Source organism: Talpa europaea (assembly GCF_964194135.1).
Source record: "Talpa europaea genome assembly, chromosome: 11".
Lineage (NCBI taxonomy): Eukaryota > Metazoa > Chordata > Mammalia > Eulipotyphla > Talpidae > Talpa > Talpa europaea.
Window position 1 is genome coordinate 100,358,317 of NC_140078.1, and position 277,723 is coordinate 100,636,039.

Consider the following 277,723-nt stretch of genomic DNA (forward strand, 5'->3'; position numbering starts at 1 on the left):
CAGCCACCTTCCCTTTGGTGGTGATGGGATTTGGAGTGGGGGTGGAGTCCACAAAGCCTGTATGGAAATAGCTTTAGGACATCCTTTTCCCCCTAACAACCTGACCTGCTCTCCCCATTTCAGGGCTTGACTCTCCGCCTGCAGGGAGTCGTCCCTCACAGAATTTCAATAAAGCCCACTTCTGGTCTGATAATCTTGGCCTCCTTTCTTTTCTAACACCCCTCCTTTCAAGGTTTGTTTACCCAGCTGCCTCTTACTGAAGTTCTCTACCTAATATTCAAGATCCTTCATCATCTAGCCCCATTCTACCTCTTTTTTTAAAAAAGATTTATCTTTATTTCTGCATACAAGAACTAGGGTATAGGGCCTCCCCTGTGGCGCAGCGGTTGAACACTGGGCTGCCAAGCTGCCCACAGCCTCTGCAGCGCCAGTTCGATCTCCGGCCACAGGCAAGGGTCCCACATGGTGCACAGACCTCTCCTACCCCACCTGCTACTCCCCTCAGCAGTGTACTTCATCAGTCCACCTGTTCTGCTCCCCGCTCTGGCTCTGGTGAATTCTCTCACCCTCCCGCGCTTCTGACTGTACCCAGTGCTTGTATAAATAAATAAATCTTTAAAAAAAAAAAAAAAAAGAACTAGGGTATAGGCCAGAGGTGGGGGGAGGGGTGGGGGGTGGTGATGATTCACCAGAGACAGAGTGAGGAGAACAGGCAGTCTACTGAAATACACTGCTGAGGGGAGCAGCAGGTGAAACAGGATCCAGGCAGGTGATAACTTGATAGTGCCGAGGCTTTAACTCCTGCGCCACTAGGGAGGTCACCATTCTCTCTTTTTTAACTCAATGATTCAATCCTATATAATGGGGACTGTGCTAGTGCTGCGGTTATAAATGTGAACAACACAGGCATGATCCTTGCCTCAGGCAGTTTATGTAATTCTTTACAGGTGTATAAAGGAAAACACAGGGTGCAATGAAGGCTTAGAAAGAAATTTAGTGTAAATGGGAATGGGGGTGATAAAGAAAATCAGGGACAATTTTTCAGGGATAGGCTCCTGAGAAAGTGGTTTTTAAGCTGGGGCCTGAGGGTTGAAACAGGAGTCGGCAGAAGAGGTAAGGGAAGAGTAGTCCAGGCCGATGCTGAAACAGGAAGCCACTTGCAGAATTAGTAATGAGACCGCAGAGGCAGGTGAAAGCCTCACTACAGGTGCCTTCTATTGTTTTGTAAACCAGAACATTCCTGGTGTCCCAGCCTTTGCTTAAGGTTTTCTTTTCACCCAAGATTATCTCCTCTGCCTAGAAACTCCTGGACATCCTTAAGTACTGGGCCCAGTGTTATCTTCCTTGAAAAATGCTCCTCCAGGGCCTCCCCTGTGGCGCAGGGGGTTGAGGGGGGTTGAGGGTTGAGAGCAGCATGCTGAGCGGGTCCCCCGCTGGCTGTGGAGATACTCACTGAAAGCTCTATGCAGGGGCCAGGAATAAGAAAGCCCACATAGAAAAAGACAAGATGGCCCTGACACCAGGACCACTGATACCATCAAACCCATACTGAAGCCATAAACAGGAGAAAAATAACTTGGCTCCATGAAAAACAACCGCCTAAACCTGTTTTCCCCGCCCCCTGCCAACCCAGTTTTCCTGCCTAACCTCTCCTCACCCTATAAAAGGGGCATCTCTCCCTACAACAGGCCCGGCTTCAAGGACCCCCACCTTGGATCCCTGAGGTCCACCTGGGCCACAGTAAATTTTCCCTTCCTTTGAGAAATTTAGCCTGGCTCTCCTTTTCTTTACCATGCCAAACCTTTCACCCACATGGCACAGCTGACCTCTCCTGTCTCACCCGCTGCTCCCCTCAGCAGTGGATTTCTTCAGTCTGCCTGTTCTGCTCCCTGCTCTGTCTCTGGTTAAGCCTCTCACCCTCCTGCGCATTTGGCCTGTACCCCAGTTCTTGTATGCATGAATAAATTAATCTTTAAAAAAAAAAAATGCTCCTCCAGTCCCTAAGGGAGTTTGCGACTCTGGCTTCCCCCTCCTAGCCCAGCAGCTCTTAGACTAGACTATGCAGTTCCGTGACAGCAGAAACCCAGACTCATTTATCTCGGTATCCCTATGGCCTCCACCGTACCTGGGCACATCGGGAAAGAAATCTGAGACTATTCACTACAAGAGAATAGGTGGCAGGCAGGTAACCACTATTTAAATAACTATATTAAGTGCTTCGTCCATAATTTATTCCCCACAAAGAGCCCTGAGGTGGGTACCAGTATTATTCTCTAATTCTGGGGCAGAGCTGGGATGCTAACTCGGGCGTCCGGCGCCTGCATCTCTTGGACTCCCACCTAGACCTACTCTTGATTATTATAATGGTTTCCCCAACAGCTACGCAGGACTTTGCACCGGGTCCCGTGCTCAGCTTTTTCTGCACCCGCTGCCTCGTGGCTTAAGAGAAAAAGGCAAAAATGACAATGGCCAGCACGTCTACCCATCTCCATGGGACACCCGGCGGGGACAGAGAAACCCGCGGCCTCGAGGCGTCATTCTGCAGAGGGAGAGACCCAGGCGGCGCCGCTAGCAGGCAAGCCGCAACTCTGGGGGGCTGGCTGGGCCCTCCGGACCCGGCCGCCGGGGAGGTTCGGGGGTAAAGCCCAAACAAACTGGGCTCTCCGCAGCGCTCGAGGAGGTACCTGAGGGAATTACCCCACGAAAGGACGAAAGACGAGGCTTGGGGCGCCGAGGCGAAGGCCGGGTGCGGGGGACCCTCGGGAGCAGGCGGAGGGGCCGCGGAGCCTCTGGGGGGGACTCGACTACCCCACACAGCCGGGAAGCCCCGCCCCTCGTGTTTGGCTTTCCCGCCCGGCGCGACGCTTACTGACGCTACCGGCGCGCCCCCCGTGACGTCAAGCGTCCGCGCCGGAAGTGGACGGCCTGCGGCCGGGCTGGGAGCCGTGTGCCGGAGCCCGAGGAGCAGGAGGGGCTCGGGCCAGCCAGGCTGAGGGGCGCCAGAAGGCCCGGAAGCGAACTCGAGGCCGAGCCCCCGCACCCCGGGGGACAGAAACCCCACTACACCCGGCCGGGAGCCGGCGCTGTGTGACGATGGCGGGGCCCGAGCTGCTGCTCGACTCCAACATCCGCCTCTGGGTGGTCCTGCCCATCGTTATCATCACCTTCTTCGTGGGCATGATCCGCCACTACGTGTCCATCCTGCTGCAAAGCGACAAGAAGCTCACCCAGGAACAAGTCTCCGACAGGTCAGCACCATCCCCGCCTCCGGCAGCCCCACTCCATGACCTTGGGCAAGAAGGTGCCGGACTTACATGTCAGTTTGCGTGGGTTCGAGTCGTGCCCACGGTAGCTGGGTGACCTTGGCCGAATTATGTGTTGTTTCTGTTTCGCCAACTGTAAAATGAGGTTGGTGACAGGATTTTTTCCCAGAGCAGGCGTAAGGATTACATTTTAGATAATCTCTGCAAAGGTTTTAGGACGGGGTGGGGGGAAGCGGGGGATCTCCCTGGTGCCGCAAAGGGTTACCTCTCAGCACTGTAAAGCTGTCGGCAGCCTTTGGAGTTCGATCCCCAGCCAGGGAGCTGACTCACTTGGCGCAGCACACCTCTCCTGTCTCGCCTGCTGCTCCCCACTCTGTCTCTGGTGAATCCTCTCACCCTCCTCTGGCCTACACCCCAACTCGTATATGCATAAAGTTAAAAAAAATAAATCTAACTATTTAAAAAAAAAAGCTTTAGGACAGGATTTGGGGCTATCCAGTGCTCCAAATAGTGTTGCGGTTATTAGTCTAGTCACCACCCCTCTGTGGATTTATGTAGCTATGAACTATCCTGTCCTACCTGTTTCTTGGGGAGAATTCCAAGCACTTTGCATTGTTGGCTTTTAGTCTTTGTAACATCCGATCAAATAGGTGTAATTATACTCACCTCATTCAGCACCTGTTTTATGCCGGATGCTATGCTAAGGACTTCTATCCATTAACTTATTTGAATTTCAGTGTAACTCTGAAGTAGATGCTCTTGTCTCATAAAAACTGAAACTTAAAGAGGCTCCATGGTTCCACATCGTGTCATTCAGGACTTAAGCCAAGACTTCTAGCTCCACTATACCACAGCAGTCACTCAATTATTTTTCTGGAGCATCAGTTTCAGAACTAATTTCCTGAGGATAATATTTAAAAGTCAGGTTACTGCAAAAAGAAGGCTACAGCAAGAGGCAGGAAGAGCTCAGACATTGAGCACTGATTGATTGCTGCCAATCAGTTGTTCTCATTTCATCCACACAATTACACTGAAATAGATCATCCTAAACCCATTTTTACACTTGAAGAAAAGGAAGCCCAGAGAAGTTAAGTAGCCTTTCCAACACAACCAATATAGTAAAATGCTGTGCCAATAATTGAGCCTAGACCATGTTTCTCTTGTGTCAGGACTGCAGGCATATCGGGCGTACTGGCCATATGCTTAATTGGTTCAGGGGCTATGCAGAGTATCCCGTGTCTTAAACACATAGAAATGTATGTGGTTGCATACAGCTGGGAATCTGGTATTTGCTAAGGCTGTCCAGCCATAAAATGTTACCACTTACAGAGACACCTTCAAGTGTAGAACTTCCTAATAGATGAATTTTAACTTGAGAGTCTGACTCTGAGGCCTCCCTGGTAGCGCAAGGGTTAAGTCTCAGCACTATCAAGCTATTGCCAGACACTGTGACATGAGTTTGATCCCCTGCCAGGGAGCTGACCCACATGGCACAGCAGACCTCTCCTGTCATGCCCGCTGCTCAGCAGTGTATTTCAGTAGATCCACCTGTTCTGTTTCCCACTCTGTTTCTGGTGAATCCTCTCACCCCCTGTACCTCTGGCTTACACCCAAGTCTTGTATGCATAAATAAATAAAAATAAATCTTTTTTTTTAAAAAAAAAAAAGAGTCTGACTCTGAAGTTAAATTCTCTCAACCACGATTCCTGCTATTATAGATTTTTTTGCCACAGTTTTCTGCCACTGGCTCATTGTGATTTTTCAAAGCAATAGTTCTGAATAGTGGGTCCAAAGTTCCTTTTTCTAACCCAAAATGAAATTCATAATGGATGTAGTTACATTCAAGAATGTTTTAAAAGAAGTTTTATTGCAACAATCAGGAAAAATAAAAGGAAAATACATTTACATTTCATAAATGCTTTGTACAGCTGTCCTAGAAAGTATAAAGCAGAAGTCAGGAAAATGCACCTGGCTATAAGATCACCATAATTGGTGGGCCTCCCCTTGGCGCAGTGGTTGAGCGCTGGGTTGCGAGGCTGCCCGCAGCCTCTGCAGCACCAGTTTGATCCCCGGCCACCAGAGAGGGTCCCACCAAAAAAAAAAAAAAAAGATCACCATAATTGGGACAGGTTCAATCTGTGTGAACTACTTAGATATTACAGAGAGCAATGTTGTCTTGGATGTGATTTTCCTAAATGGTAAACTGCTCTTGATAAAGTTCAAAACAAAGTGCAGTTTTCTCTATACAGTAGACTCCCCCCACCACTTTACAATAATAATCTGTTCCACAGATGCAGTTATATAATGAAAAAATTGTAATGTGAACCCAACAATACATGGATATTTCATTATTTGTTCTAAGACAATTTTCAGCACATAGCTAAGCTTACATAATACTGTGATTTATACAGTAGAACAACAGAAATATTAAGAATTTCATTTTCATGGACATTAAAAAATGAAATTAGAACTATGTAAATTAACTTAAATTAGAAAAGGTTATATTACAATTACTTAGAGTTTGCTAATGTGGTTGGTGGAAAAACCAAACTGTCATACCAATCACTAACTTACACTACCATCCTGCTTTTTTTTATCATTTTTCATTTCAGATTTAATTGAAATTTTCTTTGTAATACACTCTTTGGGATCCATGGCTACAATTTAGCACAATATTTTTAGGCAATTCAACAACCACTTGTGGTAAAGGATACATACAGTCAGAAGCAAACATTTCAATACTGAAAAAAAAGTGGATCCATGCAACAAAAGTTCCTTAAACTAACAATAGGCTGTGATTGACTCACATGCTTACAGTTATTCAGATGCCCCACCCACATCATTTGTTGGCAGCAATCATAATGTAAATATTAAACCATAAAGTGATTTATATTTTAACAGTACGGACTCATCGTAAAGTGATTTGACTGTATAGTCAGCCAATTATAAAGTGGGAGTCGACTGTATTTACTTAGTGGTTGTGTACCTGTAAATGTAGTGCATATAGACATCATTCCCTCCCCCCCCAAAAAAAGTGGAAGTAGGTTTGATGGCAGACAACTAATAACAATTCCGTGAGATATTCATAAGTAGTGTGAGACATGAACAGTTCTGGGTATTACACAACTGCCCCGGCATTGAGGGACACTTAGCATCCCTTGTTAACCCTGACAGTTGACACTGATTCTCACTTTTTTACCCCACCCCATCCTTGGACAACCCCAAAAGTTCCACAGATGTCCCTAAGGCCCACTAGAGGGCAGTGCCACGTGGAGAACCACCAGGTCGTCATTTGAATGTGGGTAGAATGCTGAGCAGCTGGTTCTGAACTGGGCTAAGTCCAAGGCAAAAGATGTTTTTTAGTTGTAAAACTTTCCTCTGAATGTGGTGTAAGTTTCTATTAACCTGGGTGGTAGCGAGACATTATGTAAATTATTAAGCTTTTACTACCTCAAAATTTAGTATTTTTAAAATGTATACAAAAATGAAAAATGCATTAATATACACATATTTGTGGGTAGAATGTGTGTAAAAGATGTTCCTAAGTTTGAAGGGGGAAAAAAGCAAACAAACTATATAGGACTCTAGTTTGAGAAATACTTTAGAAATCAAAGTTTTACTTGAAGAAAATTTTTTTAATTGCAAATTACCACTGCAAAAGAGAAGCTTTAAATTTATATATAGTACAAGGTGGGTTGGTTGGTTTTGTTTAAGCTATTAGTGGAAATGAAAATGCAAAATTAGAAACTGGGAGAATTTGCAAACCCCAGTACATGTATGGTTCTCAGCGTAATAAGCCCCATGTTCAGAATACACAGGGTAATGTTAAGCTTGTCGTCATTCAGGAGGCTAAGCTGCCTCGAGGTCACTCTTCTCAGCACCAGTTCTACAGAAGTGCTCAGCGGTGTAAATATAGACCTACCTGAATTTCCGTTCATCACAGTGTATGTAGAAGTCTTGACTTATCCACAGTGAACAAGTTTTTACTGCTGACCTTGCATGTTTCCCGCCCTGTGCTGTGTACTACCAGGCACAAAATAAGCCAAGTCTGGATCCTATTCTCAGTCAGTTTCAGTCCAAGAGATAAATGCAAAAGAAAAACCATTAATCTAGTGCTTAGGATTTGCCAAGTACAGCGGTAACCGCTTAGAATGAAGCAGTATATGAATATCCATTAAAATTATGGGGCCTCCCTGGTGGCACAAGGGTTTAAGAAGCAACCTATGAAGCTATCCGCAGCCACTGCAGTACGAGTTCGATCCCCGGCCAAGGAGCAACCCACATGGCACAGCGGACCTCTCCTGTCTTGCCCGCTGCTCCCCTCAGCAGTGTATTTCAGTCAGTCTGTCTGTTCTGTCCCCCACTCTGTCTCTGGTGAATCCCTTCACACGCGCGCGCACACACACACACACACACACACACACACACCCGCACCTCTGGCCTGTACCCCATTTCTTGTATGCATAAATAAATAAATCTTAAATAAATAAATAAAATCATTTAGTACATCCCTTTTGCCCTTTTTTAAAAAGTGTAGTAAAAAAATAAATATACCATCTTAACTATTGTAACATGTACAGTTTAATGGCATTAACTATATTCCTATTGTACAACTGTCTACTTCCAGAATATTTTCATCATCCCAAACAGAAACTCTAACCCATTAAATATAACGCCTTCTCCCCACCTTGAGGCAAGCACCATTTCTTCTGTTTCTATATGAGTTAGGCTTGTTTTTCAGAATGCACATTTACATATAATTAGTGTTTATCTTTCTCTGACTCCTAATTTCACTGAGTATAATGTCCTCTACACTCGTCAGCGGCAGGATTTCCTTTGTTCCCGTGGCGAATAACACCCCATTGTACGCGTCCCACATCATTGTCACCCATTCACCCATGGTGTGGCACTCGGGCTGCTTCCCTGTCCTGGCTGCTGAGCATAATGCTGCAGTGAGCATGGGGATTCCAAAAGTGGGGTTGCTGGGTCATACGCTAGTTCCCTTGTTAACTGTTGGAGGAGCCTCCACATCATTTTCCGTAACAACTACATCTATTCATATTCCTAGTAACAGAGGTCTCCTTTCCTCCCCTTGACTCTTTTTTAAGATTTATTTTTATTTATCTATATAAAAACTGGGGTGTAGGCCAGGGGTGCAATGGGTGAGAGGATTCACCAGAGACAGAGTGGGGAGCAGAATAGGTGGATCTACTGACATACACTGCTGAGGGGAGCAGCGGGGAGACAGGAGAGGTCTGCTGCGCCATGTGAGTCAGCTCCCTGGCCAGGAATCGAACTTGTGCTGCAGTGGCTGGTGACAGCTTGGTAGTGTTGAGACTTTAACACCCTGTGCCACCAGGGAGGCCCTCCGCTCCATCACTCTTAAGATAAAGATTACAATACAGTGGGACTCTTAAAAAGGGAAGGAAATATTACGAGCTATAACATCAGCGAATCTTACGGACATTATGCTACGTGAAGTAAAGTGGACACAAAAGACAAATTAACTAAGATTCCATCTTTGTGAGCCAAAATCATAGAAACCAGAAGTAGACTGCTGCTTAGCAAGGGCTGCGGGGAGCAGGGGAAAAGAAGAGGTGTTGTTCAGTGGGTACGGTTTCAGACTTGTAAGCTTAAAAAGTTCTGGAGCTCTGTTTCACAGCAATGGGAATGCATTTGCCACTGCTGAGCTGTGCTTAGATATGGTAAAGAAGGAATGTTTTTTTACCACAATTAAAAAAATACAGTGGGGGGTCTCCCTGGTGATGCAGCAGTTGAGCTGCCTGCAGCCTCTGCTGCCCCGGTTCGATCCCCAGGTGCTCCCCGGCCACCAGGCGAGAGTCCCACATGGCACAACAGACCTCTCCTGCCGCCCGCTGCGACCCTCAGCAGTGTCCTTCGGTCCTTCTGCCTGCTCTGCTCCCCGCTCTGGCTCTGGTGAATCCTCTCACCCTCCCGCGCTTCTGACTGTACCCAGTGCTTGTATAAATAAATAAATGCATCTTAAAAAAAAAAAAATACAGTGGGACTTGCATAGCCTAGTGTAGTCTGGCTCTTGCCCATCTTCCAAGACTCACTTTCCCCAAGTTTCCCGTAGTTCCTTTTCTTCCCGCTTATGGGTTTTTCTCCCCGCTTATGGGTTTTTCTCGTTCTGAGAGACCTGTACTCAGTCCTGCCACAGGACTTTTGCCTGTACTCTTCTCTCCAGCACTTGGCCAAGGTAGTCTCTACTCTCGCTTAAGATGGATGCCAACTTACTCACACATCCTCAGCAAGCTTTGCGAGACCTTGGCTTCCCAGGCTGTCAGGCCCCCGGCGTACGCTCCCATTTATACCATCCGGCTGAATTTCACGTGTAGTCCTGCGGTTCTTATGTCTCGCTTCCCCACTGGACTTGAACCTTCGAGATATTTGCTTTCTAATCGCTGTTCTTATCACCTAACATAACACATGGCACTCACGAGCACAAGAAATATTTGTTTGCTAAGAATCAGTCTGTTAATTGTACAGAATATGAATGAAGGCGAAGGAAATTCAAATCCTTTGCCTAGCATAGCTCACCAATGGCTGAGTCAGGATTTAAAACCATCTCTCTGATACCAGAGCTTAAATTTTTACCCGCTGTTCTCTACTCAGGGCTGCTGAAACTGTTGGTGGTGAAGGACAGATTTTTTGTTTGTATTTTCTACTCTATGTCAGGCTCACACTTTGATCCCATATTTGGATGCTGTGACAGTGTCACCATAAAAGCCTCTGAACCCCTATTCTCAGTGTCTCAGGCCTTGGAGTGGCTTTAGATTCGCTCCCAGGAAGCAACGCACTGTCTGTTATCTCTGTGTGCCCCTGTGTGGAGCAATCAATTGTACAGTTAACACAGTCACGGGCAAGAGGAGGAAGACCCAAGAGAATTCCACTGGGACATTGGGCAGAGTTTCATGGAGAGAGTAAGGCTTGAAGAAAGTGTTGATCCGGGTAGGGTACGAGTGTATTCCCAGCCTCTGTAGAAACTGAAATCTGCATGTAGTTCAGGAACTGCAGGTGCTTTGTATTAAAGAGTAGCGAGTGAGAACAGCAAGCAGTTTGTGTTAATTTCTGTCAAGGATTTCTATTAATTCCCGGAGGGCTTTTTTTTCCTCATTAAAACGCTTTTGAAAACCTAAACTAAATCTGTACTTTCATCTCTGCTCTATTTGGTATGTGTGTCTCGGTATCACCCACTTGTATTGCACTCTGTGATCAGTCAGGTTCAAATGTCACCAATACTGTCATGTGGTAGCTCAGTAAATGTTTATTGACAGCTCGGCCAGCAGCCTGGATCCTCAGTGAAACTTCTCTTTGCTGCCAGATAACAACCGTCTCAAGCCCTGGAGCCATTCTTTGTGGGTTTGAAAAGTTCCTTTCATCCTCACCTCCCTCCACTTGCCCCCACCTCTCTTCAAATTTTTACCCTTTTCACTCAGAAGGTTCCTGCTTGGCTCATTATAAAGTAACAAAAAGCAATGTCTGAAAAGTGCCATCCTGAGAAATCTTTGTTCAGAAACACAGTCACTTTTGAAAGATGGCTTTTTTGAGAACCCAGTTGCTAGGTTAAATACGTTATGTTGGTCTTAAGGGTGTTTGTATTTTGAGATGTTTCTCGCAGGACTGTCGCCAAAGAGGCCCTCTCTTTTGTTTAAATAGGCCTTCTACTTTACCCTCTCATTTTCTTCTAGTGTTTCGCTTTTTAAAAATCTCATTGTCTTGGTTGTATTTTTCAGTCAAGTCCTCATTCGAAGCAGAGTCCTCAGGGAAAATGGAAAATACATTCCCAAACAGGTACTCATTTATATTTTATTAAAAGCTCCATGATTCGCTGTTGAGGGCAGTAGATATCTGAATGTTTTATAAGGGGACCCTTTGGGGAGAGCTGAAGGCTGGCAAGTCTGGGATGAGGCTGTAGCCAGCGGTGCCTGCTGTCATTGTGACCTCACCCTCCTTAGGAAATTGTTTTTAAATGTGACTCAGCTAAAGTGTCAGGTTGACTGCCAAGTAGGTTGCCAGCTCTGAGTGTAACAGCATATTCAAGGGCCTTCTGACTAAACCTTGGGGGGAAGTTTGACAGTTTGCTATGTCATCCTTTTGAAACTTAAAGGGCTCTTTTTTCTACTAGTCCTTCTTGACACGAAAATATTACTTCAACAACCCAGAGGATGGATTTTTCAAAAAAACGAAAAGGAAGGTAGTGCCTCCTTCTCCTATGACTGGTATGTTTATTCCCTTCCCGTCTTTAAGGAAGATTTTTAACTTCAGGTACTGTTTGGAGGGGTGGGGGGTGTTTTGTTTTAAATGTTAAGTTGTCGAATGTAGTATCCTAAGGAAGCATAGAGATCATCAAGTACAGGGCTCTTTGGAAGGAGGTAGAGTTCTCTTTTTCAAGTGAATCTGGGAAACTAGCATTGAAAGTAGGTTAAAAAAAAAAAAAGCAAAACAAAAGCCGTGGGCTGAGAGGGCAGGAAAGCCGGAGCCACCGGCCCTCGTCTCGGCTGTGCCGTCCCTCAGGACAGAGGGCCCCGTGGGGCACCTAGAAGAAGTGCCTGCCCCTGCTCCCAGCTGGCCATTGCTTCTTCCTGAATGAGGAGATGCTTGCACTGCTCCCCACACCAGCCATCCACTTGTCAGACAGGACTGCAGGGCCCCCTACGACTTGTTGCTTTACAGATTTATTCCAGTGATCCCAGGATGCGACAAATATAGCATTTTTGACCAGATGCAAAAGAATGTTTTATTCTGTGTTGACTGACCCTCATTTGAGCACCTATTTCTTTAGGAGCAACAACCAGAATTTCAATCCAGACAGGAGGTACTAGCATTTAGTTTAGTAATCCTTTTAAAAAAAACTTACGGGCCTCCCCAGTGGTGCAGTGGTTGAGCGCTGGGTTGCGAAGCTGCCCGCAGCCTCTGCAGTGCCGGTTCGATCCCTGGCTGCTCCCCGGCCACCGGAGGAGGGTCCCTCAGGGCGCGCAGACCTCTCCTGCCGCCCACTGCCTTCCTCGGTCCCTCTGCCTGCTCTGCTCCCCACTCTGGCTCTAGTGAATTCTCTCACCCTCCCGCGCTTCTGACTGTACCCAGTGCTTGTATAAATAAATAAAAATAAATCTTTAAAAAATATATATATAAGAAGCCATTTAAAAAAAACAAACAAACAAACTTACAAGAACCAAAAGACCAATAAATAGATGAAGAGATACTTGACCTCACTAAAATCTGTGGAGCAAATTAAAATAATTTGCCCATTAAATAAATAGCCAAAAAAAAAATAAATAGATAGATAGATAGATAGATACTTAAATTGGCAAAGATTGAAAAACTGGACCAAAACTGCTGCTGTGAAGATCATGGGAATTAGACCCTTTCACGGTCATTGAAGGACAGTGTGACTTGGCAGCATTGTTTATTAGAGGAAAAAAACTGGAAATAATGTATTGATTCCCCCCAAAGTGATAGGCGTGCCACACAGCAGACTCCTGTGCAAACACTAAAATGGAGAATGACACCACTTGGAGATACTGTTCACAATATAGTAATTTTTTAAAAATTTAAGCAGCGTCTGGGGGAGGGGAAGCCTCCCTGGTGGCACAAGAGGTTAAGTCTCGGCACTACAAAGCTATCTGCAGCACAAGTTGGATCCCTGGCCAGGGCGCTGAACCACATGGTGCAGCAGACCTCTCCTGTCTCCCCACTGCTCCCCTCAGCAGTGTATATCAGTAGATCTGCCTGTTCTGTTCCCTACTCTGTCTCTGGTGGATCCTCTCACACCCACGCACCTCTGGCCTGTATCCCAGTTCTTGTATGCATAAATAAATCTATTTTTTTTAAAGATTTATTTATTTTTATAAAAGAGCTGGTATATAGGCCAGAGGCGTGGGAGGGTGAGAGGCTTCACCAGAGACAGAGTGGGGAACAGAACAGGCAGATGGACCGAAATACACTGCTGAGGGGAGCAGTGGGCGAGACAGGAGAGGTCTACTGTGCCATGTGGGAATCTCCCTGGCCGGCCGGGAATTGAACCTGCACTGCAGAGGCTGCGGACAGCCCACAGCGCTGCACTCAACCCACTGGGCCACCGGGAAGGCCCAAAATAAGTCTTTTTAAAAAAAAAAAAAAAAATTTAAGCAGTGCAGTAAGTGTAATTTCCCTTTATCAGATGTGTTATGAAACTGTGTGGTGCATGTGCGTTATAGACAGAGGACAAGCTGTGCAGCACACTGCTGCCAGTGTTCACAGAGTAGGCCCAGGAACTATCTGTATCCTGTGTTTCTATATCATTTGAATTTTTTACAGTAAACTTATATTACTTTAATTATCAAATAAATTTAGAATGTTAGAAAGTCAGGAGGAAGTCCTGGCCGACAGCGGGGTGACGTCGGGCCGCTTGTGCTTTTGCCTCAGATCCCACGATGCTGACAGACATGATGAAAGGCAACGTGACCAACGTCCTCCCGATGATCCTGATCGGCGGGTGGATCAACATGACGTTTTCGGGCTTTGTCACAAGTAAGTCACCGCCCCAGAAGGCAAGGTGTTCGCCTCATCCGTGTTCCTCTCCCACGTCCCTGGCCTGAGGAAGCCACGTGCTGTTGAGCCGCCAATGCCGCGGGGCCCTGTGTCCTCGGGGCCCTGTGTCCTCGGGTGGAAACCGACAACATCCTTGCAGCAAAACTGTCAATGTTGTGTGGTTTATGGCCCTTTCCCCAGACTGACTGTGAGTTCGTGATGTGGGTGCTTTTTTCCCAGTCAGGACTCAAACAACTGACTTGCTGGTTTGATTCCAGAACTAATTTGGTGTTCGTTTGAGTAGATGGGTGGAGCCTGTGCTATTTCGACTTCACTTTGTCCATTAATCAGTTGTTTTGAGTTTATTCAAGCCACTGGGGTTTCTTAGCCGTGCGGTTCTGTGTGTGTACATTCCACTCGGGTTTAAGGGGTTCGTGCGGGTTCCCGTCAGCTTTTCTGTCATGGCGCAGTTCAAGCCCCTGCTTCGTGAGCAGTAAGGAGGCTGGCGCTCAGCCATGGCACGGTGACATTTGCCTGTTATTTCTTCAGAAATTGACACAGATTTCCTCTTGGAGATCGTTTCCAACAAACTCTGTGCATTTCAGAGCTCCCGGCGCCTCAGGCGCCGAGCACATGCAATTGCACGGAGTGTGCTGGGGTGACGGACGAGTGACAGGAGCTTTTTCTGTCTTCCTGCAGCCAAGGTCCCGTTTCCCCTGACCCTCCGCTTCAAGCCCATGCTGCAGCAAGGAATCGAACTGCTCACATTAGATGCATCCTGGTAAGAACTTGCTTTTAGTAAATAAAAGCACAAACCAATACTAAAACCGGTGTCTCTTAAGGAAGATTTGCAATTTCCATGCCTCACTGGACTAGGATTCTAGAGTTTTTTTCCCATCAGAATGCCACTCAGCGTGCCGTGGGTGGAGACGGCACAGCTTATGTGGGTCCCACAGAAGGAGAAGATGCGTCATCCTCTTCTCTGGGTCTTGGGACTGAGAGCACAAGGCAGATGTGTCCACTCCCTGAAGGTTAACAGATGAAGCCCAGATCTCAGGCCAGGCAGACTTTTAACAATATCCTGGAGTTTATGGGAGTGGGTGTTTGTTATTTTTTCCACAATAGGTGCTGCTAATAACATTAACTCTGCATTGGCGCCAGTCACTGTGCTAGGTATTTTCCGCATATTTTATTTTATCCTCATTCCAACCAGTGAAGTGAGTGGAGGGATTGAGATTGGACTACAGAGTCGGCCACACCCAGCACTCGTGTCTTCTGTGTCACTGTTTATTCTAACAGTAATAAAACCTCAAATCCGAAAAGCCCTTAGAACACCGCTGTAGCATCTGGAACCCTGTAGTGCTACTTCCTCTCCAGATGGTTCTGTCTGTGGCTTCCCAGAGACTGACATAACAGGTAGCGAGGCAAGAGTGGCCTGGGCAATCTTGACTTACCTCCCAGTACCTCTGGCTGCAGGGAGGGCAGGCCAGGCCCTGCACAGAGAAAGTCTTGGTTTGCACAACTCCATAGAGAGGAAGTCTGTGCTTAATAGGAGTGGCTTGACCTTGGCCTTCCAGGCCCACTGGGCGAAACAAAAGCTTCTTGGGCTGCAGAAAAGTTTGTTCTGCTCTTGTCAACATCCAGGCAGGTACATGACTGACCCGCGTGCTGGAAAAGGGAAAGCTGGAACCTGGATATACAGTTGGCTTTCTGTTGGCTGCAGATCAGCGACATTTCCTGAGCAGTGAGCGTTTACTTCCCTGCAGCCTGTGCAGTAGCCAGAGGAGACTCCTGCTGTTGAGGGCCACAGGGATTGGAAGGAAGTGCAGATTCTTCCCCTCCGTGTGCCGTTTATCATGCTTATCTTAGCTTTTATTACATGCGTGTGTATTTAATGGAGGCATGTGGGACCTAAGCTAAGGGAAGCGTCATGGAAAAGTTCAGGACTTGGAGTGGCCTTCCCGGCAGCTGCAGTCTCAGCACTGTGATGTTTCCTAAAAGTCGCTCTAGCCCTTTTTAGAACGGACCCTGCCATCACTTGTGCCTTCCATGAGGGGATGGGGTCTGGTCAGGAGCCTCTTTCTGTTTTTATTAAGTATTCCTGTATTGTTTGCATTTATTATAGATAACAGGTATGTGTTGTCGTAATTAAAAATAATAAATGGTTTCAAGAGACATGGTGTAGAAAGGAACATAAACAAACCTCACAGTCCCTGATGGGTGAAGCACCCAGCTGTGAGCTCAGTCCTTGCTCCTAAAGGCGGAAGAGTCGCCCGCAGGGGGCTGTGACTGCCTGCACGACCTGCTTTCTGCCGCGGATCTGCCTGCATGAGTGGAACCCACCCAGCTGATGTCTCTCTGTATGCTGAACAACCTTGGGGTGGAAACTAAACTCCGTGAGTTTCTGAGGTAATGGCCTACATTGTTTCCCATTTACTTTGCAGGGTGAGTTCCGCATCCTGGTACTTCCTCAACGTCTTTGGGCTTCGGAGCATTTACTCCCTGATTCTGGGTCAGGATAACGGTAAGAGGCCCAGCAGGTCCCATAAGCAAACACTTTGATCGAAGTATCTCCCTTGCCAGCACCAGAAAAAGCAAATATGTCGTGCAGTTTTTAGGACTATCCTGTGCTTCATTCCTTAAATTCGTTGCTAAGTTTCTCAAAGATATTCTCAGAGTCTTCAGAATTTCAGTGTCGGAGTGAAGGTGGAATCCTCCCTGGCAGTCGTGGGACAATGTTTAGTTCCCCAAGTTAGATGCCCTCGTTGAGGGGTCTGGCGCCAGCAGCCTGAGCCTGGAAGGAGGCCCAGGTCAGTGGACGACTTCACTGACGAGGGCTCCTGCCAGTCCTGGTCCTGGCTCTCCTTCCTAATGCCTGGGGCTTTGGTCAAGTCACTGAACTATCCCCATGTGCTGTTCGTTTGTCTGTAAAACAGGAACCTTCCTGGCTAACCTGTGGGGTGGTGGCTAGGGTGGGTGAGGCCGAGTGTGTAAAGTCCGCCAGTGACACACCTGGAAGAAAAGTGACTAGTGGTAATTACCTTTAATTTGAAGTGAAGGTTAGTGCTTCCTCTAGTTACCTTCTCCTGCTGCCATTGTGTCCCCTTTTCAGGAGAGGTAATAGCTGGTGCCTGGTGAATCTATGGTATGGTTGTTAACCTCCGCCCGAGCATCTCCAGGTGTTGTAAGAGGAGGGTGTCGGGTGCTCTCTGAGCACTGTTCTCACCCTTGTGTCTTCTGCTGCAGCCGCCGACCAGTCACGAATGATGCAGGAGCAGATGACAGGCGCCGCCATGGCCATGCCCGCGGACACCAACAAGGCCTTCAAGGTACACACTCCTCCCACCTTCAGTTACCTGAGTCTTTACAACTGGGCTCCCGGAAGGGAATGGAGTACGTTAGTTTATGCGTCTCTTGTTCCTAAGACAGAATCGTCTGTAACGTAAATTCAAGATTCTGAGGAATACACACACACACACACACACACACACACACACACACACGACTATTAGAGCTAACAAACTAGGTTTTTTTTTTTTTTTTTTTTAATAGAGGCATGCTTTTATTTATTTGTTTGCTGGCTTGTTTGTTTGTTTTGTTTATACATGCACTGGGTACAGTCAGAAGCGCGGGAGGGTGAGAGAATTCACCAGAGCCAGAGCGGGGAGCAGAGCAGGCAGAAGGACCGAAGTACACTGCTGAGGGGAGCAGCGGGCGGCAGGAGAGTTCTGCACGCCATGTGGGACCCTCCTCTGGTGGCCGGGGAGCAGCCAGGGATCGAACCGGCGCCGCAGAGGCCGCGGGCAGCTTCGCAACCCAGCGCTCAACCGCTGCGCCACCGGGGAGGCCCCAAACTAGGTTTTAGGCTACAAGTCCAATATACAAGGATCAACTGTACATTGATAATAAAGTGTGAAATGATATTTAAAAATAATTCCATTTACAGTAGTATCAAAAAGAATACTTAGAAATAAATTCAACAAGAAACGAAGACATGTTGAACATTACAGAACATTGCTGAGAGAAATTAAAGAAGCCCTACCCCTGTGGGAAGACCTCCATGTTCATGTCCAGAGGATTGGGGATTGTCGAGATGGCCATGTCCTCCAAATTAATCCTCCAGTGTGACCCCCACCGAGAGTCCACCTAGCTAATCTTTTGCAGAAGTTAACAAGCTGATCTCGAAGTCCATCCAGAAATGCAGGCAATGCAGAGCAGCCCAAAAACTGCTGAATGTGAACTAAGTGGGAGGCTCACACTCTGATTGGAAAAACTACTTCGGGGCTGCAGTGATAAGGCCGTGTGGGCCCAGTGATTGGCACGGTGGAGTAGAACTGGGAGCTCAGAAGTAAATTCTTGCTTCTAAGATCAAGTGACTTTTGACAAGATCATTCAAGGCGGGAAAGAGGCTTCCTGCTCACTCAGTTCAGAGTTTGCTGTTCCGGGGAATGAAGGATTTTAGAAATATTTTATAGTAGCAATGGCCACACAGTGTGGTGAGTGTTACCAGTGCCGCTGGGCTGTAGACTTAGAATGATTAAAAGTGGAAAGTTTTATGTATTTTTGCCACAATAGAAAAAAGCCTCTTTATAAATAATATTTTTAAATGGACCAAAGCCCTGAATATGAGCTAAAAGTATAAAATTCTTAGAAAAATACGTGGATGTACATATGAGCTTGCATTGGGCAATGTCTTCTTTTTTTTTTTTTTTTTTTAAAGATTTACTTATTTATGCACACAAGAACTGGGGTACAGGCCAGCGGTGCGGGGGGTGAGAGGATTCACCAGAGCCAGAGCAGGGAACAGAACAGGTGGCTTGACTGAAACACACTGTTGAGGGGAGCAGCAGGCAAGACAGGAACGGTCTGCTGCACCATGTGGGTTGCTCCCCAGCAGGCTGGGGATCGAACTCGTGCTGTAGAGGCTGCGGACAGCTTCATAGTGCTATGCTTAACCCCTTGCGCCACCAGGGAGGCCCCAGGCAATGTCTTCTTAAATATGACAGTGACAGTACAGTTACCGAAAGGACAGATAGATGGGACTTTGTCAAGATGAAGACTTTCGTGCTTCAGAGGACACTGTCAGGAAAGTGAAGAAAATCCACAAAATGGGAGAAAATGTTTGCAAAGGGCCTGATACTCAGAACAAGAACTCTAAGAATTCAACAAGAACTAGAGAACCCTGTGAAAAATGAGCAAAGATTTTGAATAAACATGTTTCTAGAGGAAGTAAATAAATCCCCAAGAAGGTCATGACAAGATGCTCAGCATCAGAGGCCACCAGGGAAATGCGAGTGGAAGCCGCATCCCCGTGGTTGCGTGATTCAGCCACGCTGGGAATGGTGTGGCCACTTTGGAAACAATTTTGGCCATTCCTCAAAAAGTTAAACATAATTACCGTATTACCCAGCAACTTCACTTTGAGGTAAATACTGAAGAATTGAAAATGTATTTCCACACACAAGCATCTAGGAGAATGTTGGGCGCACTATTCCTAGTAGTCTAAAAAGAAGAACAACCCACAGGCCCATCAGCTGATGAGCATAAACAAAAGGGACCTCAGTGACCTCCAACAATTATGTGATCTTTCTCAGCCTTCGTCTCCTTATCTGTAAATTGGGGGTGGAGCTGAATGGGGAGACAGTGGCACCCGCCTGCTGGGTGGAGGGACCTCACATATGCGCAGCGCCTCCCCAGTGCCTGGCCGGGAGCAGGCCAGTAACAGCCTGCTCTCCCTGCCCGCCCTTCTCTTCCTTGCAGACAGAGTGGGAAGCTTTGGAGCTGACCGACCACCAGTGGGCACTGGATGATGTGGAAGAAGAGCTCATGGCAAAAGACCTCCACTTTGAGGGCATGTTCAAGAAGGAATTACAGACGTCTATTTTTTGAAGCGCCAGCGGGGATGAGCTGTGTCGGGAGCTCAGAGCAGCACTTGTAACTTGCGTGTGAGCCAGAGCCTCTGGGAATAAAAAGGAAGGTGTGAGAGCCAGGGGCCTGGGCGAGGAGGCATCTGTCTGAGCCAGATTCACCTTTCTCTTTGAGACTGGAGAAAATCTGAGGCATGTATAGGGCGACTTAGAGGAAACAGCTATTTTTTACATTTTAAATTTTCCTTCGGGTGACTCCAGTAATGAAAGTCAGAGAAAGGGGGAGACTCGAACTAGTGATGATCTATAAAACTTAGCGACAGTGCAGCCTGCGGACAAGCGTTGTCAGTTACACCACTTCCCACGTGCAGTGAGCCTGACTTCTAATCACAGCAAATTCCTATTTTCCTGGGATCCAGACATCCCGCAATTTACCTTTAATTTTTGTGACATTTTTATAACTTTCTTTACACAAAAACACATTTTCGCTACTGAAAATTTCAGAGCTATGGGTGAGGGGAGTGAAGCGTTTTGTGTGCTTTCTGAGCCTACAGAAGGACGTGTCAAAACCTTGCTCAGATAAACTTCAGAGTGAATACCCAGGGCCTGGACAAACTCTGCAAACCTTCTAGATCTCTTCCTACTGTCCAGTGGAAATCAGTGACCCTAAGACACTGCCAGATTCTCAAGTGCCTTTGGGATCATCAAAGACAGGTTCAACAATGCGCGGTCTCGATCTGGGGTCAGAATAGATCAGATGCAGTGAGGCATCAGTGGTGCTGCACCATACATGGTGGCCAGCTGAACAAAGACCTCGTTTCCCAGTTACTCTGGATAGAGGGGCGCTTACACATCTCTGAGAAGGCAGGGAGGGCAACTACTGGCAGATGCGTAGGCACAGGCTGCCCGGGAATCATTCTGTCTGGCTGTCCCCGGGAAGTGGCAGGGTGCCGTTTCTGTACCAAGGGGCGAGTATAATTTGCATGTTGAACACTGTAATCAAGAACAAATGACTCTTGACTCTATAAATTAAACCATCCTGTTTTCTCTTCTTGGCCTGTAAAAATGTTGCCTCTGGGTCACTAACCACTTTCTGCCCCAGTGCTAAGTGTCTGGTGACCAGTGCTAGAGACTCCAACATGAAAAAACGATCCTGAGGGATGGCCAGGAACGCACCAGAGGCACAAAAGGAAATTGGGGGTTTTTGCTTTTCTTAGGATCACAGAACCTCTGTGAGAATCTGCTAGAAGCTCTCACCCTGCTCTCCACAGGAAAGCACATGGGCACAGACAGATTTTCCGGGTGACGTGGGGGATTGGTAAACCCTCCAGAGCCTTGTCACATTGAAAGGGTGACCCCTTCTGGAAAACAGCGTGGCATTTCCTCAAAAAGCTAAATATAAGCCTTCCATATGATCTGGCAGTTCCACTGCTAGGTAGGCAGATACCCAAGAAAAATTAGAACACATGACCACACAGAAACTTGTACACCCATGCACACAGCAGCATTATTCACAATAACCACAAAGTGGCACGACCCAGTGTCCCATCAGCAGATGAGTGGGCGACCAGGTGGCACACCCGCACCATGGAATGTTACTCAGTGGCAGAGAAGGTGACGGGACTGACAGGTCCTGTAAAACAGCAACCCTGATGCGTTACACTTGATGAGATGAGAGAAGCCAGTCACTGAACACACACAATCCTCTTGTTTATGAACTGTCCAAAATCAGCCAAATTCAGAGAGACAAGAGGCAAGTCAGTGGTGGTCAGGGCCGGCGGGAGCAGAGTGGGGGGTGATTGCTGATCTCTATGGGAACAAGATCTTTCCAGGCAGTGAAAACGTTGCGGCAGCTCCCCTGGGCCTCCACTAAGCCTCTCCTTTTAAAATGTAAAAAAACAAAAAATAAAGTTCCCAAACTGAATGTGGGACAGTTGCACCACAGCTGAACAGCACACCTGCAATAACAGTCTTAGGTGCGTGCATTTAATCTTGTAAGCTGTCAGGGGAGAAAGATCCTAAGCCCTTGGCAGCTGAGACCCGCAGGATCATGGGGAGGAGGCTCTTGTAGGCACACAGGCTGCAGGTGGGGGCATGGGGGGGCACATGCGACTGCTACTGGGGGCAGAGGGGTCTCTCCACAGCCAGCATGTCCCTGAGCCTCCCAAGTGCCTTCACCCCGGCCCTGTCACACTTCCTCCCAACCCTGCTCTGGCCCCAGTTCCCTTCCCTTCCCCTGCTCGGCCCTGCCTCACTGGAGACGCCTGGGAAGATGAGCAGGGCTCAGAAACCTCCACCCTCCAGAGCCTCCAGAGCCAAAAAATATTTCTACAGTCAGCTCACAAAACGCACAGCCAGCCCTGTGAAACCTTCTCCTTTCTCCCTTTTCTTTGCAAATCTCTCTCAGTTTTTGATTATGGAAAATGTCAAACATACACAAGAGGGCAGAATACAGCACCGCACCATCCCCCGCCTCAGGAAACACCAACTTCCTGCCATTCTCCTTCCACGAATCTCCAAACCCACTTTTTCCCCTGGAATATTTTAAAGTAAATCCCAGAAACTATCCTTTCACACAAATCTTGCAGTAAGTATCTCTAGCACATGGGAATTTCTTAAAACCACATACCATCATCACCATCATCGCACCTAATTATCCTTCATCCCCAGTTGTCTTAAAATGTCTTCTCTGGTGGTTTCCTGAAAGACCACCTGCGTGGCCTCTGACTATGGTCTTAGGTCTGTTGTAACATGGCTTCCTCCCCCTTGCGAGCCATTTTACTGACAAAACCATGTGTTCTATGGCCTTCTGAGTGTTCTGTGTCCTTGACAGCACGCTTACCTGGCTGAGTGGGCTGAGTCTTCAGGTTGTTTCTCCTGCAAGGAAAGATAAAGGGGACAGTGTGAATGATGGGTGGAGAGAAACTAAGCAAATAAACAAAAAAAAAAGCAATATTCACCCCAGGAAAAACAATGTCTAGGAAAGGAGTTATAATCATACTCCTTGAAATGGTTTGAATAACTGTTTCGCGGTTCTAGCATAGTGAATGCCAAACAGTGACAAGCTGAAGCAGTACAGGACAACAGCAATGGAAGAGTTTCGTATTCCTCAGTCGCTGTCAGCACATGAAAATTTAAAACAAGAAGAAAACAACATTAACAGGGTACGTCTGATGTTTAGAAAATAGGTATAGGTGGGCCTCCCCTGGTGGCGCTGGCGGTAGAGCGCCACCCTGTGAAACTGTCTGCAGCCTCTGCAGCGCCAGTTCGATCCCAGCCAGCCGGCGAGGGTCCCACATGGCACAGCAGACCTGTCCTGTCTCGCCCGCTGCTCCCCTTGGCAGTGTATTTCGTCAGTCTGCCTGTTCTGTTCCCCACTCTGTCTCTAGTGAATCCTCTCACCCTCCCGTACATCTGGCCTATACCCCGGTTCTTGTATAAATAAATAAATAAATCTTGAAAAAAGAAAAAAGAAACTCATTAAAGAAAATAGGTGTAGGTCCTCCCGGGTGGCACAAGGGGTTAAGACGCAACCTATGAAGCTATCTGTAGCCTCTGCAGCACAAGTTCTATCCCCAGCCAGGGAGCTACCCACATGGTGCAGCAGACCTCTCCCGTCGTGCCCACTGCTCCCCTCAGCAGTGTATTCCAGTCAGTCTGCCTGTTCTGCTCCCGCTCTGTCTCTGGTGAATCCTTTCACCCCCAGCACCTCTGGCTTGTCCCCCAGTTCTTGTATGCATAAATAAATAAATCTTTAACAAAAAAAAGAAAGAAAATAGGTGTAAATGCTGGAAAAGATAATCAGAACACCAGAGAGAGTTGGATGGAAATGGAAGTGAGAACATACAAGGAGGGAAATGGTTTTTTTAAGTGTGTACCAAACGATCAGACTTATTCACAAAAAAAATCTTAAAGAAAGAAACAGGTTCATCTAGCTAGTATCATGAAATGAGTTAAGACTCCAGGAACCGGGCCTCCCCTGGTGGCGCAGCGGTTGAGCGCTGGGTTGCGAAGCTGCCCGCAGCCTCTGCAGCACTGGTTTGATCCCTGGCCGTCGGCGAGGGTCCCACATGGCGCGCAGACCTCTCCTGCCACCCGCTGCTCCCCTCAGCAGTGTATTTCATCAGTCTGCCTGTTCTATTCCCCGCTCTGTCTCTGGTGAATTCTCTCACCCTCCCCGGCTTCTGATTGTACCCAGTGCTTGTATAAATAAATAAATCTTAAAAAAAAAAAAAAAGACTCCAGGAACCTGCGACTTAATGGGGCCGGGGTGAGAGGCCAAGCTGCACCCAGAGTCCAGGCCAGCAGGCACCGCACAGAGAAGGCCGACCAGGCTGTACCATCTCCCACCTCTTTGGCCTTTTCTTTGTCCATGTCTGCCAGAGCCACCAAGTGCAAAAATGCCAGCCAAGTGCTGGGCGTTGCCTAAACAGGGCGTCATCACTGCCAACCACATCACCTTTGCCGTTTCCCTGTCTCCCTCGGCAGCTTCCAAGGCACTTCCAGGTGGGAGCTCCCAGCCCCTCCCAGCCCCTCCCAGCCTGTCATCTACTAAGGCACTGACTGTAAAGTCAGACTTGTGTGGGGGCCTGTGATTTGCTGTGTGATCTTGAGCAAGTTACTTAACCTCTCTGAGCTTCAGTTTGTCAGCTGTATGATGGAGAGCATAGTAATGGGGTTGCTGCCAGAACTTGAAAAACAAAGCACGTCAGTTGTATAGCAAAGCTCCTGACAGACTTAGTATGTAAGAAGCAGCCACTGACCAACCCCTATAAAGTTGAAATTTTATCCCATGCATCCCTGCCATCCCAGATCTTCAGGATGATGCTGGGGGCTCCTTTTGGAGCCAGGATACCCCCCCACACACTTATACCTGTCCTCCTCCACTTAGAGTCACCTCCACCCTCAGTCAGTTGCCTCTTTCCACAGGATCTGCTTTCATCTTGGCCTCTGGCCAAAGGGATCATAATCTCTCTTCCTTTGTCTGGAATCTCAGAACCCCAACCCATGTGCAGTTTGGAAACAAGAGGATTGGGACACCTGGCTCCAAAGGGGCAGCCTGGGAGCAGCTGGATAATTCTGCAGGGAACTGGGGGGTGGGAACTGTCAAGTCAATGAGACTTTGCAGGGACACAAATGGGGACTCTTGGCCACTTGTCCTTGGGGAAAAGAGAGGAAGGGAACCAGGCCAGCTCTGAGCCTGCTGAGAATCGCAACACCTCCAGAGGAGGTTCACCAGAGTTCCCAGGAGGCAATGAGAGGACAGGTCTGGAGGCTTCAGCTTCTGTAGTGTGCCCCTGGAACTGCCCTCGACCAAGACTGCCCATGGGTGGGTGGGGACAGGAAGAGAAATGATCTTGGACAATGCCCCCCAAAAGCAAATTATCTATTACATATAGATCCAGATAACTTCCCACAAGATTAGAACTGGCTAGATCAAACAGGATTAAAAAAACAACAAAAAACTATAGACCCTTACACGAGGGCCAGAAGCCAACAGCACAAAAAGAGAGGGGGAAGACCCAGTGGATCAATACTGGGCAACAAAGTAATGTGGCTCCAGAAACAATTCATTGTGAGGCCATGTTAATGGAGGAGTACAATCCAGGAAAAGGGAGGTGAAAGTTCGGCTTTATTCCTAACTGTTCAGTTCCAAGGGGCATCCTGCAAGGGAGACCGTGTTGACTTGGTAACACACGGGAGATGTGTCACAATCTGTCACTCAAGGAAAGGCTGAAAGAACTGAGTGTTTGACCTGAAGGGAGAAGATTCTAGAGAAACGAGAGATTTTTTTACAGTTCTGTAGGGGTGCCCACAAAGGAAACAGTATAGCTGGTTAAATGGTGGGATGAAACCGGAAAAGCCTAAAACCTCCCCCAAAGTCAGAAAAGCTTGGATGCAGGCACCGCCACTTACCAGCTGCTAGGCGCTGAATGCTGTTCACACTCAACATGTCAGACACAAGTGATGGCCAAGTTCTGCTTTCCTTGAGAACCCTGGGAGGGAGGTTTCTGTTCAAGTCTAGGAAAAATTTTCTTTCTTTTTAAAATCATTTTTACCTTTCCTATCTCTGATCACAAAATAAACATGCAATGGTATAGAATACTGGTCAACAGAAGAGCGAAGTCAAACAAAAATCATATCAACCACTACTTACCTCCTGATTTTTAGTGACAGGAGAGATAGGAAGATAGCTAGGTAGACAGATATTTACAAAAATGGGACCATAGAAGAAATTGAGAGAACAGAGCATCTGCATGGAAAGATGTACACATCAGTGTATAAGAATGCTTATCGCAGTATTGTTTCTAGAAGGGAAAAAAAAGGCTATAAAAACCCAGACCCATCAGTAGGGGAATATTTCTAAAGTTAAGTAAATGACAGTGCACGAAGCACTGGGCAGCTCGTTGAAAGAAAAGGGTGGAGGCCTCCCTGGTGGCGCAGGGGTTAAGTCTCAGCACTATGAAGCTATCCGCAGTCCCAGCGGGGGAGCTGACCCAGATGGCACCAGCCGACCTCTGCTGTCTCCCGCTGCTCCCCTCAGCAGTGTATTTTGATCCGTCTGCCTGTTCTGTTCCCCACTCTGTCTCTGGTGAAGCCTCTCACCCACCACACCCCTGGCCTGTACCCCAGCTCTTGTATGCATAAATAAATTTTAAAAATGCTTCCTACACATTGCTTAAGGCAACACCAAGTGGCAGATCAGCATGCACTGTATGAGCCCAGAAAGAAATGAAGGCACATATTTACTTGTATAGGCAAAGGAGGGAGCGTGATATTGACAGTGGGCACATCTAGGGGGCAGAGTTGGAGAGGCCACGGGTAAGACAATGTGTTCTTTGAACATTTCTGTTACTTGAATTGGGACAAATAGCACCTATGAGCTTTAGCATTCAAAAGACTGAAACTTTAGTAAACAACCATCTACCCTGGGAGTTTCTCCAGTCACTAGGAACTCTACAGCATTTTTAAGGACCAGCTCTATTCTTTGTGCGAATTTCTCTTAATGTATTCAACCCAATAGTGGACACTGAGGATGTCACGAGTGTCCAAGGTGGGACCGTGACATTTTGGCAGTGTCTCTGCAGACCCAGCCATCTAAGCATGCCCTGGAGGGAGTGACGGACAGACAGGCAGTGCCAGCGCTGGGAGGCGTCTGCAGAACAGTCCCTGCTGGCAAGAGGGTAGAAACCACCCTATGCCCAACCTCAGGACCTGGGTAAATAAGAATCACAAGCTGACCACATGCCGCCATTCTCAACAGTGCAAGCCAGAAACGAGACGGGTCTGTCGCTTTGCACATGGAAGAAGTGGAGGCTGACATATCTGGCAAAGTGAGGCGAGTCAGGAACAATGTGCACAGCATGATCTCATTTCTATTTAAAATGTGTGACTGTGCATCCGAGCAGATCTTAAGGATAGACGTCAAACTGTAGGTAGGAGTGACCTATAGGGAGGCAGGGGGAGGGACGGATGGAGGAATCCCTAAAAGGAAGTAGGTGTAGAGGTGTCAGGGAGTGAGCTCCCCGTCTCACACGGTGTGCAAACAGAATGCCCCCCTATTCCGGGCTGCTGCGGCGGGGGCTCCACCCCGCTCGGGGGTCACCCCGGCCCGCCCCTCCCGGGCCCGAGGACCTCTGAGGCGGGAGGTCGGGACCGGGCCCTGGGGAAAGGGTTAAGCGGCGGCGGGCGCTGCTGTGGGCGGGCTCGGCGATCGGCAGCGCCGGGCTCGGTTGGCCGAGCCTGAGCATCTCGGAGGATGCGGCGCGGCAGCGGCTGCAGGACGCGCGCAAGGTGAACGCGGGGCTGCGGCGCGTGCCCAGGTGAGGAGCAGGCCCGAGGGGCGACGGCGGGCCGGGCCGGGCCGGGCGGGGCGCGTGGCCCGCAGCCCCCAGCCCCCAGCCCGGGCGCGCGCGGCGGGGCCTGCACCGGCGCCCACCCCGCCGGGCCGCTGCGGGAAGGCGCGGAGCCAGGGAGAGCTGGAGGGAGCGAGGTAACCCGAGAGGGACCCGCTCCGGAGGCTGCCCTGCCCCCAGGCCGCCGTTCCCGAGCTCCTGCGGCAGGCGGCTGTCTCCCCCACACCCCAATAACAACCTCCGGCATCGGGAACCCCGGGCTGGGCAGCTCCCTCCTGGCCCGCAGATGCCCGCAGATGCCCGCAGCTCGTGGCCGGGGGTGGCGAGCAGATGGCAGGCTTGGCATCCCGAGCCCCACTCAGCCGCCTCCTCTGCAAAGCTGTGTGGACCCCTCAGCAAGATGGGCTGCTCTGGGTTTCTTAACCCTCGTGCGGCCATTGCCTGCTGTGTGACCTTGGGCCAGTTGCTCAGCCTCTCTGAACCCAGGTTTCCTGGCCGCGATGAGCGCACCCGCACCTGCTTGTCCTGGGAGGGCTGGATGGGATCGGCGCATGCAGCTAAGCTTAGCACAAGAGCCTGCCTGCCTGGGTCAGAGCTGAGCACAGGAGCACCCTGGAATCACAGTACCTGCTGGGCCTCCAGTCCCCCTCCCCAGCCCACCCCCATGGCCAGCTCTGGATCTCAGACCTTTCTTTGCACCCCAGCACCTCCTCCGCTGGGCCAGGAGCACAGCCGGGGTCTCCCTGAGTAACGGACAGGAACAAACAAGGCTTCCAGGCAGAGTCTAAACCCAGCCTTGGCGAGCCCCCTGAAATTGTCCGCAACCTCCGGCGGGCAGGAGCATTCCCGGGGAGAGCGCCGGAGCTTAAACCGGGGGTTAGCCGCCCCGAGGAGCTCTGGGAAACGAGCAGGACCCCTGCCCTGAAACCCAGCCTCGGCTGCCGGCTGCCGCAGCCCCTGTCCAGTCTCCCTTCCTGCCTCCCTGGCTCAGCTCGGGACCCTCAAGAACAGGGACTTTCAGGGACTGTCCCCCTAGGGCCACTGTCCCCCTAGGGCTGGAGATATAAGGGATGCAGAGGCCCCGAGGAGCCCCAGGCCACCGGGGAAGGGGACTGCTCCGTGTGACAGGGTGACCGCGGGGGCAGGGGCGGAGACTTCCTGGAGGAGGAAGGTCTAAGCTGAAACCTTCACATCGTCCCTGGATCCCCACACTGGCTTCTCGTCCTTGGCCCCCGGGGACCTCGCCCCACCCTCCTGACCCCGGCTCCCTCTGCCGCTTGGTCGTCATCTGTGTGGCTCCGGCCACGCTGGCCGCCTTATTTCGCGAACACACCGAGCCCCTTCCTGCTTCAGGGCCTTCGCCCTTTCTCTTCTCAAATGTTCTCCACCGCGAGGGCTCCTGGCACCCCTGTGTAAAGTGGCCCCCGTCCCTCTGTCTCATACCCCTGTTTTACTTTGTCCAGAGCTCAGCTTCTTGAAAAGTCTCCACTGTCCGCCTCTTCCCTAGAAGGTCGGCTCCGCGAGGGACGCAGTCTCGCCAGGCTCGCTCGCTGCCCGTCCCCGGGGCCGCGCTTAGCATGTGCTCACGTCATGTGTTGGACTCACTAGGGGCTGGTGGGAAAGGCAGACTCCGGACTCCGGACTCCGGGGACGCCCCCCGGGCGCGAGTGCCCATGAAGCTGCTGCTCTGAGCTGGCCTAGAATGCGTTTCCTGTAAGTTTCCCGGGGCCCACCCGAGGTAGGCGCGCTCTGTCCCCACCTCGGCGCCGGGTTCGTTAGCCAGGCTGGCCCAGGAAGGGGCGCCTGGGATGCAAGCACTAGCCGCTCCCCAAGGACAGCCGCGTGCTCCCCTCCCCCTCCCCTCTCTGATATTTGATCTGTGCCTTCAGGAACGGGATTTCAGCCAGTCACGAGAAGGGGGAGGGCAGTCCAGGCTGAGGGGGCTGCCGGAGCAGAAATAGGGGGCATCGGACAGCCCAGGGCTGAAGGATAGGGGAGCAGCCAGGTAGGGCCTTGGGAGACCAGGGAAGGAGCTTAGTCTCCCCAGGTCGATGGGGAGCCACCGACGGTTTCTGGTTTCGCAGCAGGGCGAGCAGCATGACTGGAGACTCTGGGGAGTGAGGAGATGGAGGGCATGGGAGTGTGGAGAAGCTGCTGCCTCGGATCCTTTTCTTTCTCTCCCACCAGCCCCCCTGGGGCAGCACAGGCGCCCCCAACCCTCACATGTCATCTCCCCTCTTTTGTAGACTCATCTAGTGAGGAGTGGAAGTTGAGGGCTCTGGGCCCGGGCTTCAGAGAGGACCATGGCCCCCTGCCCACGGGCACACACGTGTGGCCTCCTGCTGCTGCTGCTGCCATCACTGGGGGCCGGCCCTGCCCTGGCCCAGCTCCCCAGGCGCCTTGAGGACTCGGAACCACACCTGATCCCAGGAGCCCACCCCCAAAGTGCTCCTGGCGCTGAGGCCCAAGCCTTGGACTTCCTCTGGGAGAAGCCCAGAGATGGGAGCCCCTGGCACTCAGATGGCCCCCAGGTCTCTGCTGAAGGGGTGCCTGAGAGGCCCGCAGATGCTCCCCTGGGCCCAGCCCTGCATGGACCTAAAGCTGCGCATGGGGCTCAGAGAGAAGGACTCCCAGGGACCGATGACCTCCAGATGGCCCGAGGGCCGAGTTCTCAGGGCTGGACGGGACCTCCTGATTCACAGGAGCCTTTGGAACAGGAAGCACCAGCCCCTCACCCAGTGGGGGCCCCCCACCTCACTTTCATTCCAACTCCCCAACTCCAGCTCCAGGGAGCCACGGTTCCTCCCTCCCCACAGGGGTCCGCAGGACGAGAGGGCCAGCAGCCACCTACAGAGGAGGAGCCACTGGCTGAGGCTGAGGCTGGGGTCCTGGAGACATCGCTCTTAGGCCGCCAGGGCCCAACCCACACTGGTGTGCCGCCCCCAGGCGCTTCCCGGAGGCCCGTGCCGGACGCTGGGGGTGTCGGCGAGGAGTTCTTCCAGGAGGCTGCCCAAGGTCCGGTCTTCACCCAGCAGGACCCGGCAGCCCCTGGTGTTCGCGCGGTACCCCCGGTTGAGGCAGAGTCCTCTCAGGCGCCTGAGGCCCAGCCAGACCCGACAGTGACCAGAAGCCTTCCCCCCGCTGACGAGCTGCCAGCAGAGTCTCCCGAGAAGGCTGGAGCTGGGGAGACCCGGGAAGACGGTTTTCCACGCCCCTCGCCCACGCAGGCTGACCTCCCTGAGGTCAAGGGCTCGCCGGGACCCCAGGCGACAGGTCCCCCTGCCTCAGAGACTCCTGACGGGCAGCCTCAGCCTGGTAGGTGTCACGGGGAGATGCTGCGCGGGCTGGCAGGGCTGCGTTCCCGGGCGGCCGGATGCCCCAGTTTCCGTGTGACCTCTGCTCCCTCTGGGTCCCATTTTCCTCATTCTCACAAATGAGGGTGATTGTGCCCGCCCCCCCCCCCCCGGGATTAGACTTTGGAGACAGCTGGAGGGTCAGGCAAGGCAGTGACAACTTTTGTCATTTCAGAGATAGCAGCAATAAATGGAGCAGACCCCGTGTCCCCCCAGCGGGTGAGAGGGGCAGTGGAGAACCCAGGTACCCCCAAGTCCCTCATCCCTGACCTGTTGGACTTTCGCCCAGCGACAAACCGAACAGAGAGCCCTGTGGGGGCCCTGCAGCCAGGTGAGGGCCATGGCGGGGGTTTGGGGAGACGGGATATTGTAACAACCGCGTGAGACGCCTATGGGGAGAGTGGAGACACCCCCCCCCCCAACAACTGACCAGGACCTCCTTTAAACAAAATAGGCTGATAAGTAAATACTCACCTGTTACTCGGGGAGAAAGCATTTGCCCTTCAGGGACTGGAATGTTCTTGTGCATAACGAGGGTGTATTAGGGCAGCGATGGCCCAGCTTGCACCATCACTAGAGGGGCTTTTCAGAAGCTCCAGTGCCAGGCCCCACCCCCAAGAAATCCTGCTTCACTTGGTCTCCAGGTGACTCAAATAGGCAGCCCGGCTTGGAATTGCTGATGTTTCCTTAATCAGAGAGAGCGCGCACATCATTTAGCACTTACTCGATGAACTTTTCATCCTCGCAAGCCAAGGAGGTACCTGCTGCCACCACCCTCACTTGACAGATGTGCCCGGAAGACTTGAATAACTTGCCCCCCAGAGTCAGAGCACAGAGGCAAATCAAAAGCGCTTTCCCAAGGGATGTTCTAATACTGTTATTATTGCAGATGAAGCTGAGGAGTGGCCTGGTCGCCCCCAAAGCCATCCCCCAGCACCTCCAGTCCAGGCCCCCTCAACGTCCCGCCGGGGCCTCATTCGGGTCACCACGCAGCGCGCCCTGGGCCAGCCGCCCCCTCCGGAGCCCTCAGCCAGCTCCATGGTTTCAGTGGCAGCCTCCAGCCCCCCAGCCAACGCCACGGCGCCGCCCCTGCGCTGGGGCCCCCTGCGGAGGGTGCTGAGCTTTTCCTGGGAGCTGCACGTCTACGGGGTGGGGGTGCTCTTCCTGCTGCCCGCCTTGCTGGCCCTGGCCACCCTGGCAGCCGCCCCCACGGGCCCCCGGCTGGTCCTGGCGGCCGCGCTGCTGGTCCTCCTGGCGTCCGTGCTGCGTTCGGCCTACATGCTCGCCGACCCCTACGGCTCGCAGGCGAGGCTGGGCCTCCGCGCCGGCCTGGTGCTCTACAACCTGCCCTTCCCCCTGCTGCTCACCGCGCTGGGCGCCCTGACCCTGCTTGGCCTGGGCGCGGGGCTGCCCCCGCCACTGCAGAACCCGCTCCTGCTGGGGGTGCTGGCGTCGGCGCACGGCGCGGGGCTGCTGGCCACGGACCTGCTGTCCCGGAGGCCTGCGCTCAATCTCCTGGCCCAGGGCGTGTCCTGCGCCTGGGGCGCGGCCGTGGCTCTGGGCACGCTCTGCCTGTGCCGGCGCCGCCTGCTGGACGGGCCGCGGGGCTGGGGGGCCAGCCCGGGCCCGAGGCTGCTGGCCGTGGCCGGCGCGCTGGGGCTGCTGGCCAGCGGCCTGCAGCTGGCCGCCGCGCTCTGGCTGTACCCGGGCCCGGGCCGCGTGGGCCGCTTCTCGTGGGCCTGGTGGGGCGTGCACTTCTGGCTGCGCCTGCTGGAGCTCAGCTGGGCGCTGGCCCTGGCGCTGGCCGGCGTGGCCGCCGCGAGGCCCCGGCCGCCCACGGAGCACGCCTGCTGGGCTAAGCTGCTGCGCCTGGCGTGCCCCGCGCCCGCGGGCAAGAGCGAGGTGCCGGAGCGCCCCAACAACTGCTTCGCGGGGCCCAGCGGCGGCATGGGCGCGGGCGGCCTGGACATCAGCAAGAGCCTCATCCGCAACCCCGCGGAGGGGGCGCCGCCGGCCGCGCCGGGCCCGGGCGCCTGGGGCTCGGCGGCGTCGCTGGGGCGCGGCCCGGGGCTGTCGCGCGGCAGCGAGGGGCCGGCGCCGGGCGAGAGCGAGCTGGACCTGCGGCCGCCGTCGCCCATCAACCTGAGCCGCAGCATCGACGCCGCGCTCTTCCGCGAGCACCTGGTGCGCGACAGCGTGTTCCGGCGCTGCGGCCTGGCCTCCTCGCCGCCGGGGGGCGCGCTGCGGCCGCGGCGGGGCAGCCACCCCGACGCCGAGCTGGACGGCGCGGGCCCCGCGCGGCTCCGCGGGCGCTGCCGGTCGCTGAGCGACGTGCGCGGGCGCGGGCCGGTGCCGCCGCGCCCGGAGGAGCCCCGCGCGGCGGCCTCGGGCAGCTCCCTGGACAGCTTCTCGCGGGGCTCCCTCAAGATCAGCTGGAACCCCTGGCGCCACGGGCTGTCGTCGGGGGACAGCCTGCCCCTGGACGAGCCGCCCAGCACCGTGCAGCTCCTGCCCGCGCCCGCCGCGCCCCGGCCCGCCGCGCCCCCGCGCGAAGGCGTCCAGCCGCCCGGCCGGCCCGGGGACTCCCGCAGCGCCTCCAGCGACACCATCGAGCTCTGAGGGCGCGGGCCCGGCGCCCCCGCTCTCCACGGCCTCGTGGCGCGGCCGCCGGGACTCGAGCCCTTGCAAAACTGTTTCTCCCGGGCCCGCCCGGCTGCCGCGCGAGCCCCCCGCCCTTTGTTTTTTTTAAATATCTCTATTTTTTCCAGCGGGTATTTTGCACAGAGGCCGTGACTTCGTGGAATACAGGGTGGGCACGCATGGCCTGGGTACGGGGAAGGGGGCTCGGGTGGCCCAGACCCCCTCATCCCTTCCAGGCTGCCCCGTGTGGAGAGATGAGGCGCCCTTGTCCAGACTGTCCTCTTTGTGCCAAAGAAATAAACCCTTCGGACACGACGTGCCTGCCTCCGCCACTCCAGGGCGCTGCCAGGACGGACGCGCAGCCCCGCAGCCAGCTGCAAGGTGGCGCCTGCGGGGGAGGGGAGGGCTGCCAGCCACAGCCGCTTCCCAAGGAAGTGCTGGGGCGTTTTACTCCACACCTGCCGCTCCAGCTCTTCACGCCTGTCACCTCACTCTCCCGTTGCACCTGAGAGGAAAAGCGTTCTGCCCGGTTTTTTAGAAAAGTGAAATTTCCCCCAGGGTCCTTCGGCAAAACGATAGCTGGAACAGAACCCACGGAGTTCTGCACAGCTCCTCCATCCCCCCTCTAGCACCTCAGAGCCACACGTCCCCTGTGTCCTTCGTCCACTCCTCCACAGGACAGCTCTCCATCCCCCAGGTTTTTTAAGAGTCCCAGAGGTGGAAATGTTTCCCAGTAGCTTAGGTGGACGCAGGGGCCAGGTAGTTAACACTGACGCAGCTCCACTTTACAAGACCTTTATTTCCTGAGATGAATAAATAAGTCAGTGGCTGAGGGGCACGGGGTGAGCACAGCATGGGAGCTGGCGGCATGCAGCTGGCAGAGGGGGCTGTGATGGGCCCACCCCTGCAGGGACCCCCCCCTCGTCCTGGGCAGGGGTCAAAGCATCCATCGCGAGGAGACCTATCTTTTGGAAAATTCACACACTGACACCTGCCCAGTCCCCTCAGGCCAAGATCTCATGGCATCCACCTTTAAAAAGGCTTCTTTTTCACCAGAGGGGCCTCACCTCACCTGCCCAGGTCTGGGTGCCTGGACTCTGCTCCCTAAGGTGGGTAGAGGGTGCTTACCCCTCTCGAAAACAAAGCCAGCTGCCCCGTGTGTCCAGGCAGGAGCGAGGCCTGACTTGTGGGCAGCTGTGGCAGGAGAGGCTGCGGGCACGGCGGGGATTATCTGCCCTTGATGAAGCCCTCCAGCACACGGTCACTGCGCTCGGACAACCAGTAGCCCGTCATGGCCGCCACAGCCCCAATGAAGATGGCGGTGAAGACCAAGTCGCCCTTGGCGGCCAGCGTGGCCAGGGCACAGATGACGACGCCGAAGAACATCTGCTGCAGCACCACCAGCTCGTCCTCTGTCATCTCCGAGAAGAAGCCCGCCGGCTCTGAGGGCGCGAGGGGCTCGGTCACTCGCTTACTCTACCCGCGCCCATGGGCGTGCAGGGCTCCCCAGGCCACCCATGCCTGGCCAGCACGCTGGCCACACCCTCATTCACTGGGAGGGCCGCAGTCACCCCTCCTCACCAAATGGGAAACGGAGGCGCAGAGAGGGAAGGGGATTTGCTCAGCACCACACGGTGGGCGAGTCAGGGCAGGCACATATCACATGTCCCAGCCCGGCTCAGAGCCAGGTGCCCAGATTCGACTCCTGGCTCTGCACTCGCTGCCAAGTGGCGCTGGGCAAGCGGCTTCTCTCTGCATCTGGGCAATCGTGACATAGTAGTGTGCGAACACGCAGGGCATCTGATTGTCTTAAGGGTGAAATAATGTGCAACATGATCAGGGCTGTGTGTGACCCAGTGAGGGCTGTGGGAAAAGTGACTGTCCCCGTCGTTATGGGGTCAGGGGGCCAGGGTGGGGGCTGGTGCCACCAGACAGGAGGGGACACGGACTTGGTGAGACAGCCTATTTGATGCCAAGTCCAGGTTCTTTGTCCAGGGAGAGCGAGACCACCAAGGGCTAGCCTAGAGAGCAGATGCAGGGTTCAGGTCTCACATGGACTCCTGGGGGTTGGATGTGGGGGAGGGCCAAGAGAGGGCCAACAGCTGCCTGAAGGGGCTCCCCTCCCCAGTTCTGGGGGCCAGGTGGGGCTCACCTGGGATCTGCTCCTTGACGCAGATGCCCTCGATCTGCTTGTAGCCCTCGGCACAGACGCAGCGGTAACTGCCCTCCGTGTTCTCGCACTGCTCGTTGTCCCCAGGACACACCTCTGTGGCACATTCATCCACATCTGGAGGGGGAGCAAGGCAGGGTCACAGATGCCAGGGCCGGTGCAGCACCCGTGACCCTCTCGCTCACATCCTGACAGCCCCCCATCCTTGCCCAGGTGCCCTGCCACCTTCCCTTCCCCTTCCACCTGCCCTGACCTGTGCCAGCCCCTCCCAGTTCTGGAGGTGCCCATGCCTCAGTAGCCAGGGACTCACCGAGACACTTGGAGCCCACCTGCTGGTAGCCGGGGCTGCACCTCTTACAGCGGCCCGGGCCAGCCCCCATGCAGCCCAGGCAGGCCTTGGAACAGTCTGGAAAGGGAGGGAGAGAAGGGTGAGTGCTGGCTTGGGCCAGGACAGCCGTGCTCCAGAAGGGGGAGGGGGGAGGTTCTGGCGCCTGAGAGGGGCAGTCTTGGGGGCACAGGCATGGAACCTCCTCCTATCCTCCCACCCAGCCCTGCCCAGGAGTGGACACGCACCACGGCACTCATACGCGCCCTCCGTGTTCACACAGAACTGGTCGGCTCCACATTCGGCTCTCTCAGTGCCACACTCGTCGATGTCTGCGGAGACCAATAGGGTGGGAACTTCAACCCCAAGTTCACTAGCAGAGTCGCTGAAGCGTGGGGGTGATGGACTGGCCTGGGCGCCAGCAGTGTGGCCCAGACTGCACCGAGGCAGAGGTGCGGCAGCCCTCAGCCGCCCGCCCCGCCCCTCAGCGGGCCCCGGGTGGCGTCCTGGCCGGCAGGGTGTGAGCAGGAGTGGTGTGCTCCGCTGTGAGCTGCACCTTAAGACAACTTGAACTGGGAGACCTGCGTGCATTTCCTGTTTCTCGCTTCCTTAGCACCGGGTATGAGCAGGAGGCGTCGGCGCCCCAGCCTCAACCACGAGGACAAACCAAGGGGGGACTGCACAGTCAGCCCCGGGACTCCGTGATCTTGAATGCCAGGGGCAGGACTTCCTTGCCAGCCTGGTCTGCTTGCTTCCAGGCTGATCTGAGGTACAAATACGCCTCTCTATTCTCGCAGCCACGGCCGTCGAGGAATCTTTTTGTAACGTCATCTAGAGAAGTGGCAGGGCAGGGACCAAACCAAGTTTCAAACCCAGGTTTCCTGACCCCAAGTTCAGGGTCCTCATTCTCCTGGCCAAAGCTTCCTCGACTGTCAAGACTTCGCTAAGTGATACCGCCTCCAAGAAGCCCTTCCTGACTGCTCACCAGCTCTGAGCCGGACCAGGCACCTCACTGTACACAGACCAGTCTGTACCGCAAGCGCCCGGTTCCTTCTCCACCTTCGCCGCCAGCTGGAGTCGCCAAGAAGACGGAGACTGACGTTCTCCCCGAGGAGATGCGTGCTGAGGGGATGCGGGAGCCAGCCCGGACCCCTTGCCCGCCCCCCAGGCCCAGGGCAGGGCCCCACTCACCCACACACTTGAGGTGATGCAGCGCCCAGCCCTTCTTGCACTGTAAACAGTTGGACTCCTCGGGTCCCGAGCAGCGGGCGCAGGGACCAAAGCAGGCTGGCAGAAGGCGGGAAGCATGAGGATGGGCAGGCAGGCACCCCGCCTGGCCCTGCCCCGCGCCGCACCTTCCGGCTACCTACCCGAACATACCAGATGGCTGGCGTTGCGCTCCGCCTCGAAGTAGCCGAGGCCGCACTGGCCACAGGCCTCACCCCCGTAGCCGGCTTGGCAGTCACAGCGCCCACTGCCCCCTCGAGTCCCTTCCCCTTCACACCGCCCGTAGCCACCACAAGGCTTCTCCGCGCCCCCTGGGCAGGCTGTGGGCAGACACCAAACCAGGGAGGGAGAGAGAAACAGTCTTGGATACGCAGAGTATTTTCCCCAGGTCACTGGCCATTTTAGGGGAGGAAACTTTAATTTCACGGCAACACAAATATTTTGTCATAAAATGATATTTATTTAACCGAGACCCTATTCTGCAACATTTAGACTGTGCAACGATTAGATTAATTACCGATCTTTTCTAAAGGCTGAAGGAACCATTCTTGTTGCTGACTCTATGTGCAGCATCCAGAGAGATTTTTCTAAAAGGGGCTGAAGTTCAGCTGCTGCTGGAAAGGGGGCAACCACGGGGGTTTTGGAGCAGCACCAGCCCCTCCATAGGGAGGTGGCTTAACAGCGGGGGACACAGCCAGCACTGTGGGCTGGAAGTTACTGAGCAGGGCCAGGACAGGACCCCCAGCCTCAGCTGCGCCCCCACCCCCAAGGAGGAACTTGAAACACTCACGTAAACAGGAGGGCCCAAAGGTGCCTGAGGGGCAGCAGAGCTTCAGGGAATCTGAGCAGAGCCACTGGAAGAGGTCCGGGGCTTCCTGCTGCCTGCGGGGGGCAGGAGATCTGAGACCCCATCAGAGGTGCGGCCTTCTGCCCCTATAACCACAGAACCACCCGTCCTGGGCCAAAGACCCACGGAATCACCTGACCTTTCCCCATGGGGCAGAGGGGGCAACTAGAGTTGGGGTGAGAGCTCGGGTCCCTACCAGGCCGGAGCAGCTCTGGGTTGTGAAGCCTTAGTCCTAGCGCCAAAGCCCCAGCAGGTCCCTGCCCGGGAAGGCCCACACCACTCACTTGTGAAACCACCAGCTCTCCAGCAGCTCCTCACTCAGCTCCAGCAGGCGGTGGCACTCGAAGTCCGACTTGCTGCACACGCTCTCCAGCACCTCCACCAGGCGCGTCTCACTGACCCATCAGAGGGGTGGCAGGAATGTGACCCACTCTGCCCCCACCCTCCCAGAGGCCTCCTCGCCCACCCTCCTTGTGCAACGGCCATATGAAAGGAAGTGGACTGGTCTGGGGGGCTGGAGGGATGACGGTCTGAGTCGAGCTGTGTGGTCTAGGGCAAGCGACTGAACCGATCTTGAGTGTCTGCTCTCACCTGTGAAAGGGGCAATACCTCCCCTGCAGGCATGCCGTAAGCTACCTCAGCGCCTCCACTGCACAGGGGATCTAATACCCTCACTGGTTAGATATGATTAAAAACATGGCAAGAAGGGCCTCCCTCGTAGCGCAAGGGGTTAAGTCTCAGCACTAACAAGCTATCCGCAGCCTCTGCAACACAAATTTGATCCCTGGCCAGGAAGCTGCCCACATGGCGCAGCAGACCTCTCCTGTCTCACCCGCTGTTCCCCTCAGCAGTGTATTTCAGTCAGTCCGCCTGTTCTGTTCCCCACTCTGTCTCTGGTGAATCCTCTCACCCCCCCACCTCTGGCCTGTACCCCAGTTCTAGTATGCACAAATAAATCTTTAAAAAAAATAAATTTTAAAAAAATATGACAAGTGTTGAAGAGGTGGAAAAACTGGAACTCCCCGCCCGCCCCCGCAGCACGCGCACACACCGCTGGTAGGAACGTAAAATGCAGCAGCCACTGTGGAAGAGTTTGGCAGTTCCTCAAAAATGTAGATATAGAATCACCACACTAGCAGTAATTCCACATCTAGGTGTATGCCCAAGAGCAGAAATCAGGCATTCAAACCAAACCTTGTACACAAAAGCTCATGGGAACACTATTCACGGCTGTCAAAAGGTGGAAGCCACCCCAGTGCCTATCAGCCGGGGAATGTGCAGACAAACCTCCTGCGCAAGGAATACTACTCCGCCTTAAAAAGGAACAAACTACCAACACAGGCGACAGCGTGGACGCGCCCTGAAAACCTAGGCAAAGTGACAAGAGCCAGACACGACAGGCCACGAACTGCACGATTCTAGGGAATCAGCAAATCCACAGAAAGCAGCTTTGGCTGTCAGGGGAGGCGAAGGAGGGGGGCTGACTGCTTAATGGGCGTGGCCTTTCCTTTTGGGGTGATGACAAATGTCCCGGAACTAGATGGCAGGAGCAGCAGCTGTGAGTTCCCCACTGTGAGTGAACTAAGTGGGGAATCTGGTGTTACACGTATTCTGCCACCACAATAAAAGTTAAAGTATAAAATCGCCGTGGCTATTATTCTCCTGCGTTTAGAGTCTGGCACAGCGCCTGGCTATAAGGGAAGGTGATTCCAAACAAAACCGTTATCATCAAGCTGGAAGTGCCCTTAGGGTTTACCTGGCCAGTGCCCTCATTCCCCAATGAGGAAACCGAGGCCCACTGAGGGAGAGGAAGATGGCCCACACCACATAATAACAAGACCCTTCGTTGCTAAGGGGCATCACAGTTTAATCCTTGCTGAGTGGGTGCAGAGCAGGTATTAATATCCCCATTTTATTTTTTTTTAATTTTTAAAAAGATTTATTTATACATACATACAATAGCTGGGGTACAGGCCAGAGATGCGGGGGGTGAGAGGATTCACCAGAGACAGTGGGGAGCCCAACAGGCGGACTGACTGAAATACACTGCTGAGGGGAGCAGCGGGTGAGTCAGGAGAGGTCTGCTGCACCATATGGGTTTCTCCCTGGCCGGCCGGGGATCAAACTCATGCTGCAGAGGCTGTGGACTGCTTCATAGCATAGTGCTTAACCCCTTGCGCCACCAGGGAGGCCCCAATATCCCCATTTTAACAGAGTGGAAACTGAGGTTCTGAGAGGTTATGTGGCCTTCCGGAGGGCACACAGGGGCAGGACTCACAACCAGCGCTGTCTGCCTCCAAGTCTTTGTTAATTGCTTCTCCCTGACTTGACTTTGACAAGCTAGAGGACCTAGGGCTCAGGCCCATCCTCTCTCCAACCTCTCCCTCTAATCTCGCCTCTTCCAAAACGAATGCAGATACAAGCCCACCTGCGGGCGACTCCCAAATTCATGTCACCTTTTCCTACAGCTCAGGTCCCTAACCTAGTAAGCGCCTGTTACTCTATTTTCTCTCCCTTGGCCCATGTGGATCCACCAAGTGCTATCGGTCTGCCTGCTAGCGAGACTGTGCAAGACTTCACTTGACCTTGCCCCCCAGGTGCCTCACTAGCCTCACTTCTTGCACAGTCTCCACACCAGCCTCCCACCTGTTCCCCCTGCTTCCTCCCTCCTGGCCACCTACGGTCTGCTGACTAGCTAGTAGTGTGAGCGATATCTGAAAGGTAGGATAAGACCACATCACTTCTCTGCTCAAAACCCGCCCAGTAGCTTCCCACCACTCAGAAGGAAACCCAAACTCCTGCCTGTGACCTTCAGAGCCTGGTCCTCTTCCCTTCACCTCCTACCACTCTCCTGTTCATGGCCCTCTCCCCGCTTCTCCATCACACAGAGCTCGGCCTCCTCTTTGCCCAAATTCCTTTCCCAAAGGTCACAGGGCTTGCTTCACTTCAGATCTCTGTTCCAACGTTACACTTTGAACACCACACCCCCATTATTACTGCTCTTGACTCGACATCTGCTGGATGCGTATGTGATCCCCAAGAGTTTCCAGGCCCCTGCCCTACAGCAGAGGTTGGGAGCTGCGGTAGGCACACCGCCCCAGGCCCTTACCTGTCTTTGTATTTGGACAACTTCTCTTCCTCCCAGGCGGTATTTCCACCGCCAAAGTTGTCGCGGATCGTTCTCTCCAGGCCCTGGAGGTGGAAAAGAGTGTAACTGCTAAGGTTTCCGGCACATTCCAGCGCTTCAGTATTTCATCGACCGGCAGACCGAGGCACACAGCCAGCCGGCCCGGTGCCTCACAATCAATCAGTAGACTTTCACCCGGGGCGCCCCGCTCGCCACGGCCGGGAGAGTCTTGGGGGGCCCTCCCATGGGCCTGCCGGAGCACCCACCTTGTTGAAGCTGTCCACCAGTCCGCGGCATGTGTGACACGGGTGGGGCTCGGCCGGGGGAGCAGAGTGGGGCAGCGGCGAGGGCTGGAGCCACACGGGGCCTGGGAGACTGAGGAAGAGGCTCAGGCCGCAGAGCAGGGCCAGAGGCAGGCCCCCGGGGGCCCGCAGGGCCATTTTCCCAGGCTGGCAACCTGTGCGCGGGGCGAGGGGAAGGCTCGCTGCGGGAGCCGGCGAGGAAGAAGTGGGTCGGCCCTGGGGGCGGGCGCCCGGACCCAGGTTATTCTAAGCAGCAGCGGCGCGGCCGGGGCGGGCCCGGGCGGGGGCCGTGGGTACGGAGCCTTCTCCGCAGTGCCGGGGCGGGCGGCCGTCCTCGCGCCGGGCGCTGGCGAGGGGCCGGGGGCAGCCCGCTGCTTCAGGGTCTGGCGCGGGCGAGCCGGGCCGGGCCGGGCCGGGTCGGCACCACCCAGGACCAGCGGGCCGGGCCCGGGGGCGGGAGGCCGGGAGGCCGGATGGGCGGGCCGGGGGGAGGAGTCCGGAGCCCGCCGGCGGGGCGGAGCCCGGGTCCGGACGTGGAGGGCGGGGTCGGGGCCGGGTCTGGGCCCCCGACTCGGGGCAGGGCCTGGAGTCGCGGGGCGCGGGAGGAAGGGACGACCCACCGGCCCGGCGCCCGGCTCAGGCTCCGCGACGCCGCCGCTGGCGTCAGACGTGCCCCGGCGGCGCCGCAGCCCGGGGGGCGGGGCCGGGCCGCAGCCAATGGCGGCGGGCCGTGTGCCTTGACGTCACCCCGCGCCGGCCAACCGGAGGCGGCGCCGGGCTGCACCTGTCGGGGTCAAAGGGCCCGGCGCGGACACACGTGCGGGAGGCGGGGTGGGAGACAGCGTCTGCTTTATTCACGCCCGGGGGCCGCCGCGCCCCCCCGCCCCGGCGCCGCCCGCCCCGGCGCCCCCAGGCAGCCGTCCAGCGCGGGCTGCAGCGCCCGGGCCACGCGCTCCGCCCGCGCCCGCAGCCGCCCGGGCCCGGGGGCGCCGCGCCCCAGCAGGGCGCCCAGGAAGGCGGGCAGCTGCGCGGGCAGGACGAAGAGCGGCGCGGCGCGGAAGGGCGCGGGCACGGCGGCCGCGGGCAGCAGGCGGTCGAAGCAGGCGCCCACGTAGCGCCCGGGCGCGCGGCCGCGCAGCAGGTCGGGCAGCACCCCGCCCAGCGAGGCGGCGAAGGCGTCGTGCGGGCCGCGCGCCCCGGGCGCCGGCGCCCCGTCGGGCAGCCACTCGCGGCACAGCGCCGCGGCCGCGGGCGAGAAGAGCAGCACCACCACGCCGCCCTCCTGCAGGGTCCGGCGCCGCTGCGCGTGCGCCCAGGCCACGGGCCCCAGCGCGCTCAGCTCCCGGCGGCTCCACAGGTCCACGGCCACGCGCAGCGGCAGCCGGCTCAGCGCCGACGCCAGGGCGCCCACCAGGCGCTGGAAGCCCGCGTCGTCGGCCGCGTGCAGCAGCAGGACCGCGCGGCCCCTGGCGGCCGCTGCCGGAGAGAACACAGGGGAGGGCGAGACGTGAGAGGCCCGAGGCCCGGCCCCGGGCGCCCCGCCGCCCGGCGCGCACTCACCCCCCGCGCCGGCGTCCGCCTGCAGGAGCCTCAGCCACCCTGTTGGGCGAGAGGGGCGGGGGGGGGGGCGGGTGAGCCTGGCCGCTGCCCCCCCCCCCGCGGGGCCGACTCCCCCCCGTCCCGCCCCGGGGAGTGCGGCCGCAGTCGCTCACCTTTCACGCGGCCCTTTTTGAGGAGGAAGAGAAGGAAAAGCACCGCGGCAAGGAGTAGGCAGGCCAGCCACACCAGGGCCCAGCGCCGGTGGACATCTGGAAGGCCCAGGAGAAGATGGGCGGGTCAGGGGCCTCACCAAAGAGGAGAAACCCAGGCCCCCAGAAACAAGCGATGTGCCGAAACCCAGAGCAGCCTCAGACAGGGTGTGAACACGGGCCCATCTGCTTGGGTGACCTGGATGCCTGACTTCAACGTCCGCCTCAGTTTTCCACTCTGTGAACTTAGGGTAATCATAGCGCCCGGAAATCTGAGTGCAGGGAAAGCATTTAACACAAGGCCGGGCCAGTGAGTGGTCCAGGGACGGCCGGTACTGTACCCCGAGCTAGGGCTGGGGCCCTTGACCTCCCTCTCCAGGACACTGCAACAGCTTCATAATTGGTACCCCCCGACCTTTTTTCTTTTGCCTCCAATCCACTCACCAGCTGGCAGCCCCAAAGATCTTTTAGAAATAGAAATTGGATGACAGTCACCCCAATACCTTCCATGACCCCCAGTGGATGCCTGAAGCCACAGAGAGGACTGACCCCTGTACACTTTCCTACACACACCTGTGGTGAGTATGAGGCACGGTAAGGGGTTAACGGCAATAATAAAATAGAACAATGAGAACGATACACTGCGATAAAAGTTATGTGAATGTGGTCTCGCTCTCAAAATACTGTACGTGATAGTCTCGGACTGTGGTTGAATGCAGGTAACTAGAATCGCAGAAGGTGAAACCACTGATTAGGGAGGCCCATCATTGTAGTCCTTTGGGAAGCTCCTGCTGTCTGACTGCCTTGGAGTCCTTCCAACAAGCACCCAAGGTCTCCACAAAAATGTACCTCTACCCCGCCCACCTAGCTTGGCCCTCAGAGTGAAGCTCAGGCCTTGAACTCCTCCCCTCGCCTAGGTCAGGTCCCTGTTCTGTCAACAGCTTTGCTAGTTTACATTACAGCGAGTGCCTCAAGAGCCCTCACTAAATGTGAGTGGTTGTTTACCAAATGCCTTTCTAAACTGTGGCTGTGATGCAGGCAGGAGTTGTATCTTTTTGGTGAAGTGGGGACCCCCTGCAAACTCATCACAGCTTCTGAATGAATGAAAGGATGATCCTCTGATCTGACTCATCTGAGCCAGAGAAAGCCAAGGCCCTGGCCTGTTCTGCCCCGAGACTGATCGGGATACCAGCTCCTGGTACGGCAAGGAAGGACAGCTGGAATACTTACACTTGTCCATGGGGCAGGCCCATAGTGCACCCAGCTCGTCCTCCCACAGCTGTAAGACACAGACAGAACCAAGTCCAGAGCCCCCAGTTTGGTGTTCAATCCCCACCCCTTCTGCCAGCCCCATCTTCAGATTCCCAACTTCAACTATATCCTCCCTGTGGGGTCACGACAGCAGGTTCCCGCAGGCTGCTCTGCCTTTGCTTACGCTTTGCCTACTGCCTGGACTGTGCCACCCTCCAGATCCAGCCCCCAGCAAGACAACCTTCTCTGCAGCTTCCTGGAGCCCAGGATTAGCACATGGTTATTATCTGTTTACAGGTTTCTAGCCAGCAGTGAGCTACCAGGGACAGAAAGTCCGCTTCTTCCACTCTTAACATGCCCAGGGTTGGGCACAAAATAGGCATAAGCAGAGGGTGAGTGGGTGCTCGAGGGACAGTGAGGAGGCCCCTGCCTAGGAAGCGCGAGTTTCTAAGGAAGAGGAGGAAGAGGACATTGGGCCTGCTGCCCTGGGGTGCTGGGGCCGCCCACCTGCCACCTACTCACCTGCAGGCACTGGCCTGACTGCAGATCCTCCAGTAACTGCTCTCCAAGGCGAGCTGCCCTCTGCCGAGCCAAGAGGTGGGGGCTGTCACCTAGGTCACCGCAATAGGTGACTACTAGGCTCTATCTGGGTGTAACGGTGGGTTTGGGGGGCCCGGGAGGCTTTTGAGAGGCAACTGAGAACAGAGCCCAGGTCTGAGTCACCCCCACATTCCCAGAGACCAGCACAGAGTAAGACACAGAGGAGGGGATGCGGAAGAGTGAAATTTTGAGATGGAGGGGGATCCCCTGCCCTCACCGTGGAAGCCCTGCCCAGCAGTGGGGTGCAGCCACTGGGCTCCAAGGCACAGAGTGATTTGTTGTCCTGGGGGCCTCGTGTCTCCAGCAGCAGCATATCATCCTTGGGGGGCCCCAGGGATTCTGGAAGGAGAACCCCCTCTGAGTGGGACTGCCACTGGCAACCCCCATGACCTTTCAGCTCCAGGAGCTGGCACTTTCAGGGTTCACCCTTGAGGGAACAGCCCTGTCCCAGCCCCCCCAGTCTCACTCACCAGCCCACAAGCACTCTTGCAGCTGCAGCTTCTCCCCGTCGCTCACCTGCTCGGAAGAGGCCATGGTTAAGGGCACGAAGAAAAGCAAGACAGACCAGACAAGAAGGGGCAGGCTAGAGGAGCCCTGTTGGGTGAGGCAGAGCTCTGGACCTGACCTTCGGCACGTCTGGGTTCAAGGCTGGGTGATTGGGAGTCACCCCCCTTTCTCAGCCTTAGCCTTGTGAGGTCATCATGACCCCAAATTAGACCCTGCTGTGAGCCTATGTCCTCTTTCTTTACCAGCCTATCCACCTCACGCACCTGAAACATGCCCGGCGCAGATGCCCTGTGAAGCTTTACTGAGTGTTTTAATAATCACCCTCGGCCGCCGTAGAGAAACCAACGCCAGAGGCAGGGAACTAGTATAATGACAGCACCGACAAAGGCAGCTGCCGTCATAGAGCATTTCCTTCATGCCGGTCCCCCGGCCAAGCACTTATTTAATCTTCATCACACTCTGGCAGCGGCTGCAGTCGGAGCCTGTCACGCAGACAGGCGGGGAGCTTGCCCAAGGCTCAGGCGCGGTGCAGTCAGCACAGGAACCGCTCGAGAGAGCCCCAGCCTGTGCTCCAGGCCCCAGCGGACTTGTCTGGGGGTCCTCCTGGGGAGTGCCCCCAGTCCAGCGCTCTGGCACCCCCCTTACCTGGACACAGAGGTTAGCATGGCCCTTCAGGACCGGGAACTCAAGGGGCTTCTGTGGAAAGAACAGGCAGGGTCAGGAGACGTAGCCCCCGGCCCTCCTTCCTTCCCCACCGGGCACGCCGCGGCTCCTGGCTTACATTCACAGTCACGTTCTCGCGGGGCAGCGGCGGGGCCAGCGGCTGGCAGGGGCCTCCACCCGGAACCTGCCAGCACAGCGCGGCCTCGGCGGGCAGCGCGCAGGGCGCATCCAGTCGCCAGCTCCGCGGGGGCAGGAGGCGCAACCGGGCCGCCCGCCAGAGGTTCTGGTGTGCACCAGGGTCTGTGGGGGAAGAGGGGGTCACCACAAGCCCTGCATGCACCCTCCAAGTCCCTGTGCCAACCCTGTCTCCGCTGTCCACTCACCGTCCCTGAAGGGGCACATGCTTGTCCTGACGGCATCAGGCTCCAGGGGCCACACCTGGAAAGGAAGCCAGGCTGCAGGTCAGTTCCACCCGCCACCCCCCGCGAGCACGCCCGGGTCCTCGGCTGGGCTCGGGCCTCGTCGTGCCGCGCATCTTCCACACTCGTTCCATAGCCAGGGATGCACTTCCTCTCCCTCCCCGCTAACCCTATGCCAACCTCTTAATCAGCTCTCCGTAAATACCTACTGCGTGTCTTAGCACCATGGTAGGCACGCGGGACACTCCGCAATTGAATTCCACAGTCACCTTGTGAGAGGCTACTAGGTGCCGGGCATGTGCTCCGTGTTAAAGACACGTCCATCCAAGTATTCTTTCCATGGATTTTTTTTTTAAGATTTATTTATTCATACATACGAGAACAGGGGCACAGGCCAGAGGTGCTAAGCACCAGAGATAATATCCTCGCTGTTATGAAGCGCACCCACTATGTGGTAGTAACATGCTTGGTTTGAGGACATTTACAGAACAGTGAGCATTTCGTGAACATCTGTTATGTCTCCAGTGTAAACTAGTGCTGTGCTGGGCAGTAGGGTTTCCCTTATTCAATCAACGCACCTAATTAGCACCCACTACATTCAGGCACTGTGCAAGGCTCTGGAGGAGCTACTACACTTTCACCGGCTATTTCCTTGCTTTCAAGATTCATAACTGTAGCGAGGATAAAACACATCTACACATTGGATTACTCACTCATTGAGCATCTGTCGTGTGCAAGAAGAAATGAGACAGGTGCCCCAATAAGAGGAAAAAGGACTTGGACTGGGGAGGACAGAGTGTGAGGGGATTTGGAGATGTGGGGAAGCCAGGGAGGGAGGGAACATTTTTTGGGGAAAGAGATGACACTGAGCAGGAAGAACCCCACTGTATGGAAAAGAAGTGAGGGCATATCAGGGTGTGGGAACTGCCTTGAGGTTGGTGGTGAGGTGGGTGTGGCTTGATGAGTAGCTCCATTTAGACCTGACAAAGTCCTGTGAAAGGGAATCATGGGCCTTCCCAGTGGCGCAGCGGTTGAGCGCTGGGTTGCGAAGCTGCCCGCAGCCTCTGCAGCGCCAGTTCGATCCCCGGCTGCTCCCCGGCCACCGGAGGGAGGGTCCCACATGGTGCGCAGACCCCTCCTGCCGCCCGCTGCTCCCCTCAGCAGTGTCCTTCGGTCCTTCTGCCTGCTCTGCTCCCCGCTCTGGCTCTGGGGAATTCTCTCACCCTCCCGCGCTTCTGACTGTACCCAGTGCTTGTATACATAAATAAATTAATTTAAAAAAAAAGGGAATCATGGGAAAGATGCAGTGGAAAAGGGTCCCCTGGGGGCCAGAATGCCAGGGCAGCTGTGGGGAAGGGGTGAAGTTGCTGAAACAGTCTAGAGGAGACAAGCTAGGAGCCCAGACTGAGACAGAGGAGAGGGAGGGAGAGTCAGTCACCTTCATGTCGGAGGTAAAATGGATGGGCCTGATGGCCAATAAGTGTGAGACCAGAGGGAGATGAGAGAGGCTCTTGGGCCCAGATGCGGCTTGTCCCCTCAGAACCGCTCTGTGAGGCTGACACCGTTTTACAAACAGAAAACTGGCTCGGCGAGGGGACGTGACTTATCCAGGGTCACACATGGCACATGGCAAGAGTCAGGATTCAAACCGGTCTGAGTTCACAACACATGCTCTGCTCTCCAGGGGGACAGAGAAGGAACTGGGGGAGCAGGGAGAGGCTTCAAGGAAGAGGGGACATCTCCACAGGGTCGTGAAGCAAAAGCAGGAGTCCTAGGGCTAGAGGATCAGGACAGCACCAGGGGCAAGCCGCGGGCAGGAGGCACAGCAGCCGAGGTCAAGGAGGGCAGTGACCCGGGAGCCACGGTTTCCATCACAAAGAGGGGTACGGAGTCTGGCGAGGCCAGAAAGCACACCGCGCCACCAAGCACTAACCACCCCCCTCTCCCACCACCCCCCTGGACTCTGCTCCTACCTGAATACAGAGGCAGGGAAACAGATCTGTGTGGTTCAAGGCAATGGTCTGTGGCCCAGTCTGTGGGACAAGCGGAAAGGGGGGAGCTGGAGGAGACGAGGAAGAGGAGGCCGGCCAGCTGCTGGCAAAGTGCAGGAAGCAGGTGGCCCCGCTTTGGGCATGAGTCACCGTGTCCTCCCTCCTCCAGGGTCTCCTTTGACATCACACTGGCAAGCTGCCCATGGCACTGGCTGAGAGTGGGGTGAGTCTGGGGAGGAGGGGCCTCACCAGGTTGCTGTGCCCTCGGGGTTTCGGAGGGCCCTGGAGCTGGTGCCAGTACAGGGAGAGGCAGAAGCGCTGCTCCTTGGGGACGTCCAGCAGCAGGTGCACCTGGTCGCCATCTGCAGACACGCTGAGCCAGGGCAGGGCTGGGGGGAGGCAAAGACAGACTGCCCTCACCTCACCTGCACCTCCAGACCGGGCCAGCCCACCGGCGGGGCCTTGGGTGTCACCTTTAAACCCTGGAGGGCATGGCCTTTGTCTAAATCTAGGGGACTCTGTCCCTGGCAGCCAGGCCCAGGCTGAACCCAGGTAGGTCCCCGTATGTGTCCTGAGTTAACTCTCCTTGAGACTCTCTGTGTAGCCAGAAGGATCCTAGAACCATCTAAAATATAAGTCATTCTCCGCGCAGGAGCTCTGATGCCCTCTGTCTTACTTCCAAAGGAAGAGCCAGGGTCTTCACTGGCCTCCTTACTAGCATGTGAATGCACCAGACACACTCCTGCCTCAGGCCCTTGGCACTGGCTGTGCCCTAAGCAGGAGCCCTCTTCCTTCAGACACCCACATGGCGCCGCCCTCACATCCTTCAGCGACCCGCCCACCAGAGAGCTTCCCTGCCCACTGCCGTCCCTCCCCCTGCCTCTTCTCCTCAGCACTGATGGAGGTCCGCCTCTGCACATTTCTCACCTCCAGGTGTTAACTGTGTCCTCGCCTGCCCGCCCCCCCCAACCATGCAGCCTGACCGTGTTAAGAGGTCAGGGGATGGGGATTTTGGTCAGTGTTGCTGGTGGATGTAGCGCCAGAGTCTAACTGTCGTGAGGTTTGCCATGTCACAACCAAAAGAAAATACAACACACAACATGAACAAAGCAAAATCTGAACAGTGCATTGGAGAAACCATAACTGTGACTTATTTATTTATTTATTTATTTATTTATTATAAAGGGCTTTTTTTTTAATGATTATTTATTTATACAAGCACTGGGTACAGTCAGAAGAGCGGGAGGGTGAGAGAATTCACCAGAACCAAAGGGGAGAGCAGAGCAGGCAGACTGACGAAGTACACTGCTGAGGGGAGCAACAGGCACGGCAGGAGAGGTCTGTGCGCCATGTGGGACCCTCGCCCATAGGCCGGGGATCGAACCGGCGCTGCAGAGGCTGCGGGCAGCTTCGCAACCCAGCGCTCAACCGCTGCGCCACAGGGGAGGCCCAACTGTGACTTTTTTAAAACCTTATTTTAGGGCCTCCCCCGTGGTGCAGCGGTTGAGCGCTGGGTTGCAAAGCTGCCCTCAGCCTCGGCTGCACCGGTTCAATCCCCGGCTGCTCCCCGGCCACCGGAGGAGGGTCCCACATGGCGTGCAGACCTCTCCTGCCGCCCGCTGCTCCCCTCAGCAGTGTGCTTCGGTCCTTCTGCCTGCTCTGCTCCCCGCTCTGGCTCTGGTGAATTCTCTCACCCTCCCGTGCTTCTGACTGTACCCAGTGCATGTATAAATAAATAAATGAATGAATAAATAAATAAATTAATTAAAAATAAATCTTAAAAAAACCCTTATTTTAGGGTTTAATATTTTAATATTATTTTGATATATTGGGGGGCACCATAATATTGACAATGCTGTGAGCCTCTAGATGTCCCCATACTAATAAATGTTTGTTTTAAGGACTGATTGATTCTTCTTTATATTCCCAGAGTCTGGCATAAAGGAGGGAGGATGGATGGATGGATGGACAGACGGATGGATGGACGGATGGACGTATGATAGATAGATGGATGGTGGAGGTTGCATGGACAGATGGATGGTGGATGGATGGATGGTGGATGGATGCATGGAGGATGGATGAACAGATGGATGGAGGATGGATAGATGGATGGTGGATGGATGCATGGAGGATGGATGAACAGATGGATGGAGGATGGATAGATGGATGGTGGATGGATGAACGGATGGAGGATGGATGGATAAATGGAGGATGGATGAACAGATGGAGGATGGATGGATGGATGGAAGGTGGATGGGCAGATAGACAGAAGATGGATGGATGCATGTGCTCTGCAAGTTTCTAGGACTTAGCAGCATAGACCTGGAGGCAACAGCAAGGTTCCCTCGCGCACCTCCCTCCCACAGCCCCTGGCCCTAGCCCCTGCCCCTCCCTCCCGCAGCCCCTGGCCCTAGCCCCTACCCCTGCAGCTCTGGATGCTGTCCCGGACTTCGAGCCCCCTGCAGTCTGGGGAGAGATCACAGAAAAGCCTCTAGTGGGGCTAGGGGCTGAGAAAAGAAGGGGGACAATCCAACCCATGGGGAACGTTGGGGTGGGCTCCCAGGCCCTTACATACCACCCACATCCACCCAGTGCCCAGAGCACCTTCCCCAGGGAAGTTGCGTCACCTGGGGAGAGGAGGCTCTGGGGCTCACACCCTTGCCTGGGAGTGGGTGGGATTAGGAATGGGGTAAGAGCAGGAAGGAAGTAGCTGAGGGCAGAGAGACCAGGGGGGTCAAAGAGGAGGGGGCTCTGGGGCCACTTACCAGGCAGCTGCTGCGTGAGGTTGACTTCCTGCTGGTACCTGGGCTGAGTGGAGGACCAGATTCGTACCTCAGCCCCCAGAGCAGCCTCGAAGCAGTCAAATACTACAGAGCCCTGTGAGAAGAGGGGTGTGGAAGGCCGGTGGTACAGGGCTCAGGATCCAGGCCAAGAGCTTGGGGGTCCTCTGCAAGCACCTCCCACCCCTCCCCTGTCACCCAGCCAATGACTGTGTTTACACCGTAGAGGCTGAAGTTCTGCCGTGAGACTTGCCTTCAAGGGCCCCAGTGCTAAAGCACAGCCCCTCGGTCATGGTGTCCACAGGGCCGGGACTTACTGTTTGAGTCCCTGACCTGGATCCTGTGGTCAAAACTAGAGTGATCAGACTCCCCAACACAGATGTGGGATGGCCCTCCCCCCCAGAAGTGGTTCTCAGGCCCAGAGCCTCCAGGGTCCTCCCCAATGAGCGGAGCAGCAGATGCAGAGTTTTCCGGAATGCAGGATGTTGGCAGGGGCTGGCGGGACAGCAGTTGGGCCCAGAGGCGTTATCCCTCCCAACCCTGTGTGACTTTCTGGGCGGGGAGAAGCCCCAACACCCCCCACCACACAGACTTGGGGTGTGGGAGGCCAGGGCAGTGGTGGCCCCCACAATCCCCCTCCCAAGCCTCAGCTCCTTGATTTGGAAATTGAGGGCACTAACGGCGCGTGTTCATGGGATAGTCTGAGGATCACAGAGAAGGGAAAAGACGAGCCTGCTGAGACCCTTCAGTGCGGCCCAGCACCCCCGCCCCGGCGCGCGGCACGCGTCCACGCGGCGAATTCTCACTACTGTCCTTGTCCCCACTTTCTAGACAGGAAAACGGAGGCGTCCACGGCTGAGAGGGCTTGCCCAGTGCCCTGGTCGCAAGCAGCACTTAAAGAGGCCACGCAGGGGAAGGTTTTGCCAGGAGGCGGCGGCGGTGCCAGCGGGAGTGATGCACATACCACAGACTGATTGGGCTGCACCAGGGCAGCGGGCGCCTGCACCTCCAGCAGGACGCAGCGTGAGATGGGGATGGTCTGGAAGGACAGGACGACTTGGGCCTGCAGAGAGCCTGGGAGGACAGGACAGAGGGGCGGTCAGGCTGTGGCTGCCAAGGCCCTGGGCGGCAGGGCGGCTGGGCCAGCGCGTCTCCTCACCGTTCCTGGGGTCCTCGGGCGCTGGGTCGGCGGCCGTCTCTCCCTCGTCTTCCGGCCCTTCCCAGTGCCCTGGAAGGAGCCCAGAGCAAGGCCTGTTCAGACCCTCTGCCCAGGCAGCCTCTGAGTTTACCTGCCCTCCAGAAAGCCCAGTGCTGGGCAGCAGGGGCCAGGCCTGGAGCCTGGCGGGAGGGGGAGGCTGGCCAGCGTCCTCGGGGAGGACCTCACAGGCACCCCAGACACACTTGTGGTGTGTGCCCAGCCGGGATGTGCTCACCGTGCACAGCCAGGTGGACGATCACGCGCACGCACAGGTCACAGTCGGACTCCTGGTGGCACTTCTGCACCAGCTCTGTCTGCAGGCGCGCGGGCGCCAGCACGGGGCCCGGGGCCGGCTGGAGGCTCCCAGGCAGGCACAGCAGGTCGCCATCTGTGTGTGAAGGGCGGGGCTGGAGCGCTCTGAACCCAGAGTGTGGCTGCACCTGACACCCCGGAAGGGCCAAAGAGCTCTGGGCCAAGGGTGGGCTGTGAACCGGGCCTGGGCAGCTCCCCTCCTTCCCACCCCTCTGTGAAGTCCTTTTCTCTCTAAGGTGGGAGTACTCACCCCAGAGGTGGCAGGACAGGCCCTGGGAAGGAAAAGGAGAGCCCCGTTTATGCCTCAAAGCCAATAGTCTTCATCTCTCCCTGCTGGAGAAGATCCCGCCCATGCCCACCTCTTTCTGGGACTCCCTAGTCTAGGCCCCGCCCAGAAGAAGGAAGACCCAGCTTTTGCCCCCTCCCCGTGGGCCTTGCACTGCTCCAGCAGCACCAGACAGACCAGCCCGGGCGGTTCTGATAGTGGTGGCAGTGACAGGAGCCAAGTTAGGGACCTGACAGGCCCGCAGACTCAACCCTGAGCCATTCCCCTCACCCAGGCCCCCGACTCACCGGAGAGCAGCGGGCAGTGTCCTCGAGCCCCACCAGCCTCTCCAGAGAGAGGACCACTGGGCTCCGGCCTAGTGCCAAGGACAGCAGGAACCAGGGCACCGGCATCTTCCAGGTGCTAGGTGGCACCCAGGCCTGAGGCCCTGCCTGCCCCCCCAAGGGGGGGGCAGACACCCCACGGCTGCTGCCACTCAGCCCCGTGCCTGTGGGTTGGAGAGGCCAGAATCCCTCCCCAGCCTCAGGTCCCCAGGCCTGGGGCAGGACAGCCGCTCACTCCCGGGCCTGGGAGTCTCCACTCCTTCCCAGTCCCAGCCGAGTGCTTTCGTTTTGGCTCCTGGCAGGCAGCCGGCAACTCCCGCCCCGCCCTGTCCCTCCCACCGACTCCAGGCCTGGGAGCCTGCAGCCTAGGACTGGGGTGGTGGCCTCGCCTCCTCCCTCTTTCCAGTCTCCTCCTCTTCTGCCGGGCGAGAGCGGCGCCTGGGGAGGGTGGTGGCATCAAGGTTGAAGGAGGGAGCTCTGGCTCACCAGGGGATCCCAAAGGAGGAGGGCTCTGAGGATGCACGCAGCGCCTGGGCAATCCTGGGCCATTTCCGTTTTCCGTGCCAGTCCAGGGTCTTGGTGCCCACTGGGTCCCTTCCTGGGCACCCCAGTTCCCATCACATACTCCCTGGGCTTCACCGACGCTTTGGGGGACAGGAGCTCTAAAAGCAGGGATAAGGGACTTCTCAGCACTTCCAGGCCCTGCTCCAGTGGGGTGTAGGACCAGACCTGGCCCAGCCAGGTAGACTGGGGTTCAGGGGTGCTGACACACTCCTTTCTGAGGCGGTGGCCTCTTTTCCTGCAGTGAGGATCATGGGGAGTCCCGGGCCTTGCCTGCCTTTCTGGAGCACTGCTTGTGAGAATGCGTGGGTGAGGACACAGAGATTTGCACAACAACCCCCCTCTTCGGGACCCCCCAGCCCCTGGGGAAGCACATGTGTTTCTTACTTTCTTCATCATTTTTGCCTTTATTCACCTTTCTCCGCCTCTCTACTGTCTCACCTTTGCCCTGGGCAGCCCGGACAAACAAAATGTCTTCCTCCGGGTCCAGAGTCTCCTCTCCCACCCCCTTGGGTAGGGTCAGGGAAAAAGGGGGGGGCTCTGATCCCAGGGGGCTTCTCCCACCCTCTACCCCCCTCGCTGGGGACTGTCGGAGCCCAGCTCCCTCACCACCACTACGGCAGCCTCACGCGCCAGACCTGGAGCAAGTGCGGCTGTCCCTGGAATTTTGGGGGCGAGGCGAGCGGCCTCCCTCCTCCCTCAGGACGGGCTGGGGGCGCTCTCCTGGGGGTGCCTCTCCCTGAGACCCCCAGAGCCGGGTCAGCATGAGGGTGCGGAGGTGCTGCTCGGGCTGGGGACAGCGAAAAGCCTTCGGGGTGGCCGTCCTCGAGGTCCTCCAAGGACCGCAGGACAGGCGGCTCCCCCTGGCTCCAGCCGGGTCCCCGAGCGGGCGCCGGCACCTGACAGCTCGGCGGGGGGGGGGGGGGGGGGGGGGGGCAAGTCCCGCGGCCTCCAGCTCCAGCCGGCGCCCGGCTCCAGGCGGCCCCAGCGCGGCCCGGGGCGCGCAGGGCGTGGGGCGTGGGGCGTGTGTCGGGGAGCGGGGTGGGGCCGCCGCCGCCCCACAGCAGCAGCACCGCCCGCTCCCGCGCCCCGCGCGCCCTCCCACAGGCCCACGATCCCCGCGCGCCCCGCCAGCGCCCCGCGCCTCCGAGTCCGCGGCGCCGGCCTGGAGCGGGAGCACCAGGAAACCAGGCAGATCGCGTAGATAAACCCCCCCCAGATGGGGAGCACCGGGGTCCACGCAGCCCCTTCCTGCCCGGGTTCAGGGCGCACCCTCCCTACCAAGGTCCTTATCAGCGCCCTAGCACGGCTTGGGTACCCAAGCACTCTCGGCCTGTGGGGCGCCTTCGGGCTAATTAGATAAAGGCAGCCGAGAGGCGAGGGCAGGTGCAAAGCCGCCTGGATTTCCGCCCCACTTAGCCTCTCACCTGGCGACAGCGGTGAGCCACCTGCACTGCGTGACCACCGCCCTGTCCTCACCGTTGCCTCCCAGCAGACGCCCGAGGTTGGGCGGGCCAGCTTGGCAGGGAAGGGGGCCTGGGCGGTCACCCCAGGTTGGCTCAGGTCACCTTACCCGACAGTGGGCGCTGGCAGGCGAGGGCCAACACAGTGCCCAACAGGCCGGTGAGGCCAGCGGTGCCACATCCACAGTCCCAGGCGTCTGTGAGAGACTCGGCCCTTCAGGGTGAGGCTGGCTGGGCTCGTCAGCACCTCACCTCCCTCTTGCCGACTCCCACTGTCCCCAGAACTCCCCATCCAGAGGCGCTTCCAGGCAAACGGGACATCTGACCTTCACACCTGAGGGTACAGAGCCCCCCCAATGCCTGTGCGCCTGTCTCCCTCCTCCCAGGGGAGTTGAATGAGGCTGGGGGTGCAGGGAGGGGAGAAGCCACTGGGTGGGAATCCCTCCAGCACAGGGTGGGCATCTGGCCCCGCTCCAGGCCAGGCTCGGAACAAGGCAGGCCCAGCCCACTCAGCAAGTGAACTCAAAGATGTTGGGGTGTGGGTGAGGCCTGGCGGAAGGAACGAGACACTGCTGGGCTCCAGCCATTGTCACGGGCCTGAAGGTGGACAGAGCGCAGGCTGTGTCCGCTCCAGTAGCTCACCCCTCATGGACGAGAGACCTCTCTTCCTGTGCCCTCCCTTTCGTGCCCCCGGGTGGCAAGGCCTGCTCTAGCTAGTCCAAGGCAGTTGCAGCCTACACCTCAGGCTTATAATGAGGGAGCCGCCAAGGAGGCCAGTCAGGACTATTAGGCTCACATGGACCCCAGCAGTGACCACAGCTTCCACCATGACGCCCTTGAACACACAGTGAAGGCCGCTGCCGCTTCCGCCTCTGTGGGCTGCGCTGGAGGCCAGTCTGCACTGAGGGAAGCTGGATTTGGGTGGGGCTGAGCTTGGGATGCCCAGTGCTCAGCAGCCCCTTCCACCTCTGCGCCCGCGGGCAGCACAGCCACGCCGGCACCAGGCGCCCAAGCACCTTGTAACTCCCACTGCTTTGAAAACCAGATGTGCTGGACGTGTGCTTGACCGCCTGTGGCATCCGGGGGACCTCGGAGTGGAACCCCAGTCAGCCCACAGCTCCCCGCTCACCTCTGCGCACAGACAGGGCAGGAGGAACTCGTAAGGCAGGTCCACAGCCCGCGCCCCCCCAACCCCAATGATCTTCTGGTGACCAAGCAGCTGGGGAGAGCAAAGCCTGAGAACAGCACTGGCTCCTGGACAGGGGCAGGCGGCAGCTGGGACCGGCCACCACCCTCTCTTCCCTCTTGCAGGAGACTTGTCTCCCACGCCCTGGCAGCGGGCATCTGCGCTAGAGTCTGCCCGTTTGTTCTAGGTGTCTCAACACATGGGGTGGGGGAAGGAATACACCATTTATTGAGCTCCCATTGTGTGCCAGGTGGGCGCTAGGTGCTGGCAGCAGGAAGTCAATTAATTAAAATGCTGGCATCCCAGTGACCTTGGGAGGGGCATCTCCAGCTTGTACCTGAAGCCAGCTGGGGCCCCAAGGGCCGTGGTGGCAAGGGAGGTGGAGGCAGGGCGTCAGGCGGGGCGGCGAGCATGGGATGGGGGCCCAGCCACATTGTTATCTTCTCAGGGGGAGCAACTCCTTGGGGGGAACGGAAAAGGCTTTTCAATACTACTGAATCACTGGGGGGCCTGGCTTTGGAGGTGGCCACCGCACGCCTTTTTCTGCTTGGGACTCCTGGCGCCCCAGGTCTCGTTCCACCCCTTCCGCCCTCCTCCCAGGCGACAAGGCTCCCTTGTTTCTGTCTAGTCTGAAGAGCGGGACCTGGTGCCAGATCCCTTCCCGCTGGGCTCTTCAGACTTGTGAGGCGTCTTGAACGACCATCTTCCTTCCCTGACCCTCAGTCTCCCCATCCGTTCAGGGGGTAGGTCCTTTGGGCGCCAGCTCCTGTAGAGGAGTGGACATTCCATACCTGGACATCGAAGGGACTGCTCAGCTCTTCACACTGGTGACAAAGACGCACACTGGCCTCGGGGCCTGGCTGCCCCGCCCCTCCAACAGCCCGGGCCTCGGGCAGCAGGTGTAAGGGGAACTCAGGCCCAGGGGAGAAGGGGACTTAGTGGCCTCATCTTTCGGCCTCGGCGCAGGCACCACTACTCGGCTGGGCCCATCTCTGCTCACCCCCCACGCCTACTCCACGCCTTTGGGAGCCGGGTAGGGAGAGACTTTCCACTGCTTCTGGACTGGAAAGCTGGGTCCTGCTGGAGCACAGCCCCTTGTGGGAGAGGTCTGCAGAGGGGAGGGAGATGTGATGGCCCTTCCCAGATGTGCAACAGCTCCCCAGCAGCTTCCTCTGGAGGCAGAGAACAAGCTTGGCCTGAGGCTGGGAATCAGGATCTCCGCTGCTTCTCCTGCCTCTGGAACCTGGGGTGCCACAGGCAAGTTGCTCAACCCTTCCATTTCCTTAATTGCATAATAGAGGGGGCTGATCTATCTCAGCTCCACACTTTCACTGTCTCCCACCAAAGAGGGGCCAGAAAGGGAAGGGCTGTGGGCGCAGGGGTGGGCCGGTGGGCAGGAAGCCACCTGAGCAGACCCTGCATCTTGCATCTCCCACAGAACAGGAACCTGTAAGACTTTGGGGATTTCTGTGCCAGGAGACAGAAGCGGCCCCGCTGGAGGCCTGTGTGGGGAGCACACACCATGCAGCTAGTCATTGCCCCTCCTCTGCCTGGAGATGTGGCCCAAGGTTGGACAATGAGTCATTACAGACAGAGGAGAGTGATTAATGGTAACAGGTTCATGGTCTGGAAGGTGGACACAATGATAAAGAGGCAATTGTTTAAACAGAGAAAAGCTCTATGTGCATACAAAGGTGTCCATGGGAGCAGAGTATCAGGGTGCAGTACGCACCAAGCAACAAGCACCACAGGAACAGAGTTGGATAAAGAAGGACTCACTCTGCAAACAGCAGGTAATAATAGTAGATTCATAGAACTAAATGAGGTTAAGTCTCAGGGCTCCATGGCCTGGGTTCGGTGGCGGCCAGGGAGCTACCCACATGGCGCAGCAGACCTCCCCTCAGCAGCGTATTTCAGTCAGTCCACCTGTTCTGCCCCCCACTCTATCTCTGGTGAATCCTCTCACCCCCTGCACCTCTGGCCTACACCCCAGTTCTACGCAAAAATAAAGACAATCTTTTAAAAATAAGTAAATAAAATAAAATAAAACTTAATGTTCCAAATCCTTACCAGCTGAAAAAGAGAAACACCTTCAGAAAGTGGTACAACTTTGCTCACAAACAACCAACTGCCAGCCTGGGGGTGGGGCGTGCTGCACAGCCATGCAGGGTGTGTGGCACAAACACCTCCAGAATCCAGGCTTGTCCTGGTTCTGCATGCTGAGCTTTCTCCTCCCTCCCAGGTTGGTAACCATGGTTAGAATGCAGGTGGCTGGGGGTCTGGAACCGATGGTATGTGGGAAGAGGCGTGGGGAGGGGAAAGATGCACCGGGGGACTGTCATCCTGGAGGCCCAGGGCCTAGTGGGGAAGAGAGAAGTATTATTAGGTGCGTTTTGCAAAAGGTGGGAACTCCCAGCCCTTGGCCTCAGGTCACCTACTGCTGGGACCCAGAAGCGCATCCACTCTGGCTGGTTTCTTCCCAGCATCACCCTCCCCAGGCGCAGAGCAGCAGGCCCTGGCTACCCCTCTGAGCCGGTGAGAGGACAGGGGCACAGGCAGAGGCATGGGGAACTTTACCAGCCTGTGCCAAGCAGGTGTGCACGCCCGACGGCGGCACTTTACCATGTGGGAGGCAGCAGATGGCAGAGGCAGAGGCAGAGGGGACAATGAGCAGCAGGAGAGAGGCAGCAGTCAGGTTGCCAATCTGGGGCTCCCCATGGACCTCTGTGGGGTCAAGGCACCCAGAACATGGCTGCGCAGCCTGAAGGTAGGAGCAGGGCCTGGTGGGGCCTGGTGGGACCTGGCGGCAGCAGCAGGGAGCACAGAGAGGCAGAGAGCAGTAGTAGCAGCTTCAGCCTGGCCACCCTGCCCTGCCCCAGAGCGCCTCCTAGATCCCAACCAGCTCACCGGGCCACATTCCTTCTTCAAGTGGCGGGATGGAAGGATGTCTGCACCCCAGAACAACCTATTGTCCCCACGTGGAGGGCAAGGGACTCCCGCTCTGGTAGAGAAATAACAGAGCACTTCTTAAACCCTCCTACTCCTGAGAGGCTGAGACCTGACTGGCTCAGTAACATGCCAGGGACGTGGGTTTGGACCCCTCACCACATGCTTCGTGCCTGCACTTAGAGAACTGAGATTTAACCCTGCCTGGCACTGGTACTGGAGACAAGTGACGGGCAGAAATGTGCCTCACATGCCCCCAGATGCATCCGGGTCCGGACCTGGCTGACTCACTGCAGAGGCCCGCTAGCTCCTTCCACCCACTGGCCAGTTCCAGCTCTCTGGGCAAAGAGCTCTCTCCCAAAGGGGCTTTGGGGGATCCAGTGATCAGGACTGCTTGCTCAGGAACCCCAGATCTCAAAGCTGAACCCTGGAGCCAAAGGAGCAGGCCCAGTGCCCTGAGCTGGTTTCCTGTGGTCTCTGATGCTGCCGAGGCTCCCTTCCTATCATCCCACAGGTTCCTCCAGCTCATGGGGCATTTGTGCAGCCTCAGCCCTCGCCTTGGCATCACACACAGTAGAAAACTGGGGGTACAGTTGCCGGGTTAGGGCATCATGAGATGGTTGTCCATTGGCATCTTTCAGTAGTCTAGCGGTGACCTTCCAGAGGCCGTGTCTAATTCCTGCCGTGTCTAATTCCTGCTGGTTCCAAGCTGCTTCCACCCACTATCGTAAATGTCCTTCCTTAATCTCTTCTCTGCTGCCCAGCAGAGGCTGTCAGGGCACATCATGAAATAGGTGCTTTGCAGCTGAATGGGTGTCAACTACGAGACATTTCATCTAAGTGACAGCTTATCTGTTTCCTATTTCATGAATCACTTTCCTAATCGGTCCTTTAACCACCTTGCAGGACAGGTGAGAGTGACAGTTTTCATTTTAGCAATAAATGAGGACAGACAGGAATGGCCTCTAGCCCGGGGAACCCCTTTTGCCGTTCAGCATTTTCTGCCACCTTTACGGCCTCTCCGCCCTCCACCCCCCGTCTCTCTGCTCCTAGGAACACGCAGGGCCTGCCTGACAACACACAGCTGCCTGTGGGCCTTAGAGCCTGTCACTGCAAACCAATCAATAAGACATGAGAGGAGGAGAAGGTTAGGGTGTCTTCCCCCACAAATTCTTACCTAACCCACATTGGTTTGGATCCACATAAGAACGCCTTTCTCTGCTGGGGCAGGAGCGAGACACTTGCTTCCAACCTGGAGCCTCCTTCTCGGCCCTTATGTCTTCAGATGTGACTCGCAGTGAAAATATTGCGTTCATGTTCCCCGGTCCTGGCTCCTTAAGGGGTGGCAGGAGAAGCAGAAAAGGAGCAAATGGACACATGCACACGAGGGGCGGGGGGAGAACAGAAAGGAGGATAAGTGGCGCACAGACTAGGAATAAACATGAAAGAAGAGGTGAGAAGAAAGGTCTGCGTCATGTATTTCATGCGGGCTCACTTACTGCGGCGCCTGCTCCAGGAGGACTGAAGTGGAGACCTCGACGGTGACTCCCGCGCACCCTGGGGAAGGAGAGGATCAGATCTGGTTTGCCCAACACCTGCTCTCAGACTCTGGGCCTTGGTTTTTTTTTTTTTTTTTTTTTTAAAAGATTTATTTATTTATTTATACAAGCACTGGGTATAGTCAGAAGCAGTGGGAGGGTGAGAGAATTCACCAGAGCCAGAGCGGGGAGCAGAGCAGGCAGAAGGACCGAGGTACACTGCTGAGGGGAGCAGCGGGCGGCAGGAGAGGTCTGTCGCGCCATGTGGGACCCTCCTCCGGTGGCCGGGGAGCAGCCGGGGATCGAACTGGCAGCAGAGGCTGCGGGCAGCTTCGTAACCCAGCGCTCAACCGTTGCGCCACAGGGGAGGCCCTGGGCCTTGGGTTTTGCCCACATTATCACAGCTTATTAGTACTGCAGCTCTTGAGGTCTTAGTCAACCGTTTGCAGAATAGAAAACACTTAGAAAGACTAGGGAACTTGTCCAAATGCAAAAATGGAGAGCTGGGGCTCACCACCTTGACTTTCTGGCTCTTTCTGCCAGAACACACTGCTTGGGGAGATCTGTGGAAGTGAGAGGGTTTCTGGACCCTGCGGCTCGCAGAAGGCACTAGATGGATCTGTGTGATGTAGCTGGTGGGGTTGATGACCAAAGGAGATGGGAACAGCCAGAACGCAGGGGGAAGCCGGCTCACAATAGTGGGTTCTCAGCTGTCACAGTGCTGGGGGGTAGGGATTCCTGGCAGGTACCGCCAGGGGAGGAGAGACCCTGTGGCTGGCACAGGTGGCGTCCAACTGGAGTGAAGGTGACAGATGCCTGGGAGGCTTCCCTCTGCGCAAGGCCCTGTCCTCTTGGCGGTGGCACGGTGGAAGCACCAACCACAGGTGGTTTCACCTGTGGCTGGTGTCTGAAGGCTCTAAGCTTGGGAACCAAGCCAGGATCTCAGGTCTTGGGAGGCCCCTGCATGTGCTCAGCAGCAGAACATGTGGGGGCCTGGGAACCTGTTAATTTTGCCATTGCCTTAGCCCTGCATGGACTCTGGTTTGACCCTCTGAGGCTCTTCCTATCATGGTCAGTTCCCAAACTCTGTGGGGACATCTGGGCCTATGTTAGGGCGTGCCGGGCTGGAAGGCCCAACCAATTAGACCAGTGTAAACCAGGAGTGGCCAAGAGCTCTTCACTTCTGCTCTTTTGGAAGGGATCAACCACCAGGATTTGTGAGACAAGAGTGTGCCACAGAGGGGAGGCAGGGGAGACTATGAAGGGAAATAACACTGCTCATCAAGGGAAGGGATCTTGATGCTGACTAAGCTCCTCCAGTGAAGTCAGGCTAACATCAGAAGCTGTGTTCGTTCCTCTGCATCACACTCTTTCTCCAGGACTAGATGCTAAGGGTTCCTTGGTCACCCACACCCTCCTGCTCTATAAACACCAGGGAGTAACCATCCCTCACATTTATATACTGCTGCATTGTTTGCAAAGCACCTGCACCATACTTCACCTTATTTGACCTTGAACCACCTATGAAAGGGGCAGGATTTGATCTTAACTTTAATAAGCAGGTGTGTCAGTACATGAACTTGTTTTCTGATCCAAATACAGTGCTCTTCCCTTCAAATCAAGATCCTTTCAAAGGAGGTCTCGTCTGCTCCCAGGAACACTACAAACATGAGACAGGAAAAGAGACTGGAAAAGCCCAGAAAAGCAGAATCTCAACAAGGAGAAAGCTACAGTAAGTCAAATTGGTGTTTTTCTTTTTGCTGTTGATGGTCATTTTCATAACGTAGCTTCGAAATCACACGAAAACCATGAACCTAATGATCAAAGAAAATTAAAAATAAGCTTTTGTACTAATTCTTTGCATGCTAATTCTTTGAAATCCAGTAATCTGTGCCTGGTGCACAGGGCACAATTCCCCACACGTTTCCATCTGCCGCTCTCTGCTATCCGAATTCTACCCTTGCTTCGGTCTTCGCTCTTCCCCATACGAAATACATCCTGACTTTAGTCTACACTTACTTCGGTTGGCAAGTTCAGGGCGCATGCTACGTGTTCGGTGCTGAGCAAGGAGTGAGGGAGACATGGAAGCCAATACGTCATCATGGCAAAATGACAAGGCCATGGGAGTTCAAAGCAAGAACTCTTTACTTGAATTTCAGGAGTCCGAAGGCTCCAAAATGACCATATGAAATCAGTCTTGAAGGGTAAGTTATAAAGAACTAGAAAAGGGAAATTTTAAGCAAAGGAAACTGGATAAACATAATCAATATGGGGGTTCACAAGCAGTTCTGCTGCAGCACAGCGTGGGTGAGAGTACTGCAGACACCCCACCGCGCTGGGGTCACATGGCGGGAGCCCGGGGAGGAATTCTGGTTGGTCAATAACGGCACATAGGAGGGACCTAATGATGACAGGGCTGTGCTCTCGGTGTGCCAGCTTGTACATGGGACACAGACGAGGAATGGGTCTGAGGTAGAAGGCAGAGAATTAAGTTGGGGCACTCGGAGCCTGAGTGGCTCCTCAGGACAACTAGAGGAAGTAGCTGAGAGCGAGCAGCACGGCCAGCGCCCGCGCATCCGCTGTTGAGAGAACAAATGAACGCAGCTCTCGAGAGGGCAGCGATCTGGGCATCATCCAGAGACAAAGCGGCTGAGCCAAAGGCACACACCTTCCACGTAGTAACTACTTACCTTTACCGTGTCAGACTCTCAGGTGTGCAAGGGCCTGTCGTTCACAGACCTCCTTCCCAGTTCTATTTTTTTTTTTTTAATTTTTTTTTAATAGAGGCATGTTTTTCATTTATTTATTTATTTTGTTTGTTTGTTTTGTTTATACATGCACTGGGTACAGTCAGAAGCGCGGGAGGGTGAGAGAATTCACCAGAGCCAGAGCGGGGAGCAGAGCAGGCAGAAGGACCGAAGTACACTGCTGAGGGGAGCAGCGGGCGGCAGGAGAGGTCTGCGCGCCATGCGGGACCCTCCTCCGGTGGCCGGGGAGCAGCCGGGGATCGAACCGGCGCTGCAGCCGCGGGCAGCTTCGCAAGCCAGCGCTCAACCGCTGCGCCACCTGGGAGGCCCCCAGTTCTATTTTTAACTTCGATGGCCCACACTATCAGATGCTGTGCTCATTCCGTGTCCATGTTATCATGTTTCACCAAGGGCAAGCTCCTTAGACACAGGGATGCTTTAAAACTCTTTTGTTCACAACACACACCTGCTGTGACTGATAAACACGGACAGCCAACCCGAAGAGCCCATGACCCAAGCTGGGTCTGTGAGAATGAGCCACTGTACAGGTGGAGAGAGTCAATGTATGACCCATGGGATTTTCTGCCCATAAACCACAGGGTTGCAACTGACTTCGGTTCCCTATGCCCAGTTCTTTTCTGTGGCCACTGCCAGGTCACTCCAGGAGCTTCTACCCATCTCCTAGTATCTAAGGTCACTCGAGCAACACACTTTCACACTTCAGTAAATTGCAAACACAAGGCACTGGGTAGAGAGGGTGGTTGTAACTTTATTTGAAGTTCTCTTTAATTAAAATGCTTTGCAGTAGAGACCACAGCCTGCAGGGGGCGCAGCCTCCCTAATACTTCCTGCACCACAGCCTAGAGATGGAAGGAGAATCTGACACTTTCCCTATCTCCTTCAGTGTCGGTGGCTAAGGTGGGACAGGTGGGAGTGGGGAGAAGACTGAGGAGAGGCAAGGGTGAGGCTATCTTAAAGAAACACCCCAAAAGGCCTCAACTTCAAGCAGCTGAAGTCTGTTTTACAGCTGCTGTTCTATCAGTTCCAGCCAATCAGGAATAAATAAAATATAGTTTTGCCACCTTAGCTGATGGCACCAGGAGGGGTTTTCCAGCAGTTGGGCCTAGAATGCACAAGTTGCCAACATCACGGCTGCCAAAAATCACCAAAGGAGATTTGAGAACAGCTCCTCTCCCCGCTCCCTCAGCTCAGTGGCAGGCCCAGGCTTCACCCCACAGAGCAGTTCATCAGACAGGCTTCATTTACGCTTCTTCTCCTGCGTACTGGTGAACCAAGAGTCCAGGAGCTTCTTGCTGTAGTATAACTGCCAGGCGTGCACTTGGACCGCCAGTACCAGCACCAAGTACATGACGGAGACAGCGGAAAAACCAAAGAGGAAGCGGTAGGCCTTGCCATGGCGGTAGAGCTGCTGTGCAGCCGGGAACATCTCCATGCTGCCGTAAATGAGGGGCGCAATGGAAAAGAGCCCCATGCTGATCATGGAGAGCACCAGGTAGCTGATGTTGTTGCGGGGGAAGGAGAGGAGGCCCAAGATAGAGGGCACAATGCTCAGCAAGTACGGGTACTCCCACTGATAGGGCATGGCCACCTGATCGTGTGACAAGAGCCTCAGGTGTCCCACGCTCATCTTGGCAACCAGCAGTAGCCATATGACCAGATGCACGTAGATCAGCTTCTTGATTTCATACTTGAGGGTCACACTGTGGGCAGAGCAGAGGGAGAAGTACCTTTCATTCAAAATTTTATGACCAACTCTAGGCCAGGCAACTATCGTGGGCACTGGGATACATGCTTGAACAAGAGAGAGTCCCTGCCTAGAGGCCAGGCACAAGGAACAGAGGACAAAAAAAAAAAAAAAAACCAAAACGATCAGACCATGAACCGGAAAAGCTCTATGTTGCAGGAGTGGGATCCCAGGAAGGAGGCATCATCACAGCCTGGGACAAAATGGCTCAGCGAGGGTGCTGTCTAGGCTGGGCTCCCAGGGGTGGGTGGAGGCATGCATTTGGAGCAGTCAAAAAGTCACAATTTGTGTTCCAGGAAAGCAAGGGGTTGGGTGTAGCAGGAATACATTTTAGGAGGGGGGAGAAGGGGGATTTGCAGTTGCAAAGGAGATGAAGGAGTCATTTTGAAAGCAGAGTAACTCAGCTGTGTTTAGAAACATGACTTTGCACCACAGGATACAGTCTGGAGGAAAGGCAGTATTGGCAAGGAAGCACAAATCTCTCTGGCTAGAGTGGATATTTTTTTCCCCCTCTAGGAAGCACATATTTCTCTTATTATTCTAATTCTCTCAAGTTTTAAATGTATCCTCCTCATACCTCCAGGGACAGAGTTTCTGCTCTAGCCAGCTGCGAAAACACCTGCCTAAATTGTGGTGTTCCCTTAGGGTAAGAATGAAGGGCGTGTCCAAAGAGCTTGGCATAAATAAAAACTGCAAAGACATGAACATTCTCAGAGAGATCAATGCATTTAAAGCAAGGAAAAAAAAACATAAAAAAATAATCATTATAGGAAATGGGGAAAGTGTGTGTGTGTGTGTGTGTGTAGGGGGGTCAGCTCCTTCTAGACTTCAAGCTCCATGAACACAAGGACCAGCTTTTTTTTTTTTTTTTTTAATATCTAAAGGGCTGGCTTATTAGGAAAAGGGACAGAAAAGTAAAGTACACTTGCATAGACACAAACGGACAGGAACAGCTGCCCCAGAAGGGACAGGTTTGCAAAGAGAAGCCTGCATGGTTGCGGGCAGGTGGCCCAGACAGGTCACAGGCAGGCAGGGAGGCTGCTGCCCTGCAGAGGGAGAGAGTTGGTGAAAAGAGGCACCTGCATAGGCACAGGTGGGCAGAGGCAGTGCTGCAAGGACCAGTTTTGCCTGTTGTTGTTGTAACACATTTTTTGGTGCAGGTGCAACATGCATCTGAAGACCAGGTCTGCTTCTGCGCCCTCTGACCTGTGTCCACCACAGCGCCCAACGGGCAGCTCGGGAAAGACTTGTGACTGCAGAAGCCCATGGAGAAATGCCCCAGGGGCCGTGGGGTGCAGCTCACTCCTGCAGGGGCCCGGCTGGCCTTCGCTGCCCACGAGCCCCCAAAGGACCCAAACAAAACAGCTACTGGGCAGAGGCCGACGGCTATTGTGTTCCTCTCCCCGGGGTGCTCCACACGCGGTACCCCCCGGCTCACGCTCCTGCACCCGAACTTCGAGGGGAGGATTTTTTGTCTCTGCAGGACACCGAGGCTCGGTCAGAAATCAGGTGCCCGCGGTCCCACGGGGGCGGCGCCGCGCGCGGGCGGGACCCTCCAGCCTCAGCGCCGAAGGAGGCGCAGCCCGGGGGCCTGGCGGGCGGGCCGGGCCCTCTCCCGGCGCCGAACCGGGTCGCTGCCCGGCGCTGCGGCTGCGGCGGGCCGGGCCCCGCGCTCCCGGCCGCTCCATACCTCATCTGGTAGTGCATGGCGACGCGCTCCCGGTGCTGGAAGTCGCTGCCGTCCGTGCCGGCCGCTCGCGGGCCCGCCCGAGACGCCATTGCCCCCGCCCAGGCCGCGGGAGCCCCTCACGCCGGCCGCCGCCTGCAGCCCGCCGCCCCGACAGCCGCGCTGCGCCGGGAGGGCGACTTCCGGCCGCGCTGTCTCGCGAGAGCCGACTCGGTGGTTCCCCCCTGGCGCGCACGCGCGCCCCTCGACCACGCCCCCTCTTGACCACGCCCTCCACGCCCCGCCCCTGCCCCGCCAGGCCCCGCCCCCGCGGAAGGCGCGGAAGGCACAGGAAGAGTCCTGTGCGGAGCTCGCTAACTTCACAGCCGGTTTTTTTTTTTTATGACTCATAAGAAATATATATATATATATATATACACATATGTTTTAATTATTTTATTTTATTTTTATTTGATTTTTTTTATATTCCCCATATAAGTGCACCCCCCTTATTTTGACCCCAATCCCTCCTCTCCCCGGCCCCCCCCCAGTATAAATGCTCAAGAAAATGCTTGTTGAGTAAATAAATTCCAGCAGAACCAACTCACCCTCTTCTAACAAGCACTGTCAGGAATTTATACCGTGCCAGCCCTGGGGGGTGTTGGGGACACAGAGGACTCAGGTTGTATCTACCTGTGAACACCTGTGTATGGGTTTTTGTGTAGGTGCATGTTTTCTCTTCTCTGGAAGGTGTGTAAGTGTGTGTGAGTGTTTGTGTGTGAGTGTAGAATTGCTGCATCACAGATCAATCCATTACACATTTCAGCCAGTCCCCGTCTCTGCTGTTACTAAATCATTATATTGGGCTTCCCTGGTGGCGCAAGGGGTTAAGACTCAACCTATGAAGATGTTCGCAGCCTCTGCAGCGCAAGTTCCATCCCGGCCAGCCAGGGAGCTACGCACATGGTGCAGCAGACCTCTCCCAACTTGCCCGCTGCTTCCCTCAGCAGTGCACCTCAGTCAATCTGCCTGTTCTGCTCCCCACTCTGTCTCTGGTGAATCCTCTCACCCCCCAGACCTCTGGCCTGTACTCCATTTCTTGTCTGCATAAATAAATAAATCTTTTAAAAAATCATTATGTTGTCAATAACACAAACATTCTATCCGTGAAGTGTCTGCTGCAACGCCCTTTACTTTTATTTTCACGAATCGTCACCTGAACCCTTGATCGCCTGTTATGCAGGTGAGAGACCAGCGCTCCCAGAGGTGGGGCGGCTTGTCTGTGCTCACACGGCTAGGCCAGGGGCTGGGACCACCACCCACTTCTGTCCTGTCCGTGCCCTCTGTTCCTGAAGGCCTGTCTGGCCACCGCCTGTCCCAAAGCTGTCGAAACCTGCCTCCTCCCTCCTTCCAGGCCTTTTCTGGAAGTTAGGCTGCCTTGAAATCCCACGGGTCAGGGCTGCTCTCCTCCCCTGCTCTTTTCCCCAGTTGGGGTTGAAGCCGGGGTGGGGCTTCCCTGGGAGCTGGGAATAAAATGGAGCGAGGGCTGGGCTGAGGGGGCCAGTTTTGTAAGGAGGTTAGGAGGCGGTGAGGGGGAGGTAAGGAGTCTGTCCTTTGGGTTTTTGTTTTGCTTGGCTTTGGCTCCTGGAGAGCAGGTGAGGTGGGACTCGGTGGAGCTTTGCTACAGATGGGGAAATAAGCAAGACTTGCATAGCGTCGAATGGGGAGAGCGAGCTCCCCGACAGGGCTGGCCTGGGAGACCCCGAGTTGGAAGGAAAGCGTGATTTCACCCAAAATGCAAGGGGCTTTTAATCATGAGCTGCTTGCTTTGTGCCAGGCCCAGGCTGTGCTGGGGGCTAAGAGTGGACAGAACATCTCAGGGTGAAGCCCAGAGGTTGGGGTGCTAAGGCAGAAACAGATATTGAGCTCACCTGGCTAGAAAGTAGAAAGAGCAAGAAGAAGGGGTGATTCAACAAGCCTTCTAACAAGGCTTTCCAAGGAGCGGGGGGCGGGGGGTGCTGGGAAACCTGGGCTTGGAGGCTGCAACAGTCTAGGCCGGGGCCAGAGGTCGAAGACGGTGCAGGGAACTGCATGTGCAAAGGTTTGGAGGGAAGCAAGCACCGGAGCATGGGGGCTTGGGAGGGAGGGCGGGGGCAGGAGAGCCAGGGCTGTCAGCTAGACCCGGCAGCCCACGTGGGTGCCCGCAGCCACCAGCCACAGCGGCTGCTGCTTACATTTAAACCAGTTCACGAAACTAGCAACCCAACTCGCCGTGGGGCCAGCCACACTTCAAGCGCTCGGAGGGAGGACGGTAGAGACCACCTCCATCGTCGCGGTCCCTTTGGCCAGCAGGAGGCCTCCGGAGGGGTAGGAATTGCTCGACCACCCCAGGAGAGAGAGGAGAGAGGCTCGGCCTGCTGCCTGTCCTCGAGGACCTGGCCTGAGCGGGCCAGCTCTGTCAGGAGGTTAGGCGGACACAAGTGAGGGAATGGTCCCGGCAGGGCGAGGCGTGTGAGTCACCTCCTGCCAGCAGAGGAGCGGACTCTGCCCCCAGGGATGGGCACTGACCAAGCGGGACTTCTTGGGCCTGACTCGTGATCCTAGATCATTGTGCCCGGAGCCGCAGTGGGAGAAACATGGAGTGCGTGGCGGCCGGCGGGGTGGGGATGACAGCCGGGTGGGGCCGGCCTGGGCGCCGCGGGGTCTCCAGCTTGGTCCTAGTGGACCTGCAGGGTGGGGGACGGCAGAAGGGCAGGGTGGAGGGTGGGGGGCGTGTGCGGTCAGGAGGGGCCCGGACCGGAGACTTGCTGGCCATCGTATCTGAGGAGGAGAGTCGGGGCCCTCCCGTCCCACCCCAAGGAGCTGTCTTTGCTTCCTTCCCAGGTCCCACGTGATCCAGCTGACGAGGATGGACTATGCCATGAAGTCCCTGAGCCTCCTCTACCCCAAGTCCCTCTCCAGGTGAGGACGGGCAACAGGCCAGGGCAGGGGGCCGAGGGGAAGGGCGCCCTGGAGGTTACAGGGCGGAGGCCTCAGACTTTGGCGCCCCTTGGTCCCCCGGGCGTCCTGCCGGCCTGCAGATGCGCTGCGGCGGGCCTGGAGCGGGACCGAGAGTCTGTCCTTCACTAAGACTCCCCGCCCAGCGTTACTGCTGCTGCCCCCCGCACCCCCACGTGAGTAGAAAGAGGCGGACGCCGGGCTGCGTGCTTTCGGGCTTGATCTCATTTAAACTCGCCCAGCTGTGAGAAGTGGGGGTTCTTATATCACATGTATAGACACTGAGGCCCAGAGGGTGCTGCCAATCACCTCGCAGATGGCAGTGGAGGCGGGACTTAAACTTGGATCTGCCTTGATTCCAAAACTCAGGTCCCCTCCGTCCTCTGGCTCGACACTGACTCTGTCAGATGGCGAAACGCAGGCCCGCGCCGGCCTCAGCTAGGCCAACTCCTCTCCCTCTACGGGTGAGAAGAGCTGAGGGAATTGGTGATGGGGGGGCGCAGGGGCATCTTCTCTCCCCTGCCAACTCCCCTTGGTCTGAGAACCGGCAGCGTGACCGCGGGGACTCACTAGACCCACGAGTCTCCGACCCACCCAGACCCACTGAATCAGAATTTTAACAAGCTCTCAGAGGGCCGATGTGCCCCTGAAAGTCAGAGTTGCGCAGCCTTAGCAGGGTTTTGAGTAAGTCCTGGTGAGGCGGCTTGGGGTGGCAGGGGAGGACTCTAATGAGGTGGTTCGGGAGGCGGGGAAGTGGGCGACCCAGCAGGAGCTCCCTCTAAGACCCCAACCCCTCAGGTACGTGGCTGTGAGCACCTCCGTGGTGACCCAGCAGCTGGTGCCGGAGCCCAGCCCGGAGGCCCCCCGGGCCCGGCCCTGCAAGGTGAGCAGCGCAGACCGCAGCGTGCGGAAGGGAGTCATGGCGTGCAGCCTCGCCGACCTCCTGCTCAAGGTGAGGGGCGGGCCTGCCTTCTGCACAGCCAACCCTGGGCCCAGGACCTGGAGCTGGCCCTGCCAGTGCCACACGCCTCGGGGTCACGGGCTGGGAGTTCAGCAGGGATGGAGTTCATGGCTCAGACGGTGAAAAGATTTCCCTTGGGAGGCAGCCCCAGTGGGCGGGAGAGCCAGCCTGCGGCGCTGCCCAGTCCATGCCCAGTCCATGCCCAGTCGGGCACAGGGGAGGGCTGTGGGTTGTCTTCCTGCTTGAATGATTCATCCGTGGCTTTTTCAGAGCACACTTTCACACCCGCAAGACCCTTGGGTTCCTTTCCTGCAGTTCTTTAAACGTGACGACCGCATGGGTTGGGGGGAGAGCAAGGTGTAGGCAGTTTCCTTCCCCACCTCTTCCCTCTGGCGCCACGTTCTTCTGGCCGTGTCTCCTCTCTGGCCCTTCCGTGGAAGACTCTGTGGAAGGTTGTGGAAGACTTTTCAAACTATCGATCAGGTGTGCTTGTAGAGGATGGAACCAAGCAGCTCCTGGGGGAGTCAAATCCACGAGGCTGCCCCCCTTCCCTGTTCCCTGCCCCCTCTGTGCTGGGCTGGGGGTGGCTTCTCCACTGGCCCACCTGTAGCCTCCTCCATCATGTGGCTGTGGCTTCCCTGCCTCATTGGCTCACCAGCTCCATGGGGGGAGACCCCTGCTCATTTGCAAGCCCAGGTGCCGGGCACAGATCAAATGTTTGGATTAATCAGAGCTGACCTCACGCTCTATTCTGCGTTCCCTCCGCCATCCCTCTGAATTAGGTCCATTCTTCCCTCCCCTGCTCTTGGAGGCTTCCGGCGTCCCAGACTGCATTTCTTAGCCTGCACTCAAAACTGCTCTTTCACCCTTGAGTCTGTTCTCAGAATGATTTTCACTGAGGTCTGGTGACCACCTCCTACATCAAATGGCCTGTTGCATATGGCTTCCCAGACCCTCCCTTTCACCCCACCCTCACCCCGTGAAGCCCAGGAAAATTGTCTTTTCTAGCAAGTTCTTCAGGACTATCCAAAAAACCTGAAGTTTGGGAACCCTACACAGGGTCTTAACTCCAGAGGATGCAGAGAAGAATAAAAGTTGGGGGTCGGGGTGGGGGTGTCCATCTTTCCAAGATGGAACACAGGCCAGAAGTGAATCTTACCGACTGAACAGGAGGACATCAGCCTCTCCTTCCCAAGCTTGGGACAGAAAGAAAGGAGCAGAGGGCCTCCCCAGGTGGCACAGCGGTTGAGCGCTGGGTTGCGAGGCTACCCACAGCCTCTGCAGCGCCAGTTCGATCCCTGGCCACCGGCGAGGGTTCCACAAAAAAAAATAATAATAATAATAATAAAAAAAGAAAGGAGCAGGAACAGTGAAGGGAGGGTGTATGGCGATATGATGGTGAGGGCCTCTAAAGCAGGAGAGCTTTTATTGACCAGGGTGAGGAAAAGTTGGGTTTCATTTTAAAAGATAATAAGACCTTGGACGCTTTTGAAATAAAACTAATTTTGAAAAAAAGTCTCAAACTAACAACAGTTGAGGCTAAATTACTGACTTAATACCTATTATTCTGTACCTCCAAGGGTGTTTTCTACGATGTTTCAAAGATTCTCAGTTGGTTGTTTGGATTATTGACCCTGTTTGAATTGTCTATTGGTCAGTTCTTGTTTATCTGGCCGGAATATGTCAAAAATAGATTGTCATGCTGATTGTTGATTTATCACATAGCTGTTTCTCTTTGATTATCTGAATAAGGAGGTACAGTCCGTCTTCTCTGTGTAAAGTCATTATCTTATCTAAATGTTAATTCTTTCCTAGGGAGATAATTTGCACTAAGTAAACATCTCATTCTATACCTTTCAGTGTAGCCTTTACTTATATCAAAAGGGGCATCAGTATCCCCACTTGAATGGACCCTAAGGCTAACAGGTTATTTAATGATGCTCAGATCCTCCCACACTCTGCCAATAAGATGCCATTCAACCTGACTTCTGTGCGCTTTTGCCATGTCCCCATTATTCTTTTGAGCGCTTTCTGATTTTCGGGCACAGTGGGGTACTGCAGGCTCCCTTGCATTTCCCCTGCGCTAGCTCCTGAAATGCCTTTTCTAAGGAGATCTGCTTCATTTTGGTGGGGCCTCCCTGGTGGCGCAAGGGGGTTAATCGTCAGCACTATGAAGCTGTCCACAGCCACTGCAGCACTAGTTCGATCCCCAGCCAGGGAGGTGACCCACATGGCGCAGCACACCTCTCCTGCCTTGCCCGCTGCCTCCCCTCAGCAGTGTATTTCAGTCAGTCCTGCTCTGTTCCCCGCTCTGTCTCTGGTGAATCCTCTCACCCCCCACACCTCTGGCCTGCACCCCAGCTCTTGTATGCATAAATAATTTTTTTTTTTAAAAGAGAATGGGATTCAGAACCCAGACCTGGGAGTGAGGTGGTGTGTTGCTTGTCCCAGGCCCTGATTGAAGAATTTTAAATAGAAAGAGAACTTCTCTACTGAATCCAAGCAAGAAAATTAAAGTGAGAAATCTACCATTTCTGAAATTAGGTGGTGCTTCTACAAGTTTGTAAATATATTAAAAAAAAACCCACCTGTATATTTTAATAGGGTGAATTTTAAAAAGGTGAATTTTATGATGGGTAAATTGTCTCAATAAAAAAATTATGTAATCAACCAGCAGATTAACCACGAAGCTAGTTACCACGGGCTCCATAATAGAGTCTTTGGACAGTGATCCCACAGCAAGAGCCTGAGATCCAGGCTGGGTCCTTGGGCCCCTGACCCTCTCCTGGCAGCGTGGTGTTTTGAGGTGCTCTCCCTGTACCAGCTCTGGGACTGCATGGGGGAGGCAGGAGCGTCACCCACCTAATTCCTCAGGTCCAGGATACACTGATGCTGGCAGACAAGCCCTTCTTCCTGGTGCTGGAGGAAGATGGCACCACTGTGGAGACAGAAGAGTATTTTCAAGCCCTGGCAGATGACACCGTGTTCATGGTTCTCCAGAAGGGGCAGAAATGGCAACCCCTCTCCGAGCAGGTGAGGTCCACCTGTGCGTGGAGAACACTGGAAGCCTGGGGGGAGGCCTTGAGGGGTGCCAACCACATGCTTTCTCAATGCAGGGGACTAGGTACCCACTGTCCCTCTCCCACAAACCTGCCAAGAAGATTGACGTGGCCCGCGTCACTTTCGACCTGTACAAGATGAACCCGCAGGACCTCTTCGGCTGCCTGAACGTGAAGGCCACGCTCTACGGCACCTACTCCCTCTCGTACAACCTGAACTGCTGTGGGGCCAAGCGCATTGTGAAGTGAGTAGCTGGGACTGGCTGGGGCAGGGCGGGAACACTGCCCCTCTGCTCACACGGGCCTCGGCTTGGGGGCCTGGGAGCGGGGCCCAGGAAGCATCTGTCAAGAACTTCCAGCCTGAACTGTGCCTTAGAGGACGCGAGCGCATGTGAGGACCACACCTCCTGCTCCTGGTGGAGCCGGATACATTTTGCTCATGTAATACCATAATGACAACTTGTTTTTTCACCAAAAGTAGTCAGTTTTCCAAAAGAGCCTCTTCATCAACCTTTAATTAATTAATTAATTATTATTTTTTTTTTTTGTGGGACCCTCGCTGGCAGCCAGGAAATGAACCGGCGCTGCAGAGGCTGTGGGCAGCCTCGCAGCCCAGCGCTCAACTGCTGCACCACCAGGGGAGGCCCTATTTTTTAAAATTTATTAATGCATACAAGAGCTGGGGTGTAGGCCAGAGGTGCAGGGGGCGGGGGGGGGCGGGGTGAGAGGATTCACCAGAGACAGAGTAGGGAAAAGAGCAGGTGGATTGACTGAAATACACTGCTGAGGGGAGCAGCGGGGAGACAGGAGAGGTCTGCCGCGCCATGAAGGTAGCTCCCTGGCCGGGGATGGAACTCATGCTGTAGTGGCTGTGGACAGCTTCACAGTGCTATGACTTAACCTCTTGTGCCATCGGGGAGGCCCCCTCATCGGCTTTTTAGAAATGAACACATGTCAAAGATTTTATTGAGCTCTACGAATGAGAGAAGTGGCGAGAAGTTATAATCAGTTCAAAGGATAATTCAAAACTACTCCTGTACAGGTCTGTCAAGAATGCTGAGATGCATCTATAGATGCAGGGAAAAAAAAAATAAACCTATAGGGGCCTCCCCGGTGGCGCAGCGGTTGAGCGCTGGGTTGCGAAGCTGCCCGCGGCCTCTGCTGGTTCGATCCCCGGCTGCTCCCCGGCCACCGGAGGAGGGTCCCACATGGCGCGACAGACCTCTCCTGCCGCCCGCTGCTCCCCTCAGCAGTGTACTTCGATCCTTCTGCCTGCTCTGCTCCCCGCTCTGGCTCTGGTGAGTTCTCTCACCCTCCCGCGCTTCTGACTGTACCCAGTGCATGTATAAACAAAAAAACCCAAACAAATAAAGAAAGAAAACATGCCTCTATAAAAATAAATAAATAAATAAATAAACCTATAGATACAAAATTGGATATGTCCATAAGCCAACTTATTTGCATGTTGCTCATTAAGAGTCATCTGTATGAACTAATGAAATTGTTCCCCCTTGATTTCTGAGTCTAATCAAGGCTCGCATATGTTAAACTTTTTTTTTTAAAGATTTATTTTTATTTATTTATACAAGCACTGGGTACAGTCAGAAGCGTGAGAGGTTGAGAGGATTCACCAGAGCCAGAGTGGGGAGCAGTACAGGCAGACTGACTGACGAAATACACTGCTGAGGGGAGCAGCGGACGTGGCAGGAGAGGTCTGTCATGCCACGTGGGACCCTCGTAGGCAGCCAGGGATTGAACCCACGCTGCAGAGGCTGCGGGCAGCTTTGCAGCCCAGCGCTCAACCACTGCGCCACCAGGGGAGGCCCAAATATGTTAAACTTTAAGACAGGTGCTCCTCTGGCAGTGCTTCCCAAGTTCAGCTGCACCAGTGTTGCTCCAGATGTTCTCACTCCATTAAATGGAGGCAGCCACTGAGGCAGAGGAGATCCAATCAGCATAAAGCCAGAAAGCAAGGGAAGAGCAGAGCATGGCTCTTGCCGGGTGCTTCTGGCAGATTCTACTCCTCCCCTGCCGCTTCACCTGTATGTCCTGGGTCCTCACCATGAGCCTGAGCCTGTTTCGTGAGCTGGAGACACAGAACTGGCCAAGATGTCAGCCCAGCCTCCAAGAGAGCAGGCACTCTGTTGCCCTCAGTACTTTGATGAGGGCAGCATCAAAGAATTGCAGACACAACCATAACCAAAAATAAGATAAGTAAAAAACAGGGGCCTCCCTGGTGGCGCAGCAGTTGAGCGCTGGGTTGTGAAGCTGCCCGCAGCCTCTGCAGCTCCAGTTCGATCCCCGGCTGCTCCCCGGCCACCGGAGGAGGGTCCCGCATGGCGCGCAGACCTCTCCTGCCGCCCGCTGCTCCCCTCAGCAGTGTGCTTCGGTCCTTCTGCCTGTTCTGCTCCCCGCTCTGGCTCTGGTGAATTCTCTCACCCTCCCGCGCTTCTGACTGTACCCAGTGCTTGTATAAATAAATAAATAAATCTTTAAAAAAAAAAAAAAAAAAGTAAAAAACAAACGCTAATGATAGAATGGATGAAGACACATATGAAACCCTGTTCTGCAGGCTCCGGCTCAGGACCCCAAGGGTTCTGCTAGAACATAGGGGGGACCCAATTACACCTTCGGGGTTTTCTTAGTTAATCTGCATACCCAGTGGGCAGGTGAGAGGCCTGAGGCTGTGTGTCCTGGCACCGAGGCTTTGGCCTAGTTCTTTGGCTGCAGTTCCATTTTCCCTTGATCTGGGCCTGCTGCCCATAGTTTACAGATTTCAAAATTTAGAGCAAGAAGTTTCAGCCTTTCAGTTCAGTCCATTTAGGGGAAATTGGACTCTTGGGCCTAAACACAGTAGACACTGGTATCGAAAAAACAACACAGCTGGAGTCAGCATGGTGCCTTAGCAGTGTTGGCTATTTGGGGGGTTTTGTTTTATTTGTACTACGACACACAGACCATAAAATCTGCCATTTCAGTCAGCTGCAATCCAGTGGCATAAAATATAGTCACAATGTTATGTAACCAGCACCAGGATTCACTTCCAGAATTTTTTCATATCCCAAACTGAAACTCTGTACCTATTAAACACTGACTCCGCAGCACCCTCTCCCCTGGTCCCTGGTAACCTCTGTTCTATTTTCTGTCTCTGTTTATTTGCCTTCTGGGATCAAAAATGGTGTGATTCCATTTTGTAGATGAGCGAGCAGAAGCAGTTGGCCAAGCTGATGAGGCTGCACTAGACTTCAGGCCTATGTGATTTAAGTTTTTCTCAGCACACTGCCACACCTGGCGAGTTCAGTACTCTGGAAATGAGTCAGTCTGCGAATGACTGGGAAGGCTTCAGGATCCAGAACAGATTGTGTTCTGGATAATAATCTGGTTGGTTCAAAATAGCATTACAAAAATAAAAGGCCCTATTAAAGGAGCTTGAAATTTGCATGAGAGAGCAGGGGTTTCTGGACATTCCAGTTACTGGTCATTGCAGAAAGTGCCCACTGAGCTCCTCCCATTGCTGGGGAGGGCAGCCTCTGCCCTGTTTGGGAGCGTGGAGGATGGGGCATCTGGGGGATGCTGGCAGGGACGTGTTTTGACTCTGGTGTCTTCTCATTCCACGCAGGGAAACTCTCCGCTGGGCCCTCATGAGCATGCAGGCCACAGGCCACTTGCTGCTTGGCACCTCCTGTTACATGCAGCAGCTCCTGGACGCCACAGAGGGAGGGCAGCCCCCCAAGGGCAAGACCCCATCCCTCATCCCAACCTTTCTGAAGTTACTGCAATGAAGGCCCAAGTTCTTGGAGACCTTCCCCAGGCCAGGCCTAGACTGTGGGGACCCCTGGCTCGGCTAAGCTAGAGAGCTTCTTACCTTGACACCCTCCTCCAACCCCCAGGACCAGGAATTAGGAAGCGGGGGAAGGGCTGGGAACCTGGTGGGCCTCCAAAGGAGAACTGAGGGTTCTTAGCCTCACGGGAAACCTCCCTCCCTCCCCCAGCTCGATTAGTTGACTGAGTGCTCACCAGCAGCCAGGGACACCAAGGCTGGCCTCAGCAACCTGCCTGTGCGGGGACCTCTTCACCCCCTCCTTTCCCCCAGCCCCCTTATCCCCAGCCACCACCCTCCCCGCCCAGCGAATTGTCAAGCACACTAGTGTATGATACTAGACTTCGCAATAAATTATTTATGCCAACACATTTCGTTGCCTGTGTCCTTTGAGGGTGAAGGTATGGTTCCGTCTGGAAGGCTGGAAAGATCTAAGAGAAGAGAGGAACCTCCTCTCAAACCATTCTCCAAAATGTGGGGGTTATGGGAAACAACTTCTTTTTTACCAAAAACCAAAAAAAATTGCAGATGATTCTGGAAGTAATACTTGCTTCATCTGAGACTCGAATAAACACACAATCAACATAAATGACAGGCACGTGATCCTAACAAGGGGCAATTCCCAAAACAAATTTGCCCATCAGGCAGGCTTTGAGCGGCTTAGCCTCATGACAAAGGTTCCAGGCCTGGGGTGGGGGTGGGGAGCAGCTCCCCTCCAGCTGTCATGCGCCCCTGCAGCCATGCCATCCCTGCTCACCAGACGGCTCCACTTTCCCATAACACCAGGGTGTCAAAGGGACTGTCACAAAGTTTTAGTGCCTCAGTAGCGTGACCCTTGTTTTTCCAGTTGGGCAACTCAAACAAACTAGTACGAAAGACTCAAGGGTACCTCTTGGATTCAAAAATGTGTCATTTCTGCCGCTTGTTACAAAGCCTATTTGACGGATTAGATACTAAGAGAAAGGCTGCCTTACGGAACCCACGATCCAAAGAGTTCCTGCTGGCAGCTGACCCAGCACTGCAGCCATGTGTGGGGGAAGCTGCCAGGCTCCAGGCCTTACTGTTCCTGCACTTGAGGCCTGGGCCTGGGGCGTGGAGGCCTGATGTTTACATCACCACAGGCGCTGTTCCCCAGTTGGGTGGGAGGAAAGGGGCATGCGAGGAAACTTGGACCAAGTCCCACATCCATGACTCCTGAGATTCGAAGTTGCCCAAGCACCGGAAATTGCACAGTGGTCTCTGGACACTGAGCCCTTCAGCCCAAGGAAAACAGGTTCTGCCTTTTCTTCCAGGAACTCACTGGCCAGTGGCTTGCCCCTAGCTGTGGGCAGTGAACAGGAGAGCGCAGCCTTTGATGAGGCTGGAGGGAAAATTCAGAAGAGCAGGGGAGCTCCGGATGGAGGAGGGCCAGGGTCAGTCCCAGTGGGGAAGGGCCTGTCCAGGGGTCACGCAGTGCTGGTGGGTGAGGAGGGAGGAGAGGTCTGCTGCAAGTAAAGTGGCTGGGGACCAGTCCCTCGGCCTTGTCTTCTGTCTTGGCTAAAGCTCACGAATGCGTGGACTTTCACAAGAGGGATTCAAAAACACTGGGGGCTTGGGAGGTGGTGGGGACTTACACCAAAGCACAGTAACAGCCCAGCCCAAACAAGACATAACCCCTTGCAGTCTACATTGCTAGCCAGTCCTGTCCATATTTGTGCAGGTCCACAAATTTAAATTGATTATTTAAATCTGAATTTTTAAAAAATTAAGTTTCTTGAGGTGGTAATTTTTATGCACTAAAAAGTACCCTTTTCGATTATGCTCAGTGAAATAAGTCAGAAGGGAAAAGAAAAATATTGGATGATTTCACTTACAGGAGGAATACAGGGGAACCAAACAAAGGATCACAGGAAAAAATAATAACAATAAAAACTAAACCAAAACAAAACAAACCAAAAATAAACAGATAACTATAAATCAGAGACATGCTGCAAAGGAAGAGGAGGGAGAGGGATCAAAACAAGGGAGTGAAGAGCACAAGGGACTGTGGGATGGTGCCTGGGTGAACTGGTGGTGGGAATTCTGTGGGGACTACACCTGAGAAAAGAAAGCAAACACTGTACAAAAATGAACGATGATGTAAAATATATATAAATAAATAATTTAAAAAAGAGAGAAAATAAAAACACTCACTTAAAAAATTATTTCAGCATTGCTGTATGCTTAAAATTTTCCATAGTAAGTGTATAAAAATCACATACAAACACATCTATGCCTAGTTTAGTCATATTGTCTTTTGCTTTACTTTTTTGATCTAATATATTTTGGAGATTGCGTCCCATCAACATTTATAGACCAACACACTCATTAGTTAATGATTGCAAGGAGGGAAGGTGCTGTAACTGAGGTAGCCTCTCCAATTTGCAGTCTGCAAACAATGAATTGAAAGTTACAGGATTTTTAGAATATAAACAAAACAAAACACAGGTTGCATATAACTTTTCTATAGTTGTTATTAGAGGCTAGAACCCATTTTGTTCTTTACTTTCTTTTCACTTAACACCTCACTTCTGCTGCTCCCTTCCCCTGGCTCCCCTCCTTCCCAGCTTTTCCACTGGGTGAATTTCTATCACAGCCCAAGCTGGGATGCTTCCTCTGATTTCACCCTGCTCCCCATTTCTATCAGCATCTCCACATCCTTTAGCAAGGAAGGTTGGGGTGCTGTGACCCCAACTGCCAACTCGGGGAACTTCTCGTGAATAGGGCTTGAGTCTATTTGATCTGAGCTTCATGTTAGCAGACACCAGGGCCTGCACGGTGAGCATTCAGAAAGGCTGAGTGGGTGATGTATTAGATTCAGTTTCCTAGGAGCTCTAATCCCAGGATAATTGATGTTTCCAGCTCTGAGATGTGCTTTGCTTTTTGCTTTGCTAAATCATGCCCCAGGGAAATCCTTCCAGCCTCTGTCTTTTCTCTCCTTTTGGATTATGCACCAGGCTTTTCTTCAAAGCAAGTTTACTGGGCGGCCTCCCTGGTGCAATCGGCAGCTGCCGCAGCATGAGTTCGATCCCTAGCCAGGGAGATACCCACATGGCGCAGCAGACCTCTCCTGCCTCGCCCGCTGCTCCCCTCAGTGCACTTCGGTCAGTCTGCCTGTTCTGTTCCCCACTCTGTCTCTGGTGACTCCTCTCACCCCACCCCCCCACATCTCTGGCTTATCCCCCACTCGTGTATGCATAAATAACTAAATCTTAAAAAAAAAAAAAAAAAGCAGGTTTACTGGAACAACGGGTGTGCTTATGTTTCCCCCAATTTTCCTTGCAAAAGTGTGTCCGCTGGTGACTTATGAACTGGAATGCTAAGCAGGAAACAACCCTTTGCCCCGCAAATTTCTTCCCAGTTCCGAGTCTCAGTTTCCCCAAGTCCCAGGCACGGGCCCAGACTCCGCCCCCGGCACCGCCCAAGCCCCGCCCCTCCCCTCCCCTCCCGCGCTGCGCCCCTGCTTGCTATTCGGATTGACAGTCTAGCTGACCAATCAGCGTGCTGCGAGCGCCCTGGGCGGGGCTTCCCGTCCGGCGCGTGCGCGCGGCCCTCGCCTGTGAGATGGGGGCCGGCCGCGGGGTCCCCCGAGTCTGCGCTGGCTGGTGGCCCCGGGCCGGGGTCCGCGGCGCGCCCAGGGCCGCGGGCGTGGGCGGCGAGGCCGGGTGATGACCCCTCCTCCGTGCGGGGGGGCGGGCCGGGGCCTGCAGTTAGGCGGGTGTGACCCCAACCTGCCGTGTGACCCCAAACCCCTCTGCGCTCGGCCCCTCCTGGGGAAGGGGGGCCCATCGGGCCGAGTGCTCGCGAGGCCCCCGTAGGCGCCGCGGCCCCGGGAAGTGTGTGGGAATAGCGGCTGGGGGGAGTGACCCTGCTGGGGGGAGTGACCCTTCGCTCACCCCAACTTTTCCAGGCCTCAGCTGCGGGCGCGCGGCTTCAGCGAGCGGCGGGGGCCCCTGGGGTGCCCGCCCGTCCCGGGGCTGCTGCGGCCGCAGGACCTCAGCCGGGAGGCGCTGCTCGACGTGCTGAGGGCGGCCGTCCTGGACCGGACAGGTGAGGGGCCGGGGCGCCCGGGCCCGCGGGGGGGGCTGCGGGCCTGGCTGGGGCCTTTGGGGTCCACTTGCTCTGCCCCCCTGGCGGCCCGAGCCCAGGGCCAGCCCCGGGGCTTCGAGCCCCCGCAGGCGTTTCCCAGGGACGGACCCGGGCTGTGCAGGCGCCTCCAGACGCGTCAGCCTGCCTGGCTCGAGGAGAGTAACTTCTTGGAAGCTTCGCTGGTGGAGGATTTATTAACTGGCTTCGCTGCTGCGCGGGCCTGTGCCGCCCCCGGCAGCGCTGGGAGGGCGCCGGGGGACACGCTGGACGCTGGCGCCGGGAGCCCGCATTTTCATGAGTTAAAGGACTGGCTAGAAAACAGGTGGACAAGCTACTTAGTCGGGTCCAGGGCTGCGAACAGACCGAAGCAGGGCCTCGTGATGGTGGGGACGGTAGGGGGCACCCCTTGATTGGGGTTCAGGTCTGTCTGCTGCCCTGACGACAGGAAGGAGCCAGAGGTGAACATGTGACATGTGGGGCGGGAAAGAGCACGTGGGGGAGATGGGTGTGTGAGGGGGAGAAGGAAGCTGGGTGTAGGGCGAGGCTGGGAGCACTTGTCGGAGAGTCGTGGCCGCGAGTCGAGATGAATGGACAGTGCTTGGCTTGCTTTCACGGTGTTTGTGTCATGCTTGTGTCATGTTTCAGGACCTCTGGTGACACTGAACAAGCCCCAGGGCCTACCTGTGGCAGGTACGGTCCGGGGAAGGGGATGTTTTGAAAGAAGGAGGTGGTGTCTGTGAGGGAGGGTGCTGGGAAGAGAATGGTGGGAGGAAGCTTTGGCTTGGAGCTGGGAACATCTTGTACTTTTCTTTGTTCCCAGGGAAACCAGGGGAACTGACTTTGCTCTCGGTACTGCCCGAGCTGAGCCGGTCCCTGGGACTCGGTGAGCAGGAGCTCCAGGTTGTCCGAGCATCTGGGAGGTAAGTAGTGGGGTGCTAGGAAGGTAGGAGGGCATCTTGTTGGGATGGGAGATCAGCTGCTTGGGAATAAGCTGTTGACTGCGTGTTGGCGTGGGAGCACACAGGTGGGACACTAGGAAGAGGAGGAGGAGGAAGCAGGTAGATCCGTACTAACCTTCATGCACAGCCTGCCTGACCTCAGGCAAAGTGTGAAACCTCCCTGAGCCTGTTCCCTCAATCATAGAGTTACTAACACACATGCCCAGGCCGCAGTCACCTGGCAAAGCCGTACTCATACAGGTGTCACTGGTAGACCTGTGAGTCTTGCCATCGGTTCGAGATGGTACTTGGGATGAACAGTTCTCCAGTTCCACACATCCAGGGGCTTGTTTGGAAATTTAATTATTTAAATTCCCTACTGTAGTTTCTGGCACATGGTGGACACTCGCCAGTTGGTGGTAATTATTCCAACGTTTGGCGCTGAGCCCCCTGGGAGCCAGGGCAAAATGAGAAACCCATTGAGGCTACACAGTCTTATTCTCAACATGAGGAATCCTTGTTTGCCAGGAGGTCTGGGTTATAACCCTAGTATCACTCTTTCTTCTACAGCCAGGGGTCTCCTTTCCTAGGATTCTCCTTTTTTGGTGGAGGACCCTATGGGACTTTAACGTCTGTGATTTGTCCCCTTCCTCCAGGGAGACCTCTGGGCTTGTCCTCCTCTCTAGTTGTCCCCAGACGACAAGCCGCCTCCAGAAGTTCTTCATCCACTCACGGAGATCCCAGAAACCCACAGCCACCTATTGGTGAGAGGTGCTGGGAGGCTCCCAGGGAAGGGAGGACCCAGCAAGCCACGCTGTGACCACCTCCGTCCTCTTTGGCAGTGCTGTCACCGATGGGATCCCAGCTACTTCTGAGGGGAAGATCCGGGCAGCTCTGAAACTGGAGCACATGAATGGGGTCGATCTTGTAAGTCAGGGTCTCGGTGGGAAAGAGGGTGAGACCGTCCAGACATATCACCCCAACAGAGAAATCAGGGGTATAGATGTGGAGTGGCTGGTTCTCCTGACCCCCGCCTGTACGGGGGCCTCACCCTGAGTCTGCTAGGAGCAGGGAGAGTCAAGCACATGTCAGACTGACTTCTTCCTGTGGCTGACACCACAGGCAGTTCCCGTGAAGTCTGCGTCCCGAAAGGACATCCTGGAAGGTGTCAAGAGGACTCTGAGCCACTTCCGAGTGGTGGCGGCAGGCTCCGGCTGTGCCCTGGTCCAGCTGCAGCCGTTGACAGGTGGGTCTGGGACCCCAGCCAGCCTTGTGGGAGGAAGGCGATGGTGTGGCTGGCAGCCACGGAGCATTTGATGGGCCCCATGGGTGGATGCGCCCAGGCCAGGTACCTCCGGGAGCCTGATGGTCATTCCTTTGCAGCTCACCTGTTTCTCTTACCACTTATTGATCCCCAGGTCGTCTCTGTCTTCTGTGCACTGTGGTTTCACTAGGATGAATCTGGGCATGTGGGTTTCGTTTTATGTGTCTTGCTGAGGGTTCACTGTGCTGCTCAAACCTGAAGATGAATGTAGTTCATCGGCCCTGCAAAGTACTTTCTTCAACTGTTGAGCCTCTTGGTTCGGGCTGCCCCGTAGGCAGGCTTCCCTTCTCGTTCTTCTCGTTAGGTGTCTTGAAAGGGATCACTTATATTCCACCCAGTGCTCCCAAGGGGGCTTTTCGATTGTCCAGCCCACCCTTTTGCCAGAAATGGAAGCAGAATAGAGCTCCCGGGGTGGAGTCCCGGCTTCTGCTGGTGGGCAGGTCACTTCTTAGTGAGCTTGGAGTTCCCCTCTGTGAGATGGGAATGGTGCTAGGACTGGCTTGTGGGGGCTTCATGGGGATGAAATGCGTTTCCATGTGTCAGGCATTTCCTGAGACGCCTCACACACAGCCCCCCTCTCCTGTATTTGGCCACGTCCTCTGGGTTGTAATTTCCCCCCAAACCATTTCAAAACTGTGTAAAACAAAAAAAGAGAATGTGTTGGCTTCTAGAACACAGTCGGGCACAGCTGGCTCCAGAGGCTCGAGGGTGTTGTCTGGATGCTGTTCCCACTTCCACCTGCCGCCGCCTCGCTGCTGCTTCCTCCCGGGCTCTCCCCTGGTGCAGGCTGAGGGGCCCCAGCAGCTCCGCGCTCACGCCCACCAGTTAGCTCCCCCCAGGAAAGAGTGTTTCTCATCCAGAAGCGTCATCAGTAAACTCAGCATCACATCTGGGATGGGGCGGGGTGTGCCCCAGAGGGGAAGGGAAGGAGCAACGTGGGTGGAACAGACAGAACGGCCACCTCCCCTGACACACCGTCTCCCGTCTCCAGCCTTCCCCTGTCAGCTGCAGGTGCACATGGCGCTTCAGCTCTGCCCTCTGCTCGGGGACCACATGTACTCTGCCCGCGTGTCCTCTGTCCTGGGCCAGCGCTTTCTACTGCCAGCCGAGTGCACCAAGCCCCAAAGACAGGTAGGCACCTGGGTCATCTGGCTGCCGTCTCCTGGGGGCGAGGGCAGGCAGCACCTCCAAATATCAGCTATGCCGCTTGGAAGTGGGGGGCAGCCTCTTGGCCTCCAAGGCCAGCTGTGAGCCCTCTCGCAGTGCGGCCTCATGCAAGGGACACCTTGTGTCTTGGGCCATGTTCTCCCCATCGGTTCAGTAAAGCAGTTGAACTGGCTGATTTCCAAACACCCTTCTCCGCCTGTGTTTTTGGCACCAGGAATGAGAGAGGTCGTGTGTGTGATGGTGCTTCTGTCTGCTCCCATGGAGTTACCCCAGAGAACCAGAGCGTTCACACGATAATTTCCCTCCATGTTAAGGCCAGTCAGCGGGGCTGGGGGGGGCCTTCGTTCCACTAGCTCAAGGACCTGGCTGTCGCTGTGCAGCTACCAGAGGGAGTCAGGCTCACGTAGGGGGTTGTCTCGGTCCACACCTGGTGGAGGTGTGCACACTTGCACTGGGTTCCCTGCCTAGAACTCAGTGACTCGGCTTCACCAAGCTGTACGCGGGGCTGGGAAGCGAGTTCACCACAGCAACTGCCCTGGTTCCCTGGTTCCGTGAGCCCCTGGGCAGAGCTGGGTACTTGGCTGCTTGGAACTTGCCCTGCTGAGCTGACCTGCCTCTCCCACCAGGTGCTGGATGCGGCCCTCCTCAGACGCCTCAGCCTGACCCCCGCCCAGGCGGCCCAGCTGCCCTTGCACCTCCACCTGCACTGTCTCCACCTCCCTGGGGCTAGGCCCCGGGATGCCCCCATCGAGCTTCTGGCACCCCTGCCTGCTTATTTCTCCAGGACCCTCCAGTGCCTTGGGCTCCGCCAGCAGTAGTCTCGCTGCTGTTCCTGCTGTTCCTGCTAGAAGGGGTGGGAGACCAGGCGAGAAGAATGAGGCCGGTGCTCCACACGCCTGGGTGTAAGACCCTGTGCTCTGCAGACGGACACACCCAAGGGCCGGCCCCGGCTAGCCCGCTTGCTGTGTGGCGTCGGGCAAATGACTTCACCTCTCTGGACATGAGCTAATAAAAGTACCTACCTCACAGTGTGGTTCTGCGGGCTCGGCTGTGACAGTGAATGTTAAGCACAGGCCAAGCTTTCTGCTGAGTTCAATATGTGGCCTTTTATTTGGCTGTTTCTACCCCCCTTCTAACGGAGGAAGTGCTAGGGGCTTTTTAAACATGTGGTAAAACACACCTAACGGAATTGACCATCTGAGTCATTTTCAAGTGTGCAGTCCAGTGGCATGACAGACACTCACGCTGCTGTGTCCCTTCCCCGCCACCAGCTGCAGGGCGCCCTTCCTCTTGCGGAACTGAAACTAGGACCCTCACCCCGCGCCCCCGCCAGTCCCTGGTCCCCACCACTCTCCTCATCTCTAGACACTGCATACACTGAAGATGTCAGATTTTTTCCTTTAAAAAACTGAAATGTATCCGACATACAAAGAAGACGTAACCTGCAATTAAATTATAAGGAAATGCACACAAAATGACTTCGCAGGCATCAGAGACGCTTTCCTCTCTTTTCTTACAGAGTAGCAATTCTTAACCCTGGCCCCACAGTAGAACTTTCCACCATGCCCCTGCAGAAAGCTTAGAAAAATCCCATGTCTCCCAGATTCTGTACCCCAAAGATTCTGGTTTAATGGTCCTGGGTGGACACCCAGCATGAACCCTTTTTAAAGGCGCCTAGACTGGGGTTCCATTGTTGAGTCTAGGTCGGAAAGCGCGCCCTATCTTGGGAGAATTCTCTCGTGAAGGCCCACGGCGCGCGCACACACCTCTAGACAAGGACTTTTGGGAGCACGAATGGACTCGTGCTGTGCCCACTCTCGTGTGACCTGCGTCGCCCCACACTGTGAGCAGCCCCTGTGCTGTGTGGCGCGGAGTCTGAGTTCCAGGCCGGAGCTTGCTACCATCACTGTCCTGCCACGGGGGCAGTGAGGTTTGGCTGTTCCCACAACACTGCTGACCGCCTGCCGCACCCATTTCCAGGCACACTTCACAGGCATTCCTGGGTCAGAGCATATGTGGGTCCCCGGGGGCGCTGTGACAAACGGCCTCACTCTGAGTGGCTCAAAACCAAGTGGATTCCCGCGCAGTTCCGGAGGTCACAAGTCCAGAATCAGAGTGTCGATGGCTGTGCTGGCTCCGAAGGTGCTAGGGGAGGCTCGCTCCTGCCCTTGCAGCTTACGATGGCTCCCGGCGTCGCCAGCTGGCGGCTGCACCGTGCCGGTCTCTGCTCGGGCCTCGAGTTTGTCTCTTCGCTCCTAACCTCCATGAAAACACTTGTCACTGCGTCATCCACGGTCATCTCATCTCAAGATCTTTTAATGGAATCTGCAAAGACCCCTCTTGTAAATAAGGTCCTATTCACAAGTTCCAGGGGATCTAGTATGGGGAGGGGGGATTGGGGGAGAGATTCCTCTCAACCCACTGCGGCTAAGAAATACCAAACTTCTTCACATGGGTTTGGCTCATGGTTCATTTTCAGGTGACCCCTTATGAGGAAGGGACAGACTCACACTCTGAAGAGCTGGGGTTTAGGTCAGACCCACCTTCTCCCTCTGTCTCCTGTTGTAAACCTTGGACCCTTTAGAAGTCACTCTGCCGCCAGCCAGCATCTCCTCCAGGCCAGGAGGGGACTTCCGGCTCCCCCCACAGGATCCTGGGCAAGTTGTCTCCTTCCCACTCAGTGTCCTGACAGCGAGGCTTGTCCCACCTCGCGCACCAGAAGGCCGGAGGTGCTGGGAGTCTGTCGCCGGGAGGGAGTTCTGGGCCTTGCTTTGTGGAGCATTTGCTGATGGCCTCTAGCTCTCATCTGGACCTTGGGGTACAGGGCCCCACCCTGCCTTTTTTCACCCTCCAACAGAAAGGAAGCCAAGGCCAGAATGTTTCACTTGTTGCTTTTTATTTGGCTCTGACTCCAGAAGGGGGCAGTGAGGACGTGCAGGAGGGCCTCGCCAGCCAGCGGTGCACGTCCGCAAGGGGTGGAGGGTTCCAGCAAGCTCAGCGTCTTCATGAGGCGTGCCTCCGCCTTGGGCTTGTCACAGAGTCTAGCCTTGAACTTGCCTTTGGCCTTGACCTTCCTAGGAAGATTTCCGACTTCAAAGCATGGAGGCCCCCAGGTGCTTCCAGGATGGAAAGAGCGAGGACGCTGGGCAGCCGCCGCCTCCGTGGGAAAGGAGGGGAGGAGGGGAAGAGAGGATCAGGAAATCTGTCCCGGAAGGGGGTTCCTAGAGAAATAAGCCCTTCCCCTTGGGGCTCCGGTCTGCCGGGGAGCTGCCCTCTGCTGGTGCCCTCCAGCCCTGCCCCGGGACTGGGCGGCGCGCGCCACGTTTTGCCGCCCACCTTTCTTGGCTTCAGGACGCCGGGTGCCCGTGTGAGATCAGGGCTGGGTGGGAAGGAAATCAAAACCTTGGCGGTGGGCAGAGTCATCAAGGCCTGGCCTGGGGCTGCCGGGGCCTCAGAGCCCACCAGTTTGCTGCACCACCATGTTCTGAGGCCCCCGCCCGGTGGCCGGAGCACAAGGGGAGAAGGCAGCTGGGCTTTGGTGTAGAGACTGGGGAGGTGGGGGGGGGCTGTGGGAGAAAGAGGCACTCTGAGAGCCTGGGGGGGGCCCAAGGCGGATGGACTGCCCCTCAAGGTGTGCGTGGACGGCGGGGAGGCGGGGGGGAGAGAGGGCAGGAGCGCGAGGGCGGATGGAGCCCTCCCGGTTCCTCCTCCGGAGGCAGTGGGGACAGCACGGGGTTTGGAGCCCAACAGACCTGGGTCTGCATCCCGGCTCTGCCCCTTCTGAGCTGTGCAACCTCGGGCAACTTGCTTACACTTCCTGACACCTCGGCTGGAAAATGGGGATAATAGCACCCACCTTGCTACAGTGCTAGGACTAAAGCTGCTGGCAGGGCCCGCGCAGGGCACACTGTTAAGTGCTGCACAAATATTAGCTCTTCTCCCCGCTGGGCGATACGCCTGGGGGCAAAGGCAGACACTGTGGCAGGAAAAGCTCGGGCTCTGGAGAGAGACCTGACCTGGCCCCTCGGAAATTGGGCAGCTGCCCCCACTGGGGCGACTGCTTGGCAGGAGGTGCTACTCATTCGAGGTGCTGCTCATTCGCTTGTGTATTTCTAAAAAATACTTTGTAATTGGTGGCTTTTACTTGCTCCTGGGGGCGCTCTGGTGGGGGGGCGAGTCCAGGTGGTTAAGAGGAGCTTGGAGGGCGGGAAGACATTGCCTAGGGACCCTGGGAGGTTTGGGGGGGATGGTCTTACCCAGGGCCTGGGGGTTCTTCGGACTCAGTGGCAATCTGTTCAGGGGATGGGGCTGCCTGTCCCCACTAGCAAAGGCCATGGTGGAAATGCAGCCCATCCTGGTCGGGGGGTCCCGCTTTTGGAGCCGGGGGTGGGCCAGGGCTGTGGCGCTTTTCGCCTTGCCTTTCTTCCCCTTCCCAGGGGCCGACGTGGTGGCAGTGGCCGGCTTCTCAGTGCGCCCCAGGCTCCTGGCCCCAGCAACTCTCCTAGGAGCTGACCTGTGGGTCAGGGTCCCCCAGTCCTTGCCTTCCCCAGAACCGTGCAGCAGGCGAGGGAGTCCTGGGCGGATCCCCATCCGCTGGTGACACAGCGCCAAGGGCTTCTTGATGGTGGAGCCCTGCACTAGGAGCTGGATACCCACGTACTGCGGCACCTCCACGGGAGGCTGCGGAGAAGAGGAGACAGGCCCGTTCAGACAGTGGTGCGGGAATCCTGGGCGCAAGAAGGCACAGGGCAGGGGCATGGGGTGACTTTCTAGAACCCTTGGTTGGGAGACATTTCTAGGCAGAGAAACGGGAGGCCCATCTCGTCATCTCAGGGGTCTGGCCTGGAGACCTGAATCAGTACCAAGAGCATCCCAGAGCCTCGGGGTCAGGAATGGAGTGGGGGAGTCTTTTGCTACCCCCATAAGCACCCTCCACCCCTTGTCCCCACTGGAATGCGTGTGGCTTGACCCTGCAGCTTCCTGAGTTGAGCCAGACTGCAGAGAACCTATGACAGTCATGGAAGAGGCCTGGCGTCTGCCTAGAGCCTCAAGTGAACCCTGGTTGTGGGAAAGCAGAAGCGGTAGGCGCCCGGGGAAGAGAAAGCGACAGTAAATATGCAGAGGGAGGAGGTGGAAGGGGTCTGGAGGGGAGCTGCCCTGTGCTCCCCCATTGCCAGCAAGCCAAGCCGGGGGCCAGGAAGCCCACCCCCGCCAGTGTCTATCTTGCTAACGACCCTCCTTTAAGCTGGAGCTGGTCTGCGGATCTAAGAAGCCTGACTAGACTCCGTCTCATCGAGCAGGTGAAAATACAGGCCGCCGAGCGCCCAGGAAGCCCAGCTGATGAAGAAGAGCTCACCTTTGCGGAAGAATTGCGGCAAACAAACGTAGAAGGGATGACAGAATTAGTTTACGGTGCTGTAGCCCAAAATAAAAACAGAATCTCAAAAACAATCAGGGGGGCCTCCCTGGTGGCGCAAGGGGTTAAGACGCAACCTCTGACGCTGTCTGCAGGCACCGCAGCACGGGTTCAATCCCCCGCCAGGGAGCTACCCACATGGCGCAGCAGACCTCTCCTGGCTTGCCTGTGCTCCCCTCAGCAGTGTTATTTCGTCAGTCTGCCTGTTCTGCTCCCCACTCTGTCTCTGGTGCATCCTCTCACCCCCCGCACCTCTGGCCTGTACCCCAGTTCTTGTATGCATAAATAAATAAATCTTCAAAAAAAATCAGGGGACAAGGAAGACAGGAAAATTTGGGTGACTGGCACACAGCCTAACCCTCCCCTTACGGAGGGGACTGAGACAGAGGGGAAGACGCAGCCTGCCAAGGAGAGGTCTGGGAGCCCCACCTCGACCCCAGGGCCAGCCTGAGCCTCACGATCCGAGACACTCCACAGGCAGCGTGGGCCTCCGGCATCTCAGCAGGTGCTGAACATCACCGCGCAAATGTTCTTGCCAAATACGTTTAACCTGAGCCTCATCAAGCTGCTTGCCCCAGCTTCTCGCTTACAGGACATTCGGACAACAGAAAAACAAGCTCAACAGCACCATGAGGAAACAATCAGATAAATCCAGGATGTGGGGCAGTTCTACAAAGCCACCAGACTGAAGCTACAGAAAAAAGAAAGCAGTGGCGTTCCAGATTAAGAGGGAGCAGAGACAAAACGGTCAATGTAGAGTGTGACTCTTGACTATGTGTTGGCTTAAAACACAGAACCAAAAACAGTCAGCTAGTAAAGACATTTGGGGGCAACTGGGACATTTGAAAACAGCAGTCCCTACGCCAGACTTTTGGCTCCATCCCCAAGGTTAGGGCCTCCTGACACCTGTGTCTTTGGGCAATTCTGGCCCGGGAACCAGCATTCAGGATCCGGCGCTCAGGAGATCCTGCTCTCCCCTGGGCTTTTTCCATCTGCCTATCCTTGTATTTCCTCATTTATATTTTTTGAAACCAAAATGCCCACATATTAAGGTATGATCAGTGACTGTGACAACGGCCAGGACACTGCGACCAGGTGAGCAGCACCTTCTCTCCCTGTGACCGAACCGTGACAGGAGCCGAATCCCCATTGGAAGCTACGTAAATCAGCTGCAGGGAATATTTCTTAGAAACACTTCATGTCAGTTTTCTGACTGATGCTTTTTAAAAATCCCATTCTATTCCATAAGTGGACTCATCCCTTTTTGAAACATGGTGAGTAAAATAACTACACGATGAATATGATAATAATGATGATGATGGCAGCAGCTTCCAGGACTGGCTTTTACTCCGTGTCCTGGTACTTCAGCGGGGAGGCCGTCAGCCATGAAATGCCTGCCCACCTTATTAGGTAACAACCACAGCTAAGCCCTGGACGGCATTGCTACCTGGGAAGCGTGATTCTGAAGTGCTTACCTATAGCAAGCCATTTAATTCTCACCACCTTATAAAGTAGGGTCTATTTTCACCCCCACTTTACAGATGAGGAAACTGAGATCCCAGAGGTGGGGAAGCCGTTCTCCGCCACAAGCTCTCAGTTAGGGGGCAGGGAGGTGAGCCCAGGGTTTATGGCGTCTGTTCTTAATGCTGTATCACAGGCCTCTCTGCAAATACCGGCCGCATATATTTACTCATTTCACCCTCCAGACCCCCAGGGGATGTGAGAGCCCCTCTGCTTCACACCTGAGGAAACAGAGGCCCAGGAGGCAAGGTGTCTGGACTGAGGCACTGAGGCAGGACCAGGCCTTGAACCCGGTGTCTGAGTAGAGAGAGCCTATGCGCCTCAAAGGCGCTGCCCGGAAGGGGGGCAGACTCCTTGGGCGTGGCCAGGGCCCGGCTACCTCACCTGCTTGTAGATGAGCTCGAAGGCCCCCGTGTCACAGTTGCGGTCCAGCCGCCGGTCGATGACCACGCGCAGGGTGTCGGCCTGCACTCCGGCGCAGAGGCGGGCGGTGACGGCCGTGGAGGGTGCCATAGTGGGGCTGGAGTTGATCTCAATCAGCCAGGGCTGGAAGTCCTCCCCGAACACGAAGTCAGCACCGTAGAGCTCGAAGCTGGCCTTGCGAGACTGCACGGTGTCCTGGGAGGTCTGCAGGGCGTGGATCACAGCCGCCTTCATGCCCGGCTCCATGACGGTGGCCCAGGCGTCCGGGGCTCCCACCTCCTGCAGGTGGGCCTGGAACTTCTGGCTCGACCACATGTTGTCTGGGGGCAGCAGCGGGTGTCGGTGGCACGAGTTCTCCAGGTGCTTCTGGATGGAGTTGTTGCACAGGTGCACGGAGCTGGGGCAGAGAACAGAGGGCTGAGGCCTCGGGCGAGACGGGCCAGTCCACCCCGCTGTCCTGGACCGGGAGGTCAACTCCACACAGCTTGGAGCCGCAGGGGTGGCTTCTCCCGCCCCCACGTTAACATTACCACCTGCCTCTCTCCTCCTGCATTTCTCCTGAGCCCTCTTTATCTTGTTCTAAGTGTTTGTTTTTTTTGAAATAACAAATGTCACCTATTCATCTTACGGCATAGGTGAGCTCTTGCTGGCTGGGCTCTTGCTCTGCTTGCTTCTGTATCCCGAGTGCCAAGATCTGCGAGTGGCACGGGACCACTCGGTAAGGGTCTGCTGGGAGGGAGGGTGGCGGAAGGCCGGCCCGCCTGCCTGCAGTGTTTGCCCCCAGCATGGCCCTGGGATCGCCCGGTCCTTGCCTGCTCCCCAACTAGATCAGGAGCTCACGGGAGGTGAGCGGCGGGGCTCACTTGTCCAGGTTCCTCAGGGAGAAGGGCTGCGTGGAGAAGCGGATGTAGCTGTTGCGGTAGAACCACACGGTGAGCGGGTTCCAGTCGGTCACCAGGAACCATTGTCTCAGGTCAAACTTGGTGCCAAAGATGAGCAGGGGCCGCTCGATGTACTTCTGCACCACCCACTTGCCGTCCTTCAGCAGCATGGGGTTGCAGTCCACCAGCCGCAGCATCTCCTCCAGGTGGTCCATGCACGTGATGCCTGGGGGGGCGCCCAGGGCTCAGGTCAGGAGGGCAGTGCAAAGGCAGCTCACGGCCCCCCACGGACCTGTGGCCCACGTGGGCGAGGCTGCCTCCTGCCTTCCCTGAGCCCTTCCTGAAAGCTGCTTATCTGCTGATTAAAATTTCTTTTAATTAACCAGTTTTGTTTGCCCGAAAAGGAGCACGGCAGGTCCTCAGTACACCTGGTCCTGTGAAAATTCCCCAGGTCGTGGGAGTCTCCCCGAACCGAGTTTCACGGGACCAGCACACTGACACGTGGTCAGGATTTAGAGCCGCGCGCCAGCACCTGGTGAGTGTTCAGTGTTACTCCCGTCATCATCACTGGCTGGAGTTTCTGGCTCCGAGGTATGTGCATTTTATTTCTTCGGTGTTATCCAAGATAGAGCACCAATCTGCACTCCCAGGAGTGTGTGTGACTGTGTTTACCCTCACCTTACCCCGCACTGTATTTATTTTTGCCATTTCTAGGTAGAAAATGGTATCTTAATTTCTGAAGTCTTATGTCTTTTATGCTTATAAGGAAGGCATCCCTTTAACGCAGATAAAGGCCAAACTTCCAAGGCCAGCCTAACACACTAACCAAATCCCCTTCCTGCACTGTTTGGAAGCTAAGGCAGCCTGATCACCGGCAGCGACACTGAGTAATTTGTGCCAGCTTCCCAAACTCCTTTCTTAAGAGGCCAGAATAATGACCAAGGTTCCCACGGCCACGGCGTGTTGTGTGACAAGACTAAGTCTGTACGTGCCCTTTGAGTCAGCAATCTCATTTCTAGGAATTTATGAAGGAAATGAAAGAAAGGCCACACAGCTCGCTGCCCAGGATGTCCATTGGGGTGCTCCTGTAATAGCCATCAATCAGTCAGCAACTAGGAAGCAACTGGTTGCTCTAAACAGCCACAAGTAAAGGACTGGGTAGTTCCACGACAGCACAGTAGTGCCCCCCTACTCAGCAGCTTCAGCTACCTGTAGTCCCCTGAGGTCTGAAAATATCACATGAGATATTTTGAGAGCGAGCGAGACCACGTTCACATAACTCTCATGACGGTATACTGTTATACTTGTTCTATTTTATTATTATTGCTGTTCACCTCTTATAAATTAAGGTATGGATGTAGAGGGGAAAAACACAACATCTATAGGGTTTGGTGTATCCCCTGGGGGTGGGGGGTGGACACTGTGGGGTTTTATTTCCTGTCGTGAGTGCTGTTTCCCGGGCGTGCTCACTCTGTGACGACTCACGCTGTGTACTCCAAACGACCCACTCTGTGTACTCAAAACGTGTCCCCCTCCCAGTGAGGAATCCCCATGCACATTTTACTGAAGTTTTCCCACAAAATGGAGAGAAAATGTTGAAATCTGTACATGGGGACTCATTGTATCATTCTCCTTAGTTTTGTGCCTTTTGAAAGTGTCCATGAGAGTGAGCGACAGAGAAATGACTACTCCGTCTAGATGTTCTGAAACGGACTGATCTGTAGGCTCCACTGTTAACAAGATGCAAAAGAGAACTGAGTAATACTAGTGTGGAAAAATAAAGTAAATTTAAGAAAAAGGACGCTACAGAGCAGCACGTTCTTGGCTAAAATAAAATGCACACACTCTTTCAAAGTGCAAAGAAAAGGTTGAAAGCAGCACATCACCAGGGGAACCCAGTGATCGCGTCGTGAAACGGGGGGTGCAGTTTGCTTTCTCCTTTTCTAGACTGCCTGATCTTTTCTTCTTCTTTTTTATTTTTTATTTTTTATAATAAACATGTATTTTCATAAGTGGAAAAAGCCAACATAACTATTTCCAAAGAAAAGACCACCCTGCTGGTTTAGAAGTGACATCCCTCAAAGGTGTACCCCCCCCTGGCCCCCCGGAGTCTGCAAGAGCATCACTGGACACAAGCGAATTCCCCTAAGGGCCATTGGGAGGTTTCTGGTGCCAAAAATCTGTTTTCCACATCTCAGGAGTCCTGACCAATTTTTAAAGGCTGGCTAATACCCACCCCCCCCACCAGCTTGCTAGCGCGTCTTCAAATTCCATTCACACTGGGTCGAGCAGTCAGAATAGCAAATATTAACAGCGCTTCAGGGGCAGTGATTCTGTAAAAGCACAGGCGCCAAGTAATTTACAGGTATTATACTCATTCGAGCCTTCTCGGGGAGGTATTATTGGCTCCCTTTAACCAGTGATAAAAACGGGGCACAGAAGTTAATTAACTTGCCCAGAGACTGACAGATAGTGGGAGCTGGGCTTGGCTCCCAGCGCCCACCCCTTACCCATCGCTCTGCACCTCACAAGGACGCCCTGGTGAGATCGGAGAGCCCTTAGGTGACAAGCACGTGAGCATCACAGACCCGAGTCAGTCGTAACCCAACTCTGAGGGCAGGGGAGGAGCTGGCAACATTTATGGGGGTGATTACTCCTCACTTCACAGGGGGCATTATCATCATCATCCCTCACAAATGAGGGATCTGAGGTTCAGAGAGGTGAGGTAACTTGCTCATGGACACGCAGCAAATCAGTAGCAGAACAGGGATGTGAAACCAGGCAGTGTGGCTCCAGCGCAGCCTGCGCTATTAACCTCTCCAGCCCTAGAAGGGGAGCCTGCCTGTAGGGTCCTGGTACAGGAAACAGGGACTGACCCCCACCTCGTCCGCGGGACTTGGCTCCTGGTTTCACGATCCAGATGTTGCGGTCTCCTTCCATGTCAATCTGGGGCACCACGGCCCGCAGCTGCTGCAGGATGTCTTCACAGCGCTGGACCTGAGAGTCGAGGTGCCTGAGCTCTGCCCCCTCGCTGTGGGGAGATGATGCACTTGGACAGAGCTAGGCCTGGGGGTGGCCTGCTGGGCAAGGCTGGGAGAGACACAAGCGCCCCTGGCCGTGGCCCAAGCAGCCTTGGTCACGGCCCCTCTTAAGATCCAGGCAGGTCTCCCAAACCTCCAACCTCCACCCCTGCAAGCTACTCTCCAATTTTAACCAACGTTAAAAATGTCCCTTGTGGAATCAAGCCATCGCAGCGTCTGACGAGGAGGCACCCCGAAGGGCAGGACACTGTGCTCGGGCTCACTTAGCACTGATCCTCGCTCCGGCCCCTCCCGATTTAGAAACGTGGAAAGTGCAGCTCAGAGAGCTGCCACACTGGCCCAAGGCCACACGTTGAATTAAGGGGCCGAGCCAGGGTGCAAGCCCTGTGCAAACTGAGCCCTCCACTCACAGGTGCTTTTGGGTTCATGCCCCCCCCTCCGCCCCAATCTGGACCTCACAGTGGTAAGTGGGTCTCCGCCTACTCACACACCTGGGGCTCACACCTCCTTGCCCTATTTCTCCTCCCATCACTTTCCACTCGACACCTACGCGGTGGTCCTGTCCTCCTCCCGGGCAGGCCAGCGCCCTGAGAAGGTTTCTGCATCGCTCTTCTCTGTGGTGCCCCTCCCAGGCAGCCTTCCTGGTGCTTACTAGGTGCTCCCTAAGAGTCTGCTGAAGGCTGAGCGGCCGGTAAGTGAGCACTTTGGCAGGATTCAGGCTCAGCAGCCGGGCTGGGGGACAGAGGGGTTCACAGACAAAGAAGGAGCCTGTTCCCTCCAGGACACAAAACATCCCGAACTAGACCAGGTCACAAAATCCCCCAGATGGACGTCCCAGGCACACTCTCCTGACGCCCCTGTTTCTTTCCTTCTGAGTGAAGAGGAAGGAGGCCTCCCTGGGCTGCTGACCTCTCTTACCATCTCAGCCTCTTGAATGTCTCCAGCCCTGGGGAACTCACTGTTTTAACAAGGAGGCTGTGGCTGCTGGGGCCTCAACCCGGGGACAGCCTAATGGAAGGAAGGTCCTCATGAAGCACCTTAGGAATAGCCAACCTGAGTCCCGACCCTTCCATTTCCAGAAAGGACACCGGAAACTTTCCCATGGGCCACTGCATAAAGAATCCACTCAGGGCCTCCCCTGGTGGCGCAGCGGTTGAGCGCTGGGCTGCGAGGCTGCCCGCAGCCTCTGCAGCGCCAGTTTGTGCCCCGGCCACCGGGCGAGGGTCCCACATGGCGCGCAGACCTCTCCTGCCGCCCGCTGCTCCCCTCAGCAGTGTACTTCGTCAGTCTGCCTGTTCTGCTCTCCCCTCTGGCTCTGGTGAATTCTCTCACCCTCCCGCGCTTCTGCTGAGGGGAGCAGCGAGTGGCAGGAGAGGTCTGCGCGCCATGTGGGACCCTCGCCCGGTGGCCGGGGCACAAACTGGCGCTGCAGAGGCTGCGGGCAGCCTCGCAGCCCAGCGCTCAACCGCTGCGCCACCAGAGGAGGCCCTACAATTATTTTTTATATTTGTATGCATTTTCCCCTGAGCAGAAAACCTGCTAGGCAAATTCCAAAAGACTCATGGGTTTGTCTGAAAAAGCTGAGCATCCCAGCAGCAAATCTTGAATGTGTGCATGATGATGCTAACTCTCTGCACTGGGCTACTCAACACTATTTATATATTGCAATATTTTATATGATTCCAATTCTGAGAGATTCCTACAGCGCTATACAACTTGCCCCATCTTTTACAAGTACAAAAAAACTCAGGTTCTCTATACGGAATGTTCTGACTTGGTCTTGATAATGCTCAGTTGAACTAGGTTGCATTCACAGAGTCTGGTAGCTCATGGAAAAAGGACAGGGTCACCTCGATTTCGTTTTGAGACTTAAAGATATTTATCGAGGATGTGGGTTTGCTCAGTATGTCATTCACTCACAGGTCACTTATGAATTCTTCTGTCTCCGCCCCCCAATCAATGTGTCTGTCCACTCCCTCTGTCACCCCCACCCCGGCTGGCCTCTCCTCCTGAGTGGGGTGTTCCTGGGGGCAGGGACTATACCTATTTCTGGAGCCTGACACAATGCTTGGCACACAGGACAAGCTCCTGTGTTCTCCGGCCCACCCTTCTCCCTCCAGTCTCTCCTGCTCAGCTGGGCTGAAGGGACTCGCTGGACGACAGCCTCCAGGTCACCGCCAGGCTCCCTTCCTCTGCTCAACCACCTTTTCCCAGAGCATGTTCTGAAACATGATGCCCCCAGGCTGCTTGGGGGGCATGAGGCCACCCCTGTACAGGGCAGATGCACACCCATCTCCCTTGGGACTGACAGTGCCCGCGGGACCTGACAAGCTATGAGTCGAGGAAACCTGTTGGCTTAACTTGGGCTAACCTGGTGTCTTCCCACCATGAGTGACCACAAAAGCTCTTTTGCAAAAAATCGCTTTTTTCTCACCCTGGGGAGTTACTTCCTGGGTAACACCAGCCTCCAGGCAGAAATAGAAATGACTCACCTAGTTCCTAGTTTGGAAGTGAACTCGGAACCTGTGTGAGCACGTCCTAATTCTCCTGTCCAGTCCTACCCTGGAGGCAGACAGATTTCTAAAGCTATTTCCCCTTGGAGGGAAGCAAAGCTCAACATGACGGGTGATGTGCCCAAGGTCACAAAGCCAGGACTTAACTCAGGTTGATCTGACAGCACAGGCCTTGACCTCAGCGACTGGGCTAGGCCAAGATCCAGGAAGTGGCTTAGAACCTCATGAAAGCAGTGGGAGCCCTTGAGGGTTCTTGAGCAGGAGAGGAGCAGGGCGAGGCTGTTCATACAATACTGGCGTTAGGTTGACTTTTGACCTTTAAACTGTTCCCTCCTTCCCTGTCCTCTCTCCTGCCTGCCTCCCCAACAAAAGGGAGGCCTGCCCCTGGTGGCGCAGTGATTGAACACTGGGCTGCGAAGCTGTCCGCAGCCTCTGCAGTGCCAGCTCGATCCCTGGCCGCCGGGTGAGGGTCCCACATGGCGCCCAGACCTCTCCTGCCGCCCGCTGCTCCCCTCAGCAGTGTACTTCGGTCCTTCTGCCTGCTCTGCTCCCCGCTCTGGCTCTGGTGAATTCTCTCACCCTTCCGTGCTTCTGACTGTACCCAGTGTATAAATAAATAAATCTTTAAAAAAAAAAAAAAAAAAGGAAGGCCAGGGGAGAAGGTAGGGGCTGCCCTAGACACAGAGGGTCTGCCTCTGAGCACCAGCTAGGAACACGGAAGCTCCCTGGAAGCAAGGCTCCCAGCAGGGCCAGGGCCCTGGCCGCCGGCGTACTCACTGGACCACCTGGTAGTAGCGCTGGAGGAAGAGGGACCAGCGCTCGGGGCTGAGGTACTGCGGCGCCTCCAGGTCCTTGTCGATGTCCACGTGGGCCAGGTTGTTGAGGTGCTCCTCGCAGGCCCACAGAGCGTCATCCACAAACTCTGGGGACACCGTCACTGGCTTCTTCTCCTGCTTCTTCTCCTTCTCTTGCTTGCCTCCTGCCGAGACAGGGAGGGGCCTGTCACCATCCCACAGCGAGGACACAGTCCCTAAAGCTGTCATTTACCTGAAGCCTTACCCTAAATACACCCGTGGCCCAGCACACCCTGCATCTCCTACTGCCTGACGACTGTCACTCATCTGAGGCCTTGTCTAAATTCACCTGCAACTCAAGGATTCCTTGCTGGCCCCAGGGTCCCAGGACTTGCCATTTCCTTGATTCTCCACCTAGATGTCCCCAAGGCACCTATGGTCCCAGCACCCACCTGAAGCCTTCTCTGCTCCTGAGACCTCTAACACTTCTGAGGCCCTCATGTCTGGATACTGGCTCACGACACTTGTACCTGACACTCCCGAGAGAGAGGAACAGGGAGGTCTTCAGGGGAGAGGCAGGACTTCTCCTCCTGGCAGAGCTGCCCCTTGCTCCCTGTATCACTGGCTGACGGGCTCCCGACTTACGGACTGGGGCCTCTGAAGTCAGAGCCACATCCACTGAGGGGAAGGGTGAGCAACAGTTGGGCCAACATGCCAGGAGGGTTTCTCTGTGCCCCCCTGCAGGCACGGGGGTCCTTAGGCCATGTAGGGATTGACATCACTGCTTCTTCCTCTCAGAGACCTGAGCTGCCCGTGGCAGGCCTGAGCCTGGCGGGCACGAGCTGCCCTCTTAGAGTGGCATGCTCAGCCAGAGCCAGGCCCGGGGGCGGGGGCTGAACGAAGCCGTGGGTCCATATGGACAGGAGAGGCGGGCGCGTGGGTGAACAGATGAGGGAAGGAACGGAGGACAGACAGATGGCGGGCAGGGTGGGAAAGCAGGCGGGTAGATGGGTGAATGGGTCCTTGGAAGGCCAGGCAGGTGGGTAGGGAGTGGGGCCAGACGGATGGCAGATGAGGGACAGGTGGGGGAGACGAATGGATGGGCAGGTGAGAGAAGGTGGTGCTGGGGTATGAGTGAGGGGATGGATGGGTGGGGGTGACGCACAGGTGTGTGAATGCACAGATGGACGAGCGTGGGAGGCTGAGCGGATGGGGGAGCACAGCTCAGAGCGCTCACCTGGGGCGGCCTCCTCTTCCGGTGGGCGTGAGCCCAGCCTCCGTTCAGACTTGACCACCAGCTTGAGAACGTTGCGGGCAGCTGTCAGCCGGAAGTCCTCTGCTCCCGGGCGGGGGAGACGCTGCTCAGCCCCTAGACTCCAGGCCTGCTCTGGTTCCGGAACCTAATCATGACCTGCCCCGTTTTGGATCCGGAATCTGATACCCTCTTCTGATTCTAGAACCCAGGTTAGAATCTGGCTCCTGTTTCATTTATAGAACCACACCCAGAATATTGCCCGACTTGGCTCACGTTCACCTTTCAGAATCTTACTGGACCTGGTCAGCTTTCTCTCTTCTGATCCTGATTCACTTCTGACGCCTATTCTGGTCTGAGAGTAAGACCCAAAACTTTATTTCAGAGACGTGGAGACTAATCTAATCTGGATCTAAATTCTGACCTTTAGAACATGTTCTGGAGTTCGAGACGGTTCTGCTTTAGAAGCCCAGCGTCTAGGGCCTTTTCTCGATTTGAAATTCAATCTAGCCAGTGAAATCTGAATTTGGATTCACAACTCAATCAACTGACCAGCCTTGAGACCAATTTAGGCAGCTTAGCTGTTTCCTAACAGACTAAGCTCAGTTCTTCTGGAAGGCTGGGTTGACGAGCTGGAGGGCCAGACGCTGGGAAAGACGAGGATGGGGGTGGGGGGGGGCAGCCTGCCGGGTAAAGGGGCACGAGGAGAGAGAGTCCTCGCTCTCCAGCGTGAGCCGGGGCTTCAGTCCTCCTGCAGCCTGAGGGGTGCAGGCGTGGGGCTGGGCCCCTCCTCACCTATGAAGGCTTTCCTGTCGTCCTCGGCGCCCAGGCGGTAGCAGCGTGGGAAGAAGGAGTCCGCGTCAGCCTCGTCAAACCACGGCAGATTCCGGAGATTGACACACAAACCCACCTGCGGAGCCAGCCGGAGTCAGCCGCTGAGGGATGGCGGACCAACCCCTCGCGGGCTCGAAGCTGCCGCGTCTGCTCCCCTGGGGCGCCCACCTTTGTGGTGAAGGAGCCAGCCCGGGCGTAGTGGTTGATCATTTGATCCTTGCACAGGAAGCGACAGTCCAGCACGTCCCGGCGAGTGGTCCAGATGAAGTAGGGGATCTCGTTGCGAACCATGCGGGACTGCGGGAGGAGAACAGAGGCTGGTGGGGCAGCCGAGGCCTGAGCAGGCGGGCGAACAGAAGGCAGCTTCCTGATGGCCCTGGGCCCACGGTGTCTTCGGTAGGTGGGGAAACACCTTCCTCCTCTAGATTACGCACCGAGGAAGCAGAGAGCAGCCTCCTGTCCGGCGCGCCCAGGTGGTGACTGAGTGCCATACTTGGTTCTGGCACCTGGACACCAGGACTTGCTGAGTGGCAGGACAGCGAGGCCAAGCTGACCGGCACACAGCATGGGACACATTCTTACAGCGCTACCCCTCACCTACACCTCCATGAGGCAGGACTGTTAGAACCCGTAACACCGCATCCTCTCCACAGGCCTAGGCGCGAGGTGCGCCTTCCCCCCATTTCATAGATGAGGGAACTGAGGCACGGAGAGGGTGACTGACTTTTCCCAGGGCTCTCAGGGTCAAGCTGCCAATACTCAGCCTTCCCCGACAACAGTGGCCGTTGGGGCGCCCGCCCCTCAGTACTCCCTTCCTCCCCGCCCTCACACCAGCTCCTTCCAGAGGTTTGAAAGTCCTTCTGGCACCCCCTTGCCGAGGGCAGAGGAAGGAGATGAACCTGGGGTTTTCATGCTGCCGGGGAACGCCCGGGTGTGGAGGCTGTGCCGGCTCCCCAGCTGACCCAGCAGAGTTCCCATCCCAGGGCCAGCCTTGTCCGAGCCCCTCGCGGCCCTCACGACGGTGTTGCCATGTCTAGCCATCAGGGAAGCAAACGGTTTTCACTACAGATAGGAAACCGAGGCCCCGGGAAGGAAAGGACCTGCCTGACGGCGGCCCGCTGACTCCGGCACGCTCCCTCCAACACGCCGGCCCCAGCTCCGCCCCAGCCCGGCCCCGGCTCGCTTACCATGAGGGCGTGTGTCCCGTCCTGGTCATCGTAGTCCAGTAAATCTTCAAAGCCCAACAGCGGTGGCGGCTGGAACGCGTCGTCGTCCTCGTCATCATCCCCTGTGGAGGCGCAGACCAGGCCTGATGGGGCCCCCGTCCTGGACTCAGGGGTCCACACCAAAGCGGCCCCCGGGACGGTGGGAACAAGGAAAGGAGCTTGGGAGCTGGCGGAGAGGGAGGACGCTGCTCACCGTCCTCCGTGGTGTCACTGTCATCCGTGGCCAAGCAATCCAGACCCTGCTGCGGGGGCTGCAGGGCGTCGCCGGAGTGGAGGACCATCTTCTTCTCCACCCAGCCCCTCCGGCGCAGGAGGCAGCGGATCACCGGGTAGCGGCCTTGGATCATGAAGATCTTCTTCTGCTGCAAGGTGGAGAGAGGATGCTTGTTCAGCAAGCGCGGCCTACACGACAGGCACCTTTGCCAGCCCGGGAAACATGGCAAGCGGCACAAGGTAATGACCATTAAGGTAAAAGCTAATACTTTTCAGCATCTACCATGCACAAGCACTTACATCTATTACTATAAAATTTTAATGCATAATAGTGTCCCCTTTCAATTGATTATGAAACAGAGCCAGAGAGAGGTTGAGTTGCTTGGCCACACAATGCTTAAAGTGACAGCAAAGGCTTTCAAATCCAGACTGGCTGTTGCCAGAAACAGGATACTTCTTGGGGGCCCAGAGAAAGTAGAACTATGTGTGGCCAGGAAAAGCTGAGGCGCCATGAAAGTACAGAGCTGGGCCTCCCTGGTGGTGCAAGGGGTTAAGACTCAGCACCGTGAGGCTGTCCGCAGCCACTGCAGCACGAGTTCGATCCCCGGCCAGGGAGATGCCCACATGGCGCAGCGGACCTCTCCTGTCTCCCTGCTGCTCCCCTCAGCGGTGTACTTTGGTCAGTCTGCCTGTTCTGCTCCCAACTCTGTCTCTGGTGAATCCTCTCACCCCACCCCCACGCCTCTGGCCTGCACCCCAGCTCTTGTAAGATTAATAAATCTTTAAAAAAATAAAAAAAGAAAGTACAGAGCTGAGCAAATGGCAGCTTAGAGAGGAAAGCATGTGCAAAGGTCCTGAGGCTGCTCAGAGATTGGAAGGAGTTGGAAGGAAGCCAGGGGTGAATGGAGTATAGAAAATGAGCGGCAGAGGCCCTGAGGCAGTTGGTTTGGCTACACTGGACAGCACTTCAGGGCTCGGAACAGACTTGGATTTTAGATGAAGAGCAACATGCAGCAGTAAAGGCAACGAGTGACATGGTGGGTCCCTGTTGGGTGGAGACTAGAAGGCGGGAGGCAGGGAGGCCAGCATGTGCAGGAAAGAACTCGCAATAGCTGGAATGAGGGGGGGGACAGTAGAGATGGGGAGATGGGGTCGAACTGAGGCTCCTTTTGGAAGCAGACATGACGGCTGGGATTGGCTTCGTAGGTGAGGGAACAGAAAGGACAGACTTGTGACTTGAGCAACCAGGTGACGGGGCCGGTTACTATGATGGAAGACAGGTCTGGGGGGATCAAGAGTGTGATTTGGGCCACGAGCCTGAATGCTTGTAAGATCCCTGGGGGGAGAGGGGCAGAGGGGGCTGTAGGCATGAGGGGCGCGTGGGGTGCCACGCGCCATCCAAGGACATAGGTATGGGGAGGACCCCGGGAGCTACGAACGTCCAGAGGCAAGTGAGCAGCAGCCAGGGAGGGCAACGGAAGGGGACAGTGTGCCCCAGTCTAGACGAGGGGCGTGGGCGCAGCGTGCAGAGGGAAGTGGGGCCCCAGCCAGACCAGGGCCGAAAGGCGGCTACTGGGTTTGGCTCCTTGACCACTGGTTCTTGATGGGGGCGGAGATCTGGGAAGCGGCGCTGGAACACGGAGAGGAACTGGAAGGTGGGTGGAAATCCGGGGTTCTGCGGACGGGGGGGGGGGGGCGCGGGCGGCAGGCAGGGGCGCACGGGGGGCCCGCCTGGCCCCGCGCTCCGACCTTGACAGCGCGCTCCACGTGCGTCCTGGCGCTCCGGAGCCGGCCCATGTGCTGCGGTCTGGCGAACCCCCAGAGCGCGAGGGAACCTGCAGGAAGACGCAGAGCGGGGCTGGGCCGGGCCGGGGGCTCCCGCGGGCCTCCCGCGCGCCCGAGGCCGAGGCGCCCTCTCCCCGGCACCCCTCGCCCGCCGCCCCCCGCGCGCTCCCGCCCACGCCCTCCGCCGCGGGCTTCTCGTGCGGCCGCCGCGGGCCCGAGCGAGGAGCCTCACCGTCCGGCGCCGCCTCGCCCGGGGCCGGGGTGCGCGGGGGCCCCCGGGGGTGGGGGCTGCGGGCGCGCGGCTCCGGGGCGAGGCGGGCGTCGCGGTCGCGGCCGCCGGCGGGCGCGCCCTGGGGCCGGGGGGAGGCGGGGCCCGGCCATCGCCGCGCCCCCGGCGGCCGGGACTCGGGGCCGCGCGCCCAGGGCCACAGGGCGGCGGGGCGGGCGCGCGGCGCGGGCGGCTGCGGCTCCCGCGGCTCCCGCGGCTCCTGCGGCCGGCTGCGCTCCCCCGCGTCCTCGGGGCGGGGCCCGGCGGCCCCGCCGGGGTGCGCGGAGCCCGGGCGCGCGGCCCCGGCTTCCCCCGCGCTCGGCAGCGGCGCGCTCCCGGGGCCCTGCATGCGCCCCAGAGCCCGGCTCCCCTCGGCGCGCCGCCGCCTCTCGGGGGAGGGTCCCGCCGGGCCCGGGGCGGGGGGGAGGGGGGCGTCCGCTCCGTGGCCCCGCCCACTGCTTGTCGTCGCCTTGGAAACCATTCTCCAGGCACAATCCGGCCACCGGGGGCGGGTTCTGGGCGTCCAGGGCAGGGGGTTGTCTCCCTCCGGTTCTAGAATTCTGGGCCTCACCTGCTGCAGACTCTTAGAGCTGGGGGCCCCCTGAGGTGGAATCGCAGAGCACCGGGCCGCCGCTTACTCTCTGCGCCATGCTTCCCTAGAGGGCACCCCTGGGATTCCCTGGACACCCACGGGATGTCGAGCACCGGGTGCTGGGGAGTTGGGACCCCAAGAACAGCGAGAGGTGGCCCCTGACCCCACGGAGCTTACAGTCCAGTGGGGGGGAAATAAACTGTTCTCAGTAGACAAGACCAAGAACAGTGGACTGAAGGGGTCACACTTTAGATGGGCCAAGGACGTCCTCTCCCCGGAGGGGACATTTAAGCTGAATCCTACAGAATGCAAAGGAGGTCGGAGTGGGCCGGGGGAGAGGGGCGGACGCGCTCCAAGGAGAGCGGGTCTGGATAGCCCCAGCACCGACTGTCAAATGTGACTGGAACCCAGGGGGGCGCCGCCCACGGGGCTGGGTCAGGGTAAGGGGATGGTCTGAAAGTCCGGGCAGGATCTGGGGAAACAATGACAAAGTGCAGCGTAGTCCCCCAAGCCCCACCTTGAACTCACTTGGAACTAGGAAAACAGGTCTTTGTTTGAGTCAACTGCAGATAAAACAAACAGTTACGCACAGCCCCTTTTGGGGGTAGCAGCAAAGCATTATCCTCGAAAGTCACAGAGGAAATAAAGTTCCAGGACTTTAAATAATTAGCCTCAAATCACACACAGAACCGGCAGGTCTGACTCTAAGTCTTGATACTACGCCACCACCGCCAGGCCCGTGCCCTCCCTCAGAGGGTTGCCTGGTGGTCATGGAAGTACCAGGGGCACGGGTGGAGGCAAACTAGCAGTGCCAGTCCAGGAAGGACTCAGGGAAGAGACTCCCCCTCTCTGAGAACCCACTTTCTTTAGTTATCAGGGAGATCTGCCCGTTCAGTGAGAGGGGCCCCCGAGTTGGCCAGCCCCCCACAACCACTGAGAGCCCTTCCCAGCCCTCCTTTGGTTGGCGACCGGGCTTCCCACAAGGCATGCCCCTGGAGAGGGCAGGCCGACTGGCAATCCCATCTATTCACGAGAGCCTGCAAATTTAGTTGTAGGGGCTCTGGACCCCGGCAGACGGAGCTGTGACAAATGGGGGTTCTGGCGGGCTCACCCCGGCAACGCCGTCCCGTGAAGGATGGGGGACCAGCTGCCATACTCTAGTGGACCTGCAACTCCGCTGCGAGCACTTGTAGCGTTCGCTGCAGAGCACACAGCCTGTGCCCCAGAGGAGGCACACCTAATTCTGCAAGGCGGGGAGGGAGGTCACAGAGGGAATGTCATAAAGGGGATGGTAGCTGTCCAAGTTGTCCCCACCCACAGCCCCTCCTGTACGTGGCCTTGCCCTCCACTTCCAGACACCCCTTTGGTCATCCAATGAAACTCGAAAGCGCAGCTCGGAGGCCAGCCATTCTCAAAACGTTCTGACACCTTTTACTCCTGCACCCCCTGGGCCCCTTGAATCCCTGGGTGAAACACTTGAGTGCACCATTTACAGACACGCTTGCTCTTTTCCTAGCACCCCAGCCCCGTCTCTGCAGGAGAGCCAGGTCATCTCCATGCCCAGCAGGGCAAAGGTTACCCAACAGCTTGGACTCGGGGCTGATGGAAAGGCCAGCTCTTGTGTTCGGCCTGGATGGCAGGTCTGTCAGGCTGCTGACATCACCTCCCTTTCCCAGCTAAGAAAACGAGGCAGATAAAAATGACTTGCAACAAGAGGGAAGCCTCAAACACAAGGGTTTTCCCTTCGGCAAGGTGTCACCAGCCGAGTGTTGTCCAGTCGAACTTTCTGTGGTGATGGGGATTTCTCTCCATGGACATCTGACGTGGCTGGCACGTGGAGCCGCTGGGCACTTGAATGTCATGGGTGGGACATAGGAAGTGAAAGTTGAACTTCAGTAACTGAAATGGCAGCATGGGGCCAGGCATGCCACGGAGCACGGCACAGGCAGGCGTCTGGGATTTCAAGTCTACCCTCTTGCTCAGTGGCTAGCAGTTTGGGGACAAGCAGCTGACAAAGTGCCCTGAAATAAGACCCATACTTCTTGCGAGCTCCTTTTTAACCCAAATGAACTCGCTATGTGAAGAGGGCCATGGCGCTGGGGAGGCAGAGATCAGTTACAGGAAAAGCTGGTGCCCGTGCCCGAGTCCAAGCGAGGTCTCCAGCTCGGGCCCCCGGCAGGGATCAGGCCAGCGGCCCATCAGGAGACCCCTCCTAGAGGGGGTTCCCAGGCCCAAGGACCAGTCACGTGGTCTTGGGGAAAGAGCAAGTCCCACCTCCCCTCCTTCCACATAAACACACAGAGCACAGGCCTCATGCAGCCCCAAGGGGCAAGACTTTAATTAGGGGAGGGCGGATTCACCAGAATCAGAAAAGGTACAGCAAGCATGGGAACAGAGGCGCCAGAGCAGGCGGCGGCCTGGCCGCTGCAGCACAGGCACTGCGCCTAGACAAGGCAGAACGAGGGCTCCTCTCAGCTGGCCCCTGCCAGCTTCCGGGCCCCAGTTCCTGGGCAAGGCTGGTGGTCAACGACGGCTCAGCCCGTCCCCCACCACCAGTGCTGGGTGGTCATCTTCAGGCAGAGCTCAGGAAGCTGGTGGAAGGTCTTCACTGCTTCTACTGGGCCCAAGGAGGCTTGGGAAGAAGAGGGCAAGGGAGGTACTGGAGGCTGAAACCTTCCCCGCCTCCCGACAGGGGAGGCCGGGGGAGGAACAGTAGTCGCCTTCTGGCTCCAGGCCCGCCCAGACCCACAGCGACCAAAACGGTATAATCACTGGGACCAGTCACAGCCACTGAAGGTGGAGGTTGGTTGTTCAAAAAAAAAAAAAAAAAAAAAAAAAAAAGACAAAAGGTTACAGTCTCCTACAAGCACAGAGTTTAAGTCTCAAGACATTAAAAAAAATCTGTCCCAGCCCAGGGGACTGAACATCAGAAGCCAGCCTGACCGGGCACACGCGGCCCGGGGACAGGTCCGCTGCGACTCTCTCGCCCAGCTAGCAAGCACACACCCCGCCCGCATCCAGTGCCCACCCCGCCCCAGCCCCTCTGCTGCTCTTCCGTTGCCACTCTCGCTGCTGCCACAGCTCTGGGAAGTCGTTCCAGGACGCCGTCAGAGACACGAGGGAGTCTGAGGGGGAAGGCCACGAGATCCAGCCAGGTGGTTTAAAACTGTTGAGAGAACCAAGAGGTGGAGGGTGGCGGTTACTACATCTTGCAGGCCTGCTCTGGGGAGTGCGCGCGTCTCTGAGGGGCAGAGCCGAGTGCCAGGACACCAGGTGGGCATGCTCTTTCTAGCTCAGCCAGCATTCTGCAGTGACCTTCAGGGCGCTGGCCCAAAGCGAGCACTAGACAGGGCAGAGAAATGAAGGGTCTCACGGCATTTCTGCAGCTCCCCCTCTTCCTGCAGGCTAGGAAGCTGGCACAGTGCTTTGCCTGGGAAGATGCGTTTGCCATCCTCAGGAAAAGACTCATCCACAAGGCCTCGGGAGCCAGTGGGTCAAGGTCAGAGTGCCAGGATCTGGGACACTCTGTCACGCTGTGGGTGACCCTGCAAGCAGGACAGGTCCTTGAAACGTTTTTGACCCTCAAGGATTCCCTCCACGGTGGTCCCTAGAACCCGGGCTGTCTCACAGAACAGAGGCTGTTTGACATGAAGGCAGGGACAAGCACCGTTTGGTCCGCAGTGACTAAGGGAAGGTGAACCCCTGGCCACCCTTGACAACAGGCAGAGGCCGCACTCGAACTCAGTGCTGGGGACAGTCTTACCCAGGCCGCACTGGGGCATGTCATGGAGGTGAGATCTGCGCTCACCAGGTCCCCACACAGCACCCCCTCGTATTACCTGCCCCACCTGTCCTTGCTCCTGAGAGCATAACCCTTCCAGAGGCTAGGCTACCATCTTAGAACCTGAGCTCTCTGAGTCTGGAAACCCAGTCCAGTTGCTTCACTTACTGGCAGAGGCACCCTGGGCAGGAGGTTTAATCTCCAGGGCCCAGCTCATTCACCTGCCTCAAAGGTGGTGCCACAAGGCCCGAATGTGCTCTTTGTAGCGGCAGGACCACAGAAACGTGACTCTCGTAACTAAGTGACCGTGGACTCAGGAGCCAAGGATTCAATTGGGACAAGACTCTTGGCAGTTGAATCTGGAGGCCTCTGAGTGGCCTGGCCAGCAAAATCTGTTGCTGCAGTGCGTGGAACGCCTGCCACGTTCCATGTGACAGGCTTCACAAATGTGCCTTTATCACACTCAAGAACAAGAAAAGGCACATACTGGGCCTCCCCGGTGGCGCAGCGGTTGAGCGCTGGGTTGCGAAGCTGCCCGCAGCCTCTGCAGCGCCGGTTCGATCCCCGGCCACTCCCCGGCCACCGGAGGAGGGTCCCACATGGCGCGCAGACCTCTCCTGCCGCCCGCTGCTCCCCTCAGCAGTGAACTTCGGTCCTTCTGCCTGCTCTGCTCCCCGCTCTGGCTCTGGTGAATTCTCTCACCCTCCCACGCTTCTGACTGTACCCAGTGCTTGTATAAATAAATAAAATAAAATAAAATAAATCTTAAAAGAAAAAAAGAAAAGGCACATACTAACGCCCTCACTTTGTAGCTGAGGAAACCGAGGCTCTGACGAGCGGCTCAGCGGCAGACAGGAGCAGCCGTCTGACTCGCCTGCACCGGGTACGAGCCCGCCGCCCTGGGCTCGGGGACAGCCACTGTACGCCGGCTGCCCTCAGCGTAATTAAAGCCCAGGGGAGGCGGATGTTAATTTCCATTTTTAGGAACTGAAGCTCCGACTGGGCTGGAGCTGCATGCACTGGCCTAAGTAAACACCGAGTCCACCATCTGGGATCACGTGCCGCTCGGAGTAGAACATGTCAACAAACCCAGGACTGCTTGGAAGAGGAAAAAAAAACACAGCGGCATGTCCCGAACATCTAAACAAGAAACACCAAGTCATCAATTCGTCAATGTAAACACCGCCCTCTCTCGAGGGCTGCCGCAGGGCCCTCCGGGGGACTCAGCCATGGAAGTGATGGAAACAGCCCGCGCAGCAGACGCTGAAGAAAGGCTGTCTGAGAAGTGGATGCGCACCACGACCGACGTCCTCCAGTGCTGGGAATCTCAGTTGTGGCTTTAACTCGCTTAAGCTATATGGGTATACGGGCGGGGCCTGTGGGCATTCTGAGGTGCAGAAACGCACCTGTAAGTCCCTGTGAGGGACGAGGAGAGGGGGCACCAGACGCCCAGTGGCTCCCTAAGATGACCCTCAGGTCGTCCTGCTCCGAGCCACCAGCTGATCTGGCACCCACCAAGGGTCAGAGAGGCCTAGGGAAACAGTCACACGGTCACGCTACTTTCCCGCCAGACGCTACTATGCCCTCAGCCTGACCCACGGCTCCTACTGCCGGAAGGAAGCCAGAAAGGCGCCCACTTACATTCTTGAGGAACTCCTCGGCCACGATGCGCGCACGGGCGTTGACCGACAGCTTCATCTCACTGATCTCCTTGTCAATCTCCTCCATGAAATGAATGACAAAGTCCACCAACTTGTGCTTGTACATCTGCTCTGTGTGGAAGTTGGTGATCAGGAAGCTGATATCATAGCCCTACGGGGAGGAAGACAACAGAGAGAAGGAAGACCAGGAGAATGAGCGTCCCAGGAGCACTTCACAGACCACGTTCTGTTTGCTCAGCGACAGGCGGCCCGGTGGCGGGGATCGCCCAAGCAGCCCCGCGGTCAGCAGCCCAACTGTTTAGGGGTGGGGCGGTGTCTAAGTTGGGTCCGAGGAACTGAACCCAGCTGAGAAACCTGTGTGGATCAGCTGTCTCTGGAAGACTGTGCGCAAAAGCTGCCTTCAGGATGAGTCAAGGGAGTTAGGGGACGTAAACCTGGTTACAGGAGCACCTAATCAAGCAGGTGCCTGGGAAGAGGATGACTGAGGTCTTGATCGGATGAGCTGACGAGGGGTTTTTCTACCCTGGGTGACCCGAGGGCAGATCTAGAACCAGGAGAGGGGAATTCAGCCCAGGACAGGACCAGCCTGGCCAATGGCTGATGTGTCTCATGACAGTGTGTGCTGCTCTGCGTGGGGGCTGCTCTGTCACTGGGACTATTTTAGGTCCATCTGGCAAGGAGGTGTGGAGAGGACTCAAGTACAAAGGCTACGTGACCCAATGTCAACTGTGGCCTTGCAAGACCACGATACAATGGGTGGCAGAAGAGAAAGGATTCTGATTCACTGGGCCCGTCGGCCATGAGACTGCGGCTCGGGAAGAGGAGCAACACCTCGCCTCTTTTCCTTTTCCGTGGCTATGCCAGACTTCCACCTGCCCCCCGCACTCCCGCTCTAGGTGAGAGGGCCACCTCTCAACTCAGGCAAGGGTGCCCCATGGCGGGAGGAACAGAAACAGGCCAGGCTCCTGCTGCGTATTGAGAACATGTGGCCCACACGCCTTACCTCCACAGGCTTCCTTCGGAGGATAAAGAAGTTCTCTGCGCGCATCATCATGAAGCGCATGAACTTGTGGCATAAAATCTTCTCAATCTCATCTGCCTGGTGAGAGCCAAGGAGAAGCATGTTTCCATCAAGCGAACGCCTAGGCCAACCGACCCCACCTTTCCCCAGGCTGCAGGGGACAGCAGGGTTTGGCAGCTTAGAACCAGATGAAACCAGCTTGGTTGCCAGATGAAAGGAGGGGCTCTGAACTGCCCCAACTTAATGGGGTACTACTGCGAGCTCATCTCTGCCTCCTCCAGAGGGAATTCCGGCAAATTCGTGTTTAATGGCTCCTTCCAGAGTCCACACCTTTATTTAAAACTTTGTTTCCCTTTTTCATTTCATCAGCCCTGCGCTTACCAAACGCCGTACACACCACCGTGGGGAGCGGAGTGGCTGAGGCGATCTCTGCTTTTATACAGCGAACGCCAAACAAGCCGCGGTTTCTCTGTGCCGAGCGCTCAGTATCTCTAAAGGGGGATTCTGCAGCTGGCCGTGGGCAGGCTCTGACCACTGCGCCCTCGGCCAGCACTTGCTAATCTCCCCGCTGACCAAGGCAGCAGGACCCAGGGCTGGCTTTCCTCAGGCAACCTCGCCCAGACTTACTAACAATGTTTCGTGTTCACTGTGTTTGTTTTCAGAGCTGTTCTCCCTTTGGCAAGTACTATGGGTTTCTACTTACGGCATAAAGTTTTTATTTCAAACCAATTTAAGTAAAAGGAAACAACGTGAAGAAACCCATTAAGTAAATAACGGTCCAGATGGGACATACATATGACAAATCACCGGGATGGTGGGAGAGTCAGACATTGGTGGAATACTGTCCGAGAAAACATGGAAGGAGTCGCATTTTGTTTTCAACCCCAAGCCTCGCTTTCGGAGTTCATGGCTCTTGAGTCGGTAGCTGCTCTGCTTTTCCTGAGCTGGACTCACGCTCCATTCACTGGCATGGTTCTATGACTTGACACCAAACTGGCCCCATGGCGCGGCTGCTGCATTTCAGCCTTCTCATTTAGAACAGGGCCTACAAGCTGGGGCTGTTCTCTTTTTATTCTGCTAAGCCTGGCATTTCCTGGGTACATTCAAGGAAGTAGAACCAAGCAGGCTGATCTGTCGGATGGGGGTGCCTGGCCCCCTGGGAAGGTCGGGGCTGTGTGAGCTCACCTGCTTCACAGCAATGCTGACCCGGACAGAGTTGATGGAGCCCTCAATCAGAACCTTTTCCTTCTCATTCCTGCTGATGGTCACAGGTTGTAACAGGAGCTCTTTGCTACTCCTGAAAACACAATGGCACAGAGACGTCTGTATTATAGGGACAGAATTGTCGGGGAGACCCCAGAGCAACTTCTTCTTTTTTGAAATTTTTCATTTATTTATTTTTAAGATTTATTTATTTACACAAGCACCGGGTATAGTCAGAAGCACGGGAGGGTGAGAGAATTCACCAGAGCCAGAGGGGGGAGCAGAACAGGCAGAAGGACCGAAGGACACTGCTGAGGGGAGCAGCGGGCGGCAGGAGAGGTCTGCGCGCCATGTGGGACCCTCTTGCAGGCAGCTGGGGATCGAACCGGTGCTGCAGAGGCTGCAAGCAGCTTCGCAGCCCAGGGCTCAACTGCTGCGCCACCGGGGAGGCCCAACAACTTCTGAATCATTATCTGAGACCAGAGTCTAAGGAACAGCAGACTCACAAGCAGTGGTGCTTAAAGATGGGGATGGGGGAAGTTCAGCAAGCATGTTCTCCAGCACAAAGAGCACAGGGTCTGGAGTCAGGATGAAAAGGGTCTGGGAATCTTCTTGTTACTTCCCTAGGAAAGTTATCCTGGTGGGACCGCAATGTCCCATCTGTAAATTGACTGATTCCTACTTCACTGGCGAGGATGAGAGACCAAAAAGGGTCAAGTGTCTAACAGTGTGCTTGGCACGTGGTCAAAGCCTGACATACGACAGCTCTTACTTCGACAACTACAGGCGACCTCTACACCACCGAGGGAAAGAGGAGAAAGCCTGCCTTAGCGATAAGGACAAGCTAATTTTGAATAGTTTGGCCTCCTTTAATTATCAATCCAGAATGAGCCACCATTCACCTTTAATACTCCCTCCATTTCAATTCTTGATTTGATGTCTCTGAATCCTTAAGATATCCGTGGTGGTGGTGGTGGTGGCTCTTGGGGGGAGGTGGAGGGCGGGAGGTGTATGGGGGGAGCCCTGACCACTTTAAAACATCTGTGGAAATCATATATGTTAAAAAGGACATCATGGAACATCCTAGTATCTTGTCAAATTTAATCCAGTATCTTTTCCAAATTTAAATATCACACCAGTGTAGTAACACTGCTTATCTCAGTTACACATGTTCCAGATTAAATCTTGAAAGCGGAAAAATAATTTACTTACAAAACCTAAACTAGGTGAGAGAATAATCCCAAACATGGGCTCTCTGGAGAGGGGAATGGGATCCAGGTTGGCATGGGGAAACGCGTGACTCTTAAATCAGAAAGGGATGGAGACGGCCTCTCAGGTCACTGGCTTCTCTCCTTCAAGGGCCGCGGGTGACACCCTGTCAGCGGCCCACTCCTAGGAGTCCCACCCGTGTCAAGTGATCTTGGCTCCAGGGTTTTGGCCTGCCAACCCACTGACCCTGTTTTCTCAACTCCAAACTGGGAATCACAGTTCACTGGCAATAAGACAGAACACGGGAGCTGCAGCTGCCCCAACACCACAGGGAAGAAAGTTCATGGTATCCTCCAGACAACAGCCGTCCCTGGGTGCTGGACCCTGGCCCCCATCCCGACCTCTTCCCTACCTGACTTCCACTTCCGGCTTGTTGTGTCGCTCCACAACCTGAGAGGAGAAATTCTCCAGACAGAGGGCAGCCTGCAGCGTGGCCCGCACGGCACTCAGGTAGGGGCGGAGAGTGGCAGTCTGTACAAGAAACCCCATGGGAGGGTCAGATTCTGTCTCCCCATGCCCACGCCCCTCCCTCCCCGCTCACATGCAAGCCAGGCAGCGCCAGCTGTCACACAGCACACTGAGCAAAATCGACAGCCTTCACAGTGACCCGCATCCTCAGTCTGCAGCAGAGACGTCAATGGGAGATGACTTTAGCTGCCAGGGGCCATCTGGCAACGTGAGGTCATTTTTCCTGGTCCTGGGAGGGTGCTACTGTCACTGAGGAGACAGGTCAACCACACCGCTCACACCCTGCGACGCTGAGGACTACTCAGCCCCCAACAGCGCTAAGGAAGTCTGGGCTGGAGGCACACAGTAGGCGACTGCCGCTGACTGGTCTTTTGAGCCAACAAATCAACAAGTCTGCTGGGTGTCAGGCACTGGCCCAGGGGCTGGGAATTCAAAGAGAAGTAAGGCCCTCTCTACCCTTACATGGCGCAGCGGGTGAGGGAGACTGAACAAATAACTTGAATATAAGAAAGGAAGAAACCTGAAGTAATCATATTTACAAGTGATCTTGGTTTTGATTTGAAGATGGAAACAGCATTAGGATGATTTTACAATAAGAAAACCCAGAATAAGAACATTCTCAGTAGAGGGATGAGCTTCTAGCCACGCCAGCCCATCTTCCGTTCCTTACATATCAGATAAGACCTTTCACACCGGCTGGACCCATCTATCTGCTGGCTCTTCTCCCCTCCCCGTCTAAGTCATACCCCAGATTTTGGCTTGTTTGGGGGAGGCCTCTTCCTTCCTGAGGCCTTTCTTGACTTCCCTACTCATAGCATTTATTGCCAATGACACCTCCTTCAGACACCTTTGGTAAAGTCACTTCTCCCTCACCACTAGGTAACAATCTTCATGGTCAACAGACCATGCCTCTTTTATTCAAATCTACAAACTTGCACCCATGCTCATTTAACACTTAACAAACACGGTCTCGCTAATTCTCTGTAGAATGAATGAATGAAGTGAGATTAGAATGAACACAAAAGGCCATGGAGGAGTTCCAGGGCAGTGATGACTAGTGCTGCTGTGCATGGGAAGCCTTTTTGATTCGACAGATGAGACTACAATGGCATCCCGGAGATTCGAGGGGAGTCGCAAATGCCAGGCGGCTAAGTTTAGCCTTTTAGGTGGTAAGGAACTGCTGGGGCTTTCTGAGGAGGAAGTTCATGACTGCAGCTGCATGGTGACTGGACAATGAATTGGAGAGGGAAGTGAGACCAGTAGAGAACTGTCTCATCGCTGCTGAGACCCGGGGCTGGGCCAGGGAACAAGCCAAGGGAGTATCATAGGGGTTGGCATCCTATTGGATGGAGAGAATAATGGAACCAAAAAACAACTGCCAACGAACTATGGCCCATCAATAAAATACCAATAAAATAAAATACCAACTGGCAATAAAACCACCACTGAAACAGACAACAAGGGTGAATCTCAAATGCATTATGATGAGAAGCCATACTACAAAGTGCACCCGCTGAAGATTAAGAATCCTACTCACATGACAATCTAGCCGGAAAAGGCAAAGCTACAGGGGTGAGAGGAGATACCAGCGGTAGCAAGGGGTTCGGGAGGGGGTGTAGTGATTACAAAGGGATCTGAGGGAAGTTTTTAAGGTGATGGAAATGGCCTGTGTCTTAATGCTAATAGTTACACGCCTGTGTTTGTCAAAATTCATCAATGGTAAAATGGCAAATTTCAGGGGGTCAGCCCACTGATGCCTGCCTTCTCTGTTACAAAACAGACAGTAACCTTGATTTGTAGGAAAAAACCAAGAAGCATGGCCTCAATTAGAAAGAGACCAGCCCAGTTACCTCCAAGTGAGGCAGGAGGACACAAAACCGTCTAGGAGGAAGAGCAAGTGCAGGAGAGGAGACGAGTTTTGGTCTGGAGATCTAATGCCAAGGTGTCTTCAGTGACTGCCAAGTGAACCTTGGCCGCGGGCTGGGCGGGCAGACTGGGGAGTGACAGGGCACGCACGGCGATCGCGGCCGGGAGACCAGGCAGGTTATCTCCGGGGAGTGTAAGGAGGAGGTGGCGAGCCAGCCTCGACTCCCGGGAACACCCACGATACGGAAAGGCAGTGTTTCCAGCAAGCTCGGCAGGACGGAGGCCCACCCGCCCCACAGCCGGCAGGGGGGCTCTGACCAGGCAGGGGCTGGGGAGGGGGCCGCGAGCAAGGGCCGTCCCGGGGCAGCAGCGAGCCCGAGGGGCACGAGCGGGATCGGGAAGTGGGGCGCGTCCTCTGGGGCCGCAGGTCCGGCGGGCAGCGGCGCCCGGGCGTTCCCCGCGGGTGGGCACAGGCCCCGCGGCCGGCCCCGGCGGCCCTACTGGGGGCGTGCGGCCTACTAGGCGCCGGCGAGACGAAATCACCAGCCTTGGGGGCCCCACCTCAGGCTTCCTCCGCGCCCCAGAAGCACCCCCCTTCCCGGAGAGCCGGCCCGGGGAGCCGCCAGCCCGGGGGGCGAGGGCGCCCCCCGCGCGCCCCGTCCCCCGCTCGGCCCCCGCCCGCCCCGGCCCCACCGCGCCCCGGCGCCCCGCCCCCCCCGCGGCCCGGACCCCGCGCTGCGGGGCCGCCCCTCCCCCAGGCCCAGAGCCCGCGGGGGGCGGCGGGGGTCCCCGGGGGTCCCCGGCCCGGCCCGGCTCGCTCACCATCGCGGGCGCTGGCTGGCCGGGAAGCGGAAGTGCGGAAGTGGCCGGGCGGCGCCGCGCAGGGGCGCAGCCGCAGAGCCGCCCGCGCTTCCGGGCCGCACCACGCGCCGCGCCGGGGGGGGCGGGCCCGGGCGCCGGGGCCCCGCGGGGGGGCGCCCCCGGGACGCGCCCGGCGTCCGCGCGCTCGGAAGGCGTCTCGCCGCCGCCCAGCCTCCGCCCGGCGCCCGCCCGGGGCCCGCGCTGCCGGGCGGTGCGCGGGGCGTCCGCGCCGCCGTCCCCCCCCGGGGCGCGCAGTGGTGCGGCCCGGCCTCGGGCTGGGCACCATATTAGGACAAGGCGAGGCAGCGGCGCCCCGATCCTTCCGGCTCTGCGCCCCCGTCCCGTCCGCGGCCCCTCCTACCTGCCGCCCCTGGGGCTCGGCGGGCCTCCCCGCCCCGCCCCCCGGCCCGGGCCCTTCCCTCGGCCCGCCCGAGGCGCGCCCCCCGGCTGCAGTGGGCTCGCCCGCGGCCCGCGACGCGGCGCCCCCCCGCCCGCCCCCCCAGCCCCGCCGCGGGGGGCCGCCCTCGGCCGGTTCCGGGGCGGCCGCTCCGTCAGACCGGAACTCCCCGCCCCCCCCGGGGGCCGTTGGAGGCCGCTGTGAGGAGGTAGAGGGGCGGGTCACGTTAGGGGGTCCCTAGAGGACAGGGACCCCGAAAGCGGGACGTTGGGGCGACCCGCGATCGGGGCCAGCCGCTGAGCCGCCCCACGTCTTCGGTGCCAGGCACTGAACTGGGCTCTTGGCGGGCATCGCCTCCTAATCCTCAGAGCATCCCGGGGAGGTAGGTACTGTGGTCACCCCCATTTCACAGACGCACACCGTGTGCCCCCATCCTGCAGATGGAAGCACCGAGGCTCGGGGGGTACCCCTGCTCGGGGCCTCTCGACTAGAGAAGGGCAAAGCCTGGGCCTGGCCCAGGCAGGTTTGGGTCACCAGGGGAAAGACGAGACAGGGAGACCGGAGAGCATGGAGAACATTAACTTGTAAGAGTGAATGTTTGCAAGTCGGTGAAATGGAAGAGCGCGCCAGGAGGGCCGGCCCGCGCGCGCGACAGGGCACAGCTTGTGGCTGCAGACTCAGATTGGATGGCACCTGGGTCACCTGGCTGTGTACCTGTTCTTACTGAGTCTCTTTCCCTACCTGTGAAGTGGGCGTCACCATGGGCTGCTGTTGGGGTCGGGTGAGGAATTCCCTGGGAAGATGTGTGTACCTAGCGAGGCACACAGTAGGTGCTCTGCGAGCAGTGCCTGTGCCAGCCGCCTTGTCCACGGGTGCTGAAGCCTCGCTTTCTCCTGGAAGCTGTTCCAGGCTGGAAGGAGCCCTTGGGTTTTTCTGCTGCCACTTTGTCTCCCGTCAATGGCTCTCTCCTCTCCAGCTCCACAGGGTCCCGTCTCCTGGGCCATGAGTGAGCTGAAGGACTGCCCCTTGCAGTTTCATGACTTCAAGTCTGTGGACCACCTGAAGGTCTGTCCCCGCTACACGGCGGTGCTGGCCCGCTCCGAGGATGATGGCATCGGCATTGAGGAGCTGGACACTCTGCAGCTGGAGCTTGAGACCCTGCTTTCCTCTGCCAGCCGGCGCCTGCGGGTGCTTGAGGCCGAAACCCAGGTGATACCCCACGGAGGGGCTGTCACCAGGGATGGATCATGACTCTTATGGGATGGGTCCTTGAGTTAGCCTCATCTACTGAAGCCTGGGGCACAGGACCTTGGGGTGAGGAGTGGAGGAGAGAAAGGCCGGAGAGGGCTCATTGGACACGTAAAGTATGCAGGGATGTGCCTGATTCTCATGAATTGCAAGGTTTCTGATTCACTGAACATTTATTGACCTCCACCCCTCATCCCCACTGTGTTCTGGGGTCTGTGGTAGTCATTAGGTAGAGCTAATTAGGAAGGAAGGTCACCAGGAAAGGGAGGGGGCGCTGGGTTGGACAAGCAGCAGGTGATGTGGTGGTGTGGTTATGAGCAGTGGGAGACCTGGATTTGAATCCTGGCCTCGGCGTTCGCTAGTGTTGTTTCCTAGCTCTGTCACCTGGAACATCAGTCCTCTGAACGTCAGTTCCCTGTCTGTAAAGCGGGCTGAATAACAGTCGCTACCTCACGCTTTTGTGAGGATTAAAAGAGATTTTTTTTTTCTTTGGTGGGACCCTCGCCAGTGGCCAGGGATCGAACTGGCGCTGCAGAGGCTGCGGGCAGCCTCACAGCCCAGCGCTCAACCGCTGCGCCACCAGGGGAGGCCTGAAAGAGATTTTTTTTTTTTTTTTTTTTGCAAAGGCTCAGCCTAGTATCTGACCCTAAGCAAGCATTTCAAATGTTATATTGGGTATTACTCCAGTTATTTCTATTCACTACATGAACATGTTCTCTGTACCCCAAATGCCCAGTTTCCTGGTCTCCTGTAAGAAAAGGAGCTTAGAATCCAGTGGGAGAGGAAAGGAGTTGTTCTTTCCACTGTCACTGAACAACAGGTCGGGCTTGTGGTGGTGGGACAGTGCCAGACAATGAGAAAGAAGATGCCAATCCAGCTGGACCTCAGAGGCCAAACAATTAACTTGCAGTTCCTGGGAATCCACTGGGGTTTTTAGAGCAGGCCTGTGGCACAAACTGTATTTTAGCCACTGAGAGGTGGGTAATTTAGGCAGAGAAGCTTCCCGTTTGGGACTTTGAAGGTGAAGGTTTGCTGAGAAGCTAGTGTCTTCACCAAGACGTTTCCACCAGCCTATTTCCCCAGCGCTGACATGTGCTGGGGTAAGGTCACTTGCTGCCCTTTCTATTAAAGACCTGGAGGCTGGCTTGGGCGATGCAGAAGTGAGTCAGAATCCCGACAAGTAAGAGGATAGAATGGTAAGTTTAGAAGTAAATCCTGAAAAGGCATAGAAAAGGAGCTGAATTTTGAAGGGTGCGTGGGAGTTTGCTAAATAAAAAGATGATGGGGAAAGCCGTTGGATCCCCTTGAGTTCTGATCCTAATTTTTCACTGGAGGAAAGTGTAGGCCTGGATCTTCCCTCTGCCTGGCAGTGACTGTCTCTCAATTTCAGATCCTCACCGACTGGCAGGATAAGAAAGGTGACCGACGTTTCCTGAAACTGGGTCGAGACCATGAACTTGGAACGCCCCCCAAACATGGGAAACCTAAGAAGCAGAAACTGGAAGGGAAGGCAGGACATGGGCCAGGCCCGGGCCCTGGGCGTCCCAAATCCAAAAACCTTCAGCCAAAGATCCAGGAATATGAATTCACTGATGACCCAATTGATGTGCCACGGATCCCCAAGAATGACGCCCCCAACAGGTTCTGGGCCAGAGAACATAGAGGGGCATCAGGGTTGGGGGTGTGGAGGCCACAGAGGGGCCCAGGGCTGAGGCTGATGTGGCAGAGGGGCCCCCCCCCAGGATCTGCTTCTCGCTGCAGGTTTTGGGCTTCGGTGGAGCCCTACTGTGCTGACATCACCAGTGAGGAGGTGCGCACACTGGAGGAGCTACTGAAACCCCCAGAAGACGAGGCTGAACATTACAAGGTAGAAAGTCTGGGGCACCAAACAGGCGGGCTCAGAGGTGCCTCAGAATCAAAGATCCGAAAGCCACGAATCCTCTTCCTTCTTCCCTGCGTGGGCTCCTGTCCACCCAGACCAGGCGCTACCTGTTGGCTTTCTCCTTGCATTGCTGGCCCTCGGTCCCGTCCGCATGGGTACCACATCCTGAGGCGTCTGTTTCGCTGAGGTCTTCCTGTATCCCCTCATCTCTGTCTCCTCCACTCTGGGTCAGCTTTTACCCAGTCTCAATACTTTGCTGCCTCCAGATGGAGGGACCTTTCTTTTCCTCACTTTAATATATGAAAGTTGACTTTTTTTATGATGAAAATACAAAGTGTGTATTAAAGATGCCAAAAACAACAGAAGCGCTGGAGAGGGAGCTGCCACACGGGTCGGCTGTCATGATCAGGTGTGATTGTGACACAGCCTTCTGCCCAGGCTGCCCCTGGCTCCCATTACCTGTAGGATCGAGTCCAAGTATCTCAGTTCTTGGTGGCACAGCCCCAGCGCCTCTCTCCAGTTTCCTCGGCCACGCCTCTCTTCACTGCTGCATGCACCAGCCCCACCCAGCATCCTCCCTTACCTCAGGCCCACGCGGGTTCCTGCCATGGCTGGGCCTCCACACCTGCTCTTCTCCCCTTGGCAAACTCTCTGCACCGTCAAGGCCCCAATCTCATGTTACCTCCAGCAGAACACCTCTGCAGCGTCCCCGGCGGGATGTTGGTCCTCGTGTGCTGCCACTGCACGTTGGTGACTTGACTTCTAGTGATTGTCTGAATTTTTAAGCAATATATTTGACAAATAATTCATACGGACGGTAATAAAGCCAAGCATGTAAAAGATTATTCCCCCTCACTCCTAACTCAGGCCCCTAGTTCTCTCTAGAGGTAGCCACTGTGACCTGAGATGTCCACGTACGCACACCACCTATACCTTTCATCTTGGAAACCATCCCATGTTGCCTCCTGTGGGTATTTTAGTCTCCTTACTAGACTGTGCCTGTGTTCTTATTAGACTGTGAGTGTAGAGATTCTTCTTCTTTTTGTCTCGCCTCACCTATGCGAGGCGTAGGCCTTGGCCCAGGCCTGGGTACTTGGGAGACAGATCAGTGAGTGAAGAGCCTGGTGACTGTGCCGTGTCCTAGGAATGGCAGCGTCTACCTTTGGGACCGGGTGGGGTCTCACCCATAGATCCCGCCTCTGGGGAAGCACTACTCCCAGCGCTGGGCACAGGAGGACCTGCTGGAAGAACAGAAGGACGGGGCCCGGGCAGCAGCTGTGGCTGACAAGAAGAAAGGCCTCCTGGGGCCACTGACTGAACTAGACACTAAAGGTAGGCCCCTCACTTCCCTGCCCACCCCAGGCCAGGTCTTAAGTTCCCAGAGCTTCAGCCCACCGGTCCCCTGCTTCTCTGTCCCCTTCAGATGTGGACGCCCTGCTGAAGAAGTCTGAGGCCCAGCACGAGCAGCCGGAAGATGGGTGCCCTTTTGGTGCTCTGACACAGCGCCTCCTGCAGGCCCTGGTAGAGGTCAGCACCCCATCCCATTCTTTCTGCTGTAGTATTTTTAAATTGAAGTATACATTTAGAAAGGTACATAGATTATAAACACATGGTTTGATAATTTTCAAATACAAGCACATTTATCTCATCAGCTCCTCTTAGTCGCTAACTTCAGACCTACCTCCTAGGTCGCCACCACCCCACAGTTACTGTTGCTGAGTGTTGGGTGAGGGCTGAGCCCAGTGCTGGGGTTTTCCACACATCATGCTGTCACTGGAAGCAAGACAGCAGTTAGCCCTGTGCTGCCACCGCAAGATTGAGGCTCAAAAAAGAGAACTGCTTTGTGGCGGTCACACCACTGACAAATAGAAGCAGGATGCAAACCCCAGGTTCAGGGACCTTTATACCCACGGGCTCACCATAGGTACATCGCACCTCACCGAGCCTGCGTTTGCTCTTCAGACTCCACCCCATAGTTAATTTCTCCTCTGTCTGGGGATGTTGCAGGTTAGAGGAGCATGGGGGAGGGGGAAGGGACCCTGCTGCGGTGGTGGCCTTGCCATCTTACATACGCACTCGGCACGGGTCGCTCTGGGTGTGGTTGCCACTCCCGGCCCACATTGAGAGTGTGATCCGACCTCTTCTCATCACTGTCCACTGGGGAGAATTTGTCACCAGGATCACCGGCTGCAAGGGAGGCTGGGAAGTGTGGTGTAGCTGGGCAGCCAGAAGCCCGGCTGCTATGGAGAAAGGCAAGAATGGCCCTCGGGCGGCTGGCAGCCTCTGCCACACGTGCTTAGCACAGTGGCCGGACGCAGACACTTGGTCTCGTTACCCTGGCTGGGTGTTTCCAGCACTCATCACTCGTCTGTGCTCCCTTTCAGTGTCAGCATCCAAAAGTGGGGTTTCTAAAACGATCAAAGCTTTCTGGAGTCAGTTTGGGGAGGCTTCACAGAGGAGGTGGGATGGAAGATCTGTTTCTGGTCTGCGAAGATTGTCCACACAGGCCAGAGAAGAGCAAGAAAGTGGTGAAACGACGACTCTCCTTGATCTTCTAGGAAAATATTATCTCCCCCATGGAGGACTCGCCCATTCCTGACATGTCAGGGAAGGAGTCCGGGGCTGACGGGGCAAGCACCTCTCCCCGCAATCAGAACAAGCCCTTCAGGTGAGCACCCTCCTGGGGCACTGCACAGCCAGGCCCTTCTGTCTCTACATGGGGGGCTCTTCCGTAGCAGGGAGGCCAAGGGCAGGAGATCAAGTCCAAAAAAGCTGCAGACTAGTGTGCTAGTGTGCTGGCCCAGCGTTTTGGGGTGCTTAGCGCTGCTCTGGTCACGTGGCACACCCTCTGCTGTCCGGCGAAAGGGGTGGCAGCTCCCTGTGATGAAATGACTTGCAACTATCAGTCCTGTTAGAGAAATCCACCTCACTGACCCGCGTGCTGAGGGGGGGCCATGTTGGGTGCAGCACAGGACAGTCAGTGTGGGCCTGTTTACTTGAGAGATATTTGGATGTGCGTACCTGGTTGGGGAGCTACAATAATACATAGTAAAAGGTTGGCGAGAGTGTGTTACAGGACCTGCAATTGTCTGTGTGTGTGTGTGTGTGTGTGTGTGTGTGAAATGATATTTTATAAATATATGTGATACTGCGTTAACACAGCTAAATAACACGGCTGTGTGACAGAATAAGAGCGGTTCTCGGGGCTGTCAGCGCGTAGGTGCGGACAGTGAGCATATGTTGCTTGGGTTTGAAACAAGCCCAGATGCGTGTGTGTCTCTGCAGCTAGATAGAGGTAGAGGCAGTGCCCAGAGGAAGGGGTTCACTGATCTTAGGACCGTAGAGGGCCCCTCAGGTCGGCCCTTGAGCCAAGGCTGCCTTCCCTGCAGCGTGCCGCATACCAAGTCCCTGGAGAGCCGCATCAAGGAGGAGCTGATCGCCCAGGGCCTGCTGGAGTCCGAGGACCGCCCGGCGGAGGACTCGGAGGATGAGGTCCTGGCGGAGCTGCGCAAGCGGCAGGCCGAGCTGAAGGCGCTCAGTGCCCACAACCGCACCAAGAAGCACGACCTGTTGAGGTGAGGAGGGGCTGGGTGCAGGGGTGAGGTGGCCAGGGAGGCCTTGGGCACTGCCGGTTGCCTCTCAGGGGTGACCAATCCTGGCAGGGCCTCTTCAGTCACCTGAGGTGCCTTGAGAAGAGCCTGCATGCGGGCGACCTGGGCACGGGTTACGCCTCCGATTCTCATTCTGCAGGCGTCTGACTGGTGGGCGGGTTGATTTACTTTTACTTGTAAAGAACACAGTGGAAAACTTACTCTCCAAACCATTTTCAAATGTGCAGTTCAGTGGTGGTACCTGTAGTCACTCTGCCGTGTGATTTATTTTTAAAATCTTTTCATGCTTATCTTCTCACCGCAAACGCCCTCCTCCCTGATTCTATTAAGAGAAACTTCACACGTGCAGAAAGTGAAGGAAGAGTGTGATACATACCAGGACATTCTCCACCTGGACTTGCCAACTGTCAGCATTTTGGGGGACACCTGTGACTAGTCCCTGGAAGTTGACCAGTGTTTTAGGGCCCATTTTTTAAGAAATTGGGTGCAGTATTGCTTATTTTATATTGATTCTAATCCTTCCTGTTCTGCATTGATCACAAGGTAGAGGTGACATCTGGAGGGAGGTCATGGTGTCGTGGCTGTCCTTTTGTTGGGAGTCAGAGAAGCAATGCAGCTCAGCCACCTTGCTGCTCGCAGGCGGGTGGTGTGCCTGATTCCCAGAGCCCCAACAGGGCACCCTCGCTTGTTCATTTGGCCGCTCGCCTGTCTCCACTGGCGCAGGGCTGGGGCTGGGGCTGGGGGAGAGGTGGAGGAAGGGCTTGCTGCACAGCAGGTGGTTGGGAACCAAACACACGCACCATGGAAAGGTATTTGCTGACAAGCTGCTCAAGTCCTTAAGAAAAAGGGTGCGCCCAGCACCTGCTCTGTGCCCGCTCTGCGCCCACACCGTTACATGTGCCCTCCCGTGTAACCTCAACGGCAGCTTTTGGCTCTCCACCTGCAGGGGGCAGGGGGCATTTTCCCTGTTAAAGGTGCAGGGAGGTCAGTGCTCAGCTGAGGTTGCACAGCCAGTGAACAGCCAAAGCTGAATCCAAATCTTTGTTCTAGTTCATGTTCCCCTCGCGGGGAAGAGGAGAACACAGATGAGAGCAGCACTGGGGGGGGGGGGGGGGGGGCGGGGAGGGGGGAGGGCACAGAGCAAGGCGCAGGGACCGCGGATACAGACGCTTGGAGAAGTACAGGCCTTGCAGGAAGTAGCTGGGGACTGTCAGCCGGCCGGGACATGGCCTTCAGCCCTGCCATGGACCAGCTGCAGGGCCTTAAGCAAGGCATTTCCTGCCCTGAGCAACAACTTCCTTTTCTGGAAGGGTAACAGGTTGGGCTAGATTAGATCTCTGAGTGACCTTCCAGCTCGACCACCAGAGGAATTTAAAGATTGGATTCCTTTCAGAGGGAATGGTTTGGCACCTCCCCCGCCTCCGGTGGACCTCCAGCTGCCCCAGCCCTTGGGTGGTTCTGGAATTTGATGCTAAAGGAGCAGGTCTTCTGGCTCTAAAACACCTGTTAAAGAAGATCGAAGCTGGCTGCGTGATCAGACTTCCTGAGTCCCAGTTCTGGGGCCAGGGCCATTGTTTATTCTCCTTGAACCTCAGTTTCCTCACTGGTAACAGGAGTCATAGTCCCTGTCTCATAGGGGGGTGAGGGCTAACTGAGCTAACATTTTTGAAGAGCTTAAGCGCATAACACCATATAAGTGTAACTCAGTCATGGCTTTCTGGCATGAAACGTTTGCAGAAGGGCCTACGTGGTGGTGAGTGGGCTCAGTCGAAGCCTGGAGGTGGGCTTCCCACACACTGACCTCTTGGTCCCCCCCAGACTAGCAAAGGAGGAGGTGAGCCGGCAGGAGCTGAGACAGCGGGTCCGCATGGCGGACAATGAGGTCATGGATGCCTTCCGCAAGATCATGGCTGCCCGGCAGAAGAAGCGGACCCCCACCAAGAAAGAGAAGGACCAGGCCTGGAAGACTCTGAAGGAGCGAGAAAGCATCCTGAAGCTGCTGGACGGGTAGCCCTCGCCTCGGCGGCCTTCCCTGGCCTGCGGGAGGGAGGGATGGAGGCCCACTTCCTTCACTGGCTGCCGAAGCCTTGGCCTGTGGCTGCCCCTCACATGTCAGATGGTGACAGTCCCTTGAGGCTGGCACCCTCCCCTGAGGTCATTTGGCCTAGCTGTGCAGCCAGGATATGGGACCCTGCTGGGCTGGCCTGGGGCCCAGTCTCTACTTGGTCCCCCAGATGAGTGGGGGCTTTATTTCCAGCCTTCCTCTTCCCCCTTCATCATTCCCCACCCCCACCTCTCCCCCAAGGACTTCTCCCTTGTGGTTTTGTAAAGTGCAAACTTAAAAGTAAAGTAACTGTTGTGGTTTTTTAAAAAGCATGCAGAGTCTTTCAATGTCTGTTATTGTGGGGCAGAGAGGAACTGGTGTGGGTAGCAGTGTTCAGGGTGGCATACTTGGTGACTCAGCCTGGCACCACTCACCCATGCCATTCACTCGGGGAGAACTTTCTGAGGCTACTAGTGACTACAGGTAACAACTCCCCAACTCAAAGCGCATTAACATTAACCACGAGGGAGTTGGCTGGGGCCTGCCGAGGGCCAGCAACCCCGCAGGACCATCAAGGGTGTGGGTGTGGGTGTCTCCAGCTGTGCAGGGCCAGCCAGTAGTAGTCAGCGGAGGCCAGGCACTTCCTTGCTTATGTCCAGCACAAGCAGACAGGAGCCAGCTGGCTTCCAGAACAGCAAGAAGCCTTTCCCAGACTCCCTGGTGTCTAACTGGCCCAAACATCGCTCAGAGAAACCACTGTGGCTGGGGTGATTCTGAAGGGTTTAAAATAGAGTGAGTGACGTCTGCTCCCCACTAAGTCCAGGTAGTGGGGAGATAAGGTGAACCCATCAAAAATCTGAATAAGGGAAGTGGGTGCTGGGTGGGCCACCGGAAGCAAAGCTTGGGAGGGTGCAGATGAATAAATAAGCCCTCTTTTGCCTGCTTCCACTTGTTCCCAGAGAAGTCAGAGTTGGAGAAATTTTACAATTTACTGTGGGAAGGTTGAGGTCCACACAGGGGGGGCAGGGAAGGTTCCCTGAGGAAGGGACCTGTGAGCTAAGCTGTGCAGAAGGATGACCAGGACAGCCAACTTTCATACGACAACATCTGCTGGAGAGGGGCCCTCCCCCATTCTAGGTGCCTCTTGTGGGACTCTGAAAATAGGTAGCCGCCTAACCCCAACTTGACCAGCTACCCCATCCCTCTAGCCACAGTGACTGTTCCAGCGAGTGAGCATGTGACCCAGTGGGGCCCATCAGAGACCTGCCGTAAGGCTGCTGTGTGGATGCTGAGAGAAAGGACGTTTCTCTCCCTTTTGGTTCCATAGAATGTAAGTTCGGACCCACTTTCCTGCCCCGTGGAACTCACAGCCTGAGAAAACCAACTCGGAAGCACAGTAGGCTCTAAAGCTGCAGGAGGAGCCCCACGTCCTCCACCAGACTTGGCAGTAACATCAGCCCACAAACGCTGCTTTTGGCTGAAGCTAGTTTGGGGTTTCATCATGTCATTTATCATTTGTCAGCTAAAAAAAGTCGATTAATAAAGTGAGTTTGGGCCAAAAAAAGGATGAAATAGGGTGCTGAGAGAGAGGATGGCGTGTGGCCTGCCGCCCACTCTGGTTCCCTGTCCCTGGGTTGCTTATAACCTTAGAGGGAAAAGACACCCATGCTTCTGTTAATTGTGGAATTAAGTGTTCGGGAGATGTTAGCTATGTGTGTAAACCAGACACCACTCCAACCCGTTAAGCTACTGAATCTTTTCCATGTGGTAGATTCGAATTACATCCCACTCGCAAGATGGGGAAACTGAGTCTTAGGAGGTAATATACCTTGCTTGGTCAAATAAATGATGAGTGGTTGAGTCAGGATTCCAAACTCAGTCTATGTGGATTGCAGACCAAAAGCTCGTCCTTACTCATGGGGGTCCTGTTCCCCTACCATCTATGTGAAAGGTAAACCTAGGGTTTGACAGGGCCTCCCTGGTGGCGCAGGGGTTAAGTCTCAGCACTAGGGAGCTCTCCACAGCCACTGCAGCATGAGTTCCATCCCCGGCCAGGGAGCTACCCACATGGTGCAGCAGACCTCTCCTGACTCACCCTCTGCTCTCCTCAGCAATGTATTTCTGGCTCCCCACTCTGTCTTTGGTGAATCCTCTCACCCCACCCTACCCCACCTCGGGCCTACACCCCAGCCCTTGTATGCATAAATGAATAAAATAAAACTTTAAAAAAAAAAAAACACCTAGGCTCAGACTGCACAACCTGTGCAGCCATACGTGGCAGCTCTGCTTGCAGACCTGACTCCTAATTACCACCATGTTCATTAGGCCAGACCATAAGTAGGCACCATTGGTAGACAGTTCTAGAAACAGAGACAGCTTTGTGGAAGAGGTAGGGTGGGAGATGGGAGATGAAGTCCTACGATTAGACAGAATTGTGAGAGGGGGAAGGTAGGTCCTGTAAACACCAGGAAGAACCCTAGAAGACTGACTAGGCCTGACTCATTAGGGAGAAGACTTAACTTTCAAGGATGAGCTGTGAGCACCTGCGATTTTGTGTTGCACACCCACCGTCTGCCTGAGACCCTACCGGGGCCCTTCACACCCATGTCTTCTTTGGTGTCCTTGCAGAGCAGGACTCAGGCTCAAAGAGGTGCCTTGCCTTCTGAGGTGACTCAGCCTTGGTGCAGGGACAGTTAGCCCCCAGAGAGCACCACCCCAACAGAGCTGACAACCACAGTGGGACAGAGAGAGTCCCCTCTTACAGCCATATAGGTGTATATGGGAGTCAAAGGAGGCCTCTTCCATGGGGTTTGGAGGAAACTGGCATCCCTGTGAGGAACGGGAGATTAGTCCCAGTGCCTTCTCCCCTCCCCAAGATTCCGTTCAAAACAATCCTGATACCTTATCGCTAGTTTGGTGAAAAAAGTCTTTTGTGTCTTGGCCCTAGGAGGCATCCTACCATGTATAATGTTGCTTCTCCAGCCTCAAATGCCTTACAGCTGGGAACATACCGTACAATGTTCTGGAAAACGGCCCCTCCCTGTCCTGGCAGACAGGAGAGCAAGGCCATCTGCAGAGACCTGAAGCCTGAAACAGCATGCACAATCTGATGCCTGTGGGTAGTCCATCTTTTCATCCCCACTGCGGACCAAGGAGCTGGATAAAGGAGATTTAATGATGGCCCCTGGGCCTTTGCATCCCCCAGTGCATTCTTTACCAAGGAAGAAATCAAATACTGCTTTGCTTTCCTCTAGGCATAGATAGCACCATCATATCAGGACAACTTAGAACTAGAAGCAACCTGCCTCAAGAAAAATTACATTCTAATGTTAATGACCCACTGTTCTACCTCTATAAACTAGATTCAAACTGGGATTTGTCAAGACACTTCTCACAAAGTAGAATCTTTTATACTGCTTCCTGGATTTGAACACTCACTTTGATGATCTAATAAATTTTGACTATCACTGAGATTTTATTTCTAGTCAAACTGAGTTAGGAACACAGGGGGAGTAAGAATAGGGTAAGTTGGGTGGAGGTTAAGCCCTGAGCTTGGGGTGTGACCTCGTATGGGTCCCCAGACCCTGCCAGCTCCTGAGCACGCCAGAAGCGTGGTGGTGGGTGCTGGGTCCCAGCTGACTACTGCTAATAAAGAGGTGACAGCTGGGAATTTGTGAAGCTATGCTCAGGGAGTTACTTCCTTTCGGACCTGGGACTCAGGACTCCTTGGAGAGAACCAAGTACAGGCAGACTTACCTAGTCACCCAGGTATTAACTCATCTACGTCTTCATTCATTCATTCATTCATTCACTCCATCTACTCCTCAGAGACCCTGTGGCCATGGCTGAGAGGTGAGGGAGGAAGGCTCCAGACATGGGGAGACGGCTGGGTAGACAATCAAAATGCAAGGCCAGGAGAGCAATAAGAGAAGAATGTACAGTGTCTGCAGGGACATGGGGCAGGGAAGGACTTAGTTTAGGGGGTCAGGACAGGCTTCAGGGAGGACACGGAAAGGAAGCTGCTGGGCTGAAGACATCCCAGACAAAAGGAATGGCAAAGCACAGAGAGGTGTGAGCAGCTGGCCTGCTTAGAGAGAGGCAAGGACTTCAGTGAGACCAGGCCCTGGGTGTGTGGCGAGGGGGAAGGATGAGAGATCAAGCTGGAAAGCAGGCTGACACCAGGCTTGGAAAGGCAAGTGAAGGAGAACGGGCTTTATCTTCAAGGCCAATGGTCTTCAAAGGGTGGTCCCTGTGCCAGCAGCATCAGCATCACTTAATAAACTTAATAAAGATAAACATTCTCAGGTCGCAGACCCAGCGAACCACAAACTCCAGCGGTGGGCACCAGTCATCTGTTTTAACTGCTCTGCAGATGACCCCCGAGGCACATTACAGTTTGAGAATCACTTTTCAAGGGAGCAGGGCGCTACGGGTGGTTTGTGAGCAGGGGCGTTCCCCAACAGCGCGCTGATCAGAAAGGTACTCTGGCCGCCTGGCGGTGAGACTCATGGGGGAAGCGATATCGGGGCAGAGAGTGACACACCGCCACGTGCAAAGACACACATCTGAGATGGTGCAGGGGCGCAGAAACCAGTCCATGTCCTCCCAGATCTGTTTTCCTTTCTTCTGAGTAATAGCTGGACATGCGTTTTTTTTTTTTTTTTTTTTGCCATATGCTTTAAAAGACTAAATATCCCAGCTTCCCTTGCAGCTAGGTACGATTATGCGACAAAGTTTTTGTCACAACAGGACACATGCGGAAGAGAAATGTATCAGTAAGAGACCATGGGTTCCAAGGGGTGTGCCTTCCATGCTCCCGTTCCCCCTGCCTGGGTAAGACACGGTGGCAGCCATGTCGAGATGCATTACAGACAACACCCTAGGAATGGTGGAGCAACAGGGTGAGTAGCAGCCAGGGTTCCTCGGACCTAGTGATCCTCGTTCCATCTGGGAGTGCTTAGGTCAGATTGTTACACACTTGTACTTCAGTTAAATTACACTTACTTTGTGTGTCAGTGAAACCAAACCTACATTTTAGCTAATCCAGGGGGCAAAGCTTGCCTAACAGTCTTTTCAAACTCTGCTTGCTTCGCCTCCCTCCCTCCTTATGTGGTGATTTCTTGCTACAGCCTTTGATGAAAACAGTTTCAAGTACACAGTTGTGGGAGGATGATTCTGCAAAGGAGCAAGCTAGGGTGGCCAAGCACTTTGCTTGAATTCTCTCAACAAGCCTGTGTCAGGGTAGATAAGGTGATGACACTTCTTTCACTGATGGGGAACCGAGCAGACAGAAAGGGGAAGGCCAGATCAACTAGCTGATGGTAAGCCAGTTTTGCAAGCCAAGAGGTCCTGTTCTAATGTCCCTCTCCCAGCCCGCCAGCACCAGCGCATACATCAGAGACAAACATAAGAATCGTTGCGCCAGAATATGCCTGTGTCTGCCAGGAGAAATCACTGAGATCTGGGCAATATTAGAGGGACCTGAGCTGCTGAAGATGGGCTGCTCTTGAAATGGGGAGGAAGCGGGGCAGGCACCACGAGGGAAGAAGGGAAACCCCACATGTCAAGCCTGACTCGAACATGTGACATTTCAAGGATGGAAGGGGAAATAATATGAAGAGCAGCTATCCTGTGGCTTCTGAGGTCCAGAAAAGAAGAAAACTCCTCTTTGGTCTCATTTCTTTCTGAGCACTAACTCTGCCCCAGAACTTGCTGGAACAAATAAGAAGGGAAGTATCCTACTGTGAGGGGCACTTTCTAAGCTGCTTCATTCTCAAGATCACCCCACAAAGGAGGTGGGACTATGCCCTGTTAGAGATGAGGAAACTGAGGCTCAGAGCAGCAAACCGATCTGCCCAAGGGGCAAGAGGGGAATACGCAGTTTGAACGAGCGCTGCCTGCCCCCAAACTTCTCTAAATGCACCAATACTGTTTCAGTAGTAGAAAAGAAAAGATGTGACGGACATGACATTCAAGCCCATTCTATTTTTTTGTTGTTATTTACATAAAATCTAAATAATTGAACACAAATTGGTGCATACCCACCTCCTTTTTTAAGTGACTTTTTGATTATATACTTAATATCACTCAACAACAAAAACAACAATTTAGAGACAACAGGTCCATCAAGAGAAGTAAAAGAGGGGCCTCCCCTGTGGTGCAGTGGTTGAGCGCTGGGTTGCGAAGCTGCCAGCAGCCTCTGCAGCGCCGGTTCAATCCCCGGCCACAGAGCGAGGGTCCCACATGGCACGCAGACCCCTCCTGCCGCCCGCTGCTCCCCTCAGCAGTGTATTTCGCTGGTCTGTCTGTTCTGTTTCCCGCTCTGGTGAATCCTCTCACCCTCCCACGCTTCTGACTGTAACCAGTGCTTGTATACATAAATAAATAAATAAATCTTTAAAAAAAAAAAAAAAAAAAGAGGACCTCCCCAGTGACTCAGCCGGTTGAGCGCAGCACTGTGAAGCTGTCCGCAGCCTCTACAGCGCAGGTTCCATCCCAGCCAACCGGCGAGGGTCCCACATGGAGCCACAGACCTCTCCTGTCGTGCCCGCTGCTCCCCTCAGCAGCGTATTTCAGTCAGTCTGCCTGTTCTGCTCCCCACTCTGTCTCTGGTGAGTCCTCTCACCCTCCTGCACATCTGGCCTGTACCCCAGCTCTAGTATAAATAAAATAAATCTTTAAAAAAAATTATTGCTTCATGCATCTTGGAGCATAGAGGCTTGTACTAATTTAAGAGGATTTCCCTGAAATTGATTCTCAGAAGAGGCACTGCTGGGTCGCAGCCTTTGATCCCTATTGCCAAACTGTTTCCAAGAGATTTTTAGCAGGACCTTTCATTTTCCCACCAGAAGTGTACATGTGTCCTCTCCTCACGCGAACACCAGTCTTTGGCATGACTTGCTTTTTTAACTTCAAATTTCGAAGGCTACGGATGACTCTTCTTTCCTTTGCATGTCTTTGACCCTTCTGTTTCATCTGTCTCCTTCGACTATTTATTGAATTCTTTATTATCAATTTTATGTGTCCCTTACAAAATGGAAATATTAACCTGTCATCTGTAAAACATCTCCCTGTCTGAAGTTTGCCTCTTCACTGTTGACTAGGATTTGGGAATAGGGCTTTGTTCTGTGTTTTCCAGCAACACAAGTCTTGTGTTTTATAAATAAGCCTGCCCCTCTTGTGATTTCTTCTCTTTCCTCTAATCTTAGAAAACCACTCACTCCTCTAATGGCTTATTTTTTATCTGTCAAGAATGGACGGAGACCTCTGCGCTGTGGTGTGACTTTGCTCATAGCAGAGAGGATTCCTTCCTTTTCCGCCCTGTGTATATTTGACTTTCCGTGACTCATTTTTCTTTTCTTTTCTTTTCTTTTTTTTTTTAGGACCGTGGACTGTATCATTTCCTATGATACAGGGATTCGGGAAATGTGGGTGTAGGAGGCAGCAATGTGTACATCTATATGCATTCTGAAAAATCTGGAAGAATACAGACTCCAAAATATTGCCACTTTTTTTCCTGATTGATGGAGCAGGAGGATTTTGTTACTTATGGCTGCCCAGCACCCCTTCTTTCTTTGGGCAAGATACCCCTTTTCGTTCCTTGAGACTCAGATCTGCTGCCCGTGACGCACACCTGCCCCATAGAGTACCTCATTTCCCTGGCGACAGTTTTGCCAGCCCAGGAATGTCAGCCAGCAGAAGCCACCGGATTCTTCCCATGAAACTGATCCCCGGATCTGGGTGTAGTGCCCCGGCTGCATGGTTCAGCAGGAAAGCGGGGCTGCTGATGCTTCCCAGAGGCACAGGAGACCATGGAGCAGCTGGAAGGGAGACAACATGCCAAGAGAAATCAAGGCCAGGAGGGGTGAGAGAAAACACCTCCTAGGAGGCTGCAGCTCCAGTGCTGGCCTCTGCGCCCTGGATCCTGTGTTTTCCCTTAGGTCTGGCACCCGCCTGTGCAAGGCTTGGTTCTGCTTCTATGAAGCAGGCTTCACTCGGAATTCTGTTACTTGTCATGTGAAAGCCTGTGACCAGGGGTACGGATGGTCTTTGTGAGCTTTTAGTATTGTCTGTAATTTTCCTGCCATGTATTTCTTTTCTTTTGTAGAAATACATACATGTAGACAGAGTGTGCGTGTTAAAAAGAAAGCATACATGCCTTCGATCATGCGCAAAGGCAGGCAAACACAGACCAGCACACAGAACCTGCACGGCTCAGGGGGCCAGAGACCACCTTAGCACCCTGGGAATGCTGCCAGTGGGAGAAACAGGAATGGGGTGGAAATCCCCCAGCCCAGGGGGTGCCTTGAGTGGGTGCAGGGGAGAGCAGAGGCTCGGCCCTGGGTGGAAAGGGTGTTTTTCATGGCGTCGGGATCTGAGACACTGAGACGGCCTCTTGGTCCTGTTCCTGGACAAATCAGGTCCCTGCTCTGCTCCGCCACTGCCGCTAGACCTAGCTCGCATATTTTGAGCACGGGCTGTGTTCCAGGCTCTCCACACCATTGTCTTGTGGAATCCCGGGAGAATTTCTGGGGCAGTGATCAATATCCCCACATTCCAGATAAAGAAACTGAGACTCGGGACTTCACGGGCTACTCGGACGCCAGGCCCCGGCCCGGACACCCCCCGCCACCCCCGGCACCCTCGGTGCAGCGGGACGAGACACTGCGCCCAGCCCCGCCGGCGCCGAGGAGGGGGTGGGGGGTCCCCGCTCCAGCAGGACTCGGGGGCCGGAGCGCGCCGGCAGGCGGTGGGGGTGCCCGAGGCTGTGCGCGCGGCCTCCGGCCGACCCCCACCTCCGCGAGCTGCTCCCCCTTCCCCGGGCACGTCTCCTCCCGAGGCGGGATTGCGCAAGAGGACGCGGCGGGCCCCGGGAGGGATCGGGCCCGGCCCCCGCACCCCCCCACCGCGCGCCCGCCCGGTCACGTGCCGGTCCCCCGAGGCCCCCGAGGCCGGCAGGCGCCCCGCGGGGTCCCGGTCCCCCCCTCCTCCCGCTCCCCGGGGGCGCCACGCCCGGCTCGGCGGCAGGTGCCGGCCCCGCAGCCGGGGCTCGCCGCGCCCCCGGCCCCCCCGGCCCCCGCCCCGGGGCTCCTGCCCGGGCCCTAATTCCCCCCGCGCACTGGCGCGCGGGACGGGGCCGCGGCCGGGAGGAGACCGCGCCCGGGCGGCGTGAAGCGGCGGGGCGCGCGGGGCGCCCTGGGCGCGCCCCCACCAGCGTGACTCGAGCCCCGGCCCGGGCGCGGCCGTCCCCGGGGCGCGGGGGGCCCAGCGGGGGCCGGGAGCCGCGCGGGGTCCCGCGCGCCCGCGCCCCCCCGGGAGCCGAGCCTGGGGCCGCGGCCCGCCGGCTCCTCCTCCGCTGACATCAGCGCCGCGGGCGGCGGGCGGCGGGCGGGGGCGCAGCCGGCCCAGCACAGCCCCGGCGCGGGCGGACTGCGGCGAGCTCGGCGCAGGCACCTCGGCCCCAGCCAGCCCCGCGGCGGGGCAGCCGCAGGTACAGTCCCGGGGCGCCCACCTGCGCCCCCGCGCCGAGCGCGCCGGCGGGAGGCCCCGGCCGCAGGGGGACCCTCCCCCGAGACGGGAGGGGGCCGGCGCGGGCGGGCTGGACTCTGGACGGGCAGGGCCTGTCTCCCCCACCTTTGCCCGGGGCCCAGCAGGTGCCTGGCGGTCCCTGATAATAAAGGAAGGTGGGGAGAGAGTGTGTGTGCGTGTGTGTGTGTGTGTGTGTGCGCGCGCGCGCGCGTTCCCGCCTTTGGCTGGGCCTGAAGGTGGAAGCTCAGGACGTTTGAAGGTATAGATGTGGGGGGCCTGGTTGGGGTGTGCAGGGGTCTTAGCACAGGCATGCGGCTCAGGGAGGTGCTTGGGGTGTGTCAGTGTATCCTCAGCGGTGGGGCTGTGTGGAAATCCGTGTGGCAGAGGCATCTAGGGGTTGTGCCTGCTGGCTCGGAGTAGTGAGTCAGAACTGGGGGGAGCATGATTGTGTACTGAGGATGTTGGACGTTAGGTGTGTACGGAGTCAGGGTTTAGAGTCTAGGAGTTTCTAGGGTGCTGGAGGATGCGGAATGAGTGAACCTGGGGTGTCAGGTACACAGGTAAAGGGTGTGTGTCCGGGGTCATCCTTCCCACTGTGTGCAGCTGTGTGTTTGGAGGTGTGAGAGGGATCTGTGGGGAGAGTTTCAGGGGGAGGGTGTGTGTGGACCTGGGTGCTGCTCTCTGGAGCATGTACATGGAGCAGGCGTGGGAGTATCTGGGTGCAGAGTGTGCTGCATCTGGGCAGAGTCTGTGTTCCCAGGGGTGGGTGGCACTCGATGTGGTGGGTCTGGGTGCAGGAACGGTCATACGTGCCAGGCTGCCAGCTAGGTTTTAAAGGTCTCCTTTCCTAGAAACGATTGCTCCTGGGCTGGGGGCATCTTACACCAGGGCTCTAGTCAGGGTGTCGCCCCTTCTTTCTCCTGCAGAGGGAACGAAAGGAAAGTGCTCTCCCAGGATCACGCAGACGCTGGGCTCTCTTTTGGCCCTGCCACTGGGGCCCTGGGCCAGGGTTGGAAGGCCTTGTTCTCTGAAAGGGCCCCATTTGGCTGCATATGGGAAGGACCAGCTGAGCCCCCCCCCCCCCCAATGCATTTGGCCTTCGCCTGCCTAGCTGGGACCCAGCCCCTACACATCACCAACCTCAGTCTCCTCATTCTCCATCTGACGAATGGGAGAGGACTCCCACCTTCTCCCGCTGGCGGACACAGCCGTCTCAGCGTAGTAAGGCGTAGGCTGAATCAGGGTCAGAAGAAGCCAGGAGGGGACAGCCGGGGACTCTTTCCGGCTGCTGGAACCCAGATGGGGAGTCAGGAGGGAGAGGGGCTAATAGGAGGCCTGGGGAGCTCCAGCTGTGGCTGCTGTCGCCATGGTAACAGTGAAGAAGGAGCTATTTAAAAACACGGCTGAGATATTGCTGGAAGCCCAGGCTGCCGGAAACCTGATTTCCGAGAGGTTGGGAGGGGAGAAGAAGGAGGAGGGACAGGAGAAGGAGACACCCCAGCAATTCCCACGGCGGGGTGGGGACATATAAGGACATAAGGACGGGGGTCCTCTGGGGCCACATGCTTGTACAAGCTGCTGGGGTCTTCTGCGATGTCCTCCCTCCAAGAGGTCAGGGTCCCCCTAAGTGTTCGGATTGGAAGAGGGTAGAACTGGGAGGTAAGCTGAATGTGAATGAATGAATGAATGAACGAATGAATGAATGAATGGCTTTGTTGAATAAAGAATTTTGCTGCCACCATGAAGGCAGCTTGGCGGCATCAGGATTTGCTGAATGGCTACTGTTGAATGAACACATGACCGGTGAATGAATGAATGTTTGTTGAACGATTTTGTGAAATGAATGAATCAAGGAACGCATAAAATGCAGGCTGAATGACCAAAGGGAGCCCCAAGTGAGTCCCCTCACTGAAGGTGGGGTCCCCCTGAGTCTTCTCTCTCCTTTCCCCCTCCCAGGAGCCCTGGCTGTGGCCAAGGGGCAGTGGGCCATGCCGGGGGCCGTGGAAGGCCCCAGCTGGAAGCAGGCGGAGGACATTAGGGACATTTACGACTTCCGTGATGTTCTGGGAACGTGAGTGTCAGGGAAGGGAGAAGGGGTGGCTGCGCTGAGCTGGCGGGTGGCGCTGGGAAGGTACTCACTCCTGGGTCCCACTGGCTGGCGGGGGAGGCTGCGTCCAGGGCAGTGTTTCCTCTGCTCAGCCGATTACTGCTTCCTGCCTCCAGCAGCCCAGGCCCGTGCTGCTGTGTGCCATGGGCCAGACTGTCTCCCGTTTTCCGCTTCTGACTGACAGTGAGTGGCACAGGGGCGGCTCTGGCCACAGCACTGGGCTTCTGTGAAGAGAAGGAAGTGGGGAGAATGAAGGATTCGGTTTATTCAAGTGGCTGCCAAGAGCCAGGAGTTCTGGCTGGGGTGGGGAGCTGAAGCTGAGCAGGGCTCTGTGCTCAGTGCTGGGAATCCAGAAATAACTCCAACCTAGTCTCTGCCCCTCTCAGGCATGTGAGGGAGGCAGACCCAGGAAAGAGCAACAAGGTCTGTGCGGAGCTCTGGATCCAGCTGGGAAGGAGGACTTTGCAGGCCCAGAGAGCGTGGTGGCTTCCGCCTGGGGAACACTTTTTGGCGATGGGGGCCTTAGAGCTGGGGGTTGAAGGAGGCTAGGTCTGCACTTGTCAGAAGGCGGGCATCCCCGGCAGAAAGAATAACACATATGTGTGGGAAAAGGTAGAGTCTGGTGGAGCTTATCATCAGAGGCTGGGGGCAGAGTGGAAGAAAAGGGAAGAACAGGTCACGTAAGGCCTTGAAAGCCACACGAGGGGAGGCTGCTTTATACCCCGGGTCATAGGACGACACTGAAGACTTTTTGGCAGGTTTGCAAATCAGGACGGTCACTCTGGCCGAAGCTTGGAGGATAAATTGGGAAGGACCAAGACTGGAAACCAGCACTGTAGCTCCCACTGTCACCAGTTATCTGGGATGGTTGAGATCGCACCGTGGCAAATGCTTTTCTTTGCCATATGTCTTATTATCCCAGAGAAAGCAAACAGTGGTAGAAAGAAAACTGTAGCAAATCCCTAATTGGTGAAGTTTAATGTAAACGAGTCCATTTGTTCCTTTCTAAGACTTTAGTGTGTCTCAAACTTTGGTAAATATTCAGATTGCTGAGGATCTTCTTAAAAGTCCTCTAATTTAGTAGGTCTGGGGTGAGGCCTGAAAGTCTACATTTCTAAAAGTTCCCAGGTGATGCTGATGGTTCTTCAAGATTCCAAAGGGTGTTAAGTTATGACTCAAAATGGCTTTAACAGAAAAAGCAGTCAATCATGCACATAATTGAAGCGCCTAGGGGTGAACTTCAGGCGTGGCTGGATCCAGGGACTCACATGATATTATCGGGAAGTTGTCTTTGACCATTTCGCAGCTCTGACTTCCTTTGCTGTTGGTTTCATTCTCAAGTAGGCTCAGAGGACCACCATTAGCTCCAGGCATACATCCTACCAGCTTAGCAGGAAAGATGCCAGTGACCCAACTTGCATAACATGACCCAATTACTGTGACCAGAGCACAGACTACTCTGAGTAGCCAGGCCTGGAGGCAGAGGGTGGATGAATGATAAGGAGAGGCTCAGCCCAGCTGTTTTTTGTTTTTTTTTTAAGATTTATTTATGCGTATAAGAACCGGGGTGCTGGCCAGTGGGGGTGAAAGGAGTCACCAGATACAGAGTGGGGAACAGAACAGGCAGACTGACTGAAATACACTGCTGAGGGGAGCAGCGGGCGAGACAGGAGAGGTCTGCTGCGCCACGTGGGTCACCTCCCTGGCCAGGGATGGGACTCGTGCTGCAGAGGCTGCGGATTGCTTCACAGTTCTATGCTTAACCCCTTGTGCCACCAGGGAGGCCCCCAGCTGGTTGGTTTAGAGATGGTCGCATAACTCACTGGGGATGGAGCAAGGCTGGCGAGCAGCAGGGGTTCCTGTCCCCACCTCAGGATTCTCCTCTCTCTGCAGGGGGGCCTTCTCAGAGGTAATCTTGGCAGAAGATAAGAGGACTCAGAAGCTGGTGGCCATCAAATGCATCGCCAAGAAGGCTCTGGAGGGCAAGGAGGGCAGCATGGAGAATGAGATCGCCGTCCTGCACAAGTGCGTAGGCTCGAGCCGGTCCCTGCCCAGGCCGACCCTGCCTTGCTCCTTCCCATCCTTATCCCGACCCTGCTCTGAGCAAGTCATTTAACCGCTGTGAGCCTAGCCTGAAGTTGTTTGTTTTTAGAATGGGGCGGTAACCTCCATTTGGCAAGGCTGTGGAGAGCAGTACAGATCTTTGTTTTAAGTGCCTGGCACAATGGCTCCACGGCACATGTGACTGAGACCCACTGCTTGTTGACAGAGGCTTACTCAGCTCAGTCAGGTGTAAAGGTCAGTCCCTGAACTTGACTTGAACCCAGGTATCGCAACTGTTGTTATCCCTACTTCAAGTTCTCCCTACGTTCAAAATGCCTGCCAGCTGACCTTCTAACCAAATCAGCAACCAGCTTTCTATGACTTGCTCCTGCCAGCGTGAGACAGGCTGCCCTCACTGGAAAGCTCAGAGATGCAGCTTCCCTTCCAGCCTCTCCCTGGGCTTTGCCCACTCTGGATTGGGACAAAATGATAGTTTCCACTGTTGGGATGGGGTAGGGACGGAGGCCCAGAGAGGTCAAGGGACTTGCTCAAGGGCGCACAGCAAGCTGGTGGCGGAGCCATCTTCCATCAAGTGTGATCACTGTCATTTTATTTATCAAGAGCTTTCTGTGGGCAGGGCACGGTGCCAAGCATTTTACTGGCGTTATCGCGTGGGATTTTCTCTTTGAGGGGAGCAGAATCACTGGTTTCAGATTGCAGATGAAGAAACAGGCTCAGAGGTTACACTCAGTTGAAGGAGTCTGAGTGAGCACCTGCTTGTAACAAGTGTTGGGGGGACAAGATGGACAACATGAAACCCTGGTCTCATGAAACCGTGGTCTCATGTGGAGCTCACGTTCTGCAAGGGGAGGCTGGCAAGCGAGCAGGCACCGGACAAAAATTCGACTCCTGTACTGATCAGTGCAAACAGGTGCAAAGGGCCTTGTCCCCAGAAGGCAGGCGGTAGAGGCAGCGAGGACCCAGGTCTGACGATGCCAGGGTCCACTGTCCGCGCTGTGCTCCCGACCTCCGGCAGGGCAGACCGTATCGTGCCAAATTAACTTTTCCCTTTGGTCTGTCCAGCCCTGGTTTGCAGGTGGCAGATTTTTAGGGTGAGGATGGGAAGGGGGCGCTGAGCTGACCTCCTCCAAACCATATCACTTCTCCTTTCAGGATCAAGCACCCCAACATAGTAGCCCTGGATGACATCTATGAGAGTGGAGGCCACCTCTACCTCATCATGCAGCTGTGAGTGGCCTTCCCTCTTCCTCACAGGTCTCCCTGCTGCCCTCCCTGGCCTCCCGGCCTCCCCCGCTCCCTTGACCACTCTGCTCTGTCTCCCGGCGGCAGGGTGTCAGGCGGGGAGCTGTTTGACCGCATCGTGGAGAAAGGCTTCTACACCGAGCGGGATGCCAGTCGCCTCATCTTCCAGGTGCTGGATGCTGTCAAGTACCTGCACGACCTGGGCATCGTGCACCGCGACCTCAAGGTGGGGTGTGAGTGTGTGTGATGAGCTGGGCTCCCTGGGGGGGGGGGGTCTCTGTGAGTTCCTCACTGTGTGACCTTGGGTTGTTCTCACACCTTCGCAAGCCCCAGCTTCCCTGCAAGGCCCAGCCTGCCTCTGCCCGCTGGGGTTTGGACACTTCCGAGGATGCCGAGAGAAATTGTGCGGTCATTTTATCCCAAAACATCTGTGTCTCTTTCTGTTCATAGAAGTCCCATTTGCTCTTTGTAGAAAACTTGACTGAGACAGAGGAACATAAAGAAGAAAGCCAGAGACCTCTGACATCCTACTCCTCAGAGATTATGAGGGGTTCACCTGTGTAGTTACCTCATTGCAGTCTTGGAGAGCTCTGGGGTGCAGTGGGCTTGGGTTGGTTCTGGCCTTTGCTGGTGGGTTTTCAGGCAAGGCCCTTTGCCCTCACAGCAGGTTTCCTGTCTGCAAAGTGGGGCTACTCAGACTGCCCTGGCAGGGATATGCTAAGGATGCACAGTAGGTGCTCAAAAATGACTTCTCTAGGGTTTTACAACACACACCCCCAAGGTTTACAGAAAACCCTCTCCCCACCCCCGTGGCCCTAGTCCCTTTTTTTTTTTTTAAAAAAAAAAAAAAGATTTATTTATTGATGCATACAAGAACTGGGGTACAGGCCAGAGGTGTGGGGGTGAGAGGATTCACCAGAGAGAGAGAGCGGAGAGCAGAACAGGTAGACTGACTGAAATACACTGCTGAGGGGAGCGGTGGGCACGACGGGAGAGGTCTGCTGCGCCGTGTGGGTAGCTCCCTGGCTGGGGATCGAACTCATGCTGCAGAGGCTGTGGATTGCTTCGTAGTGCTGTGCTTAACCCCTTGCGCCACCAGGGAGGCCCCCCTTGTCCTTTTTGGAAGTTTTAAGCTGGAGAACCTTCTTGTGCTTCCAAGTCAAGATGGCGGGCCTGTGGTCATTGGTGGCTTTGGGAAACCCCTGTTTCCCAGGGGGAGCCTGGGGAGGCAGAAGCTCCTGCCAGCCTCTATCTCTGACGGCGCACGCCTTCCCTCCCGCCCTCTAAGCCAGAGAATCTGCTGTACTACAGCCTGGACGAAGACTCCAAGATCATGATCTCCGACTTTGGCCTCTCCAAGATGGAGGACCCCAGCAGTGTGCTCTCCACAGCCTGTGGGACCCCGGGATACGTGGGTGCGGAGGGCCCCGGGCTGGGGGGCAGCCAGCAGGGGAGGTCCGGGAGCTGCAGGGCGAGTTTGTCACCACCATGTCCCCTCACCTCCATAGCCCCCGAGGTCCTGGCCCAGAAGCCCTACAGCAAGGCCGTGGACTGCTGGTCCATCGGGGTCATCGCCTACATCCTGTGAGTGCAGGCCTGGCGGCTGGGCGGGCGGCTCCAGCGCTCTCTCCCCTGCTTCCTTCTCTGCCCTCTGCATTTCTTCCTCCCCATGGTCCATATGTATAACTTCCAGTCAATGACTGCTACTACTGCATTCAGTAGACTCTATGTTTCTGGCAACTGGGGTTGCCACAGAGAACAGGAAGACCAAGGGCCTGCCCTCAGGCAGCAGATGATGTAGTAGGGGAGCAGGACGAGCCACAGGGAAGCCCATCTAGGAAGCAATGTCAGGCGGCAAAAAGATGAAACATCAGGCTGGGCGGGGAAGATGGGCACAGGTGCCATTTGAGGTGAAGTCGGTGGGGGGGGGGCTCTCTGAGGAAGTGACATTTAAGTGGCATCCCGAGGAAGGTGAGCACGCCAGGCATGTGAGGTGTGGGGGCCAGCGGTCAGCAGAGGGAACAGCATGCACAGCGGCCCCGAACGGGGAAGGAGGGGGCAGGGAGAGGAACAGAAAGCTCAGCGCTGGTGGAGGTCCCGGAAGGGAGCTCCTTCCTGTAGGCCCCGAATGGCCCCGGGGCTGCCCAGAGCTCCAGCCCAGAGCCGGGTTGTATGCCGACAGTGGAAAAAAGGACGTTTCTCCCTGCAGGCTCTGCGGTTACCCTCCCTTTTATGACGAGAATGATGCCAAACTCTTCGAACAGATTTTGAAGGCCGAGTATGAGTTTGACTCTCCGTACTGGGACGACATCTCCGACTCTGGTATTTGGGGCTTTGCCTTCTCCCCGGGCCCTGCCTCATCTGCGGTGCTGTCTCCTCGCTGCCTCACTTCGGTCACAGGCTGAGAGAGACCAGACACCTCACCCCAGGGGCTTCCCTCTGAGAAATTTATAGCCATTCAGCCTTCACGCAGTCTTTGAAAATGCTGCCTCCTTACTGACTTCACCTACATCACCACAGAGCCTAAATCACCACAGAGTGCTTTCATCCCTCCTCTGCGCCCCCTATTAGGAAGAAACTTGTGGCGCCATTATCAGTCATTTACAGACCAGAGTAGAATCTTCCCCAAGAGCAAGTTCTCGAGGGAGAGAGGAGACTGCTGTGCGCTGGGGTGATGGGGCCCGAGACAGCCTATCTGGCCTCTTGCCTTATTGCAGGGCCAGGCCAGGCCAGAGGGGAGGGGTTCCACCTCGGGGGTGTCCCCAGGACCTGCCATGCTGTTTCTGACCTCGCTCTTGCCTTGGGAGTTTAGCCAAAGACTTCATCCGGCACTTGATGGAGAAGGACCCAGAGAAGAGATTCACCTGTGAGCAGGCCCTGCAGCACCCGTGGTGAGAGCCCCATGAGCTGCGGGCCGGGTGGGGCCTGGGCCCTCAGAGCTGCCTCTGCCTTTACAGACAACCCTCCACACACCTTCTCCCTAGGATCGCAGGAGATACCGCGCTGGACAAGAACATCCACCAGTCGGTGAGCGAGCAGATCAAGAAGAACTTTGCCAAGAGCAAGTGGAAGGTGAGCCCTCATCCCTAGTCCTGGCTCCCAGACTCCCAGGACTTCCTTCCCCCTCCCCCAAATCCAGGCCTCAGTTTACACAGGTCAGGCACACACTGTTTGCTCGGGGCGCTGAATTCATTCATTCATTCATCCAAGGCGCCGTGAGATAGCAACTGTATGCTGGTGAGGGTGCCTGACCTCGACCCCCGGGTAGGCCAGTACCGGGTTCTGGAAGACCACAGACCTGACAGCTAAGTAGGAATTAGCTGGGCACAGCAGAATAAAGTGAGGCAGAGGAGACGGTGAGGACTGGATCAGAGAAGGGCTGGCGGGACAGAGATCAGCGACTGGGCCGGGCCGTGTGGAGGAGAGGAGAGGTGTGAGCCGAGATGTCGAGGGTCAGCTCAGGATCTGAGGTGGGGTAGATGGTGCTGTCATCGAAAGGGAGATTCCAGGGGCAGAAACTGGCCTTGAGGGGATGATCTGTTACGGACATGGTGAATTTGAGGGGTGGGTATGTTGAGGAGAATCACACACACACACACACACACACACACACACACACACACACACGGCAAGTTACTAGACTTCCCTATGCCTCAGTTTCCTGCTTTGACAAGGGTGACCCTTACAAAAAGGGTCACATCAAAAAGTTTGGGAAAATTATGAAAATACAGAAAAAATTTTCTTTTAAAATGAATGAAATGAAGTCAAGAAATTCAGAACTTAAGTGAATTACTATCTAAGCGCTTAGAACAGTGCCTGACACATGCTTTGTAGTGTCAGTTATTGTATACTCATTGTGATAGCTATGTATCCGCTGACATATGTAATACCTGGGTATGTGAATATACAATACAACTTAACATAATGTAATAGAGCCTTGTAGAGGTTTTGGGGGGCTTAAGGGATTAGTCAATAGCACCTCAGTGAAAACAAGAGAACCACTGCAAGAATCCTTCCACCAGACTGTGCCCCGTGCCTCCCGTGCTCTCCAGAGCGCCTCCTCCTTCCTCTCCCCACAGCAAGCCTTCAATGCCACGGCCGTGGTGCGGCACATGAGGAAGCTGCAGCTGGGCACCAGCCAGGAGGGACAGGGGCAGACGGCGAGCCACGGGGAGCTGCTGACGCCGGCAGCTGGGGGTGAGGACCGGCTCCCTGGAAGGGCGAGGGTGGGCCCGAGGAGTGCCCAGGCTGGAGCACAGGGTCAGCTCCTGTGCTGACTCTGCTCTCTCCCACTAGGGCCAGTGGCCGGCTGCTGCTGTCGAGACTGCTGCGTGGAGCCGGGCCCGGAACTGCCCCCGACACTGCCCCCCCAGCTCTAGGGTCCTGGAGTTGTGGGAAGAGTTGGGGGCGGCCTGCTGCCCTTCTCTTCCTGAACTGGGGGGTTACCCTGCCCACCCCATCCCCACCCTTTCCCCCACCACTCTCCACTGCATTTTCCATACAAATGTTTCTATTTTATTGTTCCTTCTTGTAATAAAGGGAAGCGGCTAAAACCACAAGTATCTCCTGTCTCTGCAGAGAACCCCGCCCCAGACTTGGTGCAAACTGCTTGACATGAGGGTGCCTTGCCCCTGAGGTAGTTGCAGGGAGGCCCCCCCTTCCAACATGATATGGGATGGAGGGGGAAAGTAATGCCTTAGTCCAATGTCCACCTCTTAGCCCTCTGGCCCTTTGGATCTCCTGCGCTTTGCCGGCGGCTCCTCAGCTCGGTGCGGCTGGCGCAGGTCAGCACTGAACAGCACCTGGGGGGCAGGACGGGGGGTCTGTGTCAGGAGAGGATACACAAGGGTCTGGGCTGGGGGCAAGACGAGGGCACTGCAGTCAGGGTTGGGGTGGGTGGCACTGGTGGCTCCCCCAGGCCTGGGGGAGTTCTATGGGGTCTGGGCTGGAGGAGGAGGGACCCTAGGAACACTCACCGCTTGGGCCCAGCCAGCGTAAGGGCCCCACAGGCTCCTGAAAAAGTTTCCTAAACCAGAAATGATGAGGTGAAACTGATTAGCCCCTGCTGCTCCCCATCCACTGGGGTGGGGCCTTAGGGGAAGGGACTAAGAGGGTGAGACATTGCCACCACCTCAGCCCACTGCCAGCTGGCGCATTCCCCTCTCCCTCCACCCCCGTACCTAGCTCCTTGTTGGCCTGGGGGCTTGGCCCCTTGGCCTGGGTCGTGCTGGGGTGCCAACTATAGTCACGCTGGGCGATCTGCCACACATGGACGTCCACGGGCACGGCCTGGGGCTTGTCTAGGGCCATCAAGCAGATGCAGTCGGCCACCTTTGACAGAAAGGGTGCCAGCTGGGGAGCAATGGCAGGACCCAGGTGACATCCTGCCTCTAGCCCCACAGCCAACTGTTTCCTCCTCCACCCCGAGGCCACCAGTATTCCCTATTCTCCAACAACATACATCTATTAGTCATTTAAAAAGCAGCTGTGATGAGTATTACTGAGTGAACATCGATGTGAGCCAGGTTCTCATCAGAATGTGCGAGAGAAGATATCACCAGATTGGGCCTCCCCTGGTGGCACAGCGGTTGAGCGCTGGGCTGCAAAGCTGCCCGCAGCCTCTACAGCGCTGGTTCCATCGCCGGCCGCTGGAGAGGGTCCCACATGGCGCGCAGACCTCTCCTGCCACCCGCTGCTCCCCTCAGCAGTGTACTTCGTCAGTCTGCCTGTTCTGTTCCCCATCTGGCTCTGGTGAATTCTCTCACCCTCCCGCGCTTCTGACTGTACCCAGTGCTTGTATAAATAAATAAAGAGGGCCTCCCCGGTGGCACAGCGGTTGAGCGCTGGGTTGCGAAGCTGCCCGTGGCCTCTGTGGCGCCGCTTCGATCCCCGGCTGCTCCCCGGCCACTGGAGGAGGGTCCCGCATGGCGCACAGACCTCTCCTGCCGCCTGCTGCTCCCCTCAGCAGTGTACTTCGGTCCTTCTGCCTGCTCTGCTCCCCGCTCTGGCTCTGGTGAATTCTCTCACCCTCCCGCGCTTCTGACTGTACCCAGTGCTTGTATAAATAAATAAATAAACCTCTAATAAATAAATAAATAAATAAATCTTTAAAAAAAAAAAATAAAAGATATCACCAGATCTATCCTGCAGACAAGAACATTCAGGCCCCGAAAGGCAAGGTGACTTGGCCAAAGTGCCAGGGTAGGGAGACCAAACCTGGAGCTAATGTCGAGTTGGAGTTCAGACCTCATTAGGAAATGGTGCTGTAACAAAAATTTCTTTTCTTTTCTTTTTTTTTTAATAGAGGCATGTTATTTATTTATTTATTTGTTTGTTCATTTATACAGCACTGGGTACAGTCAGAAGTGCGGGAGGGTGAGAGAATTCACCAGAGCCAGAGCGGGGAGCAGAGCAGGCAGAAGGACCGAAGTACACTGCTGAGGGGAGCAGCGGGCGGCAGGAGAGGTCTGCGCGCCATGTGGGACCCTCCCCTGGTGGCCGGGGAGCAGCCGGGGATCGAACCGGCGCCGCAGAGGCCGCGGGCAGCTTCGCAACCCAGCGCTCAACCGCTGCGCCACCGGGGAGGCCCTGTAACAAAAATTTCTTTTTCAAATTCTAGACAAGTGCAAGAACAAAATAAACACCAAACTCCCAATTGTTTTAATGTTAGCTTTCCCTGTTGATAGTAAATAAAAAATTTGGTGAGGACGTATAAGAAAAGAATGAAAAGTACTCACATTTTCCCATTTGTCTGCCCAATTTATCTGCTATTGCTTCCTGTGATTCCGTCTGGAAATCCCTGCAGACCTACATGTCTGCATATATGGAATATATATATCCGGACAAATGGCCTTTCTAAAAATGCACTCAAAGGGCAATGTCCTTTACACCTTTTCTACACTTTGCACTTTAATAAAGCATCTGCTGGCTTCCTCTCTCCTTCCTGCTCTGCCTGACCACAAGCCCGCACCACTCTCAGGACTGCTGGGTCTCCTACTCCACTTGTCCGAATGGGCGGTTCTTCCGGCCTGGGGTCTCACCTTGGTGCCCACCCCGGGCAGGGTGCAGAGGGCTTGGTGGGCCTCCTCATAGGGAGCCTGGCACAGCTGCTGCAGCCAGGGCAGCCCGCCCCGTTCTTCCAGGATGGTCCGGGCGCTGGCACTCACGTAGCGGGCGCGGTAGCCCAGGCCCATCTTCCTGAGCTGAGCCTCTGCCTCTGGCCCTGCGGGGGGTTGGGGAGGGGAGCAATGGCCACGTACCCTCAGATCCTGTCCTCAGGCAAGTGTGTGAACCTCCACCCAGCAGGTGTGCTTTCCCTAAGTACTCCTCTCCGCCTTCTGCGGGGAGACCCTGAACACCTGTGTGTGTGAAGAAAGGCAGGTTCCTGGAGCAGGTTCTGAGAAAGACTTGCTGCCCTGGAGGGGCTCCCCAACAGAACACTTTAACTTTTCCCAAGGTAATACACATCCATGACCTAAAATAATAATCATAATAGAAGCAACGACTCCTATTACCAAGTGCAGGGTATCACGCACTAGCAAATGGCTTAAGGTCCATTATCACCTGCTCTCAAGGGCCCTGGGTACAGTACTGCTGCTTTCTCCACTTTAGAGATGGTGAACACGAGGGCTTAGAAGTTAACTTGCTCAAGAAAGGACAAGGTGGCGCTGGGATCTTGCCCCAGGTCTGGGCCAGCAATGCCTGTCCACAACAGGACCCTGCCTAGTGACTGCTTTATTCACCCCTCAGGTCCTTCTAGAAAGAAACTGTTATTTCTACTCTACAAGTTAAGAGATGCCTGGGGAGGGGAATGGGTTTTTTAAGGTCTGATGGTTTTACTTAGCTGGGAGTTGACACCCAAGATTCATTCCTACACCCCCAAACATTCTCTTTTCTCCAAGAGGGCTGTCTCTTTGCCTTGCAGTGTCTAAGCACTTCCCCAAGCTTGGTTCTCGCCCCTGCCAACTGATACACCTACCTCACAGCGCTGCTGTAAGAATGTGCGTGTTCTTGAATGCAAACTTGTTGGGTTCACTGGTGAGAGAACCTTTTTCTGGATTGCCATTGAGTATTCCGCATAAGTCCCCTAATGCAAACCCTGAGCGAGGTGCCCTATATGTATACCTTTACCAACCCGCCTGACAACGATGACAGGTAGGTGCCATTATTATCCCATTCCACAGGTGAGAAACTGAGGCAAGGAGAGGCTAAATAATGTGCTCAAAGTCTTACAGCTGGAAGTTCCAGAATTGGCAGTCTGACCCAGGTCCTCTCCAGAAGGTATGCTCTCATTGTACATTGCGTATGTAAGTTTTTCTGGTGAGGCATTGAACCCATAGGGCAAAAACCCCAGTTTAGTGAAGTGCCTACATTTTATGGACAGAGCAGGAGGGTGACCTGGGGCTGATCACACCAGGAAGGGTGGTTTCAGGGGAGGTCAGGAAGCTCTGAGTTGGGAGACAGGACCTGGGACCCACCACTCACCAGCCAGGGCCTGTAGGCTGGGGAAGGCATGGTAGGCGACATCGTCGAGCTGGATGAGCCGAGGTCCGAAGGCCTGGCAGAGCCGCTCAATCATGCCAGTGATGCGGGCAATGTTGTTGTTGGAGGAACAGATGAAGGAGAAAAGGCACTCGACAGGGTCCAGTCGCAGGAGTCGCACACCTGGGGTAGCAGAAGCACTTACTGTAGGGGGGTCAGATCCCAGGAACCACAAGACTCCAGGGGGTGCCAGGGGATCGAAGTATAGGGTTCTTAGAGGAAGCAACACCAGGAGTAGTGTGAAGAAGAGGTGAGGATGACCCCAGGACCGACCAAAGCCCACTGGCCAAAGCATCGCCATGTCCAGTGCCTGCATCCTCCATGGTCACGGCCACGGCCAAGAGAAAGGCTGGGGGGAGGCCACATGAGATAAAGCCAAAGTGAAGGACGGACCTCAGAGATCTGCAAGGTCATCACTAAACCTGCTCCTCCAGTACCAGAGCCCGAGCCTAAAAAAACCCCTGCAAAGAAGGGAGAGACGGCACCCAAAGGAAAAAAGGGTGAAGCTGATGCTGACAAGGATGGGAATAACCCTGCAGACAACGCGGAGGCCAAAACAGACCAGGCCCGGAGAGCTGACGGTGCTAGAGATGCCAAGAGAAGTGTGTTTCATTTTTGATAACTGTACTTCTGGTGCTGGTACAGTTTGAAATACTATTTTTTTAAATCAAGTTTTATAAAGATGCAGAAAAACAAGCAAGCAAGCAACACTCCAGAGCTCAGTCCTCATAGTACCTCGTAAAGCCTGGGTTGTCATTCCACAGATAAGAAGGCCCAATGTAAGCACTATGAGGGGGGGATCTGTTTTGTTTGTTGCTGTATCCCCAGTCACATGGCAGAAGTTTCGTAAATGTCTATAGAACAAGTGGCATCATGGCCCCAGGTTTCACAGCAGGATTTGGCTCAGTGTCCTTGTTATTCCAGTACCGTGATGGGCAGATACCAATCAATATTAATAGTAATTAAAACTACTATGTGCTTGTGCCAGGCACCAGTCTAAGCACTTTGCCTGCATTAGATCTTTTACGCCTCATAAAACCGTAGGAGTCAATATTATCCCCATTTCGCAGGTGGCAAAACCGGGTAACTTCATCCGAATGACAAGAACCCCAGCCTCTGCCCAGCCTTGGACTCACCTGGAAATTTCTGAGCCACCTCTTGAAAGTGGGGGTCCACGGAGCCCCAGTGGCCGTACAGTCGGGCCAGGCTGACATCCAGCTGGAAGTACCGGCGCACCGCCCGCAGCTCCTCCGGCGTGGGCCTGCCGCCCGGGCCCCGCGGCCCGCGGTACACCGTGCAGTGGAGCTGCTCCTCCGTCTGGGTCAGCGTCCACACCTGGCCGGCCAGCACGCCGCTCCAGTGCGCGGGGCTCAGCTCCCGCCACCTGCGGCCGCGGGTTTGGTGCTCGGTCCCTTCCCGCCCCGCAGAGGCCGCCCCCCCTCCCCACACACCCCCGCCACGCGCGAAACGGAGGAACAGATCGTCTCACTGCCAGCGGCACGTTCGGGCCGCACACAAATGCCGCAGGGGCGCCCGTCTCCACGCCACAGGGGCCGCCAGGCGCACACCTGCCCACCTGCCCACACCTGCGCACCTGCCCACACCTGCGCACCTGCGCCCCCTTCCAAGTCGCGCCCCTCGCCCCAACCTCTCCGTGCGCCCCACGCCTGCCGCGCCGAGCCGGGCCAGCGTCACTCACCGGAAGGACTGGCCAGAAGGCAGGACCAGGTCGAGGCGCAGCTCGGAGCGCGGGCAGGGGATGGAGGCCCACAGCGCCGGGGCGGAGGCGAGGGTGCGGGGCCTCATGCCGCCCGCCCGGAGGGACGTCTCCACGCGAGGCCCCGCCCCCCAGAGGCCGCGGCCACTGGCGGCTCTCCCCGAAGACCACGCCCACAAGCGAAGACCACGCCCCTCGGGTCCTCGCCCCCGAATCGCAGCCGCCTGGTCTGTGAAGGCCCGCCCGATTTCATTTAATTCCTCCACTCCTGGCAGGCCCCGCCCCTTGCACGCCACCCAATCAGCGGCCCCCGCCCTTACCGCCCCGTCTCGTGCCCCGCCCAAGCCGGCTTCCGGCGCTCGGCACTGTTCCCCCAGCCGCGGCGGCTTTGGGCCGCGCGCTCTTCCGGCTTCGCCAGGGGCAAACCGCGCTCTCGCCGGAAGGAGCGCCCGGGTCCCGCTGATTGGATGCAGAGGCAGCCAATCCGCGGGGCCGCAGTAGGCGCCAATGGGAGCCCGGCCGGCTGCGGGGTGGGCGGGCCTTCCGCGGCGCTTCTGCGCGGGGCGCGCGCCGGGCGCTCGTCGGCACTGGGCGGTCAGGGCCCGCGTCCGCGCCGCCTCGTCGCCTCGGCCCCGGGGCTCAGGGCCCGCGCGCCCCTCGGGGAGCCGTCAGCCCCGCCCTCCTCGGACGCCGCTGCTCCCCGAGGACCGGGCCGCCGCCCTCCCCGCGGGGCAACGTTCTGCGCCCGCCCGGCCGCCCCCCGGCCCCCGCTCCGCCTCCTCGCCCCTCGGGCCTCCCCGAGGCGGGGCGCCGGGGCCGCGGCTCCGCTCGGCCCTGGAGCAGGGGCGGCCGACCCGGGCCCACTCGGGCCCTCCCGGGGCTCCCGGCCAGGCCCCCCCGCAGACCGGGGGTCGCGGGCGCCCCCGCAGCCGCAGGCGCCCGCGGCCCGCGAGGACCAGGCCGGCCCTGCGGCCTCCCGCTGGGGGAAGCGCGGCAAGTGGCCGCGCCCGCCTGGGCCCCGTGGCCGGAGCCAGGGCGGGTCGCCCCGAAGTCGGGGCCGCCCCCGCGGGCGCAGTGGGGTCCCACCCGCGGACAGAGCCCGCCTTGAGTGCGAGAGCCAAGAATTCCAAGAGGCTATTTTCTAAGAATCAATATATTTTTTTCTTTGAAATAAATACAAACAGTTGGAAAGGCAGGGCGCTAGGGGAAGGGGCGTGGGGACAGGCCCCAGTCTTTTTTTTTTTTTTTTTAGTACCAAATGACTCTGGCGCGACCCGGAAACGCAGTTACAAATGAGAATAATTTAAATTCTCCGCTAATTACAGTATTTACAACAGCAGGGGAGGGGGTCACCTAGTGCCCCGCTTCCGGGCTGGACAGACGTCAACCCCACCGCTCGGCTGGGCCGATGCCCGCTCACCTTCAAGGGCCTCGGGCCTCCAGGCAGTTGCGGTTGTCCTGGCAGGGCGGGCAGAGGTGATGGGACGGCCTGTCTCACGCAGTGTCCTAACCTTGGCCACCACCCCACACTGCAGTGCTGAGGTCTCTGCAGTGCGTGGCCCAAGGGACCCCTCTTCTCCCCAGCGAGCGCGCGGCCCCTGGAGTGTTCTGTACAGTCCAGCTGCACTCAGGGCGGGAGGGACCTCCCCCACCCAGCTTCCCCTGAGACTGGCCCCAAGACCAGGAATGAGTCAGTGCAGAGGCCGGTGCCACTCCAGTGAGCAAAGGGGAGGAGAGGTGCGGGGCACTGCGGCGGTGCTGTGCGGGGCAGTGTCAGTCGCTGTCGCTGGTCTCGCTGCTCTGCTCGCCCTGCACCTTGCTGCGGTGCTGCAGCGCCCTGTGGTAGGCGATCTGCACTGACTTGCGGATGTTAGATTTGCGGCCCTCCAGCATCTTCTCTTTGTCGAGGTCTTGGTTCACCCCCAGAGGAACGAGCTTGGTCCTGGGCAGCCACTGCCTGTAGGACATGGTGAAGATGGAAGAAGTCGTCTCTGGGAGAACAGCCTCCCTCGTGCCTTCGTTCACTGAGAAACCCTCTCTAAGGGCCCACTCTGGGCCAGGCTGATGGGCCCCGGGTTACAGAGACAAGAGACAAAGCCTCTGCCCCGCTCAGTTGTAATGCTTGACCTCGTGATGAGACGAACCTGGTCTTCGGTCAGGAACGGGGGTAGGAGTGAGGGGTGTTAACCTCAGAGTATTCAGAAGTGTGAAGAGGAGGCGGCCTGACCTAACCTGAAATAGGTGCCCTGACAAACATCCTCTGCAGACAAGTAGCAAGAAGATGATCTATACAACTGTGACAGGACAGGGGCTCAGCATCTGAATACTCAGGCCCACTCTATCCCCATCTTGTCACCAGGAAGTCAGAAGTGGGAAACCCAAGTCAGGCGGCCATCTGAGCCTGGGTTGGTAGCCAACCCCGTATTTGTCAGTCACTGATGGTCCTTTGGCTTCGAGCTACAGCTGTTTGTCTCTCAGACTTGTCAACACAACCCTTCACCTCAAAGATGGAAATCCTGGTTTGTCTGTTGCTGGAATTTCCCGGGAGCCTACCCCCGTGCCCAGGGTCGAATCTGCAGCCGAGTCATACCAAGTGTTCCCCTCCTCCCTTACCAGGTTCGCTTGTTGTCAAAGAAGAGGACGAGGTAGAGATGCTCTCGGGCTTCCTGCGTCATCTGCTCCCCAAGCTTCAGCACCTCCAGTGGTGGCACAGGGATAGGAACCCCGTGGTGAAACATACCTTCCCGGGGCATCTTTGGATCAATGATCTGAGAGTATAATAAGAGCTTGGTTTGGTCCCGCCCCATCCTTCCCACAGTGTACCTTACCCCAGGATTTGGAGATTAAATCTGAAACGGGGACAGAACAAAGTTATCAATGCTGATCTTGGTTTTTTCCCTCTGTGCACTATTTTGGGGGCCAAGGCAAAGAGAGATGGAGAAACTAGCAGGGACCTCTAAGTGTCTATCTGCCAAAGATCCTCGTGCTCCAGAGCCCAGCGCATAGTAGGAAAAGTCTGCTAGTTGTGAGACTGCATCCTGGGGTTGGAGGGTGGGGGGGACAAGACGAGAGGAAACCTACCAGAGCTGGGTACGATGGATACCCTCGGCATTTGGCCCATACCAGGTCCAGAGCATCCAGGGGGGAGTCCTCATCCTCCGAGAGCCAGCCAGCTCCCCGGCCCAGACTCTTCCTCACCACTTCACAGGAATGGGAGAGAGAAGGCGGATCAGCAGCCAAAGGGCTGGCAAGGCCCTGACACTGGGCCCCGGACATCCCTGGCCTCAGGCGGGGGTACTTACTGCTGTGGCCCACGCCGCGGCCAGTGCCCACGGAGTAGGCCTCGTTCTCAGTGCCTGAGGTATCTTCACTGCTGTCTTCTGGGAATGTGCCCCGAGAAAAGGAGGGCTTGCCCCGGCCTTGCTTCGAGGGTGTTGTGCTGTGGACAATGGAGCGCAACTCAAATGAGGGGAAGAGGGGGTAAGGGCACGGTGGAAGGCCCTTTCTTTAAGTCCCAGGGTCTAAGACTTTCGGAAAACAGGTTACAGGAGAACTTTCAAAGTCAAAAGCTTTCATCTGACTGAATCTGGCTGGATTTGGTAGTGGTAGTCATAAGTACATGCCTGTCCAAAAGAACTATCAGCCAGATTTGCCAGATCTGATTTTTAATGGAAATACAGAAACTGGGGATTTTATGGGGGTACTTTTGGACTCACTTTTTATAAAACATGACCATGCTGGTCAAACAAACTACATGTGCAGGTCAGTGCAGGCCATCTAAGGCACCAGACTCCACCTCTGCTCTAAACCATCAGCTTAACCCAGCGGGTTGCCTCCATTCCGTTACAGTGACATTCTTCTTCTTCTTCTTTCTTTTTTTTGGGCAGAAAACCTTGGATTTAAGGCATCTCAACCTTGGCTGAAATGGTTGCCACCCTCCTTGGGAAACTCAGAAGGGCATCCCAGACACTGGCCAGATCTGGAGGGGGGTACCTGGTACGGTCTGAGGCAGCGCTGCTGCTGCTGCTGCTGCTGGACTCAGAGTCTGAGCTGCTCCGGGGAAGGCTGCAGTCGTTACGATACACCAAGAAGCTCTTCTTTACGGGCTGGTTTCCACCACTGAAGCCATTGGCTGGTAAGTCTTGGTTGGGGGAGGGGAGGAGGGAAGGAAATGGTCAGGAAGATACAGATCAGAGATGGCATGGGGTAGCAGGGACTTAGAGCTTGGCTTCCCCTTCTGTGCTGGAAAATTCCTCCAACCTTTGCCAGCAGAGCTAGCTCTGGGCAGTGTGTGCCACAGCTGGTCACAGCCCTGCCCCACCCCTCGCACTTCCCTTAGCAGTTACTGGCCTGAGGACACGAATGGCTGAAAGGGCAGGAGATCCCCAAGGAGGGTGAGAAAAGGAAAGGTGAAGCGATACGTTGGAAGGGCCCTGGAAGGAGATCTGGCTGGGTCAGTGTCTCTGGGATTCAGTTTCCCCGTCTGTAAAATGTGGGGATTAAAGGATACCTGTGGACCCTCCTGGTTCTGACATTTTATGGGCAAATGAAGGGGAAGGTGGGAGTTATGTTGGGGAAGGATGGTAGCTTGGCTCACTCTCTTGGGGGGCTGGGTGATGGTGAGGCTCACCCATTGGGGGGTCTTCTGTGGATTTATCACTGTCGCTGTCTGAGCTCGAACTGGGCCGGGGGCTCCTACCCCGCTTGCGCTGACGCAGGGAGCCCATGATGGGGAGCTGAGGGGGCCCCACAGGACTGCCTCCGTGGCTGGGGGTCATCTGGCTCTCCCGGTTTTTGGGGGGCCGGCCCGGCCTCTTGGGCGGTCCAGCTGTCTTCGGGTTCTTTTTGGAGAACAGAACTGAGGTTCTCCTGCCCACCTCATGTGCGGGGGTTGAGGACATGTTGGGACCCAGGCCTGGAGCAGAGAAAGAGAGAAGGAGAGTTGGTGAGGGGCCTGATGTGAGATGGGTAGGTGCCCAGGGTCATGCCTGGGTAGAGAGGACCATTACTCCAGCTAGAGTCGGGGAGATGACTTGTGAGGGATGGAATCGGGAACATTGTCTCTGATACAAAAAGCCAGAGAGGGAGCTAAGAGGCCCGTGATTGGAGGGAATGAGGGAGAAAGTGCAGCTAGCTGCGCAGGAAGACCTCTGCCTGGGGGGTGGCAGGGGCTGAGTGTATGCTGCAGAATCAAAGTATGGCTTGCTCTGGGGTCAGCCTGGCTATGGGGTTCAGACCTTTGCTTGTCTCCTGGCTGCTGCTCTCCTCGGCGGCACTGTCTGTCTGCCCGTCTTTGTCACAGGCCGCCGGATGGGGTGTCAGGCTGCCCCGGCTGGAGGGGCCGTGGCGTTCAGGCCCATCCCGTCCAGTTTCCCGCTGGTGGGCAAGCTTCCGCCGTAGCGCGGTCATCTCTTTCTTGATCATCTTTGCTCGACGCGAGCGGCCCACACTCTGCTTGCTGGCATTCACCTCATCCAGCCTCTCCAGCAGCAACTTGAGCTGTTCTTCTACCGGCAGGTGCTTCTGGTTCTCCAGCAGGACCAGCCGTTCTTCCTCTGCTGTTAGGGGTAGGGATGGGGTAAAAAGTTCAGACCTAGGGTGGCCCTCCGGGCCTCTCGAACCTGGGCAGACGGCAAGAAACCCATTCTTACCCTCTTAGCGGACCAGCAGTGGGATGTTGCCTGGGACCAGATATAGGATGTTGGGCACCACTATCCAATCACCCAGTCTGCCCTCTTGGAAAAGCATTCCTGGGGATAGCTCGGCACTGCTCAGCCTAGCTACTTCTTGTTTACACTGCCTGCTCCCAGGAGGGGACTTTTGGAAAGCTGTTCACCCCTGGCATTCAACTGTGAGTTTGGGGGGGGGATGGAGGACACACACAACTTATCACCCACCATCTTCAGTGTGGTGTGAGGCCTCGTCTCCAGCCAGGCTGTGGGGGATATGCATGCCAGTCTCAAAGTCAATGCCCATTTTTTCTGCCTGGCGCCGGGCCTGGCGGAGCACAGCACCACCTTGCTCACGAAGCCGCACTGCTGCCCGGTAGAAGATGGTGTCCTTGGCGTTATACTTGAGGCAGTTGCTGACGATAAGGTTGAAGTCCTCTTCAAAATCATCAAAGTTCAGGTAACGATAAGCCTCCAAGTTCTGCTTCATGGTGAAAAAGTCCATGGGCTTTTTGATGTGGTCTAGGTAGTCAGGTACCTGGGACAGCAGGGCAGGTACGGCTAAGTGGAGATATGCTCCTCATTACCCCTGAACCCCTGTTCCTAATAACCCCCCTGAAATGCACCTAGTAACCTCCTCCCACCAGTTAGAGACAGGCATATAGCACAGGGGAGAGGAAAGGCTGGATTCTAGTCTTGACTGTACCAGCCACAGCTGTGTGACTTTGGCAAGTCTCTTAACCTCTCTGGGCTGCCTATTCTTTTCCTGGAAAACAGTGATGAAATTACCGCCAACTCTACCTCCTAGCACCAAATGAGTCGTCAGTAAGAAAATGGTTAGGCTAGGGGAATCCTCTCAAAATAAACACTACCTGCATTCCTACATTCTTTTTACTTATTAAGATTTAGAAGGAGGCTACAGCTTCAGGCCTCTCATTTTATACCTTTTAGAGAGAAGAGTCTGCCAGTCAGGACCTAGGGCTTCAGAGCTGGTTCTTTTAGGTGCTGAGCCTTCTAAAGTCTCCGTTCTAGGGTTCAGCACCCCGAAAGTGTCTTCCTGCCCTGGGATTATTCATTTGGCAGACTCAGTCCCTGCCTCTGGGGAAGGAGTGCAGATTGCCTCCCATTCTGGGCCCTTCGGGTGTAACAGGGACAAGACAGAGTCCAGGTGATGCATGTGACTCCAGTTCTTCCTGAAGTCCCAGAGCCACCAGCCCCTCTTCAAGGTCCCCTCCTAGTCCCTGGCCCAGACCTGCAGCAGGGGTCCAACTGGGAGAGGAACAGAAAGAAGGTGGAGTGAGGGGAAGGGATTCTTACTTCGTCCAATTCGGTTACCTCAGACAGAGGGACCGGCTCGCTGAAGATGTTGCCTGTGTCCTTCTCTTGGAGCTGCTCCAAGGTTTTGCGGAGGAGGATGAGGAAAGGGGTCAGCTGCATCTCCATGGCGATCTGCTGGACCTTGATCTGACACACATAATGGCCCCATCAGCCAGGCCCAGGACAGGCCCTTCGCAGAGAGTTCTGAGGCGATGGTCCTGGTGACTGGGGAACATCTGCCTTCCCGCCCAGCGGCTGGGTGTACGCACTCACCCCGCCCACGGACGCTCGGGCCTTTCCCTGCCTGGAGTCCAAGCACAGCTTCCCTTATCCTCTAATCTGGGGTTCTGGCCTTACTCTCCACGTAGAGCAGGTCTGCGAGCACAAGGAGCGCCAGGAGACCTGACTCCCGCCTCAGCCCTGCTGCTCCCTGGCCAGGGGACACATGCCCTTCCTTGCCGGGGACCAGAGTAGCCTGGGAGCACTCACCGTCTCCCTCTTGAGTTTCTCCCGCTTCCGGATCAGCTCCACCAGCAGCCGCGCTCGCTCTAGGTCATGTCGGAGCCGCTGCCAGGACTTGAGTTGTTCTTTGAGCGCCCAGTTCTTATCCTCAGACTCTCTCTACAGAGGCAAAAGGGGACCGGGACATGACGAGGGCGCCAGAGGCGAGGCGCACGGTGATCTGTCGGCAGGCCCGCCAGCGGACGCCGGAGCGCCTCAGCCCGTGCCCCCAAGGCCCGGCACACGTGTTCACTACTGACTGAGTGAACACAGACGAACAACCCCCTTTTATTGAGCCGATAATCGATAAGGACTTCACCTAAGCCTGGACTGTGGGTACCTTACAGGAGGAAACAGCCTAGATCCTTCGACACGGGAAGCTGAAGCCACACATTGCAGTCCTCATCCCCCGGACCCTAGTTCCCAGAACCCACAGGGAAAGTGACACGGTACCCCGACTTGGTCACAGTTCCTCTGAGACTGCAGGTGTGTCTGGAGGCGACGCAGCAGCGGGACCCCATTCCGAGACTGTCGCTTCAGGGTCCAGTAGCTGTGCAGCCTCTGCATGAACTGGCTCTTCCGCTGGATAGTCAGGCGGTTGGTGATTTTACTGAGCCTGAGAAGCAGGGGGACGAAGAGAAAAACCTGTTGGTTTCTGATTTTCTTAAGAACAGAGGAAAGTGAAAGCTCCTGAATGGGACTGAAGAGAGAATAAATCTCTTGTCAAAAAGGCCTCTGACACTGACTGAGCTGAAGGCAAAAAGAGCAAGCGGTGCCAGCAGGGGCACCTCAGCGGAACAGAAGCCAAGCCCCCTAACTAAGCCAGACCCCGAACCTGTGCGTCAGGAGGTCAGGAGCTAGTCCCCAAGCCTGCTTTCCTCTCCGCAGCTCGGCGCACTGTTTGATCCTGGGATACCCAGACACTGACTCCTGGAAGGTTTTAAGAAAAAGCGCAACCGCACAGCAGTACACTGCGGTACGTCACCTACAAAGCACCAAGGAGTCACACAGACGACTGCAGCCCTCACTCGGGACGAACCATCTCCCCACCTCTGGAGCCGCTCCTTCCCCGTCTTCCCCGCTGGAGTCCCCCCATCTCCCCCGCGGCAGCGAGTGTCAGATCTAGCCCCTTTCTTCTTAAACACCAGCAAAATGCAGGGCAGTTTAAAACACCTGCTAAATCTGCCAGACAAGGGTTGAATTTTCTGGTTCCTAGTGTAAAAGGTTGGTGACTTCAGCCCCTTTGAGAAACTCTTTTTGTGTTTCTTAAACTCTTGTGGAGTTGAAAGCCTGCTGCTCCACTCCGGGAACGGTGCCTCCGCAAGAAGGCAGGCCTTCTTTTTCTCTCACCTGCCAGTCTACCTCCATCCCACATACCTGTGTGGCGGGATGCAGGGCACTGACACCACGGGCGCTGCTGCCCGCTTCTCGGCCAGAATCTTCCGAGCCTTTTTCATCTTGATCCGGGATTTGGCCTTGGCCTTTTTCACCTTCTCTGAGCTCCAGCTCTTACCCTCATCTTCTTCCTCATCCTCATCCTCCTCACCCTCACTGTGGGACAAGGCAGGCAAGCGGCGTGCTGACCCCGGGGGCGTGTGGATGTCGCAGTAGGCTGTCTTGCGGACGCTGAAGGAGGTGCCGTTGGCACCTGTCTCCCGCACAGGCTCCATCTTCATGTAAAGGCCGGCTTGCTGCGCGCACGTCACGTGGAAGGCTGTGTAGCAGTTGGCCTTATGGCACTGAATGCAGGCTCCTGAGCCCCGCTGTTTGCAAATGTAGCAGGTCAGCTTCCAGCGAGCTGGTGGAATGTGCTCGATGCTGTCGATAGGTTCCAGGAAGACCGTATTGGCGAAGCAGACCTCGGGGATCCACAGGGCACACACCACATGGGCCCAGCGCCCGTCATCTGTCTGCTTGAAGGCACCACCCTTGTTGGGGCACAGAGCGCAGTCGACAGCGCGGGAGGGTGACTGCAGGCAGCGGCGGCACAGCCACTGGCCCTCGGGGATGTAGGGGACGCCGTAGCACTCCTGGTGCACGGCCAGGTTGCACATGTCGCAGAAGAGGATGACGTTGCTGTTCTGGCACTCGCCGTCGTTGCAGATACAGCACACGGCGTCCTCATCCACGAGCGCGCTGGGGTCGCCTTTATTATGACTCTCGAAGTAGGACTCCTTCTCCAGCCGGTCCATCAGGTACTCGAAGATCTCCTGCGGGATGGGACTCACGCCCTCCGTCTTCCGCCGCTCGTTCATGATGTCCAGCCAGATGTAGTCCTCCTCGTCCATGTCGTACTCCACCTCCTCGTCCAGCTCCTCCGCCGACTTCTCGATGTACCTGCAGGTCACAGACAGCCCAGCGTCACGCAGCCGCCGACGCCCGCCTCAGCACGACGGCCTATGTTCCTCCAGCTCTGCCTTAGCGCCGGGCCCGCCCCTTCACGTGTGCGGTTCCACTAGTCCTCACCTCAACCCCAGGGACTACAGGGACTACAGTCACCCCTGCTTTTCATAAAAGGAAATGCAGGTTTAGGGAGGTTAATGCACCTGCCCCCCACTCATGTGTGAGAAGGTGGGAAGAGCTGGGATGTGAACCCAGGTCTGTGACTCCGACCCCAAAGCTTATGTCTTAGTGGTTACCTCACCTCCCTTGGGATGAAGCGGCTCAGCCAGACTCCTGAAGGGAGGAGGGTGAGGCAGCGAGGACCCACTGGGTGGACTGAATAATGGTGCTAAGAGCCACAGGAAGGAAAGTCCTCAAGTGTTGCTTTTCAATTGTATATAAATTGTTTTAGCAGCAGCTGAGAACTCCCTCAAAGTCTAGGTACCCTGTTCTCTGAGTAGCCTTAAGAGACAACAGAGTAGCTAAGATTTACTGAGCACTTACTATGAGTCAGGCATTGTGCTAAGTCACCACATGTCTTACCACAGCCACAGGCTCAATTTTTTTTTAAAGATTTATTTATAGGGCCTCCCCTGTGGTGCAGCGGGTTGAGCACAGCACTGTGAAGCTGTCCGCAGCCTCTGCAGCACGGGTTCAAATCCTGGCCGGCCATGCCACATGGTGTGGCAGACTCTCCTGTCGCGCCCGCTGCTCCCCTCAGCAGTGTCCTTCGGTCCTTCTGCCTGCTCTGCTCCCCACTCTGTCTCTGGTGAATCCTCTCACCCTCCCACGCCTCTGGCCTGTACCCCAACTTCTGTATAAATAAAAAATAAATCTTAAAAAATTTTATTTATTTTTGAGAGGAAGAATTGGGGTATAGGCCAGAGGTATGGGGGAGAGAAGATTCAGTGGGGAGCAGAACAGGTGGATCTACTGAAATCCACTGCTGCGGGGAGCAGCGGGGAGACAGGAGAGGTCTGCTGCACCGTGTGGGTAGTCACCTGGCCAGGGATCAAACTCAGGCCTTAGCAATGACAGCGCTGAGACTCAACCCCTAGGGAGGCCGGCTCAATGTTTTTCATTGCCCTCATTGTATAGGTGAGGGAGCGGAAGCTTTGAGAAGTTAATTAACTGCCCACTACAGACAGTTCATACGACCACAAAGTCGGCAAAAACCACCCTATAACACTCACCAGACCAGCAAGACTGGGTTGAGTGCTATTCCAGGTGCCTGGAATACAGGGCACAGTCCTACTGCCCTTGCCATGCTCTAGGTGGCCTGGACTCTGGCACTGTAAAGGCAGCTACAGTGGAAAGAAGGGGGCTGTGGTCTCTAACAAACCTGAGTTTATACCCCGGTACAGCCACTCTGTGGTCCTCAGGACATCACTGCTCTTTTATGAACCTCAGTTTTATTGCTAGAATGAGGATGACCCCACCTACTCCCAAGTCAGCACTGCCAGTGAAAGTGGAGGGACTAAATCAGTAAGTGTTTCCGTCCCTCTTCTCCCCTCAGGAGGGGCTCCGGCACGACAGAAGGCCGGGCAAGCCCCGCCCTGCAGCCACGCTCTGTATGGCAGCGGCAAGTGAGCTGACCGGCCGGCCCTGCCTCCTGACGCGTGCAGTGGTCATGCTACCGTGAACCTACTCCCACAGCTGGCGTGAGCTACATGAGTTAAATGTGTAGCCCCGCCCCGCCTTGCCTTGTGTTATATCTGGTCCTGCGTCTAATTCCCCCACTACAGCACAGCGGCAGGACAGTATCTGACCCACCATGTAGAAACAGGCGCTCAGTGTCGTTCACCTGAAAGCACTTTGGGAGCGGGAGGGAAGAGAGACACTAAAATGCCCTGTCTCTAGGAAGCAGCTTCTTCCTCAGCCCTGACCTCTTCCCCAAGGTAGCTCAGTGTCCTCAACCTGGAAAATGGGTGTGGCCCAGGCCCAGTGTGACCCTTTGTTCCCTTTTAGGCCTTGACTCTAGCTCTCAATTCCTTCTCCACCACGACACACCACGGCACCCAAACACATTCCCTGGGTGTGCCCAGATGACAGGCTGCAGCACGGTCAGGGCAGGCGCGTGTCATGCACAATTCCTGGCACAGCAGGTGACAGTCCCCCCTCCCTCTCCCTACAAGCACGCGTATCAGATGCGAGCAAGAGAATGGGGTCTTTTCAGAGATACGGCCTCAAATATTCTCTAGTTTATATAAAAAGCAAATCACCTCCCAAACTCGGGAAGCTCTGCTAGCGGCAGTAACAAATGACACGCAATACGTGTCCCGCGGATGACAGCGCCCGGCCGAGTCTGGAGCGCTGAGCTGACGCCCCGCAGCAGAGTCAGTGAGTGAGAGCGCAGGGAAAGGAGAGGGATGAGCTGGGTGGAGCTGCCCAGCAGAGCAGGGCGTGCTGGCGTGCTGAGGGGGGGGATGGGCACTGGTGCTGGCAGGAACGGGGGAAACTGACAGCCAGGAGGGGACAGTCCCCGCTGGGCTGGACGGGGACAGGAGAGGACGGGGAGAGGAGACAGGCCCGCGTGTGACAGGGACGGGAGCAAAGGGGCCGTGCCGCTCGTGTCCCTGCAGAAGTGCCTTCAGAGAGCTGAGGTTTTACCTAATATCACATGGATTGCCGTTCTGGTGAAAACCACCTTTCTTACAAAAACCTTTATAGCAAGACTTCCCAGAGATCAGGCTTTCTGATTGGCTGACGCCTAGGACTGCTCTTCAGCAGAGTCCCACGAATACACCATCGCCTCGAACGCCAAGACTCTCAGAGAGTTTTCTACTTGGCTTTTGTTCCTGACTCCCACCCCCATCCGCCCTACCCCCCACGCCCACCGGGCTTTGCACCGTTCTTCAGCTAAGGCTTCTGCATGCAGCCTCACCACCACAGCGCCTCTGCACCCTAACATTTCACCTTCTCCTGATGCCTGGGTCGTCACTAGGAGCCACCGTGACTAGCTCTGGGGAGGAGGTGGGAGACCAGGAAAAACGGGGTGAGTCATTGCAGGAGTAGCCGGCGACGAGAATGCTGCGTGCGCCTGCGAGAGGCCGGGAGGCAGCCACGCAGCAGTGGGAGACTACCTCTCAGGACGCACGGCCTTCGGGAGCAGCAGCCATCAGTGTCCTCAGCCTGCTGTGTTTAGGCCAGCATGGGAACATGAGGCCTGCTCTGGAGACCCAGAAAAGGGGTCTCCGGAGCAGGGGAGTCAGTGCAGTCCTGGGGTCACAGGACCTGGGTTTGAGTTCAGCTCAGCCACCGCCCGGCAGGCGGCCCTAAGTCTGGTCCCCTTCCTGTGCTCTCCTCATCGGTGTGAAGAGAACAACGCTCCCTGCGCTAGGGGCGAGAACCCCACGGGAGCGATTACAAAGCACCCCGTGGGTGAGGGCCGCGCAGTGACCGCGCCTCCGTTGGCGGGCGCATCGTTCTCCTCCCTGCCCAGGCAGGACTGGCGTGTTCCCACTCTCCCTCACCCCTCCGCCCCGGGGCCTGCATGCCCACTCTTCCAGAACTGGGAGGCAGAGGCGGCCTTACCGGTAATAGGAAGTTGGCCGGGGCGGGGCATCGGGGGTGTCCTGCTCCAGCTCTCTGTACACCACCTCCGGCAGCTTGGGGGTGGTGCTGGCAGAAGCGCTGTGGTGGTGGTGGTGGTTAGAGTCCTTCCGCTTCTCCTTGTTCTTGTGCTTGCCAGACTTGGGCGTCGCAGCCGGGGTCTCAGTGTTCTCCTTGTTGCTGCCGTTTTCGGGGGCCTCCTCAGGGACCTCCTCATCCTCTGACACCACATCCAAGTTGTCAAAGATGCTGATGCGGTGGACTCGGCCGTGCAGGTCCACTTCCACCATGCGCTGGGCTTGGGCGTAGCTCATCACCTCACGGCCCGGTGACTGGGACACCTCTGAGGGGCTGGGTGACTGCTTGTTAGTGGGGCGTGACTGGCGCCCCTTCTTCTTGTGCTTGCGGAGCGGCGTCTGCTGTGGGGGCGGTGGGTTGTCGTGATCATAGTGGTACAGGTGGTACTCGATACCACTGTAACTCTTGTAGACCTTGCGGCAGGTCTCCACGGGGCACTCATACGGTGGCTTAGTTGCCCGCAAGTTGTGGCAGAAAGTCTTCACGTCGAAGTCCACCCCCATGCTGTCACATCTAGAACGTACAGATCAGTTAGCAGAGGCCAGGGAAAGAGTTCCAGGGGACCCACCCCACTCCCTCCCTTTACAGGGTCTCCAGATGTCACCTCCACACTGTGACCTCATCACCTCTTGCCCGGTCATTCTGCCCTATCTCTCAACTCTTCCAGTCTCACAGAATGTGGCCAGGATGATCTTTCCACCAAGCAGCAGTGATCAGCTCAATCATTTGATCCAAAGCCTCCTCATGCTCCCACTTTCTTCAGAATAACCAACTCCCTATGCTGACATTCAAGGTGCTTCCTTTAATGTCTGGTCCTAGTCTTTCCAGACTCCTCTAGTCTTCCAGGCCCCTAGTCTTGCTGTTCGCAGCGATGCTTCTGACTACCCAGGGCAACCTGCCCTTCCCTGACTGTCGCAACCTCTTATTCCTGCACAATGATCTGTTTGGAATACTTTCCATCTTCTCTGGCCACTGAGCTTCTACTTATTCTTCAAAACTCGGCTCAAATATCACTTCTTCTGTTATGACTTATCTGTCTCTCCCATGGGGAGCTGTTTCCAGAGCATTGCATTTCCACCTCCACCAGGGCACTTATCACACTGGAAGTTCTTTGTCTTTTCCCACGAGCTGGGGAGCTGTGGAGCGCAGACACCGGCGCCCACCCACCTCTAGTCCCAGTACCTTGGGTGCGTTGGACACTCAGTTTTGGGCAACAGCATGAATAACCTACTGAGTGTGTGGCTGAATAAGGGAGTCAGCCCACTGGGAGTTGAAAGGGGTGACTAAAAGCAGCGCGAGCCCATGGAGCAGCCAGCGAGTTAGTCCTGGACTTCAGCGGGAATCACTGGAGAGCAGAAAGATTTAGTTCATTTCTAAGGTCTTTGGGGGACGCCTACACCCTGGCACTCGCGCTGGGAGCAAGGTGGGGACGCACTATGGACTCAAGTGACAAGCGAGGTCACTTGGCGACAGCAACGTGCTCTACATCGAACTTTCCATTCATCTATTCCTGCAACATCAACTCAGCGGCCACCTAGTGCCATGCCCTGAGGGGACAAAAAGAAACAAGGATCCAGGCACACTGAGCTCCGGGCTGGTTCTCGGGCCCTCCCTTCTTCACCCACGTTCCTGGGCGCGTGGAGACAGCAGATGGCACCAGCCCCGGGAAGCCCAGCTTGGCCCCAGACGAGCGCGCTGTCCCCAGGGCTCGCCCCCCGCGGCCCGCCGACCTGCATCTCTGACAGCGGCCCCTCTCGCGCGCTCTCCTCGGGGGCCGGCCCGGGCGGGGGCCCCGTCGAGGGCCCCGGCGGCCACGAAGGTGCCGGGCCGCCTCCACCTCCCGCGCGGGCGCGCCGCCCGCCCGCGCCCGCGTCCCCGCACCCCGCCGCGGCGTAAACAAGCGCCCCCGGCGCCCCCGGGGAGCGCGCGGCCCCGTCCCGGCTCCCCAGAGCGGGGCCCGCGGGGCCCCGGGCGGGCGGCGCGGCCCCGGGGCGCGAGCACAGCCCCGCGAGCCCGCGGGGGGCCCGGGGCGCGCACACCCCTGCCCGCCGCGGCGCGGGGAGGCGGGCGGCGCCCCGCCCGGGGCCGGGGTCAGGGCCCGCCCGGCCGCCGCCGCGCCCCCGCCCGCCCGCCCGCCCGCCCGCCGCACTCACCGGCCTCGGCGGGTCCGGGCTCATGCCGGAGGCGCCGCGGCTCCGACCCCTCGGGGAGGCCGGCGCGGAGGGCGGGCCGGGCGCCCACGCTGAGGCCGCGGCCGCGCCGCCCGGGCCCGGCGCCGGGTTCCCGCGCTGCCGCCCGCCGCTCCCGGGCCCGCCGGCGCCGGGTCTCCGCCCGCCGGCCGCCGCCCGCTCGCAGAGCCCGGCCGGCCGCGCGGGCCTCGCCGGAACAATGGGGCCCGCGGGGCGCGCGGCGCGGCGGCGGCGACGGTGGCGGCAAAGGCTCTGGCGGCGGCGGCGGCGGCGGCGGCGACGGCGGCTGCGCAGGGTAAACGCGGCGCCGCGGCGCCCCGGGGCGGCACTTTCGCCACGGACGCCCGCCCGCCGCGGCGGCTCGCGAGGGCGCGGCCGGGGCCGCGCGGGGCCCCGGGCCCCCGCCGCGCCCCCCGGGCGCCCCCATCGGCGCGCCGCGCCCCCGGGGGCCGGCGCCGCGGGGCCGGGGCCCCCCTCGGCGGGCCGTTTGTGGCGAATCTGCGGCCGCGGACGGGCAGCGCGGCCGGGCGGGAGGAGCCCGCCCTTCTCCCCTCCCCGCCCCCCTCCTCCCGCGGGCCGCTGCGGCGGGGCCCGGCCGCGCTCCCAGGGAGGCGGCGGCGGGGCGGGGCGCGGGCGGGCCTGGGGGCCGGGCCGCGGGCGGGGGGCCGGAGCCCGGGGGGCCGCGGGCTTCTGGGAAGGGGCGGGGCCGCGGCGGGGGCGGGGCGGGGCCCGGCGACGCGGGGGCGGGGCCCGGCGGGAGGGGCGGGGTCCGGAGGGGGCGGGGCCCGGGCGGGCGGGGAGCGCGGGGCGGGGCCGCTGGGGACGCGGCGGGGCGGGGGCGTCTGCGGCGGCCGCCCGGGGGCGCGGGGGCGCGGGGGCGCCGAGGGGCGGGGCGGGCGCGCCCCGAGGGAGGCTCGGGCCCCGGGACGGGCGCCTCTCGGCCGCGGGCTGCGGCTGGAAGGTGGCGTCTGGGCCGGGCCGCTCGGGCTGTGCGAACTCGGGCCGGCCGCGGGTCTGGCTTCACGCTCCGTGTCTGTCGAAGGGAGCCCGGGAGCGCGTCCGCCCGTGGGAGCCCCGAGAGCGACTGTCACTCGCTAGTCGCGCTTGCTCCCCGGCCCCTCCCACTCCACCAGGGCTGGGGGGCAAAGCCCACGACGTTTAGGAGCTTCTGCTTCTGTTTTCGTGCAGCCCTCAGGTCCCGCCCACTGAGTCACCTGCTTCCAGACGCGAGACCAGGTCAGCACACCTGCAAGTTACCTGCTGATTGAGATCGTGGGAGCTGGAGTCCAACAAATGCATTCTCTGGAATAAATGATCCCACCGCTCTGAGCCTCAGTTTCCTCGTGTGTAAAAGGGGGATAAAGTCCAGTGTTGACCTCGGGATTGTTGCGGATTTAATCAGATGATGCTTGTGAATCACCTGCCTAGTGCCTGATACGTAGCTAATACCCAAGGCAAAAAAATGTGCCCTTCTATTCTATTATCCTCATTTAAAAACTCAGTCAATGGACCAGAACAGAGATACACAGTCATCTTAGAGCTGACACCTGTGAAGTCAGGATCCCTTTGAACATCTGGCGAAAGTTACGGACATCTGTCCTTAGGGGAAAAAAATACACAGTTTCACCTGTCATTTCTTTATCATTTAAGGTGTTTGAAGACTGAGGAAATGACGGGATGAATGTGTTGGGGTGGGGATGAACCGAGTTGAAACCATCCTTACTCCCCCTTTCTCTTGGTGTGGCCACAGACCCTGGGCGCCCCAGTCTCCCTCCCCAAATTCCACGAGACAGAGTGGAGTAAAGGTCAGCTTTATTATTGTGTGACGGCAGCAAGGTGGTGACAGTGGCAGGCCCTTCTGTGGACAAGGGGGTGGAGTGCTTGACTAGCCGGCACCGACCCTCCAATCTGGCCTCCCAGTGAGGTCCAAGGCTCCAGGTGCCTCTGGCCTTCAGCAGAAGCAGTGGGTAGACAGGTGGGCAGACTGCTAGGCATAGGGTAGGTGAGATCCTCAGAGTTGCTCTGGAGCTGGGGTTGGGCTGGGGCTGGCAGGGGGCGGGGGCCGAGGCTGGATGTCCCTGGTACGCATATAGGACAGAAGTTGCTCCGGGATCTCGGCCAGCACATCCTTGGCCAGTCGGGCCATGCTCAGCACCTGGTTCCCCGACCGGTCGACATAGTCTCGGAATGGGACAAACTAAGACAGTACAGAAAATCAGGTGCGGGGAGTAGCCAGGAGAGGGGCCTGGGGGAGGAGCCAGCAGGGAGACTTCCTCTTTGGCTCCTAACATAGCTTTCCAAATGGCACACTCTCTCTCCCCGTCTCCTGCACGGTTTTCTAATTTACTTTCTCCCCAGTTACTTTTTTCCCCACCTTCTATTCATCCTCAACCGACTCCAGCCTGGCTTCACACAGCCTCCTGGAACTGCTCCTGATGCAGTCAGCCGTCCCATGTTGCCAATTAGTCCCGTGGGCAATAATTGTCAGTCCTTATCTTGCTTGATTTCTCTTTATCTTTCCATTACATTTGCCCATAATCTTCTGGGATACACCCCACTATGGACACGTCACCCTCTTGCTCTCCCCCAGCCACCGTCCTCTAGATCTACTGATCTCTAAACATGGCCCCTTCCCGCTCTTTCCTCTGTGGTTTCAGATACTTTCATGATTTGAAAAACGGTTCCCTGATGATTCGTATATTCACCTCTGGCCTCTTTTTAACGGTCCAGGGTCCCACATATTTAGTTGCGCGTGACGCATCTCTATTCAGTTGGCCCAATCCAATAAATGGGCCTTCAGTCACTCAGCTGCTCAGGCTAAAAAACTTGAAACCCCCACACTCACATGGTCATTTCATCCAGTCATCAACTCCTTAATATTTTCTTCTTAAAAATCTTTTGAGCTGGCTACTTTCAAATCTTTTAGAAAGGCCCCAGATTTTCATCACGACTGGCAAGGCCTCTGCTCCCTTTCCCTGTCCTCGCACTGTGATCCTGCCACCCCGGCCTCTTGATTGGGCTGGTTCTTCCAGCCTCTGCCTCATACCCTCCATTCGGTGCCAGCTCACATTCCATTTCCTCGTTTCCTTCCCTAACTGCGGGGCTAAGGCAGGGCCCTGTGGTAGAGTCTGACAGTCGATTGCTACTCCTCTGGACCACTCAGCACCCTATAATGAGGTGTCTAGCTGTGTGATTATCCTTGGCTGCCTCCACTGGAGGGCCGGGGCCTGGAGCATCTCCTACACTATGGATCCTCCATGGCTTCAGCAACCTGCCTGTATTTCAGAAAGAATTAGTTCAATGCGTGGAAGAAGGTTGCAAGAGCGAGGGGAAGGAAGGTCAGTGACTGAGAAGACAGTTAAGACTGAGTGGCTCCGGATCTAGCCTCTCCCCGCACATGCCCCTGCGCTCTGGCTTCCTCCCCCAGGTCGGGTCTACCTGAACGATGTCCCGCTCTGCATAGCGCCCCCTAGAGGACACGCGTACGTCGTCGCCATCCAATTCCTCCATGGCTGCAGAAGAGACACCTGAGCTGAGTGACAGCTCCCTCACCAGCCCAGGGCGCCCCTTTCCCTCCCAGTGCCCCCTCGGGGTCCTCATGAGAATGCCCATTGGTTGCATCAAGGCTTTGGAGCTGCTGTTATGCCCTCCACACCCTCCCCTCCCCGGAGCCCCAGGGGGGGAGTATTAATATCAATAGACGCTGTTCTGATGAAGCGAGGTCTGTGGCTTGGCAAAAGTTTCACACGGGCATCCGCCCAGTCTCGTCTGTGAGGCAAACCTGGGTTCCCACTACTCCCCTATGTTCCCCTGTTCTCGGCCCCACCCATGGACACCCATCATGCTACTCACCCTCAAACATGGCTGGTCCCACACCGACAATGATGATGGACATAGGCAGCGAGGAGGCCTGTGAGGAAACAGGGCGAATGGTTGGGCCAACAGCCATAGCAAGACAGACAGCTGCGGGGGAGAGCTGTGTGTGTGCGTGACAGTTCTTCGCATCGTGCGTGCAGAGGCACTGGCTTCCTTTGTCTCAGACGGTCTTTCCAAGGCAATAGTAATGAATACATGGATCAGTATTGAAAGATAGAGCTTCCTCCTCGAAAGCAAAGGGCAGTTTTGTTTACTGTGCGGTATAATCCCCTTCCATTTCACTCGTGTGACATGGGGAACACACCAAGGGCAGGCACACTTGTTGCCCATTATAAAAGATTTGGGGAAGAGGGGGTGAGGGGAAGGGTGGGGAAAAAATAAAACAAAAAAATGAGAGATTTGGATTCCCCAAGCACAGGCTTTCTCTCCCATAATGCAGCCTGCCGCAGAGGCAGGTATCGTCTGACCCTCTTCAGATAACCCGTGGGAATTGGGGCTTAGACAATTAGAGCAGATGCTGTTACTCCAGCTACTCCTGTTTCTGGGAATAACAAAGTCCTTTGTCTCTGCTCTAGGCGTCTGGTGTCTCCTGCCAGCATCCATGAAAGTGGCGAGCTAATTTGTTCACTTGCAAATAGACTAAAATCTCAACCCCATTCCCAGCTGTGGTCAGTGACCCCTCCCTGCCTCCTAGACTCACACTGACAATGGCCTCCTTGGTCTGTGTCATGTCAGAGATGACCCCGTCTGTGATGATGAGCAGCACGTAGTACTGGGAACCGTCCGAGATCTTGGCTGCCGCCCTGAGAGAGAGGCCACGATCAGAACCAAAAACTCAGAGAGGTCGAGTGAACACCCCACTCTAACACACCTCTGGCTCCCATGTCAACGCAGGCAAGGAGAAGGCTGCTAAAGCCCATGATCCCTCCCCGCCGCTGACGGCCAGATCCTGCCTGTCATCCCTCAGGTAACAGCTAGGGAGCACTAATTACGGTAGGTGCTGTGTTAGGCACTGAAGGTACATGATGAGGAAAAAACAAAACAAAACAACCCAAACCATCCCAGGCCACTCAGGGAGGCAGACCTTGAGCCAAGAAACACAGAAACAGATATACCATTACACTGGCAGCGAGCGCCAGGATGGAAAGGAACATGGTTATAACAGTGGGGAGCCTGACAAGGCGCAGGGTGTCTTCAGGGGCTTCGCTAAGGAAACAGTGTTGAAGCCCGGCGAAGTGCAGGGGCCACATACAAGCAGGAGGGAGGAGCAGCTGAAAAAAGACCCTGTTGGGGCCTCCCTGGTGGGGCAGGAGCTGAGTCTCAGCGCTATGAAGCCAGCGCCAGCCTCGGCCGCATGAGTTTGCTCCCTGGCCAGGGAGCGGGCCCACGTGCTGCTGCCCTCCACGGTGTATTTTAGTAGATCTGGGGACCCTGTGACTGAGATGGGGCGAGGAGCAGACCAGAGGCCTCCGTGGGACCCTGGAAAGATTTTGGTGTTTCACAGAAAGCAAAGAATCTCCTTTCTTTCCTCTCTCGCCAATTTATCCTCTCTCCCGTCTCTCCTCCGCTGACCACACCTCTTGGCCTGGACCCTGGGGTGCTCAGCCCATCTCACAGCTGAGCGCACAGCTCCTTTTCCTTCTCTCACCATCAGTCTTTGAATCCAAGATTTTTTCATCTGAAAATGAATTCAAAAGTCTCGTCGTCTTATATGTAAGAAAAATGAGACCTGGAGAAAGGACAAAGGCAGCAGACCCTGGGCTCTTGACTTCCAGAGTTAGGCCCTGTGGGGGCTGGACAGGATGGGGGTGCACTATCCGGGAAGATATCCCCGAGCCACGTGTGGCTATTCAATTTAACTTAGTTGGAATGAAACATTCAGTTCCTCCATCACTCCAGCTGCCTATCACTTGCTCAATATTGGTGTGTGGCGGGTGCCTACTGTATTGGGCACCACATAAAAAGTTCCATCATGGCAGAAGATTCTCCTGGACCGTGTGGCAGTATTTAAACTAATACCCAAAAATCAGCAGAAGACATGGTGAATTTAACTGGCTAAACAGAGTGAATTTAACTGGCTTTGGTTGAATTTGCCCAGGGTCAGGATTCTCTTTACTTTTTTTTTTTTTAATAGAGGCATGTTTTATTTATTTGTTTGTTTTGTTTATACATTCACTGGGTACAGTCAGAAGTGTGGGAGGGTGAGAGAATTCACCAGAGCCAGAGCGGGGAACAGAACAGTCAGGACTGAAGTACACTGCTGAGGGGAGCAGCGGGCGGCAGGAGAGGTCTGCGCGCCATGTGGGACCCTCCTCCAGTGGCCGGGGAGCAGCCAGGGATCGAACCGGCGCCACAGAGGCCGCGGGCAGCCCCGCAACCCAGCGCTCAACCACTGCGCCACTGGGGAGGCCCGATTTTACTTTTTTTTTTTTTAAGATTTATTCATTCATGCATACAAGAACTGGGGCACAGGCCAGAGGTGTGGGGGGTGAGAAGACTCAACAGTGACAGAGTGGGGAGCAGAACAGGCAGACTGACTGAAGACACTGCTGAGGGGAGCAGCGGGCGGGGCAGGAGGGGTCTGCTGCACCATGTGGGTAGCTCCCTGGCCGGGATTCGAACTTGTGCTGCAGTGGCTGGCGATAGCTTGATAGTGCTGTCTTTAACCCCTGCACTACCAGGGAGGCCCCATGATTCTCTTTAGCAGCCTCTGCTTCCTTTGTGAATTCTGGCTGCAGCCTCCACGTGATCTAGCCTGGTACTTTCTCCTGTCACTCATTTTACAAATAGTCATTGAATACCTGCTGTGTAGCAGGCACCATGCTTGGTGCTGAGCATGATGCAGAGAATAACATATTGTCCTGGGGGTGATGGATGCTTCTACCATTAAGATGCACTGAGGATGTGGCATGTAACTTAAGATGTAAACAAGTAACCCAGGGTTCGCTAGGAGAGAAGGTAGTGGTGGTGGTGTGAATGGGGGTAGAAAGGGGAAAATGTTCCAGAGAGGGCACGGGGGAATCGCATGTACAAACCAAGGGAGACTGTTCTGAGAGGCACATAGGAAGGGTTTGGGGGAATTGGAGTGAGGTCTTTGGCTCCCCACAGATCCCTTGCGTTTCCAAAGCCATTTAAACCTGAAAGTTGGTTGAGGAGATGCGTGACCGGCTGGAGGGGCCTTCGTGTGCCCCGCTGGGCTGCTGGGTGGGAAACAATGAAGAGTCATCTGTGATCACCAAATTCAGAGCTGACATACACGGTCTAACTGAATCCTGGCCACCATACTATGAGGCCGGCCCATTTTTATTCCTATGTGTAAAATGACAAAACTGATGTGCGGAGCATCCCCAAAGGATGGTAAAGTTTGGGGTCCATTTCCATGCTTGACTAACCGAGCCTAAAGCCTGAGCACTGATCCCTTGACTCTGCATATCTGACCTGCTTTTTGAATGTGCCCCTCCATGCTCTGTGTTTATCACCTGCAGCTCCTTCTGCCAGGCCTACTTTGCACCTCCTTCTCTGACAAAGTCCAGCTCGCCCTCTAGACCCAGCCAAGAGGTCCCTTCTACTGGTAGGCTGCCTTCAGTCTCTTGGGCTAGCTACACCCTCCACCTTCCAGGATATCACCCACCAAGATAGGCTGTCTGCCCTTCCAGATGGGTTTTTACACCTCAGGGGTACCAGTGTATGCCCAGGGCAACCCAAGGCTACAGGATACCTGCAGCATCCATTCTACTATGCGATTTGGTAGATAAAGTTAGATAACTCTAAGTACTCTTAAGACACCTTGTCTTCCCCCACCCAAATTAAAGCAAATATACATGTGAAAAGAATGTAAAATATGCATGAGTTGTTTAAGATAAAATATGTGGATTTCAAAGACATCGTCAGCCTGGCTGCTTTCAACTGTGCCCCCAAATTCCCCAGGGGAAGCAGTCACTTGCCTTTACTGACAGGCAACTTGCTGGGAAAGTCTGGGAAGCTCTAGCCTATAGAAGGTAATAATTTATTTATGCTTCTGTCTTCTGCACCAAGGCAGGAACTCCCAAGGGCAGAGACTAGATCAGATTCATCTGTGAGGCTCCAGCGCTCCAGCAGGGAACTGAGCACATGGTGGGTGCCCTTTGAATAATAATCATGATAATATTAACCGTGACAGCTCACACCTCTGGCATTCACGGTGTGGCAGGCACTGCTCGAAGTGCTCACATATTCAGTTAGTCCTCACGACAACCCTCTGATATGGGTAACCCCATCCCCTGGGGAAACAGATGCAGAGAAGTTAAGATCCTTACCCAAAAATCACAGAGCTGGTGAGAGGTGGCTCCACCGCCCATATTCATACCACACTGGCCCTTTACCGAATGTTCATTAAACAAATTAATGAATGAATCAGTGTAGTTGCCCAAGCTTTTTGAGGTATTTTGTTTTAGTTGAGTCTCTTCTATTCAGCATATAGTAAGGTTATTTTTTTATTCAAAGAATCTTTTTCCTTTATATTTACTGATATATTTTGGTTTAGTTCTGTCACTTTACTTACTTTGTATTAAAATATTTGATATGTGGGGGGGGCCTCCCTGGTGGTGCAAGGGGTTAAGACACAACCTATGAAGCTATCCGCAGCCTCTGCAGCACAAGTTCGATCCCCGGCCAGGGAGCAACCCATAAGGTGCAGTAGACCTCTCCTGTCTCCCCACTGCTCCCCTCAGCAGTGTATTTCAGTAGATCTGCCTGCTCTGCTCCCCACTCTGTCTCTGGAGACTCCTCTCTCCCCCCACACCTCTGGCCTGTACCCCAGTGCTTGTATGCATAAATAAATCCTTAAAAAAATTGATATGTGATCTGGGTTTTTTTTGCTTTATGTATTTTTATTCTGAAAATGTTGGAAGTTACTTTTCCATTTTTAGAAGCTACTCTTATTTTTTTTAACCTTCCATTTATTAAGCACTTTCTGTAGGCCATACACTGTGATAACAATTCACTGTTATCTCATCTGAACCTCTCAAAACCCTACAAAGGAGGTGCTGTTCTTATCTATTACTCCATCCATTTACAGGGGAAAACAAAGAGGCTCACTTACTTAAGGTCCCATGTTAGTGAGAAGTGGAGTCAGGATCACTCCCAGGTCTGATGCCAAACCTTGCGCCTTCACCTCTATGCTATACACCTTTCTGTGTTTGCTCCCAACTTGAGACCTGGGTTATTGTTCCAGGGAATAGGGTTGGAGTAGTTTGTTGACAGAATTTCTACTCTACTTTATCAACCTCTTTTTATCAAAGCTTGATCAACACTGAAACTTCCATCCTGCCCCCAATGCTCAAGTTCACCCAAGAATGGTTTAGACTCTTCTTGGGAAGTTAGTCCCCTGTGTGGGCCCCCTCATTCCCTCCACCCCCCACCCAGTTCCCTTACCTGGCCACCTGGTTGATGACAGGAGCAAAGTATGTGGGCCCATAGAGCTGCACTGTGCGCAGGCTCTGGAAGTAGCTCTCCAGCACGCCCTCAATGCCCGCACAGTTGGGGTCCTCGTCGTTGTTGTTCTGTCAGAGAAGAGGCCCTGCTGGACGGAGCCCAGGCGGGGTGTACCCAGGGGTGCTCTGACCCCAGCTCACTCCTGTCTTTTCCCATCCCCCTTTCATGCTCTCCTCCCGTCTCCACTCTGCTCCCCTTCCTGCTCTGCCCTCCTCTCTTAGCTTCTTGTTCCTCTGCAGGTCCTTAGAAGAAATGTTAATAGAAGAAATTAATCAACAAAGGAGGGCCAGGTGCCAGGGCACGGAGTCTACGTTCTGGTCCATACCATACCATACCAGGGGGAACTGGTGGGAGATCCGTCCCTCTGGGGGCAGCTTGGCCCCAAAGCCGTAGGCTGGGAAGAGCTTGTCACTGTCATAGTCCTGGATGATCTCTCCCACTGCCTTGAGGGCCATGGCATAGGCGCTGAGCTGGTAGGGACTCATGTAGTGCAGGGAGGTGGGTTGCAGGGGGTTCCCTGTAGATACACAGGGGGCCCTGCCTTAGTTACCCATCTCTTCACCTGCTTTCTTTGTATGCATCCAACCAGCTATCCATTCATCCACGGCTTACCATGTTCTCCCTCTGTGTTATACCCAGTCACACACCTGCTCATTTATCCATGTATCCAACCATCAACCCCTATATCTATCACGACACCAACCCCTACATCTATCCACTTACATACATACACATTCACCTATCTACTGGCCTTACACAAATAAACATATATATAGTCACCTCTATCCATCTGCTTCATTGTTCTCTTATCCATCTATCCATCCATCTACCTACCCACCCATCCACCCATCCATCCATCCATCCACCCACCCACCCACCCATCCATCCACCCACCCACCCATCCATCCATTCACCCACCCACCCACCCATCCATCCACCCACCCACCCATCCATCCATTCACCCACCCACCCATCCATCCACCCACCCACCCATCCATCCATTCACCCACCCACCCATCCATCCACCCACCCATCCATCCATCCATCCACCCACCCACCCACCCACCCACCCACACCCATCCAGCCTTATCTATTCCATTCACTCACTATCTGGCATGATATGGATCCTTCCACCTGCCCCTCGCCCATTCCCCTTTCTACTTACCCATTATTTCCCCAACTTAAAACATCTGTCCACTTGTCAGCCCACATACTAATCCATGCATTTGCTTGACCAGCCTGTTGTACTCGCTCACCAGCCCATCTACTCACTCTGTGCCTCTCTCCACTCACCCACCTTCCACCATCATTCATCCGTCCCTTTCTCCTCACTCCTCTCCTCTCCCACCCACTCATTTATTTGGCCATTTCTTGAGCTGTCCAGTCAAGCTTTTTTGATCTATTTACTCACCAATTTTTCAGTACCCCCTGCCTATCCTTACGCCAAATCACCTCCCCTCATGACTCTGCACCAGCACCAGCTCGGCTGGGCTTTGCCTTAAGCCTAGGCTTCCTGGTCAGAGAGCTCTTCTCCCCAGGCGGGAGTCCAGGCCCATTCCTAATGACTGCCTGAGAGATCCACCCCCCCCCCCCCGCCACGCCCCATCCCCCCACCCAGGCCTCACCGTTTGAAGCTGTGAAGTCAATGGCTACTGTGAAGTTCAGCTGTGTCCTGTTATGGAAGGAGATGGATTGGAACGTGAGGGTCTAATATTAGAACAGGATTTCTCAAAACAAAAATGTGCACTTGAACCTCCTGAGGATGGTGTTAAAATGCAGATTCTGATCTGGATGGTCTGGTTGGTGCCTGAGATTCTATATTTCGAACAAACTCCCAAGATATGCAGCTAATTCTGATCCATGAAATGCACTTTGGGTAGCAGAATTAAATGTCTACTGTGTGTCGAGTATATGTAAATTGATTTAACCTTGAAGTAGTAATGACACTTTCTTCCATTAGAGAAAAGTGAGGTGCAGAGAAGCAAAGTGCCATTTCCAGGTCTGCCCGCCTTCCCTGGGCCAAGGCGAGGGCCCCTACAGTCCACTTGGCTTTTCTCTCTCTCGGCCTCTCCCTCTTGCCTGACCATAACTTTTGTTCAGGTCTCATTCGGGTTGCTGGGGACACTTTTGAAGACCACTGCTCTGACATCTCCCTATGGGGGGGCTGGACACTAGGAATGAAAGGCAGCCCCGTGAAGAGAACTGAGGCGGACAGCACTATGGATAACTGAGCACTCTACAGCTTGACATGTATTCTCAAGTTCATCTTCCTGTTATCATTGGCTCCCGACCATTTATAAGTAAGAAAATCCGGGCTCAGGACTGGGAGGAGCTCATTGCTGGGATTTCAGCCCAGCGCTTGGTCTGTGACTCACCCTCCTTTGATGTAATCAACAAAAGTGAATTCAGAGTCCACAGAGAAGGAGAGCAGCGTCACCTGCGGGGCACAAGAGGCAGCCCTGCCGCTTTGGGAAGGGCAGTGGGTGGCAGGATGAAGAAAGGAAAAAGGGACCTCTGGAGAGAGGCACATGACAGGGGGGAAAAGGATTTCACCCCCTGCCCCACCCTGTCCAGTTTCTGAAAGGACAAAAAGGAAAACTGTCAAAGATGTATTTGGATCTCCAACATTCCATAACATTGGAAAATATAACTTAGGTTTTTTTGCAAAAAATTCTGCAAAAGAGTAAAGTTTTTAAAAAAGAAAAACTTAAAACGGTACCACCTTGTGCCTAACATGACCACATCCAGGTCCTCTATGCCCACAGCCTTCCCTCCCCCCAGCACGAGCCGTGCTATGTCCGTGGGGCCTGCAGCGGAAGGCTCCAGGGAGGGCCGCGGCTCCAAGGGGCACTCACAGTTCCCGAGTTGACATATTTCTTCTTCTTACATTTCTTCCGAGGGTTAAGAACCTAAGCGGGGAAGAGAAGCAGCAGCGGTGGGAAACAGGGCAGGCGTGAGAGACCGAGCAGGGTTGGTGAAGGGCTGGGCAAGCCGGGCAGCGTCCGCATCTCACCTCATACACTGTGAACTGGTTCTGGGCTTTGCTCAGCTCCCGGTAGCTGGTGGTGAACTCGCCGATGAAATCATGGCTGCGGCGAGGCCAGGGGTGAGTGAGCACAGCTGCTGCCGGCTGGGAGCCGGCCCTAAAACCAGCCTTTTATTCCCACTATCCCCTGCCGCTTCCTGGGCCACCGGGCATGGGGATTTGGGCCAGAAGAGGGGCCACGGTGAGGGGAAGAAAATGGAAGAGACAGTGTCCCAGAGGGACAACCGAGGGGATCAGTCACACCCAGAGTCCTGGCTCTCCCCTCACCCTTGCTGCCTCCCAAGGTCGCTTTGGGGTTCCTAGTAAATACTCCAGGGAGATGTCTGGGTGAGTGCAGGAGAAGGCAGTACCTTCCATCCCGGTCCCAGTCGTACACATCGATCTTCACTGTTCTGAAATGCAGAAGATAAACAGAGACGGGGTATCCATGATAGATGCTGGAGACCCCCCCCAACTCACTAACCACACACAGATCATCCTTCCATCCGTCCAGCTGTCCTTTCATCAACCCCTTACCCTGTGTCCAGCCATCCATCCTATGGATTCATTCATCAGTCTGTGTAAGAACCCAACCATCTACCGCCGCGCGCTGTTACGACAGCTACTGCAATGTTATTACTGTCTGCTGTAGGTTTTTTTTTTTTAATCACTTATTGAGTCTTAGTTTGTTCCTGGCATTGTTCTCAGCACATTCACAGATTGTCTCGCTTAACAATCACCCTATTAAGTAAGTACTATTACCTTAGTTTTGGATAAGAAAACTGAGATAAAAAAAATCACTAATTTGACTAAATAGTGATTGAGCTGAGATTTAAAAACTCAGATAGGGGCCTCCCCGATGGCGCAGCGGTTGAGCGCTGGGCTGCGAAGCTACCTGCAGCCTCTGCAGCGCCGGTTCGATCCCCGGCCACCGGGAGAGGGTCCTACATGGCGCGCAGACCTCTCCTGCCGCCATCTGCTCCCCTCAGCAGTGTACTTCGGTCCTTCTGCCTGCTCTGCTCCCTGCTCTGGCTCTGGTGAATTCTCTCACCCTCCCGCACTTCTGACTGTACCCAGTGCTTGTATAAATAAATCTTTAAAAAAAAAAAAAAAACAACCTCAGATATGCTGATTCCTTTCAACTACTTATGCCTAAGTCATTCTATATGCCCAACTGTGCGACAGTCCATCCAAGCTTTTATCTATTCATCTAACTATACATTTACCCATACATTGGCCAATCCAATTACCTATTGATGCCTGTCTTTATCCACCTATCTAGCTAGGCATCCATCCATATTCACTGACTCACTGATGCGTGCATGTATCTGTCTGTTTATTCATCTGTCCCATCAAACACCCAACCGTCTGACATTTGCCCATCTGGTCACTTGGTCATCTACATAACCATCCATTTATGTGCACACCCACCCTTCCACGTTCCCGTCTATCTTCATACTGTCTATGGATTCATATGGTTGGCCTCTCCCTCTGCTTTACCCTCAGTCACCAACTACTTCATCCATTAATCCACCCCCACCATCCACTCATCTGCCCATCAATCCACCCGTCTCTCCACCTATTTATCTCCTTGTTTTCTCCATTCATCCCTTTGCCTTTCCAGCCATATGCCAAACTGTCACATACCCATCCTTCTAGTCATCCAGTTATTAATTCCATTAAATCATCAATCATTTGTCCAATCCACTAATCTGCCCATCAACCCATTTGTCCATTCATCTGCGGTCCATTAACCCATCTCCTCTGCTACCCACCAACCAATCCTTTTATACCCATCCAGATACCCACTCATCCATTACCAGTTTATCTCTCCATCTGATCATCCATGCATATGTCATTAATTCATCTTTTTGTCTGCCCTTCCCTCCACCTATCCATCCACACATCCACCTATCCACTGAGGAGGCCATCCACCTGCTTCCCTGCCTACCCATATCCATGCCCCAAACTTTGTCCCATTGGGCAGGATCCTCCAACACTACTGTGGCACTTCTGCCATCATTCTAGGCCCAGGAACCCCGTGCTCATGCCCTTGTACCCTTAGCTGAGCTGAAGCAGACCTGTCGTAGTCTCCATTGCACAGTGCCCGCACGGGGATGCTGAAGGGCTGCCACACGGGGTTCAGTGTATTTTTCACAACCTCTGTCTTGTGGCAGATGGTGAACCTGGAAAGGAGCAAGAGGATTGGCATCTGCCTTTGGGGTAGGACCGGACCCAGAGACAGGGTCTGATGCTCGTGAGATTTGTGGGGTTCTCCCATTTGTTAAACACTTTTTCTTTGCTACCTTGAATGAATTCTGGGCTCAGGCCCGGGTGAAGTCTAAGGTGCCCCGGACCCAGCCCAAGGGTCCTGATGGGCCTGTGCTCACAGTTGGGGGTGGGTGGTGCAGCATCAGAGAGGGCAGTGACTCACGTGCCATCCTCATTGCTCCTGTAGAATACAAGGAAGGGGTCTGATTTCCCAAAGAAGTCCTTCTTGTCCAGCTTGTTTGCACACAGCTGCATGGTGGCAATGTCCTAAGGATGAAATTGGGCCATTGACACTCAAATTACCAGTAGCCTCAGACAGTCCACTGAAGAGAATCTGGGGAGAGAAGGGCCTAGTGCATGCTCTTACTGACCCGACAATTGCTAAGCTCCTCTGCGGTCAGCAGTATGGTCCCACACTTCTTGCCAGGAACCCCCCTGGAAGTAGAAAAAGCCTCTCTGTAAGGGGGGAGAGTAGGCAACAAAGATTGGGGTGGCTAATCTAGGGTTGGTGGGCCAGAGGATTCAACTTGCTACCCAGAGTTCCTTGAATGTGGCCCACTCAGTGCTGGGAGGCTCATGGTAGTGCAGGACCTGACTGGCACTGGGAAGGGTCTCTAGTCTGGAATGAAGACGTGAGACTAGTGAGTCCAGGTAGGTATGTCACGGGAAGGACAACCTCTTGGGTGAGTTGTTTCCCATTTTGGTGGACTCTAGCTTCCTTGTGGATGAAATTGGAGGAAAATCAATCGGTAAGTTTTATCGCTATGAAGATGGTGCATTTCCCAAGGCAGGCTCTAGAGTGTACCATGTCAAGCGTGGTGCCAGTATGAACTGACCTCCTGGACTCTCTGGGTTCTGACCTTGGGGAGAGACCAGGGGGAAGTGAGATGTCAAAGCCATTGGGCGAGTAAGGGCAATGCCATGGTCCTGACGGGGGAGAGGCATTGTCTCTCCAGACAGGGGCAAGAGGGCTGGTCAAAGTGTTAGGTCACTTCACGTGGTTAAAGTGCCGTGTTTGCCTAAGACTGTGAAGAGTGAAATTAAAAAAAAAAAAAAAAGACACAGGCAGCCTTATCCTTCCTGGCCAAGAGAGGTGACCTTTATGTGTCTGAAGGGAGCGCAACAGGGCACCTATTCCCAATGCTCCTTGGTCTAAAAGAAGTCGGGGTCCTTATTGGTAGAGGCCTGACAACCCTGATCCCCAAGGGATCCAAGGTGTGGTAGAGAGAAAACTAGATCAGGAGAGTCCTGGGGTCAAGTCCTGGTTCCAAGCTGCTCTGGGGGTTTCTCCACCTTCACAATGAGAATGTGACACCATTTATTTGGCCCCTTCGATCTCGGACTCTGCGCTTGAGGTGACGTACGATGAGAACAGGGAGTGTCACCTGCACATGCAGGTGTCACTGGCCCCAAGGCCCTCACGCTGCTCTTCCCCTCCTGGCGTCCCCTCCTCTGCGTGCCCAGTCTGACTGGAGCCAATGACTGGAGCCGTCACTTGGCTCATCCCGCTCTTCCCCCCGGCCCTTTTCTCACTCCAGCATGCTTCTTTTTTTTTGCAGAGCCACAGCCTAGTAAAATCCAGTTCTCTGCCTCAAGCCTTGCGCAGCTACGCAGCAGAGTAGGACCAGAGGACAACACAGGCGACCTAACTGGTCTCATTTTAAATGCCTGACTACAAGCCCCAGGGGGTCCTTCACCACACTGGACTTCCCAGCTCCTCGACCCCCCAGCTCTGCTAGACAGCACGTTCCTTCCTCCGCTCTCCTGAAACCCGCAGGGCCTCCCCCCTCACCCTCCTCCTCAGTCACCCTTCCACCTCGCTGACAAGCTGAAGCACCCAGGGGAGAATGTCCCAGAACCCCCTCCCTCCCCTGCTCTGCTCCAGTGCGTCCCCCACACAACTGCGCCTTCCTGCTGGCCGTGAAGGACGGAGCGCGCACCCGCTCACCCCACCCTGTGCGCGACGTTCTACACCCTCTTGCTGCACCGGGGCGCCCATCCCACAAGCCCCCCGCGTTCTCCTGTCCGTTTTTCAGTTTCTAACGCCCCCAGCTTACTCCTCCCTCACTTTTTTTTTAAGCCATGTGGCAGGAGTCCCTCCTTCCACCTGTGCAGGCCGAGGATCCGGGTGTCGTCCTCGACTCTTCTCACTCCTGCGCCCTCATATTCCACCTGTTGACCCACCTCCAAAATAAGTTCAGAATCTAACTTCTCCCCTGCTGCACGGCCGCCACTCTGGGCTGCCGCACTAGCCTCCCGCGCGGCTCCCGGCTCCGGTCTTCACCCGCACCTACATTATTCTCAACCCAGCAGCCAGCACCGTCCCTTGAAAGCACAGGCAGTCACGCCACCCCTGCTCCCAGCTCTGCGGTGACGCCTCTCAGAGTGAGAGCTGAGGTCCAGAGGGGCCTCCCCGATGGCCACTGCTCCGGCCTGGCCTTGCTTGTTCTCTCCTGGGCTCACCTGGCTCCCGCCTGGCCTCCTTGCTGCCCTCTGAGGGCATCAGGCTTCTGCGCTTGCCTCTCCTCTGCCTAGAACATCCCTCCCTCCTCCGGACCTGCACAGCTCGCTTCCTCACCTGCTTCTCCAAAGCCCCCTCTCCCTCAGGTCTACTTGACCACCTCCTGCCTACCATCCCCCGCCCCCAAACCACTCCCCGGCCCTCTGGGATTCCCAGGCCCTGATTTGTTCTGCTCCGCTTTGCCCTTTCCCCGCAGCACTCATGTCTTCTCATAATTATGTGGTTTACCTGCTGGATTTGTTTTGCGCTGTTCCCCTCGTGCCCCCCACCTCTGCACATAGGCTCCCGGAGGGCAGGCGCACCTGTCCTGCTCGCCCCCACCCCAAGCCCTTCAACAGTGGCTCACAGAGCTGGTGCCCAGGGGGATGTAGGGGCTGGACAGGTCCCTGGTGCTGAGCACAGGGGCCGCGTAGGACACGTGCTCATAAACCCTCGGGGACGGACGTGACTCGGGTTCCAGAGGGCCGGCCGAGGCAGGGGGGCTCCTGAGGCTCAGCCTGGAAGCGGACCTGGAAGGCTGACCCTGACTGGAAACAGCCCCGCGAGAGGGGAGGGAGGGCGGGAGGGACTGGCGTGAGCAAAGCCCTGGAGACGGGCCTTTCCTACGAGGGGGCTGGGCGCTGTGGGGGGGGGGACCCCTCTGCTGCCATCGGGCAGCAGCATCCTTGGAAGACAGAATTTGGAGGTGCCCCCCCCCGCCCCCCTCGGGCTCAGCTCACGTGAGGGGTCGCTCCACGCGGCTGCCCTGCCCTCCGATCACCTCTCCCAGGGCCAGGAACGCTTGTCCCAGGAAATCCTGCGCAGAGACGGTCGGGCCGAGGCCGAGGCCGCGGGCGGACCCCCAGGGCCAGGCCCTGTGCTGGCCGGGCGGGCCCCCGGGCTAGGGAGCCCCGCGGGCGCGCTGGGGGCGCCGTCCCTCTGGGCCGCCCTCCGGGGGTGCCGCGCCCCCCCTCCCCGCCCCCGCCCCCCATCCGCCCCGCCAGCCTCACCTTCTGGGGTCCGCGGCAAGGGAGGAAGAGGGAGAGCGGGGTCAGGCGGGCGGGGCAGCGCGGGGAGGGCGGGCGGGGTTGGGAGGCGCAGAGCAGGCGGGCGGGCCGGGCCGGGTCGGGTCGGGTCGGGTCGGGGCTCTAGGAGGCTCGTTGGACACCCCAGCTCGCGGGGGTCGGCAGCCCTGCGGGGCGCTCACCGGCTTGGAGACGTTGGTTCTGGAGTCCACGTTGTACCTGGGCAGAGAGCGGCCCGGCGGCTGGGGTGCGCGGGGGGCGGCTGCAGAGAGGGGGCTCCCCACCCCGTTAGCCCGGGAGGGGCGGGGCCCGTGGACCCGACTTCAGCCCGGACCTCTGGGGCTGGTCGAAGGGGGGCAGCGAGGCCGCAGGCGGGGCGGTGGGGCGGGGTCCCGGGGGCCTCGCCAGAGGCGGGGCGCGCGGGGGCGCGGGGGGCGGGGCGCGCTGAGCTCCCCCTGCCGGCGAGCTGGACCTGGGGCGCAGCTGGGGGCGAGGCGGCCCCCCAAGGGCGGGGTCCCACTGGGGCTGGGGCGGGGCTCACACATCGAAGCGCAGGTTTTGCTTTTCCTCAAAGAAATAGTCCAGGACGAATTTGCGCAGGAAGTCGGGGTTCAGCGTGTTGTCGATCACTTCGGTCCGTCCGAACTGGGGGCGCGGGGGGGCGGCGTTGGGTCAGCCGGGGCCTGCGGGCCGCCCCCCCCCCCCGCGCCCCTGCTCACCTCCCGCCAGTCCTGGCCGGCGCGGCTCTGCGCGAACAGCACGACCACTGCGGGCGGGGAGACGTCAGGCCGCGCGCCCCTTCCCTGCCCGGCCGCACCGGGACCCCGAGCTCCCCCTCCCGCCTTAGCGCCTCCTACTGGGGTCGGACTTGGAGAAAGTGTCGAGGTCCAGCAGGTTCCTGGCGAGAGGACAGACAGACGGCCGCGTGGGTCATCGGGAGCCACCGCCGGGGCTGCCCTAAGCTGGGCACCGGGGAGGGGGGCGCGGGGCGCAGATCGCACCTCCCTGCCCTGTTACAGCGCCCAGCCTAGGTGGGGGCGGGGCGGGGCTGGGGGGGCAGAGGTGGCGGGGTGCGGGGGCTGGGGGGGAATCCCGAGTTGTCAGCACCCTGGACAGCGCCAGGAACTTCGGGCCCCAAACCGTGCCTCTGCGGGGCGCGGCCGCACCCACCCGTCTCCAAGGGCTCAGGAGAGAGGGTTGGCCCCCTGACTTCGTCCTCCCGGGGTCCAGAGCCTGCAGCACCCTGTGGCCCATCCCCTGAGCCGGCAGCCTGAGTCCTCCTTTGCGGGCGGGGCAGTCCAAGGGGACGCCCCCTCCCCGGCTGGCCAGCGACTCCCCCGAGTCTGCGTCCGAGACCCGCGCCCGGACCCTCCCCGCCGGCCCAGCCCTGCCCGGACCCTCCCCGCCCGCCCGCTCACCGGCAGGACACGGTGATTTCGATCTTGGTGGCCGGGACGCTGCGCTCAGGGGCTCCGCCGAGAGACATGGCTGGTGGGGGGGGGGGGCGCGGCCGCGGGGGGCTGGGGGCGGCGGGGCCGGGGCCGGCGACCGCGCTCCCTCCAGCCCTGCGTGCGCTCCCGCCGCTGGCGCCCCGACTGTGGCTGCCGCCGGCTCCAGATGGCAGCACAGCCCCGCCCGGCCCTGCGGGCGGCCCCCGCCCCATTGGAGCGTCCTCCAGCCGGCCCAGAAGCTCCTCCGGAGCCCAACTCCAGCCGCACCGGGAGTCTCCCCAGCACCTTCCTCCCAGGCGAACCCCAAGCCCCTGAGTTCTGCCTGCAGGGCAGAGGCATGTGGGGCACCTGGTGGGCACGGGGGCGCTGTCCTCCTGACTCCACAGTCCCTCTCTGGGCCTGCCTAGCACCTGGAAGCTCACCCGGTCTCGTGTCAGGTGGGCGACCTTGGGCAAGTCCCCGCACATCTCTGGCTCCCGCGCCGCAGGGGCATGAAGGCCAGGACAGCCGCTCCCAGCAGATCATGTCGTGGAGCTGACCCATGGCCCATGCGAAGGGTTTAACGGGGGATTGCACACCACAAGCACCCCGGAAAGAGCCTCCGCCTTCTTCCCTTCCCCTGGGCGCGGACGCGCACCTCTTTCAAGAGTCAGCTCGGGAGATGGTGGCTGTTACGACAGCGCACAAAGCCCTTCGCCTTACAACTTCGTGGCGTCGAGGCAGCCAGCCTGTGTGATGCCGTCGCTCCTGCTCACTCTGCGGGGGGGGGGGGGGGTGTCAGCCCGTGGCTATGCCGCACGCAGGGGCTCAGGTCCTCAGCACCAGGATGGCGCTGCTTGCAGAACTTGTTAAAAACGAAACCCCTTCCCTCCTCCCGCCCGTGCCCAGCTAGGTGATCCCCGCAACCCCTAGTCCAAACTGCAGGTAGCCCTAGGAATCGGCATGGCCAACGGGCAGCCCGGGCGACCAGAGCTCTCTTGGCCCACGGACTACCCCCCTCACAGAGGGGACTGTCCCGGCTCGGGCGGGAGAGGTACCTCCTCCTCGCCAGCTCTTCCTGTTTCATCTGCTCGCCCTCCCCCCCCACAAAAAAACCCATCTTCCAGCACCAGGACAGTGAGAATCTTCCACAGAGCTCCGCGCAGGAAGCAGCCAATGAAGATGCAGAACAGCTGTTCAAAAAGACTTTGATTTTATTTTGTGATCTGTGTCAAACTGCCTCATCTCAGTGCAGGTGACTCCCCTCCACCGGAGATAAGAAAGGGGAGGAGGGGGTCTCTCGTGAAGCCGTGGCCTCCACAAGGCCTCAGGGGAACCCCACAGTTGAGAGCTGACAGGAACCCGGCAGACTAGGGTGGGTGGGAGGCAGTGGCGGAGGGTGGTGGTCACAGTCAGGAAGCTGGGGTTGGAACGCCTGTCCTTGGCCCTGCTCAGCTCTGGGGCTGCCATGTGCGTGCTGGAGGCGGAGGAGTGACGAGATCTCCCCCAACCTCTAAGTACCCCTGGGCCAGGCATGGCTTTGATTCCACTTAGGGCTCAGGCGAGAGGCGCAGGCGGCTGCTGCGGGACGGCTGCTTCATAAGGTGCTGTTGCTGGTGCCCCGGAGCCCGACACCTCGCACGAACTGTTCCAGCAGGCCCCCGATGGCGCCAGAAGGACTGGGGGCCGCCGCGCGGAGCCCCACTGTGCTGCTGTACGTAGCCAAGAAGGCCGAGCGCACCTCCTGCAGCCGCGTCTGCCGCTCCCTCAGGGCTGTGAGCCTAGGGGAGGCGAGAAGACTGCGTCACCGGGGACAGGCCCCAACATCTGCTTCCTCCAGCTGCCTGTCCTCTGCCTTCGCCAGCACATCTGTCCTAAGGCCACATTGCCTGAGTGAGTCAGGTCCCACACACTTGGCCCTGTTACCCCTGAAACCATTCCTCCCGGCTCTAGAGTTATCACATCTGCCGAGAAGCGGCCCCTTGCACTGGAGAAAACCACCGTCTCTGTGATGACTGGCAGGGAGTTACCCCAAGAGCGGCTGGCTTCTAGTCCTCAGTAAGAGCAAGCTGAGGCTCAGAGCTTCTACCTAAGAGGAAGGAGAGAGCCCAAGATCAGGCATCAGGCCTTGGCTGATCAAAGACCTCAGCTGGCTTGAGGTCAGGACCTGGAACATCTCGGGGGAAAGCTCTTGTGAGCGCCCTGGAAAATCCCGATGCCCTAGATGGGGTCCTCACTCAGAAACCCCGAGGCTGTACCTTCAGTTGCTGTGGGCCCCAAACAATTAGGAGGGTGAGGGGGTGCTGGCTCTTCTAGCAGGTTCTAACTCCATCTCCATTTTCTCCCCGGCCTCTCCATGCCCTGACTATAGAGGGGAGACACGAAGCCCCTTCCTTTCCTGACCTGGAACTGCAAGACAGGGGAACGAGCCATGCAAACTCAGGTTCATCAGAGAGTGGATCCCACCAGGTTGTCTGACATGTTGTAAGGTCTTTTCTAGAGGCCTGAGGTCGCAGTGACACCCAACCTCTACCTCTACACTCAGAGATGGACGCTCCAGGGCTGGCAGGGATCTGTGATCAGAGAGGCCAGGAACTCACAAACTCACACCGTGTTCTCCCTTGCTGGCCCTTGAGTGCCTCCTCCGGGGAGCGCAGACCTACATGAGACCAGCCCTTCTGGTCCTATCCCCCCCAAGCTTCAAGACTAGCCCTGGCTGCTGACTTACTCCAGAATCCCCCCCAACAGACCAATCCGTGGCCAAGCCCTCCCCGGAAATTTGTCAGCAATAGCAGCGATGTACCCCCTCCCAAGTCGAAATGACTTGCACCCCAGGGCCTTGGGAGGCAGGTGGAGGTCTGATGATAAGTGATAGTTCTGTTATAATAGCGGAAGGACAGATGTAAGAAAAGTAGATCGGTGGGCGTGGGGGGGGGCAGGAAGAGGGGGGAGAGGTGTTCTGAGGCGAAGGGAAGTGAAACAGTTCTTAAAGGCGCGCTAAGAACATGGAGCCGATGTAGGATTCCTAGAATGTCCTGAAAAACAACAAGGAGCCTGGCATCTGGGGAGAGCTGTGGGCCTAGGTCTTCTTACTTGCTAACTGTTTCATAAAGGCTGGAGGCCATGCGTGCTTTTCCAGCTCTTCCTCAGTGCACACAACTAGAGAAATTCAGATTTGTTAGTTTGTATTCACAGCAACATGCAAAAGTCCACACGCGTGCGTTGTGGGAAGCAGAAGGGGGTGAGAGGAAAGCCTATTTAGAGACAGGAGGCCAGATGCCGGAGAAGACAGGTGAGCCACGGGAGCACACATGGCGGGCAGCGGGGAGGCAGGGACAGGAGCCACCGTGGTACGGTTCCCTTCCGAGAGATGAGCCAGCAGATTCAGAGAAGCCAGGGCTGACGCCCAAGACACAGCTGGTGAGCAGAGCATCTAGAATCTGGACTGTGTTTCTCGGGTAAGACAGGCGAGCACAGAGCCCCACACCACGTGACCTCACCCGGAGCCAACCCTAGCCCCACCGCTACCATGAGAGCGTGCGGAAAGGACCAAGCCCCCCGAGAACCATACAGAACAGCGCCTTTCCAGCGAGGAGCTCAGAAAGCTGCTCGAGGATCTGGGTCTGGAGCTGCCTGTTCCCGTGGCCGACGACAGGTCAGCGAGGGGTACGCCCGTATGGGGCAGAGACGTCTGCCTCCTCCAGAGATGCTGCGGGGCCAGCTGGGTGAAGTATAAAGTTCCTACACAAAGGCGCAGGGTATTTTCCTAATCCTTCGAGAACCTAAGATCAACATCTTGTGTCTGACTTAAGGGCCTGGCTACAGAGGAGGCGCGGCCGGGTACTGGTGACTTCCGGCTGCTCCCCAGCTCAAGAGGGGGTCTGTGATGACCATTTTGAGATCCCTTAGCAGGGACACTTCTCAGCCCCCCAGGGTAACCTGCCTCCGACTAGTCAGCACTGGTGCTAGGAGGTGGCCTGGGGGGAAGAGTCACGGCTGCCTCCCTAGCACCCGAAGTTCATTCAGCCCATGGGGAGGAGCTGAAGGCACCTGGGCAACCACAGCCGAAGAGCAGTCACCTCCCCGGGCTTGGAGGGGCTCCCCTCGGACATCAGTGAAGCAGCAGAGCAGGCGGCGGCAGGGGCTGCCCCAGAGGCGGCTGCTCGGTGGACGCGCTCTAAGAGCTGGAAGGCCACACCGAGACTCTGGAGAGGCTTTCACAGCTTATAATTCAGTGCTCCCATGCAATTCTCTTTCCTGACCAGAGGGAAAAGCGGAAAACAAGCAGGAGAGGACAGCAAGCAGCCCTCGCTTCTCCTCAGGCGGGCCACGGGCCGCGAGCTAAACCACCTCCTCTCCGGCTCTGGCCTCTGCCGTACGCCCCCGGCACTACCCCACGGCTCTGTTTCAAAGAGTCTCATCTCAGGCAAAGCCCTGGACAGAAATAGAATCCTCTAGCTTACAGTCCAGTCGGCTTTCCCTCAGGGTGTGTCCTGAGACACTCGGGGACAGATTCTGGGGGCGGGGGAGCGGGAACACACTGCAAAGCACACTTCTGCAAGCCCCTAGGCCTCGGGGGTCCGGAGGAGCCGGGTCTAGTGAGCTGAGACACTGGGGAGGGGCAGGCGTCCCCGGTCAGCTCCGGGCTGGCTGCTGCCTCCTCCCTAACCAGCATTCGTGACTGCTCATCCGCTACAGACAGGGCAGGGCGCATCCTGCCGCTCGAGCAAGAGACTTACAGACAACTGTTAGGGAGCTCATCCGGGAAGCTGAAAGGGAGGGAGGAGTCTGTGTGCAGGACAGCCCGCTCCTGAATACTGCCACAGCCCGTGACCATCTGCCAGCTGCCAAAGTCTGTGGAGAGAGAGGATCCGGGCAGGGGATGGTCCACTGATCTGGGGCAGAGAGGAGAGAGAGGGGAGACGATGCACAGTCAGTCACAGGCCTGACAGCAGAGGCCCTGGAGGGGGAGTCAGGGGCTACGATGGCGCTGGACCACGGCCGCGAGGTTCTGCCGGAGCATCTGTAAAGTCAACCACTTTCTCCCGAAGTGCAAAAACAGCTGGACAGGTTGTGACCGAGAGAGAACAGACCGCAAGGCAGGTGCAGCTGTGAGGTCAATACTTGGTGCAAGGAGTTATGGGGGCAAAAGAAGAAGAGCAAAGCATGGTGACAGGAAGTGAACCAGCAACCAAAGCCTGCGGCCAGGACAAGCCGATCTTGGTGGCTGACAGCACAATCTCGACAGCACCAGGAGGAGGAGAGCAGGGCTGGGCGCCTCAGGAACCAGGGAGGCAGGATCACCTCATTATTTCTGAGCAAGCGTGCGGCAGGGTGGGCACTGGAGAACTGAGGGGCCGCGGGGCCCGAGGCCCTAGCAGAGTGAGAGAACAAGCACCGGGGGACCGGAGAGGGTGACGACCTAGATTGAGAGGTGAGTCGCTGAGAGCCCCGAGGTCCCCGACCTCCGCAGCGCCCTGCCGGCAGCCATAGTTTGTATTCACAAGCACCAGCCCGGCAAGCTCACTGGCTCTGCCCAGAGGGAAGGGATGAATCAGGCAGGCAACTGACAGCTTCATCAAGCCCTGTTCAGACGGAGGTCTGGGGGCGCAGGGAGAGGAAAGCGGGACTGGGGATCTACCATGGCCACCTCCTCCCCACTCACAGCCGGCCCTCTCCACGGTCTCTGGGCAGGCCAGCTGCTGGGGGTGGGGAGAGACAGGCGACATCAAACAAGGCCTCCCATCAGCAGTCCCAGGTCCCGGTCCCCAGAGGTACATTATCTTTGATGCTTGACCCTTTATTCTTTAATTCAGGAATAGCAGACAGCGCGCCTGTAGGGACCCAGAACCAGAGCAGAAGCATGAATAGTGATGTAGGGGGTGGGGCACAGAGAACAACATTCACTGACCTTGGGCCACCCCGCCGGCAGCCCCCGGGGCTTCCAGTCCGAGGAGCGTGCCCAGCTGCGTCAGAGCAACCGCCTTATCCTCACGCACCTGGACACCTGAGGGGCACCCCTGTCCAGACACTGTATTTCTGGAGGTCCTTAACCACCCCCCAACTTGGAGGCGGAGAAGTGGCTGCCCAGAGCGGTGAAGGCGAGGACACTAAAGCCGAGTCTGATTCCAGGGCTGCGCTACAACAGCAGCACCTTGAGAGCAGGGCAAACAGATGGCTCTCCGCGCCGGAGTCGCCGCCGACAGGAACCCCCTGCAACAGAACCACTCACCACACGCATCATTCCTGCTCAGCTCAGGGAGCCGCGGGCCGGCAGCGTTAGGGAGGGCAGAACAGCGTCTGCTACTTCGGGGGAAGCCCCTCGCACCAGACAGAGCAAGCTTCCTGGTTTTCTTGCTGGAGACTTGTGGTAGGCCCCAGGCAGGTTGCACCCCAAGGACACAGCTACCCAGGACAGGGCAAGCCATGTGCCACCCGCTGGTGCCTGCCCTGCGCCTCTCCAGGTCGTGCCGGGGCCGGCAGCCAGCACCACCCCTGAGGGGCAACACGGCCCCACGGATTTCATCTACCGCTCAAACTTCTGGGCAGAGTTTCTTTTCTAGTTTCACAGTTTGCGTGGAAAAACCTGCCAAATCCAGGGTCGAGGGGAGGGAATGGAGGGACGCCAAGCTGCGCAGGCCGGGTGGGGGTGGCCCTCCTGGCGCCGGGACGCGGGATTCTTACGCCAGCCCCAGGCCACCAGAGACGAACAGCTCCAGTGGGAAGATAAAGGATGGATGAACTGTGGTGAGAGAGGCCCCCCTTCCTCCCTCACCCCGTAAGGACCCTTCAAGGCCAGTCCCTTCCCTTAAAGCCCCCAGGGGACAGCTGTGGGACAGAGAAAGCAGCAGAGAGCGCAGCCGGGGTGTGGCCCCAGAGGACACAAAGCGAGCAGCTTTGTCCAAGTTCCCAATCAATCTCCCTACTTGATGTTTTTTGTCAAGGAAAGGACTGCAAAGCAGAGGTTCAACTACTCCTGGGGCTGAGAGCAAGGAAGGGGCTGTCCTAAGCAGGGAGGTGCTGGAAGCGCTAGCCTGGTTAGCTGGCTACAGGGGGCGCCTGGAGGAAAGCGGCATCACCAGAGGAAGGACCTGCACCTGTCCAGTGACCGGGGGGACGGAACACCCCCGGGTCTGCCTGAGCACACTGGAAACTCAACCAGCTGTGACGGGGCCCCAGAGCCCCTGGGCGTATGCTTACTCAAATGCAGTCAGAGCAGCAGAGAGCCCGGTGCCGCCTCCTCCAGTCTCCTACCTACAGGGAGTGGGCATGGGCCAAGCGAGCTTCAAACTGGAGAACTCATGAGGTCATCTGTCCACCCGCCTGGGGCTCAGCGAGCTCAGACCTCTGCCCAGGAGGCTGGCGTCCTGGCCACACAGCTCTCCCTTAAGAGGGTTATGGTCTAGGCCTCTCTCCACAGCACCAAGAGTAACTCCCACGCCGCTCCCCTCCCACCAGGCACCCATTGTGGGCCCACCCAGGCAGGTGTCCACTTGGAAGAGACATGACACACAAGCAGAGCTGGCCGAACCCACAGCTGCGGCAAGAAGAAAAGATGTGGCCTAAGGTACCTGGTCTGGCCTTTGAGCTGGCTGCCCAGTGCCCTGATTGTGACTGGCAAGGACAGGTTCTTCACCACGGCTACAGCTTACAGTGTTCGTCGAAGGGAGGAATATTCACTGTGTCCCAGGTGCTTTGTGCCACGAGCTCATTTAAACCCAAGCTTAGGTTTTAGTGACCCTGGGGTCATCCTTTCATTTGGTGATGGGATGAGGAAGCGGAGTTCAGAAAGGAAGTGATTTTTCTGAATCACAAATCTCAAGGAGGGGCAAAGATGGGCTAGAACCCATGGCATGGGATAAAGCCCAGGCTAGCCCCAGGATGCAATGCCCTTCCTCCTGAAAGGGGTGTGGGGGTAGGCGGACCTCAGAGGTTCACATATGGGCACGTAACCTCCAGCTTCCTCTCTATGGCTAGGAAGGGGCCCTCACACAATCCCTGGATCTGAAAAAAGAGGTCTTCCAGGAGCTACTAGCCACCGCGAGGGCAGCCGGTCGGGAGAGCAGCCGGCACGCGGACGGAGGCGGGGGGGAGAGAACCACAGGGAGACGGGGTCGGGGCCTTGATCAGGCCGCACCTGAAGGCATCTTCCCACGAGACTCCCCAGTGAACTGATACTTTACTTTTAAAACTGTCTGAGGTTGGTTTTCTGTTACTTTCATCTGAAAACAACCGGGATGACGGCTGGTACAGGAGGCTCGACAACACACAGCAAGGAAGGACCGAGGAGTTGTTCCTCAGCCTGATGACGCAGATGAGAAAATACAAGCCCAAAAGCATCAAGTGGAATTTCTGAAATCTCATAAGGAACACATGTTTGAGCCAAGACCTAGAACCCCAGGCTGAGGCTGGGGTGTCACCTAGTCTAAGCCTACCTCCACCAACCCCCAGGCATCCAGACGGTGGTCCCACAGCCTCTGCCAAGAGTCGGGTCTTAGGGAAGAATCCTTCAGTTCCACAAGTGCCTGAATCAGAGTAAGTGACTTCAGAGAGAGCTAGGACAGATTTCTGACCAGATGCAGATGTCTGCAACAAGAACCATCACTTCCCACCAACCTGATCTTTAAACATGGGAGCCCCCACACACCTGTCTGCATGTGACACAACTAGGGGCGTGTGCCTTCCTGCAGTAGCCCAAGGAGAGCTCTCTCGGTGTACCACCTTTTCTCTTCTGGGCTTCAAGCTGGAAATGCTTTTAGGCTTTTCACCGCTCATCCCTGGAGCAAGAGCACGTCAAACATAGGCCTGGAGCCCCACGTGTTACAGAACACAGTCTGGCTCCTCTGCCTCATGAAACACCCCAGGACAGGGCTCACTGCTTACGATGAGCAGTTAGTAGAGGGCCGAGGCTGGGAGCAGCAGACAGCTAGCCGCTCAGGTTGGCTCCTGGGTCACCGTTCAGCTGTCCATCAGGTTGCTGGGGGCCCCTCAGCCAACTTCATCTGCATATTAGGCAGCTTGTCTTCAAGCTGGGTTCAGGGGTGGCACTACCCCCCTCCTTGGGCATGGGCAGTGCAGTGCTAGCAACCCCACTGCCCCTCAAGATGCCCGATTCTGGAGCAGAGACCAGGTCACAGAGAGCTTGGCCACTGACCGGCAGTGCTCCGGGAGGCACGGGGGCACGGGGCCTGCCTCTACCCACAGTGCCATGGCTGATGGGAGATGTAACTGGCCCAGAAATGCAGCCCGGTCAGAAGGTGCCACCACGGCAGCCAGTAATGAAAAAGCCACCAGTCTCCCTGTTGTAGGGGATGGGGCTGGATAAGAAGCAGCGCCCCGCAGAACAAACTTTCTAGCCCAACACCTACTTCTTCACTGAAAAAATCCCCGCCCCCCTTTCTTGCATGGAGAAGTTCTGTTGTAAGAGAGAGGCAAGAACTCACACTATGGGACAGTTCTGGCGCTCGCAGAGAGCTTCGCTGAAGGGTTTCTTCCCACACAGCCCCCACTGCACGGGGAGGCTGACTGGCTGCTGTTACCTAAGAGAGCCCGGGAAGCTAATGACGGGACCCCTCGGGCACTTTAAGATAAAAGAGACTAAATTAATTTTATTGTTAATGGAAATACATAATTAGAATGTTCCAAATCTGAATAATCTAGTCTTTGAAAACCTCTGGCAAACAGGCATCCAATCCAGAACCTTCTTCCCTGGCCAGCCCAGAGGGAAGAGCACACTAGCGCAGAGCACACTAGCAAATCCCTCACAGCAGCCCACCCCATCTCTCCCGGACCTTGAGTCAGCGATCCTGGCCTAGAGAAGGCCCTGGCACACAGGGCTGCAAGGCCAGGAGGACACCCCCACCCCTCCTCTTCCGAGGAGCTTCGCAAGGGAGGGGTCTTGGTGGCTTATCCCAGACTGAACCTGCCGGCACAGGCAGAGACCCCTTGCCGAGACGGAGCAAGCACCCAAAGACTGGAAAGTAGGATCTTCGGTAGGAACAAGGGAAGCAGGTGATGGGAAGGGTCGTGGAGTGCTGCCTCAGTGGGGCCCGCCCACCCCCGCAGTCCCATAGTTGGGACAGGGAGTACACAGAAGACGAGGAACTTCTGGCTTTCCTCCCCAGGAGCTCACCAATGCCGCACAGGCAGATAATGTGGCAGGGACGATGAGCCAAAGCTCTAGCCCAGAATCGCGGGGGTCCTACGGGGCCACAGCCGCCCGAGCACCCGAGGGAAGGCAGGTGTGCAAGAGAGTGGCATGGCAGTGGGCACACAGGGTGCTGACGAGCACAGGCACATGGGCCCATCTGCCTGGCAGGATCTGCTTAGCCGCCTCCACCAAAGCGCCCGTGGGGCCGGAGGGTCGTGGCCTTGGTTTCGCAGACTCCGCTACAGCACCCTCAGGTACGTCAGTGCCCCTGGCAGCGCCCCGTGGGGAGGCTCACCTTAAGGGTGTGCTGCTGGAGCCAAGTCACAGCTGCGGGGCTCGGCTCCCGAGGGGATGATGCGCTCCCCCCGGGCCCCCAGGGTCCGCGCCTGCCCCCGGGGATAAACCAGAGGATGATGATGGGAGAAGAATTTCAGAAGTTTCATAGTCTCCCTAATATTAATTTGGGGTTCAGTTTGCTCCTTGGTAACAGGGCTCGGTACAAGGAAGGACCTGCAGCTTCTGGCGCCAGGCCACGACAGAGCTGGGCGGACTCCAGCTCTTGCACTTTTCTGTTAAACGCCTTTCCTCCCTGGAATTTATCAAAGACCTCTGAAGTCCCACACTGCTCGGTTCTCTCCAGAAGAGCCGGCCATCCTTAAGGCTTGAGAAAAGAAAGCAATTCACAAGATTCTTCCTTATGAAGTGGAGGTAGGGCGACAGGGAAAAAGTCACATCGGGCCTGTCAGGAAGTGTTTCCCCAACGCCAGACCTTCCTGTCATCCTAACCCCCGCTCGCTGCTGAGCTTTAATCTCGCCTGGGGAGCAGGACCCCGGCAACACCCCAGCCACACCTGTACACCCAGGCAGAGCTGCGCTGTTCTGTGGGAGCCCCCCAAAGTCGGCCCCACACAATTCTAGCTTAGCTCTCTGTTGTCTGTTCTCCTCACTATCCAATCCACACAGGAAAGGGGGAGCCAGAGGGATGCAGGGGATCCAGCTCCATCTCCAAATCAGAGTGTGGAGTCCACGAGGCCTGGGCCCTACCACAGGCAGTAGGCAAAGGCAGCTCCCCCCCTCCCCTCATACCACAACCACTACGCCTTCTGATTCCTGATCTGCCCGAGCTCTAGGAAGGAGGAGCCTCCAACCACTGTAAACACCAGCTCGTGCTCTGCACCCAAACTTCAGCACATCCTCCAAAGAGTGGGTGGGCCTGCTCGCCCCTGACCTCCTAGGCACCGTGCCCAGGCCACATGCCGGACCCTGAGGCACCACAGAGGCACCTGCTCGAGCGCCAGATCCTCTTCTCCCACCTCACTACCAGGGGAGGGCTAGCCGCCTCCACCGTGGGGGCGTTGGCACTCCTCACCTGGGTTTGGGGACTTCCAGGGGACTGCTACCCATCCTGAAAAAGTTGTCAGAATGGTTTGAGGATGAGGAGCTGGAAGACCTGGCTTCCGCCAGCCCCTGCTGGGAGGGCAGGCGTTCCTCCGCGGGCTGCGGCCGGCTCCAGAGCACGCCCTGTGGAGAGGACGAGTGGCTCTTCCTCCTGCAGCACAAGAGCGGGATGCTGGTCACGGGGCGGCCCGGGAAGCCCTCTGCCCTGGGAACAGGCATGTGGGGGTGGGCACTCGTCTGCACCCCCTCTGCGGGAGCCCCGGCAGCCAGGGCTGGTCTTCATGGAGGGGCGGCGGCGCCCTAACGCCAGCCTCCTGACCGTGGTGCTCGCATCGGAAAAGGGGCTCCTCACAGTGCAGTTCCCAGTCCTCCCCCCATATGCAAACTCTCGAGTCATTTGACCAGGGAGGAAAACTCATCGGGTTCTCGGACTTGATCACATTCGCAAGGAGGTGGCCCTCGAGCAAGCTCCCAATTCCTGAACATCTTGCATTCACCTTCTATTTTCTCCTTTTTTGTCAACCAGCTTCATACCTCCCAGGCAACCCAGCCCTCAGGGAGTACCCTCGACACCAACCTCCCCCACCCCGCTGTCAGCCCAGTGCCGCAGCTCCTTCCTTCATCCCGCAGGGAGTCCTGGCCCTGCACGCTCCAGGGCCACCAAGGGCAGTGCCCACACCAACCAGATGGTCGGTCTCCAAGGCGCCCCCCCAGACAGCGGGGCACGGAGTTGAAGCCCTCAGCCTACTGTCAGGGGCTCCTTTGTTCTGGAAGCTCCCTGGAGCTGGCTACAGCTGCGCGCAAGCTGCGCTCCGGGCTGGCCCCTCACCAAGCTGCCTGAGTCTGTGCTCCTGCGGGGACCAGCTCCACAGTCTCATAGGTGAAGCTCCCAGCGGCGCCTGGGGAGCTCTCCATGACCAGGGAGAAGTCGCTGCCAAGGCTGGTGGTGCTGCCACGGTCTCTCCGTCCTAAAGAAACCAGCATCAGCAGTCAATACAGTATTTTCTCTCATGACTGATCCCCCACCTCTTCCACACCATACAGCTAAAAAGAAGCTTCTAGAACAAGTAGTTCCCATGTGCCCTAAACTCAGAAAGATGCAGAGTAAAGGAAATCTGCTAAGGCCTGGAACTCACTCAGCATGCAGATATCTTCCAGGGTGAAGCCATCCCGGGTGGGCAAACTCTTCCTCCTACAAACAGAACCCAGAACAGTGAATTCCAGATTGGACTGGGCTCTCTGTCCACCCAGGAAAGCGGCTCACGGACACAGGTCCTACTTAGAGCGTCACAAAATACGAGGCCCACTTCTGGGACCCACCCATCCTGGCTCCGTCCAAGATATGTGCAGAGATTGCTATGGCCTGTAAGGCCTGCCTCCTCCCTGTCAGCTTGGCCCTTCAGACCTCAAGTTCAGCCCAGCCCACCAGGAGCTTAGATTCAAAGGCAAGGGAGCTCAGAACATGCCAGGAGTGGGTCCTAGGCAACTGTCGAGGCGAGATGGCTGGAAGCAGGCCCCGCTCTCTGGTGGGGGCTGCTAGGAAATGCAGCAGCCCAGGGAGGGCAGCGATGAACTCAGCAGAACCAGCTGCCCCAGGGCGGGTGTGGACTTGCCGTTCCATGCAGCAATGCACCTGCTTTCCTAGTCACCAGAGACCACTCATCCCCAAAATCTTTCCACTAGGAAGACTGCAGGTGGCCACCCAGTCCCGCCTTCCTGCTGAAGGGCTCCTTCACCTACCGGCCCTCACCAGTGATACCTACCCCGGCCTTAGAAAGTGTGGGGGGGGGGTGTGTGTAAGGAGGGAGGCCAGCCTGCCAAGCACGCCAAGCACGCAGGGAAGCAGGGCAAGGGTAAGATGGTAAGCACGATCCCGCCTGCCTGCCTGCCCTTCCCAGAGTACCACGGGCCCGGTGAGAGTGGCGGGTCTGCCTTACCTCTGTGTCTTCAGAGCAGAGAACTCCTCAGAGATGATATGCTTCAAAAAATTGAAGCAGAAAAAGAAAATCTGAAAGAGAAAAGCAGCACACCGTGAGAACGATCGGGGTGGGGGGGGCCTAGGTGGCAGACTTCTCAGAGAAAAGCTGGTCACTCCGCTCCATCCCCCCACAGTGGACGGCTTCTGCTGTAGGGACCCCGCTGCACTTGCCGGTCTATAAATGGTATGGGTGCCAGGCGAATGATGCAATGGGCGAGGAAAGCAGCTACTGTGTTTCCTTCCTGGGGCTGCAAGAGGGTGACCCAGTGGGGATTTTTCAAACCACCCCACTTTATATCACTAACCCGTCCCTTGGAGAAGTACCCGCAGTATCCCAGACCCCATAAGGTTTCCTCCAGAAAGAGGGGAGGGAGGGGCCTGCTACCTAAGTGTCTTCACCACAGACCTCTTAGTCATCGACATGCTGTGTCTGTGGAAACAAGGTTCAGGGCAGGGGACAGGGTGGTGGTCACTCTTCCTCGACTTTTTTGGTTGTAATTTTTAAAGGTCAGTGCCTTGAGTGTGATGTGGACATAAAAGCCCAAACCCTGATGCCCAGCCCCTCCACTCTGAAGAGACCCTGTGGGGGGATGGAGCAGAGTGTCCAGGGCTTCGATGTAGACCCCACAGGCTCACCCTGGCCCAGTCTCTGAAGGCAGACTCTAGCCCGCATTGGGGGTTGCGGGGACAGAGTGGAGGGCAGAATGTTCTGGAGCAAGAGCAAATCTCCAAATAAGAGGCTGCAAAAGGGCCCTCCAGGCTGATTTCAATTCCAAATTCGCTGCCTCTGACAGAGTTCATGGAGGCCTCTGAGGAACAGGCTTATGAGCTCTGCAGCCCTGGCAGATGCGATAAGTGCTCAGAAGCAGAGATTTGGAAGGGGAGAGCAGCAGCTAAGAGGGAGGAACAAAAGGAGGAGACACAAGATAAGATGCCCAGAAAGAAGGCAGCCTCAGGAGGATGAAAGAGGCTTTAGGAAAATGGGGGGGGGAGGGAGGTGGCGGAGAGAAAGCCGACACCCTGTGGTGGCTCCCAGCCGGGCATCCGAGCTGCTTCTCTTGGCGAGGCCAGACTGTCGGCACCAGAGGCTCAAGGTTAATCTCATCACCCAAGGTCACAGAGGTACTCAGTGGAACAACTAGGGTTCAAGTTCAGGCCTGACTGTGGGTCTGTGTGCAGGGAAACGAGTGCACCGAGCAAGCAGGGACGGAGAAAAGTGGCAGGAAGGACGGGGCGTGGGGGGCAGAGAGGAGGAAGGCGGGACCGTTTCCAGACAGGAGGGGCCCCGGAGCCTGCTGGCTGTGCCCAGGCTGAGTTGGGCTGGGGGAGAGCAGCGAGGGCAGGGCCTTGCTTTGCAGATGGCCCTGGAGCTTACAAGTTGCTGATGATTGTGAAGAGAAAGAGAATGCAGCAGAGCTGCTGGATTCAGCTGTACGGAGATGGCGGGGGGCGGGGGGGGAAGGGGGGGTTTGGGGTGTATGGAAAAGGACTTGTAAATTGGTTCCAGAGCTGAGCTCAGAAAACAAGGACAACCCTAGGGATGACAGCAAAGAGAAGAAAGGGGACGAGGACCAACACGCAAGGTCACGGGCAGCCTTGGGGGCAAGCCTCGCCTCTGCTGTGCAGGCTGTGCAGGCGAGGAGGCGAGGTCAGGACTGGCGCGGGAGTGCTGCTGCCTTCCCACCCTGCTGTGCGGTCCCAGCGCCAGTGGGCCGGGAAACACCCTGAAGTGCGGACACCAAACAGCCCGTCATTCTGTCCCTCTCAGCAAGAGCACATGAGTCTTCAGAGGCCTGCTATGTGCCCGCAGGCCCGGGCGGCACCCACCTCCTCTCCTTTGCTGAGCCGGTCTACCAACATGTGCCTGCAACAAGAGGGCAGCAGGTCAGACACGCAGCAGCCCCGAGACAGGAGGCCAACGGGGGACCCCGGCCCGGAAAACGCACGGCTCTGGCTCCACAGATTCAGCTGGGGCCTGATGAGCACCTTCGGTCCCAAAGGGACGGGTCTGTGCTCACCTTTGACCCCACATAGGAAGCACCCCACCCCTGCACGCACAGAAACACAATGCTCAAGGCACCGCCCCGCCCCCTGACATTCCCAGAGGCTCACCCGAAGAGGAACCAGTCGTAGGCCACGGTTAGATAGAGGATCTCAGCAGGCTTCAGGGACGTGTGGATGAGCCCGTCCTGCAGAGATGCCGCAGAGGCACCCATGTCAGAAGGCTACCCCCCTACCCCCAACACAGAGCCCTCACCCCGTCAGGAGCTGAACCGCAGCGACAGACCCCGGCGGCCAGGCTGCCCAGCGCCCCCAGCCCCTGCTCTCAACACGCGGGAGTCCCTTACCCCCATATCTGTCCTACTTTCCGGAGACAGTCCCAATGCTCCGGGGCCCTAGTAGGGCCCCGCGTGCTCCCACCCGCGGCCCAGCAACATACTCACAGCCCACAAGGAAAGGCGCAGCAGGGAGATGAAGAGGGGGGTGCGGTCCCAGCCTGAGATGCAGTGCACCAGCAGCCCGCTGTCATCTGTGGGACACGCGACAGGAGGCCCCGAAGAGAGGGACATGGGCTCATGAGACGGGGTGGGCCACCCCCTTGGCCTGTTAGTCAGGTCACCCCCAGCCTTCCTCTTCCCAGTGGGCCTCCCCAACATTCTTCTCCAACCTCATCTCAGAAGAGTGGGTGGCGGCACTGGCCTCTGTTCACACCACGCCTTCCTTCTGGCTACAGTTCTTGGGGCTTCCAGGGAGCCAGTTCAGTTGGAGCGTGACTCAGGAAGGGCTGACCGGCATGCCCTGGCCAGTGCTTCCCAGAGGGCAGGACAGGTCAACACTGTGCAGGGCCACCCCAGGCGTGCAGGGCATATAGGACCCTTGGCCAACTGGCATAATGTGAGCGATTGCCCTTCTCCCCCAGTTCTTCAGAAGCCCCTGAGGGACAGCACCGCCCCAGGCAGGGAGCCACTGCCACCCTTGGGCAGGCAGGCATGGGGTGATGCTGCAAACGTGGCCCTGGTGAGTGTTCAAGGATGGGCATGGGTGCTGGGACAGAGGCAGCTCTCTTGTGGGGCAGTCAGAGGTGGGAAGCCGTTGGAATGGTGGCTGGCGTGAAGCTAACTAGACAGCAGGCATGGGAAACAAAGAGGTGTTCCGTGATGGTCAGCAGGCACCTGTCACTGCGCTTGGGCCTTCTTGCTTTAGAAGCCAACACGATCCCACTTATTCAGGCCAGTGTGACCCAGCGCAGCCCACAGGAGTCCTGACGGCAGACAGCCCAAGCCTGCCCTAGAGACACCGAGGCCAGAGAGCGAGCCTGGGAGCAGGCCCTACGCAGCTGGGCCTGGCTCTCTCATCTTCCTGACTTAGAAGGGCTGAAACCAGCCCCACATACAAAACCGACACTCAAAGCTCGAAGGCCAGCTCGCCTGGGCAGAGGCCCCTGCCTGTGCTTCAGATGGTAGCAAGGTACTAATTTTGCCTTCTAGGGACTTGAGGACGTGGAATAAAACTGCCAATGGACCAGGAAATACCCAAACCCTCCTCCCTTCGAGCAAAGGCAGGTGTGCGGCCCGCAAGCACACGTGCCTGTTGTGGTCTGGAACCCGGGAGGCCGTGGGCACGGATGTGGACTCACCGTCACTGTTGATTATGGAAAGCAGCAGTTTCAGGTAGTTTTGTGTTTGTTGCACCAGGTCCCAACTCTGCAGGAGAAAAAGGATAAAAGGATCTAGAAATAGATATTTGTCTCAGACTGAGCATTTAAACATGTTTAAAAAGGGAAAAATGCCAGGAGCTATTCTGAGTGACAAGTGCCCAAGGCTCCTGGTCACAGGCTGTTAAGTGCCAAATCCTGGATAATCGAGACTCCAGGCCCCACTCCAGCTCCTCCCCCTCTGCCTGGGCCCTGGCTCACTTTAACCCCAGCGAGGTTGAGGAAGGGAAAGCAGAGCCAGACAACATGGCTCCAGGCCTACAGCAGCAGCCACGGAGCAACCACATGCGGGCCTCCTTGGCGGAGGTTGGCCAGGGACTCGGCAGTAGAGGAGCCTGACCCTGTGGCCGCTGCTGCCAAGCGCAAGAGTCCTTCCTTCATGTGCCACCACATCACAAACCAGGGACACATCACCCTCCTCCACCAGGTTTCATTTCCTTCCCCCTGCCAGTCACCGCACAGCCCATCTTTCAATGAATAATAAATGTTGTCTGTTTTGCAAACAATCTTTTAAGACAAGAGGCCCACGAGGTGGGAGATGGAAAATAAACAAAAGCTTTAATGAGAGGGTTCTCCCTGTGGCTGTCTCCTCTGCCAGGCCGGTCTAGAACAGATGCTCCGAGAAACTGTGCACTAGGAATTGGAATTCGGGGGAGGGCAGGGCTGGTCCAGTTAGCTCTGCGGCCCCCCTCTTGCTGGGGACAGCCTCACACACAACTGCTTATCTGTGTTCTGGGGCTCTACAGAGGCCCGCGAAAGCCAGCGAGGGCGCTTCCCAGGGGGGAGGGTGAACACAGCACCTGTAACTGGAATGGATTTCCCAAGAATTTAAAACAGGTTCATTTACCTGACCCTCCACAGCCTCTGGAGAGTGCTGACCCACTTTCAACAGCTCCAGAGGCAGCGGCTGCAGCTGCGCTAATAAAGCCGTCAGCAGCAGCACAAGGTCCCAGCTCATCTGGCGGGATGTGGCTCACACCAGAGCCAAGAGGGCTCCTCCGAGCTGTGATTCCCGCGGAGGAAGCGGCGCAGGGGGCGGGCCCTCCATGGAGCAGAGCCCAGGGCAGGGCCGGGGCCTGCACCCGCAGGGGAGGGCAGGGAGTCAGCAGGCACTGGGGCCTGTGGTGCAGCCCAGGCGGCTACAGAGGGACAGCGAAGACCAGGGAGAGGCGCAGATTCATTGCCGGGCGGGGGAGGACCACAGGTTGGGGAGCACGGGGGAGGTCCGGGCCCCAGTGGCACAGCTAAGCTAAGCTGGGGGCTGACCCCTCCCCACCGCCAGAGGCAGAGTTTATGGTTTGGGTCACCTGCCTGCAGCTGGATGTTTCCTCCAGCACTAGAGACTCAGCCACGCATGGAGAGGACCACGGCAGGTGAGGCAAGGCGGGAAAGCCAAGGCTCCTCTCCGACTCTCACCTCCATGGCTCCTCAGTGTCTCTGGGCACAACGCTGAGCACTGTGCTTCGGTTTCTATACTGCAGCGCGCTCCCGAGGCTGCTGACCCGCCCAGCTCAATGATCTCTCTGGAATCTTTCTCTGTGACCAGTGGTCAGCCCCTGCTACGCAGGCGGTGCCGCTGCAAGCCCTGGGAGGTCAAGGTGGTTTTCGCATCCGGGCAGCTCCAGGGCTAAGTGCTTAGGGATTGGAACACCCACAGACCATTCATGGTCAGGGGGTGCTTGAGAAGTAGCCACTGGAAGGGGGTTTAGGGCACAGGGAGAACAAACCAACCTCTACGCGAGTCAACCCCTGAAGGTATTGTCAACCCCAATTTCCAAGGGAAATGAGGTCAATTGCTGAGGCCACCGAGTCTTTTGAGACAGGCCAAGCAAGCGGAGGCCTGGGCCAGGGTTTCTGCTAAGCAGAGCTCCTGCTTACACACAGGGCCTCTTCCCTGAGGGACACACATCCCTGGCAGGGTCAACACACTGAGCCCCTACAGTCACAGCTTTCGGTGGGTAAATAGCTCCTCTGATCTGGTTGTATCTGTACAAGGAGAAAATAGAGATAGAAGGAACGAGAGAAAGGGAGGCTTGCATAGGGCCTGCCTGAGACTCTGCAGACCACAAATGAAGTTGGAAGCTTGTAGTTTCTTTTGGCTACTCAATCTGGGGCTTGAAAGCAGGGAGAGCACCCCACCTATTCCTTCTCCAGGCTTCCAGGGCATGACTGGCTGGCTCTCCTTCCTCATGCTCCCTTTTTTGTGGAAACACCTGCACAGGCAAGACCTGACACCACTCAAACGTGTTCAAATAGCACCTGCTCTGTGATCAGGGCCTACACGCACAAGACAAGAGCCAGCACGCCCCGCCCTTCCAGAACCCCACCATCACAACAACAAAATGCAAGGTGCCAGGGGAGCATGCTGCTGCCTAACGGGAGGGCCAGGTTCAGAGAGGGGGCCTGTCTGGGTGGGGCTGTCCAGGCCTGGGGGAGAGAAAGGCAGGTGGGCAGGGCATCGCTAGGTATTCACTGGCTCTAGCTTCTATGCTGGGGGAGTGCAGGTCGGTGTTCCCCGTCCTCTTGGAGCTAAGCCCACGAGGATGGGGAAGCAGATCGCTCATCACTGACTACAGCTCAGTGGAAAATTCCATGAGTTCAGTAGATGCTGGCATGTCACCTGTGGGGCAGGGGAGGGGCCAATCAGGAAGTCTTCTGGAGAGTACACCTGAGCCAGATCCTCGGCTGTGCGTCGGCTGATAAGGCAGCCAGGCAAAGCAGGCAGATGTGGGTGGGTGGGAAGAGGCTGGGGAGGGGGAGACCTCGATGGCCTCTGGGCTTGTGCGGGCCAGACAGGGTGGGGAAGGGCCTGTCTGGTGGGCAGGGCCATTCCACAGGGAGGGTCACAGGGGAGAGGGCACAAGGGAAGTAATTTTAAAGTTTCTATAATCAAATGAGGTCAGGCAGCTCTGCGCTGCTTCTGGCAGAACACGCATTTAAAAGGAAAAATGAGAAAAGTCAGTAAGCCCAGAGCTGCAAAAGCAGCCTCTACAGGGTCCTCTGAAATGAGAACCCCCAGTGGACACAAGTCTCTGATGGAGTCACGTTCAGAAAGTGTTGGTTTCTGCGCCGGGAGCAAATTACAAGTGTTAAACCAGGTAAGCCAGACCTCCCTCCCAAGTCGGTGGCGGCCACAGGGTCCTCTGGGCCCCTCCCTGATGTGCCTGCTCAGCCCGGCCCCTCACCTGATACTGGCTCCAGTCAATATTCAGAGAGCAAGTCAGGAAGTCAGGGATGCTCAGTGGGGCATCAACGTAGTCCTGAGGACAGAAAGACACCCGTGAGAGGCAGGCTGGCTGCTGGGGGACCCCGTGTGGCTGGGCAGGCAGTCCCCCTACAGGGCTCACCTCCTCTGACCAGATGCCAGGAGTGACAGCTTAAAAAAATCAGAGAACCGATTACCCGGATGGAGCTTTTCTCCCTCAGCTTTGAGTGTCTGCTACCCACGCAGAGACACCCCCCACGCAGGGACACCCCCCACGCAGGGACACCCCCCACCCAGACCCCGCCTCCCCGGGCTCCCGGGGCTGCTCCCACGGCCACAGGGGGAGTGAAATGCTGCATCCACAGGGACAGTGGAATGAGGAGGAAGGACTTTTCCTATCGGTCCCTGAAAACTCCTTTAAAGAAAGGAGGGAACTATCGGGGGAAAGGAAAGTGATGTGCCAAGACTCTGGAAAGTAGATACGCGGAGAAAAGGGAGAGAAAATGATGAGACTTGACAGAAGAGGAAAAATGGGTTGCTGGCCCCCAAAGGCCAGCTGTTCTCTACTGTCTCCCTTTAAAAGAAACGCAAAACCAAGCCGAGGAGGGCTACTGCTCATACCTGATTCCAGTTAAAAATGAGCCCTTCAGCTATGTAATCCCGATCCTTATATTCCTTGAAAAATTCACAGCCTGGAAAAGAAAGGCCGAGTTATAACACCACCCTTCCTGGCCCCCGGGCTCCCGCGACGCTCTGGCTGGGCCAGGGCCCGGTGCTGCCGGAGCAAGCTGGCCACCAGCGCACACGCGTCTCACACTGAGGGCCTCAGGTGACGCCGCGGCTGGCCGGTGGGACTGGGCAGGTGACAGCCTCCCCCGTGAGCGACACCTGCACACTTCCTCGCGCCTCCCCATCTGTGGTCGGGGCGACGTCACTTCTCCCTCATTCAGGACCCCGTCTTACCCATCCCTGCAGCCCCAACGGCCAGCAAGCAAAAAAAGCCTGGCTTACCATCCGGGCGCTGGCAGCGCCTTTGCAGCAACGTCTCTAGTTACAGAGGATCACGAACCCAGCCCTCTAGCACCAGCCCAGCAAGCGGTCAGGGGAGGGCTGCATGTGGCCACATACGAGGAGGGACCTCACACAGTGCCAGAAAAGTAACAGGTGTTCGAGAGACAAGGCCTTCACCCACAGAGCTGCCAGGAGGAGCATTTCTGGATCATTCATGAGAAGCTTTGTTAAGCAGCGCCGGCAGCCAGCCCCCGGAAGTCCAGAGACAGACGGGGGCGCGAGCAGAGCTCTGGCCACAGGCCCAGGCTCACAGCCCAGCTCTTCCCTCAGCTGAGACTGCACCCAGGTTGTTTGACGTTTCTAAGCCTTGATGTTCTCATTTGTAAAAGGTGGCTTACAGGCGGCCTCCCTGGGGGCGCAGGGGTTAAAGTCTCAGCGCTATCAGCAGCTTTGATCCCAGGCCAGCGAGCAACCCACACGGTGCAGCAGACCTCTCCTGTCTCCCCGCTGCTCCCCTCAGCAGTGTGTTTCAGTAGATCTGCCTATTCTGTTCCCCACTGTCTCCAGTGAGTCCTCTCACACCCCACACTTCTGGCCTGTACCCCAGCTCTTGTATGCATTAAAAAAATAATAAATAAAAGGTGGTTACAGCTGAAGCAATACACCACCTCACACAGCACTGGTGCAAGTGGCACCCGAATGACAGTGCAGTTAATGCCGCTGCCAGAGCCCACATGCCAGCCCCACGACTGCAGTCAACGCCTGGCTCACAGAGGACGGGTGGCCGCCTCCAAGCACAGTGAGCACCCCGGGGTCGCCATGGTTCTCGTCACAAGGGTGGAGAAGGCCCATGGAGAGCAGCGCTTGTGGTTTCTCTCAGGACCCACCCCAGCTCCTGAGAGCTTGTGCCTTAGACACACACACACTCTGGCGACGTCCCCACAGGCAACGAAGGAGCTGTCCAAGATCTGTGGAAGTGGCCACAGGTCAATCAAATTCACAAGGAACTCTTCCGCAGCTCTCGACTACGCTCCTGTCTAAGACCACCCTGGGGACAACAGGACGGCTCCTTTGGAGGCCCCGCCTGCGTGTTCTGTAGAGTCGCGCCGCATCCCACACATGCTGCTGCTCTCTGACCCCCAGGCCTCGCTGCCGAGGAGTGAGGAGATGGTCTTCAACTACAACACTCAGCCTGCTCTCGGGGGCCTCACTGGGAGAAAGAAGAAATATATGAGACAGAGGCCCTGAGCTTGTGAGCCCAGTGTTAGAAAAGACACCAATTATCTCCCAGCGCTCCTGTGAAGTGCTCTGTTTTCCCCGACTCGGGCTGAACAAATCAACATCGCAGGCTCCAGTTGAGCTCAGACCAGCCTATGATGCAGAAGCAATCTTCGCAAGAAATGGATAGAATTAAAATAGACTCAGTACCCAGGGCAATGCCTGCCGCTCATTACCTGAACAGGCCTCTGAGTGCGCCGAGAGGCGAGAGGGATGGGGCCAGAAGGGAGTGAGCGCAGCCACTCACGCAGGGAGAAAACCAACAAGGCCTGTGCAGTGCAGGTTTGGGCCCCGTCTGCGTTGGCGCCCTGACGTGTTTTAGAACACTTCTCGCGTTCCAGGCCAGCCCAAGCCCAAGCGAGCTGACACAGAACCGACACCAACACGGTTCCCGTGCAGGTTCCTGACGAGGCCCTGAAATGGCGGCGAAGCGTATCCACGACCCGTTTGCATAATGGCGATTTGCTGCTCTCTCTTGATATGAGACAGTTGCAGGCACATGAAGAAATCCGAGAACCCAAGTAAACCAAGTCAACAGGGCCCCTCTGACGTTTGCCTGGGTGTGCTCTGGATCGCCCTCGCTTGGTGATCTTTACTCACTCCTCTTGCCCGACCCTCCCAGGAGTACAGACAAATCTGGAGAACAGGGGAGAAACCCACAGATCTTATCCTAGCAGTGTGGCTCCTTCCCTTCTCCCCATTTCTGTAGGCACGTCTCCCCTTCCATGGCTGAGGTTGTGCTACAGAATTCTGTATCCTGCTTAGACCTTAACTATCTTCCGCATTAAAAGCTGAAGTGTCTGTGTGACGACGGAAGATTCCATTCCATCGGCAGCTGTACCGCCGCTCACAGAATTACACCCTGATCGACAGGCACACCCCCCAGGTTCTGCTAGTACAGACAGACATCAAGATACCATCTCAGCCCCAAGTCAGCTGGATTACGGCCTAGTCAGTAATGGGTCAAAGGGTGTTAACGTCTGGGGAGGCTTAAGACGAGGCACCGAGCTACAGGAGGAAGAATGCACCGCTGCTCGGCCGATAGTGGTTCCAAGCTGCTGGCAACATTCTCCCCAAACCAAGTCCTATGGGAACCCTAACACCAAGTGCCGCAGGCTGCCCTGAGAGCACTTCAGACTGGATCCCGCGGCCCGTCCTGGGAGGCAGGAGCTTGGTGGGAAAACCAGCTGGGGCTCCAGTGCAGGCGTCCCGTGTGGGACACTCGCGTCACCTGTGACTCAGCTGTCAAGTCCACAACACCGTCACCGCCTTTGGCCCTGTCCCACCAGGACGAGGCGCCACCCGAGCCTCCCCTCCCGTGTAGCCGTGTCGGCCCAGCACTGTCAGGGGCGCATCTGGCACTTTCCCCTGAAAGAAGCATCATTATCTCTGTGACTGAAATGGGTACTCAGAAGGGCTCGGGGACTTGCTCAAGGGCACACAGAGCAGGGCTAGGACTCACGCCCAGCTTTCCACGGCGCCAAGCGTGAAGCTGGCAGAGCAGAGAGAACAGCCAGGCGGAGGCCACGCTGAGAGCGCCAGGCACTCAGGGCTTGCAGTCTGCGTAGCGCCCGCTCACACCGATGAGGATGCCCTACCCACCAGGCGGGAGACGAAACCTGGGGTTTAATGAGAAGGCTCCCCGGCTCCACAGCAGCCTGCCGTTAGCTGTGTGGCCCCAAGATGAGGAGACACATCCAGCAGAGGACTGCGGGCAGATCTGGGGCTGAGAAGCAGGAGAGAAGCTTCAAGGGGAAAGAGGGCACTCCCTGCTGTCGGATGGTTCTCACGCTGATGTTAGGACTTTGACCTCCCCGGCTGAAGCAGGAGACACCCAAAAAAGGGATCAACTCAGCTTTAGAATCTAGTGCAGAGAATACCATGTTGGCCAGAGGCCATGGCGAGTCTGTGCACCAGAGGAAAATGCAGGTGCATGCACACCCAAGGGCTCTCAGGGCTCTGCAGCACGCAGAGGCCCCTGTACAACCACGGTCAGCTGACCAGGGCAATGACATCCTTCCACCACCGCCATGATAAATAACTGCGAGCCAGACTGAGCTAATAAGCTGCGCCAAGGTCTGACACCTGAGAAAACTTGAGGCTAGGAGAGAAGTGACTTGCTCCAGGGGTTATAGTGAGCACCTGAGCCAGGCCTCTGTCCCCAGATTCTCTGAATGGAAAGCGCCTTCCAGAACACTGTCCAGCCCTACGTGGGAGAGCCTATGACTGGGGCCACAGTTTCCTCTGCTGAATGACAAACTCCTGGAAAATTCCTGGGGCACCGACAGACTTAAGCGTAGGTGGTCTGGATGGTCTCCAAGTGCCCCCAGTCCTGCCTGGCACGTGGCTGGTCCCTGGCAAGAAGGCCCTACCTGGATACGGGATGGAGAGGAGGGTGAAGTCAGCATAGCGCTGGGCCTTGTCCACCTTCTCGGAGGAGGTTACACTGCAAGACAGGACACAAGTTGTTATGGCATCAACGTGCGCGCCCCATTCCCCAGTGAGTGTGGCAACCTAAAGTGGACCTCCTGGGAAAGACACTACTCTTCTGGGCGAGGGATGAGTCCCTTCAGCAGCACTTACTTGAAGCAATTAGGAACCCCAACTTCCGGCCCCTCGCTGACCATGCCTACCAGGGAGGGCCCCTCCCTCAAATGCTGGCGCCTGGTGCCACATAACCCCCACCTGCGCCCCACCACAAAGGCAGCAGCCTCCGACTCAGAGGGTAGAGGGAGACGTAGCCAAGTCACCAACACTGGCCAAAGGGACGGCCTGAACCCCCAGTGCTGGCAGGACACGCCGTGAAAGGGAAGGACCTGGGACGACCCTGACAGACGAAGGGAGGAAAGGCCAGCACTATGCCGGCATCTGCAGCGGGCCGAGCTGCACTTAGCGTTAGTGTGCCTGGTTTTCTGAAAGAATCTCTAAGGAGGATGAAAAGTCAGTATTTTAAAATGACAAAATTTGGGGGCCTCCCTGGTGGTGCAAGGGGTTAAGACGCAGCACTATGAAGCTGTCCACAGCCTCTGCAGCACAAGTTTGATCCCCGGCCAGGCAGGAGACCCACAGGGCGCAGCAGGGCAGATGACCCACAGGGCGCACCTCTCCTGTCTGGCCCGCTGCTCCCCTCAGCAGTGTATCTGTGGATCTGCCTGTTCTGTTCCCCACTGTGTCTCTGGTGAATCCTCTCACAGACACACCCCCCACCCCCAGCCCATAACCTAGCTCTTGTATGCACAAATAAATCTTTTTTAAAAAATGATAAAATTTGGAAAGATGACCATTTCATCACCTGAACCCAGGTTCCATTTTTTTAAATTCTGCCATTATATGAAGATCTGGTCCACACTGGGTGTTTGTTACACAGCAGCAGGCGCCTGCAGTATATTGGGGACACACTGAGCTTTCTGGATTCCATTTTAAAGAGCTCTAATATGCCAGAAGCAAGACAGAACTTGCAGCCGGGGGCGAGGAGCAGGGGGAGACATGACTTCCATGGTGAAGAAGAGAAGTCGGCCGGAGTGCACCGAAGAGAGGCCCCAGACCTCAGGCACTACCCAGATGACCTTGAGCGAGTTGAGTTACTCAACCTCCCTGCACTGCAGTTTTCCTGCCTGCAGGAGGGGCTGTTGGAAGAGACCGTGAGAAGACGCAGCCGGAGGGTGAGGCCTGCACTTGGTGGGTGCTGGCTCCCCTCCACAGAGCATATCATGTCCCGGCCTGGGGTATGTGCCCAGTACTTACTTCAGGCCGAACTTCACCTTCTTGTTCTCCACCATCAGGTCACAGATGTACTTGACAGACAGGTACCGAAGCAGCTTGATGTCATAGCCTCGGACCTTATCAAAGAGGTGAGTTTCGGAACTTCTAAAAGGAGAGACAGAGGAGAAGCTGCACAGCACATTCTCGGGGGGGGGAGGGGGGGGCGGTGGGTCTTCAAGCAAGTAGAGATGTCACTGGCAAGAACTTCTGTTCCTTTTCCCCAAAAACTGTGGGGAGGACCAAGATAAGTCGACTGGTCCCGGGGAAGGTGCTGAGAAGGTGACTTTCCAAGAGATTACCCCGCTCTCTGGAACACATTTCAAAGAGGAGCAATTTGCAGCCGGGAACTGACCCAGGGCTTTCTGGCACTGCTTGACATTAAGCCAGAAGACTCAAGATAATCTCTGAGTTTTAAAAAGCAGCAAGCTGGCGGCTGATCATCTTTGAGCCTCCATCAGAGTTTATCTCCGTCCACCCACCTCCCTTTCCCCTATTTCTGACCATTTTTTGCCACATGATTTGCTCATAATGTAACAGACTGGAATTCTTCCTGGGAGATGGACATCTTAGTTATCTGATTAATTGCAAATACTAACAAGTGAATTCCCTCCACTTAGCAGGGCTTGAAGCAAGGAGAAAGATAAAAGTTTCCTAATCCCCAGGCTGCCTTTTGATCAGCTGCAGACATACAGGCAATGTGGAACAAGTAAATAGTCACTGGCAATTTTTTTTCATGTCCACTGATCTGATGTCCCCAGCAGCCTCCTAGCCAAAAATCCTGCATGCTCTGGAGATGGCCAGGCCAAGGTAGACGTCGTCCACTCTCCGGGAAGAGCTGAGCATTCCTGAACACAAGCCAGAGGTGCTGCTCTCAGAACCAGAGGCCGAGCCCGGCACAGTAAGACGCCGGCCCATGCGCCATGCCGTGATTTGGGGCAGCTGATGTTACTAGAGTGTGCATTCCAGAGATGCCAGGTGCCAGCTAGACACTTTTCATGTACTACAAACCATGCACAGGAGCTTTTCCTAAATCTCCTACAGTGCTGTTTTCTGAAAACATCTGGGAAGGAGGCAAGAGCGCTCCCTCCCTAATGGGGGTCTTAGCTACTTATTGGTGTTAAGCTTTGTGAAGGGACCAATCATGCAACTGTGGAACTTCTAGTCTCTACATCGTCCAAGGGGGAGCTGTGTCCCTTAGCCCGAGATGAGCACCACGTATGCCAGGTGACACATGGAGAGCTTGCTGTCAGAGGCCTGGCAACCCAGGGCTGAAGACACACACAGATGTCTAGGCTGTTTCGGGTCTGTGGTGCCAGGAGCTGTGGCGTGACATTCTCTCTGGGACCCTGATGCACAACCAGGATGGATATAGACTGCTCAGGTATTCAAGAAGAGTCTGCCTTGGTGTGAAGCTACCCAAGGTCTTCCATAACTTTATTCCAGGGGCACAGATTTGGCAGTGGGAGGAAGGAAGCCAATCCACTCACCTGGACCAGTATGACAAAGGCCAGCACTGGCCAGACACCCTGTCCCCAACACAAGCTCAGACCCACAGTGACCTGGTACTGACCGAAGAACACAGTCCTCCTCCGTGACGTCCTCCACATCTGCCCAGGCATCATCAGCACCCCCTGCCGGAGAGACCCGTCTGTGAGCACTGAGGCCGAGGCCCAGGGATTCCCAAAAGGCCGTCCCCAGCCCCACCCTTGGGACAGCTCTATCCTCTCTTTCCGTGCCCGATGCCCGGAAATCATCTTCACCCCAAGCACCAACTCGGGTGATGGGAGGCAGAGGCCCAGGTCACCCCCAGCTCACCACACCTCCACCTGCGCCGCTGTGAGCAGGCAGCTACTCCTACAACCTCTCAGTAATAGAGGAAGCAGCTCAGTACTTACCTGAGAAAATATAGTTGTAGCCAGTGCGTCCATACAGCTCCCCCCACCCCGCCAGCGTGGCTGACCTGCAAATGTGCTGGAAAGAAACAGTGTTGTCAAGGCCAGGTGGTTCTGGGTGTTTTGGCTTTGTCTCCTCCTCCCTTCTCACGTTTCATGGAGCTATAACTGACACGTGTAAGTTAAGGTGTGCAGTATGCAGATCTGATAGACATGCTGCAAAGTCACCGCCGTCACGGCGCTACCTAACACCTCCATGTCACTAGTGCCGTCTCTCTGCTGCGAAAACACTCAAGATCTATTTGCTCCACAACTTTCAAGTACATACAACAGGCTGGACGGATCTCTGTGCCGCACGTCAGGTCCCCAGAACTGCATCCTCCCATAACTGGAAGTCCATGCCCCCTGGCCACCGTGCAGATGCTTTTCTCAGGGACGCACAGAAGCAACGCCTGGCACTTCTGATACTCCCAGGCCAACAAAACAAGCCCAGGAGCACTCCCCCAAGCCCTGTCCCTCAGAGCCACAGTGGCCAGTGTGGGTATGTCTAGAACACCGCTCGAGGGGGCATCTTTCAAGCAAGAGGCACCGGAACACCACTGCCACAGAGAGGAGATGACACGCACGGGTGTGCGGTCTGGTGGGCGTCGCGTGTGCATGCGGCCTGCGGGTGCGGCGCTGGAGCAGTCGGGCCGTCCTCGCCCTGAATTCTCATGAGCCCACGAGGTAGCAGTGGGGTGGCAGGCACTTCTGCTGCTTTACAGAGGAAGAGAAAAGGAACAGGCACGGGGAGGGGAGCGACAGAAAAGGCCTTACATGCGGGGAAGCGGGAACTCCACCGAGAGCCCTGCCTCCGAAGCCTGCTGACCGCTCACGTCAGCTCAGGGCCAGCAGCCCCTGCAGAGGCCAATGGGGAGAAACACCGCAGCTTTTTTTTTTTAAAGCAAGTCTCTCTACGCTGCATCAAGGAAACGCAGTAACCCACGATGCTTACATATTCTTTTGCTCTTTTCCTCATCACTGAAGCACCACTTGGAGAGCTAGAATTCTAGAAACCACAGACAACAGGCACACACTTCAGTATCTAATTTTAAGGCGGCCTCTGTAAGTAAGCTGCGTCAGAGGGGACCCAGCGGGGCTGGGCAGCGGGACGCAAACTAGCCCAGAGGTCAGCTCATGCCAGGGTCGAAGCAGGCGAGGCAGGGACACAGTCCCGCCACACTGGGGAGCCACATGGGAACAGAGGGGGTGAGACTCCTTTCGGAACAGGTCACACAGGCTGGCAGTGTAAAGTGGGTCCCTGAAGACTGCAAGATCCTACTTGAAGGCTTCTCCTCCAATGGGAAGGAAACAGCTTTGCCGCCATAGGGGTGTAGGTGGGAGCCTCTGGGTCACCCCCTGCTCTCCAAGGCTTAGCCGCCTGGGCAGAAGGCGGGTAACATAAATGAGCCCTGGATGCGGCAAGGGCAGGGTTGGGTACTGGTCAGCGCTGGGAGCAAGAACCAGTTCATGGGAGCCTGTCCTGGAAGCCTCCGGACGACCTGGGCAGATTCCTGGCTTCCGCGGGGCAAATCCTGGTGGGGGCTGCTGGGCTTCTCTGATCTGAGCATGAAAAACTGATGAAAACCATAAACTGTCTCCAGAAAAATAGGTAGACCCATAGCTGACCAGCAGTTCCAGGGGTTACTGGGCTCTCCCAAGTTCATTGTGGATCTGGGCCCCTGTGATGAGCCTCTGCTCGAAGTGGGTATTAGGAGCAGGAAAGTGTCAACCCAGGCCCCTGAGGCCCAGAAGTCGAGGGCGCGCGACTCGCCTGTCACCTGCCAGCCTCCCTGTCCTCCCATTGTTGAAGCTGCTAACACCAAGTCCTGCTCTTCTTTGCATTTTTCCTGTTAAATCCCTTCAGAGCAGATGCACACGCTCTCGTCGGCGTTCATCTCTTGAGACCGCTTCCTGAATTTTCCTCAAGGTTCAGATGCCTCTCTCTGCGCGCAGTTCTCCCGCATCCCTTTGCTCTGTCCGTCTGTTAGTAACTGAGCAGCCAAACCTGAGCCTAGAGAACGTGTCCGCTTGAGAAGAGCAGGGAAGGCAGCCAGCCCCCCGCGGGGACACAAAACTCTGCAGGAAGGTCCCGAGCCAGCAGCCCCGTACCCCACCGCACACCCTGACTGCTGATGCCGCTCCTGGCCTGGTTCTGACTCCTGAGCTATCTGCACTTTCAGTTCAGCTCTTCACAGAAATCACTCTGGATGTCTTCCATGTACCTAATCAGGAGACCTCAAATCCTGCATTAGGAATACTGTTCTATTGGATTTGCTAAGAGTAACCAAAGCCGGGCACACAGAATAAAGGTGGCCGACCTCTGGTGCCCAACTTCTAAGGGCGAAAACAGGAGGATGACTTGTCGCAATTTTAATTGTTTAAAAGTCAGACACCAGCGCTGGCACTGGCATAGGAGAATGTCTGACCCTTAAAGGCTTTAGCTTTTACATGTTAACATATCCTATTTAATATATTCAAAATACTGTATCAGCATGAACTCACTTAAAAATTACTTTATATTTTTCTTACTAAGTATTCACTATTACTATAAATATTTATACTTACAGTCCGACTCAACTGGGATGCTGTTTTCAACATTTAAAGGGAAAAGCAGTATTGCCCCCAAAATTGGGTTTAACAACAACAACAAAACTCCTACGTTGCTTGAATTATACAATGTAAATTAACTGAAATAAATATTTAGTTCCCAGCCACCCTGAACTGTCTTTTGAAGGAAACAGGAAGTAGGCATTTTGCAACACACACACCCCCTCCCCCCCAACCTGGCAGAAGTGGTGCCTCTGCAGGAGTTCTGGCAACAAACACTGCCAACACAGCACCGGCCAAGTGGAGATCCCATTTCACAACAGAAGACGCTCTCCTGCCCTGCCCGCCTCCTTCACCACTTACTCCTTACTCCTTATCCTTCCTTCCCCACACTGAGCTCTGGGGGGACATGGCTGAAGGATGTGTCGCTATCACTCCACCCCCAGCACAGGGCCCTACTGTCCAGGAGCACCGCCGCCCACTGCAGGCACACTGACCAGCAGGGCGGGCACTCTGCTAGGCGAGGGGCAGCAGCCAGGCGGGGCGGAGCGGAAAGGAGCGCTCAGACACACTCACGATAAAGCACATGCAGGTAGGTTTTAAGTAAGTGAACAAAGAGTCAGGGGATGCTAAGAGACGAGAAATGGGTCACACTGACAGGGCGAGAGGGGCAGAGGAGGAGGAAAGCAGGATCAGCAGTGAAGCCCTCTCGAGCGCTCAGCCCCAAAGGCTCCTGGGAGCAGTCCCTGCAGCAGCTCAGCACTCGCCCTCGGACCTTGGTGGGCCTTGCCCGCTTTCCTCTCTGGCCTGCTGGTTTGCGAGTGCTAACCCTGCCATCAGCTCCCTCCCCAGACTGAGCTGGTGAGTGTGGGTTCTCCCTAATGCATCCAGGAAAGATCTTTATTCACTGCCTGACGAGCAGCAGGACTCTCCCGTGAGTGCTAACCCTGCCATCAGCTCCCTCCCCAGACTGAGCTGGTGAGTGTGGGTTCTCCCTAATGCATCCAGGAAAGATCTTTATTCACTGCCTGACGAGCAGCAGGACTCTCCCGTAGTTAGGGGAGCGGGGAGCAGGGCAGGCCGCTCACTCCCGCCTGTTAGGAGGTGCTCCTCACAGCGCTCCAGCAGGAGCTGGTGATAACAGTACCTTGTGGTTTCTTGAGGACACAGTGGCTTCCTATCACAAACTACTCTTTGGCTTTCCAAACTTCTAGCACTGCTCCATGGAGCGGTGATCTTGAAACTGGCTTTTTAACAAATTCCAGGAACATGTACATTTTCCAGAAAATAAGGAGAAACAAATGGCTGTAAGGTGATTTCTAGGTCTCGACTTCCAGACATACTTTTCCCGGAATCAACCTGCCCCAGAAAGCCTTTGGCCAAGTCTCCTTTCGGAGCTGGCCCCCCACAGCTGTTCTCCCACCTCCAGCCCTGCAGGCCCCCCCCCCCCCGGCCCCCCCCGCCCCCCCCCCCACCCAGCGCACTCCGCACATGCTCCTCCCACCCTGCCGCTCTTTCCTGAGCTCCTCTTACACCATACCCCAAGCCCCAGGGTGCTAGGCTGAGGAGGTTAAGTTCAAATCCTCTGTGTGAAGTAAATATACTTTGGGCTAGTTATTTAACCTGAGCCTTTGTTCCATCTGTAAAACAGGACACTCGCTGACACCAGAGCCCAGCGTGAGGGAGTAAGAGGAGTCGGCTGGGGAGTCCGATCAACAACGGACACCAGGACACAGAGCATGCGGTGAAAGGTTGTGTTGGCTGCAGAGCTAAGATAGCGTAAGGCCTGGAACAGCGCCTGGCGTGCAATGCACACTCGGTAAGCGTGCGGTGAATTACACGACTGAAGAACGAACAACGTATTAACTCACTCCAGCTGATCTACTCCAGAGCTAGGAGTGATGACTGAGAAGGAAACCGAGAGTCTGGCTGCAGAACACAGGGCTGAGTGCCCCGGTGTGAAAACCCTTCCCCACCTGGGCTTGTCCCTGGAGGCGGCATCAGAATCAGCCGGTTTCCCGCAGTGCCAGGCCCCACCACCCGTGCCTCCATCAGCAAATGCCAAGAACAAGCCGACCCTACGTCCGCTAAGTCGGTCACCCCAGAACAGGTTATCACAGCCACGCCGTGGTGTGCTCACCTTGCCCTTGAACAGGATCACTGGGCAGACAAAGCGTCCTCTGCACCTGGCGGTCTTGCTGCGGTAGACGAGGTCCTGCAGCTTGCTCACCTGCACGGTGCTCTGGAACCTGCCGCGAGGGCGAGAGAGGCAGGTCAGGCTGGCTCCTGAGGGCTGCTGCGCTCCCACACCAACTCTACCACAAGTACTCATTTCGAATTTAGTAAACGCTCAATTCCCCAAGTTCTAGACCACAGACTGAAGTTTTTCAGGAAAAGAAAAAGGTGCTGTAAGTATTTAAAATGAAGTCCTCCTGACTTCAGAACCTTTGAAATGAAAACAGCCAGCTGACCTGAAGACACGGCACACACGTCACAAGCACACACAGCCAGCAGCGCTGGTCAAGTCTAAGGAGCCCAGCCTCTCACGCAGAGTTCAGCAAAGCACACCCTGGGGCCCTCTGGAAACCACAGAGCCATTTGTGTGCTCTTCCCAGGGGACGGGGGAGATTAAAGTTCACGTTCCACGTGGTCATCAGCCTGTGCTAGCTCATCGACATTCCAATGACAGGCATACCTGGTATTGTTTTTTCTTTTTTTAAACAGGCAGATTTATTGGAATACACTGCTTCGGGGAGCAGTGGCAGGAGAGGTCTGCGGCACCGTATGTGGGTTAGCTCCCTGGCTGGGGATCGAACTCAGGCCTCAGTGGTGACAGTGCTAAGACTTAACCCACAGGCCACCAGGGAGGACCCATACCTGGTTTTATTGTGCTTTTAAGAGACTGTGCTTTTCTCCCCCCACAAACTGGCTGTGGCAACCCCACATCAAGCATGTCTGTCTCAGCATTTCTCCAACAGTATGTACTCGGTGACCGAGTCACAGCTAATTAAGGTGCGTGCAGTGGTTTTTTAGACATAATGCCACTGCGCTTAACAGACTACAGCAGAGACAAAACTTCCGTGCACCCGGAAGCCAAAAAACGTGTAATTTGCTCTATTGAGACACTGGCCTCACTGTGGTAGACTGGAAGAACACACCACCTGGAGGCGTACCTGTCTCCCGAACAGGACAAACAGCCGCAGAGACAGGGGAGACACTGAAGCAAAGCTAATTAAAGAGAAGCTCTCGGCGGCACTGAGAAGCGCACTGCTTAACTCATCAGGTTTGGTAAAGGAACTTCTAGAACATGAAGGAGTAGGTTTAAAATTGAGCTCCAGCAATTCACATCCATATCCTAAAATAAGTCTACTTTTAAAGATTTATTTATGCATACAGGAACTGGGGTGTAGGTGAGGTAGGAGGGGTGAGAGGATTCACCAGACAGAGTGGGTAGCAGAACAAGCAGATCTACTGAAATACACTGCTGAGGGGGGCCTCCCTGGTGACGCAAGGGGTTAAGCACCGCACCATGAAGAAATCTGCAGCCTCTGCAGCACAAGTTCGATCCCCAGCCGGCCAGGAAGCAAACCCACATGGCGCAGCAGACCTCTCCTGACTCACCCGCTGCTCCCCTCAGCAGTGTATTTCAGTCAGTCTGCCTGTTCTGTTCCCCCCCTCTCTGGTGAATCCTCTCATCCCCCACATCTCTGGCCTATACCCAAGCTCTTGTATGCAAAAACAAACAAATCTTTAAAAAAAAACAAAAAACAAACACTTCTGAGGAGAGAGGTCCACTGTGCCATGTGGGTCAGGTCCCTGGCCTGCCAGGGATCTAACATGGTGCCGTGGCTGGCGACAGCTTGATAGTGTGTCTCTAACCCCTGCACCACCGGGAAGCCCAATAAGGGTCAACTTTCAACCGATTCACCTGTCAACCCTTAGCACAGCCTCCAAATAAGTGGGTTGTTGCTTCTGGTAACAAGAGAAACAAGATGCTGGGAAGAGCAGGAGGCTACCCCTGCAGAGTAAACCAGCAGAAGGGAGGGAGACGCTTCCTCTTGAAAGGGTGGCACTCCCAGGTCACCCCAGGTCACGTCCTAGAGGGCATTTAGCTCCTTCTACATCCTCATCTTTCTAGGGAGCCACAAGTTTTGTTGGCACCTCATAAATACAAGCCCACAGAGAGCGCTTTAGCACCTCCCACACATCTGTATAACCTGTTCGGGGTATCTGGCTGCTGTTATAACACAAACACAGGCTTTTCATAGCAGGGTTTCAGGTTCCTTCACAGGCCTAGGCTCCATCCACGTTACTGAAAATGTGCCTACTCTGCAGGGGTGGCCTGAAGCTAGGGCTAACGGGGGTCTTCAAGTGTGCACCTGGGCCAACAGTTTGATGATCCTGGAAAGACATTCAGGGGGCAAAGAGGCGGCTACACTCACCACGGTGTGTTTTCTGGACAGTCTGATTAGGATGTCAGCTTTGTCAACTGAAGAGTTTGTTTTTGGAAGGAAGGAGTAAGAGTGATAAATGTGTTAGGGTGGGATGGCGCTTCAAGGTGCTGAAAAGGTGGCACAGGCCGGCCAGCCAGCTCACAGAAAAGGAGCTCTGCCCCCTGCCGTTCACTTGGTTTCTCAGAAATAAAAAGGCACCTCAGTGTGAACCGCTGCCTCATCAAACCCCAACTCCCTGAGAACATAAGGCACACACGGTCCTGCTCACAGCAGGCCACTGCCCACCTTCTGGTAGCCCCAGGCCATCTCCCCAGCATCCAGGAGCAGCTGACTCTCCCTCAGCTCACCTGATTATCCCAGGTTTAGCACGCCTACTCAGTGAGCTCTCCACACAACTAAGGCAGAGAACATGCCGGAATCTCCCTCTTAGGGGCCCTGAGCAGGCTGCCAGCAGAGGTAGGACACCGTGTGTTAGCGCAGCAAGTGGTTTGTTTTCCTACTTCCCCCAGTTAACCAACCACTTCGGTTTCTGTTCTCAGTGGTTCTTCATTTTATTTTCACTCCTCGCTCTTGGGAAGTTTTGCGTGCAGCGCGGAGCTGCATCTGGGACATGACACTCAGATTTGTAACCAAGGCACTGAAATTTCTGGCAAGCTGTTGCCAGGTGGTGAGAGATTTCTCCTGATATTTAACTGAATTTAGCAATTGGGTTTTGTTTTTCCTAAGCATTATTTACATACAAATGAAGCCATATTCAAATTAAGGAAACGGTACTGTCACAAACTTTCCAAAGGTGAGCCCTCCCAGGCCAGCACTGCACTCCCCAGACCAGGCTGATTTCACTACGTACCCCCAAATTTCCTGAGATAAGTGCTACTTCTGCTCTTACTGAGGAGCTCCACGTGGCCCAAAGCAGGGCATGTTCTCTCAGTTAGTTCTCATTAGCCCCATTTTATAGATAAAACAGCTCAGGGAGGGAAACCACGGGCGGACGGTCCCAGAACAGGCAGCAGCACAGGTGAGGACTCTCCACACGGAGGCAGACACTAAAGCCAAGAGCCACATGAGATTGTGATTTATAGTAAGAAAATACTTGGTCTTCTTCCCCTTTCTGGCACAGAGCTCCAAAACCCTAGACATTTCCAGAGAGGCCAGTGATCAAGGTGTCTTTTGTCACATTAATGAGGTAACTCGGAAAGCCCCCAGGTTACCTAAGGATGGGCCCTGGTCGCCAGGGAACCGAGTGATCAGAGGTCCGGGAGGTTGAATTAATGGCCAATGGTTTCATTAATGAGTCTGCAAAATGGAGCCCCTATAAAATCCTCAGAGCGCGCCAGGTAAGGAGATCTGGGGAGAGGGGCGCGCCTGCGAAGGTGTGGGAGCTCCGCGCCCCTTCCCATGCCTGCCCATGCGTCTCCTCCATCTGGCCCTCTCACCTGCTAAGCCAGCGCCGTCGGAGAACAGTGTGGGGACCCTCCCTCCCACCACACGCTGGACGCGGGCACAGAACTGCAACTATGACCCCCAGTGCCCGACTTGCCCCGATTCTGGCTCGTCACACTGGCGTTGCTTATTTATTGCCCTGTGCTCCTGCCCAGACCCAAAACAGGAGCTCCACCTAGCTGGTCGCCGATATTCACCGGTGCTGCTCCTGACTGAATCCCAGGGTCTGCCACAGGGTGGCACCTCAAAGACCAGTCTGGACTGTCTAGCGGTTGCTGCTCAGGCTTGTGACCCTAGATGATGGGCAAAACTGGGGTGGTGGCTTAACAGGGCAGACCACCTCCTGCATCCAGTTCTACCCTATTTAACTCAGTCTGATCAGTGGCGTATGGACACGAAAGCCAGGCCTGTCAGCAGTGAAACTCTACTCCTTCCCACCCGAACATCCACAAATGCCTTCTCTTCAACAAATAAGCGCCTTCTGCCCGTTATCACTTCAAGGCCTTTAACAGAAGGACACAGTAACTCCTCCAGTGGCAGGGAGATGCTGCAGGGGCCGAGCCTGGAGGGGGAGCCCTGGCAGTGACAGAAAAAGGCAGACCCAGCTTTAACCCTGCTCTGCCCACAACCTGTGTGACCTGGGGCTCAACCCCCTCACCTGACAGGTGGGCGACACCACTTTGTTTACTGGGTGGTTGTGGGCCTGGAGGCGCTAACACCTGTCAAGCAGCAGGCACCCAGCAAAATGTTATTCCTTTCTCTTTAAGGGATGAGACGGAATCAGTTCTGAGCCCGTTCCCTCCAGGAAGAGCTGCTGTGAGGTGCCCAACTCTGAGTTCCTCAGTGTGCTGCTACGCCCAGAGGCCTGTTAGTAAATACAGACCCACAGCTATGGAATCGGGTTCTGTGTTTCAACCAGAGCCCTGGGTAACCTGTCGGTCAGGCCAGAGACACACCACGGAGACACAGCTGGGGCTACGGGTGGCACGCCGCTGGGCAGAGCGACAACCACCAGGCAGCACCGAGGACGACAGAGGAGGACCAGGGCAAGCAAAAGATCTCAAGGTCAGGCACTTTAGTTTCAGGATTTACAGAAGGGAGGTTGCCTAACTCTGGAAGGAGGCAGGAAGACACGATCCATATGTCAAAGGGCATAAGAAGGTATGATTCTGTAGGCTTGGGGAGCCCTGGATTCCCTAGGTTATACAACAGAGTATGAGGATAAAGTTTCTGTGATCGACACAATTCGCTTTTCTAATACATTCATTTTTCCCAGTGAACCCCATCACAGCCTTGTGAGACATCCCATTTTACAGATGAGAGCCTTCTCTGGCGCGCCGCCACAGCAGGGGTCTCGCGCTACAGAGGGGCTGTCTAAGAATGCAGATTCTGGCAATTTTGACGCAGAGCGCCTGGAAGGGGCCCTACAATCTATAATTTTAATGAATGCTCAGGCATATGAACACATTCAGACCACTAACACCTACAAGTCCACACTCCTTGGTTTGGTCATCAAGATCCTATCCAAGTTGGTCTCTAAGACATTTCAGGCAAACTCCGGCTCATCCTTCAATTCTAGTTCAAAAGGATCTCCACCAAGGGGGTCTCCCCAAACTCTAAAGCACAAGTGGAATGACCTACCCTCCCTGATTTGCCTTCAGTGCTACTCAAACTTTAACGGCATGTGAATCACGGGGGCATCTGGTTATACTGTGGTCTCAACTCACTGCTCTGGAGCCCAGGAGTGCGTGTCCAGCCAGCTGCTGGGTGCACAAATGCAGGAAATCTGTGGTCCCCCTCGTAACATTTCAGCACAGGGCCAGGCGGTCACAATACTGTTGCCAACTGCTCTTGCAATTCTCTCAAAATCAGCAGCAAGAAGGAAGACCAGGGGACAGACTTTTCAGATCAACAAAAAGCATTTCTTGGAGTCCCGGTGTCAGGACTGCTTGTTAGTGTCAGCCTCGGCTTTTCTTTCACAGCTACGGCTGCGTCCTGTGTCTGCTCTGGTCTGAACTGCCACCCCAGAGAGCACTCACACCTTGCTAATTCCTACAACAACCTTGCCAGGCTTCTAACAGTCCTACTTATCAGGGATTAAAGTAACTACTTTTCTAGGTCCAGACAGAGACTTACCGATGAGAAAACTAAGCGATAAAGAGGTTCAGTAACTTGTCCCAAGTTAGTTTCACCGGCACCAAGTAAACTCCAGCAGTCTGACTCTGGACCTCAGGCTCTTAACCTCTACTTATAGTTCGTGCTCTTCAACCTGTCTGCACAGCATGTCTCCCACACACACTCTTAAAAAGGACACTGAGGACCAGAGAGGCGAAGTGTGAAGTTAGCTGTCCTAGGACAAAGAGTTGTCGGGCTGAGTGAAACAGAAGTCCGGGGCTGTGACTGACAGCTCCTCACTCCACGCCATGCCACTCTGCCAGTCTAACTTAACAAGCCCTGAAGACAATAAAGATGCCAATAAGGCTTAATTAACATCCTCGGAAAGTGAGCCTGCCCTGCTCAGCTCCCCACCCAGCTGCACTCGCTGGGCCTGGGAGGAGCACACTGCTCACATGATACTCACGTGTCTTTCTCCTTCTCAGAACTCTCATACTCCAAGAACACGATGTGCTGTGGGTAGTGGCCGCAGATCTCCCCGTTCACATTCTGGATCACGCTGTAACAGTAGTCTCGGCCAAACAGCTCCAGACACCGCTTCTCGATGCGCTCCACCTGCACGGAGGAGACAGAGCATCAGAAGACTGTGGGGTCCCAGTGTGACAATAGGAGGCTAGCAGCCCACGGAGGACATGGGATGGCAGGTGCCTCCCGTTATCTTCAGTGCTGGGAAGAGACAGGTCCTGGGTCGGGTGCCTTCATATGCCGTTCGTTTCCCTCGTGTGGTAATGACACTTTGGGAGCAATTCTAAATCCCTAATTTTGTGCGTGAAGTCCTGTTGATTTTGTGTGCATTCAAAGGCGCATACAGCTGTCCTAAGAGTCTGAGGAGGGCGGGCCACAACATTAAGAACTCTTGCCCTAGAGGTTACTTTCACTAGCACTAATCCATGATGGTGCATTGGTTCCAGGCCTTTCCCCATTTGCCAGTTACAGACCAGTATCTAGAAGCTCTCATTATTGTAATGAGTAGCAGCTGCAGACAAAGCTGTCTCCTCACACACCATTTTCTTATAAAATAGAAGGAACAGCTCTTGTTTGGCTCACAGTTCCCAGAAAGGCCCATCAGAAAAAGGCGTAAGCCCTGCCACATCTCCAGTCTTCCAGAGGACAGGAAACTCAGAAGGATTTAAGGCTGTAGTTCAAGTCAGGTGTGACTTAGGACAACCCTAATCTTCAGGGGCCCAGAAACACCACCCACCCTCTCCAGACACTTGAAAGAGCCTTCTTAAAGAGTACGCAAAGCAGCTACAGGTGTTAGGGGGAGAAAACTCACAGTGGCTTCCACTAGGAATCCCCAAGTTTTAAGATGGATGCATACCATTAAGAAGCCTGTTAAAAAATGTAAATTCTAGGTCTCCACCCTCTGAAATTCTGACTCAGTAGGGTTGGGTAGGACCAGTGAAGATTTTTATTGAGCACCCAGACAACGCTGAAAACAGGTGGTCCCTCTGTGGAAGCTCTGAAACACACTTGGTCATTCTGAGATGGGGAGGTCCATCATCACTGAAGCCGGGGTGCTGCAGCGACTGGCAGATACCAACTGCAGAACGCCCCAGCGCAGAACCCCCATGGCCCAGGACCGCACAGCATCCCACTGGAAACCTGATGCCAAGCGTGTCACAACCACCTGGCAGAGAAGAGACCCAGGGCCGGCAACATTCTCGCCTCACTGCGGGCAGGGCCTAGGCTGGGGGGTCTGACCAGACTGGAAGCCTTCCAGGTCTGGGGGCAAGGAGACTGAGGAGAATTCCGCGGGCAGAAAAAGAGGAACTGGGACCTGCTTCTGATAAAGGAACAGGGAGCGTGGGCCGTCTTCCTGCGCTGGGGGGAGGCCAGGGCCGGGCCCGAGTCTAAAATCGTGCTGACACTATATTAGGAGGCAACACACTCGGCTCCTCTCGGGGCGCCATTCCGCCCCCTCACTCCGGCTCCTGCATTCTGACCTCTGACCTGGAGGAATCCTCCAGACCCGGGGGCTTTCGTGCCGACTCCTGAGGCAGGGGAGGAACCTCCCTCGGCTCCTCCTCCCAATCTCTGAACCCGCCGCTCGGCTCAGACCCTTGACCCCCACGCCCTCGTGTCAAACCAGAAAAAGGCGCTTCCCTGGGTCATTCCCACTCCAGTTCCCCCTTGTTCGGCTCCGGAACGCGACCCGGGCCTGGGCCCGGCCCCCGGCACTTCGCTCCGCCGGGCAGGGAAGTTCCGCTCCGGCCTCCCCCGCCCGGCCGCGAGCCCCTCCCCGGGGGCTCACGCCCCCCGGACCCACCTTGGAGCCACCCGCGCCGCCGCAGTCCCGGGCCCGGTACTGGGTCCGCGAGAACTCCTCCAGCAGCTCCCCGAGCCCCGGCTCCCGCGGCGGCGGGCTGCCCGCGGCCGGCGAGGCCCCCGGCGAGGCGGCGGCGGCGGCCCGAGCGCCGGCCATGGCCCAGCCCCGCGTCCCTCCGGCCCGCGTCCCCTCAGCGCGCCCCGCCCCGGCCCATGGCACCCGCGGCGCCGAGCCCGAGTCCGGAACCCCCGCGCCGCCCGGCCGCCGCGGCCCCTTCCCCTTCCGGCCCCGCCCGCGCGCCCGGATGTTTACCCCGCGCCGTCCAATCGCCGCGCGCGGCCCGCGCCCCGCCCCCCGCCGCCGCGTGACGCGCCGGCGCCGCCCCGCGGGGTTTCCTCGGGGAAGCCGGGCGGGACCATCGCGGCCGCGGGGGTGCGGCGGGGCGCGGGCCGGGCGGGACGAACCATCACAGGGAGGGGGGAGCCCGGGGCCCCTGGCTTCGGCCTCCGCTGGCGAGCGAGCCTGGGGGGCACCCGCCCGGCTCTGCCCCCCGCGGGGCGTCTGTGACGCGGGTTTCTGGACCCGTTTTGTCCCGCCTCAGGCTGGCAGTCGTGACTGGCTTCACTTTTTTTTTTTTTTTTAAAAAAAGATTTATCCATTCATGCATACAAGAACTGGGGTGCAGGCCAGAGGTGCGGGGGTGGGTGGGGTGAGGAGTCACCAGAGACAGTGGGGAGCAGAACAGGCCGATCTGCTGAAATACAGTGCTGAGGGGAGCAGCGGTCCTCAGCTCCCTGGCCGGGGATCGAACTCGTGCTGCAGAGGCTGCGGACAGCCTCATAGGTTGCGTGTCAACCCCCTGCGCCCCCGGGGAGGCCCTGGTTTGACATTTTAAGAGAGAAAAGCCATGTAAAAGTGAACAAATCAGTGGCATTTAGTACTTTTACGATGTTTTGCAACCACCAAAACTTGCATCTGATTTCAAAATATTTTCATCAGCAGAAATAAAACCCCAGGCCCCTAAAGCCGTTACTCCCAACTTCCCCTATCAACAGTTTGCGGGTTTTGGGGAGGTGTCACTGACTTAACATGTTAGTTTCAGGTGAACAATATAGTGATCCTGTGATTGTAGGCTTTGTGGACTAATCACAGTAAGCCTGGTTAATACCCTTCCCCAAATAGGTACAAACCTGCTTTTGTTAGGAGAACTTTTAAGATTTATTCTCCTCGCAAGCTTTCGCATATTTAATACAGCATTAGTAACTATAGTCACCATGTTGTCCATTACAAGCTTTGATTTATTTATTTTATAGCTGCAAGTTTGTACTTTTCATTCTACACCCATCTGATCTGCAAAGGGTACCACCAATCTGTTCTCTACCACCTTGTTGTTGTCTTGTTGTTGCTGTTTGCTTTTTTAGATTCTACATATAAGTGAAATCATATGGTATTTGTCTTTCTCTGACTTATTTCACCAAGCATAACATCTCCAAGGTCCATCCATGTTGTCGCAAACGGCGAGATTTTGTTCTTTTTTTAAATAGCTGAATAATACTCTGTTGCGTATGTGGTGAAAAGCAATCATAACTGGAAAGCTGTTAAAATAGGCACCGTAGTACAAAAACTGCTTACGCTCCTGTTTGTGCTGGGCCAAAAAAGACCTTTGGACTAGGTCAAATAGCAGTTGTCTCGCTAGTGTTTGAGAAGCCAGCAGGAGCGCAGGCAATCTAGTGACAAGGACTGATGATTGTGAACTTTTCCCAGAAGATAGAATCAGTAACCAATTATGGATAAGCCCCGAATAGTTTAAACTTGTTAATGCTAATTAACCCTTTCCTCTAACCTCTTCCTCTCCCTCTTCATAAAGCCCTCACCTTTGAACTCTTCTTGTAGATTTCTGCCAGAAAACATGTACCCCAAATTGCAATTCCTGATGCCAAATAAATGCTTAATTGACTTTTGCTTTGACTTTTAATTTTTAGATTAAAATATATACCACATTTTCCTTATCCACTCATTCACTGATGAACACGTAGGTTGTTTCGGTGTCTTGGCTGTTGTAAATAAGGATGCGCATGACTTTTCAAATTATTGTTTTTGTTTCCTTCAGATAAATACCCAGAAGTGGGATCGTTGGATCTTATCCTAGTACTTTCTTTAATTTTTTGAGGAATCTCCGTATGATTTCCCACAGTGGCTACGCCAATTTTCCACAGTGGCTACACCAATTTACAACCCCACTTTCTTGTCATCTGTTGCCTTTTTGACAATGATCATTCTAATAGGTGTGAACTGGTATCTGATTGTGCTTTCATTTGCATTTCCACGATGATTAGTGATTTTGACCTTTTCATGTACCTGTTCATCTGGATGTCTTCTTCGAGAAAATGTCTGTTCAGATACTCTGCCCATCTTTTAAATTGTATTGTTTGGGTTATGCTATTGAGTTGCATGTGTTCTTTATATATTTGAATGTTAGCTGCTTATCAAATATATGAGTTGCAAACAGTTCCTTTCATTCTGTAGATTACTAGCATCTTAGCAAGTCCAATAGTCCGCTGGAGGTTGGATTTCCCCACCTTGCAGTGGCATTGTTTTAATGCCACTAAAACAATGGCATTATCTTTCCAAGCCAGGACAAAGCAAAGGGTAAATAAAAATAATGATAAAGATCTCCATGATGTAAGAATTAGGAAAACAATGATCAGACAGGAAAGGAGAAATGGAGAGAAATGTTCTTAATCGAATATTTTCCATAGATTTTGCAATGAATCTTTCAATGAGATATTTTATGGGATATTTAAATCCCATAAAATTGGACATAAAATAAGCAGGTGTGCCAGAAGGTGGTGCACTCAATTCTAAGAAACTTAAGCATCCCCTTTGTTTAGCTAATCCTTGGATTTCTCAGAGTCAAATTTACACCTGAAAGGGATGTGTCATTGGGCTGGTGATTTTGTAGTATTGTTAGGGGGAAGTGATGTCCTGAGTTAATCCCATACAGGCTTTGTGGACTCCACCCCCACTCCAGACTAAAACCATCAGGACATTGGGGAAGACAAATCCCATCACCACCAAGGGGAGGGTGGCTGGGACCGGAGGGTGGAGTTGGGCAGCCAGGTTGGATATAAAAAACCAAACACGTGGGCCTAGGGCTCTCTCTGGCTCGCGATCACTCGCCTCCCGGCTTCACCGCTCCTGGCTGGCGGCCAGCTCTCAGAGCGCCATTTTGGGGTTCCAGATCGGCGGATCGGGTAGGACTCATTTAAAACTTTGTCTCCCGCTTTTCTCCCAGAGCTGTATATTTCCTCATTTCCCCTTCCCTTGTAAATAAACCTTTTATTAACCTTTCACGTGTGCCTGCAGTAGAGCATTGATAAGTCCTTTTAAGCGCGCGGGTGAGGACCCACAGTCAGGCACCCCGTTTTGTATCGGGGTTGCTCTACAACAGTTTGGCGCCCAGCGTGGTTTCCAAGTTACACCCGCGGTTGACCAGCCCAAAGTAACATTCCTTGCGTTGGTCACCATAAGCGCACTAGTTCTGCAGGACTAGCAGTATAATATTTGTCTCTAGTCCTGAAAAGTCTGTTTTTTTTTTTCCCTGTGCGTACAGCCCTTGTGGGTGTGTTTTGACTCAAATATGGCCTCAACCATGAGCCTATACAGTTTCATCCCTAGCCTGAGTTCTTTCAGTTTCCTTCCGGCCTTGAATTTGAGCAGCCTTCTTCCATTAAATATCACCACCAGTTTCATTAATATAAATAATTTGATGAAGCCTGGTGTATGGCACGTGATTTTACTATTGTATACATACATGGGTGGTTTACAAGCCATCCCTTTACAGACTGTGCTTCTGGGTGGTTTTTTGGTAATATGTGTAAGCGCAGTTTGCTACATTCTTGTTTCTGTGAGAGGTAGAAGTTCTACTTCACATACTGAGAATGTGCAACAACAAATTCAGGCTTTTAACGTGGCCATACAACAACTAAATCAGGTTTTTGATTTAACTATTAAGAGTATAAGGGATGAAAATCGTAACGTTTTTGAGTCAGCTTATCAAAGCATGCTGTCTCAAGTGCAACAACAAAATCGGACTTTTGAGTCAGCTTTTAAAGGTATGCAGGACCAGATGCAGGCCGCCCTCCATAAATTAGATATGGCGGAGGCGAAGGCTAGGCTAATGGTGCAGAGAAAGGATAGACCTTCCCCTTTCCATGAGGACAGCCAGCGAGCAGAGTTAGAAGAGGAGGAGCATCATATTTTAAATACTTTAAATACACGAGGACAAAATCCTCTTCCACGTGACAAAGCCCCTCCCGTACAGACCCCTGAGGCTGCACAGCCTCCACTGCCCTCTGGGGAGGACACTAAAATGGCGTCCCCTCCCCACACTAGACTCGGCACCCATTTTGGCAGGAAGGATCAACCTGAGGCAGGGCAGTTTCCCCTTCGCCAGATGCCAATGGGTGGCTTAAATGAACATGGGAGACCTGCTGGGTACTTTTGGTCGCACCATCCGTTCAGTACTGCGGACCTCCTAAATTGGAGGAGCTCTGTTCCCTCGTACCGGCAGGCTCCTCAGAGGATGGCGAACTTGTTTGCCTCTATCTTTGTCTCCCACCGCCCTAACTGGGCAGATATACAGTCCATGCTGCATACTTTATTAACGCTGGATGAGCAGAGGATGGTATTCAGGAAAGCCAGGGAGGAGGCTGACCGTCTCCACCAACAGGATAGGCAGTCCCCAGAGCCGGAGGTTGTTGTCCCAGAGAGAGATCCTGGATGGGACCCTAACAATGGAGGAACGGCGATGTTGGATCTCTATAAAAAATGCTTATTGGTAGGACTGCAGCAGGGGATCCCCAAACAAAAAAACTTTAACAAAATATTGGAACTCGAGCAAGGAGCTAATGAGGATCCGTCAGAGTTCCTTGAGAGGATTATTCAAACTTACACTAACCACACGGACATAAACCCAGATGCCCCAGAAAATGCTCGTCTGATCACTACGGCTTTCATTACCCATAGTGCCCCAGACATAAAGAAAAAGTTAGCTAAGGTGGACGGCGTCACTGAGATGAGTCCGTCCCAGGTAGTGGACCTGGCATTCAGGGTTTATAATAATAGAGAGCACAGGAGACCGAAACCTGCGACTGTTTTTTTACAAAGAGAACACAGAACAGGGTTTCAGGGAAACAATAATGGACAGAGACGTGAACCCCTAGGAAGAAATCAGTGTGCTTTCTGTAGGGAAGAGGGACATTGGAAGTACAGTTGTCCCAGGTTACAGGGAAGCGGCAGACGCAATAATTATAGAAGGCAGGATAGAAGACAGAGAACCCCAAGACATGATGATTCACGTAGGGGTTACAGGAGGGAATATAGAAGGAGCACACAGAACCAGGAACCAAGGAGAGAGGAAAGAAGACAAATGTTAGCACAGAGTGGAGGCTCAGATGATGACAGGGAATACAGACAGAGAAGGAATCGAGAGCCCAGTACAGAGGACAGGAGACAAATGACAGCACAGGGTAGAGCCTCAGGTGAAGATAGGAGGGAATACAGACAGAGTAGAAGGAATCTAGAGTCGAGTGCAGAGGAAAGGAGACAAATGATAGTTCATGGAGAAAGTTCAGATGCAGAATAGGGGTGCCCGGGGGCTCCACTAGATCTAGAGAAGCCCATTAGAATAACCCCCTCAGAGCCCCGGGTAACCCTCGCTGTGGGGGATCGTCTGATTGATTTCTTGGTGGACACTGGAGCAACATACTCAGTTTTGAATTCGAAATTAACTAAAATGAGCAAAAAGACTGCAGCAGTCATTGGGGTTACAGGGAAGTCACAACAGACACCCTTCCTGCAACCTTTGGAGTGCCGGCTAGGCACCACACAGCTCCAGCACAGCTTCCTATACATGGAAGAGTGTCCAATCCCTCTCCTTGGTCGTGACCTTTTAAGTAAGCTCAACGCACGAATTATATTCTCACCAAAACATCAGAGGCTTCACCTACAGGTGCCTCCAGAGCATGCTCTGCGGTTCCAGATGTTGCTTACTCAAGATGTTCCACCGAAAGGTGAAATTTTACCTCCAGAAATTGTTGAAAGAGTAAGTAAATGGGTATGGGCTGATGGAACCCCAGGACGTGCGAAAAATGCTGAGCCTGTAAAGATAGAAGTGATAGAGGGGAGTAGAACCCCGAGGAGGAAGCAATACCCCTTAAAGGAGGAAGCCTTGAGGGGAATTGAGCCAGTATTGAAAAGGTTCCTTCAATCTGGACTCATTCGGCCCTGTCGCTCACCGTATAACACTCCGATTCTGCCAGTGAAGAAACCCCATACAGGCGAGTACCGTTTTGTCCAAGACTTAAGGGCCATTAATGACATTGTTCGGGATTTACATCCCACTGTGCCTAATCCCTACACCTTATTAACTGCCATACCTGGTGATTTTGGGTGGTTTTCGGTATTAGACCTGAAGGATGCCTTTTTCTGTATCCCAATAGATGTCCAGGATCAACCGCTTTTTGCCTTCGAGTGGCAAGACCCTAAGTCCAAGAGCACTCTCCAGTATTGCTGGACTGTGCTTCCACAGGGGTTTAAGAACTCCCCAACTATTTTTGGGGAAATACTGGCCAGGGATCTCAGGAAGGTTCAATTAAACCAGGGCGTCTTGTTGCAATACGTAGATGATTTATTGATTGCAAGTCCAGACTACAAATCTTGTCTGGAAAATACCATAGTGGTACTGAACCACCTGGCAGAATGTGGCTATAAGGTGTCACCCCAAAAGGCACAGATCTGTAAACAAACGGTGACGTATTTGGGGTTTGAAATTAGGAAAGGCAGACGGAGCTTGATGACAGAAAGGAAACAAGTAATTTCAGCCCTTAAAGTCCCCAGCAACCGGCGACAGTTGCGTGGATTTTTGGGTATGGCTGGGTTTTGCAGGATTTGGATTCCTAACTTTGGATTAATAGCAAAACCCTTGTACGATGCTCTCAAAGGCCTGGACTCTGAGCCTTTGTCTTGGACCTCAGAATGTCAAAAGGCCTTTGAAGAAATAAAAGTAAAGTTGATTTCAGCACCAGCATTAGGGCTTCCAGATCTTAGGAAGCCATTCAAACTTTATGTACATGAGAGACAGGGTGTTGGCCTTGGAGTACTAATCCAATTGTTGGGACCAGAAATGCAGCCCGTTGCATATCTGTCCAAACAATTGGACCACACCACTAAGGGATGGCCTCCATGTTTGCGTGCTGTGGCTGCCACTTGTGACCTCCTACATGAGGCAGAGAAGTTTACATTGGGTCAGCCCATCACTGTGTGTGTGCCACATCAGGTCTTGACATTGCTGGAGCAGAAGGGTGGACTTTGGTTGACTGCCGGGCGAATGGGAAAATATCAAGCAGCTCTGTTAGACAATCCTAATGTGAAGCTGCAGGTTTCTAACTCCCTGAATCCCGCCACACTGCTTCCAAGCAATGCAGATGGACCTGAGGATGACACTTTAATCCACAATTGTTTAGAAACCATAGACACAGTGTATGCCAGCCGACCAGATCTAACTGACCAGCCTCTGCCAGACCCAGAGTGGGAGCTATTTACAGATGGCAGCAGCTTCATGGACCAAGGCCGTCGATGTGCTGGATATGCAGTGGTGACGCTCCAGAACACCGTGGAGGCCAAGGCTCTTCCGGCAGGTACATCAGCGCAAAAAGCTGAATTAATAGCCCTGACCCGTGCATTGGAACTCTCGAAAGGTAAAAGAGTCAATATATTTACCGACTCCAAGTACTCTTTTATGATTCTCCACATGCATGGGGCCATTTGGAAGGAGCGGGGACTTCTTACTGCCAGTAACAAGGATGTCAAACATCCATTAGAAATCCTGGCCCTGTTAAAGGCAGTAGCTTTACCATCAGCTGTTGCCGTGATGCATTGTCCTGGCCACCAAAAGGGTGGGTCTGACATGGCAAAGGGCAACAGGGCAGCCGATCGGGTGGCTAAGGCCGCTGCCCGTTCTGCCCATTCTGCCCTCCAGGGTGCACTCATCCCTCTTGTGGACCTGACTCGGTATGCTCCTGAATACACCGAGCGGGATGAGGAGAGAGCTCGTGCATGGGGATTTACTGAGTTTGATCCCAGCTCTACTTGGAGAGTAAACTCTCATGGGATGATACTCCTCCCGGAGGCCCTGGTATATCCGGTGCTAAAACATCTTCACGAGGGATCTCACTATGGGAGAGATGCCTTATTAGAAACAGTGCGCCCATATTTGAAGGGCCCATATTTACACAAAATAGCACAACGGATCAGCAGAGGTTGTGAATTATGTGCCAGGAATAACCCCAAGACTAACTCCCACCCTAAAGCCATTGGGGTTCAATATCGGGGCAAGTGTCCTTTTGAGGACTGGCAGGTGGACTTCACACAAATGCCTAGAACAACAGGCAATTTCAAATATCTCTTGGTTTTTGTCGACACGTTCTCGGGATGGGTGGAAGCATTTCCCACAAAGACGGAAAAAGCTTCCGAGGTTGCCAAACAGCTACTGAAAGAGATAATTCCTCGCTTTGGGTTGCCGGACTCTATCCAGAGTGATAATGGGCCGGCATTTGTCTCTGACGTCACCCATGCAGTAAGCAGTGCGTTACAGATAAACTGGAAATTGCATGCTGCTTGGAGACCGCAGTCTTCCGGGCAAACAGAAAAGATGAACCACACCTTGAAGAAAACCTTGGCAAAACTGTGCCAAGAAACACAACTTCGTTGGGACCAGGTACTATCCCTTGCCCTCCTCCGCATAAGAGTGGCACCTAGAAGTGGGCTACAATTAAGCCCCTTTGAGATTGTGTTTGGAAGACCTTTTCAGGCCTCAGTTCTGAAAGCCAGTCCGGAAATAACACAAGATTGCCGGATCACGCAATATGTGAAACACATCCAGGAGGTTCTGGCAGTGATTCATAACTTTGCAACCTCAAGGATCTCTATGCCTCCTGATCAACCATTGCATCCCTTCAAACCTGGAGATCAGGTCTTACTGAAGACTTGGCAGAGCGGGGATGCTCAAAACCAGCTGTCAGAAAAATGGACTGGTCCCTATGATGTCTTGTTGAGCACACATACTTCTCTGAAACTTGCAGGCATAAAACCCTGGGTACATCATTCCAGAGTTAAGAAAGCCCCAGGAGGAACTGACCCAGAGACGAAGTCCCACTGGTCTTGTGAACCCATTGAGGACTTGAGGTATTTGTTTAAGAAACAGACAAAAACTTGAATGTTACTGACTTCTTTTCCAGTTATTGTTACAGGATACCCAAGGACTCATTTTTTTTTCCTGAAGAAACCCTGAGAAAACTAACATGCTCTAACCAATCTTCTTCTTTTCAAAGTTTAGGAGACGTGAAATAACATCTAGGATCATGCATATGGTGCCACTATTTTTTTTTTACACAGAAAGGTTTTCAATCTTGATTTTGATTTTGTTATTTTTTTTAACTTTCTGCTTTTTTTTTACCTTTGAGATTTTTTTCTCTGTTTTCTTTTTGTTACTTTGGCCAATGAGTGAAACTGCAGTTGCATGAGATATCCCACGCGTGATAAATGGTAACTAATGAGCTCTTTGTGTCTATATGTTGTATGTCTGTATGTCCTTTCCTTGTGTCCTTGTCTTGACCTCAAGTGATTGACTAATTGGTATACATGGTGCCCATAGACGTTGAAAAAAAAAAAAAAAAAAAAAAAAAGAGAGTCTCCAGTTATGAGAAAAAAACTAAAGGTTATGGTTTGATTGTCAACATTGTGCTACTGAACTAAGCCGGTGCCTTCATAGAGATTGAACATTGTTGTTTCTGTTATTTTTCTGATATTTATGGCAAAGCTTCCCAGAAATCTAAATTCAAGTACAAATTTGGTAGCCTGTCATTTGGCTGATGCAAGGAAATTTTGTGGAACCTCAGTAGAGCTCCTGAGACACTCCACAAAGTTTCTCCCTTTCCTCCTGGGAAAGGCATTAGATGAATTTTTTTCTATTTGGATTTTACCTAATGAAGTAAAACTGGAAGGGAAGCATTGTCACTTGGGAAAATGGTAAAACTTTGGTATGTACAAAATGTTAACAGCAGTATCTGGTATGTATGTAAATTGTCAATGGTGATTGTCACCTTGTAATATTATATAATTCAATTGTTTCACATCTACAGAAATTGTTTCTGAAAATATAGGGAGAAAAGGTCTCAACAGATTCCTATTGATGGAACTGTTGAGAGTAAAACTTTTCTACTAAGGACTGAATAGACTTGGACATACGCCTCATATTTACTAAGTTTTCCTTGACATAATAATACTGATGATTTTTTTTGCATTTTGCTCTAAATCCACAAAGTTTTCTTGTTTTGGTGACCAGGATCTGCAGCAAGGTTGTAATTTTTTTTTTCCAACAAAGCTAACTTGTATTTGCATTTTCTCTCCCCTTGATACAAACACAGCATAAAAATAGTGGTAGTAATCTTTTACTACTTATCTCAGAGTCTGTTTTTGTATAACTTCCATAGGGATTTTGTTTAAACTGAAAAAAATTGGACATAAGTTTCATTGTGTGGCTTTGTGTGGAGTTCTTCCAGAAAGTTGAAACAGAGCTGAACCAAGAAGAGGAGAACCTGTTTGCCTTGTTTGTAGGGTTCCAGAGACCTCCAAAGAAGGTGAGGAAGCTTGCCTCCATTGGCAGGACTGGACAACCCGGCCAACGAAAATGCCCTGGTACCCTCGAGAAGAGGAAAGCCCAGGTGGAGTCTGATGAGACTAACTTTGTACCTGAAGCCTACATCGACCGGATGCCAATGGTTCGCTCTGATCCTATATGGAGTATTTCAACAAAGCCAGCTAAAATTGCTGCTTAGTTATTCTGCCCTGTGATTTTATGCAAAAATAGGCAAAATGGTTTAAAAGTAGACTTAATTGCAAACTTTTGCTATGCTGTTAAAGTTTGGGATCAAGGTTGAGAGAATTCATTTTTGCATAAGTTGAACCATTTTAACATTTTTTTTCCTGTGATCTTGACATATCTGCTGTCTTGTTCTGGCTAATGCCTCCAGATGTTTTCTTTCGGCTGGGACTGATGAACTGTTTTTCCAGGAATGGAGGACTTTTGCTTTCCACAATGGACAATACCTGGAGGGATTCGTTTTCTTTCAGACTGGAACCCTGGAAAACTTTCATCTGAGACTGTATCCCAGCATCCATATGTTTGATCTTCATCACCATGGAAATGGTGGCAAAAAGTGAAAGGGGAGAATTGTTAGGGGGAAGTGATGTCCTGAGTTAATCCCATACAGGCTTTGTGGACTCCACCCCCACTCCAGACTAAAACCATCAGGACATTGGGGAAGACAAATCCCATCACCACCAAGGGGAGGGTGGCTGGGACCGGAGGGTGGAGTTGGGCAGCCAGGTTGGATATAAAAAACCAAACACGTGGGCCTAGGGCTCTCTCTGGCTCGCGATCACTCGCCTCCCGGCTTCACCGCTCCTGGCTGGCGGCCAGCTCTCAGAGCGCCATTTTGGGGTTCCAGATCGGCGGATCGGGTAGGACTCATTTAAAACTTTGTCTCCCGCTTTTCTCCCAGAGCTGTATATTTCCTCATTTCCCCTTCCCTTGTAAATAAAACTTTTATTAACCTTTCACGTGTGCCTGCAGTAGAGCATTGATAAGTCCTTTTAAGCGCGCGGGTGAGGACCCACAGTCAGGCACCCCGTTTTGTATCGGGGTTGCTCTACAACAGTATTTCATAGTGTACCTCATTGCAGGGAAATTTTCTTGAAGGTGGTGGGTAACCTAGTGTCAATCTAACTTGTTCCTTGACCACTTTTTGTTTTGTGCTAGTGTCAGTCTATCAAATGCAGTGTTGTTGTGGCTGGACCAGTACTTGTGGTTCTTACTTTGAGCGCAAGATGCCCGTCGGCTACAACCACCAAGAAACTTTGGGGGAAAGAAGTTTGGTATTTATTAGACTTGGACATTACACAGCATTCAGTATAATAGCCAGATATTGAGGCTACCAGTAAGAAAAAGAAAATGCATAGACAGGCCTGGAGTTCTACCTTTTTGGGGATTGAGGGAGCACGTCTAGGGTTTAATGAGCTCACTCTTCATTGGTCAATTAAAAAAATAAGAGTGGAGGGCCTTCCTGGTGGTGCAGGGGTTAAAGACAGCACTATCAAGCAATCAACAGCCACTGCAGCACGAGTTCAATCCCCCCGCCAGGGAGCAACCCATATGGTGTAGCAGACCTCTCCTGCCTCACCCTCTACTCCCCTCAGCAATGTGTTTCATTCAGTCGCCTGTTCTGCTCCCCACTCTGTCTCTGGTGAATCCTCTCACCCCCCACACCTCTGGCCTGTACCCCAGTTTTTGTATGCATCAATAAATAAATCTTTAAAAAAAATATACGAGTGGAAATTTAAAGAGGAAGGAGATAAAAACACAAGCAGGCCAAATGGTCAGTTCTCAAAAGCAACCACAGTCATTGAAACAAAGCAGCCTCTGCTGCTGGGGAGTTACTAGTCACCTTGCTGTTAGTAATGTGTTTATCCAAGATAACCATCTTTAAAGTGCCTCTTTGAATTAGAGGCAGTCAGCAAGCAAAGCTTAAAGCAAGCACTTGTATTACAAAAAAAGAGAAAACCCAGCTGTCAGAACTTACACTGCATTAGCCTAGCACAGGAGTCTTAGATGTGGGTGATGAGTGCTCTAACAGCTTTTAGAAACTCCACAGAGGCCACCAATTTGCAGACTTTGGCACCGGAGAATCAAATTAGCAACAACAATCCTTTCACTAGATTTCCTTATAACAGTGGACACCCTAATGGCTTTTAATAGTCCAGATTGTGCCTGCTTAGAGTTTGATGTGCTATTTGGTAAAAACAGTCTGAAGGTCTTAATTTATTTCCCCGTGTTCCTTAGCAATTTATGTTGTGGACTCAAATCAAGGCTTAGCACCCTCGTGACTGCCACGGCAGACTCCCAGCGTTAACTTCCCTGGAACCAAAACATCAAGTCAGCTTGCTCAGAGAGGAACACGAAAGGGCGCAAGGTCAGGTGCGTGAGCCACTGACCCAGAAGCCTCTGTACGAGAGGAGCAGAGAACACAAAGGGCTCAGCAGTGCCTGGGCGGTGCTCCCCAGGGTTCTGAGCAGCCAGATCCCGAGACTGTTAGAAACCATTCAGGAGAACAATTCAGGTGATAGAAACAAACTTTATTTAACATTTCATGAGCTCGACAGCCTCATTCCCAAGGGTCCAGGGGTCTGCAATATGGGTGGGAAGGGGAAACTTTTACAGGATAAAAAGAACAAGGAAAAGAAAAATGGAAAGTGAATAAGGAACAAGGAAGTAAGTATAGTTGACTCGGCATTTGGAGACGGGCTGGCCAGACCGCATTTCTGGTCAGGTGGAACACCTACGGACCTCGGATACACTTAAGTTTCTGTGTGCTGATGTGGCACCCACACCAGAAGTTCCATCTTGGGTCTAGAAATTTATTTCAATGGTTCTTTAATATATAGAAAACGTTCCATTATAAATGTATATTTAATTATAAATATATATTATATATGCACAAGGTCATAACAAACATAAAAATTAATGCTATTTCTTAATGTGGTCTACAACCTAATGTGAATTTAAATTTCTCAGATTGTCTCACGTATGTAATTCTTTTTGTGGTCAAATTTATAAAAAAGACATTTTGGGGAGTTTTAGGTTCATAAGAAAATTGAGAGGAAGATACAGAAATATCCCGTATTTTCCTTGCCCTGACACATATGCCCATTACCAACATCCCCAACAGAGAGGTACACATGTTGCAGGTGATGAACCTCCACAGACCCATCATTTAACCCTGAGTCCATAGATTATGTTAGGGTTCACTATGTTATTGTACATGGCAGGTTTGGACAAATACATAATGAATAATATGTATTTGTTGATATTATTGCAGTATCGTTTGGAATATTTTTATGGCTCTAAAAATTCTGGCAAATTTTTATTTTAATACTTATTTATGCACACAAGCTCTGGGGTCCAGGCCAGAGGTGTGGGGGGTGAGAGGATTCACCAGAGACAGAATGGGGAGCAAAAAAGCCAGATCCACTGAAATACACTGCTGAGGGGAGCAGCGGGCGAGTCAGGAGAGGTCTGCTGCGCCATGTGGGTCACCTCCCTGGCCGGCCTGGGAATCAAACTCATGCTGCAGTGACTGGCAATAGCTTGATAGCGCTGTCTTTAATTCCAGTGCCACCAGGGAGGCCCCCCTCTGGCAAGTTTTTTATCCAAGTACGATGTATGTATCAGCTCCACCACTTCTCAGCTGCATGATGTTGAGCAAGGCACTTGATCCCTCTGAGCTACAAAGTGCCCCCTCATCGGGCTATTGAAAGTGCTTGTTTGTGTATGTGGAGCCCAGAGCAAGGATTTAAATTGTGGGCCCAGAGCAAGGGCCTCTTCTTATTCTAAGGAGGTATAGCCATCTAGCAGGCAAGTGAGGCCTGCCAGGAAGGAAGCCTGACATTGCCAGGGTCACTCCTCAGGTTGCAGCACAGGCTGGAGGCAAGAAGCAGTAGCGCTTGCTCCTGAAAGATCCTCAGACGCCATCAAGGCAGCTTGGCTTACTGGCTCTAACTTGACTGCTGGGAGTTTTACAAGCCCTGAGCACACACAGGTCAACTTAATTTGGGAGCAATCGAATGTTAGTGTTTTTAGTGATTTGTTAATCAACTAGTTAAACAAGCTTGTGTGCAGCACTACTATGTGCCAGCTACTATGACAAAGTAGCTGGTGGATGTGTGCCGATGCTTGAGCGTTATTCTTCAAAGTCTTGCAGGAAAGGCTGAGGATGAACAGCAAATCCAGGTGGAAGCTGTGGAAGAGCAGGTTAGGTGCTGTGGGAGGGCTTGGCTCTTTTGGAATCTTGTCCCCAGAAAATCTGGACCAGGAGTCTGAGTTCCCAGCGGGCCTCTCTCTCAGGACAGCTGCCTGAATTACAGAGGGAATTAACACTCTGACCAGGCTAATTTAGGCCCTCAATTTAATATTGCTAAATGGCATCCCAAGAGATGGTCTGGTGGAATTTCATTCCGTTGCTCATCAAGGACCCGTCTCATAGGTCACAAAGTAACAAACCACACTCTGATTATTTCAGACTTCAAGATAAATGCTATAGGCCCATTTGAAGTGTAGGAAATTACATTCCTGATTCTCAAGTTTGCACCTTACCAATAACTTGGATGGAGAAATAGGTGGAAGAATGGCCTTTGCATTTCAAATGCTGTGATGCATTTCAGCATGTGTGACCTTGAGCAGACACCTCTGTTCTCTAAGCCTTCTTTTCTTCATCTATAAAACAGAGACACTGACATCTATCTACCGGGTCATTGAAAGGCCTGAAGATAGTAATTTACTGTAAAGACCCACATGAGTAGTCAAGGACAAAAGCTTTTTCCTTTGATGTACAAAATGACTTTCAAATAAAATTGGGTTTCTAAATTTTGTTAGGTTTCCTGCTAAAGATGATGTCTGAGAGCATTAGTTAAAATGCCTGGAATTCTTGGGACAGATTAAAAATGAAGGAAGGCTTTCCTAGTGGCATAGGAGTTAAGTCTCAGTGCTATCACCTGAGTTCTATCCCAGCCAGGGAGCTGCCCCAATGGTGCAGCAGACCTCTCCTGTCTCCCCGCTGCTCCCCTCAGCAGTGTGTTTCAGTAGATCCGCTTGTTCTGTTCCCCGCTCTGTCTCTGGTGAGTTCTCTCACCCCCTGCACCTCTAGCCTGTATGCCAGTTCTTCTTTACAAAATAAATAAATAAAAATCTTAAAAAAAAAAAAGAATTAGACATATTTTATTCTAATTATGTAAGTCTGAATTTCAGACAATGCGGGGGACTGAGTTGCTAACAAATGTCTTGTCTCCTGGTCCACACTCATAGAAATGTTTGGAAACATTATGTACCAAAAAGCCACTTCCAACTTCTGCTTTCTTCTTCCAACTTCTACTTCAAACTTCTACTTTCTTCACCATTGGAAGAGCCACCTCCCACTACTGAGACAGGAAAATCCCCAGACTCACTCCACCAGACTCTCTTGTGGACAGTATGTAGGCAGGTTGTCCATTGGAACAATGGGACTTGAGGGAAAGTCTGTAAGGTGCTCTGGGGAAGGGTATACCCTAATAGAAAAAGATGCATGGGAGAGATGCCCCTTTCCTCTCCTCTGGGCATGGCCTTTTCTGCTGCAGCCAATGCACAGCCATGATGAAGAATATTACAGATGGGTGGGGCCTCCCCTGGTGGCGCAGCGGTTGCGTGCCGGGCTGCGTAGCTGCCTGCAGCCTCTGCAGCGCCGGTTTGATCCCCGGCCACTAGCGAGGGTCCCACATGGCGCGAAGACCTCTCCTGCCGCCCGCTGCTCCCCCGAGCAGTGTACTTCGTCAGTCTGCCTGTTCTGCTCTCCCCTCTGGCTCTGGTGAATTCTCTCACCCTCCCATGCCTCTGACTGTACCCAGTGCTTGTATAAATAAATAAATAAATCTTTAAAAAAAAAAAAAAGAGAGAGAGCAACCCCTTTGTTTAAAAAAAAAAAAGAATATTACAGATGGATTACATGACGGAAAGATAGAAACTTCTTGGTCCTTGATGTCATTGTTGAGTCACAAAGTTAACCTGAGAATCCATCATCTTTCTTAAACATACAAAGATGGTCAGATCCAGTCTACTCACAGAGGATGAGCATCCTAAGTAAAGCACTGATGATATCTAGAACTGATGATATCCATGAGCCCTGCCAGAGAAATATCTCTGTAGATTATTTCTATACTCCAGGGCACATGAGTTCCTATGGTAAGGACACCTTGCTAAAGAGGATCTCAGGGCCTCCCTGGCGGTGCAGAGGTTAAAGACAGCGCTATCAAGCTATCACCAGCCACTGCAAACCAGTTTGATTTCCGAACCCTAGCCAGGGAGCTACCCATATGGTGCAGCAAACCTCTCCTGTAGCGCCCTCTGCTCCCCTTAGCAGTGTATTTTCAGTCGATCTGCCTGTCTGATCCCCATTTTCTCTGGTGAATCCTCTCACCCTCACACACCTCTGGCCTGCACCCCAGTTCTAGTATGCATAAATAAATAAATCTTAAAAAAAATAAAGAGGATCTCATAGTCAAGATGATTAAGCACACAGGGAAACAAACTATTATTGGGTAGATTCCAACAAATGTCACAAAAATGAAATTTTAACACAAGACCCAGAATTTTAAAATCTGAGTCGCTAAAACAAATATGTTTCAAATATTCAGAATTAAAGGAATAGGAGCCATAAGGCTAAAACAGGATGGACATGAAAACAGATGGGAGAGAGTCTAGAAATAGAACATGGAAAAATAGAAATTATAGAAATAAAAAATCATTCAAGTAACAGTTCATTGACTTAATTACCCTGCTTAAATATAGCTGAAGAAAGATTTAGTGAATTAGAAGATTGCTCTGATCGAACTGTCTGGAATGCAGCACAGAGAGGTAAAACTGGAGTGAGTATTAGAACACATGCAGAACTGAACGAGAAGGCCAATATGTACTTCACAGGAACTCTGAGAGAGAAAGAAGAGAGAAGTGTTAACTCTTAAAAGGTCCTTGCTGAAAGGACTACCCAAAGATATACTTCAGCAAGAAGAAAACTGAACCCAGATGCAGCAACAGATATAAGAGGCAAAAAACAAAATAAAACAAAAAAAGCCAACAGACTAATAAATATTTGGTAAATATTTCAAAAATTGCATTTTAATCTAGAGCATCAAGTGCTTATGTCAGAAAATAACACAATTTTCTATTAATAATCTAAGCATTAAACTTAAGCTAGGATAGGGCCTCCTTGGTGGCCTACGGGTTAAGTCTCAGCATTATTACCCTGAGGACTGAGTTCGAGCCACGTCAAGGAGCTGACCCACATGGCGCAGCAGACCCCTCCTGTCTCCCCCACGGCTCCCCCCAGCAGTGTATTTCAGTCAATCTGCCTGTTCTACTCCCCACTCTGTCTCTGGTGAATCCTCTCCCCCCTGTACCTCTGGACTACATCCCAATTCTTCTACACAAAAATGAAATAAAAATCTTTAAAGATAGATAAATAAATTAAGATAGTATGAAGGGAAAAACAAAACCAAAGAGAGTGACAGGAAGGCAATAATAAAAAATAAGAAGAGAAATCACTGAAAAATCAAACAATTGAGAGACCATTAATGAAATAATAAAATAATGGTCTGTAAGGGCAGGACAGGCCACAGTGCAGGTTCTCGGATCCCATGCAGACCGGGTAAAGGAGGAGTCAGAGTCCTCAATGGTTTTGCAGGTTTTTTATTGGGGTTCACCAGGCATATGGCAGGCAGGGGTGCTGGCTGGGGGGCTGGCAGGCTGGCAGGCCTCCCAGCCCCCAGCAAGTCTTCACTCTATCTGGGCTCTCTGGCGTTCTTTCTGCTGCTTCTCGGCTTCTCTTTCGGCTTCTGCTTCGGCTTCTACTGCTGCTACTGCTACTGCTACTGCTACTGCTACTGCTACTGCTACTGCTGCTGCTGGCGTCCCCGTGACGCTGCCCTCAAAAAGCACAGTCTTAGCTCAGCTGAATCCCATCTACCTATGCCCACACCCTATTCCAGGTGCCCGCCATCAGGCATGCATTCAGGACAAGGATCCATCATCTATCCTGATGGCGGAAGGGCAGAAAAGCCTGATATTTTCTTTACCCTACATGGTCTAATACAAAAAGATTGATTTTTTTTTTCTTTCTGGCTTCTTTCAGGATTTTTCTTTATCATTTTTTTTCTGTAGTTCAAAATGATATGCCTATGTGTATATTTTTTCCTGGCATTTATTTATCCCTGGTGGTGTTCTCTATAATTTCTGGAGCTGTGGTTTGGTGGCTGATAATACTAGGTGTATATTCTCTGCCATTAGTTTTCAAATATTTCTTGTGTTCCTTTCTTTTCCTTCTGGAAATGGCATCATGTGTATGTTGCACCTTCTGTTGTTGTCCCACAATTTCTGGTTATTCTGTTCCTTCTTTTTTACCATATTTCCCTTTAATTTTTCAGTTTGGGAGGTTTCTTTCTTTTTAAAAAAAGATTTATTTATGCATATAAGAACTGGGGTGTAGGCCAGAGGTGCTGGGGGCGGGGGATTGTGAGAAGATTCACCAGAGACAGAGTGGGGAACAGAACAGGCGGATCCACTGAAATCCACTGCTGAGGGGAGCAGCAGGCGAGACAGGAGAGGTCTGCCGCGCCATGTGGGTAGCTCCCTGGCCAGGGCTCAAACTCATGCTGCAGAGGCTGCTGATAGCTACATAGTGCTGCGACTTAACCCTTTGCGCCACCAGGGAGGCCCAGTTTGGGAGGTCCCTATTGTGGTAGACTCAAGCTTACATATTCTGTCCTCAGCCAATTCCAGACTACTGGTAAGTCCGTCAAAAGCATCCTTCATTTTTGTTCCAGTGCTGTATTTTTTTTTTTAAATCTCTAGCATTTCTTTTTCTTTCTTTCTTAGGGTTTCTATCTCCTTGCATTGCCCATCTGTTCTTGCACGCTGTCTACTTTATCTATTGCAGCTCTTAGTAAATTAATCATAGTTGTTTTAAATCCTTACAGCTGAGTCTGATTTTGAAGCTTACTCTGTTTCTCCAAACTACTTTTTTTTTTTTTGCCTTTTAATGTGTCTTATAATTTTTTCTCTTGATAGCAAGACATGATGTGCTGGTGGAAGGAACTGTTTCTGTAAATAGGCCTTTGGAATGTGGCAGTAAGGTCTGGGCAGAGGGGAAGTGTTCTCCAGTCCTCTGGATTGTGAACTTCGTACTCGCTGCCCTTGTGGTGGGATGGGGTGGCTAGGATGGGCTTGAGCTGGGTCCTTCCCTGCCCCCAGGTCAGCCAGGCTCTGATGACACTCTAGGAAGTCAGGCTCTGGTTAACTAGTTTCCTCTAAGGGTAAACCCTGTCCAGAACAGAATGCACTCTATAGAAAATGACCTGAAGATCTGAACAGATACTTCACTAACAAAATAAAGGAGCACATGAGCGTCATTAGTCATTAGGAAATGTAAATTGAAATCACAAGGAGTGGGCCTCTCTGGTGGCGCAAGGAGTTAAGTGTCAGCACATGAAGTTGTCCGCAGCCACTGCAGCATGAGTTCGATCCCCGGCCAGGGAGCAACACACATGGTGCAGCAGACCTTTCCTGTCTCCCCGCTGCTCCCCTCAGCAGTGGATTTCAATCTGCCTGTTCTGCTCCCCACTCTCTCTGGTGAATCCTCTCACCCTCCCATACCTCTGGTCTGTACCCCAGTTCTTATATGCATAAATAAATAAATCTTTAAAAAAAAGAAGAGAAGCTACCAGATGCTGGGGTCAGAGACAGGAGGTTAGTGTTTCATGGACCCAAAGTTTGTGTCTGGGGTGATGAAATGTTCTGGAAATGGAACTGGTGATGGTGGCACAGCTTTGTATATGTACTGGCACCACCGGACACGGAAAGATGGTTGCTGGGGTCAGCAAGGAGCCCCTGAAGCATTGCTTCCTAACCGCCAAGGAAATAATATGGCCGAGAGCATTGCTCTGGGCCATCGACACACAGCATGAGGCGCTCTCAGGGGGAGCAGTCCCTGACACCCACACCCCCAGGTTGACGCGGAAGCGCTTTCCCAAGATCATTGGATGCTGATCGTCCAACAGTAGTGGTTACAATATTTCCTACTGACTTTTGTTTAAAACAATTTGCACTGAGCTCAGGGACATAAATAAAGTTCTCTAGTATAAATATTGGCCGGAAAATGTTGCGTTGAGAGATAGTTGTGTGAGGAAGCTCTGGTATTAAAAACCAAGAGGATTCTCCTGGGGAAATGTTAACTGGGGAAATGTCTCACAAGGTGTGAATTACAGATCTTCCAAACCAGCAGGAGGAAAACCCAGAAGGAAGAGGACTAGACCAATGAGACAGAAACCAGTAAGCCAGGAAGACAGTGGGACCCGTCAAGCTGGACTCCAGGACCGTGGGAAGAGGCGTTTCTTGTTTAAGTGGCCGATCTGCATTATGCTGCCATAGTAGCCAGGGCTAAGCCAGGCAGACCAGTTGTCTGGCCCGGGACTCCTCCTGCCCAGAGAGGGGTGGGGGGTAGCCTCTCAGAAGAAGTTGGATACTTTTGTCAGAAGAAAGGGGAAAGGAATGCTGGACAGACACCAGAGCTCCCACTGGCATATACTGGTGGCCTAATGCATATATTTAAAGATTGGTTCCTTAAGGGGTGACAATTCAGGGCCTCCCTGACTTAACCCACACGGCACAGCAGACCTCTCCTGTCTCCCCGCTGCTCCCTTCAGCAGCGTATTTCAATGGATCCACCTGTTCTGCTCCCCACTCTGTCTCTGGTGAATCCTCTCACCCCCTGCACCTCTGGCCTACACCACAGCTCTTCAATGCAAAAAAAAAAAAGGTGATAATTCCATTTATTTTAATTTTCATAAGCACAAAGTAACCTGTCTTTTATGGTCATGTTTTGGAAACTTCATAGATAAATAAAGGTAACTTTAATCCTTAAGAACCTGCCCTCTATTTCCCCATTTTCTAATGATATTTTAAATCATTAATGATATATATTATTTACTTATTTATTTATTTTTAAAAAAAAGATTTATTTATTTATTTATATAAGAACCAGGGTACAGGCCAGATGCACTGGAGGGTGAGAGGATTCACCAGAGACAGAGCGGGGAACAGAACAGGCAGACTGACGAAATACACTGCTGAGGGGAGCAGCAGGTGAGGCAGGAGAGGTCTGCGCACCATGTGGGACCCTCGCCGGCCAGGATCGAACTGGCCCTACAGAGGCTGCGGACAGCTTCACAGTGTGGCGCTCAACTGCCTGCATCACCAGGGGAGGCCCTTTTATATATTTTTTAAGATTTATTTTATTTATGCCTACAAGAGCTTTACATGTCTCCATATGTGGTAGCAGACTTTCTTTTTCTTTTGTTCTTTAGTTTATCTCAGTTTTCTTGAGCTTTGGTATTTAAGGACCACAGGGTGGGTGTTAGATAGGAAACCTTGCTTCACTGGTTTACTGACAAGTGATGGGTTTTTCGTGGGTGACTGACACCACACTTCTCTCCAATTGCATTTGTCTTTAGAGCCTAACTTACAAAAGCAAAATCCTCGACTACAGTTAGTTAAGCACCTGTCTCACTGAAACAAGCTAACTGAAGGAACTGTTCACTCTTAAGAGGAAGGAACATGAGCTTCAGAGAATTTAAATAACGCCCTCAAGCCCACACAGGTCCCGTGCCGGCGTTAGAATACACTTACCCGGGGGCCTCCCCTGCTGGCGCAGCGGTTAAGCGCTGGGCTGCGAAGCTGCCCGCAGCTTCTGCAGCGCAAGTTCGATCCCCGGCCACAGGCAAGGGTCCCACATGGTGCACAGACCTCTCCTGTCACCCGCTGCTCCCCTCAGCAGTATACTTCGGTCCTTCTGCCTGTTCTGCTCCCCGCTCTGGTGAATTCTCTCACCCTCCCACGCTTCTGACTGTACCCAGTGCTTGTATAAAATAAATAAATAAATCTTTAAAAAAAAAAAAAAGAATACACTTACCCGTGTGTCCGACTCCACAGCCAGTGCCTCTCTGTTGGGGTTCGGGACCCTTGGACAGTTCGATGTGAGGGCTGTGTGCGCTGGCTTTGGCCGAGCCATCCTGGGTCGGCCTCTTCTCAGCTATGCAATAATAATAGCAAATCACTTTTGTGTGTTTTTCAAGTGCTCAGCAATTTATATGCACAGCATTTCATTCATTCTTCCTGAAAACTCTCAGAGGGCGAGATGACTATTATCATCATCCCCACCTTACAGATGAGGAAATTGAGGCTTTTGAGCAGTAGGTAATTTGCAGAAATGAGGTTGAACCCAGATGGGCTGATGCCAGCGCAGGTGCTTGTAACCAAGTGATACAGACATAAAAAGGAACAAATGCAGTCAAGAAAAGGCAAATTCACATGGGAGAGTGACCTAAACAACGCTGTAGTTACGAATGTGTCTCTGAAGTAGGCTTCCTGGGGATAAAGCCAGAGGTGCGACTTAGGCCAAGTCATTTAACCACAATGACCTTTTCTGCAAAATGGGCACATAATAGCACCTGCCTGTGCTAGTTGTTAGGGCTGTCGTGACAGCACAGTGCAGGCCGGGAGACTTAAAACTTAAAACAACAGAGATCGACTTCCCTACAGTTCTGGAGTCTAGACGTCAAAATCAAGGTGTTAGCAATTTGGTTTCTCCTGAAGCCTCTCCACTTCACTCAGCGAAGGTGGCCGCCTCGCCACGTCCTACAGGGTTGTCCCTCGGTCTGCGTGTTGCCCGCATTCCAATGGCCTCTTCACAGAAGGACACCTGTCACGGTGCATGAAGGGCCGCTCCTGTGAGCTATTTTACCATAATCACCTCTTTCCAGTCCCTGCTTCCAAGTCCAGTCACATCCTAGGGTGCTGCAGGTCAGGATGCAGCATATGAATTTAGAGGTGGGGTAGCAGCACACAATCCAGCCCATCACACAGCCTCACAGGGTCACTGTGAAGACGATAACGACAGAACACCTGGGAAGCGGAGTTCGGAAGACCAAGAATCCTGGGTGAGTTTAGAAACTCCTAGACATGGCGACATGCTTCACACTGAGGGTGTTGAGTGTCCCCAAGGGCATCAGCTAGTAAGCCCCTGGGGGCTCAGGCCAGCATCCGGTTGTCCTACAACTCTCCCATCTGGTCTGGCCTCTCCTTGGGGTCAATGAGCTCTTCCTGTAGACAATTCTCAAACTTTCTTTCTTATTTTTTTAAAAAAGATTTATTTATTTATGCATACTAGAGGAGAGTACAGGCCAGAGGGGGGGGGGTGGGAAGGATTCACCAGAGACAGAGTGGGGAGCAGAACAGGCAGATCTACCGAGATATAGTGCTGAGGGGAGCAGCGGGGAGACAGGAGAGGGCTGCTGTGCCATGTGGGCAGCTCCCTGGCCAGCCGGGGATCTAGAATGTTCTCAAACTTTCTGTAACTGCTCCAAGGGTAAGATTTAAAATGAGGAGACATTCTGTCCTCACTACTCACAGCTCAGCAAGTACCTTTCCGAAACCACTACTATTTCTACTCCTTGGACAAGCCACTCATTAAAATTGAATGACAACCACTTACATTTATATAGCCTTTTCAGTTTACAAAGTTCTCCTCCATCCATTGTTTTAATTCTCACGAGTTCTGTAGGATTGTTTTCCTTTCATAAGAGAAGAATATAAGGCTCTGGGGGTAGCACCATTGTCCTGGGCCATACCATTAATCCGTGGCAGAGGTGGGCTTCAAATGCTGGTCTTTTGGCTCTGACACATGAGGAGTAGCCCACCGATTCAGGCACGCTTCTGCAATATAAATAATCCAGTATTTCAGATTTGCCCTCTTTTGGGGGGTGCAGATAAGCTATTTGGGACTCTTTTGATGGGAAATGACAAAAACCCAACTCAAATTATCTTAAACAAAACCCAAATATCAATATATTGACTCATCTAATAGAATAATCCAGAATCCAGTCTTCAGGCATCATGGCTCCAAGTCCTCCAACTGAGTCACCAGGGCTGTCACCATTTATTAGTTTCTCTCCATGTTGATCTTCTTCTTAAACAAGCTCTGTTTAAGTTGTCAAAGATGGTCCACAGTAGCTAAGGCTTGGAATACCCCCAGCTCAACAAACTCAGAAGGAAGAGAAAGCTCTTTCTCGTAAGTGGCAGCAATTGACCTGTGTGTCATTTTCAACTACTTGCACTTCAGGGCAGGGGGCTGCTCCTGAACCAATGGTTGTGTCTAGAACAAGAGTCTTGTCATTGTCCACATCTGTTCATGGGCGCCCCCTCCCTGGAGGTGGATGAATAGGCAAGAAAGAGTTTTTTTTTTTTTAAAGATTTATTTATTTATATATAAAAGCACTGGGTACAGTCAGAAGCGTGGGAGGGTGAGAGGATTCACCCGAGCCAGAGTGGGGAGCAGAGCAGGCAGACAGATGAATTACACTGCTGAGGGGAGCAGTGGGCGGCAGGAGAGGTCTGCGCGCCATGCGGGACCCTCCTCTGGTGGCCGGGGAGCAGCCAGGGATCGAACTGGCGCCGCAGCCTCACAACCCGGCGCTCAATCGCTGCGCCGCCAGGGAGGCCCAAAAGAGTTTCTTTAGAGCAGGAGTGGTGTGGGGTGTGGGGGTGCCGGGTGGATCTCTGTGGGATGCCTTAGCTCCTCAGAACTAGACCACAGCAGCCAGAGAGGAACTGGAGCCCATCTTAGTAAGAACTTTCAGCTTTTGCCTTGAGAGAGAATAGTCCATGGACGTCTATGTTTTTCCCTGCACTGCCTTGCTCGATTCAACAGGCTAGAAAAGGCAGTGATTCATGGCAGAGCAAAGGGGAAAGATGGAGCCTCAAGTTCCACTAACTCACTGTGTTCAGAGGAATACCCCAAACAGGAGCACCCACAGAAGGAGACTCTGACAAGCTGCTTGAGACTGACCACTTCCCTGCTCCCTCCTTCCAGCACCTCCCATCTCCCCTAGAAGCTCCGAGCTCCCGTGGGAAGGGGCCACATCTGTTTTATCCTCCATCTCTTCCCCACAGCTTAGCATAGTGCTGTGACGGGCCCATCGCTGAGGGCCACCAATTTTTCAATTTATGGGTGAATAAATTAGTGAATCAGATTGATCAGTCTAACTGGCAGGTTTATAAATCAACTCCCCTCTTTGGCTTCTGTTCTCCATCTGTCAAGTGTGAGAAGGTAAAGAATGAGACGCTCTCCACAGCCCCTTCCAGCTCATGATTCCAGGGCGTGAGGGCGCTCGGACACCCACTGTGCCCTCTGCAAGCAGCCAGTGGGAGGGGAAACCAAAGGCACTGAGCATCCTGTGCTCGGGGCCTGGTAAGATGACTTTACATGGGCCAGAGGTCCCCAAATTGTGGGATTTCATAGACCCATTAACTTGTACGATTTTAGAATGGCTCATTTTTTATTTTGCCAAATAAGGCCACTGAAAACCTTCCCGCTATCACCACTATTTCTTTCAAAAGGGAATTTTTACCCTTTGAAAGGAAGACGTACATAACCTCAGGAAAAGAGTCACACACACCCCAAACCCCAAAGAAAGTTGGCAACCTAACTTACACTATTTTTTTTCTTGCCGCTATAAATTCCACCTGTTCCCCGAGTGGGATCTAGTTTTTGAAAGCCCCTACCTGAGAGTATTTTTCACCCCCCTCCAACACACACAGACACACCTACCTGTGAGGTGGGGCTTCACCTGCTGCTCTGTGGAGGGGGAAGCAAAGTCTCAAGAGAGCTGAAGTGCAAGGTCACGGAGACAGTAAGCAGCAGTCAGCGTTTGTCTGGATGCCAACCCAGATCAGGTTGGCATCCTAAGCCAAAAAACTATTTTCTGCAGGGAAAGAAATGCCCCGCCCTGGCCCCCTGGGAGAGCCCAGGGGTGCGCTCAGGCCTAACGGTGAACCTGGGCTGAGATGCGTTGCTCTTTAACACATCTTCATGGTGTGCCCACTGCACGCCCGGCACCGGGAGAGCGTAGGGAGGGAAACCTGCACACCCCACTCGCAGGCGCTCGGGTTCCCACCTCTCTCCCCTGCCTCCTCATCCTGCCCACCCGCCCTGTCCTCCGCGCCCCCTTCTCATCCTGCGCGCTGTTCCCCAGACCCAGTCCCTTGCGCTGGCGACCATTAAACCCCCCCTCTCCCCCCCCGCAGGCGTGAGCTGCTCACAGTATAAGGGGTTCCCTCTCCAGGGGTGTTGGCAATGTCCTAGGAGATTCTGGGAACCTTCGACACCTCCAAGACCAAAAAGACTCGAAGCGTAATGGTGCCACGGGGGCACCGGAGAGGCTGCAGGGGAGGCAATTTGCAAGCAAGAGAACAGTTCAAACCCTGCCGGGTAACGCTCCGTGCGGCACCACCCCCATCCCCGTGGGTTTTGCGGGGATCCACAGCTCGTGCTGGAGGAGGGGGTCCCCCAACCCAGAGGGCTGTCCGGGGAGGGGCGTATTGCTCGGGCTGGGGTACCTGGGAGACCGTACCCGCCCCCCCGACTGCCAGCCCCGCGAGCGCCCCGCGGGTTCCGCCCCGCCCCGCACGCCCGCGGCGGGAACGTGCCTCCGCCGGGCCGTGCCGGAGCCCGAGCGCGCGCGCCTGGGCGCGGGAGCGCGCCCCTGGGAGAGCCCGAGCAAGATGGAGGCCGCGCCGAGGCCGCCGCCTGGGCCGAGGCAGCCCCCGCGGGGAGCTCCGAGCCGCGGAGCCTAGGCCGTGCGCGCCCCGGACCCGCTGCTCCGGACCTGGCCCAGGTCGGTCTCCCCCGCCCCGCCCGCGTCCGCAGCCTCCGCGCGCGCCCGGCCTGGCGCGGGGCGGCCGCTCCCCCACCCCGGCCCAGCCCGGGCCCCGCAGCCCCCCGCGCGGGGACAGCCCCGCGCGCCCCTGCCCCGCGCCCGGCCGCCGGCGGCCCCAGCCCCGCGGCCCCGCGGCCCGAGAAGCCCTTGTCGCGAATCCTGGCCCGCCAGTCCTCGGCTCACCCCAGCCTACCTCGAGTTCTGGCTTCTGGGGAACCCCGCACCCCCGCCCCGTGTCCAGCCCCGGCAGTCCCAGCCCCGGACTCCCCTGAAGCCTCATCCGTGTTCCCCGCTTCGCCCCCGTGGACCCCCGCACCAGCGCGCGTTCCCGTCCCAGCCCCCACATCACCTTCCCGTCCCCCAATACCAGCCCCCTTTATGCCCTCCTCACCCCCTTAGAGAAGCGCCCATCCCCCACCCCACAGCCCTTTTCCAGACACCCAGTACCAGACCCCCTTCTCCCCTGAACCTGCTCCGGGCCCCCTGCGCGCAGCCCCTCGGCTGCTCCCCTGGCACCAGCCTCCAGCCTCCGTCCGGCTCCCCAAGGCCCCCTCCCCCCACACCAGCCCCACATCCTCTCCCCAACTGCCCTGTAGCCACTTTCCAGCCCCCACCCCACTTCCAGCTCCTACATCCTCACCCCAGCCCTTCAGAGCCCCAGCCCCCCAACTTTCGCACGGCCTCGTCCTAGGTACCCCCGCTGGAGATCACGTCGGTCTCCTCCTCCAGACCCCGCCCCATCCTCCCCTGACCCGCGCCCCGCGCCCCGCGCCCCGGGCCGGCCTGCAGGAGCCCCCGGCGCACCCCAGACCCCCCCCCCCCGCGAGCCCCGGGCTCAGGCCGCTTCTCGCGTCCTCAGCTCCCGCGCGCCCGCCCGGCGGCCGGTCCCGGGCGGGCGGCCCCCCCCGCCGCCGCCGGCCCCGCCCCCGGGCACCACCATGCTGCCCTCGCAGGAGGCCTCCAAGCTCTACCACGAGCACTACATGCGGAACTCGCGGGCCATCGGCGTGCTGTGGGCCATCTTCACCATCTGCTTCGCCATCATCAACGTGGTGGTCTTCATCCAGCCCTACTGGGTGGGCGACAGCGTGAGCACCCCCAAGCCCGGCTACTTCGGCCTCTTCCACTACTGCGTGGGCAGCGGGCTGGCGGGCCGCGAGCTCATCTGCCGAGGCTCCTTCACCGACTTCAGCACCATCCCGTCCGGCGCCTTCAAGGCGGCCGCCTTCTTCGTGCTGCTCTCCATGGTGCTGATCCTCGGCTGCATCACCTGCTTCGCGCTCTTCTTCTTCTGCAACACGGCCACGGTCTACAAGATCTGCGCCTGGATGCAGCTCCTGGCAGGTAGGGAGGGGGCGCGGCTGGGACCCCGAGAGCAGGCGCGAGGGCCGGGGGGTCTGTCTTCTAGGCGCCCTTCTTGGGGGACTCATAGATGAGTCTGCCCCTCTGGGGACGCACCTCCTCACCGACCTGGCAACCCCCCGCAGGGGTTCTGAGAGAGAAGCATCTGGGGGCAGGGCAGAGCCTTGGCGTTGGGTCTCTGGGTCTGGGCGCTTGTATTTGGGTCTGTGGGATGGGTTAGCGCTACCTTAGAGTCTCCTCTGGCTGTCTTTGGCGAAAGAAGGATGTCAATGAGGAGTTAGTCTAGGTGTGACCAATTTTTGTTATGTTTTTAAGAAGCACGAGCTGAGGAGTCAAGAGAGCTGACCTTGACCTTTAACTTGCTGACATTTTTAACTTGGTGTGGCACTTTACTTCTCAGCTGTAAAACGGTGGTGAGGCGCCAAGAACAAATGGGAGAGTATCTTGCACACTTTGGAGTGCTGTAATAACATTCGGGACATGAGGAGTCTGTCTAGAGGGTCTATCCAATGTTTGAAATGTGGGTGGTTGACAGCACCTGGCCACGTGGGTCCCTGGAGGGCAGGAAGGATTCTGGTTCCGTGCCCAACAGGAACGAGTCCCTGGGACCCAGTGAAATGTTTGGCTAAGACAGACATCTTGCCCTAAGACACAGAGAAGGGCCTTCTGGGATGAGAAGTGCTGAAACAGATTTCTAGGATCCATTAGAGTCTCCAACCCTCGCCCGCCTCTCGATCGAAGACAGATTTTGAGGACTCAGTACCTTGGGTATTTGCCTAATTGCAGGAAAGGAAGGAAGCTGGGTTGAATAAAGTGGGGCCAGGGGATTGGGGGAATATTGGGGGGGGGAGCCGGGGAAGGCTGGGGAAAAGTTTGGAACCCTCAGGGATGAGAAAGAGATGGGAAAAGATGATGATCATGCAGTCAAGGTGGTTTTCAAAAGTAAGCACCGCAGGCATTCAGCAAGTGTTGGCCCCTTCCACAGAGACCTTCCTGGCAAAGGTGTTAAATCACCTGCTGCTGATTCCATTGCACAGAACATTGTAGAGAATTGTCTTTGGAGCATGGGGTGTGTTCTCTTGAACATCCTTACTGAGGGGGAGGAATATGATATTTGGAAATGGCTGGATATCACCCAAGGTCAAGCGGAGAAAATTCAAAGGGTGATCAAATTGAGAATTGTTGTGTGTGGTGAAAGCAAAGTTGTAAGGGCAAAATCGCGCATCTGGCTTGCTTTCCCAAGAGGACTTTTGCAAATGCAGAGGGGAAATCTGCTCTACCGAAAGAATTGTCCAAACTCCCGAAAGGACTACTTGGAAGAAGGCAGGATTTTTTCAAAAACGGACATTGTACTGGACTTATTTCAGTTCCGTCTCACGCCCATCAGCCCGGGTGGAGGGTCTTTGAGATCTTTGAAGAAGTTGAGAAAGGGCAATTGTAGGGTGTGCGGGGAATGTCTCTCTGTATCTCTCAGGGGTATCCAGAAGCTGCTTTTTCTTGTTTTCACTCAACCTTAATTGAGTCTGCAGATAGGTTGCTGACCTCTTGGCCTTCCAAGCCTCTGCGATCCATGTGGTTCTGATATTGGGGATTTGAGGAACAACCCCCATGTAATTAGAGGATTTCAGGGATCTTAGAGATCAGATTCTTTAAATCCTCCTTTCCCATGACACTGTCCTCCAGAAGAGAGAGAAGAAACTGAGCCTAGAGAAGTGAAGGCCCTACCCAAAGTCACGCAACCAGCAAGGGAATGAATTCGGTCTTGATTCCTCTAGTGTTCTTCCCCTTGAGTTACTGCCCTACCCCCGAGGGCCGAGGGAGCAGTTAGCAGAGTTGAGAAATTTATCCATTTTGCTTAGAGATTTCTGAGTTCCCTGGGTACGCACTGATTCATGTGCTTCATAAAATGACACCAGGCACAGGCCAGCACCCTGGATGGGGGCAGGGGAACTTGGCTTTGCCTGTGACTCACCTTGCAGCGTGAGGCAATCGTTTTGAGCCAAAATCTGTGTTCTCGTCTGTACAATGGGGGGATAATCAGCTACACTGGTGAGCCTAAAGTCTCTCTTTCCCATCCCATCCCCCAAGATCATGCCACTCAGAGAGCTAGGGGCTTGTTAATATCAGATAAGTGTGATTCTTGTGCAAGTGAACTTTCATTCAAGTAGTTTAGAGCCTTCTAGGTGCAGAGCAAGGAGTACTGGGGAAACAGCCCTTGTTTATTCCACACCTGCTTAGTGCCCAGGCCAGTGCGGGGGCCGCGGGACTGAATCATCTGTCTTTAAGGACCACACGTCTGTTTATAAATAACGCAGGCCCTGCTCTCAGGAAGCTTCCCCTCTAGTTGACTCACTCTGTAGTCAGTGAATTTCTAGTGGCAAGTGACACAGGTGACAGAAACCCAACTCAAACTAGCATCGGTAAATCAAAATAAAATAGGTTTTTTGCCTCAACTTAAAGATCCAGGCGTGGGTGCATTTGCATGTTCACATAATGCCAGTCTCCATACCTGGGTTCCTCTGGGTTGGCTCGCTTTTAAGCCCATGTCTCTCCTGAAGGGCATAAATCAGCCACCAGCCGTTCTGCGTTCACGCGGCTCCCGCCTTCCGGTGCCTGTGGGAAGGGACACTTGTTACTCAGTGGTTTCAGCAAACGTTCAGGGCTGAGGCCTCCAGCCCAGTTTGGGTGCAAGCGTCCAGCTCCAGGTTAATCAGTGTGACTGACTTGTTTCAAGCCTGGGCGACGTGGCCGTCTCTGGAACCTGTGGGTTGAGAGTGGAGAACCAGGAGTTCTTGGAAAGGATCTCCAGGGTGACTTCAGGAGAGGGTTACCGGAGGTGAGGCAAGTATAGACAGAAGCCTCCCCCGGACAGCCCGAGCACTAGTAAGTGCTGGGCCACATGAGCTGGGGAACTGAGGCCACAGAGGAGGCCATGCGGAGGTGACGCTGGCGTGGGCTGGTGTGAGTTGGTGTGAATGTGGCGGGCGTTCAGAAACGTAGCAGGTTGTGGGTAGACATCTGCCTCGAGTGGAACATCCACTGAGGGGAGCAGCGGGAGGAGAGGCCAGGAGGGAATGGTGGGCCCCGGGTACTGTGTGGAAAAGCCTGGCCTGTAATCAGCAGGCAGTTCAGAGCTACGACTGTTGTGATGATTCAGGAAAAAGAGTGAACATTTTGTGGGCCCGTGCTCTGTGGGGACTGACACACACGCACAGTTATTTTATCCTCATGACAATCCCGTGGAGTGGGGGCCGTGATTAGTATTTTATAGGTGAGAAGCCTGAACCTCAATGAGGAAAGAGTCATTTGGTCAAGGTCATACAGGTGCTGAGTGGTGAACTCAGCCTTGTCATGTGGGCCGCCTGGCGCCAAGGCCGAGCATGAGGAAGGATTTACAGAGGAGCTTCGTGGCGGGGGTAGTGGCAGGATGATCCTGCCAGAAGAAAGGCCGTGGGGCTCCTGGCATCCAGGAAGCGCTCAGCAAAGGGCCTCTGCGCTTTCGACGAGGTTGTCCGCGTGAAGACCAGCTTGCAAGGCGTCCTTGAAGCTCAAGTGGCAGAGTTTGAACTTGCTGGGGTTCACACCAGGCCTGGGGCGTCACACACTTGAAGCCAGAAAAGGTCTCAGCCACCGGCTTCCCCAACTCCCTCATCTTGCAGATGAGAAAACTGGGTTCCGGAGACAGAGGGCAGTTCCCGCACAGGCTGAGACTCCGCCCCGCAGGGGACTCTGAGCACGAGTCGCTCAACACCACTGCCTGCGAGGTCTCGGGCACGGGCACGGCGCGGTGCTGGGCACACAGCCGAGAGCAGTGGGGAGCTGGGCGCCTAGGGCGGAGGTGGCAGCCAGGGCGTCTGGCGATCCAGAGGTGAAGCCTTGGCTTCCCGGGTGTCCTCGGCAGCAGGTGTCTGAGCTCCAAGCAGCGCCTGCAGGTGCTTCTACAGCTCAGACTAGGCCTCCCTGTTCCTCCCCGTTCCTTGGGGTTTGGGTCACATTTGATTTGGGATTTTGCTCCCCCAGCAAGTCTTTGCTGCATGTGACAGTGTTCTAGTGTTCTAAGCACGCCGTCAGGGGGGGCTCTTTCTTCCCCCCTCTTTCCTGGGGCCTCATTTTCTTTCTTCTTCTCCAGCGCTCCCTTCCTGCCTCTGCCCTCCCTCCTTCTCTCCCTCCCTCCCTCTCTCCCAGTCCCCTACAGTGTGTGAGTCAGGTGCCAGGCTCCGCTCAGCTCCAGGCATCCCTGCTCCGGGAACTGCCCAGCTAATAGGGGAGGCAGGAAGGAAAACAGATCCTCGCCCTGTGGGGCGACCCATGAGATGCCTGGATCGTGCACAGGGCGCTCTGGGCCCAGGGCCCCTCTGACACAGCTGGGGACAGCCAGGCAAGTCTCTTCAAAACAGGGATAACAGCTTTTGAGCTTAATCTTTTTTTTTTTTAAAGATTTATTTATTTATTTATACAAGCACTGGGTACAGTCAGAAGCGCGGGAGGGTGAGAGAATTCACCAGAGCCAGAGCGGGGAGCAGAGCAGGCAGAAGGACCGAAGGACACTGCTGAGGGGAGCAGCGGGCGGCAGGAGAGGTCTGCGCGCCACGTGGGACCCTCCTCCGGTGGCCGGGGAGCAGCCGGGGATCGAACCGGGGCTGCTTCGCAACCCAGCGGCGCCCCCTGGAAGGCCCTTGAGCTTAATCTTAAAGGATGGGAAAGAAGGAGAAGGGCAGCCGGAGGAGGACGGGAGGCGGGCGCAGCCTGTGGTGCTCTGGGGCTACACGCATGCAGGGCAAGGAGAGGTGAGAGCTGGGGGTGGGGGGGTGGGGGGAGGCTCTGGGCCGCGGAGGAGGCCATCTAAGCCATGGTGAGGAGTTCAGACTTTATCTGCGGGCAACAAGCAACTGTTGAAGTTTTCTTTTAATGATTTAAAACTTTTCAGACTTTTACTAACTTTTTGGGAAAGTCAGTGTATGCACGGGTTATAAAATTCAGAAGGTAGAAAAGGTGCACGGTCAGACGTGCATTTCCCCCGCATCCCCAGCGTTCCGAGGGTGCTCCCCGAGGCCAGCACTGCTGCCTTTGCAGGAAAGCCCATAAATATACAGCAAATGGACACAACAATTTTGGGATTTTACATAAATGGCCTCTTAGTTCCTTAGGAACTAGTTACCTCTTGCTGCATAAAACTTTCCCCCAAACTCCGTGGTGCAAGGCACTAGGCATTTATCACCCGTGTTTCTGTGTGTCACGGGAACTGGGAGCAGCTTAGGTGGGGAGCTCTCACCCAAGGGGACTTGCAGGGAGGTGCACTGTCACCTCTAAGCTCACTCATGGGTTGGCAGGAAACCTCAGAATGGGTGATCCAAGAGGGAAAAAAAGGAAGAAGCTACACTGCTCATCACTCTTTGTGGGGTCACAGCTTCGCGCCCTACAGCTCACCCCAATAAAGTATACAGTTCAATGTTTTAGTATAGTCACGGAATCGAGCAACTATCATGATTGATTTGATGATAGTTTCATCACCTCAAGAAGTCACCCACTGCTGTTTAGCTCTCACCCTCTAAGCCTCCCCCCTGCCAGCCTCCCCAGCTGCTAAGCAACCATTAGCCTACTTTCTCTCTCTCTCTATTAGTCTATTCTTGACAGTTCATGTAAATGGAATCATAGCATGTGATCTTTATGGCTGGCTTCTTTCACTTATCAAAATGTCTTCAAGGTTTATCCATGTTGTGGGGGGTATCAGCACTTCCCTCCTTTATATGGTTGAGTAATATTCCATTATGTAGACATACCACATTTTGTTTCTCAGTTCGTGGACATTGGGGTTGTTTCCACCTGCAGGCTACTGTGAATCATGCCTTCTGTACAATGTTTTGTGTGGACACATGTTTTCATTTCTCTTGGGTATATACCTAGAAGTAGAAATGTTAAATGGCAACTCTCCATTTAACATTTTGAGGAACTGCCAGATTGTTTCCAATGTTGGGGTACCTGATACAATATATCAGGGTTCTAGTTCTTCATAGCCTCACCAACACTTGCTATCACCTGCCTTTCTGATAATAAGCCATCCTACTGGGGGTGAAGTGGTATCTCACTGCATTTCCCTTGTGGTTAGCAGCACTGAACATCTTCCCATGTGCTTACTGTATATCTTCTTTGTGTATCTTCTTTGGAGAAATGTCCATTGGGATCCTTCGCCCCTTTAATTTTTTTTTCTTTTGTTATTGAGTTGTAAGAGTTCTTCACATGTTCCAGATACAAATTCCTTACAGATATATGATTTGCAGTTATCTTATCCCATGTTTAAGGCCGTCTTTTCACTTTCTTCAGAGTGTCCCTTTTTTTTTTTTTTTTGTGGGACCCTCACCGGCTGCCGGGGAACGAACCAGCGCTGCAGAGGCTGCGGGCAGCCTCGCAGCCCAGCGCTCAAGTGCTGTGCCACCAGGGGAGGCCCCCCCCTTTTTAAAAGATTTATTTATTCATGCATACAAAATCTGGGGTACAGGCCAGAGGTGCGGGGGGTGAGAGGATTCACCAGAGACAGAGCGGGGAACAGAACAGGCCGACTGACGAAATACACTCTGAGGGGAGCAGCGGGCGAGACAGGAGAGGTCTGCTGCACCATGTGGGTAGCTCCTTGGCAGGGGATTGAACTCGTGCTGCAGAGGCTGCGGACAGCTTCGCAGCCCTGAGTTCAACACGCTGTGCCACCGGGGAGGCCCCTTCATAGTGTCCTTTGAAGCACACAAGTTTTTAACTTGCATAAAGTCAACTTACCTATTTTTTTTTTCTTTTATTGCCTGTTATTTGATGTCACATCTAAGAATCCAATCCCAAGTCCAAGGTCACAAAAATTTACTTCTTTATTTTCTTCTAAGTGTCTTACAGTCTTAGTGTGTGTGTTTACTTTAAGGCCTTTGCTTCCTTTGATTTTATTTTTGAATATGATGTAAGTTAAAGGTCTGGCTTCATTCTGTTGCATGTGAATATCCAGTTGTCTCAGCCTTTGTTAAGAAGATTATTATTTCAGGCCTCCCTGGTGGCTTCGGGGTTAAAGTCTCAGCGCTGCTAAGCTGTCGCCAGCCACTGTGGCCTGAGTTTGATCCCCAGCCAGGGAGCTAACCCACAGATCTCTCCTGTCTTGCCATCTGCTCCCCTCAGGAGTGTATTTCAGTCGATCTGCCTGTTCTGCTCCCCACTCTGTCTCTGGTGAATCTTCTCACCCCTCTGCACCTCTGGCCTACTCCCCAGTTCTTGTATGCATAAATAAATAAAAATAAATCTAAAAAAAAAATAAAACCATGGACTGGAAAAAAGATTATTTCTCCCTGGAATGATCTTAGCACCCTTGTCAGAAATCAGTTAACCACAGATAATGGGTTACTTCCTGGCTTCTCATTCTATGGATCTATTCACACGTCTGTCCTAATGCCACACTGTCCTGATTATTGTTGTTTCGTAGTCAGTTTTGATATTTGAGTCCTTCAAATTTATTCTTCCTTTTCGAGATTGTTTTGGCCATCACACTGCCTTTTTGTCCTAATATTGGACATTATATATGATCACTTCTGTCACATTGCAATGTTAGAAGTCAAGAATTAAACCCAGCCCACACTCAAGGGGAGAATTATGCTCCTCCTCCTAAAGTAAAAAATGTCCAAGGCGGGCCTCCCCGGTGGCACAGCGGTTGAGCGCTGGGTTGCGAAGCTGCCCGCAGCCTCTGCAGCGCCAGTTCGATCCCCGGCTGCTCCCCGGCCACCGGAGGAGGGTCCCACATGGCGCGCAGACCTCTCCTGCCGCCCGCTGCTCCCCTCAGCAGTGTCCTTTGGTCCTTCTGCCTGCTCTGCTCCCCGCTCTGGCTCTGGTGAATTCTCTCACCCTCCCGTGCTTCTGACTGTACCCAGTGCATGTATAAATAAATAAATAAATAAATAAATCTTAAAAAAAAAAGTCAAAGGCATATTTAAAGACCACCACTTGATTTGTCTTGCTTTTTCCTTTCACTAATACATCTTGGAGAGTGTTCCATATCAATATATAAAAAGCTACTTCTTTCTTATGAGCTACATAATATATTTTTGTATAGAGGTATCATTCAATCAATATTTAAGTGATTTGTGATGTTTAGCTATAATATTTCAACAAATAAAGTTGTACTTAAATAATTTGGTGCCTATATAAGGATGAAAAAAGACCTAGAGTGGAATTGCTGGGGTAAGTGGTGTATGTATTTACAATTTTGACAGATGTAGCCACAGCCGTCTGTAGAAATTATACAAAGTGACACTTGTAACAGCAACGTATGGAAAATACTCATTTCCCCACACCCTTGCCAACTGTGTTATCAAGTATTTTTGCCTTATAGTAGTAATTTATCTTTCTCTTATTATGAACGAGGTCAAACACCTCATTTTTTTTTTTTCTGTAAATGTCCATTCGTACATTTTTCTATGTATTTAATGGCATTTTTCAGCTTTGATATTTTTAAAGATTTATTTATTCATGCATACAAGAACCAGGGTACCGGCCAGATGCGCGGGAGGGTGAGAGGACTCACCAGAGACAGAGCGGGGAACAGAACAGGCAGACTGACGAAGTACACTGCTGAGGGGAGCAGCGGGCGGCAGGAGAGGTCTGCTGTGCCATGTGGGTAGCTCCCTGGCCGGCCAGGATCGAATCCGCACTGCAGAGGCTGCGGACAGCTTCACAGCCCTGCGCTCAACTGTCTGCACCACCAGGGAGGCCCTCAGCTCTGATTTTTAAGAACACCATATATTAAGAAAGTCATTTGTGATATGAGTTACGAATTTTTCTCAGTTTGTCTTACATATGGTTACTTCCCCCTGTAAGAAAATTTGTTTTTTTTCTCAACATAAGCAAATTGCTGGTTCCCTCCCTTACGGCTCCTGGGTTCTACCTGGCAAGGCCTTGCCGTGTATTGAGTAGAGGGGAGGTGTCAGATATGGCTGTGGGGGAGAGGATGGATTGCAGGTGAAAGAAGATGAGGCTGAACTATTCTTATTCTGAAAGTCATTTTTTTTTTGTCTTTTTCTTTTCATTTCCCTTCTATGTTATTCATCATTATCAACCTTCCTTTAATTCCTCGTCAGTTTGGTGGCATAACGAGTCCCCTTTGGGTCACCAGGCATGCTCAGTGGTCAACGACCTGCATCTGAACACTGATTGTGGCGTTCCTAAGTGTCTGTAGGACGCTTACATGGTTTTGCGTCAATTTCCTCACCTATAGAATGGACACAGTAATTGTCACTGTCTCATGGGGCTGCTGAGGATATGACTGGGAACACATGGCCAGATCCTGGCACTAAGGGAACCACCCCGCAGTCTAGTTGAGGCTGACTGCTGGCTGCTCTGCGAGGCGTCTCTGTGCTAGCACCAGGGAGGAGAGGCTGAGGAGCTGGCTTCTAGAGCGCTTTAAGGGTAGCCAGGGGTTGGGCCGTAGCCGGAGGTGATGGCTGCAAGGATGGGCTGGTGAGTTTTGGTGGGAGGTGGGGAGCCCAGGGAGAAGTGGTGGCAGGTGAGTGGTGTTGACGGGGGAGGAAGTGCGGGGGAATCCCGGGCAGGTGTGCCAGTCCCAAAGACCAGAGGAAGATGAGCAGGTCAGTTTGGGACATGTTCAATTTGAGGATTTTATGGGATACACATGAGAAAGACTGGTAGGAGGCCACTGTGGTCACCTAGGAGGGAGGTGGTCCAGGTGGGACGGTCATCTGGGACGAAGGCAGCCCAGCAGAGGGGTGATCCAGGAGAGAGGCTGTCCAGGAGGGAGGTCGTCCAGGAGAGAGGCTGTCCAGGAGGGAGGTCCGGATGGTGTGACGGGGGTGGCAGTGAAGATGGTGAGAAGAGTTTGGTCCTCGATAGTCTTTTGAGGTTGTGCCATTGGGTCTGGTGGATAGATGGATGTGAGGGGTGAAGAAAATGGAGGTGTCGGAGTGCCTCTTGGCATCTATCTGGGGGAGTCCAGTCCTATTTCCTGGGCATGCCTGGGTTGATGCTAGGCCTGGAGCATCCCATCCAGCTTCAGGGGTCAGGGCTGGCTGTTATGAGAAGCCCAGTCACCGCGTCGGTGAGCCCCCACCCTGGGGGCAGACCTGGGCCTGTGCACTTCTCTATCCCTGGAACATGCCGATGTGAATAGCGTCCAGATCGAAATCCTCTGTCCCACTTCCAGTCACAGCCCCAAGGGGACCACAATCCTGACTTTCAGTTGTGTAGATTCGTTTATCCTGATTTTGAACTTGATATAAATGGAATCACACTTTTTCTCAACATTATGACTGATTCATTGCAGTCGTCATCTTTTTTTTTTTTTAAACCTCTATTTTCTTTTCCTTTTTCTTTTTTTTTTAATTTATTTATACAAGCACTGGGTACAGACTGAAGTGCAGGAGGGCGAGAGAATTCACCAGAGCCAGAGGGTAGAGCAGAGCAGGCAGAAGGACCCAAGTACACTGCTGAGGGGAGCAGCGAGTGGCAGGAGAGGTCTGCGTGCCATGTGGGACCCTCACCCGGCGGCCGGGGATCAAACCGGTGCTGCAGAGGCTGCGGGCAGCTTCGCAGCCCAGCGCTCAACCACTGCGCCACCGGGGAGGCCCTCGTCGCAGTTGTCTTCTGTGGCAGCCTTGTTAATCTTCATGGCTGCGTGCTATTCCTTTGGATGCGACCGCATGATTTATTTATCCACCATAGTGTCTATAGACATTTAGGTTGTTTTCAGTCTGCGGCTATGAACCTTCTAGTTCATGTCTTTTGGTTGACATGTTTGCATGTTTTGTGGCTGCTCCGGGGTCCCCGTAGGCTCAGCTTCCTTAGACTCTAAGCCCCTGCCTCCCTGATACTGGTTCCCCACATCCCACTGACCTTGTATCCGCAGGGCCGGGAGTAAAAGGCCCCGGGCAAAAATGCAGAACGTGGCACATCGGACTGGCCACCTCTTAGCTGGGGCTGCCTGGAAAAGCGGCGCCCACCAGGACGTTTATTTTTCACAGTTCTGGAGGCTAACGTTAGAGCGCCAGCCTGGCCTGGATCTGGTGAGAGCCTCTCCTGGCTTATAGACTGTGTCCTCGCCTGGCAGGGGAGATACTAACCCTCCTGGGGGCCCCATCCACATCATGCCTCCTTATCCTGATTATCCCCCAAATACCATTGTACGGGGTTCAGGGCTCCAACATGTGACTTTGGTGGCAACCCAGTCCTGTCTGTGGTGAGCTCTCTGGAGTGCGGAAGGACTTAGCCCTGCGGGACAGCAGCCGGACCCCCATAATGGGTAGCAGCTGTGGCATGTCAGGCATGGAGGGAGCCGCTGAGGCCAAACAGAGGCCTCCTTCCAGAAGCAATGAAACTATTAAAATAGCTGAGCGCAAAATGCTTCATTAAAAAGGTTCCTACAAAGGCACATCGATAGCCCAAGATTTAAAGAAAATAAACAGCGAGTACATCTCACATTTTCTGACTAACTGTTCACCTCTTGGTCTCACCCTAGTTTTTTTTTTTTTTTTTTTAATAGAGGCATGTTTTTATTTATTTATTTATTATATTTGTTTGTTTGTTTTGTTTATACATGCACTGGGTACAGTCAGAAGCGCGGGAGGGTGAGAGAATTCACCAGAGCCAGAGCGGGGAGCAGAGCAGGCAGAAGGACCGAAGCACACTGCTGAGGGGAGCAGCGGGCGGCAGGAGAGGTCTGCGCGCCATGCGGGACCCTCCTCTGGTGGCCGGGGAGCAGCCGGGGATTGAACCGGCGCCGCAGAGGCCGCGGGCAGCTTCGCAACCCAGCGCTCAACCGCTGCGCCACCGGGGAGGCCCCAAGTCTCACCCTAGTTTTATTCCTCAGACTCAAGCATTGTTCTTCCTCTTCCTGTATTGTCTTAATTATTTCTAATGGCGTCAGGAGATGTCGTGGCCTAACATAGGTGGAAGAGGACAGAACATAGTGTCTTTTTATTATAAAAGTGGTAAGTGCCCCGTCTCCCGCCCAGGCCGCCTCTCAGAGGGGACTGTTAGTAAATCGCTCCTGCCTCCTTCTAGAAATGCTTCTAGATGTCCAAGCTTGTGTATGCACACGTGTGTGCTCTGTGAAAATTCAATATTGTAAATTATGAGCTTTTTTAAACTTTCGTGACTAATAGATGGAAACATTCATTCACTCTGCAAAGCTGAAACATCAGAAAGGCCTAAAATCCCTCCCACCTCCCTGTCCAGAAGCCACGTCTCTTTCAGCCTTCACGTCTGCTCTCCCCAGGCTTTCTCTGAGCATTGACAAGTGTGTCTCTGAGGGAAGCGTCACTTTCTGAGTGTCCGCTCCCTCCCTCAACATAAAATTCGCCTTTTCACTGTGTCCAGGCGCCTGGTCCCACGCCCCCAGCGCCTCCATGGGGCATGCCCCGTCTCCAGTGCTGACTCCAGGATGCTGCTTCTTCCCAAGGAAATGGGTCCCCATGAAACCCTAACTCCCTGCTCCGCCCTGGCCCCTTCATCCTACTTTCTGTTCTGCGAATCTGGTGGCTCTCGGGACCTTGCACAAGTGGAGCCAAACAGTGTCTGTCATTCTGTGACCCGTCTCCCTACGTCCGGTACCTGTCCCCAGGGCGGGCCACGTTGTAGCAGGTGTTGGACGATCTTCCTTGTGGAGACAGAGGAGCCTCCTGTGGGCGCGTGGGCAGGTGCTGGCGTGTGGGCTCCCGCTTGTGCCCAGCTCAGATTGGAGAGGCGGGTCAGGCCCAGCACTGGTCCTGGGCCTTCTCTTCACCTACAGAATGGGGGCAACAAGGAACGGGTAATTCCAGCTGTTGGAACGGTGTTGGGTACATAGAAAATACTGGATCCTTTTTTTTTAAAAAAATTGATTGCTCTTTTCAGTAGACATCACGTCTCAGGAAGCTTTCTCAGTCCTTACGGAGATGCCCGGGCCCAGTGTGTCTCCCCCTGTTCAAGGCGGACACTTCGTGAGACACCCCAGGTTTAAAAATAAATACAAACAAACCATAGATGGGGCCACACCCTGTATAGCATTCTGGACCTTGATTTTCCCTTGAATATACATCTTAGGGGATTTTCCATGGCCACCTACACAGCCACGCCCCTGGGGTTTTATAGCTTTGTAGCAGCCAATGACCCAGGTACTCTATTTGACCCGGTCCCCCTGAGTCCACCTTGCGGCCCTTTGCTACAAAGGTGCGGAACAGCCAACACCTGTGTGCACCACAGGACGAGCCTCCAAGCCAGGGCCAAGCACTGACAGCATTCATGGGTGCTGCCTTGTTCTCCAAGCAGAGAGAACACGTCACTGTCATGCCTTTCAAATGACGGGGTGCACAACGGTTCCATGACCGTGGTGGCCGCGCAGTCTCCCTGCGGCCGTCAGATGTAGGGAGCGGCTGCTCCTCTGGCAATGAAACTGACCTCCGAGAGGTGAGTGATGAGTCGGGGCCCGCGGAAGCAAGCTCCCTGGACACGCACATGGTCCAAAACCCGCAGGAGTAACATCACATGCCAGGTTAGGACTCGGCCTGGCCGCATGTGACAGGACAACCCCAAATCATTGGGCCTAATGACGCAAGGCCCTGGTCATGCGGGCACCAGGCTCACGAGCCAGGCAGTCCGGAGCTGGCGTGGTGCTCCTGACGTCCCTCACCCCTCTCAGAACGCCTCGGCACTCGTGCAGGAGGCTCTGTCCTCCCCGCTGTGGACGGCTGCCGGGGCCCCAGCCATCACCTCTGCATTCCAGAGGGGCAGAGAGAGGAAGGGCCGGGAGACTTAGAGAAGAAAAAATGAGCGTTAGATGCTGAGTGATCTAAACAGAAAAGGGGAGAGGGAGGGTCCAGGCAGACTTGGGGAGCTGGTAACTAGTGGGGAGGGCAGGGCGGCTGGAAGGACAGATGGACGGGGTGGGGAGAGAAGGGAACGGACTAGACTGGAGACTATCACTTCCTAAGGAGAGAAACATGGAGTGTCGAGGAAAGAGCCGCGTGGAGAAGGTGGGGTGCCTCTGGGGGCTGGGCGGGGCTATTGCCAAGGGGAGGGGAGCTGGAGAGCAGGGAGGATGCTGTTGTGTTTCCGTGGAGACCGGGTGCTCCAGGGGAGGGGGAGGACCAGGCTGGGTTTGCCCCTCCACGGGCATTTCTGGTCCCAGGGACTTAGGTGCCCACAGCTCCCAAACTCGCAGTCCGGTCCTGGCTGCCCTGGGCGTCTCCATCAGGGGCCTAACGGCGTCTCCAGACCGCTGGGCTCCTGGGCCTGCGGCACAGCCTTCCCTGGGCCGGCACCCGAGCTGAGAGTGGCCCTGGGAGGCCAGCTAGTGTGCGCACTTGTGTGTGTGTGTGCATGTGTGCGCGTGCAGCTTGAGCATCACGCCCCTTCGGGGGGTCTGCAGTAGAATGAGGAGCATGCTGGGTGCTGGGATGGGGGTAGTGAGCCCAGGCCACTGGGGGACCAGGGAGCCGGCAAAGCCGAGGGCCCCATCCCCACCCTGGGGGCCAGATGGGCCTTATGGACAGTGGGCAGAACTGACCACCACCCCCACTTGGTCATCACTGTCACCCAGAAGCCAGGTCAAGCACCCTTGCGCTTGGCATGGAAACATCACAGTAATGGGGTCACTGATGGCCCTTGAGACCGCCAGCGGGAGCCTGGTTGGTTCTGACTGGCACAAGCCCCTCTCTGAGCCGGCAGCGAGCAGAGTGTCGTGTACTGACTGGCTCAGCCTCGGTCCCCAGCCAGTGCTGGGAGGAGCCTCCCAGACCAAGACTTGGGGTCACCATGTGGGAGACCCAACACAGACAGCCTGGCCAGCGAGGTCCCCGAGAGGCCCACTGGCTCTTCTTGGCTTTGTCTCTTTTGATCTGAAACCAAGCCCCTCCCCCAAGGGTCCCGGGCTTGTGTGACCATGAACACAACGTGGCTACTTTTGATACTAATAACGGCCCACACTCACCAAGACTTCGGTCCAGTGCTTCCCACTGAAGTCTTTACAGCCACGTGATGCCTCCGTTGTGGCCATTTCACAGATGAAACTGAGGCTCGAAGGTGAGGCGCTGGCTCTAGGCCACATTCTGGAGAACGGCGGGGTCTGCGTGATGCTGCTGGCAGGCGAGTGCCCGGACCGTGCAGAGGGCGGGGTGCCTGCTGCCCACTGGGCCGTGCTTCCCATGTGCTGGACAGGGCCTGCTGCTGACCCTCTTGGCCACAGCCTGTTCCCTGGGGGCAGCCCTCAGCCAGGCGGATCCGGACGTAGTTCCAGCAGCTGGGGAAGAAACATGATGCTTAATAGATAGCAGCTGAATGAAAGGGCAACATCAACCACAGGTGGGAGAGGGTGGGCGACGTGAGCATGGCCAGGCCCTTAAGGGGGCCGACGGTGGCTTATGATTTTCTTTTGATTCCGGGAAGGCTTCCTGGAGGAGAAGTTGATGGGATGTGTGTTGTGGGGGAGCCCTCTGCAGGCTCTGGAGTGTCTGCTCCCCAAGGTGGGGGGCCATCCCCGACCGGGTTTCGGGAACCCACAAGACGCAGCCAACACACTGTTGGGTTGCTGGGTGGGAGACGCGGGAGGGAGGCCCAGCTGGTCACCCACACGCTCTCTCCTCCCCTCCCGCCCTGGCGGGGCCTGCACCTAGCTCTGTGCCTCGTGCTGGGCTGCATGATCTTCCCTGACGGCTGGGACGCCGAGACCATCCGGGACATGTGCGGGACCAAGACCGGGAAGTACTCGCTGGGGGACTGTTCGGTGCGCTGGGCCTACATCCTGGCCATCATCGGCATCCTCAACGCTCTCATCCTGTCCTTCCTGGCCTTCGTGCTGGGCAACCGGCAAACAGACCTGCTGCAGGAGGAGCTCAAGCAGGAGAACAAAGGCAAGTGGCCGGGGGAGCCGGGGGGCTCAGCATCACAAAAGTGAAGCAAAAATTAGGAAGGGCACAGACGCCCTGAGCCCCCGAAACACTGTCCTGGTCCCTAAGTCTGAACCTTGCCTGCCCAGGACCCCTGAGGAACGCACCAGAAGTGCATGTAAATGGCTTTTACTGCCAGGGGCTGGGCTGACAGGGGCGAGAGCTTCCCCGGAACAGGTCAGGTGGAAAGGAAGGCCTGGCAGCTGTGGCTAAGCCGGAGCATCGTGGGGACGTACGCGGAGGGGAAAGGCGCGTCCCAGACGGTGACGGGGACATTTTATTAAGCGTGACGACCAAGGCGCGCTAGGGGATGTGTGGTTTAAATGTCCGTGTTTTTCACGTGAAGACAGGTTGTTTTTAAAGGCAAGGAATGAGAGAAGTCAGAAGGTCAGCCGGCAGCTGGGGCGGCGGGGCAGGCGGGGGCCTGGGTGGGGAGCCGCGGGGAGCACAGATCTGCCCGGCGTCAGCTCACCCCCAGAGCTGCCCGAGGGGCCCCCACTCCGGCCAAGCTCACCTCTTGCTCTCTGTCCGGGCGCAGCCTCACAGAGAAGGGGCAGCAGCTCACTCGTTCCTTCTGGGACCCCCGGGTCTCCGCACACCGAGCCGGGTGCTCCCCAGAAGGGCCTGCACTGCAGCTCACAGCTCACATGGCGCCTGCCGTGCTCGAGGCGGGGCCGGACGCCCACGGGCGCCTCGGGGATGGCGCTGCCTCGGGCCACGCTCCTGGGGCGGTCAGCGGGGCCTTCTTTCACTCCTGCCTCCCAGAGACGCCGCCTCTCCCTGCCCGTGGGGCCGTGGTGGGAGGTTTTTCCGTCGCTCAGCTCGGGGTCCTGGACGCGAAGGCGGAGGTGGGCTGAGGCCGGCTCCCAACCCGCCTCCCTCCTTCCGCTTCCCACCAGCGCAGGCCCTGGGCGTCCCCGCGCCCTCTTCACAGGGGAGGAAGCTGAGGCCTGGAGGGCCTGGACCAAGCCCAGGTCAAAGCCCAAGTCCTCCCGGGACTGGGTCGCCCCCAGGGTCGCCTCCCTGGAGGGGTTTCCGGCAGTGACCTGTGCAAGGGGGCCACTCGCTCCTCTGGGCCCTCCCCAAGCTTCCTGGCACCCTGGGGCCAGCGGTGTCACCAGGGAGCCCCATGTGCAGCCCCCGCTGCCGGGAACTCCGCCCCCCGCCCCAGTCTCCAGAGGAGGGGCCCTCGCGGTTCAGTCCTGAGTCAGATTCCCAAACCCAAGTAAAAAGAGCTTGGGCCTCCCCGGTGGCACAGCGGTTGAGCGCTGGGTTGCGAAGCTGCCTGCGGCCTCTGCGGCACCGGTTCGATCCCCGGCTGCTCCCCGGCCACCGGAGGAGGGCCCCACATGGCGCGCAGACCTCTCCTGCCGCCCGCTGCTCCCCTCAGCAGTGTACTTCGGTCCTTCTGCCTGCTCTGTTCCCCGCTCTGGCTCTGGTGAATTCTCTCACCCTCCTGTGCTTCTGACTGTACCCAGTGCATGTATAAACAAAACAAACTAGCAAATAAAATAAATAAAAAAAAAAAAAAAAAAAAAGAGCTGGGCACGCGCCCGGACCCGCCAGGTCCACCCTGGCACCTGCCTGTCTGGCCCCAGACACACCTGCAAAGGAGGCCAGTACCCCCATTTTGCACACAAGGAAATTGGGGCTTCGAGAGGTCAAGGGCCTGCCTGAGTCCCTCTAGCTCCAGGTTGGGATTTCAGAGCCCGGGCAGCGATCCCCTCTGCCCAGTGTCGTCCTGGGGTGTGGCCGAGGCCCCCCGTGCCCTGACAGCCCCTGACTTCTCGTTCTCTCTCTCAGATTTCGTGGGCTCTACGGTCAGCTCCGTGCTGAGGCCGGGGGGCGACGTCTCTGGATGGGGCGTCCTCCCCTGCCCCGTCGCTCACTCACAGGGACCCTGAAGGCCAGGATCGCACCCGGGACCGACCTGCCCTCGGCTTGTCCTGTCTCCTGCCCTCGCAGCCCCCGCTGCGGCGCCGAGGGACACGCTCTCCGACTGACTTCTACCTGCCCCGGCCTGTGAGCCCCGGGCGCTGCAGAGGTGGGGCTGGGGGGCGGCCTGCCTCTGCCCCTCCCTCAGTTGACCGAAGGGAGCAGGCCTGGCCTGGGCCTGGACTGCGCTCTGCCCGCCGGGCTGGTGGTCTCGGGGCGGCGGCCGGGCTGCATCCCGCTGCCTCCTGCAGAAACTTCCTCAAGCGTCGCCCCCGGCGGACAGGACTCTTTCCTACTGATTCTTTTTGCTAATGATGGTTCCATCACATCCTCACGGAGCGCCAGGTGCCACCAGCCTTCCCCGCGCCTCTCTGGCCCAGCTGCAGCCTGTGTCCAGCTCTCCCAGAGGAAGCCGAGCTGCGCCGCGGGAGAGGGCCCTGGCCACCCCGTCGCTGCCCTCGGGGCTGCTCGCCCAGAGTCTGAGAGCAGGAGGGGGCGCCTGCTCTCCTGTCTCGCGGCACCCGGTGGGCGTGGAGCTGGGCCTGGGGCTGGCCTGGCCTCCCCCACGCTGGGGTGTCCCTCCAGACACTGGACCCTCGACGCTGGCCTGTTTTGTACAGCAGACTTCTTGGCCCTGTTGTCAGGGCTGGGGGTCGGGGAGGGGCCCCCCAGTGGGGAGCTGGGGGATGTGTCACTCCTTTGCGCCCCCCGCTCACGCCTGCCCAGCCGGGGCGTCGGCCAGGGGCAGAGACTGTCTTGCCTCTTTGATACTTTTCTGCATAACTTGAACTTGCAGGTCACCTCTGAACAGGGTACCACTGCCCCCGCCCCAGGCCTCGTCACCCCGTCCCCCCCTCTCCTCTTCCCCCACCTCTCGCCTTGCCTGTGGCCCGTGGGCAGTGCTTGGGGCCGAGGCGTGTACGTGTGCGCGTGTGCTCGTGCGTGTGTGCTGGGGCCCGTGGGCGCCTTCTCCTCCCCCCCCACTCCGGGGGCATCTCCCCACCCTTGACAGGGACCCGTGAGGGAGGCCAGTGTCCCCCCCCACCGCCTCGGGGACTTGGGGCGCAGCTCGGCCCCATCTCCAGTGCCTGCTGCCGCCCCCGGCCGCCGCCTTGCCCGCCGTGGGGGCGGGGCGGAGGGGAAGCTGGCAGGTCACCCTGCGGCCTCAGCCGGAGGGGCGCGGGGCGTGCGGGCGCCATGTGTTGCCAACCGTGTCCATTTCCACAGGACTTGGAGCTGCGGCTTCGGGTTTCCCGGACAGCCCCTAGACACCCTGCGTCCTGGCTGAACCCTAACTGGGATCAGACTGGGGCTTGGTAGGAATCCCGACTAGAACCTACGTGTCCTGAC

General features: G+C 55.2%; 17 protein-coding genes across 37 annotated transcripts; 7 read left to right on the plus strand and 10 right to left on the minus strand.

Moving 5' to 3' along the window:
- Positions 1–3,093: 3,093 nt before the first annotated feature.
- On the plus strand, positions 3,094–19,685 carry EMC3 (ER membrane protein complex subunit 3; the record flags this gene model as incomplete). The annotated part of the gene is made up of 8 exons (XM_084247306.1): positions 3,094–3,248; positions 11,021–11,078; positions 11,413–11,506; positions 13,692–13,796; positions 14,496–14,577; positions 16,241–16,320; positions 17,043–17,125; positions 19,557–19,685. 8 exons carry the CDS (start codon positions 3,094–3,096, stop codon positions 19,683–19,685), a joined length of 786 nt encoding a protein of 261 aa, XP_084103432.1.
- Positions 19,686–29,813: 10,128 nt separating this feature from the next.
- Positions 29,814–33,538, plus strand: PRRT3 (proline rich transmembrane protein 3). Its single transcript, XM_084247629.1, has 3 exons — positions 29,814–30,834; positions 31,048–31,203; positions 31,762–33,538. The coding sequence occupies exons 1-3, from the start codon at positions 29,823–29,825 to the stop codon at positions 33,489–33,491; spliced, it is 2,898 nt and encodes a 965-aa protein (XP_084103755.1). The 5' UTR covers positions 29,814–29,822; the 3' UTR covers positions 33,492–33,538.
- A 1,201-nt stretch (positions 33,539–34,739) lies between these two features.
- CRELD1 (cysteine rich with EGF like domains 1) lies at positions 34,740–41,655 on the minus strand (the record flags this gene model as incomplete). The annotated part of the gene is made up of 10 exons (XM_084248290.1): positions 41,475–41,655; positions 41,191–41,273; positions 38,366–38,476; positions 38,025–38,116; positions 37,378–37,554; positions 37,199–37,294; positions 36,256–36,339; positions 35,993–36,088; positions 35,665–35,799; positions 34,740–34,954 (listed from the first exon to the last, which is right to left on the minus strand). The coding sequence occupies exons 1-10, from the start codon at positions 41,646–41,648 to the stop codon at positions 34,740–34,742; spliced, it is 1,263 nt and encodes a 420-aa protein (XP_084104416.1). The 5' UTR covers positions 41,649–41,655.
- Positions 41,656–42,360: 705 nt separating this feature from the next.
- Positions 42,361–53,657, minus strand: LOC311180178 (interleukin-17 receptor C-like; the record flags this gene model as incomplete). Its single annotated transcript, XM_084247839.1, has 19 exons — positions 42,361–42,986; positions 43,071–43,109; positions 43,223–43,318; positions 44,489–44,537; positions 45,032–45,091; positions 45,327–45,448; positions 45,580–45,625; positions 46,262–46,312; positions 46,398–46,579; positions 46,663–46,717; positions 48,672–48,731; positions 48,939–49,078; positions 51,111–51,155; positions 51,455–51,566; positions 52,434–52,543; positions 52,629–52,697; positions 52,903–53,055; positions 53,230–53,251; positions 53,553–53,657. The coding sequence occupies 19 exons, from the start codon at positions 53,655–53,657 to the stop codon at positions 42,361–42,363; spliced, it is 2,142 nt and encodes a 713-aa protein (XP_084103965.1).
- Positions 53,658–53,787: 130 nt separating this feature from the next.
- On the minus strand, positions 53,788–59,908 carry LOC311180179 (uncharacterized protein; the record flags this gene model as incomplete). The annotated part of the gene is made up of 7 exons (XM_084247840.1): positions 53,788–53,801; positions 54,591–54,657; positions 56,742–56,816; positions 57,590–57,732; positions 57,817–58,080; positions 59,322–59,647; positions 59,904–59,908. 7 exons carry the CDS (start codon positions 59,906–59,908, stop codon positions 53,788–53,790), a joined length of 894 nt encoding a protein of 297 aa, XP_084103966.1.
- Positions 59,909–65,287: 5,379 nt separating this feature from the next.
- JAGN1 (jagunal homolog 1) lies at positions 65,288–67,573 on the minus strand (the record flags this gene model as incomplete). The annotated part of the gene is made up of 2 exons (XM_084247108.1): positions 65,288–65,750; positions 67,485–67,573. The coding sequence occupies 2 exons, from the start codon at positions 67,571–67,573 to the stop codon at positions 65,288–65,290; spliced, it is 552 nt and encodes a 183-aa protein (XP_084103234.1).
- Positions 67,574–70,359: 2,786 nt separating this feature from the next.
- Positions 70,360–78,259, plus strand: CIDEC (cell death inducing DFFA like effector c; the record flags this gene model as incomplete). Its single annotated transcript, XM_084247519.1, has 5 exons — positions 70,360–70,421; positions 71,256–71,409; positions 74,293–74,451; positions 74,535–74,722; positions 78,097–78,259. Exons 1-5 carry the CDS (start codon positions 70,369–70,371, stop codon positions 78,257–78,259), a joined length of 717 nt encoding a protein of 238 aa, XP_084103645.1. The 5' UTR covers positions 70,360–70,368.
- Positions 78,260–81,879: 3,620 nt separating this feature from the next.
- On the plus strand, positions 81,880–86,651 carry RPUSD3 (RNA pseudouridine synthase D3; the record flags this gene model as incomplete). Its single annotated transcript, XM_084247841.1, has 9 exons — positions 81,880–81,980; positions 82,226–82,365; positions 83,050–83,094; positions 83,225–83,324; positions 83,999–84,106; positions 84,185–84,269; positions 84,465–84,588; positions 85,658–85,797; positions 86,460–86,651. The coding sequence occupies 9 exons, from the start codon at positions 81,880–81,882 to the stop codon at positions 86,649–86,651; spliced, it is 1,035 nt and encodes a 344-aa protein (XP_084103967.1).
- Positions 86,652–88,714: 2,063 nt separating this feature from the next.
- On the minus strand, positions 88,715–105,744 carry LOC311180181 (tubulin monoglycylase TTLL3-like; the record flags this gene model as incomplete). Its single annotated transcript, XM_084247842.1, has 13 exons — positions 88,715–88,975; positions 89,170–89,399; positions 90,090–90,513; positions 93,155–93,590; positions 94,057–94,300; positions 96,957–97,105; positions 100,406–100,607; positions 101,660–101,758; positions 102,470–102,584; positions 102,677–102,805; positions 103,696–103,796; positions 103,928–104,096; positions 105,697–105,744. 13 exons carry the CDS (start codon positions 105,742–105,744, stop codon positions 88,715–88,717), a joined length of 2,607 nt encoding a protein of 868 aa, XP_084103968.1.
- Positions 105,745–109,677: 3,933 nt separating this feature from the next.
- Positions 109,678–113,097, minus strand: ARPC4 (actin related protein 2/3 complex subunit 4; the record flags this gene model as incomplete). Its single annotated transcript, XM_084246878.1, has 3 exons — positions 109,678–109,758; positions 112,015–112,185; positions 113,038–113,097. 3 exons carry the CDS (start codon positions 113,095–113,097, stop codon positions 109,753–109,755), a joined length of 237 nt encoding a protein of 78 aa, XP_084103004.1. The 3' UTR covers positions 109,678–109,752.
- A 7,024-nt stretch (positions 113,098–120,121) lies between these two features.
- Positions 120,122–128,042, plus strand: TADA3 (transcriptional adaptor 3; the record flags this gene model as incomplete). The annotated part of the gene is made up of 8 exons (XM_084248444.1): positions 120,122–120,328; positions 121,758–122,008; positions 122,129–122,234; positions 123,440–123,581; positions 123,673–123,776; positions 124,808–124,917; positions 125,639–125,824; positions 127,679–128,042. The coding sequence occupies 8 exons, from the start codon at positions 120,122–120,124 to the stop codon at positions 127,869–127,871; spliced, it is 1,299 nt and encodes a 432-aa protein (XP_084104570.1). The 3' UTR covers positions 127,872–128,042.
- An 11,378-nt stretch (positions 128,043–139,420) lies between these two features.
- CAMK1 (calcium/calmodulin dependent protein kinase I) lies at positions 139,421–147,342 on the plus strand (the record flags this gene model as incomplete). Its single annotated transcript, XM_084248028.1, has 11 exons — positions 139,421–139,503; positions 141,433–141,564; positions 142,756–142,830; positions 142,933–143,071; positions 144,134–144,260; positions 144,354–144,429; positions 145,055–145,167; positions 145,658–145,736; positions 145,830–145,917; positions 146,925–147,042; positions 147,142–147,342. 11 exons carry the CDS (start codon positions 139,421–139,423, stop codon positions 147,222–147,224), a joined length of 1,113 nt encoding a protein of 370 aa, XP_084104154.1. The 3' UTR covers positions 147,225–147,342.
- A 218-nt stretch (positions 147,343–147,560) lies between these two features.
- On the minus strand, positions 147,561–153,192 carry OGG1 (8-oxoguanine DNA glycosylase; the record flags this gene model as incomplete). Of its 3 annotated transcripts, none has more annotated exons than XM_084248029.1 (7): positions 147,561–147,647; positions 147,822–147,871; positions 148,026–148,176; positions 149,886–150,067; positions 151,330–151,509; positions 152,523–152,770; positions 153,086–153,192. In XM_084248029.1, the coding sequence occupies 7 exons, from the start codon at positions 153,190–153,192 to the stop codon at positions 147,561–147,563; spliced, it is 1,005 nt and encodes a 334-aa protein (XP_084104155.1). The 3 variants fall into 3 exon arrangements, with proteins under 3 accessions (XP_084104155.1, XP_084104156.1, XP_084104157.1); XM_084248030.1 differs by having other exon boundaries at positions 149,874–150,067; XM_084248031.1 differs by lacking the exons at positions 148,026–148,176; positions 149,886–150,067.
- Positions 153,193–154,876: 1,684 nt separating this feature from the next.
- Positions 154,877–167,105, minus strand: BRPF1 (bromodomain and PHD finger containing 1; the record flags this gene model as incomplete). 4 transcript variants are annotated; one of them, XM_084248118.1, is made up of 13 exons in its annotated part: positions 154,877–155,060; positions 155,717–155,871; positions 156,185–156,303; positions 156,406–156,542; positions 157,097–157,244; positions 157,734–158,018; positions 158,341–158,661; positions 159,001–159,310; positions 160,108–160,236; positions 160,579–160,710; positions 161,044–161,206; positions 161,968–162,927; positions 166,507–167,105. In XM_084248118.1, 13 exons carry the CDS (start codon positions 167,103–167,105, stop codon positions 154,877–154,879), a joined length of 3,642 nt encoding a protein of 1,213 aa, XP_084104244.1. The 4 variants fall into 4 exon arrangements, with proteins under 4 accessions (XP_084104244.1, XP_084104243.1, XP_084104245.1 ...); XM_084248117.1 differs by having other exon boundaries at positions 160,090–160,236; XM_084248119.1 differs by lacking the exon at positions 157,734–158,018.
- Positions 167,106–170,802: 3,697 nt separating this feature from the next.
- Positions 170,803–188,461, minus strand: CPNE9 (copine family member 9; the record flags this gene model as incomplete). The annotated part of the gene is made up of 20 exons (XM_084247843.1): positions 188,379–188,461; positions 187,818–187,858; positions 187,680–187,726; positions 187,502–187,605; positions 187,143–187,179; positions 186,676–186,752; positions 183,807–183,870; positions 183,599–183,702; positions 183,246–183,350; positions 181,536–181,577; positions 181,153–181,228; positions 180,995–181,048; positions 180,515–180,576; positions 179,765–179,811; positions 178,475–178,656; positions 178,080–178,207; positions 173,368–173,470; positions 172,644–172,701; positions 172,230–172,303; positions 170,803–170,988 (listed from the first exon to the last, which is right to left on the minus strand). Exons 1-20 carry the CDS (start codon positions 188,444–188,446, stop codon positions 170,803–170,805), a joined length of 1,659 nt encoding a protein of 552 aa, XP_084103969.1. The 5' UTR covers positions 188,447–188,461.
- A 1,160-nt stretch (positions 188,462–189,621) lies between these two features.
- MTMR14 (myotubularin related protein 14) lies at positions 189,622–229,865 on the minus strand (the record flags this gene model as incomplete). 16 transcript variants are annotated; one of them, XM_084246887.1, is made up of 19 exons in its annotated part: positions 189,622–190,171; positions 193,130–193,285; positions 199,910–200,089; positions 200,768–200,906; positions 201,075–201,130; positions 201,876–201,946; positions 203,744–203,780; positions 204,029–204,105; positions 204,361–204,446; positions 205,554–205,620; positions 208,817–208,891; positions 209,458–209,528; positions 213,498–213,571; positions 214,870–214,989; positions 216,458–216,518; positions 216,783–216,858; positions 221,509–221,617; positions 227,847–227,995; positions 229,710–229,865. In XM_084246887.1, 19 exons carry the CDS (start codon positions 229,863–229,865, stop codon positions 189,988–189,990), a joined length of 1,944 nt encoding a protein of 647 aa, XP_084103013.1. In that variant the 3' UTR covers positions 189,622–189,987. The 16 variants fall into 16 exon arrangements, with proteins under 16 accessions (XP_084103013.1, XP_084103005.1, XP_084103016.1 ...); XM_084246879.1 differs by having other exon boundaries at positions 214,870–214,992; XM_084246890.1 differs by lacking the exon at positions 193,130–193,285.
- A 28,253-nt stretch (positions 229,866–258,118) lies between these two features.
- On the plus strand, positions 258,119–276,342 carry LHFPL4 (LHFPL tetraspan subfamily member 4; the record flags this gene model as incomplete). Its single annotated transcript, XM_084247232.1, has 3 exons — positions 258,119–258,524; positions 274,166–274,402; positions 276,242–276,342. 3 exons carry the CDS (start codon positions 258,119–258,121, stop codon positions 276,340–276,342), a joined length of 744 nt encoding a protein of 247 aa, XP_084103358.1.
- Between the last annotated feature and the right edge of the window lie 1,381 nt (positions 276,343–277,723).

Bases quoted from the DNA above. Each gene is read 5' to 3' on its own strand.
- PRRT3 (XM_084247629.1), top strand. From the start codon at position 29,823: ATGGCCCCCTGCCCACGGGCACACACGTGTGGCCTCCTGCTGCTGCTG. The intron at 30,835-31,047 runs GTAGGTGTCACG...TTGTCATTTCAG, and splicing joins TGACGGGCAGCCTCAGCCTG to AGATAGCAGCAATAAATGGA. The intron at 31,204-31,761 runs GTGAGGGCCATG...TTATTATTGCAG, and splicing joins TGTGGGGGCCCTGCAGCCAG to ATGAAGCTGAGGAGTGGCCT.